This window comes from Girardinichthys multiradiatus, chromosome 11 (genome assembly GCF_021462225.1).
Source record: "Girardinichthys multiradiatus isolate DD_20200921_A chromosome 11, DD_fGirMul_XY1, whole genome shotgun sequence".
In the NCBI taxonomy this organism is placed as follows: domain Eukaryota; kingdom Metazoa; phylum Chordata; class Actinopteri; order Cyprinodontiformes; family Goodeidae; genus Girardinichthys; species Girardinichthys multiradiatus.
The window spans coordinates 12,106,999-12,344,488 of record NC_061804.1 but is presented as its reverse complement, the minus strand read 5'-3'; the positions used below and the strand labels follow the sequence as shown (position 1 = coordinate 12,344,488).

The 237,490-nt window shown below is 40.8% G+C and overlaps 6 protein-coding genes and 5 long non-coding RNA genes across 24 annotated transcripts in view; 6 read left to right on the top strand and 5 right to left on the bottom strand.

The window, feature by feature from the left end:
* The window catches only part of LOC124875861, a 17,051-nt gene extending 3,022 nt beyond the window's left edge, over window positions 1-14,029 (bottom strand). Inside the window, exons 1-2 of the long non-coding RNA XR_007040155.1 lie at window positions 13,743-14,029; window positions 13,555-13,634 (exon numbers count right to left, since the gene is read on the bottom strand). This is a non-coding gene — a long non-coding RNA (uncharacterized LOC124875861). The remainder of the gene's footprint in view (window positions 1-13,554; window positions 13,635-13,742) is intronic.
* A 5,271-nt stretch (window positions 14,030-19,300) lies between these two features.
* On the bottom strand, window positions 19,301-31,186 carry sar1b (secretion associated, Ras related GTPase 1B). Its single transcript, XM_047379579.1, has 7 exons — window positions 31,004-31,186; window positions 28,222-28,297; window positions 26,502-26,621; window positions 26,286-26,351; window positions 26,047-26,150; window positions 23,991-24,122; window positions 19,301-21,902 (listed from the first exon to the last, which is right to left on the bottom strand). The coding sequence occupies exons 2-7, from the start codon at window positions 28,277-28,279 to the stop codon at window positions 21,786-21,788; spliced, it is 597 nt and encodes a 198-aa protein (XP_047235535.1). The 5' UTR covers window positions 28,280-28,297; window positions 31,004-31,186; the 3' UTR covers window positions 19,301-21,785.
* Window positions 31,187-34,233: 3,047 nt separating this feature from the next.
* Window positions 34,234-59,382, top strand: sec24a (SEC24 homolog A, COPII coat complex component). Of its 2 annotated transcripts, XM_047379708.1 has the most exons (24): window positions 34,234-34,594; window positions 38,590-39,159; window positions 41,949-42,113; window positions 43,964-44,041; window positions 45,698-45,760; window positions 47,433-47,596; window positions 47,779-47,966; window positions 48,170-48,272; window positions 50,128-50,254; window positions 50,628-50,737; window positions 51,766-51,878; window positions 52,105-52,223; window positions 52,321-52,376; window positions 52,556-52,762; window positions 53,608-53,731; window positions 54,045-54,203; window positions 54,314-54,487; window positions 54,582-54,692; window positions 55,705-55,880; window positions 56,048-56,185; window positions 56,270-56,374; window positions 56,517-56,609; window positions 57,371-57,474; window positions 58,173-59,382. In XM_047379708.1, the coding sequence occupies exons 1-24, from the start codon at window positions 34,534-34,536 to the stop codon at window positions 58,285-58,287; spliced, it is 3,423 nt and encodes a 1,140-aa protein (XP_047235664.1). In that variant the 5' UTR covers window positions 34,234-34,533; the 3' UTR covers window positions 58,288-59,382. The 2 variants fall into 2 exon arrangements, with proteins under 2 accessions (XP_047235664.1, XP_047235666.1); XM_047379710.1 differs by lacking the exon at window positions 43,964-44,041.
* An 8,490-nt stretch (window positions 59,383-67,872) lies between these two features.
* Window positions 67,873-77,984, top strand: LOC124876918 (THAP domain-containing protein 6-like). 3 transcript variants are annotated; one of them, XM_047379977.1, is made up of 9 exons: window positions 67,873-68,125; window positions 68,572-68,764; window positions 71,520-71,627; window positions 71,750-71,960; window positions 72,085-72,238; window positions 72,429-72,808; window positions 73,185-73,338; window positions 76,044-76,242; window positions 77,612-77,984. In XM_047379977.1, the coding sequence occupies exons 1-6, from the start codon at window positions 68,046-68,048 to the stop codon at window positions 72,511-72,513; spliced, it is 831 nt and encodes a 276-aa protein (XP_047235933.1). In that variant the 5' UTR covers window positions 67,873-68,045; the 3' UTR covers window positions 72,514-72,808; window positions 73,185-73,338; window positions 76,044-76,242; window positions 77,612-77,984. The 3 variants fall into 3 exon arrangements, with proteins under 3 accessions (XP_047235933.1, XP_047235932.1, XP_047235931.1); XM_047379976.1 differs by having other exon boundaries at window positions 73,449-76,242; XM_047379975.1 differs by having other exon boundaries at window positions 73,185-76,242.
* A 596-nt stretch (window positions 77,985-78,580) lies between these two features.
* LOC124876919 lies at window positions 78,581-79,649 on the top strand. The gene is made up of 2 exons (XR_007040406.1): window positions 78,581-79,068; window positions 79,208-79,649. It is a non-coding gene; the product is annotated as an uncharacterized LOC124876919 (long non-coding RNA).
* A 2,427-nt stretch (window positions 79,650-82,076) lies between these two features.
* LOC124876867 lies at window positions 82,077-85,410 on the bottom strand. The gene is made up of 3 exons (XR_007040390.1): window positions 82,923-85,410; window positions 82,571-82,795; window positions 82,077-82,367 (listed from the first exon to the last, which is right to left on the bottom strand). It is a non-coding gene; the product is annotated as an uncharacterized LOC124876867 (long non-coding RNA).
* Window positions 85,411-88,531: 3,121 nt separating this feature from the next.
* On the bottom strand, window positions 88,532-105,053 carry LOC124877009 (cullin-5-like). Of its 3 annotated transcripts, none has more exons than XM_047380105.1 (19): window positions 104,967-105,053; window positions 103,810-103,919; window positions 103,607-103,706; window positions 100,571-100,747; window positions 100,333-100,474; window positions 99,296-99,441; window positions 97,086-97,166; window positions 96,876-96,969; window positions 96,534-96,664; window positions 95,579-95,686; window positions 95,443-95,507; window positions 95,227-95,359; window positions 93,841-93,972; window positions 93,616-93,739; window positions 92,756-92,931; window positions 91,933-92,094; window positions 91,705-91,823; window positions 89,817-89,940; window positions 88,532-89,727 (listed from the first exon to the last, which is right to left on the bottom strand). In XM_047380105.1, exons 1-19 carry the CDS (start codon window positions 104,991-104,993, stop codon window positions 89,533-89,535), a joined length of 2,346 nt encoding a protein of 781 aa, XP_047236061.1. In that variant the 5' UTR covers window positions 104,994-105,053; the 3' UTR covers window positions 88,532-89,532. The 3 variants fall into 3 exon arrangements, with proteins under 3 accessions (XP_047236061.1, XP_047236063.1, XP_047236062.1); XM_047380107.1 differs by lacking the exon at window positions 104,967-105,053 and adding an exon at window positions 104,676-104,960; XM_047380106.1 differs by lacking the exon at window positions 104,967-105,053 and adding an exon at window positions 104,444-104,644.
* A 4,483-nt stretch (window positions 105,054-109,536) lies between these two features.
* slc35f2 (solute carrier family 35 member F2) lies at window positions 109,537-120,924 on the top strand. 5 transcript variants are annotated; one of them, XM_047378221.1, is made up of 10 exons: window positions 109,537-109,653; window positions 110,165-110,270; window positions 112,209-112,381; window positions 112,790-112,917; window positions 113,225-113,405; window positions 114,480-114,636; window positions 114,718-114,770; window positions 114,856-115,010; window positions 118,400-118,625; window positions 120,057-120,924. In XM_047378221.1, the coding sequence occupies exons 2-9, from the start codon at window positions 110,182-110,184 to the stop codon at window positions 118,598-118,600; spliced, it is 1,137 nt and encodes a 378-aa protein (XP_047234177.1). In that variant the 5' UTR covers window positions 109,537-109,653; window positions 110,165-110,181; the 3' UTR covers window positions 118,601-118,625; window positions 120,057-120,924. The 5 variants fall into 5 exon arrangements, with proteins under 5 accessions (XP_047234177.1, XP_047234180.1, XP_047234179.1 ...); XM_047378224.1 differs by lacking the exon at window positions 120,057-120,924 and having other exon boundaries at window positions 112,213-112,381; window positions 118,400-120,016; XM_047378223.1 differs by lacking the exon at window positions 120,057-120,924 and having other exon boundaries at window positions 113,225-113,384; window positions 118,400-120,016.
* A 1,884-nt stretch (window positions 120,925-122,808) lies between these two features.
* On the top strand, window positions 122,809-180,549 carry elmod1 (ELMO/CED-12 domain containing 1). 4 transcript variants are annotated; one of them, XM_047379245.1, is made up of 13 exons: window positions 122,883-122,962; window positions 123,183-123,249; window positions 123,353-123,424; window positions 127,168-127,313; window positions 128,710-128,738; window positions 128,845-128,942; window positions 129,087-129,216; window positions 130,367-130,500; window positions 130,624-130,692; window positions 131,015-131,035; window positions 133,565-133,615; window positions 134,943-135,076; window positions 136,137-141,766. In XM_047379245.1, exons 3-13 carry the CDS (start codon window positions 123,408-123,410, stop codon window positions 136,310-136,312), a joined length of 1,005 nt encoding a protein of 334 aa, XP_047235201.1. In that variant the 5' UTR covers window positions 122,883-122,962; window positions 123,183-123,249; window positions 123,353-123,407; the 3' UTR covers window positions 136,313-141,766. The 4 variants fall into 4 exon arrangements, with proteins under 4 accessions (XP_047235204.1, XP_047235200.1, XP_047235202.1 ...); XM_047379248.1 differs by lacking the exons at window positions 123,183-123,249; window positions 136,137-141,766 and adding an exon at window positions 180,364-180,549 and having other exon boundaries at window positions 122,809-122,962; XM_047379244.1 differs by lacking the exon at window positions 123,183-123,249 and having other exon boundaries at window positions 122,810-122,962.
* A 2,249-nt stretch (window positions 180,550-182,798) lies between these two features.
* On the bottom strand, window positions 182,799-219,622 carry LOC124876105. 2 transcript variants are annotated; one of them, XR_007040212.1, is made up of 6 exons: window positions 219,245-219,622; window positions 219,064-219,159; window positions 189,117-189,197; window positions 186,533-187,213; window positions 183,583-183,688; window positions 182,799-183,493 (listed from the first exon to the last, which is right to left on the bottom strand). It is a non-coding gene; the product is annotated as an uncharacterized LOC124876105 (long non-coding RNA). The 2 variants fall into 2 exon arrangements; XR_007040213.1 differs by lacking the exon at window positions 189,117-189,197.
* On the top strand, window positions 205,815-210,780 carry LOC124876106. The gene is made up of 3 exons (XR_007040215.1): window positions 205,815-206,562; window positions 210,461-210,621; window positions 210,725-210,780. It is a non-coding gene; the product is annotated as an uncharacterized LOC124876106 (long non-coding RNA).
* Window positions 219,623-237,490: the final 17,868 nt, after the last annotated feature.

Below are 237,490 nucleotides of genomic sequence, written 5' to 3'. Positions count from 1 at the left end.
TCCATTCTACTTCCATTTAGCATTTTTGGCCAAGCAGCAACCACCAGCAAGATTTCATTACCAAACAAGTAGATTTTCAAAGATAAAACTTCAATAATGTTGGGATTTGACTGGCCTAAAGCAGAGAAGATATGCCATAAAAAATACATTTATATTCAACTCCAATGAATAAAACTGAGGCTCTCAATGGTGACTAGGAGCAAAGGGGTGAGAAGTTAAGAACTGAAAAGCATAAAACAGAACATTATTAGAACATTATACATACACACTTTTTCCCCTAAAGGTATTCACTTAAGCTACATTCCAAAAGATTTTCACACTGCAGGCAGGATATTTAGGTTAAGTAAATATTAAATGACTACTGAAGTCAATCTGCAGCACTATGAAATCCAGCTGCCAACACATTATGCAAACAGCTTACTGCTCTCCATTGATTCTTCAACAAATTGTCAGATTAATTAGCTTCGAGAATGCAAAGCTGTTAAATCGTTGCCTTTTTCTTCTGTCATTTCTTTGCCAGAAATTTGTCACATCAGGGAGAAAACCATTTACTAACTTGTGTTTTCTGACATAGAACAACACCAAAGCAAAACTACCAAGCTAAGCAACGGCCTGAAATAACTTGCATTCCCCACTGACATGAGTGGAAAGCTGGAGAAGCTCCACTTAGGAATAACTGAAGCTCCCTTTTTGGCTTTTTAAAGACAGATTACTGACATAACAATTAAGTAAACAACGTTACACAAACGACAATCTATGCATAGTGAGGACAACAAAATGTATGTCAATTAAAAAGAAAATAAACAGAAATGATCTTTCCCACGATCAAAGTAAAGTTTTAGCATAAAGTTCCAACTCTTGAAATGTAGGAATTTAAATGTAGAGCAGCCATAACCCTAATCAGTTTTTTTTACATAGTGATGTGTGTATCTGACATTGTCAGTTTACTCAGTACAAAAAAATATTGAAAGGAGTGCATCACAATAAAATGGTAGTTTTCCAAATGTTGTGTGTCAGTGCCAACAGTCTACAGCCAAAATGGCTGTAATTGTTGCTGCCTGCATGTCAATAATGGCACTTTTGCACTAGAAAAACTAAGTGTAGTCCTGGTTTCATGCATGATGCAAACAACAACAGACAATATTAAACTTGTGTGAAAACAACAGTCTGGTCCAGCTGCACATACTGTATGTAAAGCAGATGGTAAGATCTTCTCTGCAGGTAAAGAACTGAGTTACAGCATTTTAAAAGCTGATATTCTGAGGTATTTTTTGACCCTCCATTTATGTTAAAGCCAAATCACTTAAAATGGCTTAGTGTCAAAAATGTCAGAAAATATTAACCTGAAACAAAAAATCAAAGATTCAGCTTACATTCTTATTTTTTAAGTAAAATTAAAGCAAAATTCTGAAATTAACATAACATTATTTCCATTTTTAAGGAAAATGAGCTTATAGTATTATCGTTGATTTAAAGACATTTTTACTCATCTATAGATAACTAAAACAGTTTTGCCAGACTAAAACTTCAACAATAAAGCTCTCATTATGGAGTTCACAGGAACTGAAGAAAAAAACAAAACAAACGAAAGCTATTCTGAGTAGATTTACTGTGCTGCTTTTCCCAATGATAGGCAGACTAAACTGGTTTGTTTAACATCTTCCATCTCTGCATACTATACAAAAAATCCAATGAGTTATTAAAAGCTCTAAACAAAAATATGGTATCAAATGTTAGCTTGTGCATTGGCCTAGCTCACTTTCTTTACAGTGCGTCAGCAATAACTTACTCATCAACATGTAATAAACTTGCTTCTTGTTATTTTTTTCTACTATTTGTGTTTAGTGATAGAAAATGACAATGGCAGATGCATTGTTGTTCAAAGAACTATAATATTACAGAAAACGGTACAAATGTTGCAAATCCTCACGGATTAAACTTTTTTCATTTCAACCAGACATAAAGCTGCGTCTTTAAATCTAACCAGACGTTCTACGAGGCTGCCAGCTAATATCCTTTAAAAGAGGTGTCTCTGCTGCAAAATATTTTTCATGATTCTGTGGCACATTTCTGAGTGACAGCAGAAGCGATAATAGAAATACTGGAGACCTTTCAGACAACACAGCAGCCAATACGGCAGTGGGTTACTATGGAGACCGAACCCATGCTGGTGGAGAGACATTGCAGAGTAACACTAATGTCTAAGGCAAGTCTTTGTTTTGTGAAATCAGGGTTGCTCAGAAATCACCATCAATTGTGGCACTTGTGATTTGGCCAAAAACAAAAATTATTTGTAGTGTGTGAAGTATGGATTTTGCAACATTTCTGTGTTTACATTATGCTACTAGAAGAATATATTTACTTATTTTAAGGATTTTCACAAGGGTGCCACTAACTATGAAGGGCAGTTGGGGTTTGTGATTATTACCAGGTCATTGACAGAGTTTCTTTTGCGGTTTTTGGTTTTTGGAGAGCTCTAGTTCAACAGATTTGATCCTTCCTGAAAACATGTTGCGATGCCTGTATCTGCAGATCAGCACGCCTTTGAGGTCTCAGATGAAGAATTGAAATAACAGACAATCTTACTTTCAAATCCAGGCTTAGTAATATGGCAAAAATATGTCAATCTTATAAAAAATGTTATCTCAGTTTTCCTAAAAAAAAAACATAGTTTGATACAGAACAAAAATGGCAGAGCATTCAGGCCAATAAATACAATTTTTGTAGATTCGACCAATTGTGTCAACTTGTGTCAACTTTAACTGACATTAAATATTTTGACACATTTAACGACACAAATACACACGTAACGTAGATAACGTATTTTAAATTTAAAGGTAGACAACAACACTGCTACCAAGGTAAGGTGAACTCTCTTGCTACATAAAACCTGGATTATAAAATTAAGTGAAAAGGAGGAAAATTAACTCATAGCACAGAATGTGACATGCAGACAATTTCACAATCTAAGTCTTTTGGCAGAGTCAACATGAACTAATCCTCTACAAGCTAACGTCATTTCATCTACCAAAATACTTTGCATCAAGTACAAGATATTCCCTCAAAGATGCTCTGTAGCCTTTTAATAGCAAAGAAGAAATGTGGTTTCTGTGGAGAGTTTTCATGAAATTCAGAGTTGATAAAAAAGACAAAATGAATGTCTTCTTTTTCTTTACAGTTATTCTAGAGTTCCTGTTTTTCCAATCTTGTTTTAAGTTGTTTACTCCTGTCTTGTTTCTTCGACTAGATATCATCTTGGGCTCTGAGAAACGGAGACAAACACGTTTCTAAAACTAGACTCATTAATTTATAAATAAACTCACTGGGAATATAAATGTCAGATTAACTGATAGAATAAAAACATTTAGTTGAATCTAAGCGTCTTTATCCACCTCATACAGTTTTCAGTTATCAGACAGTGATCCCAGTGGATTTCTCCACTGTTCTGCCACTTTCAGTCAATCAGGCTTAGATTTTAACACCACAGGGAGACGGATTCAGTCAAAAGACGAGCAAGGACTGCCTTTGAGTTAATGAATAATTATTTAAAAAATGACTCGCAACTGCAGCTTCTACACTTCAAATTTGAGATGAGAAGATTCTAAAAACTTGGTACATAAAGATGACCAACATATTCAACAATTCGGGGTGGAAAACACAATCTAAAGAGGTTTAGTGAGAGCATAAACAGGGACTAAAACCTGAATTCATGCACCAAACAAGTTATCTAAAGCTCCCTTTAAAGATCTCAGACACGTTGCTGTGTGATAGAGGTTTAGTCACAGCACACTGAGCAAGTAAAGCCTTTGTAACAGCCTTGAATAACATTCAGCTAGCAAGACAAAACGATCTAAATGATTTTTAAAAAGGTTGCCAAAGGGGAACAAAAATGAAAATGAAAGCTTTGTGAGGGATGCCAAGTGCATGAAATCTCTCCAGGTGTCTTTGCTTTTTGGTTGATAAATTGATCTCGATTATAATAAATCTGCCTCTCTCTCTCTGGTTTAAACCCAAGTTGTGTTTTCGTATGAATGAGACAGATTCACACGTTGAATCCGTTTGAACCCTAAGGATGAGCTTAGACTGCAAGGTGAGTTGCAAAACAGCCAAAGGAGTTGGTTGGATTATAATTGTGGAAAAACAGACCAGAGGAAAAACTATGTAGCACCCCTAAAATAGAAAATAATGAGTAGTGGATCAATTAATCATTGTTTTTGTGCTTAAATAAATCTTAATGTTTTATTATGCGTTTTATTATGTTCTTCCTAATCTTGTGAAACTGAAATCATCATCATTTTTAGGACATAAAGCTAACCATGTAGAGAAAGAACATGCTCCTCTCTACTAAATTAGATTCAAACCAGTATCAACTTATGTTTGTGCTGCAATCATCCCAGCAGGGATGTTTGAGTTTATTGTGCCCCGCCCCTAAAAATTCAAAGAACTTAAATCAGTAAATATCGTGGTTAACAAAGAAAAAATGTAGCAACCACCAGACATGAAAGTTTTCTTCCTGCTCTTAGTTTACATAACTTACAGCAGAGTAGCTTATTGCCAGAGAGTCCCTTAAATAAAAGTCCTAACAGAGAGTCAGAAAAAAATTCAACAGGTAACAGAAAGAAGATGATAATGTATCCAGCTTTCAGTCCCAGGACATTACCCAGGCAGCAGTGCTTCTTGAAAGGATTTACTTGTTCACCCTTTGTACAGTTCACCCTTAAACAGTTGCTTTAAACTGCAGTACAGAAATAAACTTTGACTTGACCCAAAAAAGACTAAGAATCAGACGACTCATTTTTAAGCAACAAAATAGAACAGGTTATCTTGCTCTGATTTTATCAGATGTGTTTGCGTAATGTTCTCTTTTACATAAAACTCTGCATTTGTGACTCTTATTCAAGACTCAAGTCGCACTTTGGTTTGTTTAACATATACAGTTAAAACCAGACGTTTGCATACTGGAAAACAAATAATCTCTTCTTTCTCACTGACATTAGAGACTTTGTCAGTTATGGGTTAGTTAAAGCTGCAGTTTGTAACGTTTCTTAAACAAGGAGAGAGGAGATTTTGAAATCTAACCACTTTAGCACTTAGCCTGCATTACATACCATTGAAGATGAACCCCCTTTCGTTCCCCTGCCCTCTTCCACAGTTAGCTTGATATTCAGACTGACATTACATGTAATGTAGATCTGGTGAGCATTCTATCTAGTGCCATACTGGCCTATGTTCTATCCATCCCTTTTCTTTACCCGCTTCTTCCGTACTGGGTTGCGGGGAAGCTGGTGCCTATCTCCAGCAGTCTATGGGTGAGAGGCGGGGCACACCTTGGATAGGTCACCAGTCCATCGCATGGCAACACACAAACAACCATGCACACACTCATTCACACACCTAAGAGCAATTTAGAAAGACCAATTAACCTAACAAGCATGTCTTTGGACTGTGGGAGGAAGCCGGAGTAACCGGTGAGAACCCACTAATGCACGGGGAGAACATGCAAACTCAATGCAGAAAGACCCCCGCCCAGGAGTCGAACCCAGGACCTTCTTGCTGCAAGGCAACAGTGCTACCAACTGCACCACCGTGCAGCCCTGGCCTACTGTCTATTCTTTCGGCTTTTTCCTTTTAAGGGTCGCCACAGCAAGTCATCTGTCTCCATCAAACCCTATCTGTTGTAACATCTTCTCTGTCTTTCACTCCATCCATAAATCTCCTCTTCGGTCTTCCTCTAGGCCTCCTGCATGGCAGTTCCAGCCTCAGCATCCTTCTACAGATATACTCACTGTCCCTCCTCTCCATCTCCAAACCATCTTAATTTGGCCTCTCTGACTTTATCTCAAACACATCTAACAAAAGCTGTCCCTCTGATGTACTCACTCCTGATCCTCCCCTCACTCCCAAAGAGAATCTGAACATCATCTCTGCTACCTCCAGCTCTGCCTCTTGTCTCTTCTTTAGTGCCACTGTCTCTAAACCATACAACATTGGGGGTCTCACCACCATCTTGTACACCTTTCCTTTCATTCTTGCTGACACTCTTCTTCACTCGTTCCAACCTGCTTGGGCACGTTTTTTCACCTCTTATCCACGCCCACCATTACTCTGGATTGTTGACCCTAAGTACTTCAAATCCTACACCTTCTTTATCTCTGTTCCCTGTAACCTCATGACTCCCAATGGGTCCATCTCATTCAAACACATGTATTTTGTCTTGCTCCAGCTAACCTTCATTCCTGTCCCTTCCAGGGCAAACCTCTACCTCTCTAAATTTTCCTCCGCCTGTTCCCGGGCCTCACCACAGATCGAAATGCCATCTGCAAACAACATAGTCCATAAGCTTATTGTAAACGCAGCATATTACAATTATATACAGCATTATTTGTGTTATTTACAAAAATATTCATTATAGCTCGCTAAAATAGAATAAATTATTTTGTTATTCCTGTTTAAAATTTGCCAACTCTTCATCAGTTTTGAGCCATTGAGCGAAGCTTCATCTATCTTTTAAATGCATTTCCAAATCTTTTTTTTTTTGCAATATTCTTTTTATTTTAATTTTTAAACAAACAACAAAAACAAGGCAAAACAAAAAGGAATGCAGTTCAGCAACAATGTAAAAAACACAAGCCAGATCTACAACACAAAACATAGACCACAAAAAAAAAAAAAAACACCCCAGAAAGTCTACATACTATATCAATCCTGTACTTGTATCTAATAAAATATAGGTAGAAGGTGCCATCCTCACATGTCCTGCAATTGAGCTAGAAATGGGCCCCACACCTCATTGAATAAGTCTTCCCTCCCAGCCACTCTGTAGGTAACCCGCTCGTAGCTGGCCATTGAACTTAAGGGTGAATTCACACCAGGAAAGTCCTTTGGTCCGCTTGTTTGGTCTGAACCAAAAGCGAACTTTATTTTTTTCATTTGGTGCGGTTTGTTTTCACATTGTACTTTTTGCAAGTGAACTATTACTTATAAACAAAGCCACGATCATTGCTCCCATTGGACAGAAATGACGGGGGCGGGACAGAACACAGACCCGGACATTTAGGAAAACAGCTGTAGACGTGCTGCGTGCAGCACCTCTGTTCTGTATATTTATGCCGTTATTAGAGCTGCAATATTATTGTGAGAATGAAGAGCAGCTCATTCAACACAGACTTTGAGACGCTCCATTTATAATTTTGAAACCCCGTCGGAGAATGCGTGCTGAACGCCGACGTTCTCTACGTGACCTACAACAAGCCAGTAGCATTGCTAAGCTACACACACTTTATCAGGTATGATTACCTTACAACACACACCTTTGCTACCGGCTACGGTGGCTTTTTATCTCCAAAGAGACGTACGCTTTTTGTAGTTGGTTCGGATCGAGGCCGGTTTGTATTCAGACCATAAGTGAACCGCACCAGAGTTCGTTTGGAAGCAGACCAAGACCCCCTCAAAAAGTGGGTCTTGGTCCGGTTGTTTGGTCCGGACCAGGGTTCACTTGAGGGTATTCACACCTGCACAGAAGGTCTGGACCAAGGGGGGAAACAAACTCTGGTCCGTTTAAAGCGGACCAAAAGTGGCAAGTGTGAATGTTTAGAAACCCATCAGGGATAAAACCTGAAATTATTTTGTAGCGTTGTTATTGCATCCATATTTGTTATCTATATTTTCAGAGTACTAATGTATAAGAAATATCCAAGAATTTTACTACAGACCTATGGTTAAAACTGTAAAGTGCTTATACTGTATAAAAAGAAGCATAACTTTTTTATTCTCACTGTCTGACATTAAGTCACATTAAACGTTTCCTGTTCTGTCACCAAAATTGCTTCTATTTTCTAAATGCCAGAATAACAAGAAAAATTAGCATTTCTTGCTGTAAGCTAAATTTTTTAGCTGAAAGCTGGCAGAAACAAGCTGAAATTGACTGCAGAAAATCTGCTGAAATCTGATAAATTAGTAGAAATAGCAGAAACAGCAAAGAAAAACTGTCATCTGATCTGTTTGAGCAGGAAGACTATTAGCTATAAAACAGCATAACAACGTAAAGTTACCTCAAAACTATTTGTTGAAAGAGTTGTTGAAATGCAAGAACTGACAAAAACTTAAAAAAAGCAGGAAAGAGCTGCCATAGATGAGCTGAAAAAGCATAGACTGAAGCAAAAATATAGCCTAAGAAGTTGAAGTCAGTGCTAAAATACATAATAACAACAAATACCTGAAGAAACACAAAAACAAACAGGTAATGTCCTTAAAAAGGCAATGTGTTCATCAGCTAAGAGAGAAGAGAAGAGAAAGAGAAGCTAAAATGCTAACATTAGCATATTGGCTATCACTAGCATGAAGGCTGATATTAATTTAACCCATCTACCATGCAAAAAGCAATGTATAAGCTAAAATTAGCTAAAATGCTAATGCTTACTACAGCATATATTCAAAAGTCTTTGAAATTGCCCTTTAAAATTATTCACTCTTCAGCATTCACACAGTAATAATAATAATAAACTAGAAAATTTCTGAAGAAATTTAGACGGGGCCTGCCTCTCAGTGCGTGCTTCTTGGACCAGAGCCAAAGGTTGTGGGGCTGAGGTACAGAACCAAAGCAACAGAACGGTCTGCATCATGACTGAGGGTAGAAGGTTAAGATGTCTATCTAGAGCTGTTCTTGTTTCACCAGTAATCATGCATCCTTGCATTGCTTTGGCAGTCGCCAATAAATAAAGAGTCCAGTTTAGAGGTGTGTAGTAATAGGTGCCACCAGGCAATTGCATGGGAGTCAAGCCACTCACTGTTCTCCCTTCATTGCTATGGCAGGCCCCAACTAAGTAATGTTAAGACTTTTATTTTGTAAATATCAGTGAGTTTATTTTGAAAGGATAAAGTAGATCCATTTCCATCACAGAGTCCCAGCAATAGTGTTAAGACCAATGCTGCAATTATCACTGTGTGAAATATAAAGACGTTTATTTTGTAGGGTATGTCTAGGTGTTGTTTTGAAAGTCCAGTATAGTTGTCGTTTTTGAGGTGGTCTTGATCCGGTTGTTTGGTCCGGACCAGGGTTCGCTTGAGTGTTATCACACCTGCGCAAAAGGTCCGGACCAAGGGGGGAAACGAACTCTGGTCTGTTTAAAGCGGACCAAAAGTGGCAAGTGTGAATACACCCTAAAACCTGTATCCACTCCTTAAAAGTGGACTGAGTGGGAGATTTCTAGTGGCGTAAAAAGTTATCCTGCACCCTGTTGTCATGGCTAATCGACACCAAGATTTAGGGTGTCTTGACAATTGCACACCATCTAGAAGTTATCCCAACAGACATAATGCAGGGTTTTTGACCAAATGTGTGAATAAACAAATTCTACTGAAAAGTTTTACACCGTCTAAACTTTCCTTAAGAAGTAGAAAAGAGTATAGGAATTGGTAACTGCAGCCCTTGTTTTGGTTTCTCCATTGTGCACCTTCCAGCTGACTGAGGAGCATCACCCCTTTCGCACACAATGGCACGCATACTCACTGATTGACACCTCCCTCCAAACGAAAACGCAAGTGTATTGGTCAAAGTTGTAGCCGCAAGTCTCTGATTTGTTTAGCTGTAGAGGCCAGGGAAGGGACTACAGTAAAATAATAATAATCACAGATTTTCTACATCATAGAACACTGTCAGATTTAAGCATTTATTTAAATATTTTAACAGTTAAGTCTCATTCCCCAATTAACCATATTTCCTGACAGCCAGCAGCACTCGTGCAGCCCCAAACCATGACACAACCACCACCATGCTTGACTGTAGTCAAGACACACTTGTCTTTGTACTTCTCCGCTGGTTACAGTCACACACCATCTGAACCAAATAATTTTATCTTGGTCTCATCAGACCACACGACATACAGGGGTTGGACAATGAAACTGAAACACCTGTCATTTTAGTGTGGGAGGTTTCATGACTAAATTGGACCAGCCTGGTAGCCAGTCTTCATTGATTGCACATTGCACCAGTAAGAGCAGAGTGTGAAGGTTCAATTAGCAGGGTAAGAGCACAGTTTTGCTCAAAATATTGAAATGCACACAACATTATGGGTGACATACCAGAGTTCAAAAGAGGACAAATTGTTGGTGCACGTCTTGCTGGTGCATCTGTGACCAAGACAGCAAGTCTTTGTGATGTATCAAGAGCCACGGTATCCAGGGTAATGTCAGCATACCACCAAGAAGGACGAACCACATCCAACAGGATTAACTGTGGACGCAAGAGGAAGCTGTCTGAAAGGGATGTTCGGGTGCTAACCCGGATTGTATCCAAAAAACATAAAACCACGGCTGCCCAAATCATGGCAGAATTAAATGTGCACCTCAACTCTCCTGTTTCCACCAGAACTGTCCGTTGGGAGCTCCACAGGGTCAATACACACGGCCGGGCTGCTATAGCCAAACCTTTGGTCACTCATGCCAATGCCAAACGTCGGTTTCAATGGTGCAAGGAACGCAAATCTTGGGCTGTGGACAATGTGAAACATGTATTGTTCTCTGATGAGTCCACCTTTACTGTTTTCCCCACATCCGGGAGAGTTACGGTGTGGAGAAGCCCCAAAGAAGCGTACCACCCAGACTGTTGCATGCCCAGAGTGAAGCATGGGGGTGGATCAGTGATGGTTTGGGCTGCCATATCATGGCATTCCCTTGGCCCAATACTTGTGCTAGATGTGCGCGTCACTGCCAAGGACTACCGAACCATTCTTGAGGACCATGTGCATCCAATGGTTCAAACATTGTATCCTGAAGGCGGTGTTGTGTATCAGGATGACAATGCACCAATACACACAGCAAGACTGGTGAAAGATTGGTTTGATGAACATGAAAGTGAAGTTGAACATCTTCCATGGCCTGCACAGTCACCAGATCTAAATATTATTGAGCCACTTTGGGGTGTTTTGGAGGAGCGAGTCAGGAAACGTTTTCCTCCACCAGTATCACGTAGTGACCTGACCACTATCCTGCAAGAAGAATGGCTTAAAATCCCTAAGACCACTGTGCAGGACTTGTATATGTCATTCCCAAGACGAATTGACGCTGTATTGGCCGCAAAAGGAGGCCCTACACCATACTAATAAATTATTGTGGTCCAAAACCAGGTGTTTCAGTTTCAATGTCCAACCCCTGTAGTTCCATGTCTTACTCTGCTGGTTTTCAGCAAACTGTTTGTGGTCTTTCTTGTCCATCACCTGTAGAAGAGGCTTCCTTCTGGGACCACCTTCATGCAGACTAATTTGATGCGTAAGCACTGACACCTATTCTCAATGAAATTGTCACCAAAACAATTTGATTTCTAACTGTAGAAAACTGTTAAACAGTTCTTATTAAAGTGAAATCAAAGGATCATTATATCCAGTAATCGTTAGTAACAGTACTACAAAATAGTATTAAATATAGTGGAGAGGAATAAGCATGTTCCTCCTTTCACTTCGATTAAACCAGTCTACATGAAAAGTTAATATACAGGGTGTTGATGTTTACATGGTTGAAGAGCTGCTAAACAAACAAAAAAAATATTTCTTGATTTTTGTTTTTAATCTTTGTTAATGTGAGCACCATACAAAATCTTAAATGCTCTATCATTATGTTTGAACATGTGTTCCTCACAGGAAAACTGGAGGTTAGCAACACAACAATGAGTAATTTTTATTAAGTTACCATACTGTCAAAAAAATAGTTATAAACTAGAAAAAAAAGCCAAATAATAACTAAGTCAAAAGGTTGGCGATATAGATGGCGGTACAGAGTGCAGGCACGAGTCAAAGTCATGTATAAGGTGGTGTGGATCCACTGGATTCATATTTATATATACCTGATTTAGATTATTACCAATATTTCTCCTCCAGCGTAGTTCAACTTAAATTAGCACAATCTTCGGATAAGGAATATGTATAAAATAATTTTCTACCCCAGAAACATGATGGCAGCAAACATCAGCTGCCTTCCTGTGCTGCCCTCTGGTGGTAAGAGATGCTTCTACCTGATCTGATCGTTTACCTTCACTCCCTTCAGCTGCATTTGGAAATACTTGTTCAGACTGCAATATCAGCACATTTAATACAATTTTGATTTTTTTGTAGTTATAAGGTATACAACTAACAACACAGGATAAACGATATAAGGTATTCAAATAAGCACTTTATCAACATACAACCCCTTTTAATTTCCTACTCAAAGTACTGTCAAATCGAAAGTGAATTAAAGTAGTGATGCTGCTACACAAGTTGATTAATATATACAGAGTAAAACAAAGGGAAACTAATTTGCTACGCTAAACGTTTTCTATCTAAAGTAGCCAAATTTGCAGTTTTATTACTTTATGGTCTCTAAAATGCTTGGGGCATGTCTGTAGTAGGTGCTTCAACCAACGATTACTTTGCTTGTCGATTCATCGGTCAACAATTTTTTTTTTATCCATCGATTAATAATCGGATAGTAGACGGTGCCTTATGGGAGATTTTTTACAGAATTTGAACCAGGTGATGCTAAAGCTATGCCAGATGAGGAGTTCTGGATAGAGCATATTTACAGACCAGGTTTTTCATCTTAAATGCAAAGTGTAAATATTTTTGTGCAATTGTGGTCTAATTACTGCATTGAATGGGTTTTTCTTTGAGCAAATGGCATATTTTAGAGTCTGTATACTCCAGTTAACGAATATTCGATTACTAAATTAGTTGAAAATTATTTCAATAATCGATTAATCATGATTAATTGTTTCAGCCCTAGTCTGTAGTATTGATATCATGAGGCCAAGAAAAACAGCTTAATTCCTACTTTCAGATTCTCAGGATCTGTTAAACAATAACTGATCACAATGAAATACTTTGCACTACTTTAAGTCAATCATCCTTACTTGCATAACGTGAAGGCAAAAAATGTCCAGACTTATTAATTTCCCTGGTACAAATTCAGCCTGTTAAAAAATAAAATTAAAACACAAGAGAAACATGTTTTTGGCCCAGTTACAGGCTTTCCACCATTTCCACCACAATTACCTCAGGGTCTTTTATTAATTATCCTATAAACAGATGAGCAAGGAAACTATAAGTGCAAAAAATGTACACTATGCAATTACATTTAAATATGAGCTCAAACTCTTATTTAAAAACGATCCCTTCTAAATGAATACGAGCGTATAAACGATGTTAAACCAACCTTGTGTCCTTTTGCACATTTGAAAACGTTAGCTTTAACAATAAGTTAATAAAACAAAATCAATTACGTGTTGCTTTCAGGGAACGTTTATTTATCAAGCCTGGCAAACCATTTAATGTGCTATATTCAATTATGATATTTTTGTTTGTTTTATGTTGTACAAGCTACAGAAAAACATAGTAGGGGCCAGAATTACTGATAGCAACACGTTAGATACAAAACTGTGGTTTTAATAAAAACAAATAAATAAATAAACATCCAAATCTGGTAAATTGCAAGCATGCATCATCAGTACAGAACTTTCACAGCGGAAAACCGTTGTAGTGGTTTGACGACAAATATGTTGAGAAATGAAAAATACATTAAACTTACCCCAGTTTAATGAATCGACTCTTGTTGTGTACTTTGCGGTTGTATTGTTAGTAAAATCCACAAACGCAAGATAGGTTTACCTAAACACGAAAAATGTTTTAAAAAAGAACCACAAGCTAGCTAATGTAGCTAACAAGACCGTAACTCAACTGTTGAAAAGCAGAACCGTTTGTTCATTTAAACTGTACCTTAAATCGTCCTAAATGTATTCTTAATATAATTCTTAAGATTCTAGCTTATGCTTTTTTCTTATGGGTTCTCAAGAAAGGTTAAGCATAGCTGTGCAGCATCCTTTTGGTTTTAATTAAAAGTTGTTAACTTCACCTGGCGAATCTAGAGAAAAACTGCAATACCGCATCTGACCACTAGGCAGACTAGGTTGATTAAGCTGGTCAATTAAAGTGGCGCTGTGGCATTTTCAATAAAAAATGTTAACGTCATTTTACATTTCACAGGCATCAAAAGTTTGGACACACCTTCTGGTGATTTGAGGCGACTGTGGCTCAGTAGGAAGAGTAGTCGTCTTGCAATCAGAAAGTTGTGGGTTCAATTCCAGCTTCCTCCTGCCATAGGTTGATGGGCCCCTGGGCAAGGCAACCTACCGATCTGCATATCGGTGTATGAATGTGTGAGCGTTAGTGAGTACGATTGGGTGAATGTGGCGCTAGTGTAAAGCGCTTTGAGCAGTCTGTATGACTGGAAAAGTGCTATATAAGTTCAGTTCATTTACCTTCTCATTCAAAGAGTTTTTTTTATTTTCATGACTATGAATATTGTAGCTTCACACTGAAGGCATCAAAACTATGAATTAACACATTAACACATTTCAAGCCTCATAAATGTGGTTGGGACCATCAGTTGTGTTGTGCAGGAGGTGGATACAGTACACAGCTGATAGTCCTACTGAATAGACTGTTAGAATTTGTATTATGGCAAGAAAAAAGCAGCTAAGTAAAGAAAAAGGAGTGACCATCATTACTTTAAGAAATGAAGGTCAGTCAATCCGAACAATTGGGAAAACTTTGAATGTGTCCCCAAGTGCAGTCGCAAAAAACCATCAAGCGCTACAAAGAAACTGGCTCACATGAGGACCACCCCAGGAAAGGAAGACCAAGAATCACCTCTGCTGCAGACGATAAGTTCATCCGAGTCACCAGCCTCAGAAATCGCAGGTTAACAGCAGCTCAGATTAGAGAACAGGTCAATGCCAGACAGAGTTCTAGCAGCAGACACATCTCTAGAACAACTGTTGAGGAGACTGTGTGAATCAGGCCTTCATGGTAAAATAGCTGCTAGGAAACCACTGCTGAGGACAGGCAACAAGCAGAAGAGACTTGTTTGGGCTAAAGAACACAAGGAATGGACATTAGACCAGTGGAAATCTGTGCTTTGGTCTGATGAGTCCAAGTTTGAGATCTTTGGTTCCAACCACCGTGTCTTTGTGCGGCGCAGAAGAGGTAAAGGGATGGACTCTACATGTCTGATTCCCACCGTGAAGCATGGAGGAGGAGGTGTGATGGTGTGGGGGTGCTTTGCTGGTGACACTGTTGGGGATTTATTCAAAATTGAAGGCATACTGAACCAGCATATATATATATATACATATATATATATATATATATATATATATATATACATATATACATATATATATAGATAGATAGATAGATAGATAGATAGAAGATAGATAGATAGATAGATAGATAGATAGATAGATAGATAGATAGATAGATAGATAGATAGATAGATAGAGAGAGAGAGAGAGACTACAGATATCTATACTGTTGTGATCCTATGTGGTCTTATAATGGTCCTATAAATGTACTATAAACCCCGTCAGATTCCCCTTGTTTAATACAGGGGGAATCTGACGGGGTATATAGTACATTTATAGGACCATTATAGGACCATATAGGTCCTATAATGGTCCTATATTTCACTTGAGTGATCAAGTAAAATATTGATACGTTTTAATTAGTTTGAGTTTGGACTTTGCTGAGAGAGAGAGAGAGAGAGATCTCGAGGGGGCCACAGATGAGAGTAACACTGGGGGCACATATATATATATATATATATATATATGCCCCCAGTGCCTCCCCAGCACCCCCCTTTAGCTCCGCCCCTAAGTACTGGGTCATAATACTAAAACAGCAGGTTTGTGCAACATTGAACAGACAAAAAGGAAAACAATTTTTTTGCCTTTATTTAAAAACCAAACATTGTACAGCAAAGGTTGTCCCATGAGTTGTTATTTCTTGATTTCCTCTGTTAAGATTTTGCATCATCCTTGTACTATTTCTATCAACTGAGTTTAAAGGAGGTGTTTTATAAATTTACGCAACTGTTGTTATTGCTTTAAGTTTACTTTAAGTTCGATCATCTTTCAAATTACACTTGCAAAGTCAGGGGTTAAAGAACCAGGCATATAGAATGTTATTGATTTAGCCAAAACAAGCAACATATGAAGGCAAACTGAACATAATTATGAAACATAAAGGTTTTGTTCAAAACTATATCAACGTCCGATCATGAGAATTAAATCAAAGACAAAAAAAATTCTGTCCTCTTATCTGAAAGCTCATCTGGCTCATCTCAGCTAAGAAAGCAAGATGACAAACCAAGTATTTCCTGTTTATGTGGCTGCGCTGCCAGTGTGTTTTGTTCTTTGCTACATGTCCTTCATGCACTCAGAGAAGTATTTGTGATCTCAATTATTAAGCTTTGTTTTGTTGGTTTATTCCTTTGTTTGTCTTTCTGGAAATAGCAGGACTGAATATATCTGAACAATGAGGTATACAGAAACAATAAAATATAAAACCTTATACAGGTCCTTCTCAAAATATTAGCATATTGTGATAAAGTTCATTATTTTCCATAATGTCATGATGAAAATTTAACATTCATATATTTTAGATTTATTGCACACTAACTGAAATATTTCAGGTCTTTTATTGTCTTAATACGGATGATTTTGGCATACAGCTCATGAAAACCCAAAATTCCTATCTCACAAAATTAGCATATTTCATCCGACCAATAAAAGAAAAGTGTTTTTAATACAAAAAACGTCAACCTTCAAATAATCATGTACAGTTATGCACTCAATACTTGGTCGGGAATCCTTTGGCAGAAATGACTGCTTCAATGCGGCGTGGCATGGAGGCAATCAGCCTGTGGCACTGCTGAGGTCTTATGGAGGCCCAGGATGCTTCGATAGCGGCCTTTAGCTCATCCAGAGTGTTGGGTCTTGAGTCTCTCAACGTTCTCTTCACAATATCCCACAGATTCTCTATGGGGTTCAGGTCAGGAGAGTTGGCAGGCCAATTGAGCACAGTGATACCATGGTCAGTAAACCATTTACCAGTGGTTTTGGCACTGTGAGCAGGTGCCAGGTCGTGCTGAAAAATGAAATCTTCATCTCCATAAAGCTTTTCAGCAGATGGAAGCATGAAGTGCTCCAAAATCTCCTGGTAGCTAGCTGCATTGACCCTGCCCTTGATAAAACACAGTGGACCAACACCAGCAGCTGACACGGCACCCAGACCATCACTGACTGTGGGTACTTGACACTGGACTTCTGGCATTTTGGCATTTCCTTCTCCCCAGTCTTCCTCCAGACTCTGGCACCTTGATTTCCGAATGACATGCAGAATTTGCTTTCATCCGAAAAAAGTACTTTGGACCACTGAGCAACAGTCCAGTGCTGCTTCTCTGTAGCCCAGGTCAGGCGCTTCTGCCGCTGTTTCTGGTTCAAAAGTGGCTTGACCTGGGGAATGCAGCACCTGTAGCCAATTTCCTGCACACGCCTGTGCACGGTGGCTCTGGATGTTTCTACTCCAGACTCAGTCCACGGCTTCCGCAGGTCCCCCAAGGTCTGGAATCGGCCCTTCTCCACAATCTTCCTCAGGGTCCGGTCACCTCTTCTCGTTGTGCAGCGTTTTCTGCCACACTTTTTCCTTCCCACAGACTTCCCACTGAGGTGCCTTGATACAGCACTCTGGGAACAGCCTATTCGTTCAGAAATGTCTTTCTGTGTCTTACCCTCTTGCTTGAGGGTGTCAATAGTGGCCTTCTGGACAGCAGTCAGGTCGGCATTCTTACCCATGATTGGGGTTTTGAGTGATGAACCAGGCTGGGAGTTTTAAAGGCCTCAGGAATCTTTTGCAGGTGTTTAGAGTTAACTCGTTGATTCAGATGATTAGGTTCATAGCTCGTTTAGAGACCCTTTTAATGATATGCTAATTTTGTGAGATAAGAATTTTGGGTTTTCATGAGCTGTATGCCAAAATCATTCGTATTAAGACAATAAAAGACCTGAAATATTTCAGTTAGTGTGCAATGAATCTAAAATATATGAATGTTAAATTTTCATCATGACATTATGGAAAACAATGAACTTTATCACAATATGCTAATATTTTGAGAAGGACCTGTATATAATCCCTTTTGATGCCATGTTCAAGGATGGCAGGGCCTGTCAGCTCTGAGAGAAGTTAAGTGTTTCAGCTTTTACAGTAAAAATAAAATCCAACCTGCACTATTGTTGTATCAGCTTTAACATTTATGTACCTTAGAATAATAATTCATTATCATTGAAAACTGTTACAGGATTTGACAGGAAAGCCAGTATAACAACTGTTTGGATTTCCTGCCAGTTATGAAAACCACTAAGCTGCCTTGTCCAGTAGAGGGAGCCCCAGCTCAAGTATATGGGTAGTTAATTTAAAAAATAATGAGCATAATTCGAAAATTTATCAAAAGGAATCAGCATTTTGTTTTACTAAAACTGTCATTTAAACCATAGCTCTGAATGTTACATTTAACAGATTCTTTAAAACGTAGTTAATTAGGATCTAAATACCAGACAATTTGACTTTAATTGTACTATCGTATGGCATTTTAATGTATCTTAAACCTTTGTGCTACGTAAAATAATTCCTGGGGTTTATTTATTTATTTATTCTTTCAGTAAACCTAGAAACAAAACAATAAGGTGATAACTGTCCACTAAAAACTATTCATAAATTTAGTGTACCGTGTTAGTCTGGAAAAAAAAAAGCTATGATCAAACAAAACTTGAAAAATATACGATGTTGCATAACTCCTGTAGGAAGTTTAGCGCTTCTTGCTTAAGAGAGCATAACCTGAGGTTATCAGAAAGGATTTTACCCAGTCTGAGTCGCCATGTTTTTATTAAAGTGAGAGAAGAAAATAAAACATGACATCATTTCCAGCTGAAATTAACATAATCCATTCAGACAGCGGTACACCTTTGATTGTATGGACATTTTTAGGGATATTTAACCCTCTGAGCTGCCCAGGTCTTCTTATGTAAAAGTAATCTGCTGTTATTTGTACTAAAGATGATTTACGTCACCTATAATGACAATGCTCAATGTCTTTTCTCTGTTTTTGTGCACCACCTAGTGGCAGTATTGCGCACTGCTTCAGCCAAGTAGCATTACATAACTCCACACCTCAACGTACACGCAGTTATGTAATCTCACACATATGGATTAAAATAAGTCTTTCAGCTCTCAGATTAGAAAACAAGCGCACATATGTATCATTAAAACGCAGAAATTAACTACAATAAGTTACAGGAAAAGAATATATTTTATTTCTTCTTCATGTGATTATAAATGTAGCACTATTTTTACAGATGCTTTGGATTAAGAATAAATGTTTTCTAATAGTACAACAGGACATGAAATGCACTATTAACGAAATGGCACAACAGTCCAACCAGATAACCACTATCTTTTATTTGAGTGTCATTTTACATTTAGAGAATTCAAATCACACAAGCTTTCTGTTCAGATAGTTAAAGTTTTTTGTTCTGATACAAGATTAGTAAATTTTAAAAGCTGTTACACTACAGTACAGAAATTTATATACTGTTATCTTGGGCAGGAATGTTAAATTGGGGCTTTTAATTATATATTTGAAGCATTGTTTTTTTTTTCCATTGAAATTCAAACTCTGTTTTTTCAGTCAACTTTTTGATTTTGAGTTTAAGAAAAATCAAACATTTTTTATCCCAATAACAAATTTCTTCTGTTGTTGCTATTTTGTCACACGTCACCGTTTAAGATCACAAAACAAACTTGAATATCAAAGAAAACCAGAAAGTATTTTAAAAATGCAAATTTCAAGTCATTTTTTTTATTGAGGGAAAAACGCTGAAAGTTACTGAGACACAAAAAAGCATCAGGTTTCTCCAGTGCACCTACTTTTTCCAATCTTTTCTGTCCCTCAAGTGTTTGGAGTATTTAAACCTACTTCCTGTTGTCAGACAGGTTCTTTCATTTAGAATTTGCCAGTAATCAGGGCTGGGTACAAGTTGTCAAACTGAACTCAGCTTTGCATGTGTGGTTAGTCATTTAATTGATGAAGGGGAGGGAAGGTGAATACTTTTCCACATAGGGCCTAGTTAGTTTGGACGTTTTCTCCCTAATAAATTATATACTTTGAAAGCTGCATTTTGTATGTACTCCGGTTCTGTGTTGAATATTAAAATTGGTGACAAAGATCTGAAACAGATAAAATCAAAAACCTTTCCACAACAGTGTATTTTATCACTTTTTGATTTACTAAATAATCCTTTATTCTAAAAGTTTGCCATAGATGCTTTAATTTTAGAAATTGTGCTCATAGCAATACCACAATGATAGATTCAATGTAAATATACATCTTGGTACTGTAAAACATTTTCTGTTGCTCAGGATTGGACAAATATTAGATTAATTCGGCCAATTATTCATTGCAAACATTTATTACATTTTTTAATGATGCAAACAACAGCAAGTCCCATCCATGTTGAAACAGCTCATTACTTAGTCATGAGGGAATGAAAGAGACACAAAGGGACAGATTTTCCATTGTTTCCTTAAAAAAACAAAACATGACAATCATCTCTAGTTGATAATTTTGGCATCGTCTTCCCTCTTATCGAGTTAATGGTTTTTAAAAATAATCAAAAAGAACAAGGCATGCATAATAGTTCCTGTTAATGCACATATTTCAAAGGATACCCCTCAAATAGAAAATCCATGTACGATGTTCGTGTACATTTAATATACATCTGGTCCCTTTGTTGGTGTCCAAAGCCAGTCAACTTGTCTCTGCTGTGTTCACTAAATTCAGCCTATAAAATGGTTTCACTTGTTGCATGACTTCTAATATAGCCTAATAATTCCTCCCCTCATCTCTTATGGCATGTTCTGATCAGCTGATTTATTACAAAGTTTTAATTTTAAATATCTGTCTTTGCATCAGCTGACCATTGGGATATCTACATAATTTGTTTTCAGATGTTGCCATAGTTATAGCCAGTATCATTTCCTATTTAATGCATTAAATAGGATTTTAAAAAATCGTTCCCCCTCTTTAGCAGATTTACCACCCACTGGTTGTTTTTTTTAAAAAGGGAGCCCACTGACTATTTGGATCCATTCAGATCTGTCCTGCATAGAAAACAGAAGCCTGAAACAAAGCTGTCAACTTCCACAAAAAGATATGGATCTAATTTATGATACACTAAGATAAATGCACAGCTCCATTCATATACACTGGTGAAACAGCCAAATGTGTGACGGTGAGGGCTGTTTACGTGGCTGCATCTTGTGTTTACTCAAACCATGTCAAAGAGAGGGAAAAGAAAGGAAGAAAAAAAAAACAGGACAAAGCAAAAACACTGCGATTAAATACAATGTGGAATGAACTTCTTTATCTGTAAAAAAAAAAGTGTACTGCTATGTATACAACTCTATAGCCGTCTCTCACTTGCTCCAGAGAAGTTGAACAAGGGGGGAGGAAGTTGGTTTACCAATAGAATCATACAGAGATTTAAATTTCTTGCACTCAACAGATGGCGGTGAGGAGGGACAGAAGACAGCAAATGACAGACACATTATAGAAAAGATTCAATCATTTGAACGTAAACCACGTTGCCGTGGAGCACTCTCTTGAAAAAAAGAAAAAGAGACGATGATGAATGTGCGCAAACATGTATGGACGCAGTAAGTGCGGAACCAAATGTTCGACCAATAAAAGTCTATTGGGATCGAGTCGTACTGGTTTCTCTGGAGGCGGAGGCAGACTTGATTAACCGAACATGGGGCTGAGTATGATGGTACTGGTGGTAATGATGGGCATCTCGAGTGGCTGGTTTTGGCGCCCCCTAGGCGGTAGTGTTGATGATGGCGGGTGGGTTACGGGGCTGGGCCGCTCTAGTCAATGTACTGGGACAGCCAGCGAAAGCCCTCTCCGTAGCCCTGCCTCTTCAACACGCTGCACATGAACACCTCCAGTGGTCTTGTGTTCAGCTCCTTCATTGGAACGTTGCCCTGGGAGAAAAGGAGGAAAAAAAGTCCTATTTAAATAGATTGTGTGATAAGGTTTTAATGTGACCCTTTTCTTACAAAACAAACAGAAAATGATGACTTGTTCCTGATCATTTAAATTAAACTAAAAAGAAAACAATTCAAAAGTTGGGCGCACCTAGATCCAGCTATGGAAGGAAACAATAACCAGAGACTGGTAAAGAACTCTGAATCCCATAATGCACAGCAATAACCCATTCTCATGACGGCTTCCAGGAAGGAGTTCCACAGCTCAATGCCCATCAGTCATAGAGCTACAAAACTCTGCAGCAGCATTTCACTCTTTTCCGGTATCAACCGCTGCATCAGGGAGCACAGGCACGCGAACATCTGGATCTCACTGGCTGGGTAACAGACCTCATCTTTGAAGAAAACCTTTGATTCAAAGTAAAGTCTGCGCTGTCTGTGTATCTGGTGACCAGACCCTGCCTGAAAATAAGACTAGCCGCCTGACACTGGCTGGCTGAGATCCTGCAGAAAGAATCTGAGAAGAGGTCATAGCTAACCACAGTTCCGCATGTTGGGATAACAGCCTGCTGTTTGAAAACGTCAGAGCGCCAATTCCCTCCATCTATTGTTCTATAATACCACACCTCCCCAGGCAGGTATTCATAAAACAATACCCGACAGAGACGAGAGCTGGTTGGCTATTAATTCCTGATAATCCGGTGGAGCTCCGACTCAGTAATTATGATTAGAATTACTAGCCTTGTTAATAACTGCACTTATCACCTATTAATAGTCATTCATAGCCAGACCAACCTATTGTTGCGTAACGTGTAAAGTAGTCTAATGGAAGAGAAATTGTAATTTAATGTCAGATTTGATGCAGGATTTCCACAAAATTCACATTTTCTCTAACTTAAATTTCCAAAATGTTTACTTTTTTTGGCTGAATTTAACTATAAATATAACTTTCACATATACCGTATTTTCCGCACTATAAGGCGCACCGGATTATAAGGCGCACCTTCAATGAACGGCCTATTTTAGAACTGTTTTCATATATAGGGCGCACCGGATTATAAGGCGCATAGAATAGAAGCTACTGCAGTCAAACGTTTGACTGGGGTTGCGTTATGCATCCACTAGATGGAGCTGTGCTAAAGAGAATGTCAACAAAACAATCAGATAAGTCAGTCAGTCAAACTTTATTAATACACTACAAACCAGCGTTCTGATAACTCCATTCACTCTCATGGTAAGGTCTCCTCTACATAGAAATCTATTGAATAGAGCCAACCGCACGTTAGGAATGCATTGGAGTCTATGAAGTTGAAGTTGAAATCAAACGTTAATTAAAACGTGAAAGGGAACTTTTCCCTGATTCAGTAAACACGTAAAAGAAACAGTTTGATGCACTAAATCAAACGTTAGTACATTCACAATATAGTAGCGTTAACTGTTGAATTCTCTCGCTGCTGCTCTATTCCCATGTTCGACTGACAGCCCTGAGTTTGAACTCAGCATCGTAAGCGTGTCTCTTGAAAGGTGCAATTTTGGGGTCGTTATACACACACAAGTGGTGTTGGACTAGGAGTAAGCACAGTACAGGTGTTTACCGCTATTACTTCGGCGACACCCCTGCCTGACTACGGTAGCTGTAATGCTGCAAGCGGTGCGGCTTTGTAGTTTCCCAGTCGTACTGAAACATTTTGACAGAGCGCCGTTTACAACCAGTATGGATCAACCAATTAACCAATTGATCCATATATAAGGCGCTCCGGATTACAAGGCGCACTGTCATTTTTTGAGACAATTAATGGTTTTTAAGTGCGCCTTATAGTGCGGAAAATACGGTACTTTACAGAAGTCTCTAAATATAAACAAACTGAATTGAACCAAATGATTGGATGTAGGATTTTTCCACCCTGAATTTTGTCACTTGTAACTAAAGGCAGCTAACAGAAGGAAGTCCAATCCAGTCCTTTATTTCACCCTTTAACCTTTTATACAGCTCAGTGTTTGAGAGTCATTTTACATTTTCGTTTGTTTCTTTAAACCTAAAAAAGACAGAAGCTCTTTCCCAACAGATGAGCTCAGTTCACTTACCTTGCCTGTCGTCTGTCCGTACAATCCAAAATATTCCCTCAGTTTCTCCTCGCTCACAGCTTCAGGCCTGTCAATTTTGTTGCCAAGGATTAAGATAGGCACATTTCCGATGGTCTCGTCTGTCATCAATGCCTAGGGAAGTTGATGAAGTGTTGAGTGAGTTAAGACTTTTGGATCCTAACAGATTTCAAAAGCAGACTGATAAAACAATCTGATTAAACTCTCTCTGGGTTTTATTTCAAATCACAAAAAACTGCCCTGTTTTCATACTGAAGACAATATATCTAATGTGTGAAGTCAGACAGAGGTCCAACAAATAAGTTTTTACAAACTTTCCAATAGAAATCTAGATCTGATGTTTTCCAGAAGTTGCTGCTTATTCACAATGAACTCACGAGTGGCATTTTGTTTCATCAAACGGGTGGAAAGTTGGATCTGACATCAAATAATGTAGGCAATTAGCGAGATGGGAAATAAGCTTGAATATTGTAATTAAAAATTTGATGGAGGTGAGTGGTTTCACAAAATCCCCAGTATTCTTCACGGTTCTGGGTTCACGGTTTCCTGCCCAGCTCATCTTTTTCCAGCACTCCAGAAATGACATTTCTCACTTTTTATGACCCCCTCAAGGACATATAATGTAATGTGTTTATCCTGAATACAAGCGGCCGAAATGAGCTGGACTCAGCTTTAAAGATAGGATGAGGAGCTCATCATCAGTCATCTGCGGAGCGCTGTAGGTAGAGTCCCTGCTTCTCAGCATCCAAAGGAGTCCACTGAGCGGGATGCCTCCTGGACGCCTCCCAATACGAGGAGTCCCTGGGAAACACCCAAAACTCTCCAAAGGGACTTATAGATCCTGTCTGGCCTGGAAATGTTTTGGAATCCCCTAGAACGATCATGAGGGTGTCTGGGAGAGGGATGTCTGGGTTTCCATCCTGTACCAATTATCCCTGTGACTCGATCTCAAATAAGCTGAAGACAATGGATGGACAGTCATGTAAAAACTGATATATGAGACGTTTCGAGATGTCAATGTCAAAGCCTGACGTAAAAGTTTGGTTTCATCGTTGGACGGTAAATCAGGAAGCAAAGTTTTGTAGCAGTTTGACTTCAATCGGTGTTTCACCCTGAAATTTTACCTAAAATATGTTTTCTTGAAGGTCAAATACAATGATGCAGTCAACAGAAAGGATTTTTGTATGTGGATGACAAACATGTATGGGTTATTCTGATAGGAATTCAAGACAATAAAAAAGGTTTAGGACTCCAACTTGTCTGTTTTGACCAATCAGAAGGAGTTATCCACACAAGATACAAAATGTCTGTGAGCTGATCACAAAGTGATTCTGAATCCTACAGCTTTTTTTGCTTTTAGGATTTAACCTGAAGTAACCACTTTAACTGCCTCTCATGTTCAATACTGAAATGGGAATTAAGCAAAGTGGTTACTGTTCAGCCAAAATATGAACCCATATGACCTGCTCCTTGCGAATCCTCCACCTCTTCTCTCTTTATCATCAACTTATGGCTACATGCTGCAGTTAAACTGTGGCTTGAAAAACACCTGGTACAAAAAAACAGCATAGTCAGGTCTGGGCACAATTTGGAGTTGGGTAAGCCTCTCCCCAGTTTGGTGAAAGAAATACAATGGGGAGCAGAGTGCTTGCCGCTTCCTATATGCAAAGAGCTCAGAAATGACTAAAAGTATGTGTTTTTCCCAACAGAACCTTTCCATCCAGCGCCACGTTCCTACACATGCTGCTTAGTGCCTGCCGACGGAAGCATTTTATGTAACACATTCCTACGGCCTTCATCACAGGTAACAAAAAATCCCAAATGATCTGAAACAATGCTAGCGGTAGCCTCCTTTGTCTTGACCTCTTCACTTTGCCCGTTCAGCAGGTTACTGAAGAGAGGATTCGTGGTTTGGGAGGTGCAAAAACCCCCAAACTGAGACAGAAAAACCAAACTATTTCGCTTTTATTCGTAAAGGATTCCATCGCTAATAATAATGCAAGGAATTCTTTAAATGTTCAGAGTAGTAGACACTTACATCAAGTTCTGTTTTTGATTCAGCCAATCTCGGATGGTCTGCACAATCCACGAGGAACACGATACCATTAATGGCAGGGAGGTAGTTTTTCCACACTCTCCGGGCTGTATAAACAATAAAAAAAACCACACGTTTTAACTGATCAACTTATCTTGTGTTATCAAGTAACTCAAAGAACAGAGTTTCTTTGGCTACCATACAAATTAAGAAAACCTCAATCATATGAGACATTTACACACCTTGTGCATGTCCTCCAAGGTCAAAGGTGGTGAACGTCATGCCAGCAATCGTCAGCTCCTCTGATGCTGGAGGAGGAAAATAAACATTTACAACTGAGGCTGCAACCCAGAGTCACACCGCTGCTTATAGTTTATTATATGCATGGATAGTCTTTCCTCACATAGCCAAGTGTGCACGTGTGGACATGCATGTGTGACAGGGTGGCAACAACTCACTTGGGTGTAAAGTTGGCACATGCTGTCCCAATCTGTCATCTTTGAGCATGTGCAGTAGCGTCGTTTTGCCAGCATTGTCCAGGCCAAGAAAAACTAACTTGCCGGATTTCTTGTACAGTCCTAAAATTAGAACCATAGACGTCTCAGATTTTCAAGTTAACACTTTTATAAAATTAGAAACTAAAGCAAAAAAGAAGCAAAAGCACATTCAATATTAGGATATTGTCTGTTTTGTAAAGAGGGGAACAGATATGTGATGCTACAACTTAAATTGAAGTTGTATAAAACCTGTTTTCTAACAAAAACTGAAAATGTCCGACCAAGTTTTATTGAGACTCATTTCTGCCAGTTCTTTGTACTAGTCAGAGCTGATTTCTAATTGAGCAGATATTTTTGGAGACAACAGAGTTGGCAAAGAGTATGTCTGCGTGCTAATGAGTTTGCTGCTTCACACCTTCCTCCACTGGGATGAGTAAAGTTTTTAAAACGTTGAGACTTCTGTGTTTCTGGAGTTTACGTGAGAAAAGACTTTTGACACTTTCCTAAGATGGGCACAATGATTGAAGAAACCGGATGAGAGGTACACACTGAGGCCACTCCTCACTCAACTTTCATGTTGAGTTCTATGAATAAAAAGTCTGAATCAGCAGTGAAACACAGCGGATCTATAAGATTTCTAACTGAGTCAGCTCTGCTGAACGTCATCATTACTCACAGTTGCTATGTGAAGCCGGTCAAACTGGGAGAACAGGAACAATCGCTACATGTAGCTTTGACACTGAAACTAGAACAGTGCACTCTGGGGAGACGACCGACTGGTACACTTTAAGAGACATCCTGCTAGCTCTCAATCTAGAATCTATTACCATTTTAAAAGGAGATAGAGGGGAAAGAAAACTCTCATTGCATTTCTAAAGAATATTTCCTCTGCGTGACTTAAGTGTTTAAACTTCATAGAGACAGGCTGTTCTTAGATGAACAAACCTCAGCCAAATGTTGGGCAAAACCTATAAACAAACAACTCAGCATAAATGGATTTCCAGGAACCAGACAACTTGTGAATATTTAAAACCCTGAACTGTAAAGCTAATCTGTTATAAGTAGGGCTGCACAATGTTAACATTTTTTTTATAAACGTTGGTAAGTGTTACATTGACATTATCAATTGTGATTCATATATTTAACCAAACAGTGCAGTTGTTTTTCTGTCTGCTGTAATATCCAGATACTGGATATACTGGAAAAATAAAAAACATTATTTTAATCCCAACATTTGTTGAAAAAGTTGAATCTCGACACATCCGCAGTTTTGGCAAAGAAAGAATAAAACTTGTAATTTCCTATGACTTTACCAAAACATCTTGGCATTATGAAACATTTTTGCTACATTGAACAACAAACACCAAGTTAATTACTGGCATAACAAGCCTGAGTACAGAGCACTTATATAGTCAGAAAATATTTTATTGCAGTCCAAGCAGTTCCTTGCTAGATTGATACAGAGTACAGGGATACTAAAAGAACAACACATTTGCAATATACTGAGCAGCCTCACCAAAACTAGAACTCAAATTTTCAACTCTCTTCAATGTCAGAGGTAACTATTTTCCAAACATTTGCTTCCCTGAAAGAAAACGCCACTTTTTAAACTTTGTCTTCTTGTTGGTATACAAAGCTGTAAAGATATTTCAAGAATCTTAGCTTTATAATCAGCACTTACCTAAAAACTGTAGTACGCTATTGAAACCGTTATAAATCCAATCAAATAGGAATGACATATCCGGAGCTGTTCAATTCTGAAAGACAAAACAAGACAAAACAAGAGTAAAAAGTCATTAATTCAAAGAAAAATCAGGAAAAATCCTTGATTTGTTATTTGTGGGACACATAATGCTTTTGTTTGTGGCAATCTAGTTCCTTTTCACCAATTAACGAGTTTTGTTCTTGTACACCAATTACTGTATTACAATTCCTCCACACAAAATAAATAGAGAAACATTTCAGCACTTAAAACGTGTTGTGGAAAGAATCTGGTGAAAATGCACAGAATAAGAAAAATTACTTCAAAATAACAGCTGCTAATATGCATTGCTCATCTGTATATTTCATCTTAATATTAATTAGCTATTTGTGAGATTACAATTTAAGTATAACCTGACGGAAACACAAAAATAAGAATATGTGTACCTTTGATTTTATGATAATTAGACAATTTTGTTCAGACTAACGGAATAACAAGCTTGACATTCTGATTTATTACAGAAGAAAAAACTGAGCTGCTATGTCAGATAACAGGAGACCAGTTGTCACACACCTCAAGATAAGTGATGAAACTCTTCTTGATAATATACAGTTCACCTCAAGCTGTCAGACTGATTGCAGCAACATCACTAAGAACAGAGGGGGTTTCTTCACCTAATGATTAGGTTATTTAGAGCAGTTTTTTGACTCTAAGGATTACAAACAGCCTGCTCAATACAATCAGTAGAAACCTCCTAAATTAAACAAAGATGTAGTGTTCCAAATTTGAAAAAATGCATTAAGAGACTTGCTATAACTGTAAAATTAAGAGCTTGAAACATATGATCAATATGTGGTTTATGCTTCCTTATGAAATCACAAAAATCCCTTTATCCTGCTTTTACAAGCATGTAAATTATTATGTCGGTGTTGCAGTGATTAAACCTCATACGGCCGAGGGAGGACACAAAAAACCGTATTGCACTGTAAGCCAAAGAAACAATTGCCCCGTTATGGCACGCTCACTACTGAGTTCTAACACCATCATCAGTGATTGATACCGAAGCATACAGCAAGGTAAGCCGGAGTTGACCTCTAGTCCTAATTACGTAACGTGCAAACAACTCTAGGGCCAAAGTATAAGGTAGACAAAGGTCAAGATCAGGCAAATATGAAGAAAAAAACAAAAAAACAACAGTTAAACAACGCACCAGCTGATGTCAGACAACCATGCAAGTGGCGTGATGCATCAGTGAGTGGGAAACAAAAAAGATGTGGCCAAAGGCAGAGATTTCTTAAAAATACACAACAGGGGTCTGCCTGAAAGTTGTCTCTGAGATTAGAGCATCTTACCGAGGCTTTACATATGTATCAAATCTGTCATATTGCTTAGTGGAAGTTTTATCCGTAAGTTGAGTTAAACTTTGTCATTGGCTTGATGTTCTCAAGTAATTGTTCTGTACAAAAAGGAGCTGTTACAATTTTCTATGAACTCTGATAATGACTAACTGTTAACTAGTATAAGCAATATAACCGGGATGTGATAAATTTGTTCATATCCACTCACTACGCTTGTTACTGTATATTATATATACTGTATATATATTAGCTTTCTTTTTTAATTTCCAATTTCAGACAGGCATTGTAAATTAAAGTAGATACCAAGGGAAATCTATACAACTTTAAAGACAGTGGATTCAACTTATCTGAACTCTTGAGCCTAGGTAGTTTCACCTGATAACATTAGAAATAATGTTTCTTTATTAAAAAGGTTAGATGAATAAATTAAACTTCGCACAGTTTGGCCTAAATGTTAAAGTAACAAATCAAACAAACACTAAAAATCTTAAGTTAAGAAAAAAACACTAGAGTGGCTTTGCGCATTATAATTTCTAATGATCACATCAATACTGTCAAGGACTACAAATCTTGTTTATGATTTTACAATTTAAGAGATTAAGAACATGACACCTTTAAAATAGACAAATCCTAGTCAGTGTTTGTAAACACATAAAAAACCAATCACGAATTACTATTATTACAAACTATGAGGGCCAGTGTAATGTCACATTCTGTCACATTAGTATTGTCAAAAACTGAGTAATTAACTATGACCCCCAGCTTAACGTAAAGAAATGGTAAAATGTTACCCAAACGTTAAAACGTACTGTCAGCTGAGTCTTTAAACATAAACACACGCAATAATATCTGCTTGACAAAATGAAAAACAAGAGCTAACCTGGGATATTAATATAAATATATTTTTGGCTGTCATATTTAAAATAAAAATGCCATAACATTAAATTGAGATGGACCAACATTGTATGTTACATAAGGCAGTATCATAGGAGGTATGTTTTATGAACAAACTTTAAGATTTTACGGCTCTTGGTTATTATAAAGTGATGGGTAACATTTTAGATTTACGTTGGATAACGACCTAGGAACAAGCTACGTGTCATATTCTGTAGGCGACGTCGCATCGAGCGGCTACTAACTGCGTTAGCTAATTAGCAGTTAGCTAGGCAAATAGTTCCCTTTTGCCCTGAAATTTTGTCCTTTTTAAGGTTTTTTCCGATTAAATAATAATAAGACTGTTAATGAGCACAAAACAGTACAGGCGTAGGTTATATCAAGTTTAAAGAAGTTCAAACGAAGCAAGAAAGCAATGCTAATGTAGCATTATTAGCTGCCGGGGTAACCAGCTAAAACGCAGAGCGTTCACCACCATCTTTGTGGTGAAATATACGGAAAAAACTTACCGGTTGTTTAGATGTAGATTTATTTACCGAGTGTCTTCGCTCTAACAGTCATGTAAATGAATCTGTCGGTCAAAGAGAACAGGGAGAGCGGCTGCCAGGTCTTCCTCAGCCCGTTCGTATTTTGTTACTGAGCCACGACACTGCAATGGCTGCCCTGCTACTCCCCAAAACTACTCTGCCCATCCGCTTCCTGCTGATGTCTCACCGTCAGCGGTCCGACAGGAGAACTGAAACAACCCAACGCCTCGGTGTTATCTTACTCTAAATTCTACAACCAAACTGCTCAGGCAAAACTTCACTGAAGTTTACTGATGCCAGATGATCATTTTTAGTTGTTTTTCTTCCCCGAAGTTTTTCTTTAATTTTTTTTAAAGGTTTAAAGTTAAAGATATACATAATTAACACTAAACATACAGTTATTATTAGTATTATACTGTTGGTTTTATTTTGCTGCATCACTTCACTGCTATATATATATATATATATATATATATATATATATATTATACATATATGTTTATATATACACAGGTGTCATAAAACCATGATTCTTGGAATAAAACAACCACCCACTGTTGCTTTTCTGTCAGTTATTTGTGATTTTAATATTGCACACACTGTTATCAGTGACAATATTTTTCAGAATCAGCTTAATTACCAAGTTTGTGTACACAAACAAAGAATTTGATTCTGGTACACTTTGTTTTCTGTGTTTTCTGTGTACATATATACACAAGTGACTTTACAGAGAAGATAATGTGGGATCAGTCCATGTGTGCATAGTGTTGTTCTGGAACTCTGACTGTCAATTGTTCATCAGAGAAACAGCCTGGGGGAAGAAACTGTCTTTGTGGCAGGTAAAACAGTGCTCTGAAGGTACCTAAAGGTAAAAGTTTATGTGCGGGGTGTGTGGGGTCTGCAGAGATTTTAGCTGCCCTTTTCCTGACCCTAGACCTGTACATGTCTTGTATTTGCTTTATTGCGGAGAAGACAAGTGACAAATAATAATGTTTACATTTCTATATTTTAAAAAAAAAATTTATATTCTATCCTTAAAAATGTGCTTGCTTATACACAGTCCTATGGATCACAGCTTTCGAGATCCAGCAAAGACCTTTTTCCTATTCCTGTCTTTGTATAATTCAAGGTTTTACCTTTGTTAAAGTTAAGGAAAAGGAAGACCCTTTTTTGAATGGCTTAGCCCATTATTCATAGAAAGACTACATCAAATTTTTGGTGAAAAACAATAAGTGTGCAGAGACATAAACACTTTTGAGAATGGTGCAGACATAAAAATGAGAACTTGTTAATAATAGAGGGCAATATCTCTGTTTTAACAATTAACCTTGTCAGACTTTAGAAATTAATCTCATCCAGAATTTTTGAAGCCACTAAAGATAACAGTATCAGTTCTGGAGATCATCACAAAAGAAGAATAGTCTGACATCACAGGTGTAAAAAGCTTATTAGAAATGGGCGTTAATGTTTGGCATTACTATTAAAAATAACAACATGGATAATCTACAGTTTCTTACTCTGATTATTTTGTCTCTTATTTGTCATGGGTAGTCTGAAGGGGATACACAAAGGACTGGTATTTTCATAAAATAATATATAATATAAGTCATACAATAATATGTGTTACTGAACAAAACCACAAAAAAAGAAAAGACGTTTGAGGTTGCTTTCTGAAATGTGGTGTTCTGAATTAGTTTTATCAACACTTGTTTTAATTCAAATTTTTTTTTAAACTTGAGCAAAATTATTTTATATTGTTGTAATGCAATTTTTTCAGTCAGTCATTTTCTACCGCTTATTCCATAGTGGGTCGCGGGGGAGCTGGTGCCTATCTCCAGCAGTCTATGGGTGAAAGGCGGGGTACCCCCTGGACAGGTCGCCAGTCCATCGCAGGGCAACACACAAACAACCAAGCACACACTCATTCATACACCTAACGGCAATTTAGAGTGACCAATTAACCTAACAGGCATGTGTTTGGACTGTGGGAGGAAGCCGGAGTACCCGATGAGAACCCACGCATGCACGGGGAGAACATGCAAACTCCATGCAAAAAGATCCTCAGCCGGGAATCGTACCCAGGACCTTCTTGCTGCAGGGCAAGCCCCATCGTGCAGCCCTCTTTTCAAATCCAAAAATAGATAATATTATTCTGATGTTGATTTTCTGTGCTGACTCCCTGTTAAATCTAGGATTGGATTTAATTTTCTTTTCATTTTGTTCAAAGTCAATAAAAGCCCTACTCAATCCTATTTATATATAAAGATTGTATTGGTCCTTACAACCCCACATGAAATCTTTGCTTTGAGAGGACCGGTTCACCGATGCTGCAAGAATATTCAGGTTCAGGAACCGGACTCTTTAGTTTTCCAGCTCCTATCTTCTGAAACTAACTACCAGCATTTAAAATGCTAACTCTATTTGAGTTTTATAAAATTATCCGGCACTAATAGACTTCTTCTTCCTCTTATTATTATCATTGTTTTATTTCTTCATTGTTACCCTGGTGCTCCTCATCCCCTATTTCTGATCTGTTGTTTGTATTCTTTGCCTCTTTAAGAATCAGTTATGCAGCTTACAGAGTTTTTCATTTTACTACTATTTGCAGATGTACAGCAAGTCTGCCACTGACACTCCAAGGCAACAATATCCAATGTTGTTATTTTTTACTTGTTTGACCTGTTTTTGTTTTTATTCAAAATAAATTTTAAATAAAATGTATATCTAGTGAATGCAACTTTTAGTACCTTGAGCTATATGTCTTTGGAAAGGGGCTACATACTTTTGTATTTACTTAAATTATAAAAATTTCATAATTAATAGAAAAATAATTTATTATGTAGGGATATTATTTTTAGTTATCTGATTTATTGGATTAATTGCTGGTGCGTTTTTTAGATTGTTGTAGCATTTAAACCTCTATAAAATGCATCACAGCTTAAAAAAGTTATTAAAATGAAAGTTTAATAAGTGTTGTCGTACATTCAAGAGGTAAACTGTCTTAGGTACCTACATGTTAGATCTTCTGCAAGTTGGCATTACTATAGGATGCCTTTGAGTCTATGAATGGGGAAAATGTAGATATTATGAAATCCCAGTTTGTGCGTCCCGCCTTGTTTCTGGTACTCTGAAGAAATCCTGTGCACCGGAGGAAATGCCACGTGTACATACTGCGCATGCCCGACCATTTTTTACGTTGATCCTGCTGGGTGATCCCAACTTCCGGTGAAAGGGGAGAAGATTTACTCTAAGCAGGCCCGTCGTTCACTAACCTGTGGGTTGTCGAACCGGGTCTTGGAGTAATAATCATGGCTTTGTGATAGCAAAAAATCGCCCAATCAACACCTTTAAAGTAAACAGAAGCTTTTCGCATCGGACTTTGTTCTTTGCTGTGAGCTACACCGCCAGAGCCACAGGTTTGAGTGTTACTCCGCGACGGTAAGAGCTAGCCAGCTAGCTTCCAGAGCAGCCAACCGAGAACTTCTATATTAGATTCTGGTGTCTGTTTCAACATGTCAACTGCCGGGTTCAACTCTCAGAATGGGACCGGGACGGGACAGACCTACGCGAACGGTGAGTACCTTCTTAAACTTGTGTGAAGACAGTTGGTTTCGATGTAGCATATGAGCTAACGCCGATTAGCTGAAGTCGGGAGACATTTAGGTGCGAGGTTACCCGTTAGCTGCCTTTACTTAGTTAGGTTGTAGCGTAAAGATGAGCTGTCAGGTTAACCTATGGTTAATCCCGACCAGTGTTACCTAATTTTAAGATGATCAGAATAGTAGCTTCGGTTGTTGTACACAAACCAAAGTCTACATGATTAGGTAAACGTTTGTAGAGGCAGCTATTTTACGTTTTATTATTGAAATCACAAACATTATGAAGGCACAGGATGGTCTTTAGATTCAACACAGTCTCCCTGTCAAATCAGCAGTTTAATTAAAACGTTGTGATAGTTACTTGACAATGAATCCTCATTAGATTTTAATGTGTTGAGAAAAGAAAGTTGTGATTCACTAAAATTTTATGTGTGAAAAACCTTAAAGATTCACCCTGAAGAAGCTTGAAGAGCAGAGGTGGGTAATCCAGCTACAGAAAGTAAAAGGCTTGTTCAGAGATTAGTTCTAACCATTTGCATTTCCAGCTCCACAACATCGACAGGGACTAATCACCTGGTTAATTGAACAGAATGAAGAAAAAAACTAGGCAGGGTTTTTACTTTCTGGACCTGGATTACCCACCTCTGCTGAAGAGTAATTTGATTTTACTGTTGAGTTAAGGACTCTGTTAGTTCACCAGACAAATTGAAACTGTTTGAAAACATCGACCAGACTTTAACTTATATTTTTCTCGTCTCTCCTGGACGTCTTTACCTGAATAATTTGTCAAACAGCCATCTATCCCCTCTGTATGTTTATTAGCTTGCTTGCTGTTGTGCAGTGACCTCAGGATTCTAGGGCTAAACTTGTGTGCGTTCTGCCTTTCACTGTACATGTGGCACTTACCACCAGATAAGTTAAAAGCAGTGATTTCTCCCAGCCCGAATAAGCTCTTGAGTTTTGTTTAAAGATTGTTTACGTACAAATTTTATTCACATTCCCTTGAGAAGCTTAGCAAAAAAACACTACAGACTCAATGACTGTTGACTTAGGCATTCCACAGCTTGCAATATTGATGCATGTAAATAATTGTTCCTGTACTTCTGACTTTATGAATCCCCAGTTTATAGTACTCCAGCTTAATTACACTCTCGCAACTATCTCTAAAGTTGTAAATAAACACAATTCTCTTGAAAAAACATTTATATTCTTTCATTTTCACACCAATTGTCTTAAACATCTTAAAGATGTCTGGTTAAAGGTTTGTTTATAAGCCTGCAAATCCTGTTGCATCGTGTTTGTGTACAGTATGTTCTTTAGGCATGGGCTCATATGATATTCTATTGGTATTATCAGCTATAGTAAAAAAAATGGTTTCACAGTATCAGTCTTCACTCAAAACATTTAAATCAAAATGATTACAAGATCTAATTAATGTTATTTCAAACAGATTGGCAGCAGTTATTTTCACAGCTGCTTTATATTGCTGAAATGTCACCACTAACACTTGCATATTATTTTGATGCACACAAACATACAGAACAAAATAAACTTGAGTCGTATTTTGAGTAATTAAGCAGAATGTTATACATGTTTACCCTTCTGTTCTTTATGGACTTACACAAGTACATGATAAGTACTGATATTGGCTTATGTAGCCTGCTGTCAGCTGCTTAACAGAAATGCTGCATGTAGCTTGCTGGGAGCACTGGTGTATTACTCTAAGCTCCATACAATCAGTGCTAAGTCTGTTCATGAACATTATTGCCTGTTAGAAATAAACAATCTGCAGATGTCATATTTGTTTCCTCTCCAGTCGGATTCAATGACCTCCTTTCGTATAATTTTATTACAGGACTTGATCTAACAGGATTAAAATGGATGTGTAAGACGGCTATAAAGAAAATGAAAGGTGTCTGTTGGGGAATCTGTCCAGGCTGTCTCCCTGTGACTGACATGTTTTCTCTTATAGCCAACACTTTCAAGTTTGACATATTTAAATTACTTGAACTGAACTGGAAGATTTATTTGTTGTTAGATGATGCAAGCTTTCTTGGATTAGCTGCACTGTGTAATTGGGTTGTTAATACTAAAAGTCCAAACTCTATACCAATACAAAAAATACTCAATCCCATTTTCGATACTGTAGCAATATCGTTTTGAAGGCATGGGGTTTTTTCTAGTTATGTGCAAAGTAATTGGGCTGTGAAGCTAATATTTAAACAGATGGTGCTAGCTTATGTTGTCTGGAAGGTTTACTACTTCACTGTTGCAGATAGAGGATCCTTACTGACTTTTTTAAATTGCTCTGAAACATCAGTCATGTGCCGCTAACTTGTAGCTTTAGTGCAGCTAGCACGTGGCATCGTTCGGCATTTAATTTTTTCCTCTCTGTCTGCCTCGTATGGAAAGGTCCTCCGAACAACGCAGGCCAGCATGTTTATTCTCTGGATGTTCTCGCTATTAGGGTTGGGTTTAACTTGAGCTGGGCTACGAATTTCTCTATTTTCAACCAGTCTATAAATAAGAAATTTATTAACTTGAATATAAGTGTTGTGAATTTTCTTTACACAGGGGAACACTTTTACAAGAGAGCTTTATTTTGAAAAACTCATTAAACACATAGACACATCAAGTGTCTGATGCAGCAGGTACTTACACTGGTCATTCCTTTTATTAATGTTAAGCTACACTTTTGATTGTCTCCATATGCTGTCCATGATTGCGCACTCACTTCCAGCGAATTCTTCATCATTAGCGTTTGGCAGCTTCTTCTTCCAGTCGGTGGACTAGGTATCAAAACTAGGAATCGAAATTAAAAAATTTGAACGATTCCGGGAGAATTTGAATGTTATTCGCGGTTCCAATCGATTCTCGAGAGTCAGTGCCCAACCCTACCTTGCCACATTAGCAGAGTTTAATAGTTTCAACAGCTCATTGTTTTGGACATGTGAGCGGCTCAGTGTCTGCTATTGCAGCGCTGCTGCCAGAAAACATGGTACAACTTGGGCAAATTTTAATGGATCAGTTTGGATCAGTTTTGACGTAAATGGCTGTTTTTAATTCATTCATTTTTAAAATATTGATTCTTTTGATAACCCTACTTTGTGCCAGTGTTGCTTGTCTTGCAGTCAAACTTTTCATTTGAAATCTTGTATTTGCAACATTTTTAAGGCTAGTTTATCTTTGTAAATTCTTACTTCCATATATTTTGTTGACATTTTTTGATATTGCTGGCAGCATTGTTTTGATCATCTCATCTGATTCTTAACATACGATATGTCCAACTTGAAGATTTTGTTTCTAAAATGTCCTACAAAGATAAGAAATTGATTATATTCCTGTATTTGTTTATTTTCTCTTCACTTCACTGATTTAATTTTACTCTTGGTTGTTTTGTGAGACACTTAGAGAATGGTAGCAAGACTTTTCAAGTATGTTAGAATTTAGTTTCTAAGCAGCCACACAGTTGGGCTGTAATATAAGCAACTTTCTGGGACTTACATGATTTTGATGGGTGTGTGGGTTTTTTGTGGTGGTTTCGTTGCTAGTTTAGGTCCTATGTATAGGTTGCACTTGTGCCCCTGTCATTCATCTAATACTAAATGAGTGACTTTCTATAAGACATGCTTAAAAATCATTGAATGCATTTTATGAGTGATCCTAGGATGGAATTTGTTTAACCCATTTTTTTTTTATTCCACAAGGTGCATAGAAGTGTTGGGGGTTAAATCCCGACAATACAGCATCCAAAATTGCTGTAGTTTTTAGCATCTAATGCAGAAGACCAATGGCTTTATTTTTAAGACAGAGATGTGTTAAACTTGAAGCTGACAAAGCAAAGTACCTAATCAAATATAGGCCAGATAGGACTTTTTGAGTTGCTGCATTTCTTGTTTTGATTAAGAGAAATATGCAACATTTTGAGTCTTTTCTAACATGTCTTTATTTTCTTCCTCTCGTCTTCAGGTCCATCACAGAATCCAGTCACTCTGCAGCAGCCGCCAGGGGTCGGCTATGGCATGAACCACCAACCAGCCTACAATCCAATGCAGGCCAAAGCTCCGGCACCCCCTGGCCCCGGTCTTTACCCCTCTGGGCCGTTTCAGCCCGTTCCCCCTGTTGGCTCCTATCAGCCAAGCCCAGAACTTAGTTCCTACCCTTCTGCCCTAGGCCAGCCTCTGTTGTCCAGGCCTTTAGTAGGAGGTCATCCATCCTACACCCCACCTCTGTCTGCCAGCCCTGGCCCTAGGCTGCCCCCAGCACAGGCCACACCGCCTCCTCCTGCTGTGACTTCTGCTAGCTACTACCCAAACCCTCCACAGCTCATGGCTCCAGCATGGCATTATAATGCAGCCGCTACATCCATGGGGCCAGCCTCTTCTATGAGCACGCCTCCCAGGGGCCCTGTGGCAAATCATGTGAATCCAACTGTAAGCTTGGCTGCACCGTCACCACCACCTCACATGTCTTACAGCACTGCCCAGCCCTCAGGTCCAGGAGTCCCCCCCACTTCTATACATGGATACACTCAACCAGGTAGGAGCAAAAAGACTCCACTGATAGCTTTGCTCCAGCTAGTCTCCTTTGTTCTGTCCAAGCACACGCCTAGTTACATTTCAAACTCGAAGAATATTTGCTCAGTTATTGCAACAAATTTCAACTCACAGATAAGCATGAAGTGATGCAGGAAGTCTGACTTATATCACCTAAAAGATTAATTATCTGCCCCAGTTTCTATATATTCAAACCAGTGAACTTTAAATTGCCAATTGTGGCTTCATTATTGCACAATTACTGTGAATTTCTCCAAATAGACAACTTTTCTATAAAATCTTCACCACTAACGTACATTTCCACACGTCCACTTCCTTCACAGCATGAATACAATGACTCCTCAGCCCTGTAATTACTTCCATTCACTGACATGTGCTGAAGATATGCATATCTGCAGTCCTGATACGTTGGAGCTGGACGTTGACCTCTGCTCCAACGCTGAACATGTTGGCTGGCTGGCTGGCTGATGCCGCCTCCTCTGGCTCCCTCCCCGCTACACATACTCTTTATTCTATCCTCGTACAAAGTTAAGATTAGACTCTGTTTCTTCCCAATCTGATCTTCAAGATCGGAATCAGAGAAAAGCAATAGTATTTAGTGCAATAAGCAACGTTTTATTTTCAGTTTCTGCTGGACGTAGTCATGATAAATGTTCTGGAGTGCTGACGAGATTTACAGGAGTGAAAAAAAGAAGATCCAAAACCACAAACTGAAATAAGGAACTTTTTGTTCCAACAGGAAGTGAGTTATAATATGATTTACATCAGATGTAAGTTAATTGTGTAATGTCTGCCCACATTACATAAGATTTGCCAAGAATCTAGTGATTTCACCATTTAGTGCATTATTTGCAAGGGACACCTGAATATATCTAGATCAGCAGAATCTCTGTGAGGAAAGTTGTGCATAATCTATAATATACATTTATAATGTTTAGTATAGATATTAACACAATTTAATTTATTGAAAATGGCTGCTCCATCTCTGTGGTTTTTACTGCTGCTTTTAAGTTATAACTTATTAATCACAGTTATGATAATTGTAGGGCTGCACAGTGGTGCAGTTGGTAGCACTGTTGCCATGTAGCAAGAAGGTCCTGGGTTCGAAACCCAGCGAGGGTCTTTCTGCATGGAGTTTGCATGTTCTCCCTATGCATGCATGGGTTCTCTCCAGGTACTTCGACTTCCTCCCATAGTCCAAAAACATGACTGTTAGGTTAATTGTTCTCTCTAAATTGCCCTGAGGTGTGAATGAGTGTGTGCATGGTTCTTTATCCTGTGTGTTTCTGTGTTGCCCTGCGATGGATTGGTGACCTGTCTGCAAACTTCTTTATAGTCATACAAGCCTAACAAGCTGATATCGCAAGTTTAGTCGGACTAACTGCTCCTGTAGGGCCAATTATTATAGAAGCGATTCAACCTCAAATATTTCCAAACATGATGTTTTTCTTTCTAGTAAGCCGGCCAATAATAAAGTTGCTGTTTTTCAGTCAGCTGACCGGCAGGATGCAGGAGAGGGGCAGCACTTTATTGCTCTATTCATAAAGCCAGAGAAAACTCCAGTACTTTCTCTGGCACCAACTGGGTGAAAGTTCAACCACAAGTCGGCTTCATTCCAGTTTTTTTGTCTTAAAAGTTCTTTAGTCAGTCAGTCATTTTCTACCGCTTATTCCATAGTGGGTTGCGGGGAAGCTGGTGCCACTATCCAGCAGTCTATGGGCGAGAGGTGGGGTACACTCTGGACAGGTCACCAGTCCATCACAGGGCAACACACAAACAACCATGCACACACTCATTCATACACTTAAGGGCAATTTAGAGTGACCAATTAATCTAACAGGCATGTCTTTGGACTGTGGGAGGAAGCCGGAGTACTTGGTGAGAACCCACGCATGCACGGGGAGAACATGCGAACTCCATGCAGAAAGACCCTTTGACGGGAATCGAACCAAGGACCTTCTTGCTGCAAGGCAACAATGCTACTAACTGCGCCACCGTGCAGCCCTTAAAAAAAGTTCTTCTCGTACTCGTCGTCTTCCGCTTATCCGGGACCGGGTCGCGGGGGCAGCAGATTCAGCAGAGACGCCCAGACGTCCCTCTCCCCAGACACCTCCTCCGGGTGGAGCCCAAGGCGTTCCCAGGCCAGCCGAGAGACATAGTCCCTCCAGCGTGTCCTGGGCCTCCTCCCGGTGGGACGTGCCTGGAACACCTCCCGAGGAAGGCGTCCAGGAGGCAGTTCTTCATCCTTTTAATTTTTATTTTTGGTTGCCATCACAGAAATAACCCTGGCATGTAGTTTTTATTTTGCAGAGAAGTGAATACATTATTTCACCTGTAGTCTGCAAGTTGGATCAGTTTCTCTGGCGACTTCTACTGCTGAAGATGATCTGGAGTTCTTGTTGCTTAAACGTTGGCTCATTGTGGATTATTTATGCCACCAGCTGCTGTCACATCCTCTCACAGTTCATATAGTTGCCTCACCTCTAAAGTCTCATATTTCTTGTACAAAATACCTTCCAACAGAGCTGTTTTACATACCGCAGAGACGCAACACTCATCTAATATTGACGTCTTATCTCCATCTCTGAAATATAGTATTTTTGAACTGGTTTAACAAGGCAATGGGTAATAATGGCATGTTTTTCTCTAAATAAACAAGATATATTTATGAAAAATCTGCATTTTAAAATGTATTAATTTATCTTACGTGTGGGGAAAATGTCACAAACATCCATTATTAACATCTCATAATAAATGCATTTTTTCCATCAGACACTGGCCCTCCACCAATGAATCCCCTGGCTTCCAACACATACCAGCCTAACAGACCTCCCTATGGTGCTCCACCTACAGGACCACCCCCAACCATGAAATCCACGCCACCGCCCACTGGTCCCCCAGTGACCAGTGGTACACCTCCACCCCCCAAAGCAGATGGTAAGTGTTTTTTTGTTTTATTATTATTTTATTGGGTTGTTTTTAATCTGACTGGTTGCGTTTCAAGTCCTTGAAAATATATTCCTATACAAGATTTAACCTTTTATCATTTTGTCACATTGCACTTGCAAATTCAATGTATTTTATCAGGATTTTATGAAATAGGCAAGAAATGAGTACTGCATAACTGTAAAGCGGAAGGGAAATGATACTTGGTTGTTTGAAACGTCTTTCAAAGTAATGATCTGAAAAGTGTGGGGTGGATTTGTACTCGGCCCCCTTTCTCTGACATGCCTAAAAGCAAAAAAAGAAAAACTGATTGCCTTCAGAAGGTTTCTAATTAATAGAGTGTACATATAAGTAATTTAATCTCAGAATAAGTACAGCGGTTCCTTGAAGGCCTGAGAGGATGGAGAACCACATTAGAGGAATCAATGAACTCAGCAGACGGTTCAGGGATAAAGTTGTGGAGAGGTTTAAGGCAGGATGAGGTTATACAACAACATGCTCATTTTAGACCTCTTAAATGTCCACTGTTTAGACTAAAACATTTGATTGATATAGCAACTTTTAAGACAGAGCTCACAATAGAGATGGGCATTTATCTTATCATTATCGTGAAAAATGTTTCATAATGATAAGAATTTGGATTTATTGTGACAACAATAAGTTCCAGTTGACATTTAATAACCTGTTTTGTCTGACTTATTTTTGCTAATTTCTCCGCTGCCTCATTAGAACAGCAATATATGTCAGAAAATTTGGAAATGCGATTAAATGCCGTTACTGTGTGCCGTTTAGTGATGAAATCATCCATCTTTATGTAACTGGTGTCCTGAAGAAAAAATGGCATCAGGACACTTAGACAGGTAAGCAAAAGCAATTTTAGGAAGTCTAGTTTTTAGTTGCTTAAAAAAAACCCAATCTTCGAACTCGACGTGAGAGCCTTCAGAGTACTGGTGCCGAAGGAGCCCTGCCACCTTTAGCCTTCAGCCTCATGTATGGCACGACCAGCACGTCCTAGTCACAAGATCTCAGGGATCATCTGGATTACAAAGTTCTAGGTGCTTCCGAAGGATCAAAGATGGATCTCCTAGAACAGATTATCGTTTTGGCTGCTGGTGCGATTTCATTCCGATTTATCTTGCAGATAATGAATAAAAAAATTTCTTAGTAGTTAAGGCAGCCCAGGTAACACCAGTTGTACATTTGCCACAGTTTGAAAACTGTTTAAGCATTAATTTAAGCATATGTGTTAGAATGGCCTACTTAAAGTACAGAGATAAATTTAATTATGAATCTGCAGCAACACTTGATTGAAACTGATTTTTACAGATGCTGTCCCTCCAGTTTGATGGGGCTTAAGGTTCATAGTTGGTACAGGCATGACCCAAAAGGCCCAAAAAATGTTGTCCTAGAAAGTATTGATTCAATTGGGCCGAATACAAATGCATGGCGAACATTTCTTGGTTTTATTTTGCTAAAATATCATTTTCCTTTCACGTCACAAATATGTTCGGGTTTGTGTCTGTCTGTCACATCAAACCGCCTGGGGGTTTGTGACAAAATTGTGCAAAGCTGAAGTAGTGTGAATACCTCTGCAACATACTGGATACCAGCAGTTGGATTCATAGGTCAGCAAAAGAGATCAAACTTTAAACGAGACAAGAAAGTACAACTGATTGTTCATCAGAACAGGTTTGCTTTCTGTTTTTGTAAATCTTGACCCATTTGTCTTTGATGATAAAGTGACAGCTCCTTCTGACCTGAAGTCCTTCTCTAAGAAATCATCTCTGTTCTGATGTCCCCCTTTTGTTTTCCTCCCTCCCCATCATTCGCACCAATGCCAGCTCAGTGCTGGGGGGTTGTCAACAGTGCTGCTTCCCCCACTGAGCCCGACTTCCAGGAAGGAGATATTGAATGTCCAGGTGTGCCCAATTCATTAGCAGTCTGGTATCATCTGTTTGATGTTCTGTCAGTGCTGTGGTAAAGATCCTGTCCTTTCTGCGGTGTTTCTTACACTATGTGTGGATGCACCGATCATCCTCTTCCATCCCTTATTCTGTTGGTAAACCTTGTAGCAGAACATGGATTAACACATTTTGTCATTTTTTTTTTGGCTCTTCTAATGTGTTTTTTTGAATAAACATCTACAGGGGTTGGACAATGAAACTGAAACACCTGTCATTTTAGTGTGGGAGGTTTCAAGGCTAAATTGGACCAGCCTGGTAGCCAGTCTTCATTGATTGCACATTGCACCAGTAAGAGCAGAGTGTGAAGGTTCAATTAGCAGGGTAAGAGCACAGTTTTGCTCAAAATATTGAAATGCACACAACATTATGGGTGACATACCAGAGTTCAAAAGAGGACAAATTGTTGGTGCACGTCTTGCTGGTGCATCTGTGACCAAGACAGCAAGTCTTTGTGATGTATCAAGAGCCACGGTATCCAGGGTAATGTCAGCATACCACCAAGAAGGACGAACCACATCCAACAGGATTAACTGTGGACGCAAGAGGAAGCTGTCTGAAAGGGATGTTCGGGTGCTAACCCGGATTGTATCCAAAAAACATAAAACCACGGCTGCCCAAATCACGGCAGAATTAAATGTGCACCTCAACTCTCCTGTTTCCACCAGAACTGTCCGTCAGGAGCTCCACAGGGTCAATATACACGGCCGGGCTGCTATAGCCAAACCTTTGGTCACTCATGCCAATGCCAAACGTCGGTTTCAATGGTGCAAGGAGCGCAAATCTTGGGCTGTGGACAATGTGAAACGTATTGTTCTCTGATGAGTCCACCTTTACTGTTTTCCCCACATCCAGGAGAGTTACGGTGTGGAGAAGCCCCAAAGAAGCGTACCACCCAGACTGTTGCATGCCCAGAGTGAAGCATGGGGGTGGATCAGTGATGGTTTGGGCTGCCATATCATGGCATTCCCTTGGCCCAATACTTGTGCTAGATGGGCAAGGACTACCGAACCATTCTTGAGGACCATGTGCATCCAATGGTTCAAACATTGTATCCTGAAGGTGGTGCCGTGTATCAGGATGACAATGCACCAATACACACAGCAAGACTGGTGAAAGATTGGTTTGATGAACATGAAAGTGAAGTTGAACATCTCCCATGGCCTGCACAGTCACCAGATCTAAATATTATTGAGCCACTTTGGGGTGTTTTGGAGGAGCGAGTCAGAAAACGTTTTCCTCCACCAGTATCACGTAGTGACCTGGCCACTATCCTGCAAGAACAATGGCTTAAAATCCCTCTGACCACTGTGCAGGACTTGTATATGTCATTCCCAAGACGAATTGACGCTGTATTGGCCGCAAAAGGAGGCCCTACATCATCCTAATAAATTATTGTGGTCTAAAACCAGGTGTTTCAGTTTCATTGTCCAACCCCTGTATATAAAATGGTTAAAAACACCACTGGTTTCCATAGTTACAGTTGTCATTATCAGTACCAGATTTGAGTAGCCCGTTTGTGTCCATCTGCAGCTTTCGTTACCTCTTGTTAACAGACCGGGTTACAAATCTTCCAAGTGTCTAACAGATTGCATTTGCTTGGTGGTGTTGCAGGAGATGTGGCGGGAAATGGCCCACAAGCACCAAACAGCTATAATCACGTTGACAACAGAATGGGTAAGGCCTTTTTCTGCCTCGTGTATTCCTCATGCACAAATAACACAATGTTTAAGTGTATTGATATACTAGATACAGCAGGAAAAAGTTGACTGTTTTCGGACCTGTGTTTAAATCTGATCTCATCTTCATCATTGTTGATAAGAAAAGCTTCTAGTAAAGGATAGTTATGATTACATGTTTGTACAGTTCCCACTAAGCCATGCAGACAATCATTTCTACATACCTTCAACCAGTGACAAGCTTTTCTTTCAAAAACGTTTTATACAATGATAAAAAACTATTTAAAATAAACAATTCATAATATACTTTCTCATTACAAATGGGCCAGTATGAATTTCTTACAATACAACAACTCTAAGTGCTGTAAATACTTTGATTTTACTGTTTTTACATACAATTAAACATCATGTACAACATGAATATACTTCATTTTAAGTCAAATCAGCTATTAATGCAATTGCTACTAAAATATTTATTATTACAGTTATAATATCAGTAACATTTATTATTTTATGCTGTAAAAACAGCCACTGAGTTTAGTTATAGTTAAAGTCCCTATTTGGCCGTTTGTCCTTTTGTAACACAAGTATTAGAAAGCTAATGTTCACTGGGTAGTTGGTCAGGCTGCCTGAGTTGTAATCCTCAAGTCAGTTTTATTTATAGAGCACGTTTCATACAACAGTCATAAACTAAATGTTTGTGAAAAGGAAATGTAAATATTTAAACTACCAATAAAAATATATCAAAACATGAATCAAATGTAAAACACAGAGACCACACACAGGCTTTAGTTCACATAAAGTCAAGAAAAATGAAGAAAAAAAATCAACTTCTAAACAGAATTTTGTATTTATTGTTTTAACACAACAGGGGTGATGGGTGGCGGTTCTTTACTTTCCAAACAATAACTTAATGTGTTGTTTTTTTTGTAACTTGAAATATTTTCAGAATAATATTTGTCTCTCATGTAACACGGCCAATAGGGTAGTAGTCTGCCCTAAGCCAGCTGACCAGCAGTGCACAGCAACAGATGGGAGACGGGCAAGACTTATTTTACCAACTGTTTTCTAATAAAACCCAGCTGATTGCTTCAAGTTGAGAACTCTGCAGCGATCCCTCATACTCCTCAGCTCCCATTTAACAGAACCCGGGTCATTCTGAGTCTAAATAGTGTTAGTAAAAAGATCGATGTTGTCTTTTCAGTGACCTTAGTGTTTTCCTCCACCACACTACTACTTAGGATGATTGTAGCGCTGCAACTAATGATTATTTTGCTAATCGATTCTGTTGACAATTTTTTTCAATTAATAATTAGATAGCAAAAGGGGCTTAAGAGGAGATTTTCTGCAGAATTTAAACCAGGTGAAGCTAAAGCTACGCCACTTGATGAGAAGTTCTGGACAGAGCATGTTTACAGACAAAGATGGGTTTTCACCTTTTTAAATGAAAAATATATACATTTATTTTACAATTTTGCTGTAATTAATGCTCTCAGTGGGTTGTTCTTTCAGTAAATGGCATGTTTTAGAGTCTGTATACTCCGCTTAACGATTATTCGATTACTAAATTAGTTCAATGATCCATTAATGCGATTGTTTTAGCCCTGGATGATTGATTTTCTGATATGAATCTTTTTGTTTTGTTTCTGTCTTTTTCTTTTTTACCACAGCTGGTCCGACTCAGCCTGGCCCACCTGGGCGGCACTTGGGCCACTACCCCTCCCTCCCCCCTGGGTACCAGAACACCCCAACCCCTCCTGCACCCTCCTCCTTTCACCCAGCAATTCAAGCTGCCACCCAGCCTTTCATTCAAGGAGCTCAGCCATACCAACAGGTGAGAGAAACTTACTAGAACATCACTTCTCATTCACATCTTCACACACAGTTTGATTATTTCTAATGCATATTGGCTGATTTATTTAGCCTTACACCAGATTCTTTCAACTGATTATACAAATTGCATATAAATGACGTTGTACGTTTTCAGTTTTAGTTTATTGCTTTACCTTCTTTCAGCCACCTGGTGGTCCTGGTCCAGCTCAGCTGAGCCCGTCGCTGGCAGCCATGAGCCTCCAGTCCAACACGCCCGAGGCTCTAAGAGTCGTCAACCTGTTGCAGGAGAGAAACCTGCTGCCACCAAACCCAGTTCCTGCCCCAACACCCTGCCTGACCCAGGACCTGCAGAAACTCAACTGCAGCCCAGAGTAGGTCCTGGTGGACTTGTACAACAAATGTCTTTTTTTTTTTTTTTCTCAGAAAATTTTAACTACATTTGAACAAAATGTGTTGTAAATTGGTAATAAAAGTCAGGGACTTTTTTTTGTATTGAAACAAGTTATTAAAAGTAAACCGTTTTCCCTGTTTTTATACATTCAACTCTGATCATTGATGTTTTTTGTCCCTCCAGGGTTTTCCGTTGTACATTGACCAGCATCCCTCAGACCCAGTCTTTGCTCAATAAAGCCAAGTTGCCACTGGGCCTGCTGCTCCACCCCTTTAAAGACCTCTCGGTAACTTCCACAATTTACATTTTTTGCTCATATCCAATCCATTAATGGTCTGTTTTCACATATTTATTATTTTTGTGTTAGGATGAAACTGGTTTTACCAAGTTATGTAAAAGAAACTTTGTAAACACAGCCGGGTTTCTGCTTGTGGGGATTTGTTTTCTGGCAATGTTTGTATAGGAAGAATCTCTGCAGCAGCAGGGGGTGTTTGAACAAATGTGGTTACAACGGCAGCATCAGGCTGTCTGCAAACTTCAACTTGTGGGGAAAGATGTTTTGACTGCCAAAACGTTTTCCTTTTACCTAACCTTCACTGGGTCAGTGGTTGCTGTAGTAAATGACTCTGTGAACCAAACCACATGAATCCTCACTGACTGACTGAGTCCTTGTTTCCTTTCCCACAGAAACTGTTCTTAGGTTCTTACTGGAGGTATTTTAGATTTTTTTAAGTACTGCACATGATGCAACGTGTTTCAAGATGTCCTGATGTAACAATACTAGTTCAGTGAACTCATATCAAAGAGTGTGAATATTTTAGAGTGTGGAGGATTGTTCTGGAGCTGGGGGAAAAACGCACCACCAAAGCCTATGTCTTGTTTTAGCAGCTATAACCACCTTAAATTGATTAAACAGGGCTTAACACACTATTTCATTCTTTAATAAGTGTGATCACATATTCTCAGCTACCCCCAGCATGTTTGCATAGTAGATACGTTTTGGCGTAATTTGATCCAGCAGTAAAAGTGGAGGCTAGGCCTCAAACACCTACGATGATTTCATTTGTTTTCATCTTTGAGAGAGATTACTTTCCCTTTTTCTTTCAACCTTACCTGTACCCGTCGTTCCAACGCTGCGCTCTGAAGCTACGTTGACATGAACTCTGTCAAAGCTACACAGAATGAGTAAAAAACAGCTGATAGACCTCCAGGCTCTGGCAGTTATCTTTGGTCATGCCCGTTAAATGGAAGAGGATGTATCTGAAGATATACGGTCCCTTTTGAGGTCAATTGTGGCTGCATCTGAGCTTGATGATTCTGTACCCATTTAAACAAAATCCCTGTTATTTCTGTTCCTTCAAGTTAAACATTCACATCATTAAATTGTGGGATATAGTGATCTTTATCCCCTGATACACATCAGGTAAAACCGTCTGTAGAATCATAATAAAGGCAGTGCCAGGGCCGTCTAGGATGACCCCGACCGACATCACAACAGCTTTTGAGCAAGTCATGTCCAGCTCGATACAGAAGATCGGTTTCTAAATGACTAAGTTAGGAGAAGATGTGGCTTTTTTTTTTTATTTGTTCAAGAGGAAGAAGCTGGATAAAATGCCTTAATAACTTCCATATTTGGGGTCACTCCTCTTGTCTGGGGTCTATATATCAAAGGGTGAAATAGTATGTAGGATGCAGAGAAATGTAGGGCTGTTTTTTGTCACAGTCTCTGTAGAGTATAATCCATAACCTAATGTTTCAGAGTATAAAAAGCCATTGGCATTCAGAGGTTTCTACCCATTTAGAGCAAATATGCCTTCTGATCCAGTTAATTGTGGCATGAAATGTGGCAGCATGTGATGAAAACACCAGCTATGTACTGAATAGGTTTACTATGAGAAGCTAGTTGGAGAACCAGAGTGGTGTTTGGTATTCAATTTGATGCTGAAGAGTTCATTTATCAACAGCACTCTATTAAATAAAAACTGTAGGATTTTCTATGTAGATCTTTCCATTGTGCACAAGAAACATCTTTCTTTTAGTGATTGAATTTATCTTGAATGACCCACGATCTATGTAAGGTAAGGGAAGCTATTGCTTTAAATTTTAATTAAATTAGTTTTTCTATGTTGTTATTAATGCAGCAGCTTCCTGTGGTGACATCTAGCACGATAGTCAGGTGTCGGTCCTGCAGAACCTACATCAACCCGTTTGTCTCCTTTCTGGACCAGCGGAGATGGAAGTGCAACTTGTGTTATCGAGTAAATGATGGTAAGGTACTGGGAAGTCGTGAGTGAGAATAGATCTTCTGTATAAATGCCGGAGCCACTTTGAGTGTTACAGACACATTAAACCTTAGTAGCAATGATGTGCTTTCCAGCTTGGAAAGAATGAGTGCTTTACGGATACTTTTGTACTAGTTATTTAATACTGGATCACATTTATCTTTTATATTGTTTGAACGTTCTCTTAGCTTCATGTATTTAGTGCTTGTTTTTATGTTAAGTATGTTTTGGTAGAACCAGCATACTTTTACTTTCAGTAATTTAAATATCCTTCTTTGATTCTTCATTACCTTTTTTCCTCGGGTAGGAAAAATAATCTGACGCCTTTTATGGATGTTGTATTTGTGTCTTTTATTTAGTCCCAGAAGAGTTTATGTACAACCCAGTCAGCAGATCATACGGCGAACCACACAAAAGACCAGAAGTCCAGAACGCCACTATTGAGTTTATTGCTCCTTCAGAATATATGGTGAGTTCAGGTTTGCTTTTTTATTGCATTTAACATATGAGCAATAAACTGCATACTTTTAATAAGTCAGTCTGTATTTATAGAGCACTTTTCTAGCAAAACGAGGGCAACACAAAGTGCTCAACATGAGATGGAAATGGGAGTCGATGAAAAACGGACCAAACAAGACGGAATGACTTAAATGAGGCTGGAGCATGAAAAAGAAAAGTTCATAAATTCAGCTGATTTAAAAGACTTGAGGAAATTCTGTTCTGATACCTCAAATAAAAAATAAAATAAATACTAAGTAGAGATAAAAATTCCATCGATCAGATTCTAAAATCCTCAAGTCTTTAAAACTAATATCACAAATACAAGAAAAAAATAACCGATGCAGAAAACCGCTAACGAATACAATAAAATGCAACTAAATCCTGAAGCAAATATAAACATTCATGGATTCCACAATCTTAATAAGTGTTAAATTTAAGATCACAAATATTTAAAAAGACGAATAATAAATTATTAAGATACAAAAATAATGCTTTTTAATAAAACAATAAAAAAAGGGAAGTAAAATAATGAATTTAGGTCCTGATGGGTCAAGATTAAAAACTCCACAATTTGAAAGTCCTAAACTGTGTATCTTCTTTTTTTTTTTTTGTGAAAATCAATTCTATTGATGACCTTTCACTTGTCTTTGGTTTCATTAATAAACATCCATAAAAAATAACCAAACATGTGACTTTGACCAAACGTTTTGGTAGAAAAATGTTCCTTTTTTAAAATTTCCTAAAAGGTTCAGTTCATAAACATAAAAGGTTCTGTTTGACAGATGTTCCAAAAGAGGAATTAAAGAAAAATACTTGTAAATTATACTAGGATAAAAGGAGACTAAAATTTACATTTTATTGAAGCTGTTACGAAAGTTCATTAATCATGACAAAACCTTGGTTTAAATAATGTTTCTTTCTATAATGTTAAATGAAATTTGTTATATTTTATTATAAATTTCTTGCTTACTTTGAACTGACTCGTGTTTCTTACAGCTGAGACCGCCGCAGCCCGCGGTTTATCTGTTTGTCCTGGACGTGTCCCACAATGCAGTGGAGACGGGTTACCTGACTGTCTTCTGTCAGTTGCTGCTGGACAACATCAATGCGTATGTTCAGATCATAATGAGGAGTTACATTTCAGGTTTTAGGTTTAATTTGAATTTATTCATATGGCACCAGAAGTCTCATGTTTGTGTCACCTGTCTTGTTTACTAATGCTAAAAAGAAGCCTTAAAGTCTGAAACAGTCGTAAATCCCAAGATGAGGCAAATGTGGAATTAAACCCTTGTTTAAAAGAGCAAACACAACCATGGCTACGTTTGTGTGCCTCAGGCTTCCCGGAGACTCGCGGACAAAGGTCGGCTTCATCACCTTCGACAGCACCATCCACTTTTACAACCTCCAGGAGGGACTTTCGCAGCCACAGATGCTCATCGTTTCTGACATCGAAGGTGGGACAGAGCTGATGTCGAGCCTGAGCTGCATTTCTAAATGTTTTCTAAGTACACATTATGGCACCGATGTTTAAATGATAACATTGCTCCACAGATATCTTTCTACCAACACCAGACAGCCTTCTAGTAAACCTCAATGAATCCAAGGAGGTAAGCAATGTATTTAACATTCTTAGCTTATGTTTTAGATTGTCATATTTACTTAAAGTTTATCCAGTAACATTGATTAGTGCTACATACGTAAACTGTTCATCAGAGATCTGGATCTCTGACTGACCTGTATATTGAAGGAGGGCTTAACATCTTCGTGCTGGGTTATTGTTCTCCAGCTTGTGCAGGATCTGTTGAAGAGCCTGCCAAATTTATTCGAGAAGACGATGGAGACCCAGTCTGCTCTGGGTTCAGCTCTGCAAGCAGCCTTCAAGTTGTTGTCTCCCTCTGGAGGGCGGATGTCTGTCTTTCAGACCCAGCTGCCTAACCTGGGTGTGGGGGCGCTGCAGTCCAGAGAGGACCCCAACCAGCGAGCATCTGCCAAGGTAGAAACCCAAGTGATGGGCTTTTTCCCTGAGAGGTGTAGGACTGTAGATCCTAAAGCACCTTGACGACTGTTTTTAAGCTGGAGTTTTAACACAGGAGGGGTATTCCTGATCCTTATTCCACCTCAGCTGATGGTCATAATGCACCATAGTGTTAAGCTCTAAGGGTAGTAAATTTGCAGAGAGAAAAATGGCTCTTACTGAATTGCTTTAGGCCAACATTAATCTCATTTTTAGCATAAAACTCCCCAACTGCTGTAATGCTCAGCTGAATTCATTTAAGTTGGCTCTAAAATAATGTCTCACCCTACAGGAAACTCTTTAGGGAACTTTATTAAATACTGTCATTTTTTTTAGAAACTATGGGGTAGATTTTCTGACCCCTGACCCCTAGATAATAACTTTCCTTCCATCTAGACTGTCTGCAGAAAGGAAGAGGAACAAAGATACTTTTGATCATTACATTTCTTCTTATCTGCACAGAAAGCAGTACTTTGAAGTTATTGTCGACTTTTTGTTGTTAAACGATTTTATGGATAATTTAAATGAACTCTCAGACCTAATCAAACGTGCATTTCCCATTAACAGCTTCTACAATATCACTCCGTCCTTCCAGTTACTCTTAATATCTAAAATAGCTGCATCAACAACCACATTAGATGTCCATGGTTATGGCACATTTATTGAGAAAACATGTATGTAGTTCCTGCAAATTAAATTGATTGGTAAATTAATTTTATAAGAGTACAGCTTGGTAGCACTCGCTGATCTGTGATTCATTGCGTGTTTTTAAATGAACTGAGGTTTTCGTGCTCTTTGTGCTGCTGGTTGCATTCTCCTTCCAGGACGTCCAGCACTTATCTCCTGCAACAGATTTCTACAAGAAGCTGGCGCTGGACTGTTCCGGCCAGCAGGTGGCAGTCGATCTGTTTCTGCTCAGCGCTCAGTACTGTGACCTGGCGTCACTCGGTGAGTCCCAGTTAGAATGATTAGGTCGGGAAAAATGAAAAAAATCTGTCAGACTGACACATAATGGGTGAATTTTAAGATTGTTTACCCCAGAGGTCATGATGCTCTTTTCAGTAGCTTATTTTTTGCTGAGTTTCAGCCTAGACTTAGTTTGGCATGAAAACAAGTTTAATTCATTTTGATTTCACAGAATCTGGCACAACAGTTGTTTAAATCCATACGTTAGTGCGAAGATGACGTTTGCTGCTCTCACCTTGTTCATGAGTTTAGATTTTATTTTAAAACCTCCCCTCTTGTGCGTTGTCTTTCTCAGGCTGCATATCCAGGTACTCAGCAGGGAGCGTTTATTACTACCCCTCATATCACCATCAGCACAACCCAGCGCAGGTGGAGCACTTCCAGAAGGATCTGAAGAGATATTTAACTAGAAAAATTGGCTTTGAGGCCGTCATGAGAATACGTTGCACCAAAGGTAAGAAAATCACTCCGCATTTATGTCATAGGGCAAAACTAAATTGGTTTAAACAATCGTTTTGGGCAGTCTGTTTTAATAGAAATTTGCTGCTTTTTCTCTCACTGCAGGTCTGTCCATCCACACTTTCCACGGCAACTTCTTTGTGCGCTCCACGGATCTGTTGTCCCTCCCCAACGTCAACCCCGACGCTGGATTTGCGGTTCAGATGTCCATCGAGGAAAACCTGGACGATATGCAGATTGTTTCCTTCCAGGCTGCACTGCTTTACACCTCCAGCAAAGGTGCACAACCTGGCAGGACTTAGCTTATCTATTGAAAGTCAGAAGTTTTTTTTTTTCCGGACTGTATTTTTAAAATAAAATGTTCCCTTCACAGGAGAAAGGAGGATTCGGGTGCACACCATGTGCCTCCCTGTTGTTAACTCTCTGTCTGATGTCTTTGCTGGAGCTGATGTTCAGGCCATCACTGGGCTGCTGGCTTGTATGGGTACGTACTGCTCCAAGTTGCAGAGACACCGTAGATGGGCTGCATAACATTTAATGCTTATTCATCTTGTACTGTGATTTATTGTTGTATTTAATAGACATGCAATGCCTTACAAAGTATTCACACCCTGTGAACTTTATCACATTTCATCATGTTAATACAAGTAGCTTCTGTGTATTTTGTAGTGATTCTGTATGATAGATTAGCACAGTGGGAATGCTTCTGTTCAGGGATGGGGAAGCTAATGGTAGTTGATGGGAACATGGATGGAGATTAAATACAAGACAAATGTGGGGGAAAACCTGTTGGAGGCTGCAAAATACTGGGGTTGATTTTCAGGTTACAGCCGGACAACAACCAAAACATTCAGTCGAGCTTTAATGGAAGGGTCTACACCAAAGCATATTCATATGTTAGAATGGCCCAGTCAAAGTCCAGACCTAAATATAATTAAGAACTTGTTGCAGGACTTAAAATTGATAACCAGATGCTCCCCATCCAATCTGACAGAGTTTGAGCTATTTAGCAAAGGTTTCAGTCTTTGGATTTGAAAAAGCAGTTCTTTCTTGCCAAGAAACTTCATACATTTCCTGCGGTTACCTCATGGAGTCCCTCCTACTGCAGCATTGGACACAAAACAAGCAGGGAATGAAGTTCTGCTGATGATGTGTTAAAACCAAGCTGCTAGAACAGGATGGAGTCATTGTGATGTTACAACCCTGGGGGAGAGAGAGAACACATCTCTGTTGCTGCAGAGTCTGCGCACCCATTAATACATAAACAAAGCAGTTCACTGAGCTGCCAATAGATGGCAGCAATGCTCCCTGCAAAACAAACTTACAGTTCATCAAACTTATACCCAAAACTTGATGGACATTTTTCACCTTTCTTTAAAAAAGTCTTAATACTTTTTTAAAACAATTATGGTCTGAGTGTTTCAATGATTTGATGTTGCTAAGCGCCCCAGACAGAGGTCCTCACCTGACACCCGTATCTGTTTCACCATTTCTAGCTGTGGACCGTTCGGTGACGGCCAGTCTGAGTGATGCAAGAGATGCGATGACCAACGCTGCCATTGACTCGCTGTCTTCATACCGACAATCTGCGCTGACCATCCAGCAGCCTGGCTTGTTGGCTCCGGCCTGCCTCAGACTCTTCCCACTCTACGTCTTGGCTCTACTCAAACAGGTACAGTTTTAACCATTAAACAATCATTCTTTTCCTCTTATTGAAGCTCATCTTTATAGTTGCCTTCTTTCTTCAACCCCGTCCTGTAATGGAAAGTTTAATCTAATTCACACTTCTTAACCTGACCAGAGTAAAATACATTTGTACTTTGCGTGTTATCCCTGCAGAAAGCTTTCAGGACCGGAACCAGTACCAGGCTGGACGACCGAGTGTTTGCCATGTACCAGCTGAAGTACCAGCCTCTGACCTTTGCCTTGCTGATGATCCACCCTGCTCTGTATCGTGTAGACGACCTGAACGATGAGGTGAGAATGAGGGAAATCTCCGCGAGGAGAAAAGCTAATTTTGCTGCATTTCTTTGTTTTTATTTACTTTCCTAACATTCTCAGGGAGCTCTAAATATCAACGACCAGACCATCCCCCAGCCCAGAGTTCTACAGCTGTCTGTGGAGAAGCTTAGCAGGGAGGGAGCTTTCCTCATGGATGCTGGAATCGTACGTTTGGAAATTAGCATTTATTGAAGCTGTTGGTTACAGTGAGACTGATAATCAGGCATGAAAACCATATTTGCTGTAAAAGACGAGTCCATCTTTGGATCAAAACATTGACTGTTGTGTTTTATTCCATTCCAATAAGGTGATGTACCTTTGGATCGGACGCAACTGCCAACCCAGCTTCCTCTCACAAGTCCTGGGGGTTCCAAACTACGCTGCTGTGCCTGAGAAACTGGTAGAAAACATGTTGCAACGAAATGAAAAAAACTATTGTTTATGTACATTTATGAATTAAAGACAGGGTTCCTATACAATATGGAGAAGTCTGGCATCTGATTTCAGTATTTTCCAGGTCTTTTCAAGTATGGATAAAGAAAATAGCTGTATGGAGAAGTATTTGTATCTCTAGGCTTATTTCCCTTTCCCATTTTCTAAAACTTGTCCTTACTCCCACCCTTAATTTCTTTTTTTAGTCTCCTTTCTTCCTTGTTTCCTACTCTCTTTATTCCTTGTTTGCTCAATTTTTGTTTTTCCTTCCTTTTTCCATCCCCTCCTCGTGTCCTTCCCTGCTTATTTTCCTTCATTCCTTGATCCCTTGTATACTTCCCTTTCTTCAATTTTCCCTTGATCCTTTCCTTCCTTCCTTTCTATTTTGACTCACCTTTTCTTCTGTCCTTTGTCTTATTGTCTCATATTGTCCTTCCTTTATCGCTTTCCTTTCTTCATTACGTCTGTGTTCCTACCTAGTGTAGAAATTCTTTTATGTTTTAAAAGGGATAAAATAAATTGCAAAGTTTCGAAAGCTGAGGAAAGATGTGTTTTTACAAGGTAAATGTGTAGGAACCCTACAGCAGGTCCTTGTAGTGTCTGCCTCATAACGACGGGAACCCAGAACAGAGAAACTAAACTTCAAACTCACTAGACTGATAATAACTAATGCTGTAACTCAGTTTTGTTTCCTTTTTCCATCTTAAAACGTTGCTTCTCTCTTTACAGCATCTCCTCCCAGAGCTGGACACTGCAGAGTCACAGAGAACCAGAGCTTTCATTGGCTGGCTCAGGGATCAGAGGCCCTTCTTCCCTTCCCTCCACATCATCAGGTGGGAAAGAAAGTTTTTTGCTTTAAATTGCCTAAGACCCAAAGAAACCACGTGCCTTTAGCAGCCATTCGCCGCACAGTCGATATGTTCAAGTTCATTCCCTCATGGATGAGCCCAATGCCTTCTGGGGAAAAGATTTGTAGTCGGACAACAAAGACTGAGCTGTGTGGTGCCACAATGGCAAAAAAGTGCTAGTAATGAAGAAGTCTAAGGCCTTTAAACCTAAGGCTACTGTAGAAGCTGTCGGGTATGGTGGTGGTGGCATCATGCTAAGGGTCAGTTTCACTACCAGTGGTACTGCTGCATTCCACAAAGTGGGTGGAAAAAGGGAAGTGGGGCTAATGTTAAGCTTCTGGAGTTACTTTAACCTCAAGCCTGTTAGAAATTTCTGGATTATTCTTAAATGTTGGGTCAATGACAGACTTCCAACCAAATTTAAAGGAGCTCTACTGATTCTGCCTAGAAGAGAAATCTAAAATCAAGCCATATTTATCCCAGAAACCTTGATCTCTATAAGAACCTTTGTACCAAAATCTCCCTTTGAAAGATCAAGTTGCATGTTGCAGTATTTGTCCATCCTGTAAGGAGGAGCCCTTCAAAGAACAAAGAGGTTGCTTTGTTCCTAAAAATGAATGCTTAGTGATTGAGAGAAAATTAACAATAGATTTTCATCTATATGCTGTATTTATTTTTCTCAGGGACGAGAGCCAGCTGAAACCCCACTTTATGCAGAACATGATCGAAGACCGGACAGAGTCGGCCCTGTCGTACTACGAGTTCCTTCTCCACGTCCAGCAGCAAATCTCCAAATAATCAGCAGCCAGTGTGTTGGGACAGGGGACATCTCTGAAAAAGGACATGCACCGTGTGTATGAGTGTGTGTATATTTGTGTTAGGATGTATGTGTGTGTGTTAAAGCAGAAAGAGGCACGCTCTACAAACCCTCTTGCTTCAGCTGCGATCCACCATCATCTCTGAAAAGAACCTGAGCGGATGTGGGACATTGGCCGGATCAATTTTTGTGACGGACAGAGCGAAGGACGTCACTTGATTCTGACATGATCTGGCACTTTTCTGACCAGCTGAATCAGTATGTTGGAGGAGAGCAAAAGAAAGAAGTCGTTGAATGATCATAATGTTGTTTATTGAATGAATCAGTGTTTTTTTCTCTTAGAACAATGCTGTCAAACTGAGGTATCGCTGAGATACGGCGCAGGCAGACAGGCGTCTTTAGTGTTTTTGTTCAAAAAGCACATTTTTCTTTACCAACATGAATCAAACTCATGTATGTGAGAATATCTGCTTAAAATGGGTCTTTGAGGAAGGTCAGCGCTCCAAAACATCTGAGCTTTAACCGTCCTAATGTACCTAAAGGAGAGTGTGTTTATCTTTTTTTCTTTTAAGTCATTATAATTTTGTGTTGAACAAATGCATAGACTCTGATGCTAAAGGCAGATAGACCTGGCTGTCTCTGCTGCCTGGAATGTGTAGAATCGGCAGTGGAAAAGGTCTCGTTGGTCAGATCTGTCCTTCAGAAACTTGTCCGTCGTCTTTTCTTTCTGGACTTTCAGAACACCTCTAATGACTTTGCTGTTTCTTTTATTTCTTGACTGTATAATTTATGAGACTCCCAATCTGATTAAATTCTATAATTGCCTTGTATGGGAACTCACTTTTTATTATTAAACCTCTGTTTAAATACTGACTATATGAAATATTTTAATATAATAGGATATGGGAAATCTTTAACACAGGCGTAACGAAGCCATTCTGACCTTTTAATCCTGCTTATTGATACTTGTATATTGAACAGACTGCATTATGTAAAGGAGAAGAAATGCTGATGATTTTAGTATAAATAAGGAGTTGAAATGATTGCTAAGAAAATAAACAGTTTGGGAATTTTTACATGTAGTTTGTGTTTTAGTTGGTGAACTGTTTGTTTTGTTTTGGAGCGATGCTTTACCTGTGAGGCAGCCAGGGCTTCTGATTCGGGCTCAATGCATACAGTTTATAATCTCTTAGAGAAGCCAATTACAGGTCCTTCTCACAAAATTAGCATATTTCATCCGACCAATAAAAGAAAAGTGTTTTTAATACAAAAAACGTCAACCTTCAAATAATCATGTACAGTTATGCACTCAATACTTGGTCGGGAATCCTTTTGCAGAAATGACTGCTTCAATGCGGCGTGGCATGGAGGCAATCAGCCTGTGACACTGCTGAGGTCTTATGGAGGTCCAAGATGCTTCGATAGCGGCCTTTAGCTCATCCAGAGTGTTGGGTCTTGAGTCTCTCAACGGTTTCTTCACAATATCCCACAGATTCTCTATGGGGTTCAGTTCAGGAGAGTTGGCAGGCCAATTGAGCACAGTGATACCATGGTCAGTAAACCATTTACCAGTGGTTTTGGCACTGTGAGCAGGTGCCAGGTCGTGCTGCAAAATGAAATCTTCATCTCCATAAAGCTTTTCAGCAGATTGAAGCATGAAGTGCTCCAAAATCTCCTGATAGCTAGCTGCATTGACCCTGCCCTTGATAAAACACAGTGGACCAACACCAGCAGCTGACACGGCACCCCAGACCATCACTGACTGTGGGTACTTGACCCTGGACTTCTGGCATTTTGGCATTTCCTTCTCCCCAGTCTTCCTCCAGACTCTGGCACCTTGATTTCAGAATGACATGCAGAATTTGCTTTCATCCGAAAGAAGTACTTTGGACCACTGAGCAACAGTCCAGTGCTGCTTCTCTGTAGCCCAGGTCAGGCGCTTCTGCCGCTGTTTCTGGTTCAAAAGTGGCTTGACCTGGAGAATGCGGCACCTGTAGCCCATTTCCTGCACACGCCTGTGCACGGTGGCTCTGGATGTTTCTACTCCAGACTCAGTCCACTGCTTCCGCAGGTCCCCCAAGGTCTGGAATCGGCCCTTCTCCACAATTTTCCTCAGGTCACCTCTTCTCGTTGTGCAGCGTTTTCTGCTACACTTTTTCCTTCCCACTGACTTCCCACTGAGGTGCCTTGATACAGCACTCTGGGAACAGCCTATTCGTTCAGAAATTTCTTTCTGTGTCTTACCCTCTTGCTTGAGGGTGTCAATAGTGGCCTTCTGGACAGCAGTCAGGTCGGCAGTCTTACCCATGATTGGGGTTTTGAGTGATGAACCAGGCTGGGAGTTTTAAAGGCCTCAGGAATCTTTTGCAGGTGTTTAGAGTTAACTTGTTGATTCAGATGATTAGGTTCATAGCTCGTTTAGAGACCCTTTTAATGATATGCTAATTTTGTGAGATAGGAATTTTGGGTTTTCATGAGCTGTATGCCAAAATCATCCATATTAAGACAATAAAAGACCTGAAATATTTCAGTTAGTGTGCAATGAATCTAAAATATATGAATGTTAAATTTTCATCATGACATTATGGAAAATAATGAACTTTATCACAATATGCTAATATTTTGAGAAGGACCTGTACAAGATGCTACATATTTGGCGCTCAAGCAAACATGGCTGATGCAGATGCTGATTTTTCATTTAAAATTACAATACAATTACCACCAACAAAATCTTTAAATCTAAAACAATGGAAAATGTTGGGTGTGACACAAAGTCAGTCTATTAATAACCACACTTTTTGACCACTTTAATTACAAAGTACATAGGACAGAGACTGGATACCTCGATTCAACCAAGGGCTACTGACGGCATAGAAAAAAAAAAATCCTGTATCTGGATCGAGATGCTAAGAAGCCCAGCAAGTGTCAGTGGATAAAAAAAAAGCAAAACCAGTGGAAATCTGTGCTAATGCTTTACTAAACTGCGCTCAATTTTGCAATCTGTGCGCACAGATTACTGAACTGTGCTCCTGGTTTCTGCAATCTGTCTGTATGGTTTGATAAACTTTGCGTTATTTTGCAATTACTTTTGCAAAGCACGCAGATTACTCTGTGATATCTGTCGAGTGTAAGGACATCCAAACATGATGTCCTTACAGGAACCTTTCATTCATTGCTATTCCCTAACCCTAATCCTTACCAGTATATTCCTAAGCCTAACCTAAACTCAATGCATACCTTAGTCCTAAACCTAACCATTAACCCACGTAACCCACTTTTCCTTGTGTGGCCCAGGCAAATGTCCATACAGTGTTGGTGTTCTGTCAGCCACACAAAGTTCTAGAGACATACACAGACAGACAACCTTAACTGAAAACAACCTCCTGGGTGAAAATAAAATAAACATCCAGTGACTTTTAATCGAAAACATACATCTGATTTTAATTATTTACTAAACTTGGATAAATACAGAAGGCATTTTCAAAGAAAGAGTGACCCAGATCCTGATTTTTTTGCTAAGAATTGCCTAACTTCTTGTCCATTTTCTCCAATCAAGCCCAAAACAATTTGCAAACTGGATGTCTTTCTTTTAATAAGTCAGACGTGCAAAAACCCTTTTAAGGCTTGTGTCTACAATGATTTACATATCTCTTTCCTACAAGAAGGAAGGTAAATCCCCTTCATTCATCACCAGGACTCATCTACACCAGATCCCTCGGATGCTGCAGAACATTCACATCTATGGCGTTCATTTAGCACAAATGACTCATTGGTATGATGCCTTTTTTATTAAATGTGGACTGTTTTGTTGAAATACCTGTTCAGTTATCAGTAAAACTGGTGAATACAGATCTCTTTCTTAGAAGTGGTGCCTTTTTAGGAAGCTGCCTATCAAAGTTTAATTTTCAGGCTGTATAGGGCCTTCAGCAGCATTTGATTTTGGACCCCTCATAAGGAAGACTCCTTTGGACTCCTCACCAACAGCGTTTCAATACAGATTTGGTGGAATCACCTCTTTTGGGTCAGCTCCCAAAGAAGAACCAGCTCTTTCAACTCCGAACGACTCTTAATTTAGGATCTTTTGTAGCCCTATATTCTACCTTTACTTTGCAAAAATAGTTTGTCTGGTAAAAAAAACCTTTTGCCCTCAGTGTTTTTATGAGAAGCCTTATAATTGCCTAATGTTATTTATTTATTCTGTTACAAAACCATCCTTAGCTCTGTTTAATATTTTCATCAAACTTTTTTTTATTGCACAATTTACCAAAAAACTGCAAACAAATCCACAGATCAGAACCTGAACCAGGCTCAAGCAAACATGATTAATGTCCTCAGTGCAGGTTGGCCTTCAGAAAAATCAGATGGGCCGATCTGAAAGAGCTTATGGACATATGGAACGCCAAAGTGCTCAAAATTAAATAAATGAATAAAACATTATTAAATAAGTGTCTACATGAATAAATAATAAATATGACAATGATATTCCCAATGAAATTGTTAAATAACTGACACATATAAAATTCTCAGCTCATTATGAAATATATTTCTTTAAAAATGTGCTTATCATATACATTTTTTTCCCAATAATTTAAATTATTGATGAGGCATTTTTATGCAATTACAGCATATTTTAATCCAAAATGTTAGTTTCAAAAAGTCAGCTTTTATTTCATAATGGTGTTTTTATTTTATATTTTACACTCAGTGGGCTGGACCTGCAGGCCCATTGGACTGACTCACTGGACAGCTTGGTTACCTAGTTGTTAGAGAGCAGGGCATTTGTGTCCTGGAGAGGCCACAAATGCCCTGGTTCAAATCCCATAGCCTGCCTCTCAAACCCCGAGCAATACACACATACGAAACCATGATTTTCTATCTTAGTGAGGACTTTGCTTTGACTTCCATTCATTTTCATTAATTTCTATGGCCTAACCTTGACCCTACCATGACCCTTTGACCATCTTCATAAAGGGCAACTACATGGCAGCCATTTGGTGTTGGGTACTGTTGTAGAAATATTCGTATCCAGAGACTGATGATTGTCACTCAGAATCAGCTTTATTTTAATCTTACAAGAGAGAAGGATTTTACAGCATTGGAGATGTTCTCAGTAGTGCTGCCAAATCGTTCTACCTAGACAAAGCAAAGGTTCTCCTTATAAGCTACAACAGTTTTCAAGGTAACTCTCATGAGACCCAGAGAGACGAGGTGAAACCTGTTGTCCCAGACATAATCTTAACAGTGTGGCATACATATTATCTCACACAGGTGCAAGCAGAAGGCTAAGAAACCATTACTCTAAGACTAAGAGAAGAATGGAACAACACTGAGGGGTTCTAATACTTTTGTCAGAGTATCAAGGAGCAACTCAAGCAAGGCACTAAAATCTTCTATAACAATCCACCCTCTTCGATCATAATGAAACAAGTTTCGTATGTTATCAAACACCCAAGAAAACTTTTACTGAATGACAATGAATTTCAAAATGTGAATTGATCAGTATTAAACTCGTACTCGTACTCGTCGTCTTCCGCTTTATCCGCGACCGGGTCGTGGGGGCAGCAGACTCAGCAGAGACGCCCAGACGTCCCTCTCCCCAGACACCTCTTCCAGCTCCTCCGGGGGGGAGCCCAAGGCGTTCCCAGGCCAGCCGAGAGACATAGTCCCTCCAGCGTGTCCTGGGCCGTCCCCTGGGCCTCCTCCCGGTGGGACGTGCCTGGAACACCTCCCGAGGAAGGCGTCCAGGAGGCATCCGGTATAGATGCCCGAGCCACCTCAACTGGCTCCTCTCGATGTGGAGAAGCAGCGGCTCTACTCCGAGCCCCTCCCGGATGGCCGAGCTCCTCACCCTATCTCTAAGGGAGAGCCCGGCCACCCTATGGAGGAAGCTCATTTCAGCCGCTTGTATCCGGGATCTCGTTCTTTCGGTCATGACCCAAAGTTCATGGACATAGGTGAGGGTAGGAACGTAGACCGACCGGTAAATCGAGAGCTTCGCTTTTCGGCTCAGCTCTCTCTTCACCACAACGGACCGGCACAGCACCCCCATTACTGTGGCAGCCGCACCGATCCGTCTGTCGATCTCCCGCTCTATTCTTCCCTCACTCGTGAACAAGACCCCGAGATACTTAAACTCCTCCACTTGAGGCAGGAACTTCCCTCCAACCTGAAGAGGACAAGCCACCCTTATCCGGTCGAGACCCATGGCCTCGGACTTGGAGGAGCTGATCTTCATCCCAGCCGCTTCACACTCGGCTGCGAACTGCCCCAGTGCATGCTGTAGGTCTTGGCTAGATGGGGCCAGCAGGACCACGTCATCTGCAAAAAGAAGAGATGAAATCCTCTGGTCCCCAAACCAGACCCCCTCCGGCCCTTGGAGATTTTTAACCACCTTTGTGACTTCAGCCTGGGTGATGAAAGAGTCCAACCCCGAGTCCCCAACCTCTGTTTCCACCAGGGAATGCGTGATGGCAGGATTGAGGAGATCCTCGAAGTACTCCTTCCACCGGCCGATAATGTCCCCAGTCGAGGTCAGCAGCTGCCCACCCCCACTGTAAACAGTGTTGGCGAAGCACTGCTTCCCCTCCTGAGGCGCCGGACGGTTTGCCAGAATTGCTTCGGGGCCAACCGGTAGTCCTTATCCATGGCCTCACCGAACTCCTCCCAGGTCCGAGTTTTTGCCCCTGCCACCGCCCGGGCCGCGGCACGCTTGGCCCCACGGTACCCGTCAGCCGCCTCAGGAGTCCCACAAGCCAACCACAGCCGATAGGACTCCTTCTTCAGCTTGACAGCGTCCCTTACTGCCGGTGTCCACCACCGGGTTCGGGGATTGCCGCCACGACAGGCACCGCAGACCTTACGGCCGCAGCTACGGGCAGCAGCATCGACAATAGATGTGGAGAACATGGTCCATTCGGACTCTATGTCTCCAACATCCCTCGGAATCTGGTCAAAGCTCTCCCGGAGGTGAGAGTTGAATACATCCCTGGCCGAGGGCTCCTCCAGACATTCCCAGCAGACCCTCACTATGCGCTTGGGCCTGCCAAGTCTGTCCGGCTTTCTCCTCCTCCAGTGGATCCAACTCACCACCAGGTGGTGATCAGTGGATAGCTCAGCCCCTCTCTTCACCCGAGTGTCCAAAACATGCGGCCGAAGGTCTGATGATACGACAACAAAGTCGATCATTGACCTCCTGCCTAGGGTATCCTGGTGCCAAGTCCACTGATGGACACCCTTATGTTTGAACATGGTGTTCATTATGGACAATCCGTGACTAGCACAGAAGTCCAATAACAAAACACTGCTTGGATTCAGATCGGGGAGGCCATTCCTCCTAATCACGCCTCTCCAGGTGTCACTGTCGTTTCCCACGTGGGCGTTGAAGTCCCCCAGCAGAATAATGGAGTCCCCGGGAGAGGCACTATCCAGCACCCCCGACAGGGACGCCAAGAAGGCCGGGTACTCCGCACTACCACTCGGCCCGTAGGCCGAAATGATAGTCAGAGACCTCTCCCCAACCCGAAGGCGCAGAGATGCGACCCTCTCATCCACTGGGGTAAACCCCAACACGAGACGGCTGAGCTGGGGGGCAACAAGCCAACCCACACCAGCCCGCCGCCTCTCCCCGCGGGCCACTCCAGAGTAGAAGAGAGTCCAGCCCCTCTCAAGGAGATGGGTTCCAGAGCCCACGCATGACTATTTCTAGTCGATATCTCTCGACCTCCCGCACCAGCTCAGGCTCCCCCCCCCCCCCCCCCCCCCCCCCCCAGCGAGGTGACATTCCATGTCCTTAGAGCCAGCCTAAGCATCTGGGGATCGGGCTGCCGAGGTCTCCACCTTCGTCCGCCACCCAATCCTCTTTGCACCGGTCCCTCACGGTTCCCCTTGCAGGTGGTGGGCCCACTGGGGAATGGTCTCGCGTCTCTTGTTCGGGCTTGGCCCGGCAGGGTCCCACGAGGAGCAACCCGGCCACCAGGCGCTCTCCGACGAGTCCCGACCCCTGGCCTGGCTCCAGGGTGGGACCCCGGCTCCGCCGTACCGGGCATCGTCACGTGCCTCGATTCTGTAGTCATCATGAGGGATTCTCGTATTAAACTGAATAATAAAAATGAATTGAAAATTGATTATATGAATCAAGCAGTAATAAAAATTTACTAAATAATGTAAAATGAATAATGAAACATTATTGCAAAGCTAAACACTACAACAAATCTACTATAACTATCATCCTCTTTGTTGGAAACAATTTGTCATTCTGATGGAAACAAAACATCTCTCCAATCAACAACCTTTTAAGGAATGATCAGATAAAATAAATACACGAATAATATAAAGAATTCAAACATTCAAAAAATTAAATGAAGAAAATATAGTAGAATATATTAGTACACCAATATACTAGCGAAATGAAATCATGAGTTATCATCTACCCTGTGTGTGTTCGGTACACATCTACATCATTAGAATTAGGAGGATTATTTAAATAGATGTAAATTGAATATTGGTATATTTATTAAAAAGCATCATCATCACGAGAGTCGCTGTCAGACTCATTAGAGCAATCCATGGTTTCCTCTACACCTGTGAGTGGAGGCATCTGATATTTCTTGATGCCCACATATCTGCTGTGAGGCTCACTGCAGACACCTTCTGCATGTCATCTTTGGGCTTTTCTTTTGTTTTTTCATATTTTTCCTCCACCATCTTCTTAATGCCTTGAAGGAAAGGGAATTAATTGAAACGACTGCAATGATTTGTTATCACTACATTTGATCTTGTTGTGTACACATATAAACCTTCTAGTAAGGAGACCATAGGTGGGATCCAGCAAATGAATGAGTTCCCTGAACCCCTCGTCTTCCACAACAGTAAAGGGCTGTGAATCCTTTACAATTAGATTGATGAATGCAACCAGTATGATGCAAAAAAATGAAGCATAAACAATTTAAATGAACATACACACACACACACATATATATATATATATATATATATATATATATATATATATATATATATATATATATATATTATTGGTTAATTTAAAGATATCTATGTCAAATAATTTTGAACAGGAACAAATGTCATACTCAGGCTGGTGTCTGCGTTTGAAGTGTGTGCTTTTTCTTTTTCATCTATGGCTCTGAAATGCATAAGCATTGATGAGGTGTTATTATTGTATACCAGCTTCCTGACACACAACAAACACTTCACCAGAAGTAAAAAGATGAAAGTTAATTGATACAGAATTATTGGTAATAATGCAAATGCAATCAGGTAATGTGGTGCAAACACACTTTACACAAACCTTGTTTGTTCAAAGTAATCCCAGATGGGAGGGGTCTTGCTTTTATTTGTTGGCTCCATTCTTCTCAGACGCTCCTATCTCTGCTGACGCGCGACCAAACCACTACAACAACCCACGAAGCAACAAGTGTCATCGCGCTTTTATTTTGAAATCCGACACGCGAAAGGAAGCAGTGACGTGTCCACGGAAATGCGAGGCATCGTTTGTCATGGGTCACGTGGTTTTCCGGAACGACAACACAAGCATCGAAGCGGGGCTTCATCCTTGCTTGTTTACATGTTCTAAAACGGGTATGCAGCGAACATTTGGGCTCCAAAAGCCTGCTCTTTAAACCTAAGGAACGGAGCCGGTGTTAGCATAGACCGTATGACGTAGACGTCCTATCGAACGCTGGCCGCCGCCATCTTTGTGGAGTCAACTCGGAGAGCCGAAATGCCTCGTACGTGTGCAGCATGGAATTGTTCAAACCGTTTAGGTGTCCAAACCAAATCACTAGGGATAACCTTTCACAGGTAAGACTTAACAACTACTCTTGGTCATATCTGAGCCATGTAGTCTGCATGATGTTCACCAGTATAACATTCTTTTCAGAGGAAAAATATTATGGGTTTCCGCGCAGATCTCATCTCATTTATTTATTCGTTTAAAAGTATTTAGTTTGCGCATGGAGTTATAAATATTAATACAAGTATAATCAGTTAATAATATAACAACTCAGTTGATATATCCACAGTCGGAAAGGAACTGTTAAAATGAAGGTTGTAAGAACAATCTTATGATGTCGCTACCAACTTTATCCCTATTCAGAAGATAAATGAATGAATCCATGAATTATCTCGGTCAAAACCCGCCTTTAAACAATGACGTCATCATAATTTTAATTTTATTAAATTGCCTAAAACGTTTTAGTTAGATTGATATTGCTATGTGTTTGGCTAACTGTTGTTCTTCTGTATAGGTTTCCAAAAGATAGTGATAGGAGGAGACTCTGGGAAGTCGCTGTGAGGAGGGATGGGTTTTCTGCCAGTTCGTCTTCAGCGCTCTGCAGTGAGCATTTCAAGCCTGAGGACTTTGACAGAACAGGTCAGACAGTGAGGATCAGAGATGGAGCTATACCTTCATTCTTCAGTTTCCCAGCTCACCTCAAAAAGGTATGCATGTCACTATATAGGTTGACCTGGGCGAACCTCTTGATAAAAAGGAAAACGTTAGCAAATGCATTAAAAGGTCCTTCACATCAACACATTTGCATCTCATTGCTGCAGCCAGTCCAGTTCTACAAGTAGACAGAAAAAAAGTGTTGCTCAATAAACCCAGAAAATATCTCCTGGTGCCAGTAAGACACATTAGGAAGAGCAAAAGTAAGCCTCCCTCTTCTCTTTCATATCTTCTGTGCTGATTCTAAACATACAGCGCTGGGTTGTTTAAAGATGCAGTATAATTAAGAAATAAATCATAGCAATTAATCACAGGTGGACCATTAATTAGTTAATTATTTTATTTTTCTGAATTTCACATACATAAACTAAACAAATTAAACAAGGATACAGTTTTACCCAAGGCGAAACATACGTATACAGTTATTAATAACTGTAATATTAGTACTGATAAGAAAAATGGGGTTCTATGCAATATTTTAAACACCACAACTTGACACCCTTTCCTCTCAGAAACTGTTTAATAGCAAGAACTGCATTAATGTCTCACATGCTCAGTGCAGACCAACAAAAAATTACTTTATACCAGTTTCCTTTTTTGAAATGTAAGAAATTAGGACAATTGAGCCGTAGGAGGGCTACACTTTGATGAGTGTAACGTTTAAATAGGTAATATATGTATATGACAAAAGAAGCACATTTATCTGGCCCATAGTAAACATCTCTGAGTTTGAGAAAAACTCTTGTCGGAAAAAATTTAATTTAAACTGCAAAATATGTCATCTACTTCAGCAAAATGTTTTTTCATCAGTCCTAAACTATGTTTCTGCTTATCCTTTGTTCAGCTTCTAACAAAAATAAAAGCCAAGTAAAATGATTGTAAACCTTTTTTGTTTGATTCACAATAATTTACATTTAATCAAAACCCAGTCGAGACACAGAACTGGTACAATATGTCCTGTGTTGTTTTAACTTTAAATTACTTAGAAACTGTCTTATGAAAATTAAAATATTTTGGGTTTGTGCTTCAACGCCCACATGGGAAATGACAGTGACACCTGGAGAGGCGTGATTGGGAGGAATGGCCTCCCCGATCTGAATCCGAGCGGTGTTTTGTTATTGGACTTCTGCGCTAGTCACGGATTGTCCATAACGAACACCATGTTCAAACATAAGGGTGTCCATCAGTGCACTTGGCACCAGGACACCCTAGGCAGGAGGTCAATAATCGACTTTGTTGTCGTATCATCAGACCTTCGGCCGCATGTTTTGGACACTCGGGTGAAGAGAGGGGCTGAGCTGTCCACTGATCACCACCTGGTGGTGAGTTGGATCCGCTGGAGGAGGAGAAAGCCGGACAGACTTGGCAGGCCCAAGCACATAGTGAGGGTCTGCTGGGAACGTCTGGCAGAGCCCTCGGCCAGGAATGTATTCAACTCTCACCTCCGGGAGAGCTTCGACCAGATTCCGAGGGATGTTGGAGACATAGAGTCCGAATGGACCATGTTCTCCACATCTATTGTCGATGCTGCTGCTCGTAGCTGCGGCCGTAAGGTCTGCGGTGCCTGTCGCGGCGGCAATCCCCGAACCCGGTGGTGGACACCGGCAGTAAGGGACGCTGTCAAGCTGAAGAAGGAGTCCTATCGGCTGTAGTCGGCTTGTGGGACTCCTGAGGTGGCTGACGGGTACCGTGGGGCCAAGCGTGCCGCGGCCCGGGCGGTGGCAGAGACAAAAACTCGGACCTGGGAGGAGTTCGGTGAGGCCATGGATAAGGACTACCGGTTGGTCCCGAAGCGATTCTGGCAAACCGTCCGGCGCCTCAGGAGGGGAAGGCAGTGCTTCGCCAACACTGTTTACAGTGGGGGTGGGGAGCTGGTGATCTCGACTGGGGATATTATTGGCCGGTGGAAGGAGTACTTCGAGGACCTCCTCAATCCTGCCATCACGCATTCCCTGGTGGAAACAGAGGCTGAGGACTCGGGGTTGGACTCTTTCATCACCCAGGCTGAAGTCACCGAGGTTTTGCAGATAACGTGGTCCTGCTGGCCCCATCTAGCCAAGACCTACAGCATGCACTGGGGCGGTTCGCAGCCGAGTGTGAAGCGGCTGGGATGAAGACCAGCTCCTCCGAGTCCGAGGCCATGGTTCCCGACCGGAAAAGGGTGGCTTGTCCTCTTCAGGTTGGAGGGGAGTTCCTGCCTCAAGTGGAGGAGTTTAAGTAGGGTGGCCGGGCACTCCCTTAGAGATAGGGTGAGGAGCTCGGCCATCCGGGAGGGGCTCGGAGTAGAGCCGCTGCTCCTCCACATCGAGAGGAGCCAGTTGAGGTGGCTCGGGCATCTATACTGGATGCCTCCTGGACGCCTTCCTCGGGAGGTGTTCCAGGCACGTCCCACCGGGAGGAGGCCCAGGGGACAGCCCTGGACACGCTGGAGGGACTATGTCTCTCGGCTGGCCTGGGAACGCCTTGGGCTCCCCCCGGAGGAGCTGGAAGAGGTGTCTGGGGAGAGGGACGTCTGGGCGTCTCTTCTGAGTCTGCTGCCCCCGCGATCCGGTCCCGGATAAAGCGGAAGACGACGAGTACGAGTACGAGGGTTTGTGCTAAAGCCCCCAATGTTTCAAGACCCAAAAAATGCCCCTGGGTTATAAGATAATCATTTCCTTCACACTCAGAAAAGAAAAAGTGACATATTATGACATCCATTTATGTGTTTTGTAATGTGATCAAATAATTTTTTATCCTTAATTTTAGCCTGTTTCTACCAGAACAACTGAGACCTCAAAGAAGGCTCAAAAGGTTCTGTCAGTGGACTGCTCACAACTTGTCCAAGAAACTGATGAGCTCCTGCCTGTCAATGTTGTGAGTACCAACAATGGACATTTCTGAAACAGTTGTGCACATTCCCTGTTAGTTCAAATCTGTTGTCATCCCTGCCACCTCTCACTCTGTCACTTTTTCTGACTATCCTTCGTATCTACTAGGACCACTGCTATGCTCTACCTTTGTCATCTGATGATCTGAAGGCCAGACTCATGGATGCCTTGGATAGGGTGGAGAGTCTGGAGAGAGACAAAAGAAATGCAATGGCTAGAGAAAGGAGGGCAAAGAACAAAGTGTGCAATGTTCTAGAGGAACTTAGGAGGAAGTCACTCATAAACGATGACCTGAAAGACAAGCTTGACTCATACTCTGGTAAAATGAAAATACCAATTTTTAGAAAATCTAAACCTAGCGGAGTTATACTTTACTATCTTTGTTTAGACTTCCATGTTATTCCAAGTGTCCCTAAAATGACCTTATGCTAACTGAATTTCAGATCTTCCCATAGACCTCCTGTCAAAAAACAGCCACGAGTTCAGCAAAGACCAGAAGGAGTTTGCCATCACTCTCCACTTACACGGCCCAAAAGCTTACACCTATTTAAGAAAGTCTCTCAATATCAACCTCCCACATCCACATACATTACAAAGGTATTGTCCATGTTATTTGAAGTCATTTTTTTATACAAAATATGTGTTTTTTTTACTCCTTTATGACTGAACAAAGTGAACTGCAGTAACACAATACATTCATTGTTAACATTACCATGCATGGTAAAACAATAGAGGAAGTCCTGATCAGGGCATCGATATTAAATAACTGATTTTTCTTTTTGCCAAGGTGGATGGGTTCTGTGGATGCAAAGCCTGGCCTCAACATGAATCTTGTACGTGTCGAAAAGAAAAAAAGAGCAAGATCCAGCTAGATAATAATATATGTGCCTACTGTTGGATGCCATGGCAATTAAAAAACATATCCAATATAATCCTCAAACCCACAAAATGTCTAGATATGGGGGATGGTGTAAATGAGACTGAAATTGCCACTGAGGCTCTTGTCTTCATGGTGTTTGGCCTCCATTGGAAGGCTCCAATTGCGTACTTCCTGACCCAGTCCCTGCCCCAGAGACACAGGAGGTACTACTCAAGCTTGCATTGGAGGACGTGCATGGACGTGGCATAACAGTGGTCTGTGTCACTATGGATGGGCATGCCTCCAACGTAAGCATGTGCAACAGACTTGGATGCAAACTAAAGGGAAAGCCTGCTGAACTCCTAAAAATATTTTTTGAGAATCCAGTGACTAGTGAGAGAGTGTTTGTGTTAATGCATGCTTGTCACATGTTGAAGCTGGCACGAAATATGCTGCAAACATACAGTCCAATTACTAGCACAACTAGACAGATTTACTGGAAGTACATTCTTCATCTAAATGATATGCAGACAAAACATGGATTGTACCTGGCCAACAAAGTAACCATGGCTTTAAGTGTTCAGACACAATGCCTAATTTGGTGTATAGAGCTTTTTTAATTTCATGGAAAACTTATTTTAGTACATTCACAGGTTCCCAAATCTTCTCTTGTTTACCCCGAAGGTAACCGACAATCATGTGAATTTTGATTCACAGAAGATTAAAGTGTTGCTGGCTGCATAGACCCTAAGTCGCTCTGTAGCAGTAGCTCTACATACTCTGAGGGACCTTGGGTACTCACCGATTCAACACTGACGCAACTGCTGAAGTCATTGAGGTAATAGTAACACCAGCAATATAAACACAATACTAACCTATATAAAAACTACGGCAGTTTTTGATTATCATAACCACAGGCACTGAGTTTTTGTTAATACTTTCTTGTAGGTAATTGACAGACCCTTTAACATCTTGAACAGCCGCAACCGTCATGCCAAAGGGTTCAAAGCCCCCTTGGGTTTAATGAACTGAGCAGAAACGGTGCAATTCTTGGTGAAAGGCGGGGACTACCTGATGAGTCTGGTGATGGCAAAGCCCTTCATCAGTCAAAGAGGTTTTAGGAAAAGTTGGAGCTTGTTTCTGACATCACGTTCAAATGATGTCCTGTTCTAGGCTGGGCGATTTAAATGACATTAGTTACACACCATAAATTTGACTCATTTCACTGCACTTTCAAGTTTGAATTCTGACCAGATAACTTTAGTGATGTTGGGAGAAAATTGTAAAGATGACAATAAGTGCTTTCACACAATACTGCTCTTTGCTGAAGGGGAGAAAGCTACAGAAGATCTTTAAGCCACAACCAACAGACTTATAATCTCATTTTATCACCCAGACTTATTTTGTTCTATTGTTCTGTATCATAAGTTCAGGTGATGGTCTGTTCTCTGGTTCAGATTTTTTTTTTCAGTTTTCTATTTTTTTTTCTTAGACGTCTGTGCTTTCAGTTTTTGAAGCATCATAATGGTATGCATAACAATTTTGTTACGCTTTTGTTCCTTTTTGCTTTCACATTTATAAATTGGTATTGGTTTATTTGTCATGCAGGTTTACACACAGTCAACAATACAATGAAGTGCTTGGGATAAGAAGAACCGCTTAACTCACTATAAAAACAAAAGCACAAATGGTGTGCAATAAGAAAGAATAAATGTGAAATCCATTAAGTGCTGTCTTGAAGTAATTTGTCTGTCATGGTAACATTGAAAAAACAATTTCTTGTGAAGTTACCTCTCTGTCTTGGGATTTATCATCAACATTGACTCCCTGATTTTAATGATTCTTGAACAGCTTCAGAGACAGCGGTACATCTGCACCTATCGCTTTAGCTCAGATCGCTTGGAGCTGCTCTACAATTCAATCAGGGCATCTGATAGGGTTAGGGTTAACCCTAACCCTTTCAATTTCTGTTTTTTCACTTTTGGTTTGTTTGTAAGCATGTCACCCTGTTAACCTTGTTGCCATTACATCATCAGATAGACATTTATGTATTACTTTATTTATTTCATTGTTGTTTAAGTTAAGTCTAACTATGTGAAAGTGTTTTTTCTCAAGGGGCTGGAACAATAACCCTTCAGCAGACCAGTTCCAAGCCATACACGGTCACAATATATGGTAACAGCTGTATATTTCAATAATAATCAGGATGTTTGTGGTCAAATGTTACTTTTTATTAATTATAATAAGTAAAGAGCCAACAGAAACAGTTTGGTTCAATTATTTGGTCTTTTACTAGAAGTTACAGTAGCTACGGTTGCAAGTTGTGATATCAGCTTTCATATTATCTGACCGTCTGTATTTAATGTTACCTATTATGTCAGTGTAAACAAAAGCAAACAAACGTGTCAACACAAAACAACTACTCTAATACGTTTTTAATAATAACAATAATAATAATACTGATGTGCATGTGCGCTGGTCCTGTTGCTCTCTTATCATGTGAGAGTTGAGTTTAGAATTTTCTACGCAAGTCACCTTTTCAAAAATAACGACGGGGCTTGCTCTGATTTTTCTTTGCGTTTGTTTGCCCCACCCTCTTCGGCCTAGCTTATGCACTCTTCTTTGAGGCCAAGATACGGTGTAAGAATGCAACGGCGTCTCCTATGGTCACAACATACAATGATCACAGAATATGGTGTAACATCTGTTTGTATTCAGACCATAAGAGAACTGCACCAGAGTCCGTTTGGAAGCGGACCAAGACCACCTCAAAAAGTGGGTCTCAGTCCGGTCCGTCCGGACCAACGGGGGAAACGAACTCTAATCCATTTAAAGCGGACCAAAAGTGGCATGTGTGAATACACAAAATAATCAGCACTGCATTATAATTGTTGTGTTTAAAACACATTAACTCCAGGAACCTGAATGCAACTGTACATGAACCTCTCCTGTTTTTCAGTAATTTGTTTATTTTAAAGCCAAACGTTTTGGGACAGAAGACAGTGTTTTGCGTTTTTCAAAAACACTCCTTGTCTTCCGTCCCACCTGACCAGATGTTTACCGTGTCCCATTCGTGGCTGGTGGCTACCTGCAAACAGGAGTCCTTACGACTTTCTTTCAGCAATGGCTTTCTTCTTGTCGCTCTTCCAATATTCCAAGACTAGATCTGTGGAGCCCACAACCTATTGCCCTCCTGTTGACAGGTTGTCCCATGTGAGATGTGGATCTCTCCAGGTCCTCCAGAGTTACCATCCTCCTCTTGCTTGTTTTTGTGGTTAATGCTCTCCTTACTCGGCCTAGGTGGACGGATATGTAGGTTTTCAGTTGTCTTCCATTTTCAGATGATTGATTGAACAGAGTTCTGTGTGATGTTCAGAGCTTAGAATATGGTTTTATGACCTAGCTTTTCTTGAAGCTTGTCATTTGCTTTATCCCTGCTCTGTCTGCTTTTCCCTCATGATGCTGTTTGTTTATTAATGTTCTCTCAAAAAAACTTTGAGGCCTTCACAGAAAAGCTGGATCAGAATACGTTCTTCTGTACAGGGACAAGCAGATCGATTCAGAAAACCAGCAGCCATCTTTTAGGAACCGAGTAGATCTGTTGGACAAACCTATACAAGATGGAGACGTGTCTTTGATCCCGCAGAACGTGACAACTGATGATAGAGGAATGTATGAATGTCGAGAACGATTCTAAAAACTGAACCAATCAACATCATCAACCTGGATGTTGTTCTTCCTGGTGAGTTAGTGAGGTTGGTTTTTCTTCCTGTTTGTTGATGTGAGAATAAAGATCCTCAGATCGGTTGCTTGTATTTCCTGAAGATCCTCATGAGACTTTGTGGAAAGCAGCTGGTCTGAGCGACTCAGCTAATGTGTGGCTGCAGATTGAGGAGGAAATGTTTTTGTTGTTCTTAATTTGTTACTAGACTAACAGCTGATCCACATGTTTCTGCATCACAAAGATGACCAGAGAGAACATAACGGAAGCTATCGAGGACATTGGGGACTGATCGGCGCAGCTGTTTTTATTGCATTTGCTGTTGGTATTATCTGCAAGCAGAAGAAAAATTCAATCCCTCCTACAGAAGAGAATGAACCTACTGGCTGTTCCACAGACGTCTTGATGCTCAGAGTGTCATGATGATGTTGCAGGGGAACATCCCTGCAAAATCTAAGTGCCATCAGGGTCACTTAGATTTGATGTGTCTTCAGTCTTGGACAGGGGTAGGAAATATTAGTGCCTCAAAAATGAGGCACTATGGGGGCAACAGTGGCGCCAGAGTTAAGCATGCGACCCATGTGTGGAGGCCTTGGTCCTCGAAGCAGCTGTCACTAGTTCAAGTACTGGCCCGTTGACGTTTGTTGCATGTCTTCCCCTTTTCTCCACCCCATTTCCTTTCAGTTCCCTTTCAAAAAAACGAGGAAAATAAAAGACACTAATGCCTAAAACAATTTTTTTTTTTTAGATTAGGCATTATTGTTTTAAAGACGCTTTCATGTCATACTTGTCTTGGTCATTAAAACATAAAAAAAAAAATAATAATAAATAATACAATTAGGTAAATAAAATGTATTGCAAGACCGAAGAGGATTTCTTAGTTTCGTTGAACAAACTGTACGATAAAAGAAATAAAACAATATACCATGTATGTATACAGAGGTTTTTATTTTTCAAATTACATTTTTTTTATTTGTCTGAATTCCATTATTTACAAAGTAAACCAATTTCTTTTCACCTGAAATATATCCCTATCTGTGTGGGTAATGGATAAACAAATGAATTTGAAACTACACTTTAAATGAAAAAGTAACCTAAATTTAAATTGAATTAATGTGATTGTAATGAATAGCTTCATTACGTATGCTGGAACACTTAAAATGCTGTTTTGAATATTGTTGAAAGAACAAATTACACTGTGACAGAGATTGGAGTATTTTATTCTTAGTTTGTGGCTGTTTTAGGCAGCTTCTTCTCAGCTGGTACTGATGATGACCTGTCCTGGTAAACAAACATAAATGGATAAAATACCAGTATTGTGACCAGTCTTTGGAATTGTTTTCCAGTGTATTGTTAAACAAATGACTTACCTCTGTCTCTTCCTCTGTAGGGTATTCCCCGGGGGCCTGAGCACCTTTTAAAGGTTCTGGAAGAGACCATTATAAATTGAAGGGGAGGAGTAAACTGTGTGCATGTTAGTCTTTAGTGTTAATGACTTAAGCCTAGGTAGAGACTTGTTTTGGAGATGTTTAGTAATAATGTTTGTTAAATAAAGTGATGTTTTAGCTATGTTGTGTGTATGTTAGTGTATATGTTTGTTTCGCCTGTCATGGTAGGTCTGTTAATGGGAGGAGCTATAAAAGGCTGCCGGTTAACAAACTGACGGTGGCTGTAGCTGTGACCATGTGTGACTTGTGTAACAGGGTCTTGTACCTGTATGTCTTCAGTGTTGGTGAATAAACACCCACTGGGCCAGCACCTTTTCTCTGCCTCAAGCCTCCTGCCTTAATCAGCTGCCAAGGGCCATTCTAACAGTGATAGTTAACTCTTTTTTTTTTTTTTTTTGCTACACTCGTTAAATCTTCATGTAAATAGTTTTGCCATAAAAAAAATAAAACACGTCTTTATAATGAAAACAAGTTCAGTCTAGTGCAAGTATATTGACTTTAAATCGGCACATTTCTCAAAAATGCGTGATCTTCAATATTTCAATAGTTTTTGCATTGCTCTACTTACCTCACTAACTAATGATGCTGAGATACATACATACATGTATGTATGTATGTATGTACATATATGTATATATATATGTATGTATATATATACATACATACATACATGCATACATATACATACATATATATATACATACACATATACACATATATATACATATATATATATATATATGTATATATATATATATACATACATATATACATATATATATATATACACATATATATATATATATATATATGTATATGTATATATATATATATATGTATATACATATATATACTTACATACATACATACATATACATATATATACATATATACATACATATATATACATATATATACATATATATGCATGAGCACATAATGTCAGCTATATATTACAGTTTTCCATTAGGTGTTTTGTACTTTAAGGTTCACCTAACTTTGTCCAGCAGAAATAGATATCCTGACAATTGATTGTTTCTTGTGAAAGAGAAATAATATTTTAACACAAAAACTAAATATCCTGCGGTTCTAGGCGAGAGGTGGGGTACACTCCAGACAGATAGCCAGTCCATCCCAGGACATGCAAAAAGTTACACTTATATTGACTATTTATGTTTTTGCACATTTGGACACAAATGCAAACATCAGTACACATCAAAAGTTTTCCTGTTACACAGCACTATATGTTTTTCTTCAGTTCTTTAGATTCAAATTAATTTTCTATTTTACTTTTTTGGTAGATGGTACCAGGCAACATCAGCTGGCTAAAAGAAGTTGACTTTGATGAGGACATACTCTCTTTGGATACTGAGCTTCGTCCGCAGATTTAGAGAAACTGGTGAGCAAAGATTTATTTGAACTTTTTCAATACATTTTAGACATGCTTTTGGTAACTGAATTATGAATATAATATTTAAACTTGGTATTTTCTTCATCAGAGTCCCTGTTAACATTATACGTTTGCGTGTTTGTAAAAGGAAAATCCTGAAGAGTTTGCTCACATTCTGGACTGGCTGGGGTTTGGTTTCCTCCAGTCTAGAAGTGGAAGTTATTGACTCTGCTCTACCGCAGTCGTCCACTTGCTTCCTGACTCTGAAGCTATCGAAAAATCTAAAAAACTTTGAAGACTTCCAACGAGACCTAATGGCCAGCATGTCCTCTTTCCTACTCTGGTTTTGGTCAGATTTAAGTAAAGACATTTAAACAAATGTTAACACGGTACAACAAATCCCGTCTGTTAAAAAAATGTCAGTAATGAGAATTATGTATTTAAAGTGTTTTTATGGTTGTTGAATCTGTTGTTAGAAATTTATATTTTAGATTCATATACTTCCTAAAACCAAGACTATGGTCCACATGTTAAACATGTATAAGTCTGGCTTTTTTTGTTCGGATTAAACATAAAACAATGTTCCATTATATTGTAGGTTTTCTTTTTTACGTTTAAACTTTTTCATGTGTTAGGTGTTAAAATGTGGTGCTCCTTCTAACAAACTGCCTTCAGTTTGTTATGCAAGGCCCTTAACCAACCAAGCAAGCGTCTTCATGGACACGCCTAGCTTAGATTCAAACGATGTTAAATCTGACATTATGAGTGAATTCTTACTTAACATGATGAAAATTGGTATGATCACATCATTACACAGAGAGGATTTATTCCATAATATATACATATCTGCAAAACAGGGAAACATTTTGTCTACATGTTCAGAAAAGAAATGTAAAGGATCTATTTTATTATGTACTTGGCTAATATCAGAATAAAAACATGTCTGCTGCTGTTAAATAAGTCAAGTTAAACAGGTTAATTTAAGGTTGAAATATAACCTGTTGTACAATGTTGCAATTTGGATCAAAGTCATAGACATAAAAACCAATATGCTGTGTATAAGGCTTTGAAAAGAGCAAAAGTTGTTCAACTTATCGTTGCCCATATTCTCTGTAAAGCAAAATTGTTTGGTTGCTTTAACTTAAAATACTTCCAGATTTGCCTGTCAGTCTTTGTTGTCTCATGATAAACATTCATCACATTAGAAAACATGCTACGTGGATCTAGAGTAGAGTTTCATATTCAACCTGAGTCAATGGCCGTGGAAGATCAACCTCTGCCAGAGTCACTGCTTCATGATGGCGACCATATGGACCGTCGCAGTCAATGCCATATCCCATGTCAACCTAGACAAAGAATATGTTTAAAAGTATAATCTAATTCTAATCTAAATTCTACACATCATTTTGTCAGTTTTGACACCAAAAAATGTACCATACACTCACCGGCCACTTTATGAAGTACACCTTGCTAGTACCGGGTTGGACCTCCTTTTACCTTCAGAACTGCCTTAATCCTTGGTGGCATAGATTCAACAAGGTACTGGAATCATTCTTCAGAGAGTTTGGTCCATATTGACATGATAGCATCACACTGATGCTGCAGATTTGTCGGCTGCATCCATTATGCGAATCTCCCGTTCCACCACATCCCAAAGGTGCTCTACTGGTCTGAGATCTGGTGACTGTGGAGGCCATTTGAGTTCAGTGAACTCATTGTCATGTTCAAGAAACCAGTCTGAGATTCATGCTTTATGACATGGCGCGTTATCCTGCTGGAAGTAACCATCAGAAGATGGCTACACTGTGGTCATAAAGGGATGGACATGGTCAGTAACAATACTCAGGTAGGCTGTGGCGTTGACACGATGCTCAATTGGTACTAAGGGGCCCAAAGTGTGCCAAGAAAATATCCCCCACACCATTACACCACCACCACCAGCCTGAACCGCTGATACAAGGCAGGATGGATCCATACTTTCATGTTGTTGACGCCAAATTCTGACCCTACCATCTGAATGTTGCAGCAGAAATCGAGACTCATCAGACCAGGCAACGTTTTTCCAATCTTCTGTTGTTCAATTTTGGTGAGCCTGTGTGAATTGTATCCTCAGTTTTCTGTTCTTAGCTGACAAGAATGTCACCTGGTATGGTCTTCTGATGCTGTAGCCCATCCGCCTCAAGGTTTGACATGTTGTGCGTTCAGAGATGCTCTTCTGCATGCCTTGGTTGTAACCAGTGGTTATTTGAGTTACTGTTGCCTTTCTATCAGCTCGAACCAGTCTGGCCATTCTCCTCTGACCTCTGGCATCAACAAGGTATTTGCGCCCACAGAACTGCCGCTCACTGGATATTTTCTCTTTTTCGGATTGTTGTGGAATTTTCTTAACAAGTGGATAGAAGTTGACTCACAAGAAGAGAAAATCCGGACTTTGTCTTTATAAGTTTCATTCAAAGGCATTAAGCGTTTGAAGACCCTGTCACTGAGGTTAGTCAATGAAACAGAGCCCCGATCAACATTTACACACAGTATTTATACCAGAACATGACAAAGAGTCTGTGTTTTATGGCCCAGACCCTTCTTGGGTTCAGAGGTGACAAAGTTATCTAGGAACAGACCTAACTGCTCTTTCAAAGGCATCACCCTAAATGATGGGTCCTAACCACTAAACCTCTGATAATGGCTTTTATAGCTTCCTCCTCTAACACAGATGTTCTGAGGAGTGAGGTAACCTAAAGGTCATACACTTTGGAGCACTTAATAAAAGAATTTCCATTACAGGACCATTCTCTGTAAACCCTAGAGATGGTAGAGCGTGAAACTCCCAGTAGATCAGCAGTTTCTAAAATACTCAGACCAGCCCGTCTGGCACCAACAACCATGCCACTTTCAAAGTCACTTAAATCACCTTTCTTCCCCATTCTGATGCTCGGTTTGAACCGCAGCAGATTGTCTTGACTATGTCTACATGCCTAAATGCATCGAGTTGCTGCCATGTGATTGGTTGATTAGAAATTTGCATTGACAAGCAGTTGGACAGGTGTACCTAATAAAGTGGCCAGTGAGTGTATATACTCTGTATCATTGCATTTACAAAACCAACTTAGGCAGGGTTGTGACCTTCATGCTGATACTGAGACCATAAGAAGTGTGGTGATTGGTTCCCTTCTGTATGTAGTTTGTGGTTATTCCAGCCATCCGTGAATAACTGAAGATGTTTGTGGATTTGAGGACGAAAGGTCCAGTATAGTGCATACAGGTGAATCTGAGTCTTCAGGTAGCAGACATCTCTCCATAGTCTCTCAATCCTGGATAGAGAAAAAAAACATTATTTATTTTAAAATTATTTAGATTTTATAGAAAACAATCTTAGAAAAAAAGATTAAAGCAAATGTAAATGGATGTACAATTCAACTTCTCATTGGAGGACTCAATATGAATGTTGAGTTGAAAGAGCCTGAGAACATGCCAGGACCTTATGGTAAAAACCTCTGGTTTTGTGTGCTCCTACCAGTAAGGTGAGAATTTCTGCCTGGGCCTCAGGCTGAGACCATGTGTGCCACTTGAACATTCTCTCCTCCTTTGTCAGAGCGAACGCATGATGGCACTCCATATGTATTCACAGCTCCAAGAAAGCTGCTATGAACTGTTGTGGTGCGATTGTAGGTGGCAGCATTCAGGTAAACAATAAGGCGACTGAAGCCCCCCGTGAACGACAGTTCGCCATCAGTACAAACTAAAACAAAACATGTTGGATTAGCACTGGCAGTAGTAACCCAGTTTTTACAGTCTTATGCTTTAGGCCAGGCATACAAAGCAGCTGCAAATCATAACTGCAGCCTCCTTATCTGCAGGGTCCATACTTATTAACATCCATCTATGGGCTTCACACTGTTGGAACAGAATATCTTCTACGCTGAACCGTCTGTAGCTGGAAAGTGTGCATCAAAATTCCCTGCTGGTCCACACGGTGCATATCTTCTGGCACTTGTCACCTTAAAAAACGGAACGAGATCATAATTAAAACATGTTTGATTTTTTTTCTGATGAACACATTCAAAAAGGTACATTATTCAGAATTAGGATTTTACCTTGTGATTGTAATCAATTTAAAACACAAACTTTCCTTTTAAAAGTTGTGACCTGTGTGTGGAGTCTGAAGGGTCTATTTGGTCTCCTTTTCTACATTGTCTAGGAGGGATAAACAATCATCAATTTGTCATTACATTACATGATGCCTACACTGTGATTGTCACAAGCACATCTGTTAGTCTCACTTACTTTAAATCTGAATACCTCAAACATTCAAATAGCCCAACGTCATCTTGTATCCTGTATTGGGATGATAACTTAAAATTTCCCTCATAACTGCATCCAGCTCATGATCTCCCATATCGCTGAACAACTCGGATACTCTATAAAAAAAAAAAAAAAACACAAAAAACATAATGTCTGGTCAGTTTTGGACTATTTTTCTTGAGCAGACACATTAGCTTACCCTGCATTTAATCATTCAGCTTATGACACCAAATATACTAATTTACATGCAAAATACTCTGGCAGCACAAAAAAACTGGCCCCCTACTGGCCTAGAGTCTGGTTGACAACTGGTGGCATATTTTACACACTGGATTTCTGACGTATGTATTTCACATTTTAAGAAAAGCTGTACCGTAGGAGCAATCTGGAAAAGTGCTGTGTAACGGTGGATATTAACATTCATCATTACTCTGCTGACGTGGTCTGTGCGCTCACCAAATGAATATATTTTATTATGAAGCATGTTGCTCATAATTCAAAAGTTTGTGTTAAAGACTTAATATATGTTGTTCATTCATTATATTTACATTTGAACCCATAGAAGTATTTTGTATTTTTATAATTGTGACATAACATCTATCGTGTTCAGTTTATAACAGAAACGACACACATGCATCCCTTATTCTGCCATCCTGTTCATTCACTGACCCCAAAAAGTCCTGCAATATCTGTGAGCAAAAACGATTCCAAGGCTCGAGGAGGCAACTGTCATCTCTGCTGGGACTCCACTTCCTCTCAAACAAGGTCCGTTCTCCTGAAACGGCCACAAGCGCTTGCATGAAGCATCGATCTGCACATGGATCCTGCTCCTTTCTGCCTCTTGACCAACGGTAGAGGACCTGACCCAAGAAGGGCGGCCCAACTGGTTTGCATAATGAGGCAGAAATGCATAAAGTAAAGTAAAAAATAGGAGAAAGAAAAATGTAAAAAAGAAAACATGAAAATAAAAAGACTTGTTGGAAAAAAACAAGGTAAAAACTTTAAAGGGGAAAATTAAAGAGACATAAATGCAGTATGAGGAAAACCTAATATTAAAAACAGTAAAATTAATATTATGTGCTTGAATGACTAACCTGAAAAAAAATATGAATGTCAAATTATAAAACATGAGGTAAAGTTCACCTTTTTAAAATTAATTGGTGCATTTTAAATGTGTTGATTTATTTATTGGGCCATTTATATATTTCTGCTTTTATTTTTAACTGTCAGTTTTGGTCCATAGTCTTTGTCAACTAATTCAACTTAAATAAGTAAAATAAAAATAAGTAGCCATTATTAGGGGAAATGATAACTGGACCACTAGTGATTTAAGTAGGAATAATTTCTTGAAGTGAATAATAATAATCTGTGAACACCTCATCCATCCGTTTGGATCAGAACCACAGATGATCAAACCAGACTCAGTGAGATTTCTGTACAGCATGTCCGTTTATAATACCAAAGGTACATTAATGAACCGTAACGTTTAAAAAAAATCTAGTTTATGAGTCTGGAGAGAATGAAGGAACCAGAATTTTTGTTCGGCCCGGACTCAGACGACATCCAGAACCTTTCCTCTTGTGATCCCAGCTGTCACTCAGAGAGGAGAGGTCCAACACCGACACTCAGCCGGGGGCTTGTAAGCCACACCAGCCTGATGCTGTTCTTCCTGTGACGACTCCAGAATACATGAATAGCTTCTAGAACCCAAACTGAGTGTGAACGCGGGCCCAACTATATCCAGATGGTTTTGTTTAACCTCACAGGTCCACACTTGCCACCATCTCTCAGTGCAACCAACCTTGACTACCCCCCACCTCATGTGGTGAGCCCATGTTTTTTCAGGCTGAGCCCAACGGGCTAAAGCCCGACCACCAGGCACCACTAGTCCTGGGTCCAGGAAGGTGCCCTGGTTTCTCTAATTCAGGTGTGGTTTGCTGACGTAGTCGGACATCATCAAGATCTTTCAATTGGACTTTGTCTGACCCCGACCTTGGCACCAGATTGCCACGGGAGACCGTAACCGGCCCGGACGCCAAAGCCCCTAGGAACCCTGGGGTAATCAGACCTCCGTCCCCTTCCCTCTTAGAGATGCTCCTCAGCCTCCTCCAGAACACCTTTATGAGTTAACATGTAAGCCCCAGAGAGGACGGTTTCACCTCATCTCCTCCCCAGTGAATCCGGGCCCCATGAGAATCACCTTGAAAGCTGCTGAAGCTGCTATAAGGAGAACTTTAGCTTTAAAATCCTTCTCTCTAGCAAGATCTTAATAAAGCTGATTCTGGGCAACAATCATCGGTCTCAGTTTTCCACAATAATGTTACATATATTAGTTTCTGAATCAGTTCTTAAAAATAATAAAAAGGCTTTTTTTTTTTGTTGAAACATTGGACTCAAAATGTCATTTTTTTTAAAGCAAGACTTTAATTTGGTTGATATTATTAGTGGATCATTTTTAAAGGTGCAGATTTAGATGAACAGAACCTTAACGGAGAATCAATAAATAAATGAAAGATGAACAAACCCTGATGAAGGACACACCTGTAAAATACATTTCATAAGAAGGTGCCGTTTATTCTTTTATTCCAATATTCACATCTCACTTTAGACCCACCCTTCTCTGAACCCCTGGAAAACAGGGTTCTGTCCCAAACCCGGCCGGCCTCTCGGACTCCAACCCGTCCCTCTGACCCTGGGTACATTTTCAATGAGGGGCTCTGATTGCAGCGATCATATTAAACTTTCAAACCCAAAACTCAACATTCTGCACCAGTTTGACCCGATGTTTGGACACCATCGGGTCAAACTGGTGCCGACAACAAACAGCTCGGGTCCGACCTAAAATTCCCGCCAACGGTTCTGATTCTCCTATATGAAAAATGTAAAAACACAAAGAAAACTTTAGATTGATTTCATCTCAACTTGATTCCAAATGATCACAAGTTCATATTGTAAAAGAATTATTAATCATTGTAAATGATGTGTAATAAATAACGTTTAATTACAAACGGATTCGAAATAAAAGAGTCGAGACGAAATGAAAATGATTTTTAACCAACCCTGTGTTTGATTTGTACTGGAAAGTCCGGATTTTTCAGTTTCAATTTAGAAACTGAAATTCAATAGCAGAACTCCTCCTAGATTGGGAACTGGGTCTTGGAAAACCTGAGGTCCAAATTCAATATGGCTGCCGTGCACACAGAACAGAAACCCGCAGGAACAAACTGGTCATTTCATGGTTTGTATCACATGAAACCAGTGGACCAAACAGAACCGAATCCGCTCCTTTACTGTTTGACCAAACAAGATAATGAGAAACACATTTGACCGATCTCGTTCTGTTGACACCGGGCAGCCTGGTCCATAACCACAACCTTTAACAAACCCGTCTGGCTTCCTGACCTTCAACAAGCCCTGGGTTCTATTTCCTCAGAGTTCAGTTCTGGCAATGAACCCAAAACCAGCAGGATTTAGTGAGTGTTCTGAGAGAACTACCAACAGGAACACGAACGGTGCCGTCCAAATAAACAGCTTTGTTATTTAGGGCCAAGCCATCAAAAATAAAGTTTCTTTCAACGATTTCCCTGCATTTTATATCCCTGACGGCCACATTAGAACTGACTTCTGAGTGACACTTGAACGCACCATAAGACCCAGTTCACGGGTTGGACAATGAAACTGAAACACCTGGTTTTAGACCAGAATATTTTATTAGTATGGTGTAGGGCCTCCTTTTACGGCCAATACAGCATCAATTCATCTTGGGAATGACATATACAAGTCCTGCACAGTGGTCAGAGGGATTTTAAGCCATTCTTCTTGCAGGATAGTGGTCAGGTCACTACGTGATACTGGTGGAGGAAAACGTTTCCTGACTCGCTCCTCCAAAACACCCCAAAGTGGCTCAATAATATTTAGATCTGGTGACTGTGCAGGCCATGGGAGATGTTCAACTTCACTTTCATGTTCATCAAACCAATCTTTCACCAGTCTTGCTGTGTGTATTGGTGCATTGTCATCCTGATACAAGGCACCGCCTTCAGGATACAATGTTTGAACCATTGGATGCACATGGTCCTCAAGAATGGTTCGGTAGTCCTTGGCAGTGATGCGCCCATCTAGCACAAGTATTGGGCCAAGGGAATGCCATGATATGGCAGCCCAAACCATCACTGATCCACCCCCATGCTTCACTCTGGGCATGCAACAGTCTGGGTGGTACGCTTCTTTGGGGCTTCTCCACACCGTAACTCTTCCAGATGTGGGGAAAACAGTAAAGGTGGACTCATCAGAGAACAATACATGTTTCACATTGTCCACAGCCCAAGATTTGCGCTCCTTGCACCATTGAAACCAACGTTTGGCATTGGCATGAGTGACCAAAGGTTTGGCTATAGCAGCCCGGCCGTGTATATTGACCCTGTGGAGCTCCTGATGGACAGTTCTGGTGGAAACAGGAGACTTGAGATGCACATTTAATTCTGCCGTGATTTGTGCAGCCATGGTTTTATGTTTTTTGGATACAATCCGGGTTAGCACCCAAACATCCCTTTCAGACAGCTTCCTCTTGCGTCCACAGTTAATCCTGTTGGATGTGGTTCATCCTTCTTGGTGGTATGCTGACATTACCCTGGATACCGTGGCTCTTGATACATCACAAAGACTTGCTGTCTTGGTCACAGATGCACCAGCAAGACGTGCACCAACAATTTGTCCTCTTTTGAACTCTGGTATGTCACCCATAATGTTGTGTGCATTTCAATATTTTGAGCAAAACTGTGCTCTTACCCTGCTAATTGAACCTTCACACTCTGCTCTTACTGGTGCAATGTGCAATCAATGAAGACTGGCTACCAGGCTGGTCCAATTTAGCCATGAAACCTCCCACACTAAATGACAGGTGTTTCAGTTTCATTGTCCAACCCCTGTATTTCTGGACTAAAACCAGTCAATCTCCATGATTTGGAGATGAAACAGCATTCTTCCTCATTGTTGGTATAAAGGAAGAAACATCATGAAAATGTGTCTTATGTAACGAATAAAACTCTTTCATTTTACACAGTGACACGTTTCTAGCTTTTAGTTCTGTTCAAGTTGATGCAGAAAGTGATGCGAAAGGAGCCCCGACCAGGACCCGAGTGTCTTTACAGAACATAAACAAACTGCTCAGTGGGAACTTTTCTGCATTACATTTTTATTGTAATCTTCTGATAAATCATCAAAGCGAACAGAAATAAAAGCTTGAATCACATCACTGTGTCTGATGAGGCTGTAGAGCAGCTGAGCCTCATGGACAGTAAATGTTTCTGGTGATGTTCTGATGTCGTGAGATGCGGCTGTATAACAAGTGGTTGAAAAACAGGACAGGAAGATGAATAAATTCATTCAGTTTTCTGCTGGTAAACTAGTAGCTCAGTGTTTGGGTCGGTTGGAGTTCAGCTGGCAGCAGACGGTCCCAAGCTGTGGACAAACACAGAGCTTCTGAATCAGGGGCCTCAGACCTCAGTCTTTGAGGGCCCGGTGTCACAGCTGAGCCGGCTCCTCAGCCTGAGGGGCACCGGAGGTTGAGACTCCTGATCTGATGACGACCCACATCCTCACATGAACCGGGGCCAGAGGCTTGATGGGGGCCGAGTCAGCTTTTTGGTTCAGTCCAGCACTCTGACCTGTGAAGTGTTCATTAACCCAGTGGATGACCCAGATGAATGAGTCCGACCAGCTGTACTGAAACTGATGAGGCGGATCAGAGCCATGTCAGGGCCCACAGAGTAACGGGGTTACATAGCAGCATCACGTCTCAGGAAACATGGCAGCATTTTAGTTCTGGATTTGGGTTGGACTGCAGAGGTTCTGCAGCTTCATTGCCATCAGTCTTGTGCAAACCCTGACCAGGGTGTAGTAGTAGTACTGCAGAAGTTGTTCTGACCCAGAATCAGAAACTGATCATGGACATTAACCAACCTCAACTGGACAGCAGAGGCGCAGCTTCTTCTTCTTTCTTTGTACAAGTTTAAGGCAGGACGTTTGACTTGTTTTAAATAGTCTCAGTCTGAATTCAGCCTCCCTGCACAAAGTAGATATTTTTCTTCTCAACAGTTTAGGAGGCCTGCAAATGTTCTGGTGTCCATCAGACCCGATCCACTGAAAACAAAGAGAAGATCCGATTGTGGTGCGCTACGCCATGTAGATGAAGGTGTTTATGTCCGTCTCGTCCCGCTTTATGTACTTGTGATCTATCAGCCACTCGATCTGCTCCTTGATCATCTTCTTCTGTGGTAAAAACATGTTCTTTAGGATTTCTACCAGCTCTGTCTGCAGCTGGGCGTTGTTGATGCGTTTCCTCATCTTCATGATCTGGATGATGGCCTCCTGGACGTGGTAGAAGAGGAGAACACACAGAGAGGTTAAATCATCATGTTTTTAGTGCTGTGACCCAGCTGGAGGCTCATCCTTTATACCTGTGTTCTGAGTATCCTGAGCTGGACGATGCCTTCGTTCTCCTCCTCTCTCATTCGCTCGGTTGTGAGCTGCAGCCGACCAATCAGGTTAATCTTTCCTCTTTTCTGAACCTTTGAGTTTTTTCTGGAAACAATGAAGTAAAACCAATCAGTTTAAAAGTCTGAGCACAATATGCTGTTCTGTTCAGGTTCTTAGGGACCGGACTGAAACAGAGTGAAAAAGCAGCCAAAGACCTTCTGAAGCCTGAAGATCTGTGGATCAGAACCGCTTTAGAAGATTCAGAGTAGGTCTGAAACTCATAAAAATTTATTAAACACAGTTATACATTTCAAGTGTTTTTTTCTGTTCATGTTGATGATTCCGTCTTACAGCTAAAACAGCCCAATATTAAGTCTCTCAGAATATTACATTGGAATTATGAAAAATGATTTTTAGTACAGAAATGTTCTGCCATGATATGTGCTCTCTTTCAGACTCTAACCATGAAAACTGGCTCAGAGTTTATCTGTTCTTTCTTTCTAGATGAAACGACTAAAGGAGCTACATCCATCAACATTTACTTTTCCTTCCCATAGAAAGTACTCCTGGATCAGTGCTTCTTTGTTCTCTTTGTGTCTCTGCTCTGTTCTCTTAAACCCCCAGTCAGTCGTGGCAGATGGCCGCTCACACTGAGCCTGGTTCTGGTTCTGCTGGAGGTTTCTTCCTGTTAAAAGGGAGATTTTCCTCTCCACTGTTGCTACATGCATGCTCAGTATGAGGGATTGCTGCAAAGTCAACGCCAGTGACTGTCCACTGTCTCTACATGCTCATCCAGGAGGAGTGAATGCTGCAAGTCACTGACTGGATGTAATCTGCTGGGTTTCCTTAGACAGAAAAACGTTTTATCCAATTTGAATAAATAACTGAATCTGACTGCACTGTTCAATGGTTAGGATTAATTGGAATGTATGAACCTGTCTGTTGTGAAGTGCCTTGAGACAACATGTGTTGTGAATTGGCGCTATATAAACAAAACTGAATTGAATTGCTTCGGTCAGGTTCTGGTCGGCAACAATGCGGGAGACTGTTGACAGTCAGCAGACAGACATTGTGACCCTCCACAAGGAGAGTAGTCCACCCAAGGTGTTTGCTAAAGAGGCTGGCTGCATCCAAGCATATTAATGGAAAGTTAGGTGGAAGGAAAAACTGCGGTAAAAAAAGATCCACAAGCAACAAGGACAACTGCAGTCTTGAGAAGATTGTGAGCAACCACACAGATGTACCCCGAACCTGGGCCCAACCTGCCTATAAACCTCAGCAGAACCATAGGCTTAACGAATTGTTTTCTAGTTAAAGTTTTTTGATTAACTTGATGTTAGGTTTTTATCAGCTGCAAGCCAGAATCATCAGAACTGCAGAAATTAACCCTTGAAATACATATCAGTGTGTGTGGAAAGTATCCATATATTATAAGCTTCACCTTGAAATACTGAAAATAAATGAACTTTACAACGATACTGTAATTTACTGAATGCAGTTGTATGTAAAATAAAAATGTTTTAAGAAGCCAGTCGGATCCTGCAGCTCCTGTATCAGCGCTTCCCAGAATAACCCGGTATGACTTCAACATACACCGCCCTTTTATTTCATTACGTCTTACTCTTGTTTTTTTCCTTTATTTATTTTACCCAGTTTTATTATATGAATCCTTTTTTTACTTTAATGTAAATTTTCCTGCTACTTTATTAACAGCTTTAGTTTTCATTGTAGAACTTGGGTTTCATAAAGCATCTTGATCCACATGGCTGTTGCGCAACAAACTGATTGATTCATTGAAACTTGAGAAATAAAGTCAGGAACCTTCCAACCCTCCATCATTCGGCACACAGTGACCTCAAGGTTTCTTACATTAGAGAAAACTCCTGGTTGACATAGAACAATGTTCCTTCTGTGAAGTCTTTGGGTGAAGATACCACCGGGTCATACAACAGAACCTGACGTTTGAGCTTGGGGAACGCCACCAGAGACTGGAAGAACAGAAGACCAGACAAATCAAATCAGAACCAAGTTAGCAAACCCAAATCGAGCTGGATCTGGCCAGATCGGAGAAGCTCAGAGAACTTTTCGGCTCTTTACCCAGAGAGTTCGCCGTAGCTCAGCGTCGGGCAGCTCTGTGGCTAGCTTTAGGTTTTCGAAGCTGATCCGTTCTTTTGGCCGCTGGTTCCAGGCGAACAGAACGGCCAGCTGGAAAGTCGTCACCTCCAGGTCGTACTGGCCCACCTCGTTCTTAAAGGTTATCTGAGGAAGTGAGGCACAGTTTATCAGCTGTAGAACTACAGAAGCACTGCTAGATGGAAGGTGCTGAATGTTAAGATGTTGTTTAGACTTCCCAAAGAAAGTACACATGACCCAGTGCTTCTGTGTTTAGAGGTGTGTCTTTCTTGAACAGACAGATGGCGCTATGGGTCCCATTAACTGAATGAACTGTCTCATAGTTAGTACACCTGGTCCAGCGTTTTGGGGCGTGTCCCTTTCTTGGATGAACGCACCAATGGAGGCGGAGCGACTGCAGCCATTATCTAAATGAAGTCTGTTTTTCTTTTCAAGACAGAAACTCCTGACTCGCTGCTTCTGTAGGTTTTACATTTTAGCACTTTTCACATATAAAATCACAAAGAAAGAGACTAAAAACATGTCGGCTCTATCCTCTTAGCCCCCAGCGGGTCGAGACAGATGGCGGCTCAGACTGAACTGGGTTCTGAAGGAAGTTTCTTCCTGTTAAAAGGAAGTTGTTTCCCTCCACTGTCATCCCATACTTCTTCCAGAGGAAGAATTGCAGTTGCATTTGAGTTTGATCCTCAGCAATGAAAACAGAACTTCAGAACCAGGAGAACCAGCACAGTTTCTCAGCCCATAAGTTAAATGCAGAATGCTGGAGGTGCAGATTTGTTAGACTCACAATGCCGTTGGACATGAGGTGATGCCAGTGAAGCTTCCTGCCGCTGTGGTTCTTCTTGTAGAAGTCCTCCACCTCAGGTATCAAATCCTCCAGCTCTGTGGGCAGAGACACAAAAACCTTCTCGCTGCTCCTCGACCACGCTCCGGCGTTCAGGATCTTTATGTTGACCGAGTCGGCTTGCAGAGAAGAAAACACCCATGTTTCAGCTCAGGACCGACATGTTTTAGAAAAACTGAAGCCGTGGCCTCATTAAAACAGTGGGCAGAGTAGAAACCTACTAACTCATTCAAAAATACATAAAAACAACAAATATGGTTTTAATTCTCTTGGAAAATCTGAAATCAGCAAAGCTTAAAATGTTTTATGAAGTGGTTATCATAGTGCTGCACATTTGCTCATGGCTTGTTGAAGCTTTTCGAAGCTGCTGAGATATGATCGCATATTATTTCACATCTTAATTGTTGCATCTGGTCCTTTTCAGACTTATTTCTGTATCTCGTCTTCTCTGGCGACCTTGTGCTTTAAAAAGTCACAAAGAATACTATTTAGCAACTCAAAGTTTGAGCGCCCCCTTCAGGCTAGTTTACTTTAACAGCCTGCACGTATTGAACTCTGAGGAACTCGTTGAAGTTTAGAAACTTTGCGAATAAGCCGATTAAATAAAGACATAATGGAAACAATCAAACCCATATTTTATGCATTTTAGAATTAATTTGAGATTTATTTGAAAGACCCAAATTGAAAGAAGCCCTTACAAGCAGTGTGGGGTTCTGTCTCGGTCAGGTCACAATGATGCTGTAAGAACCTTCAACAGGAATGAAACCACGGATCTGGTTCTGGCACAGGGAAGTGGACCTTACCTGGCAAAGCGAGCTTGTTGTGTTTATGAGTTTCCTTAAAGGACTGGTTGAGATCCTCGGACACTTTGATGTCCTGGAACATCCGGGCCAGCTTGTTGACGTAGTCCGCTGGCATTCCCACTTCCTGTGAGGAGAGATGATATCACAGGTTTGGATCCTCAGTAACTGATGAACGGCAGGTTTTAGAACCTCGGAACCACATGGTGAGTATGAAGAGTTTGGTACCCTGAGCCACTCCACCATGTTCTCCTCGATCTCGCTGTCGGCTGAGATGTCCAGGATGAGGCGGCGGGTCAGGTGGGCTTTGTGGTAGCGCATGAACACGTCTTTGTTCTGGACGTACTTCAGCACTAAAAGCTACAAACATCAAACGGGTTTTTAATAACTGACAAAAACTGCTGCTTCACACGAAATTCTGCTGATATTTAAACGTCTAAAGTTATTCAATTCAGATGATTGAGTCGGATCAGCTGTACTGAAACCTGGCCCGATCAGGTTCTTTCAGAACTGGGCCAGGTTCATTTTATAGACAAAAATCTGGCGCACACTTGTATGCAGCCCCCCTGAGTCAGAACTCTGCAGAACCACCTATCTGCAGGTCTTCTAGGGTTCATCTCTACCAGACTGACACTGTTCATAATTCTTCTCTACAAATCAGCTCAAGCTCAGACAGAGAAAGTCTGTTTTCATCTCTCGTCACAGAACCTCAGTTGGATTTAGGTCTGGACTTTGACTAGGCCATTCCAACACATGAATCTGCTTTGATCTAAACCGCTCCATTGTATCTCAGGCTGGATGTTCAGGGTGGTTCTCCTGCTGGAAGGTGAACCTCCACCCCAGTCTCAGGTCTTCTGCGGCCTCCAACAGGTTTTCTTCCAGGATTGTCCTAGATTTAGCTCCATCCATCTACTCATCAACTCTGACCAGGTTAGCTGTCTCTGCTGAAGAAGAGAACCTCCACAGCATGACGCTGCCACCATGTTTTACCTTGGGGATGGTGTGCTGGTGGGTAATGTGAGGTGTTAGCTCATCTGATCGGAGAGCACCCCTTCCACATGTTAGTGGTGTCTCCCATGTGGCAAACTGCAATGCTCTCCTCTCAGCCTGTCAGCTGAGGCAGACCTCCATGTCTTGGTAGGTCTACAGTACCTCCATCTTCTCTCCATGTTCAGATAATGGATTGAGTTCTGTGAAATGTTCAAAGCTTGGGATGTTGTTGTAGAACCTAAACCTGCTTTAAGCTGAACCAGAACTCTGTCCCTGACTGCTGTTCCTTGGTCTCCATGATGCTGTTCGTTCTCTAAAGAAACTGAGACCAGAAACTGAACAGCTGGACTCTGTTTACTGATTAGGAGGCTTCTGATGGGAATTATTTACCGATGAATATACATTATATTTAGGGGTATCAGAGTAGAGGGGGATAATACATGCATGCCACAGTTTTCTGAACACCATGAATTATTTTCTTTTCACCAAACAGTGTTTCTGTACTTTGTGTTGATCTGTCTCATAAAATCCACAGAAGGGTTTGGTGGCACCAGGACAAAAGGTGGCAGACCTAAAGGGTGTGAATACTTTTGCGAGGTTCCATACAAACACATGAAGACCCACCACTTCCTTGAGCTTGGCCTCGATCTCCTCAGAGGTCAGCTTCTTGCTCAGCGGAGTCTTCCTCAGGAGCATGTCGCAGTAGTTGCCCAGCAGCTCTGGACACTTGGACTCCGGCTGAGTTTTCATCCCCACCCTGTAAGCATAAAGGCGTTCAGTCATCAACGCTACTCCGGATCAGAACCAACGCCGGGAATTACCCGTAGGAAGTTCCCTTACCCTTTCTGTTTCATGGGAAGCTCTAGTTTAAATATAGTGGCATCATTAACGACAGCTTTATACGCCTGGAAAAGAGAAACGGTTGAAGAAAAATTGTTCTTGGTCTCATTTTAATGTTTAGCTTGAAAAAACTCACTTTGTCTCTAGCAGTGAGGAAGCGAGGGTCGTCCTGAAAGGCTTCCTTCACCAGCCGACTGAAGCGGTTAAACAGAGTCAGCAGCTGCTCCACATATTTCTCTGAATCCTGCAGCAGACAACGTATTAAAGCAGGTTTTAGAACATTAACAACATTTATTCTGCAGTAAAGGAACCGGTCTTCAACCAACCAGAACGTGGGTATAACTTGGTCCAGCAGAAAGCTCAACTCCATCATTTTATGCCTTTCTAATAAAAGGCAGGTCTTTGACCTCAGTTTGCATTAGATAAACTAAGGACCAGGTCAAAACGCTGGGGTGATCGGGCTTTTTCAGTGGCAGAACCCAGACTCTGGAACTGGAGCTTTTCTGGTATTTTCACTGACCATCTCAAGACTGATAGGTCTTATGGGGAAACAAAGTTGGTTCCCAATTTTAGGTTGGGTGGTTTAGATTTAGAGGTCAGGGTTAGGAATATAGTGATAATGTTGTGGGCGTATGAGTAGAAATACAAACATGCGCATGTGTGTGTTTCTAGAAAGCTGAGGACGATTCATGAAGCTGATTTGTTTGGTTGGTTTGAGCCATAAAACCTTAATCAAATAAAACCGTTTAGTTTCGTCACTGATCATATAAATAGTTATTCTTTCCATTTTCCAGGATAAATAATACATTATTTTAATATTATTCTGGGAAGCTTCTTCTGGGTCTGTTGGTGTTCTGCTAAAAAAAAGCAAACCTGATTTAAAAGGCTCCCCTGAACCAGGAAGCATATAGAGAAGTTCACCACATGCATCAAGTCCCATGACACTGTACCTTTAAATCAGGTTGGTGTGTGGTGTGAAGATATTGGCCCGATTGTTGGACTGACCAATCAGTCCAACTTTAAAACACTGCATGGTCCAGACCAGGTCCCTCCATACTTTAAATGTTCATGTTTCTGAGTGAGATGCTCACAGAGGTGATGGTCTCTGCTGAAGCCACCATATCAGCCAGGCCAGCGCTCATGATGTGGTCCTCCAGGTCCTTCAGCATGGGATCGATCCCGCTGGGAACTTTGTCCATCAGGGAGAACATCAGCTGTAACTCTGCGGTTCAGAGAAAACGGACCAAGTCAGTTTAAAGACTGACGGCTGAATGATGTTGGTGTCCAGAGGTGTCAGAGGTAAGAATCTTGTTGTCCCAAATCTGCCTTTAAAGGTTTAACTCTGATCTACTTAGATGTTCTGCTTCTCAACAACTCCACAGCGTAGCTTTGCAAAATCTAAGCCCATGGGTAACTTTGGGTTCTGGACTCACTGTCTGTCTCGTTGCGTTTGATCATCCCTGGACACTCGGCTAAGATGGTCTCCTTGAAAGACGTCACCAGTGCATTGACGCAGCACTCCATTAACTGAGAACATGAACACACATCAGAAACATTTCAATTAAACTATATTATGTATGATATAACAACACAATAACACGTTAGACAAGTAAAATATATAGCAGACTGTCTGTTAAACTCACAGCTTGGACTGAGTTACAGTCGCGTCTCGTCTCCAGATACCTCAGAGCTCGTTTCTCCTCTTCTCTCAGCTTTGAATCCGCCTGTCAGAGTTTTAGACCCAGTTACAGAAACACAACCATGTTCTCTGAGCAGAAATGAAGACATCAAGAACAATCCTATCATCTAAATGAACCTAACGTCCTCACAGGATTCTCCCTGACCTGTCTGCTGGGATCCTAGGTCTCCATGATGAAGTTTGTTCTTTAATGTTCTCTAAAGAACCTCTGAGGCCAGAAACAGAACAGCTGCAGTTAGACTGAGACTGAATTATACAATTCAAAATTCAAAACTCAAAAATACTTTATTAATCCCAAAGGGAAATTAAATGTTGTTATAGCTCATATTATGAAGGTTTCCTCAAAGAGCCGTTGTAGATGCTGATGGCTGTGGGCAGGAAGGATCTCCTGTAGCGCTCCGTCTTACAGCAGATCTGAAGAAGCCTCTGACTGAAGACACTGTTGTTGTAGGACAGTCTGATGAAGAGGATGCTCAGGGATCTCCATAATGTTCTTCATTTTATGAAGAGTCCTTCTTTCCACAATGATCTCCAGAGGTTCCAGAGGAGTCCCGAGAACAGAACCAGCCTTCTTTATCAGCTTGTTGAACTTTTTCAAATCCCTAAGGACTTGAAGGACCTAAGCTTCCTCAAGAAGTACAGTCTGCTCTGTCCCTTCTTGTAGATGGCTTCACAGTTGCATCTTCATTCCAGTCTGTTGTCCAGGTGAACACCGAGGTATTTATACTCCTCCACCACCTCCACTTCTTCTCCCATGATAGAAATAGTTTTTGACTTATTCCTGTTTCTCTTAAAATCTACAATCATCTCCTTTGTTTTAGTCACGTTCAAAATGAGATGATTGTTTCCACACCATGCCACAAAGGCCGTCCACCACCTTCCTGTACTCCTCTTCTTGTCCATCTCTGATCCACCCAACAACTGCAGAATCATCCGAGTGTTTCTGCAGATGACAGGAGTCTGTCTTGTACTGGAAGTCTGAGGTGTACAGAGTGAAGCGGAATGGTGAGAGTACAGTCCCCTGTGGTGCTCCTGTGCTGCTGACTACCTGGTTAGACTCACAACCCTTCAGTCTCACAAACTGTGGTCTGTTTGTCAGGTAGTCTTTGATCCAGGAGATTGTTGAGGCCTCCACCTGAGTCTTTTGGCGTTTCTGACAAAGCAAATCAGGTTGGATTGTATTAAATGTTCTGGAGAAATCAATGAACATGATCCTCACAGGTGGCATCAAAGGTGGTGAAGGTGCTGATTAGTCAAAAATAACTAAAGTTTGTGGCTGTAATGCGACAAAATGTAGGAAATGTAAAGCAAATCAAATCACTCTGTAGCCACAAAGAGGTATTCTTCATCTTAGACCAGAGCTGAGGCACCTTACCATCTAAACATCCATATCTGCTCAGTCCAGCTAATTAAACTTATTTATCATTTAATACACAACCTTTGGAAAAAAGACATACAGACAGCAGGTGGATGGGTAGGTCCACAAGTGTGGTCAGAACCACCTGGAGCTTAACCCGCACAAGACTGTGGAGATGACAGTGGACTTGTGGAGAACACCCCACACTATCCTCAACAACACCGTGTCTACTGTGGATCACTTCTACACGGCCCTCATCCAGTCTGTCCTGTCTTCATCCATCTCAGTGTGGTTTGGATCATCCACCAAACAGGACCGGTCCAGACTGCAACGACCAATCAGGTCTGCAGAGAGAATCATCAGGGCTGACCTTCCATCCATCCAGGACTTATACAGGTCAAGGGTCAGGGGAAGGGCAGCTGACATCTCTGCAGACCCCACACACCCTGCACATAAACTGTTTAGACTTTTACCTTCAGGTGGCGCTACAGAGCACTAATGATGAAAACCCTGAACTGTTAATCAGTGTTTATTTATGGTTTTACAAAAGGGGCGATTACTTTTCCACATGGTACCAGTTTGGCTCGGATGGCTTTGTTCCCTAAGAAATTAAATCTTTACAAGAAAACTGCTTTTTGTATTCACTCGGTTTAACTTTATCTGAAGATTAAAATCTGTTTGATGATCCGAAACGTCTGAGTGAGACAAAAAAAAAAAGCAGAACCAGAAGTAATCTGTAAGGGGGTGAATACTTTATCACAGCTGCTGTGTATATCCTATTCCTGTCTTGTACTCACATATTTCATGTAGTTCTGGACCCCGTTCTGCTGGAGGTATGATGGCGCCTGTGTTCTGTAGAACCTCTCAGTGGAGTCCATGTAGGCTTTCTCGAAGTTATCCCTGTAGATCTGCAGCTTGTCTTCAGGGTTGGAGCACAAGTTCACTGCTCACAGAACAAAAAGACAGAATCAACCAAGAAAAAGACGAGAGAGAGAAAGAGAGACCGCTCTGAAACCCTGCAGACGAGCCGCGAAAGCAACACAACAACAGGAGCAACTGTCTGGAGACGGTCAAAGGAGGAGGAGATGTTGACAACATCTTGAGACTGTGCAGCCTCAGAAAAACACACATATTACATCAGCCCATTAACCAGGAGATGATGTCCTCCCCAATTAAATCATAGAAATACATTTAAATAAAACTGTCATTTTAGTTTAACAGTGAACAAGCAGGGGTGTAACATACATGTGAACATAAACAGTCACTGTACTGACATCAAATTCAGTCACACGAACACATCAGGAGCAGCTAACTGTGGCTGTCTGAAGCTCTCCACACCAAACCAATGCAACAATGACTTCATTTGTCATCAGCAGCACAAGTTGTTTTGATTATTCAGTCATGGACAGACAGAGTTGAGGAGTGCAGCAAGCCCCACGTTTACATAATATTCTATGGCAGGCCATAACTGTATTTATTCAGTATTGGCTTACAAGGGTATCTCAAATTAAAACTTAATCAAAAGGTTCATTATTTCAGTAATTTAGTTCAAAAATGAAACTTATTATATAGATGAATTTCATACAGGGATTTATTTTAAGTGTTTATTTCAGGTAATTGTACCAATTCTGTCTTACAGCTGCTGGAAACCCAAAGCTCAGTCTCTTAGGAAATTACTATATTAGATCTGATCAATAAGAATAGTTTAAATACAAAGATTGTACGGTACGTTCTGTTGTGTGCATGTCATGTGGCTAACACAATCATGAGGAAGACTGCTGCTCATGAGGAAGATGGAAAGTCAAGACGTGAAAATTGTCGGTTAGTTGCTCACCGTAAGACTCTCGCACTCCGATGACCAACTGGGAGTCAAAGGCCTCTCCCAGCCTCTCGGCATGGACGAGCTTCATCGCACTGTCCTGAAGCCTGTTTTTAATGTTGGAGAAGATGGACTCGTTCCACGTGTCCAGCATGAGCTGCAGTCACCAAAATGAGAATCAGATAAGCTACAGAATAATACACAGCTTGTAAATTAGGTCAGAACCAGACAGAAGCACTCAGCTTCTCCTCACCTTCCGGACTATGCTGTCCTCTACGCTGGACTTCTTGTTGCTTCCCTGCTTGCCCATCAGAGTGATCTCCAGCTGGCAGAAAGGTTTGGGCAGGATGTCACACTGAGTGAAGAACTTCCTCCACTCAACGATGTAGGCCTTCAGGAGCGCCGTGTCATCCTGGTGACTCAGCACCCGCTGGAAAAAGGTGAGAAACACAAGATAGGGTCCATCTGCAACAACCAACCGATGACAGAAACTAAAGGATGTGCATCAAACGGAAACAATTACAGATGTCAAAACGTTAGTGTTGATAATCACAGGAGCAAAACCTTTTTTAAAGTGCCCGTGACAACGACTTTTCATGATAAATTCAATTACATTTATGGAAACATTGATGAAATACTTTAACAAGTAAATTCATGCCACTGAAATGAACAGTTCTTAAGATATATGGTCATAAATTTCACTAAAAAAGGCATTTCCAGACCACTCCTTTGTGATTTTGTTGCACTCTTTTATGATGTAGAAGGGGAACCCCGGCATTTAAACTGACTGCTGCTACAAAGGCAGCAACACAGACAGCAGCAAAGAATCTAATATTTCTTTAGATATATTTCAGTCACTATCAGAGAGACGCAGCAGAGTCAAAGAACAGAGTCAGCTTTCATCAGATGGCAGAGCACCAGTGCTGCAACGTGCAGACGGCCATCTAATTCACCAGAGTCTACTGTTGCTGGATGCCGGAGCACAGCCAGAGTCAATCTGCATGAATCATACCGGACCACCAGGAAACAGAACCAGCACAACATCCGTATTTTCAAAATAATTCAATTCAAAAATACTTCATTGATCCCAAAGGGAAATTAAATGTTGTTAAAGCTCATATTATGAAGGTTTCCTCAAAGAGCCGTTGTAGATCCTGATGGCTGTGGGCAGGAAGGATCTCCTGTAGCGCTCCGTCTTACAGCAGATCTGAAGAAGCCTCTGACTGAAGACACTCTGTTGTTGTAGGACAGTCTCATGAAGAGGATGCTCAGGGTTCTCCATAATGTTCTTCATTTTATGAAGAATCCGTCTTTCCACAATGATCTCCAGAGGTTCCAGAGGAGTCCCTAAAACAGAACCAGCCTTCTTTATCATCTTGTTGAGCTTTTTTAAGTCCCTGGCTCTGATGCTGCTTCCCCAGCAAATGATGGTAGAAGAGATCACACTCTCCACATCAGACTTATAGAAGATATGCAGCATCTTGCTGCAAACACCAAAGGACCTAAGCTTCCTCAAGAAGTACAGTCTGCTCTGTCCCTTCTTGTAGATGGCTTCACAGTTGCATCTCCACTCTAGTCTGATGTCCAGGTGAACACCGAGGTATTTATACTCCTCCACCACCTCCACCTCTTCTCCCATGATAGAAATAGTGTTTGACTTATTCCTGTTTCTCTTAAAATCTACAATCATCTCCTTTGTTCAAATTCACATTGAAATTCACTAAAGACGGACTAGATCTCGTTATATTAATAAATACACACATATCTATCTACACACGTGTATATATTAGCAGCTGTTAACATTAGATCAGTTTCTGGGTTAACTAAGTTATTATAAACTGACCAATTAAACATTAAATGCACCAAATTAAGCAACAAATATAGCTTTGCTGCACTCAGAGGGTTAGGGTTAGGGTTAGTGAACTCACCCAATGAAGATCAAAACACATGAAAATATGTGACATCATTTCTCAGGTGAATTCAGAGGTTTCTTGTTTGAATCAGTTTACTGAGAAGTCCTCTGATCATACCTGGCTGTGCTTGGTGGGACCACCCCATCTGTTCCTCCTCAGTTTTCCAGCTCTGATCCAGGCACCTCTGATCCTCTTCCCTTCAGGAAAGTAGTGCAGACTACGGGTTGTTGTCGTAGTGTTGCTGCCACCAGCAGCAATGCACCGTTTCTCCATATTAACGCTGTTTTTAACGTAACTTGGCTTCTACCTGAACCGTTTATCATTGATGTTCACACAATGAATGATCGGAGACTTCCCCTTTGACCTCATTATGGGACGACTTTGGCCTTGCAAAATTTAACATCAAAATATGTTTATTTTGGGTCTTTTATCGCATCTTTAATCCTATAATTCCTTCAATATTAAGATTTTTTCTTTCAATTTCTGCATTGTGGGAAAAGTGTGTCAAAGGCACTAAGAATCTTTAAAATCTGGATTCATAGTTTGAGAAAATAAACATGTGAATCATTTTATTCCAGGTTTGCCATAACATGCATACTCAAAACAGCCAAGCTGGCCACTATACAAGACTAAAGGATATCTGAAAGTACGTCCTTTACCCTAACATTTATATAATTCATGCAAGAACATTTAAACAGTGACTAATCAAAACAACCTCTTGTACAATAAGCTGCATTTAGACCTCTGGAGCCTTTTCTACGAAGAAGGGTCATTTGTTCAAAGTTCAGGTTTGGTTTCATCTGATCAGAGAACCTTCTTCCACATATCTGCTGTGTCTCCTACATGGTTTCAGGGCATCTTCTGGCTTTCTTCCAACAATGGTTTCCTGCCACTCTTCAATAGAGGACAGATTTGTGGAGAGGACCACTAATACATAAAATAATAAATCCTGTAGGCAGATTTTTTCCACCTGAGCTCTGGATCTCTGCAGCTCCCCCAGAACTACAAAGGTCTTCTTGGTTGTTTCTCTGGTAAATGCTCTCCTGGCCCTGCTTGTCGGTTTAGGTGGACCTCCATGTCTTGGTGGGTCTGCAGTTGGTCCATCCTCTCTCCATGTTCAGATGATGGATTGAACAGAACTCTCAGGTGTTCAATCAGTGTGCTTGGGATGTTGTTGTAGAACCTAACCCTGCTTTAAAGGTCTCCATAATGTTCTCCCTGACCTGTCTAAATACATGTACACCACACATTTAAGATTTTTATTTGTTAAAAAAAAAAAGGAATTTAACTTTGGAGGAAGTAGAAGGAAAACCACATTGTTCTTCTACTTAGTCTGTGTTTGTGCGACCATAAAATAGACAAACGGGTTTCCTTACTGCTTGAGCCTGTTTGATGAAATCTAAGATGTCCTCTTTCAGAGCCTGGTGGATCTTAGCTGGACCTTTGTCATCCCACAGGCAGACAGCATGGACATCTCTGCAGAGACAAGGAGGAAGAGACACCAATATGGTGATCACCATCTGCCTTCCAGATGCTGAGATGCTGCGTATGAACGCAGGGAGAATGCAGAAAGACTTACGAGAACAGGTCAAACCACTGTTGTTTGGTGACGGACTCCTGCCGTAGCAGCTTCAGTACGATGGGGCGCATCAGGTCCCATTTATCCTCAAACTGTAGGGAACCTTTGTTCTGGAAATAGAAGAGGAGCGGACTACATGACGCACCAACTGGAAATTTGTTTTTTTTTTCCTTTTAAATCAGTTATATTCACAAACATTTAAATTCATGACCTTTCTTTGAACCAATGAATGCATACTTTAATTAATAATTGCAATTTTATTTGGTCCACATTAAAAAGCATCATGGAACCCAAAACACCCCCATCTGTTCACAGCAGAACAATTTCTACATTTGAAATGATGCGGCACAGCTGGCTAGCAATTTAGTTTTTGTTTCAAGGCAGAAATCTTTTGTTGGCTGTTTTTAGTAGTAATTATATCTTTATATACAATAATGAATGTGACTTTTGGCTGAATAAAGGACTGCTGCAGGTAAACTGAGGGGCATAAATTGACCCAGAAATTCCCCTCTCCTAATATTTAGTATAATGTATAAATTATAATATTTAGTATAATGATGCTGTTTTCCAGGTCCTTTACTCACTCAGAGTAAATGGTTTGTTCTAACAACTTCTGTGGAGATTTCACACATACCTAAAGGCTAAAGTCTGATTCCTGGGACAGAATCTCTACTGGCTGAGTTCCTGGAAGCAGTGCCATGAGGGCCTATCAGGAGGACAGCATGAGGAGCTGGACAACTGCTCCATGCAGCTCCTGTGGGGTCTGACAGAGGCTTCACAGCTCCTGGATGACAGCTGATGAGGTTTGGTACCAGCCCGTAAGAAGACTGCGGTCATATTATACAGAGGCAGAACTAACAGTCTACCTTTCATTCATGACCAGGTTCTGTGCCCCACCGGCTCCCGTTGTTTCTGCCTTTTTCCACGGAGTGAGCTCTGCTGTAGCCCCTGTGTTTAGCTTCTACATCACTGAGAAGCAGCTAATGTTAGCCAGATGAAATTAAACTCTAGACAGTTAAAGCTAACGCTGACAGCGCCGTCCTGCCCCGGTTCTGGGAGCGGTTCGGTAAACTCGGAGCGAAACACCTGCGTTACACCGCGAACATGGCAGGGCTGCAGTCAGCTGCGAAAACAGATAACTGAATTGAGGCTCCTACCTTCAGTAAATTAGACGGCGCCGCCATGTTCCCTCAACTTATCCTCCCGGAAAATCTCGCGTGAACATCAAACATGCTGCGTTCGATTCGCCTCGGACATATAAGTTCGCATCTGAGAATGGCGCCACCCTATGGGGAAGAAACTTCTTCCCATACCATCCCTGTAACCTGAAGGTGTTGTCCAAATACAAACAAAGAACAACACTTGAAACAAATAAACATTTAAAACGGTTTTACGTTTTGTTTCGACGATAATTTGAAAAACATTTTTCATGCCTAGAAGGCAGGAAAACAACCAGTCTTACCATATATGAGCAGTGACGTCACTGGGTGGACACATACTTTACTAGTGCAATAAATGATAATGTTGCTTCTTTCTGGCTCCACTTACAAAGATATATTTCCCAAAAGATAAAAGAAGATATCTCTCTAAGCAAATTTGAAATACTTCTTATAGTCACTAATCCAACTTTACAACCAAGGAAAAATATGTAATTAATTTAATCATCATTTTTAGCAAAATATAATCTATAAAAAATGATTGGGCAAAAAAACACCCTTCTTTTATAACAGCAAAATAACACATCTTAAAACATATTGGAACGCCATTGAAAAGCCTAAAAAAAAAAGAACAATAAATTAACCAAAATGATCAAATTATTTCATCATTTTAATCTAAATGTAGCAGACCTCTAGGTGAAGTATGTTTTTGTGTTTTATTTATTGTCTTGTATTTTCTTTCTACATGTGTTTTTCTTTAATTGTGTAATTGAGTTTCAGTTTGTTTTTCTATATTGCATGTATTTCCATAACTGTCAATAAAGATCTTTTATAGGTTAAAAGAATGTTCTGATGATGTGAATGCATTCAATTGCTTGAACCCAATTTTATTAAGAATGTAACTCACAAATCTTTTAATAGTGATGTAATGGAGCTTATATGAAAGGATAGAATGTTAATATACTAAACTTATATAGTGTTTTTCTTGTGTGTCTGACATAGTTGATCATGACATACACGACATACAGGTTGATAGGCTGGAAAACTGGGTGTGTCACATATCTTTAAATCTCTGTGTTACCGCATGATCACAGCCTCTTACAGTCACTGAGTCATTGCATGCATAATATCAGTCAGTCGATGGATCAGAACTTTCTTCCAGCTTAATGCAGAAAACGGAAAAATCATTGTATCCCAAAAAATGCAAGGATAGAGATCAATGACCAGCTAGAGTCAATATTGTTGAACAAAACAATCAGGCAGCTGCAGCTCATGTGATATGCTGCTGCCAGAGTCCTGGCCAACTCCAGGAAAATGGGTCATATCAGAACCAGTTCTTAAATCATTGCGCTGAGTCCCTGTTTTTCAAAGAAGGGGTTTTAAAATTCTGATTCCATAAAGCACTAAATATTCATGGACTGAAATAAATTCCTTGGTTGCTTGTCATGTATGAACCATGCAGATCCCTCATGTCTTCAGAGACCTGTTTGTTCCTTAACACCAGGAATAAAAACACTTGTGTTTACTGCAACATTTTGATCAAAGAATCTGACTAACGAACTGTTTGCATGATCACTGATGAGTGATTGAAGCAAGAGATTAAAGATTAGATTTGGATTTAAATCTGATCTAATTTAATTTTAAAATTAACTTCAATTTAAATTTGTATTAAAAATGTGCCTTTTATTCTGCATTGTACCATTGGTTTTGTTGTATGCAATCCTTGTTTAGGCTTTTTCCTTCAGGTCAGCGCTACTGGGCTGCAGAAACCAGAGACAGTTTCTTTCCCCCAGCTGTTTCTCTCATGGACACAATGAACACCTTTCACCGGCGCTCTGCTGGAAACAACATAAGCATATTGCATTACTACAGCCAGCATTTACATGCTGGTTTATGTACATATAATTTCTTTAGCTTTTATTATAATTCCACTAAAGTTATATATTTATGCCTACTGTCTGTACAATGTGAATGAAATCAAAGTCAAATTCTTTGTTTGTGCACATAAACTTGGCCAATAAATCTGATTCTGATTATTTTAAGTGTTTGACATATTAATCATCTTTTTTTTTTTTTTACTTTGAGGTTTCTGCAATTTTCTTTTTTAAATTTTCTACTTGAGCAATATTTTGTGAAATAATGCTACTCTTGCTTTGGCTACTCTACTCATCATTATAAATCTCATTCACCCAGACACACATTCACATTCCAAAATGCAGATTAGTACATAACATGGGATTAAATGCCTTGCCCAAGAGCACATTGTTATGTGGCGGAGCCAGAAACTGGAACTGAACCCCCCACCTTCCAGTTGCAGAACAATAATTCTTCCCTTTGAGGCAACAACTTCACAAAAGAGTAAAGGACAATAAATAAGGTGGGAATTTACGAAAACCAACGTCAGCACAAAGACTGCAGATTGTAGACGTTACGGTCACAATTCAGGAAAGTATTCTCAGGACTGAAGAGACCAAAGTGGAACTTTTCGGAAGGTGTGCAGCCTGTTACATCTGGTGTAAAACTGACATGCTGGTGGTAGTATGATGGTCCACGGCTCCTGTGCTGCTTCAGTACCTGGATGACTTTCTGACATTGATCAAAATAAATTTCTGCTCTTCCCCAGAAAATCCTGAAGGAGAATGTCTGGACATCAGTTCATGACTGACATAAAAGCTCAAGCGCATTTTGGTTATGCAACAGGAACCTGATCTGAAGTACATCAGCAAGTTTTAATGGTTTAGTGAATCCAAAATGAAGGTTTTAGAGTGGCCAAGTCAAAGTTTGGACTTAAATCAGAGAAATATACTGTGGCGTGACCTGTTCATGCTGGAAAACCCTCCACTGAATAACAACTATTCTGCAAGGTCTTTTGTTAGTGATGTTAAAGACTTATTACCAGTTATCACAAACACTTAATGGCAGCAGTTAATGCCAAGGTAGAACAACCAGTGATCAGGTTTAAGGTGTGATTACTTTTCCTGGTGGGTTTTGACAGATTCATTCTCTTGAATTCAATCATCAATTGTTTTTACCCAGGATGTCTTTGTCTTATATCAACATTTGTTTAATGACCTGAAACATTTAAGTTGGACAAAAAGACCAGCAGCAATGTGCAGAGAGTATAAGAACATTTCCACAGTGCTGTAAATAACTGGGGCATTTATTTAATAAATGGACAGAAACTGAACTTCTGTTCTCTGTGTCCGGCCTTGATTGACTGGGTGTTTATCCTCATCTCTGTCTGATAAGAGTTACAGCAACACGCAGACTCTCACACAGATCACACTGAGTCAGATAAGAAGCAAAAACATATTAGAACAGTCTCAGGGGCCATCTTCACCACAGTGTTTGTTATCAGTCCTTTTTCTGCCTGAAGACCTTGGTTAAAGGTTTCCCACGTAAGCAGGAGGGATTTCAACCCTCACACAAGAATAACAAGACAGATAATCAGTGCGGATATTAAAGCAAACTACACAGTCTTTGAGACAGAAATGTGGATTTTCAGAAAACCGGAGGAGTATTTAAAAATGGTTTCTCTTTATGATGATATGGAGAAAGGTTTTCTTATTCGATTTGATGTAGTAAGAGCATGGGAATTCTGCCATGCTAATAAACAAACATGTTAAGCCATCAGCAGACTGGTTGAGTGCCATGAACATAGTTTCATGAAAGAAATATGACCACAGCCTTCTGTTGTTTCAGCACCAGCACTGAAGAAAAATGATTCCCATGTTTGTGATTAAGCTTAAAAAGCTAGCCCGTAGGCAAAAGCATTTGGTAGGAATAACTTAAAACCTGGTACTACAGAAAAATATACACAGTCTTCCTGAAAGAAGCAGAGGCCTTATTTAAAAAAATTTTATGAGGTGCAGTTATCTCCTATTTTTTTCACTGGGATGGTTTTTTATTTCTGAATACATTTAGGAAGGACTGAAACAGGCCTGTACAGTTTTATGTTTTTCATAGAGTAGAATAGAATATTGTATGTATAATGTATGTATATTAGCAGCAAAGTAAAAGGCAAATGAAAGCAGGTCCAGACACATAGCATCGTGCCGCTGGGTACGTTCAAGTTTTCTACGGATGAATCAAAAGACTCAAATAACAAAAACAGTGTCTCATTCATAGATCCAGATTTTAATTTTAAGTCAAGAAAGTCTCAGTATACAGGGGAGATGTTGGGAGTCATTAGATTTGGGATGGATTGAGCAAGTCTGTCCGTAACGTTTAGATTGTTCTGATTCTAGTTATATTCATTGAAACACAATCATTCAGACAGCAGACCAAACCTTTTATTAGAAATTCAACAATAACTGCACAGAATTCAAGCCATAAGACTAACAGTTAGCTTCATATGTAGGGACAAAAGAAAATGAGCTGGCAGACAAATATGCAAAACAAGCTACAAAAAGAAACATGGTATCACAATTAAAGCAGAAATGAAATCAGTTAAACAAATTTATGTATATATTCATATATACTTCATTATTAGATTTTTTACATATAATATGTAGAAATGTAGCGATAGTATCCCGATCCACACTCCATTCGAGTTGGTGGCGACATTGTACCAAAACGTTGCTAGCCTCCCCAATTAAACAAGAAGAAGAAGAAGAGGATGAAAAGGAGGAATATTTTCATCTGGAATATACCCCGATGATGAAATGAGATGACAGAGGAGGAAAGGGTTTGTACACATTAGTGTTTTTAAAAGCGTTATCTTAGTTTTTTCCGTGAGTGGCTTAAAAGCACAGAGACGCCCTGATCCACGCCGCGTGTCTCTCGTGTGGAGCAGGTAGACCAAACCTCACAGAAAAAGCGACAGTTTTAAACTTCTGTGGTTATTGTCATTGGTTTAAAGCTGCGCTGATGCAATGAGACACACAGTAAGACTAATTAAGGGTTCCATTAACGATCGGCATGTTTCTTTTACAGGAAAGGTTTAAGGTTGCCATCAAAATAACGTGTTTGTCAGGTTTTCTTATTGAGCAGAGAGCTCCGATAGATGCTTTCCCGAGGAACACATTTACTGCAGAATTACCATATTTGTGCTTTGCCATTAAAGAAAAAATACTTTTCAATTTCTTTTTCATAGAGAGAATCTTTAGAAACCAGAGATTTGTCTCATGTTCTGTTCGGCTTGTCTGATGAAGATGACTTGAAATGACACTAATTCTGTTTAATCTCTGTGGGGCCAGGCTGGGCTCTCATAGAGATGGAGGGGCCCGCAGGGGACAGTCTGTGTGGGAAATGGAGGAATGGCTGTGGATTGTACAGAGACAAGCTGAAGGACATCTTCTCATGGTGAGCGTTGCTGCTTCTTATCTACAGCTTTTAGTTACTCTGTAAAACATTGGTTCAGACTGTTTTGTCAGATTCATTCACATTTTGAAGAATAATGTTTAAAAACCTGAGTTATCATGGTTTATACTAAACCTGGTTATTGTTGGTTAAAACGTGTTCCTGCTAGGGAGACACACCCCTAAACATACAGCCAGAGCTGCTGAAGATGAGAGCTGAACAACATGTCGAAGTGTTACAGTCGTCATAGTTTCAGGGGCAGTTTTGCATCGCAAAAGGACTGTTTGCAGATGTGGCTCAATTATCTGTATCCACATTACAATACTCAACAATAGTGTATAAATTATATGATTTGATCATATTGTGCAGCCTTAGTTTAGAATCAACTCATATTCATGTGATAGAATGGCCTAGACAAAGTTCAGATCTAAATCCAACCAAGAATCTATGTCTGTAATTATTTTGAAGCTGGTAGAGACAAACATCCAGAGACCTGCAGCCAAAGGAGGTTCTACAAAGTACTGACTCAGGGAGAAACATGCTTTCATTTTCTTCTACTTCACAATTACGCATCACTTTGTGTTGGTCTGTCACATAAGATCCTAATGAAATATGCTGACGTTTGGTTTTGTAATGCCACAATAAATGAAAGGTTCAAGGGTGTTAATAATAAACTGAACAACAGCAGACGTTTCCTGCAGCATATCAGAATAAAGATGATGAAGCGTTTGGTTCTGGAAGTTAAACAATTTGCCATTTTCTACCTTAGAGTGAACCTTAGAATGGATTGGTGTCAGAAAGGCTGGTTTGGACTGTCTGTAAATGGTTCGGACCTGCTCATGTGTTCTGTGCCATGTCCTCAGATTACTTCCTCTGTAATTTGGTGTTATTAGGATTAAATGAACTGGATTTTTTCCTTCAGCCTGTTTCTGATTCTTAACTTCGTTGCTCGAATAATTCCTATAATAATTTGGCAACTTTTCCAAAGAAATTTTTATGTTTATTTGAACTTTTAATAACCGGTGCATTTGTTGAGTTCTTCTAGGGGAGAATAATGCATGAAAAGCTTAAGATCAGTTTGTAAGATCAAGGGTTCTTCCTCAGTCTTGAAATTGGATTTAAACTCTTTCGTTTATTAAAAATATCCGTAAATCCAGACTTTCTTCCCCGTGTCATCGTCTACATGATAAATATCTGAAATGCTACCAGTGTTCTGGTTGGACCTCCCTACCTATATGTGGGATAGGAATCAAGACATTTAAAACTGTAACGTGCTGGAACCCTTTCCATGCGATATGTCGCGATATCAAAATGTGTTTTTCCAGAAAACAGGAATATAACAAAAGTCCGTTTTTACCTTTTAAGTGTCATGACACTGAAAACTTTCCTAATTTTTATTCATTTTTTAAAATTTTGTGCAACCAGAACCAATGTAATTGTCCAGTGTTGCAATCTGGACTTGTTTCCACCGTACACATAAAATAAACCTGCGTTTCCATGGTGATGCAGGACCTTCTTGCTGCAAGGCAACTAACCGCTCCACTGTGCAGCCCACATTTGCTTTCATGGAGCCAAATTAACTAAAATATTTTTCAATATGTTCGTTTTATTTTCTTAATTGTAAGGTTTGAACTCTAACGAGGTTCAGTCTGTTGCTAACAAAATAATAAAGCTGGAAAATCTGCACAATCTATGAAAATCTCTTCAGCCTGAATGCTCTGTTAAACATTTTAATGTAGCGATGTTTGATGAAATCATGATGTAAATAATAGTTGGTCAGAATTTAAACCATGAAGCCGTCTTGTAGACCATCTGGAAGCTCTTTCTCTACCCTATCAGTAGCAGTCACAGCTGAGTGGGACAGAAGAAGAAACCGTCTGTCTCCTCACTGCTCCTCGATGAACCATTGTTTGACCCACTCCGGTGTTCCCGCTTCTCCAGGCAGCTGCTGAAGACCATCGCCATGGGCCAGGTTCTGTCCCTGCTGATTTGTGGGACCGCGGGGAGCTGTCAGTACCTGGCTGATGCTGGGGTGGAGACGCCCATGCTGCAGAGCTTCCTCAACTATGCCCTGCTGCTGCTCACCTACACCCTGGCCCTCTGCACCCATAAAGGTCAGGCTGTACACCTGCTCAGGTGTATCCTGCATCCCTGTTGATCCCAGTAAATCTGGATTATTTACATGTTTTCATATCAGTTTTACATGACTATGAATTCATAGAAACTTTCTGCAATTCATTTTTCAAGTGGTAAATTGTAAGGATAATTTTCCGCTCCTAGTTTAGTGGAAGAAAACAGGGCTACCTTTATTTTCCTGACTAATTATCCAAACTGGTCAACACATGGCCCTGACCTGAACCACTGCTGTTGGAAGTCAGCCAATCAAAGCACAGAAACTACCTGGATAACCAGCAAAGCACCTGTAGTTTCTTTTTATAGAAGAAGTTCAAATAATGAAGCTTCTCCGGATGGAGAGACGATGCATTTTTCTTCAGCTGCTGCCTGCTAATGTGTTCCTCCAGGTGACGCCAGCTTCCTGAAGGTCTTAAGAACCAAGTGGTGGAAGTATTTGGTGATGGGTCTGGCGGACGTTGAGGCAAACTACACAGTTGTGAAGGCCTACCAGTTCACCACCCTGACCAGCATACAGGTACAGAGGAAAGCAAGGCTTTCGTCCTTTAGGAGTTAATCTTTTCTAAAAATATTCCACATTTTAATAATTCAAAACAAGAAACTTGTGTAAAATTACGTAATAAAAATATAATAATTATTAATAATAATAATTAATAATAAATGAACTGAAATAATTAGAATTAAAAATAAGCTACAAATGACTAATAAATCTCAGCTTTTTATATGTGAAAGCAACAGAAACTGAATTTATTTAATTTGAAATGAATTCAGATTTATGACAATATTAGGGAAAGATAATATCTTTTCGTTTGTTGCTGTTTCAGCTGCTGGACTGCTTTGTGATCCCAGTGCTGATGGTCCTTTCATGGATCTTCCTGAAGACGCGCTACAGGCCGGTGCACTTTGTCGCGGTGATGGTGTGTTTGGTGGGGGTTGGGGCCATGGTGGGAGCCGACATTATATCCGGGAGAGACCAGGGATCCAGTAAGGATGCTTCTCCTCAGGGTTCGCATCCAGATTTTTAAATGGCACCCTCTTTTTCATAAACCGCACATGCGGAGGTTTCACATAACTCCTCAAAGGGCAGAGATCATTATCTTTACTACTTGTCCTATTCAGGTCTTGTAGCTCATTATTGTTGTATTTATAGCAAACGGCGAGCGTAAGGCATCTGAAAGCTGCTGTGTTTGTTAACACAGTGTCCAGCTCATGAAGGCAATATGGTGAGGTGTTCATTCACCAAGAGTAAGTCAGGACAAATGTTGTCTGAAAGCAGTAATATGGAGACCTAGCTGACCGGCACCCTATCCAGGGATTTTAAAGCACTTTGATATGAGCCAAGTTGGCTGTAACTCAACACACAGGATTTAACACTTGCTTCAAAATCTGTGGCTCAAAAAACAAAGATTCTCTCAGCATTCAGAGACATGTAATTTCTGCTCCAGTTCTGACCTGCATCGTTTCTCTGATGCAAACAGGCGTCACCATCCGAATAGTTTGTATCGGAGACCCATGCATGTCTCACTTTTTTACACATGTTCTGTGTTTTACTGCCGAGAGTTTAACTGAACCTCAGTAACGTAGCTGTTAAAACGTTCCTCCGAGGACGCCGTCTGTCACAACGGTTCCTGTCTGTCCTCAGTTGGTTTTCCAACAACTTCAAGCTAATGCTAAGCATGTGGTGCATGAAAGGGAAGTTAAAATATTGTTACATGTTTAGACTGCAGCTGCAGTCAAACACGCTATACATCATGTGGCTCAGACACAGAGTAAAAACAAGTTATAGCTATAGATTAGAACTTTGGCTAAATATCCCAGAAAACACTTGGAAAGAGCAGATATTGATTTACTGCAATCGGTGGACAGCAACAGACATGTAAGCGGTAAAACCTGCTGCTGATTTTTGTTTATATTTCTGGCTTTTAAGTTCACTAAACTTAAACTAAACCCACTAAACTCCGGGAGTTTGGAGTTCTGGTTCTTTCATCTCTTTACGGTTTTCTGCTGATTTAAAGGTTACGTCCAGAATTATTTCTTGTTTAATTACATTTCTAACTGCCAGTTGTTCCCTCCGTGCAGCCAGTGATGTGGTGCTGGGTGACGGTTTGGTCCTGCTCAGCTCGGTTCTGTATGCTGTATCAAACCTGTGCCAGGAACACACGGTGAAGAACCTGAGCCGCGTTGAGTTCCTGGGAATGATGGGGCTTTTCGGGACTCTGATCAGCGGCGTCCAGCTGTAAGTTGCTCTTTAAGTGCTCTAGTTTTGAGGATCTGCTGCCTCCACGTCGCAGCTGAAATGTCTGCTGTGTGATTTCAGAGCTGCACTGGAAATCAATGCTGTTAAAGCAATAAAATGGGATCTTTACATCTGTAAGTCAGCAGCTACCTAGGCAACATCTAATGGTGCTTTGCCTCATTGGTTGCTAAGTAACGTCCATGCATTGTGCTCCTGCAGGTATGCTGTTTGCGGTCTACGCCCTGTGTATGTACGCGCTCTACAGCTTCATGCCTGTGGTGGTGAAGCTGACCAGCGCCACCACGGTCAACCTCTCTCTGCTTACCGCAGACCTCTTCAGCCTCTTCTGTGGCCTCCTCCTCTTCAACTACAAGGTGAGACAGACTCAAATGCAGATCTTAAACTCACGAGTGAACAAGCAGTCGGTACCCTGTCGAACATGTTCATAGCAACACAGCGGTGCAATAATGAGGGTCTTATGTTCAAACTGCCTTCAATTCAATTCAACTGAAAAATACTCTATTAGTGCCGAAAGGAAATCTAATGTTGTTGTTGTAGCTCATATTTAGTGAAAAGTAACAGTGCTCCTGAAGTCACCTTGAGCGCCGCAATTCTAGAAACGTTTATACAGCTGAAGTCTACTGGAGAGAGTTTAAAGCAGGACCCTACAGATACATGAAGAATTCAGAAGTTAATCCTCAGGTTTCCTCTAAACTCTTCATGTTGGATTTTAAACTGATTGGGACTTAAAGCTAACACCACCTAACATGTTGCCTTTCTCCTATTTTACAACCATTAACTTCAGGGTTAGTTTTACTGGGGATTTATGTGACAGACCAACACAAAGTGAAGCATAAATGCAGTGGAAAGGAAATGATTCACAGTTTCAACATTTACAGATAAACTGTGGCCTGCCTATTCTCTGCCCCTTGTAGTCAGTTACCCCCAAATAAAATCCAGGCCAATTAATATGCTTCAGACGTCTTCTAATCAGTTCAGCTGTAGGTGATTTAACTGCAGATTTTAAGATCTGTTTTGTTGTCTCTGGGCTCATTGGAAAGGCAGGAAAAACTCAGAAGCGCTGGTGAGTGTGTGTCTCTGACATAAACACCTGACGACATCTGCCATGCCGATCAAATGTATCCTTTAGCAACAACACGTAGGAAGCCATTTATGAAACGGCATAAAACCACCAAAATATTCTGCACACTTAATCAGGCTAAAGTAGTGCGGGACCCGCTTTCTAAACCGAGGGGAACATTTGGTGGTCACCTAAACATACGAATTCTGACTTCTAAACGTGAACAACTGGAACATCTGCTGTCTGATTCAAATATAGATTTTTTTTGGACGCTGACACGTTCCTCATCAGGGGCTGCTATCACTATGCCTGGGTGTAACGTATTCAGAAGAGACGGAGACGATGGGAGAGGTGGAGGAGTCTTATTGTTTGTGAAGGTCACCTTTAAATGTGCAATGTTTGAATTGACCAGTCAAAGTACTTTGGAGTATGTTGCTGTACACATATCACCCTCTAATACAATGTGTTTTAATATAGTGTGTATATGTTGAAAGCCAAGTGCAAAAGTTGATTTTTATGAACAGTTCAAACTTCTTAGTCACTGTGATACAACCAAAGAAATGATTTTAATAGGGGATTTTAATATTAATCAGAGTGACAAAAAAGAATGGAAAAATCCCAAATAAATTGGAAATTAAAATAATTTAACACAAATGATAAAGAATTCTACAAGAATAACGAATAATTCAGAAACTTTAATTGATCTGCTATTTACAAACTACCCCGAAAGAATCATTAAAAGTTTTATCACAGGACTTTCAGATCTTAATATAATACTTTTCTCCAGGAATCTGAACAAAAAACGATTTTAGGATTATGTTTAACTCAAAAACTCATTTTAGTTTTATTCCTAAATTTCAATATCAAAACGTGCAGCACTGAGTGAAATAAATTGCGATGAATCATTTGCAACAAATGATGTCGAAATTGGCTCTCAACTATATAGTTTTAAAATGACAAAAGAGATGGAGCCATTTCAAAAAAGTGAGAAAGATAAACTGAAACGTAAAAATCTGCCCTGGTTCAATAACGGATGTAAAGTGCTGATAAGAAAAATAAATGATTCACTCAAAATATTTCTAAAATCTGGCCATGCCACAAACACATTAAGGTTTACATCTCTGAGAAATAAAGCTGCTCATGCCTTACCAAAGGTAAAGGCAAACATTTTTATTAATATAATCCAAATGCCAATGGAGATGGCAAAATAATTTAGCAAAACATTAATAAACTAATTGGAACAAAAAAAATCAGATCATACTATATTAGAAACAAGTGTCGACAACGTTTTAATAAATGATCCGCATAAAGTGTTTACTGCATTTAATCATTTTTTTATTGACCGTCAATGAAATAAAAGAAACGTTCAGCCCATCACAAATTTCTCGCTGTCCGGTTGATCCTGAGATGCCATTGGTTAGAAAACCACAGATACAGACGGTGTTGTCAAGTCCATGAAATCTTCAAAAGCAAAAGATGTTTATGGATTTGATACATATTATGTAAAAACACACCTGGACACTCTGGTGCCTCCGCTCACTCACTTGATTCATTTATCAATCAGTCAGGCAGTGGTCCCATCAGGCTGGAAGGTGGCCACAGTCTCACCTACTTTTAAATCGGGAGACGAGTCTCTTTCATCAAATTATTACCAGTAGTGTCAAAAGTGGCTGAAAGGGTGGTGGCCAGGCTGCTCAACCAACACCTCAGCCTTGGCCACTCACCCTGCAGCCCATGCAATTTGGCTTTTGCCAGTACCACTCCACAGAAACAGCAAATTGTGTCTTTTATGGAAAACGTTAAATCCATGCTCGACAAAAACACCAATGTTGGTGCAGTCTTTCTGGATTTAAAGAAGGCATTTGACACCGTTGACCATCAAGTCCTTCTTTCCAAACTGACTCACGTTAACTTAGCCGGGGACACTCTTGCTGGGTTCACATCTTCTCTGTCTAGTCGACAGTGTGTGAGTGGGAGGCTCCATGTCAGCCTCCTGTTTGCAGTTTGCTACAAACCATGTAGGAGACACGGCAAACATGAGGAGGAAGGTTCTCTGGTCAGAGGAGACCACCGCTGAACCGTTTGGTCTTCATGAAAGACGCTATGGGTAGAATAAAACTAGAACTAGAGGAACATGGTGGTGGCAGCATCATGCTGTGGGAATATAAAGGCTCACCCCACCTTTCTGATTTTTATTGGAAAGAAAAAAGTTTGAAGAATGTGAGAAGGTGCTGCTTGGTGGCCCATGACATGGTTGACCCTTAGAGAGGCGCCACAGTGCCCTATCACCTTTTTAAAACGATCCAATCAGGATACAGCATTTTGATTTATCTCAAGTCGGCACTTTTATAGTCTGAATTATTTTCACCATCAAAGTGGGACCATGAGCATGTGCTCTGGTAAGCAAAACATCTGGATAAGGCGGCACCTAGGGGTCATCAGAGGTATTGCATGTTCTTTGCATTTCTGCTTTAGTTTTTCATTCCAGCCTGTGGCTGATTTAGCGTTATGCTGTGAATTAAGATTAGATTAAGGAATATGCTGGTAAGTGTTATGGTTAGGCATAATGCATTTTCTGAAATGAATAGTAGTCAAAGCAAAGTCCCAATATGCGTAGAAAATATCAAATTGTGTGTTTTTATCCTCCAAAGTGACACTTTAACTGCTCCTTGTTTTGTCCAGTTTTCTGTCCTGTACATCATCTCGTTTGTCGTCATCATGATGGGTTTTATCATGTTCAACGCCCTCCCGACCTACTCCGCTTTACACGGCGCTGCCGCCCAGGAGGCGGCCGACCCCAGGCCTGACCACGCCTCAGACTGCCTGCTGGCTGTAGACGGAGACGCTCGGAGAACTGAAACAGGTTCACCTTTCTGTGACTGAACAAAGACTCATGCTGTGATCCAAGGTCAGTTATCACGGTCTCATCGTTACAGTAAGAAAAGTGTTCTGGTTTCTGTTCCTGGTACTGGTACATAAGATATAAGCAGATATTTTCTGTTCATATTTTAATGCAACGACGGCAGCTGTTTATTTAGGCCCCCCCGCCACCAATCCTTTGTTTACCAAGTCAAGCCCTCATTATAGTCCAGTTTGTCTCTTCCTGCCTCCAGTTTGTAAACCAGCTGTTTCAGATCCAATGAACTGAAACTATTGCGGATCGTTTTTTGTTGTTTTTTTTGCTTTGTAGTTGAACAATGAATCGTGGAGATAAACTGTTATAAAATACTCAAATCTTGTGTGTTTATGTTGGTTCTAAGCTACATACAGACCAGTTAATTTGGATGGAAAACGACAGATTCTGAGCAATGACCAAAGCAAAATAATGGCACCTTCCTGCTGGTCGATTTTATTTATTGGAATCACTTTTATAATTTTTCTTCTTGTTTTTTTGTAGAGTGACCTGAACAGTGCTGTTAGGTAAAATATTATTTAGTTAGAATCATTGTTATTACATAACCACATTTCTGTGCAGTAGACTGTGTAGATAAAGGAAAGTCACTTTAAATCGTGTCTTCAGGTAAAAACAGATGCCTGGTCGGTGTGAAAAGTCCTGCGGCAGATGCTACTTTCCTCACCCAGGAATACATAAAGACCAAAACCACAAGGTGGTGAGGAGGGGAATGTGAGCCCTTCATGTGATAGGATCAGTTGCCAAATATTGACGCATTATTTTAGGGATGAACCAAAATGAACATTTGGACCTATATTGATATCCGCTATTAATATTTCTGTTATGGTAACCGATATTTATTTCCCTAACCTTTTAATACGTTGAAAAAGTGCTTCTCTGCTTTAGTTAAATGCCCACAATCCTGTCCATAGAGAAGAATCGTTACACTGAGCAACACTTTACATGATTAGAAACAGATTAATATGTTGCTTTTTACAGCTTTTTGTTTTACTCCAGAATGAAGTAACATTAAAACCTTGTGAATAAGAACTAAAATCAACGTTTTCTACGTAAGTGTCCTTTGGTTCCATCTTTGCATTCATTTGTTGCCTAGGTTGAAGCTTTACCACCTGTGGCGATTATTAAATAAAGTAAATATCTGGGACTGGATGTAAAAATGTCCATTGAAGATGATTTCTGGTGGCATGGAAAGTTCTGCAGCTATCATCTAAATACAAAGTTCAGTTTGAACACAAACTACTCTAAATGATTTGTCGTTTTTGTTCTATTGTCATGAGTTTTTTTAATGAACCAAAGATGCTGTAAATGACTTTGTACCGTCAGAGAATCATGTTACCATGCAGCCAGAGTTTACGATTTCTTTATTAATAAATTGTTTTTTATGATCTTTGTTGTCTGCTTCATTTCTTTCTACCTTTTAAACAGATATGCTTCTGGATGTAGTGACATCTAGTGGTGAAGATGGTCTTTTCTGCTGTCCTGATCAAACCTCTAAGCTCAGTAAAGCTTAGAAGAAAAAAACATCTGACTCCATGATGCAGAGCACTGTCATCCCTCAGGGTTGTGTGCTCGATTAACTGCTTTTCCTACTGTTGACACCCAAATGTGCATTTATTTAGAAAACCTGATCATTTAATTTGTGGATGGCACCACAGTAGAGGGTCTCCATCCATGGTCCTCTACATATCTCAAGGGATCTCAAGGTTTTCCCAGTCCACAAGGTAAATAAAGTACCTATGGCAGGTTCTTGGTGTGGCTGGGATCCCTTTCCATTGGGATGTGCCTGAAAAAACTCAACTATCTTTTTGATGTTGAAGATCAGCTGCTTTTCTTGGAGCTCCCCCCAGATGATGGAGCTACTCACCTTAAGCCAGAGGCCAGCCTCCCTATTGAGAAAGCTGCTTGGTTCCAGGACCTTTCCGTTATGATCCAAGTCTCAGGACCATAAGTGAGAGTTGGAATGTCGACAAACTGGAAAATTGAGAGGTTTGCATTCAGCTCCAGCTCTTTCTTCACCACACCGACCAGATCAATGCCTGTGTTACTGCAGACGAGGCCCAGTCCATCTATCCATCTCCTGCTCCCTTCCACCATCACTCATGAACAATACTTTAACAAGGGAGAATTTCAGGAATCCTTGGTTGATGCATAAAATGCCCAGAATTCCTTTCACCATCTTGTCTTTTCCACTTTGATGGGTGAGATAACTGCTAAAACCAATCACCTCTGTGTTGCCCTGTGATGGACTGATGACCAGTCCAGGATCTGCACAGTCTGGCCCATTAGCCAGAACAAGCACAGAATAAACGGGTAGAGATGTGGAAGGCTGGATGTTCTGTTTTTCTTGTTTTGTTGTAAAATGAGATGACTGATTTGATAAGATTAATGATGCGCTTTACACCTCAGCTGTTTCAGAGTGCAAGGTGCATCCTGAAGCACTCTAACCGTCCTGCATCGACACTTAACTGTCCTCACTCTGGGAAGTTGTTCGGGATAATTTGTGGTCTTTATTTTTCATATTATATGATTCCCTCTAACATTCACCTTTATTACTAAGGACAGTCCTGTGGGTCACCAGAGCTGCATGTGGACAACCACTGATTATTTCTTTGGAGATATCTGACTCATTTTATTCATCTTGTCTCCATGGGCAGTTTTCAGGTTGACTGTATTTTAGGTACTTGTGGCGGTAAAACCATAAATCCTAAATCAGCACAAATTTTGAGAATTTGATGTGATTTTCCATCAGTTGTTTTATAAAACACTTCTTGATTGTGAAGAGTCATCAGCAGCAACTCAGGAAAAGTTTACAGTCTGGTGAAAATGTTTAATACAGGTGTAACTGCAGAGAGGATGGTACAGTACCATTATTTTATTATTTTAAAGAGTTCTGTCCACAGGAAGTGTGTGGATTTGTTCTGATGACTGTGTTCATCACACACACAGCAGGTCCGACGAATACTGAACACAGCTCCAGAAATGGTCAAATAACCGAGTTTAAGAACATCCAGCGCTGGGCGGAGTGGTTTGCTCTGCAGTGTCTTGATTTGCTGCAGCTTTTAGGATTACGGCAAGTCCTTTTAGCATTTGTCTGAGATCATTTCCTCAGGACGAGAATGTCTGAAATCCTTAATATCAGTTAGATTCTGAAGGAATTTTTACATTAACCTTAATCTGGAATCTTGCAGCAGCCATTAGTTGGCATATCAAAAATGATTTACACCCATCTCAGTAATCAGTGAAAACATACGTCTACTCACCACTTACCTATCAAGACATGGACGTCCACCTAAACTGACAGGCTTCGGAAGGAGAGCTTTAATAGGAGAAGCATCCAAGAGGCGTAGGGTAACTTTGGAGGAGATGCAGAGATCCACAGCTCCGGTGGGGGAATCTGTCCACAGGAACTTCTTATGGCAAATGGAAGAATGCCATAAGATGTTCTGCTTGCAGATGCCACAAGCCATGTAGGAGACAGTAGACATGGAAGAAGGTGCTCTGATCAGGTCAAACCAAAACTGAACCTTTTTTTATCCTTCATGCCAGACGTCATGTGTTGGTCAGAGTTAATGAGAAGATGGATGGGGTTAATTGGTTAATTCCAGGACAATCCTGGAAGAAAACCAGTTTGAGGCTGCCGAAGACCTGAGACTGGGGTGGAGGTTCACCTTCCAGCAGGACAACCACCCTGAACATTCAGCCAGAGATACAATGGAAAGGTTTTAGATTCAGGTGTTAGAATGGCCTAGTTAAAGTCCAACTGTGTGAAGAACTGAAAACTGACGTTCCCAGATGTTCTCCATCCAGTCTGACTGAGCTGGAGCTGATTTGCAAAGAAGGGTAAAAATGTCTGTCTGTAGATGTTGAAAGCTTGTGGAGACAAATCCCTCAAGACTGGACCTGCAGCCAGAGGTGGTTCTACAGGGTTCTGATGCAGGGGGCTTGGTACAAATGAAAGCTACATCTTTCAGATTTGTATTGGTAAAATGTTGAAACCCACGAATGGTGTGTGGGTGGAACGGGGCAGAAGGTGAAGATGTTCAAGAGATGTGAATATTTCTGCAATGCTTGGTGACTAGTTGGACAAAAGCATGCACACGAAGTTGTTTCTCCAACCAATCCATCCATGTGTCCAACAAGTGCAGAGAAATTAGAACTTAGACTGAACAATGACGTCTGCGGTCAAAAATATTAGACAAAATGCTGCACGGGCTTGCCATACATGATTCGGTGGGCGTCATCATGGAGGACCAGCAGAGACTGTAGCTGGGAAACAAAAAGCTGCACCGCCGCAGAATCACTCAGCTGCACCGCCTCGTTTTATCTGAAAGGTAAGAAAGTGATCCGTCTTATTTCAACATGCGAAGCGTCTGCAGCCAATGTTGAATTATTGCGCCTGTTTGTTGCTGCTGCGGATTATTTAGCGTCTGCGCTTAGCTAATCAGACCCAAGTAGTAATAACCGCTCGGTTTTACGGGATTACTCCTGCATGAAGGAGGATGCAGACCATCTGAAAGGCTTGTTGAATGTGTTGGTTTCTGGTTTTTGGAGATGCTCTTCCAGATAGAGGCGGTGCACTCTGCAGGCATCCTGGGATCAGGCTCGGTGCAGCAGCGGGGTGAGCTGCGCGTCATCCCGTCAGCACCAAGGACAGCTCCGGCTATTCGGGCCTGAAACCACAGAACCTGAATAACCAACAGCAGAATCTGCTCTGTCTCCAGGTCATCACTGAACCGAACCAGCTCAGGAGACAACTGAGGGGCAACAGCGGCCAAGATGAAGCATTTCCTCAGGTAAGAATCAAGATGGAGTCAGAGCTTCAAAACATGACGGTATTTAAAGCTTCTCTGGGTTCAACCAAAGCTTTCCCACTTTTCCCATCAAAGCTGTTCCCAGTCGGTGCTTCTGTGTGTAACTGAGTGGCTGTGGTGAGCTGAAACTGGGAGGCTCTTTATAATGAAGTACATATAAGTGCTCTCCAGGGGTGTTTCTATTAAAAGCTCAGCATGTTCCTCATTTATCTGTAAAACACCGAGGTTTGTTGGTCAAACTGGTGGCAGCACACATCTCAGCTCATTCGACTGCACCAACCTTGGTGTGCAAATATTAATGTTACATTCAAACATTCACATCCATCTAAAAATATGAATAGAATTAAGTAAACACATTTATTTCATCACATTAATGTCGTCTAAAGTAGGATATCGGTCTGTTACGTCATCATACCAGTCATAGAGCTGTAGCAGGTTAAAGAAGCAAGTACTGAAATGCAGCTCACCTTTCACATTGTAATCATTTAGGTGTGTTTCTATGGCCGCCATCTTGGTTCCAACAGCTGGATTATTATTTTTTGCAGCCTGTTAGAGCCCTAACATCAAAGGTTGTTTTTATTTATTCTTTTATTTAAATTTTTGAGCAGCAGGTTGGAATGTCAAAAGTTTTCATTGATGTGGTATAAAAATACTCCAAATTCCTTCCATCCATCCGTCCGTCCGTCCGACCGTCCATCCATCCATCCATCTGCTCTAGGATGGAACAGCAACAGCGATAACTGCAGCTTTGAGTGAATAGTTAAGCAAAATCTATTCAAGAGTTTGGTGGAGCTTCATGAACAGTGAACTGAGGCTGGAGTCAGTGCATCAAGATCCACCACACACAGATGAATCCAACACATGGGCTACAAGCATCTTACCTGAGCTAAAGAGGAAGAGAACCAGGGTGTTGCTCAGTGCTCCAAAGACCTCTTTTCAGATAAAAGTAAAGTCTGCATTTCATTTCCAGATTTCCATTCTGGCTACATATTTGTTTAATAAAAATTGAGACTTTTTGAATATATAATGTGTGTTTTGTACAGCTGAAGTTAGATTTAAGAACCTGGTAAAGACCAGATCAGTTAACACCCTAAAATAGGGGTAACCTGAAAGGTATAAACTCCTCTTCTATCTTACTGTTGCAGCAGGCTGTGCTGCATTGCTAACGCTAACTTAAACTTAAACAGAAACGGTGAGAATTCAGATGTGTTTTCTTTTTTTTATTTCTATCCTTTTTTATTACAATTAAATAAATTATGAAACATCCCAGGACATTTAAAGCTGTGTCACCTGGACGTCTTTAAGTTGCTTCTTTTCTAACCTACTGTTGCAGCTAGCTCTGCTGCAGTGTTAATGCTAAATGTTCATAAATAGTAAATAGGAAAGAAGTCATTCTCAAATTTTTCTCCAATTACAATCCTAACACTTAACAACGTTTTATAATCTCTGCTTATTGTGTTACTGCTAAGTTTGTTGTTCTGTCTTTTAGCCACAATGGCTTGCACTAATGATCTCAACCGGTGCGTCATTACCTGGTTCTAACTGTAAAGAACCAGAACAACTAGGCTTTCTGCAGATAATGTTAGAGCAGAGGGTGTACTTTCTTTTTACCATGACTAAAGCTGGAATCTTGATTTTACAAAATTGGTAAAAAAAAAAACCAAAACATGAAAAAAATGGTAAAGACAACATTTCATCTCATCCTTCCTAAATTCATGACTGCAGGTTGACGTAATAATTTTGTGCGCTGCTGTAGAATCGTAAAGGTTAGAAACATCTTCGTTTCATCTTTGAATCGCTTGAACTGCTTGATGCTATAGGAACCAAATCTTTTCACTTCCCTTTTTTGCTCAGTGTTTCATTGCTTGAAGGTTAAGAAAATGACAAAGTGTCTGTTTGAGCTGTTTAACATGCAGGTCTCCTCCTCAGGCTCAGACACAGGATTAACCCTTCTGGACCGTATTTATGTTTTTATTGCTGACACAGACTGTGATCCTTCGGCATCGCAGAGATTTATTTCAGCAGGGATGTGTCAGCAGCTCACACTGCTTATGCAGAAGGAGGTTTTCTCTGTTATTTATAAATGCAGATGTGTGTTTTCTCAGCTTTGCTGCTGTATTAGGATGGGAGTAAAACTAGTAAAAAGCAAACGAAGGCCATATTCAGCACTCATTGCTGAGGGAAGTAAGTGAAGGCTGCAGATCATTTAGGCCCTGCAGGCTGGGTCACACTGCACCGTTTTCTCCCTTTTCATGCTGAGCATCTGTTTCAGAAATAACCCAGTGATCTGCTGCTGGATGAGAGCCGTGTCGTTTAGGGAAAGAAGCAGAATCCAGAGCTCCCACCTGCTGTTTTTTCACCCCTTGTTGTGTTTGCTAACATTGAGCTCTATGCCTGCTTACTTTCACTCTGCCGTAATTATTAACATTTGTTTAAATAAACTTCGGCGAAGAAGATAAAAAACATTTTCAAAAAAATCAAAAATGTAATTCAGTTCGACTTCTTTATTCAGTTACAAAGACTTTCAACAGATCCAGGTCACACTCAGTGATACTGAACCCAGTTCGGTCCAAATCTAGTTCAACTCAATCCAAACCAACTATAGTTAGAATCAGATCAGATTTGGTTCAGTCCAAACTAAAATATAACACAAAGTCATATAATGCCAGCTGGTAAAAAGTTACCTGCCAGCATCGAGCCGTTGACTCTGCTCTCATCAAGCATGTGGCGACAGTGGAAAGGAAGCACTTTGTTTTAACAGGAAGGAACCTCCAGAAGAACCAGGCTGAGTGTGACGGACCATCTGCTCTGACCAGCGGTAGGTTGAGAGGACAGGAAGGAGACACTCAAAAAAACACAGAAACTGGAGTCTTCTTATAGGAAGGAGAAACAAAGTTAATGTTGGCGACACCTTTATGATTGACTCCGTCAAGGAAGAGTCACGGCTGAACACAGAACTAATTAAGTGTCTTTTATATAAAGAGAACAAATACATGAAGAAATATTTAATAACTTATTCAGAACTGTGAGGAGATCCTTCCAAACATTTTACAGGAATTAACATCAAACTAGTTTTTCATTCTGAGGTTTTCACAAAAACTGAAGAGCAAGAAGTTTGTATTTTTACAGTTAAAGTCTTATAATGTAGAGGTAGAAGAAGAGCAGAAAGGGATCACCAAACACTAGTTTATTCTTCTCTACCAATGACAGGGTTCCTACAAATTCTTCATTTCAAAAGTTTAAACTTCAACTCATTTGAGTTCAAAACATTCACTGAGTTGAGTTTCATTATAATATTATTCATTAAATAACTCGGTGCTGAAGCTTTCCTTTGGTTCAGCAGTGAAGTAAACGTAGATCTGTTAATCTGGATTGGATCTAGAATGTGGACTGGATTATCCAGGATTAACCACAGAGTTTGAAACAAACTGAAGCCACTTCAGGAACCTTTGGTCCGGTTATGACCCAGAAGTAAAAAGATTTACAGGCTGAAACAAACTGAAATGTTTATCTGTTTGTGATTCAAAAAACAAAAAAAAAACAAAAAAAACAAATTACACCTCAGTCTGTTATGTGGCAAATGAAAAGATTATCATCTAAATATGGATTCATTTAGTTTCCACAAAATCCACAAATTACCTTTTAAACATTTTCCTCCCTGTTCAGACAGGAAGAAATCAAAAGAAATTCCAGATCTTTCTTTGTTCTTGTTTTCTCCTCTGCAGAGTGGTGACCCAGTTCTTTGTGTTCCTCTACTGTAAATGTCTGTGGCGGGGCCTGAAGTTTGTCGTCAGAAGGTTTACGGGCCGCTGCGAGCTGCAGCGAATCTGCTACAACAACAAGCCCGGAGCTCGCAGGACTCTGAAGATAGGTAGGCTGTTGGACCTTCGTGCTGCCTGACTCTTTAACTTTGGATAGTTTACATGAACACAACCACACCTGCAGTGAAAGGTCCCCCACATGTTCAGAACTGTTTCTAAGTCGTATTTAACTTGTTTTGACTGTTTTGCTGCAGATGCTTAACACAACAGCTGAAGAGGAAAGATTAGATGTTTGGGGACATTTTCCTGCTGCTGGATTTGTGGTTAAATGTTTTCAGTTCATCAAAAAAACTTTAAAATCAGACAAAGATGACCTGAGAAAATACAAAACAATATTTTTAAATAACGATTCAATTTATTAAAGGAAAAAAGCTCCAAAACAGCCTGTTCCTGTGTGTCAGAACGTAAACGTCCTTCTGGGTAAATCCCAAATTTACTTCACTTTTAAAAAGCTCAATTCAGTTTCTTAAGCCAAACACGGGCCTGCTCACTGCCGGACCTGTAGAATCACATAAATAGAACCTGTCTGGCAACATGAAGTAGGCTAATGGATCTCAAGAAGCAAAACATTATGACTTGATCTAAGGCAATTCTGGAACGGATGAGAAAGGTCAACAAACCCTGACTGACCTACCAAAATTAGTAAAGAGCCCATCCATGACCCTTCAGGAGGTCCCAGAAGAACCCAAAACATCTAAAGCTCTGCAGGCCTCACTGCCTCAGTTAAGGTCAGAGTTTATAATGCAACAATAAGAAAAAGAGACTGGGCAAAAATTGTTTCCATAGGAGAATTCCAAGACCAGAACCACTGCTGACCCAAAAGAACGCAAAGGCCCATCTTATATTTACGAAAAATATCTTGATGGAACCATGAATTCTGCTTTCCAGCAGAAAGTCCTCAAGGAGAAGATCTGACCTTCAGTTTGTGGCTTTAAGCTCAGACTTTCTTAGGCTATGAAGCAGGACAATGATGTTAAGGTCATTATTCAGTCATAAGAAAGAGACTGGTTCTAAAAAGAACCACTGCTGATCCAAAAGAACACAAAGGGCCCTCTCAAATTGACCAAAAATCATCTTGATTCTCCAGACTTTTGGGATAATATTTTTTGGACTAACAAGACAAAAGTGGACATTTTTGGAAGGTGCGCGTCCCGTTACATCCGGTGTAAACAGCATTTCACAAACAGAACATCATAACTACAGTCAGACACGGCGGTGGTGGTATGATGGTCTGGGCTGCTTTACCTTAAGCTCGAGCACAGTTGAGTGACTCAGGAAAACAATGATCTGAAACACAGCAGCAGGTTCACCTGTGAGTAGCTCAAAAACACAAACAGAAGTTTATTAGGTTTACACCATGCCAGCTGGGAAAAACAGCTAAATAATAATGCTAAATGTTTTTTGGCATTCCCATCATTCTAACACTCTGCAGCATTTTTCTTGCAGAGTCTTCCATGCGTTACTCCAAGTATGAGGTACGTGTCTTCAGTCCGGAAACATGTCGGATAAATAAATGCACCATCATTCAGTTTTACTGCTCTTGCCTTTCCTTCATGCCCGCTGTCTTGTTGTCCATCCCAGCTGCTGCAGTCGGCCCTCGGCGTCCATCCTGACAAAGTGGAGAAGACCATTGATGACATCATGGCCTTGAAGAAGATCAACCTGGACACCAACCCACAGTAGGACTCCTCGCTGCTGCACACGTCACCCTTTACTTTTGCATCCTTTTAGTTTGCATGTTGTAGTAAATCTGGGGTTAGTGGAGGATTGTCCCTGCAGTGGGGCCATAGACATTCTCACCAGCCGTCTCTATGTGTCTCCAGGCTGGGCATCTCTCTGCAGGCCAGCCTGCTGCAGATTGTGGGCTACAGGAGTTTGATGGCAGCGGTGGAGAAGCTTCGCCGGGAACCTTATGACTGTGAAAACGCTGAGCATGAGAACATGCTGATGAAGGTACGGGAACCTGTAAATTATTACCCAAATTATTTCTATTTGGTTAATGCCAGAATATTTAAGGTTACATAAACTAAGATTAGATGACTGTGCCTTGAAACTATTGGGGAAAGCCCAGATGGTAATGGTGATGTCATGACTTTATAAGCTTCTGATATAAGGTAAATGTCTGAACTGCTTCCTTGTGTGACATCATGGAAACATGAATAAATCAGTCAGGATAACAGGAAGAGAATCATAGACCTCCACCAGCCTGATTTGTTCTTCGGTCCAATTCCCACATACCTGAAGGTCAGGTCACGTTTGTCTGTTCAAACAATTTTATGCAAGAATAAATAGCATGGGAATGTCGATCCATTATACGGTTCAGGAAGGAGACAGGTTCTGTGTCCCAGAGATGGATGGGTTCTGGTTTGAAGTGTGTGGATTAACTCCAGAGCAAAATCCAAAGACCTCATGAAGATTCTGCTGAAGCTGGTAGGACACAGTCTTTATTCCCAGTGAAACGAGTCCACTCAAGGAGGAAGAAGCTAGATTATAGTTTGCAAATGAAATCATGGACAAAGAAGCTAATTTTTGGAAACATGTACTGTCGTCTAAAATTAGGGCAGAATTAGGTCTTCTAAAAGGACAATGTCCCTCAACCTGCCACCAAATTGGCTTCAAAGTGGCTTAAGGACAACAGAGTCAATATTTTGGAGCAGCCATCACAGAGTCCTGATCTCAATCACTGAGAAAATCTGTTGGCGGAGCTGAAAAGGTGTGTGTGAGCAAAGAGGCCTACAAACCTGGCCTACAAATCTCCAGCAAGCTATGGTGAGAACCCCAGAAACCCAGAACATTTGATTCAAGTCAGACAGTTTAAAGGTGATCAGACCGAATACTGCAGAGATGGATGGAAACATCTGAACTGGACGATAGAAACAAAGAGATCTCGCTAATTATTCTGGCATTTAGCAGAAACAATGTTGGTGATCCTGATGGACCTAAACCAGGACAAGTTTAGCTTGATTTAACATCAGAGGCGGGGCGTTTAGAGTGTTCGGTTGGCTGAGTTTATTATAAAGAAACTTTTGCACTTCATTATGATTTTACCATGATTTACCTGTTTTATGCTACAATACTGTGAGCTGTGCTATGTGTGTTGTAGCTGTGGAAGGAGCTGCGTCCTGACACCCCCCTGACCGGACGCATCTCCAAGCAGTGGTGTGAAATTGGTTTCCAAGGCAACGATCCCAAGACTGATTTCAGAGGGATGGGCCTGCTGGGCCTGCAGAACCTGCTGTAAGCTCAGAACCTGGAAAACTAACAAGACAAAACATGCAAACGTATGATTTCCTTGTTCAGTTTGCCAGTTGGAGAAGAAGCTCACCTTAATATTTGCTTTGCTAAATTATCTTTCTGCAGGTATTTTGCAGAACATGATAAGCCCACAGCTCTGCAGATGCTCCAGGATTCTCTGCAACCAAAGCACAAGTAAGTTGGCATGAAGTTTAACTGACCAAACTGAGGGGAATCTGCCTCGTGTTTCGGTGGAATGACTAGTTAAAGAGCAGCTTGTGTATCTCCTATGCTTCAAACACCACCGTCCCACATTTCTCCACCTGATTAGCTTCACTCCTACAGCTCCATGTCATCCACTGCCTCACTGCTTTCTGACTGCTTTTGCTTTTATTGTTTGGCTTCTGCGTATCAGTGAGCTGTCTCATTTGTTAAATGAAGATTCTTCTGTTTTGTTTGCTCTTCACCTTCATTTCTGCCCGCTCCCCTTCTTTCTGTCCATCCTGTGAAACTGTAGGAGCACTCACAGAAAACCCAGGTACTAACCTCCACTTTCATTCACTTGCTTTTCTATGCATTCATAAATGTTTAATTGATTAGTTCCTTTAGCCTCACGTTTCATGTGTTTAAAGCTAAACTGTACTTACTTAAAGACCTCAACTTTAGAAAAAGTAAGCTCAAAAAGTATTTACCCCCCAACAGGTTTCTTTTGTTTTTGCTTTCTGACACATTAAAATGATTCAGATCATCAAACAAATGTTAATATCAGATAAAGATAACCTTAGTAAACACAAATAGCAGTTTTCAAATAATTTCATTTATTAAAGGTACAAATCAATTCGAACCAAACTGGCCCTATAGCAAAAGGTAATTACACCCTTTGGTAACAACTGCCATCAAGTGTTTGTTATAACTGGTAATGAGTCTTTAACGCCACTGTGAAGAAATGTGGACCCACTCTGCTTTGCAGAATTGTTTTAATTCAGACACATTGGAGGGTTTTCTAGCATGAATGGCCTGTTTAAGGTCATGCCACAGCACCTTTATCAGATTTAAGTGTGGACTTTTACTAGGCCACCTTAAAACCTTCCTATGTCTTTTTTTACCCATTCAGTGGTGGACTTGCTGGTGATCATTGTCCTGCTTCATAGCGGTGAGTCTGAGCTTAAGGTCACAAACTGATGCTCAGACATTCTCCCTCAGGATTTCCTGCTAGAGAAATGTTTTTGGTAAATATCAGACGGCTCTTTGTGTTCTTTTGGGTCAGCAGTGGTTCTGGCCTTTGAACTCACCCATGGAGTCAATTTTTGCCCAGTCTCCCTTTCTTTTCGTTGAATCATAACCTCTGACCTTAGCTTTGGCAGTGAGGCCTGCGGAGCTTTATTATTTTTTTAACATGTCCTGTCGCAGTGTTTCAGGCATACCATATAGAGCAGATGGTTGCTGACATGTGCCAGGACAGTTTTGCTCTACAGAAAGGATATCTCAAGACCTTCAACCATTTTGATTAATCATGTTCTGTTGTGTGGGTATGTGTTCGTCTTGAGTGGGTGTGTGTGAGTTTGTCACCTGGAAGCATACAGTACGTAAGTGTGGCGGGAACGGTAGAAGGCCTGCAATCCACAGCACCTAAAAGCAGCAAAGGCATGTAGACCTGACTCTGGAAGGCAGCAGCAGTCCCAGGCAGCCAGACATAAAGCCTCACCCAGCCATAGACCCAGCACAGAAGTAGGTCCCTAGCAATACACAGGAGCAGCAGTAGCTTCCAGGCCAAAGACTCACAGAGTTGAAGCAGGGAACAGAACCCTTCCAAGCCAGCCAGACCCGCCCGCTGTGCAGGCCGGGCCCCGGAACCTGTCCCTCCGGCTGCACAGGGCTTGTACCAACCCATGGCAGCAAGACCGCCTGGCACCAAGCAGGGGAGACCCCCAGAACCCCTCACAGGTCAGGCAGGCACCAGCTCTGCAGCAGCCCATGGTGCCGTCAGAGACCCCCGTGTCATTCCCACATCCTAGTCCCTGCTGAACCAGCACAGTCTCTATGGTCTGAGCCCCCCCCCCACTCCGTAGAGTTTGTATGTGTGTCTATGGTAATGTGAAGCATTGTGAATGCAGATGTGCATGTCTGAAGTGCATTAAAATTGGGGTTGTGGCTGGGGTGCACAGGACCCCAATTCTTGGTGATAGCGGAGTTTCCTCCACAGCAAGCCTAAATCCCTGAGTGTCTCTAGCGTGTTAAAATTGAGGTGCAGGACAGGGCCCAAGGCACAAGGACTACTGCTGTGTGATGTTGTATATGTGAGAGAAAGGGGTAGGCACCGAGGCACCAGAATGAGCCAGCTCCCCAATTGGTCCTCTTCTTGTCACAAAACAGTCCACACTAGCCCAGCACTGACAGAGGCCAGGGACCCCTCAGAGATCCCCACTGAACCTATGAGGTTCTCTGGCGTCCTAAAGCCTTGGAAATGGCTTTGTTAGCCCTTCCAGACTCATAGATTTCAGTGACTTTGTTTCTCATCTGTTGTTCTATGAATTCCTTCAGATTGTGGCTTTTTGGGATATTTTAGTCTTCTTCATGTTGTCAGAGAGGTTCTGTTTAAGTAAGTGCTTGATTGTACAGATCTGGCAGTAGTCAGGAAGGGTGGGACTGAACTTATCTTTTTAAAACCCGCGGTTATTCACGCTTTATTTAATAAGGGGGGTAATTACTTTTCCACATAGGGCCAGATTGGTTTGAAAGTTTTTTTTTCACCAATAAATAAAATCATCATTTGAAAGCTGTTTTATATTTACTGAGGTTTATATTTGTTTGACTTTTATGATGAAAACACAGAAACCAGCAACTGCTCCAAATGGGACCTTCATGTGATGTAGCTCAGTTAATCTGATTAGTTACAGCATTCAGAGAAAAACTGATAAAAAAGCTGCGCTGCCAGGTTAAGGTTTCAGCTAGAAATTCAGTTTTACATCATTTGAAATATTTAATGAAGCTGCTGATAGGATCTGTATCTGTGTGATGCTCTGAGTGTTGCTTCCTGGTCCGTGACTCATGCCTGTGTTCTTCACAGTGAGCTAAACAAACCTGACTGGGAGCAGAAGAACCCTGACAAAGCTATCGGGTAAGTGTCCTGTGTTGGCTCTGTGCTGCTGTCCAGGTGAACGTGAGGCCAATAAAAACATGCCGGTAGTGGTAATCAGTTAGTATATATTATATTTATATAAAATATAAAATCCTTTCCGATTTAAGGTAACAATTCTTTGTGTTGGCATGCATTTTTCCATCTGTTTAAAGGGATAGTTCAGGTTTTTGTCGTGGTGTTCTGTGGAGAGGTTACGAGCCGTTAGTATCTTACCTACAGCAGACCTGTAGGTTTTTCACCATAATTTTCCAACTCAACAGGTTCAAGCTAGCTGAGTTTTTTTTTTTACTGCTTAAAAATATTTTAACTGTTTAGGAAGATTTAAAATGTCAATGACAATAAGAACTGATACAGCCTGGACCTTCGACGATCGTACAGGTTAGTTTCTGACACTTACAGGAACGTAACCTGGAAGTTCTGGAAAGTCGACTTTAAGGTCAGGGAAAATAGCCTGAAGATTTCACTGATCTTCTGAACATAACCCATGTTCTTTAAGAATAAGAAGTGTGCTCCAGGTCAGTAATCTATAAACCCAGAAGGGATATAGACCAACACAACGTATTGCATTACTGTGAAGACAACAAAATATGAAACATGGTTTTCAAATGTTCTCACTGGGAAATATGCTCCAAGGCAGTGAAAAGGTCCACAGTCTCTCTGGAAGAGCTGCAGAAATCAACAGCTGAGGAGTAAGAATAGTGCAACTGTAGACAGATTCCTTTGGGAAAGAGTGGGAAGAAGAAACTCATTGTTGAAAGGAAGCCAGGTACAGTTTTCTACAAGCCATGTAGAAAGACCCAGTAAACATGAAGAGGAAGGTGGTCGGATCACAGGAGACCAGAACTGAACCTTTTGGCCAACAAAGAAAACATTATGTGTGGAGAAACGCTAACACTGTACATCACCCTGGACTCACCATCCCCAGCATGGTGAAGCATGGTGGTGGCAGCATCATGTACAGACTGCACTGTGCACAGCGGACTAGAACATTAGTATTTATCTCATTATTAAACGGAGTCATTTAGTGACAGTGGAGGAGCCCTGCTCTGTTCATACAGAAGCCTTCTGGTTTCTCCTCAGTCTAGTTTCATTGTCATAAAAATCTGAAACATTTATTTTTTATTTCACCAGGTAAAAAAACCTCATTAAAAATACAATCCTTTCTCCAAGAGGGACCTTCAATCTGCTCCTAAATAATGATTCATACTAAATAATGGTCAATGAGAAACCAAAATGTTTCGTTTGGTGAAACAAAGCAAACGAATCCTCCACCCTGACTCTCCTGTGTCTCTGCGCCTCCCTGCAGATATTCTTTTGCCATCGTGGGCATCAACATCACAGACCTGGCGTACTCTCTGCTGGTGAGCGGCGCTCTGAAGACCCACCTGTACAACGTGGCCCCAGAGATGCCCAGCCTGCAGCACTTCCAGCAGACCTTCTGTGAGTAGTTAGTCGGCATATTCAGCACACGGTTCCTGCAGTCAGATGTGTCTTTGTTCTGTTTTCTGTCCAGAGTTTTTATTTTAACAATTAAAGTTTGGAAAGTTTTTGCTACAAAAACACAATAAAAAAATTAAATTTTAACAGATGAGGGCAGAAAATTAAAAGAATAAAACTTTTTTGCTGAGTAAGAAGTCCTCCTTTCTGCTCATAATTGCAATAATTAAGTTGGTAATCTATTAGCAAATAATTAAGGACCTGCTTTTAGCGAAAGGAATTAAGAAATTAGCAGAGTTTGTTAAAACTATAGGTTGTTTGAAAACCACCAGCAGTATTTTAATTTGATGGATCTTTTCTTCATTGAATAATCTCCAATTAGGAGGAAAAAAATGACAAAATCAAATCTTTTCAAATTTACTGGGACTGAATATGATCTGAAAAAAGAGTGGAGAAGCAGCCAAAATCCAAAGGTACAACCTTCAGGGATGCAGCAACATGGGACCGTCAGAATCATCTGTCCATCTATCATGTATACCGCTTATCCATGCAGGGTCACGGGGGCGCTGGTACCTATCTCCAGTCATTGAGCGAGAGGCGGGGTACACCTGGACAGGTCTGCAGCCCGTCGCAAGGCAATGCAGAGACACACAAGACAGACAACCAGGCACGCCTAAAGGCAGCTTAGAGAGACCATTTAACCTAACAGTCATGTTTCTAGACTGTGGGAGGAAGCCAGAGTACCCGGAGAGAACCCACGCATGGACATGGAGAACACGTCCATGCGTGGCAGAAAGACCCCAGGTTGGGATTTGAATCCAGGACCTTTTGTTGCAAGGCAACAATGCTTCTAACTTCACCACAATGCAGCCAGAAATCTGATTTTCTTTTTAAAAATTGGCACACATTTCACACTCAGGATGACCAGGAAAATAGATTGAGCTGAAATAAACTTTTATTCCACAGAAAATGTGAATGGATTAATTCATGTTATCTATCCATCCTTCCATCCTTCCAGTCATACCATTCCAGGTCACCATATATACAATCCTTTCTGTGGTAGGTTACCTGATGCAGGAATTCCACCGCTTCTGGATCGAGGAGGACCCCAGTGACATCATGGAGTTCAACCGGGTGCGCTCCAAGTTCCACCGGAGGATCCTGCGGCAGCTGAAGAACCCCGACATGGCTTTGTGTCCCCACTTCGCCGCCTCTGACCTCCACCTGGTCAACATGTAATCTCCTACAGCCCCCGCCCCTAGGAGATCTTCAGTAGGTGTTTGGTAGGCAGGTGAAAGGTCACACTCATGTAGATGGTTCTCTGAACTGCTGGACATACCTGAGGAGAAGCTTTTCCTCCTCTCCTCAGCACAACTCTTTCCAGCTAACATCATGTTGCACCACTGCCAACAGCTCACTATACGCTCAGTATTCAACCTGCTTCTGATCTTCCCTCAAGGCCTTCACCACACTAATCTGGATATTTTCTCAACCTGATATTTCCATCCACATGAAAACAAATACTAACAAAAACACTAAAATAATCTTTCTGGACCAGTAGGTGGCGATAATACTGACATCAAGAACAATTAAAAATATTACAAAGGAAATTGATTCTGAGAGTAACTCGTTATTCTGTTATTTGACTTCTATCTATCTAGAGAGTTTGGACTCTATATAGAGTCCAAACCCTTCCACATTCAGACAAAACAATAAATAAATGTACACATTTTCTCTAAATAATAAACTTTTTCATCCTGTGGCTGAAATTTAAAGGTAATGTGTCAGAAAACATAAATTGATACGTAAAACATGAATTTATTTCTTCCTTTTTTAAATAAAATTGCTGAAATAATATTAAGATGCTGAAAAAAAACTATTATTTATGTTTTAAGAGCCAAAACTGTCAGATTCCTGCTAAATATGATGTCATTTTCATGTATTTGTGCCAAACTGATTGAAGCAAACATTTTAATCTAAAGTGTCATTAAACGTTGGAGCCGCTGTTCAGGCTGCGTGCCGACAATAAGACCCCTTCAGAGGCCAAGTTCAGTTTGTTTTTTTAAAAGTACAGGAAAAAGTTCCCACCAGAACCGCAATCATACCGCCGCAGCTCCTCTGTGACCCAGTTCTTCTAACCGCCGACACGACATCTCTGAGGCAGACGAGGGATGGAGTTTAATTTAGAATGGTAAAAAAGTCACTAAGGCTGTGGTATTAACAATAAAACCATGAGTAACACACATCAGGTATGATATCTGTACATTAAGCAGTGTGTGATTATGCAGCACACCTGGTGAGGTCTCCAGGTGTTCATCAGATCTAAGAAAGGCTGAAAAACCTTCAGTTTTTGACCAAACGTTTTGCAACTTCTGCCAAATGTCTGTGGATAATTTTCTAGATGTATTTTCAGCAGAAATGCTCACAGGAGGTTCATACGTGTCATGATTGTATCGTAGCTGCTGGTTACCTTTTGTTTTCATTTATAAATTAAACACTGACAGTAAATTAAACAGAAATATAGAATCTTTATCTGCATGTTGATGTTATTACAGCAATACCAGAACTTAAATGATTAAATTAATTCATACGGAAACTAGTGAAGCTGTCTTTGAGATTTCGCTTTATGCTCTCTGACATTTTTACATCATCCTAAAAATGTTTGCTCTAATTTTAAGCTCACTCCACTTTTCAAGCAGGCTGTTTTACTCGGTCTAGGCCTAGATGGAAAATATGGGTCTAAATTAAGACTGTGTATTCACATTAAACAGGGTCTACATTTGGCCTCCACGTTAAAATCAGATCTATTGTTTAGTGGGTCATTAGTCCTGGACTCTAACTGTGTGGCTCATCTAGAAAAGGTCAATCTCAGCTAAAACATTTCAACTTCTAATAAATGTTTAAAACACACTAAAGAACCTTTAGACCACAGAAATACAGATTTTAGCCCAGAATGTATCTGGTCCATCTCAACATGTTTTTGGAAGTGAAAAACGCCCACTGGGGAAGTTGTAGCAATGTCATTTTTTCCAGAGCTTGGAGAACATGGAGCTTTTATCCTTCACAGGTATCTTTGAAAACCTTTCTAAAGTCTTAATTCTTCTCACCTAAACCCAGTTTGCATGTGGTGGAGAAGTGCAAACCGCAGAAAGTACCTGTTAGTGTGGACATGGCCTTACGTCGATCCTAGAAACCAATTATTTCCATAAAGCAGTGGGGCATTTACACAGCCAAGGGTCAAAGGTCAAACAGGCTCAATGAGAGCCAGATTTGGACTTCCTCCACAGTCATATACACTGCCTCCTACCTGCAGCTTCAGACCACCAGCATTGAAGACGACCATAGCGATTGTAGCTGTGCTTCACGAGGCTGCATCACACCATCACTTTTCCTTGTCGCTTTAAAACATCATGACGATTGTTTTACCGCCGTTTCACCTCATTTTCTGATTTTATTAACAAACCAAATTTAGTTTCTTGACCAAAACTGTCTTTAAGATGACAACATACTGATCACCTGGCAGGAATAGAATTTAGTATTTAGACAGTTTCAGAATTTAGGACGTATTTAGCTGTAAGGGAGAAGTTACTTGTGGTTAAACCAACTTAATGAGCTGCTTCACCTTTTATCTTTGTCTGTATTATTAAAACTGCCATAGATTGTAATTTACATCTTCTGTACACTTGAACACTGGAGTCTTCTTACCAAAAACACTCAGCAGCAGTTAGTTTGTAGCTCAATATCAAGTAAAAAAAAACGCTAAGTGGTGTTAAAATATTTCAGTATGAAAGCCTGAAAATCTTTCTCTTGAACTAAATATCTCGAGTGCTTTATTTTCACATTTCAACTAAACTGTACACTAAATATTGTGTTTGCACATTTTTTCTTGACAGGCTTGCAGGACTTTTAAGGTTCTGTTAGGAATGTTGTTCACCTGCTTTCATTCATGATTGTTTGACTGAATGTGACTCTGTGTCTATTGCTGTATCAGCCAAAGCAATAATTCACATTCATTTCTCTGCACATTTCTTTAATGCACCATGCGTGCCTGACTGTTTTTTGTTTTCTGTGTTGGAGCTGGCGTCCAGATCAAGCTGCCAGATGGGACAAATATCGCTGTGCAGCTCACAAAAAGCTCAAAGCTTAATCGGCAAACTTTTTCTACTTGTTCTCACTAGTCTTTAGCTTCCTGAGATATTTTATGAAGGGTAAAAATGTTAAAGTTATTAAAGATTTCTCAAATTCCTGGAAAACCAGTTTTCATTGGAGAGTCGGAAAATCTGTCCAGGCTGTAATATTTTCTAATTGTTTAAGCAAATACGACTTTATAAACTTTTAATCAGGCAGTTATTAAGATACTAAAAGTTAATTATTTATTGCAGTGGTCCATGGCCCATTGCTTGAATGTTCTGTATGAAAGAAATGTTGGAAACTGAAGGCATTAGAAGAAACCAGGAAAATATAAAACTAGTGAAGAAAAATCTCAAAATAAATAATCGGTTGAAGTTATTTTCTACATTTTTTCTTTCTCTTCATTTTCCTTCAGTTAGTGACTCTGGATGAACCAGAAACTTCCATATAAACGTTGAGTGCTGAACGACTGGGTCTGACTGGACCTGAATGGTCCAGAATGGTCCTGATTGGTCTTGATTGGTTTGGACTGGTTCTAAATGGACCTAACTGGTCCTAAAGGGACCAGTTCAGAGGCAGATTTTTGCCTTCTAAAACAGAAAACTCCAATCTTCTAGAATTAGTTGTTCTTCGCCCAAATATTTTCAATTTAAACCTTTTAAAACGCTCTGTTTCATTCTCCTGGTTATTTACATGAAGGTCTGTAGTTCAACACGGACAGTAATGTTAGGCATGTTGTAAATATCAGGTGTAATCTGGTAAGGAAACTTTCAGGTACAGAAAGTAATGTTGTGTAAAAAAACACAAAACAATATATTAAACAGTTAAATTGGTACAATATAATTTATTTTGACACATTTTATGTTTTCTTCCTTTTGATTGGTTCTCTGGACCAACTTGGTCCTTAATCTAAGTAAAGATAAACTGATGGATGAATTTAATGGCAGTCTGTAGGTTTCGAAACGTTCAAAAAATGTTTTAAAATAAACGTTCAGAATTATAAAAATGACTTTTCTCAGATGTTTTATTTGGTTTTATGCAAGTCTTTTTGTATAAACTGTTATACTGCTGTCACTTTATAATAAGATCCATATTTACACAAAAGTTATTTACAAGACTGTTGTTCAGTATTTCTTACAAGTAATGCTGCTGCAAATTTCACCTTATAAAACATTTTAATCTGCTCCCATTGGTTATTAAATACCGACAGACCTCCATGTAAATCTCATTTCATGGTCCGACTTGAGTAAAAGAGTTTTAAATGTGCATAAACCGATTTTAAAGGCATGGGTTTCATTCACTGGTGTTTTGTGGAGTTGTGAGCAGTCACTATATTACTTGCAGTAGAAACCAGCAGTTTTCACAGGAGAGTCGAGCAAACAGTTAGTCAGGTCAGATGGAGGTCCAAAGCAGATCTCTCAAAAGAATGAACATTGTGGTCTATGTTCTGGTAAAAGAAAGAGATGTGATGGAAAATATAACATGTTAGGTGTAACCATCAGATATCAAAGTAAAATTCACCAACAACTTCTAGCTTTGAGTTTTTCATTAAAGGATAACTTGGGATTTACTGACAGGAGTATCTGGAGTTGTTAGCTGTCAGTATGTTACCTGCAGTAGATGATGTTTAACTTGACTCTCCTGTGAAAAACTAATATGTTTCTCCAAACTGAGGCTCTTTAGTTGTTGACATCTCCAGAAAACCTTAAGAAAATCTAAATTCAATCCTTAAATTCTCTTATTACCGGGTGTCCCCTTAATTAGTTTAATTAGCTGTGCTTAGTGAAAACTTGAGGTCCCATCTTGATTGTTTTTACAGATTTGTAAATTGTAGTTGAGTTTCTCCTTCACAATAAGAAAGGCATTTTACTCAGAATAAAGAGCTTGGAAAGAGTCCGACTTAGAAAACATCATTTAATGTATGAAAAGGAGCAGTTTGATTCTTATCTCAGCTCTAAGTTGCACATTTAGTTGTCACTGAGTGATTAAAGCCCACAGGTGATGCACCTTTTTTCACATATGTGTTTTTGCTTTGCTTTGACATCCATCAACATGGTGCGAAAAGCTCAGACAAATGTTCTTATCATTAAACTAAAATGTACAGTATCAAGATTTCCTGCCATGCTTGCACTGTTGATTGTGTTTAATAGAGTTGAGACTTTAGTTGCTTTTAAGTGAACTTTGGAGCTTCTAGTCAGTATTAAACAGCCGCTTAATTCACTGAATGCTAGCACTGGTTTGATCTCATTCTTGCTGTTATCTTTGCTTTTCAACGTTTAGCTTTGCACTTCTCTAAAATAAAACTGCTGTTTTGTTGGGTATTAATCTAGTAATCTGTGGTGTTAGAGCCATTGAGTTTCACAATAATCTAGATGAGTTTAGGCTACAGCTACTGTGTGTTCTGCTTTAAACCTGCCTGCAGGGATTCAATCTGCATGGATATGTTCATTCTCACTGCTCTGTATGCTTCAGTAAAGTGCTGTAAAAATATTGTAACTGTAGGTTTAATTTGTCTGTGCTGTACTTTTAGAAACCTTAATAAAAAGTAAATGTTAGGTAAAATAGGCTCTGTTTTTATTCTCATCGCCTTTCTGCATTGGTTGGAAGTTCTTTGGTTCCAGTTGCTGTCATACATCCCATAATATTGTTAGTTGATGTAGGATCAGATCAGCTATACTTTAAAGTGCCTCTCAGCTATTGTTTTAAACAATTATGAACATACAATAATGTATGAATTTAATGCATATCTAGAATTTTGATGGTGTTGGAAACGTTTATGTTAAAAATAATTTTCCCCTCGTTGAGAGCTGGATGTCAGTCACTGTCAGATAAGTCACGGGCGCAGCTGTTAGTACTATTGCCTTGCAGCAAGAAGGTCCTGGGTTTGAATCCCAGCCAATGGTTTTTCTGCATGTTCTTTCCGTGCATGCGCGGGTCCTCTCTGGGTACACCTGCTTCCTCCCACAATCCGACAACATGACTGCTAGGTTAATTAATCTCTCTAAATTGCAATTTAGGTATGAGTGTGTGTGTGTGCATGCTCCTCTGTCTCTGGTTCGCCCGGGTGGGGCTGGCCTCTTCCACAAAGGTCATGTTCAATTCAGTTTATTTATATAGCGCCAATTCACAACACATGTCGTCTCAAGGCTCTTCACAACAGTCAGGTTCATACATTCCAATTAATCCTAACCATTGAACAGTGCAGTCGGATTCAGATTTTTATTCAAATTGTATAAAAAGATTTTCTATTTAAGGAAACCCAGCAGATTGCATCCAGTCAGTGACTTGCAGCATTCACTCCTCCTGGATGAGCATGTAGAGACAGTGGAGAGTCACTGGTGTTGACTTTGCAGCAATCCCTCATACTGAGCATGCATGTAGCGACAGTGGAGAGGAAAAACTCCCTTTTAACAGGAAGAAACCAGAACCAGAACCAGGCTCAGTGTGAGCGGCCATCTGCCACGACCGACTGGAGGTTTGAGACAGAGCAGACACACAAAGAGAACAAAGAAGCACTGATCCAGGAGTCCTTTCTATGGGAAAGAAAAGTAAATGTTAATGGATGTAGCTCCTTTAGTCGTTTCATCTAGAAAGAAAGAACAGATAAACTCTGAGCCAGTTTTCAAGGTTAGAGTCTGAAAGAGATCACATAGAGTTAGTTACAGTAAAAGCTCAGTTAATCACCATGTCTAGGAGAGAGAAAGGGTTAAACACTAAAAGACAGGGCTGTGTGGATCATCTGTAGAAGGTGAGCATTAAGTTGTTGCCACTGAAAGCTTGGACTTTGCCCCTCTCCAGATAGGTGTCACAGGTAGACACAGAGTCAGGCCAGGTGTAGTTTCTAGGATGAGAAAACAGAGAGAACAAAGTTAAAAGCTGAAATAACAGCAAATAATGCAAAATTGGAGAGTAGTGTGAGAATGTAGCGAAGAGGGTGAAAGTAGTCATTATGTCCTCCAGCAGCCTAAACCTATAGCAGCATAACTACAGAGATAGCTCAGGATAAACTAAGCCACTCTAACTATAAGCTTTATCAAATAGGAAAGTTTTAAGCCTAACCTTAAAAGTAGACAGGGTGTCTGCCTCACGGACTAAAACTGGGAGCTGGTTCCACAGGAGAGGAGCCTGATAACTAAAGGATCTGCCTCCCATTCTACTTCTAAAGACTCTAGGAACCACCAGTAAACCTGCAGTCTGAGAACGAAGTGCTCTGTTAGGAACATATGGAACAATCAGATCTCTGATGTATGATGGAGCTAGATCATTAAGAGCTTTATATGTGAGGAGGAGGATTTTAAATTCTAGTCGGGATTTAACAGGGAGCCAATGAAGGGAAGCTAAAATAGGAGAAATATGATCTCTCTTTTTAATTTTCATCAGAACTCTTGCTGCAGCATTCTGAATCAGCTGAAGGTTTTTAACTGCATTTTGTGGACATCCTAATAGTAACGAATTACAACAGTTCAGCCTTGAAGTAACAAATGCATGGACTAGTTTTTCAGCGTCACTCCTAGATAGGATATTTCTAATTTTGGCAATGTTCCGGAGGTGAAAGAAGGAAATCCTAGAAACCTGTTTAATATGGGATTTAAATGACATATCCTGGTCAAAAATAACACCAAGGTTTTTTACTTTATTACCGGAGGTCAATTTAATGCCATCCAGGTTAAGTGATTGACTAAGCAGTTTCTTTTTTAAAGACTCCGGTCCAAAGACGACAACTTCTGTCTTGTGTGAATTTAGAAGCAGAAAATTTAAAGTCATCCAAGTTTTTATATCTTCAAGACATGCTTGTAGTCTATCTAACTGGTTGGGCTCATCAGGATTTATGGATAAGTAAAGCTGAGTATCATCAGCGTAACAGTGAAAGTTTAATCTATGCTGCCTGATAATTTGACCTATTGGAAGCATATATATAGTAAAGAGAATTGGCCCAAGTACTGAGCCCTGTGGTACTCCACAATTAACCCTGGAGTTTAAAGATGATTTATCATTTACATGAACAAACTGGAATCTGTCAGACAAATAAGATTTAAACCAGCCTAGTGCTGTTCCCCTGATCCCTACAGGATATTCCAGCCTTTTTAAGAGAATATTGTGATCGACTGTATCAAATGCAGCGCTGAGATCTAACAGAACCAGAACAGACACAAGTCCATTATATGAGACCATAAGAATATCATTAGGGACTTTCAGCAGAGCTGTTTCAGTGCTATGATGAGCTCTGAAGCCTGACTGAAACTCTTCAAACAGGTCATTGATGTGTAAATGCTCACATTTGATTAGCAACTATTTTCTCAAGAATTTTAGATAAGAATGGAATAGGTCTGTTTCTGTTTTACAGGCTGATACTGAGGTACTTGGTATATTTTCTTTTGTATTATTCTTAATGTTGAATAATTTTTTTGCTTGGTTTCACTGGACAATTTTTGCTCAAAGTAGTGTCAAGAATAATAACTTCCTTCTCATGAAATTGACATCATATGTTCTACCAGCAAAAAAACAACGCTGACTTTTTAGGTTAATTGTTGTGTTTAATGTGTTTTATCTGAATCTTTCTTTGTTTACCATGTTTGAATTTCTGTGACCAGCAGAGGGCAGTAAACTCCCATACAACTGAATATTGATATAGCTGTAAGTAAAATGATAGGAAACTGAGAGGAAGGAAAATGCATGGTGAAAAAAGGTTTAAACACTCAGAAGGTATAAGAATCGTGTTTTTAGGCAGAATCATCATCTAGTGTCTGATCATTTTATAATTTTCCAAAAGCTCATGGAAATGTTATTTTTATGTTAACACCAATATTTTAGCTTCATAAACTGTTTCCAATCACCTATCAATGTTGAAACCTACTTTTTAAAAATTAAAACTTTTCCTTTTTTTATTTTGCATGGGGGAATTTGGTTGCAGCAAGAAGGTCCTGGGTTTGAATCCAGGTCTGTGTTCTTTTCTGCATGAGGTTTACATGTTCTCGTTGTACATTAGGGCAACTGTGCCTCAGTGGGAAGAATAGTCATCCTGCAATCTGAAAGTTGTAGGTTCAATTCCAGCTTCCTCCTACCTCCTTTCAATGGGCAAGCAGCTGACTTCAAGCTGCCTACTGATCTGTGTATCAGTGTTTGAATGTGTGCATGTATATGAGTGCGATTGGGTCAATGTGTCTGTAGTGTAAAGCGCTATGAGTGGTCAGCATAACTAAAAAGTTCAGTCCAGTTACCATTTATGCATGTGTGGGTTCTCTAACTTTCTCCCACAAAATGTTACCTGGCCTCTAAATTGTCATTGTTTTAGTGTATGTCTCTGTGTTGCCCTGTGATTGACTGGAGACCTGTCCAAGCTGGACCCAATGAATGCTGGAGACAGGAACCCCACGCCAAGGCAAGGATTATCAGGTATAGGCAGATGGATGGATGATTACGTACCTGCAGCAGTACTTTTAAATAACAAAAATGAGGAACTTACAACGGCTCAAGGAATTAACGGAAGAAACCAGCTGAGAACGAAGGAAACCTGTTTAACCTGTTGCGCCGGGGCTGCTGCCGTATTCAGATCTACCAGAAGTAACAAAAATTATACTGTGAACGCGATGAATGATAAAACTGAAGTGGTAAAAATGGAGGCGCTAAAATCGAGGCAGTGAATGAAAACAGGCAACATTAAATTTGATAACCTTAATATTTATAACATTAATATTTACCATGTCAACATTTTAATGACCTCCAAATTCAGGGATTCTAATTTTCACAGAGGAGAAATTAATTACATGTTGGTTTTTACGGCACTGGATTTTATCATGTTCAGCATTTCACACCTTCAATTCATTTCAAGTTCATTTTTGTTACTTTGACCTCTCATAGAGCTGAACTAATTATAAAGGAAGGGAAAAAGTCAAACACAGAAGAACAGAAGACAAGAAATAAGTAATAAACTCAGCATAAATGAATGAACTGATATAGCAAGACTTTAACAACAATAATAAATGTTTTAGGAATAATCAGAAAGTAATTACAAATGACAACCAAAACACAAACACGTACAGCTCATGAAATGATGGTTAATATAAAGGCAGAGGTGTAAACTGGTGTTTCAACAAGGTCTTTTTAAGACTACAATCATACAGCTGGACTCTGGCTACTGATTAGGGGTGTTCTGCAGGGAATGAGCTGCAGTGGGTGTGTAAGGAATAAAGGGTAAAATGGGTTGATGCCAAATGCTTGAAAAAAAATAAAAACCATGAATCATTTTCCTTCCACTTTATAGATTGCATCGAAGGTTTTCATGGACTGCTTCTTAGAAAGTTTACAAGCCTGACTTTAAGTGTCTCAGCATGCTGAAACCAGACTATCACCAATCAGTTGCATGCTGTTTCATACTTGATGTTTTCAGTCCTGCCATTAGCTAAAAGACAGTTGTCACACAGCTAGTCAGGCAGAAGAGTTTCAGGAGCATGTTCAGTTTGTTTCCTAACATCAGAGAGCACGTTTGGGCTACAGAGTGTAATCACAAGGCAACAGCAGATACATGAACGTCACTTCAAAGCCGTGGATTAGTGCGGATCAGCTGCAGACAAACTCTGGTGTAACGAGAGCTCAGTGAAAACCGCAGGACAGAGCTTGACACGTCCATGTAAGAGTTGGCAATCCTCAGTTAAAGTCAGCGATTCTTCGGACGTTCAGCCTGGAGAACCACAATTTACTGATGCAAACAGTAAAATACATGTGTGAAGAGAACATTTCTGTGTATTTTAGTCGTTTTCATGCTGAGGGGAAGCAAAGAGGTGCTTGACTGGGAAACTGTTTGTCTGAGACGTCTTCGGCATTTCTTGTTGGCATGGCAGCCACTTTAAACTTAACCCGTGTGTATTTTTCTCTGATCATTAAATGTTTTAATTAAATGATCAGAGCAGCCCCACCAGAAAAGTCCCACATTTTTTACTGTGGCTCAAAGACGATGAAGTTATAAGTTGGAATTAACTTATTACAATAAAATCAGGGACCTAAAGGTTTCCGTAAAGCTTGTTTTTTTAAATGTATTTAAGCATTTTTTCACATCTTGTTTTAAATTTAGTGCTCACAGTTATCGTTACTAGCAGCTGCTTTCTGTTCCCTGGACAGCAGAAAGGGGTGAGAGGAATAATCGGTGGTTAAAGAAAGCTGTGGTCTATATCTTACCTGCAGAAGACAGCAGTCAAATTGATCTCAGTGGTCCATGGCTTCCGCCACCGCATTGACTCATTAATGACCATTAATTTTTTATTTTCCTGTCTGCTTTGCATTTTGAAATATGTTGTTTTAACACCTAGCAGCTGTTGTTGGTTAGTTTTAAGACTAATTTGGCCTCATTCCCAATTCTTTGGTTTTAAACAGACATTTCCACACTGGACTGATATCACTGCATCATTTATTGGTTCTTGGTGTTTCAGTTTAATAATTTTTTCCTTTTTACTATTTTTTTGCTATTCTTGTTTTCCTCATTCTTTTATATTTTATGTAGTTTAGTTGAATGTTACTAGTGTAGTTTAAGAGTTTGTTGAATGAAGTATTTTAACTCGGAGCTGAAGCATTTTAGTAACAAATTCTTGTATTTTGCAGAGACGTTATTTGTGTGTATTCTGTATATTTTTGCAGGGCTTGCTGTTTGAGAACATCAGTGTACAAATTCACTCCTTCATCTATTCTGTAATACCACACCTCACCAGGCAGGTAATCAGAAAACAATAACTGACAGAGACTGAGAGCTGTTTGGCTGTTAATTCCCGATAATCAGGTGTTGACCTGACCTGGTCATTTGAATAAAATTACAATCTTTGTTAATAATTACCTTGTTAATAGTTATTCATAGCCAAACCTATTGTTGCACAACTCTTGACTTTAAGTATCTGTTAGCTTGAATCTAAGTAGTTGTTAGCCTGATTTTGAAGACCTGTGCACCAGAATCCATTGAGAAGAGGATTGTTTTTTCATTTCTGCCAACACATCTGCATGACAACGTTTTAATTGCGATGTCTGTGCACAACACACTAGTAGAAACATTAAAAACAGTGTAATTTCCCTGCCATGCCACCAGTAGGTGGTAGGCTATGTTCTTTGAAATTCAACAACATACACATGCATATAAATACTCCCTGCAACACCACTGAACCAACTTTCAGAATGGCAGGAACTCAAACATTTGTATGGAGAGAGAATGAGGTTCAACTGTTCCCTGAGATGACTGAAACATAAAGCTGCCAAGTTTCATCACCCAGTGTCATCCATTATGCTGCTCGCCTGTGCATTAATTTCTACTGATTGCAGTTGTACTGCACATGTTCGAGGGCTTCCCCATTCGGACCGGGATGTTTTCAAGTCCTTCCACTCTGGAACTCGTTTTCAATTCGTTCCGTTGTCAGAGAAAATAATCGTTGTCGTGTACGAACAGTAGGAACGAAATAAAACCTTTATGTTTTCACCAAAGAACTGTCATGTGCACAGGGCCTTAGATATTATTAGCTTGAATCTGAGTAGTTGTTCGCTTGAAAATGAGAATTTTCCATGATTTTTTGTGTGATCACTTTGAATGTTGTATAGTTCAGTTTAAGATACTGAGTATTCATAATTATTCCAACAATCATCTCTAAAAGATAGCTAGGTGTAAGTTAAATGATTAGAGAATCCCAAAAATGCCACTGTTCTCCGTTCAGTCCCAGCTAGATCAGTGAGGAAGTCTAAATATGTCTCAGAGAGCTTCCTGACAATAAGACCTCTGGTGGAGCCGGCAGCTGACTCAACTTTACTGACAGACTGATAAATCAGAGGCAAACACAATTTCTTACTTTTGCACTCGCTGAAATGAGTCACTGCCTCCTTGAGCTTGGATATTTATTCATTGAGACAAGCAATTCACATGTCCACCCTCTGTATATTCAAGTGACTTTTGCAAGTTAGTATCCTCCATATGCATGATGGTGAGGAACATTCACAGTTCATCACCATGTATTTCAGAACATTCTGCTTTTTATGGTCTTTTTAATTTTGTAAAATAAAATGTTTTACCTTTTCCTCAAGCCAGAAGCAAACAGCTGGGATGTGTATGTATGTGTGTTTGTATCTTCATGGCATGTTTCCAACCTATATATGGGAGTGTTTGCGTACGTGTTTTTGTTTATATATATATCCATTGTTTTAATTAGGAGTTTTGTAAACTCATAAAAATGAACAGGAATCAAGAGTACTATTCTATTCTGTTACTTTCTGATATAAATATTTAACAGCGTAAATATTCACACTGAAAAATGTGTAGGTATGTGTTAATTTGGATTTTTTGGTACTTTTGATGGAATGAGGATCATTCATACATTGAATCCATTGAATTCATACATTCATACTACAGCAATGTGCTTAGAGTAGCTGTTTTCAGGGAGGAAACACATTAATAGTGTGGAGTTCAGCCAGCTGAAACACATCACAAGTCTGAGGTTGTCACAAACACTTTAAGAAGTTAGTGTTCAAATACCAAAGTAGTTCTGAATGTGATGGATTCCCCGTCTCTGGACTTCGAGGCTGACGAATAATGACTTGAACTCGAGATCAATCCGGATCCTTCACACCTTGAAGTTAACGAGCTAAAAACATGAAAAGCACAGGTAATGTGTGTGTGTGTGTGTGTGTGTGTGTCACTTGGGATGAAACCTGCTGTTTGGTTAAGACAGGAGCTTTAACAGACCTACAGATGGATACTGTCTCCCACACATGTGAGTTGACTGCAGCTTCTACAGGAACCTAAAATACTTCAGTTACCTTCATAGAAACAGGCATGGGCCAATATGATAGTGTCATGATATATTCATATGTATGATTTCACAGTGTTTACACAAATTAAACAGCTTTTAATTGATTTTATTAAGCAACAGAAAATCAACAGATTCTCCTACTGGTCATTAAATAATGCAACATTGGTTATTACTGTTATATTAATGTTATCATGTAAATGTAATCATTATTATTTGGATTTCAATGCTATGATACAAAATTCAGCAATACTTTTCGGGTTCTTATTCCACAGAACATTATCACTTTTTATCTTTTGGAGTAATTCTGGGAGTATAACAAGCTGACTGCTGGTTAATTGGTCAGTATGTTCGGCAGCTAGCCTGCAGTCAGCTGCTGAACAGTAATGCTGCTCCTGGCTTCCCAGCTGTAGTTTGAAAATAACCTTAATAAGAATGATGGGTGAGTTTCCAATATTGCTTAGAGCGGGGCTGAGTGTGGAGCTTGCGCTGTGTGGGTGTGGCTTCATCGGCCTCTCGGCTATGGAGTTCACCTGTGGGGGTGTTCCCCTGTGGGGGAGGGTATTCGTGGCGTTTGGGTTCGGGGGCATGTGTTTGATATCGGTGTCCTTGTTGGGGGTGGCCCTGTGGGGAAGTTCATGTTGAGGTTCGCTGGGGGTGGGAGGCTCATGGGGTTGGGATCGGAGCCCATTGGGGGGTCAGGATAGCTCCGTCCTGGGGCGGTTCTGGTTGGCGGGCTGGTTTGGGCCATGTGGATCCCTCTTTTGTACATAGCCCCCTCTCTGGAGGTGGATGGGGGTTGTTGGGGACTGGGTTTGGGGCGGGGGCCGGGCCGGGCCGGGCCGGGGCCGCCCGGGTCTGGGCGGTGCCAGCGCTGTCTGCCTGTCTCTGCCCCAGGAGGGAAGGGGACCACTTCCTGGGTCCGAGGGCTGGTTGCCCCCAGGGGGTACCGGCGCCTGGACCTTGGAGTATAGAGTATGCATGGGGAGTATGAGTGAGTGTATGACGTCCATTGTTGTTTGTCTTTATGTTCGGTGCGAGTGATTTTATGTGTATGCATGAGGGTGGGAGTGGGTGATTGTGACTGTGCTTGCTTTTTTTTTGTTTTTTTGTGACAGCTTGGGTCTTGGACTGCTCCCCCCCCTTCCCCCTATTTCCTCCCCGCCACACTACCTGCCGGCAGTTGGAGTCTCTGCCCGCTGTGTACTTGTGGTTCTCGGTGTCCGGGGCTGGGTGCTTTGGTGTGTGCTGGCTCACTTCCGGTGGCTGCTTGCCGGGGCATGGTCCCCTGGGCTCTGTCGGGCCTCTGCTTGGGGGGTGGTGTGTCCCGGGGTCTTGGGCCTCTGGGTCCGGCTGGATCTGCTCGGGCGTGGACGGCTGCCGGCGGGGCCTGTGGGCTTGTTGCTGCGGCTCCCTGGGGCTTCTGCACTGTCGCTTCTGGGTGGTTCCCCTGGGACTCTCCAATGCTCTTCTCTGGGGGGGTTGCGGTAGTCCCGGCGGTGGTTCTCCTGGGGTTCCTGTGCTTCGGGGGGTAAATCTGTTGGGCAATTTCTTGGCACTCAGACAACAGTTCTGAGCGATATTCTGCCGGACAGGACACGGTAAAAAATAAATAAATAAATAAATAAAAGGATATGTCATATTTTTAAATCTTTTCACAGTGGACAAATTAGTGCAATGGCTGAAGATGGGTAGAAGAGGTAAACATTGTGTTTCTTTTCTATGTTTATTTTACACAGACGTTAGAAATGAGAGCGGTTAGAAATCTGCAGAGGATTTCAGCTGAGAAACACAGAAAGCAGTCAGCCAGGTCAATGAGGGTTATGTTATAAGAGGATTTTGCACTCAGTCATCACCATTTAAGTTGACGTTGCAAAGCTTTTGAAGAACAGTTATCTCAGCACATACAGAGCATCATCATTAATATAAAATCATGTATTCAGCCATTTTTCAGGTGTGCAGCTTTTTTGCCTCCTGCAGCTCTTTGTTCTCTGTTTCTATCTGCTGGCTAAGAGATCCATGGTTGGACCAGAGTTAAACAGGAGGGAAGTCTTTACTCAATTTTTCTGCACCTTTCTACAGTAAATACTCAATACTGCAGTATATAGTGCTGGTAAAGGACTCATAAGGCATTAATTAAAGATGATGCATTAGTTGCAGGGTTATCTTTAGTGATTATACCTATTGGTATTATTTCAAACTGGTTAAAGCTACCAATCATATCTGCTGACACATTAAGGACTTTATCCTGTAAACTAGTTTCTTAATAAAGATAAAAATGTTGCCTTTTTACATCATCATTCTTCACACAGATGCTTAAAAGAACCATTAAATATTGTTAAAGGAACTGCAGCTGTGGTGTGTGTCCACAGTAGCTTCAAATGTCCATGTGAAGGTGCTGATGGGCAACATAAATCCTTTCCTTCACCCTCAGCTGACTGCAGCAGTCTGCTCTACCTGCAGCACAGTGAAATACTGCAGATTTCCAAGTCAGAACTTTGTCTTGTTTTCCATTGATTTAATCTCACACAAACACACATTGTCCAAACAGTAATCTTGCTTTTCATGGGTCTCAACATGATTCAATGAAGGGTTTTCCAAGAAAAACACAATTCAATTCCTTTAGAAAAAATCAATTTGTGTCAGGAAGAAGAGAGAAGCAGTTGCCAGTTTCATATCTGCAGCTCTAATTATGTGAAATACATCAGTGCTGGATTATTGATTAATCTGAGACAGCGGCACAACAACATCCTCATTCTGATGTAGGTCCAGCAGGAACCAAACAGTTTATGGATGGATCAAACTGATGTCCATCCGACATACAGACACCACACACACACACACACGCACGCACGCACGCACGCACGCACGCACGCACGCACGCACGCACGCACGCACGCACGCACGCAGGCACGCATATAGCAAATTGTTTTTTACATTACCTTTTACAGATTTACATAAAACATATTCAAAAATATGGCACGCGTCTGTATTCTGCCCTTTGAGTCAGTACTTTGTAGAACCACCTTTGGCTGCAGCTCCTTTGGGGTTGGTCTCTTCCAGCTTTGAACATCTACAGACCAAAGATCTTGCTCATTCTGCTTTATAAAACAGCTCAAGCTCAGTCAGTTTGGATGGAGAACATCTGAGAACTTCCGTTTTGTCACAGATTGTCACTTGGATTTAGGTCTTGACTTTGACTAGGCCATTCTAGCAAATAAATCTGCTTTGTTCCAGATTTAGCTCCATCCATCTTCTTATCAACTCTGACCAGCTTCCCTTCAGCAAATTACCTTTCAGATGAAGGTATCCAGGATCTTTTTCAGAGCTGCTGCAGGAATGGAGCTCAGAACATTGTCATCTCCTCACATCCTCTCCATGAACAGCTGCCATTATGCCGATGGAAATCAGAACCAACAGACAGCTGCACAGCGTTCGGCCTACAGCTGTTAACATGCTGAACTGCTGTTCAGAGATTTTATGCTTCATATTTCTGCACTCATTTTCATCTTTTACTATTATTTTGTGATTTAAAGATCTCAGAGAAACAATCTAGTTTGGTTATACAGCATTAGGTACACAAAACAAATGACAGTAAACTGTGTTTTGGTTTACCTCATGCTGCAAGTTCTGAAGACTCAACAAAAAAACATAATTAAACAAGTCTACAGGTTAAGGAACCCTCATCACAGCTTAACAACTGCAGTCAGTTCTTTCTTTGCAGTTAATTTGTCCTTTTCAAAATCTTTACAGAAATGTTCTCCCCACTGTTCTTTAAAATCATTAACTTACAACCCAGCAACCAAACAGGGAGCAGTTAACAGAACGATGAACCAAAGAACAGAATTCAAACCCATTGATGTGAATGTGAAACATCAGTGCAGATTTTCCATTTCCGATGCATTTCCATTTATATTATTCATCAAAAACGTTTATCCAAACTGACTAACAAATGAAGAACACTGTTTAAGCATCTGCACAGTAAGAAAGATGGTGCGAGCATTTAGTACTAAAAGTATTTAAAGGGGGGCACAAGAGGCAGGGGACTTCAGACATGTTCAGAGGAGGAGATGAGGGTGGAAGAGGCAAAGCTGCTCTGATATGAACTGGTAGCTCCTGTCACCATTCTGGTCTCTGCTTTGAACTGAGAACTTTTCTAAGAATAACCTGAAGGAACCAGGTGCTGCTAAATAAAGTACTGGATTAAATGATCATCTTCAAAATCTCAATAAAAGAGGTGTTTAGTCAGTTCCTGCTCTGGACCATACAGGTGTGTGTTAACACAGTGTCTGGAAGGAAAGACATCAGGAATGAACTCAGAGCAGCAACTGCTGCTGCCTTCAACCTGGGAAAGGTTCAAATGTCATCTCCAAATCATCTGAAGTCCATCATCCTACAGAGCGAAACATTATTCCCAAGAGGAAAACATCTCAGACAGCTCCCAGTCTTCCCAGGAGTGGACAACCCAGCCGATTCAGGCCAAGGTCAGAACGCGAAGCTCAAAGAAACGACCAAAAACCCAAGAGCTCCATCTTATACTCCACAGGCCTCAGTTAGCAGGTTAAAGTTCATGACCATAAACCAGCATACCTGTTTGGAAGGGTTGAAGGAGAAAGCCTCCTCTTTAAAAGCAAGATGGCAGCAGGACTTAGGTTAACAAAACTACGTCTGAATGAACATCTGAAGGATAAGACATCTGGAAAAATGTTCTTTGGTAAGATGAGACCAAAGTAGAGATCTTTGACCATGATGCACAGAACCATGTTTGGAGAATACCCAAACACAGCAGATCACCTCAAACACCTCATACCAACCAAGCACGGTGGTGGAGGGCTGATGGTTTGGGCTTGTTTTGCAAGCACAGGACCTGGACAACTTGTAGTAATTGAGTGGACCATGGACTACTCTGTATTTTAAAGCATCTGGAGTTCAATATGAATCCATATGTCCTGAAGTTGAAGCTTTGTTCACACTAAGTTATTAACAGAACAATGATCCCAAACCAGATCTGATAAACATGTGGGAAGAAGAAGAAGACCGTTCACAGATTCAAAGGTTCCCTTAGAGCAGCCACTGCAGGGACGACACTGGAACCACTTTGCTGGATGAACCTTTTCAGAAATCTTTTCTTGGTCCTGTTTTCAGGTTTCCATGTTGGCTCACATGGAGAACGTGTGAGCATCTGCAGACTTTCGATCTGCCCTGAGTATTCTACGTGCATCCAGCTGAGCTTGTGCTCTTTCTTTTAAAGTGAACATTAGGTGTGGTGGTTGGGCTGGAAGAAGGTTTCTGTTGCAAGGTTCTGTTCTGTTCTGTTCTGGAGCAACTACAGAAGATCCCACAGCTATAAGAATTCTCTCTGATCGTCTCCTTGTTGCATCCACCCTTCCCTCAGAAACATATCATCCTGCAGTCAGCGTGTGTTGTCCCCCACGCTGCATCTGTTGATCTCACTTCCTCTCACCTTTTTCACCTCTGCTCTCTTTTTATCCGCCACCCCAACACACACATACACTCCCTATCTCTCTGATTAACGTTGCTGGTGCATTAATAAAATGTGGCTCTCTTTTCTGCCCTCCTCCAGTGGGATTAGGCTGAGCACTAATTCCATCTCCAGTCCTTCCTGCTTTGAAGTCGATTGCCAGGGAAACCAGCAGCTTCTTCCTCCTCAATTTGCTATTTGCATAATCCCACCACTGCAGCCTTACACGCCAATCAGAGTGGAGGATGAGCTAATATGCTGGGTAGAGCTGCATATCAGCATTATAATAATCCAGTCTCTTCCACTATTGGTAGCCCTTCTTTCTTCATCATTGCTACAACCAGGGATCGCTGACATTATCGCCATTATTATGTCACAGTGAGTGCAGCCCATTTCCTTATCCTTCCTGGTTCATTTTGATGTTTCTATTGTTTGTAATTAGCATGTGCAAATTAACTTTTTTTTTGCTCATTGTGTGTCTCTGATTGTATTTGTGTTGTATTATCTGCTTGAATAATGCTGTGTGGGTTTTTGTCAGTGTCTGTGATGAGGTGTTCTTTCAGTTAACACAGCATAACTAATGTGAAAGCAGAGCTGCTGTAAACACTTGAGTAATCATCCTCCATGTGAGAAGTAAGATGAGATATAAGTTAATTAGAACCACGAGAACTCCTTCAAAATCACTGCTTCACTATTAATCCTTGAGTCAGCAATCTGTGGTTACAAGCAGGAATTTAGAGACAGACATAACTGTTTAAACAGCATAATCTGCTAGACTTGCTGGTGTGCTTCAAATCATCATCCTGCTGCAAAAACGAAGTTTCTCTAAACATCCTGTTCTTGACAAACAGTATGGTGGGTCTGGTTCCCTTCTAGTGTCAGAGACAGATCTGCTCTACAACAAATGGGAAATAAGACATTATCCCTGTTGCACAGTTGACTCTTTAAACTAATGGCAGAGGGGAGTGGTGGCCTAGTGGTCAGAGCAGGGTGTTTGCGTCCAGGACAGGCCACAAGTACCCTGGTTTGAATACGACAGAATGCCACTCTGGGTCCCTGAGCAAGACCCTTGGCCCCTGAATGCTCTCCCAAGTACCCCCTGGCGCTGTACAGCCTTGAAAACAACAACCGTGAAAAGAAAAGCCAAACCTAAGTGGTCATGATAATAATATTACTAAAATCTTGCAATTTTGATGAGGTTGCAAGTCAGAAAATAATAACGACCTACAACGAGTCAGGCAGGTCCTGAAAAGCCAGGCGAATGTTGGACTGAAATCGTGACAAGGAAGATCCACACAATGAGGGGACGATTACACCCAAAGTCCAGCACCATGACACTGTTTTCTAAGTGACAGTCAAAGCTACCATCCAGGATGAAACAGCAAAGATCCTGGAGGACATCAGGAAGATGGCCTCCAATGACAAAGTGCTAAATGAATGTCTCAGAGAGCAAAACCCCAAAGGGCAAGAAGATGACCAAGAAGAATAAACACTTAGAGACAAAACTACAGGGGGTGTACCACCTATAGACTAAGGATGTGGCTGGTATGTAAAGTCCTGCCAACAGAAGGACAACACAGAGATGCTGACCATGGTAGCACAGATACAGGTTCTCAGTACAAGAGCAATAGAGGCCAGGGTGTACCTCACTGGACAGAAAACAAGATTGAGGCTGTGCTAAGATGCACCTAAAAGAGTCCAACCAGAAGAGCTGGGTGCCAAATGTTGGCAGGTAAGGCATACATGGATCACCATAACCACGTGTTGGGAATAGGTTTTAGGAACATCTGTGCAGAGTACAGGCTGGAGGCCTCCAGATCCAAGCCAGAGAAACCACTGAGAGTGATGGAGAACACTATAACTAAATGTCCTGTGGGACTTCCAAATCCAGACTGATAAACAGCGGTGGGTAAACCAAATAGATGCTGTGGTGGTGGACAAAGAGTGCACTAGTGACAGATTTAGCAGTCACAGGCAACAGAACATTAAGCATGAGGGGGAACAAAGCATGAGGACGTCTGACTTCACTGGTACACTACTACTTCTAAGAACCTTGGATCCCAAAAGGTTAAGTAGGGCCTGTTGTATTATGAGCTTCTGCAAAAAAAGAATCTGACCCAGACATTCCCCCAAAAGAGACGGTATCTCGACGAAGTGGTTTTTCAACACTGGCAGAAGAAGATGGCAACAAAACCACAGCTCTGCATGCCTGACGCATACAGTCCAAGCAGATGCTTATCCCAACACCACACTCTGCCCTATGTGGGAATTTGAGCAGATGCTTGCCCTAGGCAGCTAGACTGAGGACAACCGCCAGGTTCCTCTGATCATTGGCTGCCTTACAGCTCATCACCCCATAGGATGTCTTCCTGTTCACCAGAACAGTTAATGTAAGAGGTTGTGTCTGGGCAAAGAAAATTAATTTAGGGTAAAACAATTTAACAGCTGCAATGGACTGGCGACCTGTCCAGTGTGTACCCGCCTTTCGCCCATAGACTGCTGGAGATAGTCACCAGCTTCCCCAGGACCCACTATGGAAGAAGCGGTATAGAAAATGATTGACTGACTGACAATTTAACAGTTGTTTATTGTCAATGTGTTTTATTTTCTTCATGGTGCTAAACGGCTTCAGGGCCAACAAGCCTTGATGCTAGTTACTTGTTTTGGGTTGCGTTTTAAAGTTACGACAAGGTTCATTTCAAAGAGTGGTATAAACACAGATCAGCCGTACGACACCCCCAGTGCTCATACATACATTAATATTTGCATTAATGACAATCAAAGGTATGGTTTATTCCTTTGTTCCTTTTTTTGTAGTTTACCAGTTCTCCTTTTCATTCTTTATTTTTTAACTTAGTCTAGTTAAAGGGTTTATTAATTGAAGTTAAATAGTTTTGTTAATCAATTCTTTTATTTTGGAAAGACGTTTTGTGTTTATTCTATATATATGTGTGTGCTGGGTTTGATGTTATGGAAGGCCAATACTCAAATTCACTCCTATTGTTCTATAATACCTATAATACTGCCACATGGGGCTGGCATTCACAGGACAATATATGTCAGACTGAAAGTTGTTTGGCTAAACTTACATATTTGACTTTGTTAACAATTATTAATCAGAATTATTAATAGTTGCTAATAACCAAACAATCCTTATTTCACAACAGGAGGTTGCCTTTTTTGAACCTCGGACATTCAGTTCGTTGTTCCTGACTGACATCTATCTGGAAAGGGATTTGAAGAGGTCTCAGAAGAATATGAAATCAGCAGTTCCACTCTAAGGAATATAACGTACAAGTGAAGAACTTTCACACTGACTGCTAACATGCCCTGGTCTGGTTGTAGCAAGTTCCCCCTAAAAGCAGAACGCAAGATGCTGAAAGAAGTTACTAAAAACCCAAAGTTGCCATCACAGGACCTACAGCAGGCTCTTGCTATTTTTGATATGAAAGTTCATGTCTGTTCAACCAGAAAGAGGCTGAACAAGTTAACTTTCATGGGATCTGTGCAAAGAGGAAACCTTTGCTCTCCAATAAGAACATGAATGCAAGAAAGGAGTTTGCTAGAGAGAACATAGACAAAGACCAGGACTTCTGAAATAATGTCTTTATTACAGATCATTTCAAAATGGACTTATTTGGACACCAGAACAGGGGACATGTTAACATAAACCAAATACAGCATTCCAGGAAAATAATCTCATGCCAACTGTGAAGCATGGAGGTGGAAGTGTCATGGGTTGGGAATGGTTTGCTGCTGCAGGACCAGTCCAGGTCTCCATCATAGAACCCAAAAGGATTTCTAGCAAGGGTCTGATGGTGGTGGATGAAAATGTGAGACCATCCATAACAACATCAAACCAGAAGCAGAACTGGATCCTGCAACATGACAAGGGTGGAACAGACTGAACATTCAGGAAACCCCTGAAATTCCTCACAGCCTAAAGTGAAATGTTCCTCAGACCAATGTCAGAGATGGTAGACGGATACAAGAAACATCTCACTGAAGGTATTTTAGCCAAAAACAATAAGTAAGACTATATTAGGGGTAGGTTGTTCTCACTTTTTCCTCAGCTAGAAATACATTTTTGTTGACTAGTACTCATTAAACTTTTGTTTAATGAGTAGAACAAGGTTCATTTCTGTTTTTGAACTTCAACAAAATATGTGATATGTTAATATTTCTTAATAAATATCTGAATGATCTTCCCACTGCAGTACTGAAAGGCGTTTGTCAGGGTGTGCTTTAATGGGTTACCCCTCTAATCAAATGCTGATGGTGAACAGAGGTAGTATCTTTAACAACTGAAGATCTTCCCCCCAGAGGTCCTCTATGTTGAAGACTCTGGTGGCATCCTTGATGAGGAGCTCACCATAATCTCAGTCAACATCAGCATGTATTTATTATCTCATTATTCTACACATAATTAAACCTTTTAAAACAACTTTTCATTTTGAGATGTATTCAGATGCAGCAGGACATTTGTTAAAACCCTAAGAAAGGTCTTAGGTCTGAAGGTCCCTCACCTTCAGGAGCCCTGAAGGTGAGGGACATTTCTATAATGAGATGAGGGACTGAGGGACAATGAGGTCTGAAGCTAACTATAAAAAATTCAAAATCCAAACCCTTTCAGACACTCCGGAGACAAACTCAGCAGGCTCTTTCCCACAGGGGACAATGTAATGGATGCACTGTATTTTAATTTGGACTTTGACTAAAGGTCTTTAAATAAAACAGAGAGTAGCTGGCTGAGGTCACATTTACATTCAGGAGACAGAGGAACCGAACCAGGACAGACGGTTAAATGGGACAAATGACTCCAATGAAAGCAGCCAATGGAAGATGAGACTGAAAGGCAAATTAGCATATCAGTGTTTGCACAAGGATGTGGGCTACAAGAAGCTGAATAAGGGTAATTATTTAAGTAAGAACAGTAGGGCTGCAGCATTTTTACTGCCAATTTGTCAAACAAACAATTATCATCAAGGAAGGAAAGAGCTAAAGCAGAAACAGGAGATTGTCGTTTGGCCTTGCTTATAATAATGGGGAATATTGCAGGAGAGACTGGATTTGCACAAAGGATATTTGTTACTAATATTATTGGGTAACTACAGATGTTTCAGATGTTAAATTAAGGCTTTGTATTGAAAGTAAGTCTAATTTATGTCTCTTATTTCTCAGTTTTATATAAGAGAAGAATTCTTGTTTTGATGCAGTGTTGTGAAAAAGTATTACAGATGTCTTCTTTTTTTGCTACACTTTAATATTTTAGATGATCAAAGTTTGACATTAGGCAAAGTTAACCTGAGTAAATACAAAACACGTTTTTTTAAAAAGGAAAAAAGTTACCCGGACCAACCTGGCTGTATGTGGACATCTAATTACCTCCTCATTATCATCAATCAATCATGAACTGTGAACTTTTTTAGTTTAGTTTCCTTAGCTACATAAGAAATCACTTAAATAGAACCTGTTTGACAACATAAAGCAGGCTAAAAAAAAAAAAATCACAAAAAGCAACACTTCAGCCCAAATCTGAGGAAATTAAGCAATTGGTCTCTCAAGCATGACTGCTAGGCTGGCTCAATAATCCAAGGACAGAAACAGGGTCAACGATCGGAACAAGAGGCGTCAGGCAAGGGGCAGGCAGAGGCATAAACCAGATGCACGAAACAGGGTCAAAACCAAAATCCAAATAGTCCGACATGGAGCAGGCAGAGGCATAAATCCAAAAGGCAAGGCAAGGCAAGGTCAAGAACTATGATCAGACAGGAAGGAACGCTGGATATCTACTCACACGAATGGCTTTCAAAAATCTGGCACCGTCTGCTTGTCAGAGTCAGTATATATCAGGGAAGACAGGTGCTTGGCATTCCACAGATTGCACTACACTGCAGCAGCCACCAGGTGCATCTAATCTGCTGATTGCAGCCAGGGAGACAGGGTAGAGCAGACGTGCCAGAATCATAACAGATGCTACCTTGTCAACATGGATGAATCTCCCTAAGGAATGTTCCTGACACCTTGTTGGGTCCCAGGCATCTATGGAGGCCTTCTGTATGCCTCCTCTTCCTGGGAGGAAGCCTTTGGAAATATTTAGGACTCGATAATGAGATTATGTCTCCTGAATACCTTAGCACCTCCCTGGAGTTTCCCTACTTGGACGCAGTTTGAGGACCTAGGTGGGAGGTGGATTGTCTGGATGGATGGATGGATGGATATTATAGAGCTATCTCAAAAAGTATAAGGGAAATGTAATGATTACAGACTGATTAGTAATATGTTAATGTTGATTCAGTAGGCTGTTAAGTACCATTCTACCATCAATAGTCGATGCAAAGCACCTCATGAATGTCAATGTGTATTTAAATGAGCCAGCTGATCGATGTTATTTCATGGTTACCAATGGCAACCATGAAGAAAAGAGGCTGAAATGGAGATGTTGGTGATTAACCCTTGCTCTCGGTGGAAGACACTCCCTCCCTCCCTGCTGATCCCTGCTTCTGCGTTTTGTCTTTGTTTTTCTCAGAGCCTCGCTTTGCATAATCCTCCAAAGTTGAAAATTATGGATTTGGTCAGCTGGTCTCTCAACGTAATTGATCAAATTTTTTCGACTGGAAGACAGGGTTAAGGAGAACCTCTTGTCCAGATGGGACGTTCTTCTCTGGAAACACAATGGATTCTTGGCAGCAGTTGAAGATTGTGTTCCTGACTATGAAGTCGTTCGCGGATGTGGAAAATGCGTACATATTTGGACTTTTGATAACAATATTTCTGCCTTTCGGAGTTGGTGGTTACCTGGCAAAACGTGGGCAGCTGTTCAAAGCGTTCCAAAGCTTCCTGCGATGTTAGATGGAGTCTGTAGAGCGATCAACACTCAAACTGAAATGTTAAGAGAGCAGAATCACAAGCTGGACGCGATTCTAGAACAGAATCGCAGCCTCTTGGACTCAGAGGCTGAAGGATATAATCTTGGAGAAGTTGTGCGCTCCAGATCTGCGGAAAGTACCAGAAATTTGGCTATTTGGATTCACAATTGAGACGTACCAGTAAAACTCTTAAGGTAGTTGGAAATTCACAACTGCCTGAACCACAACATTTAAATCTAAATTCTAAACACAAACATTCTAAATCTGGCTCCCCAATGTGGCCTTGGCAACTTCTGCTAACTGGCTATCGACAAACTATCTCCTGGATGTTATATAAACACGACGCTCTTCCCCAGCACTCCCCTACCAGCTGTGTGCTGATAGGACTATGCAGCCGATTGATAAAACTTCCACCTCTCTTCTCAAGGACAATGGCGCTTCTATCAGTGTTGACAGTATAATTCTTGCAAACACACTCAGACTTATATACATTCGCACCCTCAAGATTCCACCGTACCCTTGTTAAAACTTTACTTATGTGTGTGTTGCTTACCCCTGCTGAGGTTTTTTGTACTATTTCAGACTCTATTGTGCTAAGAATAGAGTCTGAAATATGATTTTTTTTCTTCCTATCTTACTTTACCTAAATGTGTGATTTCATTACTTTTTATAGATTTTCAGATTTCTCAGAAGGATTACCAGAGAAAACCAAATATTATTAGTATTTGAAAATTTGGACAAAAGCTGTTTTTACACCAATGACCATAGATTTTTAGATTTCTCAGAAGGATTGTATTACAACCATCTCATAGTATCATGAATTGCTTAGATAGTCGAATTAGAACAAAACCAGAGGATTAAACAGACTCAGCACACAGGATAAGACGGTAAATGAGGTTTATTTCTACTGTAGACTTTGTTTAAGGAATCTTGAGTTGGAGGTGTCCAGAAGCCAGAGGAGGAGGAGGTAAACCCAGGAATCCAAGGAGAGAGAGAGAGAGTACTGGTGATGAGAATATTTACAGTGCAGTCCTTAAGAAGGAGCATTACCAGATGTTGGCAGGCAGGTAGGCAGATAGGCAGGTCGACAGGCAGACAGGCAGGCAGACAGATAGGCAGACAGACAGGAGTCCACATAGCTGAGGTTATGTTTCAGCAAAGGTCTGTATCAGCAGCTACCTTAAGAAGCCCATGAGCTCATTAGGAGAATGCATTGCAGCTGCAGACAATGAGCTGCCAGAACCAACCAGAAGGGGAGGAGCAGAGATCCTACAGTACCCTCCCCTCAACGATTGCCTCCAGGCAATCCAGAACGCTTTTCAGGATGGCGTTTGTAAAAGGACGTGATGAGAGCAGGGTCCCGGATGTGAGAACGGGGAACCCAGGTTCTCTCTTCAGGTCCATATCCTGCCCAATCCACAAGATATTGAAAACCACGCCCCAGACCAGCAGAGGGTTGATTAGTGTTCTTGTTTCGAGCACATGTGGGACAAGCTGCAACAAAATCCTTAATGTTGAGGTTCATAGTCGGCCACCAGAAAAACCTTTTGGTAAATGTGATCATACGAGTCACCCCAGGATGACAAGTCAGTTTATTGTTGTGCACCCAATCCAGAACTTTATCGACGACAGAGTTGGGAACGAACAGCTTGCCCACTGGGCCAGTTCCTGGGTCAGGTTCGGACCTCTGTGCCTCCCTGATGTCCTTTTCAATGGCCCAGGTGAGGGCGCCCACAATACAAGAATCCAGTAGGATGGAAGCTTCAGTCTTGAGTTGGTCAGAATGAGAGAACTGGCGAGAGAGAGCGTCAGGCTTAATGTTCTTGGAACCGGGTCTGTAGGAAATAGAAAAATGAAAACGAGCAAAAAACAGAGACCAACGGGCTTGTCTGGGGTTAAGTCTCTTGGCATTTTGAATGTAGGAGAGGTTCTTGTGATCAGTCCAAATAAGAAAAGGGACTTCAGTACCCTCTAACCAATGCCGCCATTCCTCAAGCGCCAACTTGATGGCTAAAAGTTCACGGTTGCCCACATCATAATTTTGCTCTGCTGGAGACAAGCAACGAGAAACATAGGCACATGGATGTACCTTATCATCCACAGGAGACCGTTGAGATAGAATAGCCCCTACTCCAATGTCAGAAGCATCAACCTCTACAATAAATTGTGCTCATGGATCAGGATGGGTCAATATGGGTGCTGAAGAAAATAGAGTCTTTAACTCACCAAATGCCCTTTCGGCCTCAGGAGTCCAATGGAACGTTTTCAGAGAGGAGGTGAGTTGTGTGAGAGGTGCAGTGACCTGACTGTAGTTCCTTATAAATCTCCTATAAAAATTTGCAAATCCTAAGAACCTTTGAAGTTGCCTGCGATCAGTTGGAGTAGGCCACTCTGCCACTGCCTTGGTTTTCTCGGGATCAGTTCTGTACCTGCCTGCCTCAAAAATAAAACCCAAAAAAGACACAGATGTGACACTGAATTTGCACTTTTCGGCTTTAACAAAGAGTTGATTCTGAAAAAGCCTCTGGAGAACTGTTCTGACATGCTGGCGATGTTGTTCTATGTCCTGGGAAAAAATCAAAATGTCATCCAGATAAACGAAAACAAAGAGGTTGAGAAAGTCACGAAGAACATCATTAATAAGAGCCTGGAAAACAGCGGGTGCATTAGTCAACCCGAAAGGCATAACCAAATACTCAAAATGTCCCAGGGGGGTTTTGAAAGCTGTTTTCCACTCATCACCCTCTCGGATCCGGACCAAATGGTAAGCATTGCGCAGGTCGAGTTTAGTGAAGATCTTGGCAGAATGTAATTGTTCATGTATGGAATCAATAAGTGGTAGTGGGCATTTATTTTTAATAGTTATTTGATTCAATACCCTATAATCAATACAAGGTCTTAATGTGCCGTCCTTCTTACCCACGAAGAAGAATCCGGCGCCAACAGGGGAGGTAGACGGACGAATGATCCCAGATGCTAAAGAATCCTCAATGTACTCTTTCATGACCTTTCTCTCGGGTCCGGAGAGATTAAAGAGTCTGCTGGATGGTAGCGGAGCGCCTGGGATGAGATCAATAGAGCAGTCATAGGGGCGATGCAGAGGTAAAGAAAGAGCCCCTTGTTTGCTAAACACAGGTGCGAGATTGTGGTATTCAGGTGGAACTTTGGACAGATCAACAGGCTCAGAAGGTTTGAGTTGTTTGATAGAGTGAGAGACAGCAGACTTTAAGCAGTTCTGGAGACAGAAATTACTCCATCTCTCTACTCTGCCCTCCACCCAATTAATAACGGGATTATGTTTCTGCAACCAGGGAAACCCCAAAACTAATTGTGGAGAGATGGAAGAGACAACAAAGAACTCACCCCATTCATGATGGTTACCAGAGGTGATGATGTGAAGCTGAGGCACTTTAAATCTCACTTGAGACATGGTTTGACCAGTGATGCCAGTGACAGAAAGGGAATTGTTGAGAGGCTGAGAGGGTATTTGAAGTTTATCAACCAGATCCGAGGAAATAAGATTCTGTTCAGCACCAGAATCAATAAAAGCGTCAACAGGAAACTTCTCTTGGCCAACAATAATAGTGACCGGAAAACACAGACGAGAGACAGGGGAAGAATGGGATATGCTCATCAAAGTCCCCTGACCTATTGACGAGCCCTGTCTTTTCCCTTCTTGGGGCATCTTGTGATAAAATGTCCTCCTTGTCCACAATATAGGCAAAGACCACCCTCAAAGCGGCGTTGTCGTTCCTCTGGGGAGAGTCGAGTGTGACCAATCTGCATTGGCTCCGGTTCCGCAGATCCCTCTGAAGAGGAAGTGGGTGCGTCGAGGAAAGTGGTTCGAGGCGCCAGAGAGTGCTGCCACTGTGAATTGTAGTTCCTTTCTGTTTGTCTCTCTCTTAGACGGTTGTCAATGCGAATCGATAGGTTGATTAATTCATCCAGTCTTTCGGGTTCATCTCTCAAAACCAACTGGTCTTTTACTTGATCTGCAAGGGAATTAACAAAAATACCCTTGAGTGCCGCTTCATCCCAACCCACCTCCTGCGCTGCCACCCGGAAGTCGATGGCGAACTCAGCCAACGCTCTCCTTCCCTGTTTGAGGGTGAGTATCTTCTTAGCCTCCTGCTGGAGTGGTTGATCGAAGACTCTCTTGAAGTGACTGAAAAAAATGGCATAACTAAGAGACTCAACAGGGTTAGATGCCAAATAGGCGTGCGCCCAGCACAGAGCAGATCCCTTTAGAGAGGTAACAATATAAGTAATCTTGGAGGCAGCAGTAGGGAAAAGGGAGGGGGAACGACTAAATGCTAATTCACACTGGAGAGAAAAACCACCAAAGTTATTAGGATTACCATCAAACAGTTCAGACGGACGGAAGTCAGGCTCTCGGATCCCAGAAGATAGAATTGTGGGTGGCTGAGGATTCTCTAAACGAGCTGGAGGATTGGAAGAGGCAGGTGAGAGTTTGGTTATGATTTCGCTCAAAGCATGAACCATACCACCAAGTTCCGTGAGATGAGAATCCTTAGTCCTTTGTTGTTGCAGTAGCTGTTGAAGCATGGTTTCAGTAGATTGTAGGCGTTCCTTTAATAAAGTCTGTTCATCATCTGAATTGTTCTTCGACATGTTAGATGGCTGGAACATACTATCATGAATTGCTTAGATAGTCGAATTAGAACAAAACCAGAGGATGAAACAGACTCAGCACACAGGATAAGACGGTAAATGAGGTTTATTTCTACTGTAGACTTTGTTTAAGGAATCTTGAGTTGGAGTTGTCCAGAAGCCAGAGGAGGAGGAGGTAAACCCAGGAATCCAAGGAAAGAGAGAGAGAGAGTACTGGTGATGAGAATATTTACAGTGCAGTCCTTAAGAAGAAGTATTACCAGATGTTGGCAGGCAGGTAGGCAGGTCGACAGGCAGACAGACGGATAGGCAGACAGATAGGAGTCCACATAACTGAGGTTATGTTCCAGCAAAGGTCTGTATCAGCAGCTACCTTAAGAAGCCCATGAGCTCATTAGGAGAATGCGTTGCAGCTGCAGACAATGAGCTGCCAGAACCAACCAGAAGGGGAGGAGCAGAGATCCTACACATAGCAGTGAAAGCCAAACATTATTAGTATTTAAAAAGTTTGGACCTACCAGTGACCCAGCTTCTCCACTTAGACTTCAGTGAGCGCCCATGACTGTTACTATTTGAATGACGGGACCACAACTGCCTCAAACCAGCGACCTCAAGGATTAATATGATAATTTTTCTTCTAGCACAAGATGAATTCCTTACCACAGAGGACTTAATGAGCTAATTACCTCTATTAGAAAGATTGGATTAGAACCAGTAAACTCTCAAGGATTATTGATGTCATTTGATTTGTTTTTCTGTATCATTGTTTCTGTATCATTGTAATGTTTTTCCTCATGTACAGCGCTTTGAGTGCCTTGTTGCTGAAAAGCGCTATATAAATAAACTTTACTTGACTTGAGTGAGGTGGAGAGTGGAGAACATGTCAGGAATGGTGGCCACAGTGTAGGAAAATCTGATGGTCGTATTAACAATGCCATCCAGGGCGGCAGGCATTACTGCACTCAGCGCTGGCTGTAATATCCCAGATCTCAGCATCATTTCACAGAATAATGTTTTTCCTAAAAGTTGCTTCAGGCAGAGAGTTCATTAATTGTTGATTATGTTAAACAGAAACCTGTCGGTTAATCTGCGCTGGTAAGAGCTGGTTGCCAGGAACCTCAGAGTGGTTAGCACCTGTAATTGAACAGGGATGGCATGGTTCTGGCAGGTCGGTCTCCCCAATACTGGACCCAGCTCACCCCATAGATCCAAGAACAATGCTCTAAGGAGTCATCTAGCCAGTCATCATTGTGGCCCAGGAAACCTTGGTGATCCCTCCTAATTCTCCCATTTGCAAGATCTTCCAGCAGCGCCAATGCATCCATCTCACAGCATTAAGCATGAGTGTCTCCACAGTATTTAAATGTTTCAGCTGTCCAGTGTTATAAGCTCACATTTTGTCACAGTTTTTCCATTGATCTGTGGTCCACATCATCCTGGTGAGCATCGGGGGAGATGATCAACGTACAATATTTCTGTTCCTATCAGGCTTTAATTTACCTCTCACAGAGGGAACATAAGCATTGATCATAGAAATTAAAGTCATCTTATAAATAAATTATCTTTTGAGTATCTCCTTAGCATTCAGATAGTCCTGCATGAGTTGAAAACATGTTAATGACAGCATAAGCAATATGAACAGACTGGACTCTAAACCTTCAAGTGAGAGATTTTTAAATTCGAATTCCAGAATATTTCTGCTGTAGATTTATGTCCATGTGATATCTGAGAATTCAATAACTTTCACTTGTTTTGGCTGATTGGTTTAGATTGTAAATTTATGTGTAAATCACCATACATGAATAAATGTGGGAATTTTTTTGACGTAGTACAATTAAAACGTATGAAAACTTGAAATTGCTTTCGGTATTTTAAAATTTTTAACAAGCATTGAAAAAGTTAAAAATTATGAACATTTTGTGTTTACAGACTCCTCTCTCTCTTTCCGGTTCAACTTAGCCACACTCAGACATTATTACTACCAAACCTGCAGAATCAGTGAATCACCCATATAGAACCTGTCTGACAACATGAAGCAGGCACAATTTTCTCAAACAGCAACACATCATGCTGTGATCTGAAGACCAGGTGAGAAACCACATCTCCCACATCTATTTGTACAGAAAATGTTACAAAGCCTTATGTTTATCACGCCACCACGGCATTTAAAGCCTACCCCAGTTTCACCAGCAAACCAACTTTACAGAGAGTTAAATTAAGAGCAGTGGCAGATACGCGTGTCTGCTCAGCTTATTGAAGCTAATTGTGTTAGGTTTAGGCAAATTTTATAAACTACACATTAGCTTGGAAGTCTATTGTTTTAATTCTAATAGCAGAAGAACACTAACTGTTTTCAAATTAGTTGCAATGCTCTACAATTCATTAGTCATTACAATGTTTTGCTATTGGGCTACATCTAGCAGCTGCTAGCAGTGCTACCTGCTAACAGTTGAGCTCTGAGCTGACGATAAAATGAAAAGAGAACAAAGTAAACAAAGACAGCAGTAAAATGCCTTGAAGGAAAAATGTGTAAATGTGTGATGAGTGTGTGCATGTTTGTTTGTGTGTTGCCCTGTGATGGACTGGCGACCTGCCCAGGTTGTACCCCGCCTTCCGCCCATAGACTGCTGGAGATAGGCACCAGCTCCCCCGCAACCCACTATGGAAGAAGAAATTGATTGACTGACATTATCAGTTATTTTGCAGGAATGCGATACACTAAGCCAATGTTTCTTCTAATCACTTTTTTAGGAAATTGTGAAAAGCTAAATTTAGATAACAGGCTTAAGACCTGTTTAGCAGATGTTGTAAAGCTGTTATAACAGGTTATTGTTTTGAAAATCCTGCTAGGTTTTAGTAAGCTAACACCTATTGAGTTAAACTAAATTAACATGACAATTTAATTACTTTTTTATTGTATTTGTGTCAGGCTAATGTCAGCTAACACTTACTGCCCTATTTAGTAAATTGTGCTAAAGTAAATTAAGCTTACTGTTAGGTTCTGTGCAACAGAGGAACCCAGAATGCAGACTAGCAGGCAGCATGAGGGTAAGTGAAAAATGATTTAATTAACAAAAAACTCACAGAAGAGGCAAGAACAAAACTACAAACGTGCAGGCAAGACAGGCATGGCATGATCCAAAAAACCAGACATGAGCATGATCCAGAAAATGTTTCCGCAAGGAATAAACAGATTGGAGGTGTATATATATGGAGCGTGAACCAGGTGAAGAAAGGAGCCAGATTAGCTTGGAGCAGGTGAACCAAATAAAGTTAATTAACAGACAGGAGAGAACAAAATGTGACTGGAACAAAACAAAGACTCTTGAATACAAACTAATAGAAACCAGAAAATCCTGAAACTAAAGCATAACCAGATCCAAAAACCAAACTTGACAAAACATGATTCAAAACTTCAAATGTGAAATAAGCACAACAAAAACCCCAAAGCACCCACAAATCATAACATTTACAGGTCAATGACCTTTTTAGCAAATGTGTCTGAGCTAATTTAAGCTAATGGGCAACTAAATGTTATAGAATAATTAAAACATTGACAATCTTCTCGATGTTCTGACCAAATCTCCTCTTCAAACTCTCCTCTGCAGCGTCTTATAGCATTGAAAAAGGTAATAATATGAGAACAGAAAACAAATGTCTGGTCTTCTACTCTGAATTCATTTTGGTTTCTTTTATCTTTTTCTCCTAACCTTTAGACTCTGCGGCCTTGAGGAAAATCTTTCCGATTAGTCCAACACTTACATCTTCATCCTTATTTCATTGGTGCTTTTCCTTGGCAGAGGAAATAAATAGACATTTTCACATCTCTACATGAACAAAACAGCTGTTTGTCTTTATTTGTACAAATACACCATGGTGCATAACTTCGTTAGCCCCAAGCATAAAAATGTGTTGACGTGCTTGACGTGAGATTTATTTGAAAGAAAACGCTGACAGGGATTAAAATGTTTGGGATCGGTCCTCCAGCTCTGAATGTGCATCACACCTTTTATCTGGATAACTGCTTGGTTTAGGCCCAGGGTGTCATCAGTCATGTTGATAGGCTCAGTATCCTTTAACTTGTATGTGTGCAGGAAATCCTCGCTTTAAATTAGATTCAAACAAAATCTAAAGATTACACAACATTGCATCATTTACTCAGTGTCAGTTAATTTTTATTATTTTAGGCATTTCTATTGTCAGTCTGAGATAATCCCATGGAAATCTCTGTCCTCTGGGTGTCAGGGATCTGGGTGTGTTGTACCTGTGAGGTGTTTCTCTCTGTCCTGGAGCAGTAGGTTCACATGGTGGGTGGAGCTGTGCTCCAGCTTCTAATCAGGCTTGTCAGGGGGGGCATAAAAGGAGCTGACTGCTTGTCATTCAACGCTGAGTGTCAACCTTAGTGGTACCTTTAGCTTTTGTGCCCAACACTAAGCTTTTTCCTCATTGCTTTGCATCAGCTAACCCTGCCCTGTGTTTCTTGTTTAATGTTACCTCCTGGATTGCTTCCTGGATCTTCTGATCAGAGCTGGATCACCCTTTCACCTGGCTCAGACCAAATGCACAATAACTAACGGTTCTCAGCTCCCACGACCGGCAACTCCAGGGGTTCTCTTCAGCTCAGCTACAGCAAACCTGTCCACCCTCCTACAAACATCTAACTACCTGCACCCCCAGAGGCCAACAACCTTGACTTGGTTGTTTCCCTCCTGATCTGGATTACATCTTGGCACACATGTTATTTATTATGTAATTTATTCTGTATATATGTTTAATTTGGTTGTAATTAGGCTAATACTAGTGTTTGTATTAGGCATAATTTTTCACTGTGTTTGCTGGAAATAGAAGATAAATTTGGAGCATGGCTTTTTTCTGCACCAGAAGAAAAACCTGCAGGAGCAGTTAGAAATGGTCCCATGAGGCAGAGGACTTTCAGTTCCAAGTCATAGTATGTAAGACTTGCTTTAGGGTTTGAGTACGCACAAAGCCTCCATAGAAAGGTTGTGTCTGGTATATTTTTGTGGTGGCAGTGTAATTGAGTCCTGGTTGAAGCATGGTAGCCGCATCAGCAGGTTATCCATGTTGTGAGGCCTTCACACAACATGGATCTTCAAGAATTTAAAACCGGACAAGTTCTGTTGGCCTCATGCTTTGTTGATGACCTTATCATGCTGGCAGAGTTGTTCTGTCGTGGCCAGATCTGCTAGCTTGCATCCTGATGCAGTCCCAAAGAGCTGTTCAGCATTGAGGACCAGAACATGTAAACAAGAGCATATGGTTAGATCTTCATAGGAAAGTGATGTTGACAGATAGAGGATGCAGAAGAGCATTTCTGGGTTGTAGGATGAAACGATTTACAATAAAAGGACCAAAATCAGCAGCAGCATGAGATAAAAGCAGTTCCATTTGGAGAACTTTGACATGAGAAATCTTCAGTATCTTCTAGGAAAGTTATGCATATAGAAATATTTAATTTGTCTAAATAATAAATATGACCTGGTCAGATAAATGAGAAAAGGAGTAGAGAGACAAAGTTTAAAGGGTGACTCTCATGGCTGCAATAAGTTTATTATATAAATATATTTTGAATAATGAATTTCTGCTATTCATTTCTAGATATGTCAGTTTTCTTGTTATCGATGTTGTTTAATCTGAACACCACACATCTACTTTCAGTTGTGATGTTTTCTTCTTCTCGTCTCTGTTCTCATGTCAACATGAAGCTCCTGCAGTGGCCTTGAAGCTACGGGTTCCTTCTGTAGCGAACACTATCACTGTCAGAATAACAACAGGTCTGTTTAACTCACCGGCACTCAGTCTGCTTCTGGGAATAACACGCTCTGTGCAACGCTGCACCAAATACGTCATCTTCCATCACAGCCTTGATGGCTAGTTACCCCACCCCACACACACACACACACACACACACACCGTCACATATACACTGAACTCTGTCTGCATATGTGTCACAAAATGTCACTGAGGTTGCCTTTGTAAATCAGAGGCTTTTCAAAGGACTTCTGAAGAGATAAGCATACCCTGCCAACCCTGCTGTGGAATACAAATGGCCTTTTTAACATAGGGGAGGTAAAAAGAGAAGAAAAGAGATAACACAGAGGAGATGTGTCACAAATGGGAGTACGGAGGAATCTGGGTCTTATGGCAGCGGCTGCTGTGATAAATGTGCATTCTGTTAAAGTGTGAAGGGGCTTCTTTCATGATACCGGTTCACAAAAGATATGAATGAAGTTCTCTGGACTTAATTGTTCTGGTGCCCTTTTTACAAAAGATAACCCAAACCTTAACTTCTTTCCTCAGCAGATCTTTGGTGCATTTTCCATCCTGAGGTCAGGTTTTTCTGTAATATTGGTCTGTTTGCATCAGCTGCAGCATGATTTTCACCAACCGCTTCATTGAATACACCTGCCCAACCTGCTACTTTACACAGTTACTCAATCAGCCAATTAAATCTCAGCAGTTCAAAGTATTTATTCATCTAGACATGGTGCAGATGACATGCTGATCTTCAAAACTGAGCATCAGAAGAGAATAGATGGGATTTAAGTGACTTTGTATATAGCATAGTTGTTAATGGTAGTTGGTGCCAGATTTCACAAAGTGCCGACCTGCTGGGATTTTCACCGACAATTCAGAGAGCAGCAGCTGGGTAGAGGGAATGATGGAAAGACAACAGCAGCCCAAATCAAAACTCTTCACAGCGCATGCCCTGAAGTAGATGGGCTACAGCAGCAGAAGACCACACCAGGTGCCACTCCTGTCAGCTAAGAACAGGAAACTGAGGCTACAATTCACACAGACCCACCAGAACTGGACCAGAACAGACTGAAAAAACCTTGCCTGGTCCAATGAGTCTGGATTTGAGTTGGTGGTCAGGTCAGGATTTGGACCAAACATATTGCCTTGTATCAACGGCTCAGGCTGGCGCTGTGTATCGTGGTGTGGGACATAATTTCATGGCTCATTTTGGGCCCCTCACGACCAGCTGAGCATCATCTAAACTCTACGGTATTGTTGCTGATCATGTCCATCCTTTTATGACCAGTGTGCCCAGTAGCTCCATCCATCAACTCTGACCAGCTTTTCTGCCCCCATAGCAACATGCTGCCACCACCATGTATTCAGGGTGATGTCCAAGTGTTTTCCTCCACATGGAGTGTTTTGGATGTAGGTGAATAACTTTCATGTTGGTCTCTTTTGAACAGATCACCATCTTCCACGTGTTTGGTGGGTCCCCTTAAAGGGTTTCTTTCCTTGTGGCTTTCTTTCAACAATGAGGTTCTCCCTGACCTTCCTGCTGTGTTCCTTGGTCTTCGTGATGCTGTTTGTTCGATAATGTTCTCTAAAGAACCTCTAAGGCCAGAAACAGAGCAGCTACAGTTAGACTCATATTAAATTACTCACAGCTGGACTCTATTTACAGACTGGGTGATTTCTGAAGGCTACACTGGAATATATTCAGAGATGTCAAAGTAAAGGTGGCTGTTTTCAAATGCATGCCACACTTTTCAGATTTTCTTTGTCAGTATTGGTCCATCACAATAAAATCCTCAAAAAATTCATTGAAGCTTGTGGTTCTTATGTGGTAAAGTATAAAAAAGTTAAGGAATCTGTGCACTTGGTAACAACCAGGTGTTGAATGTTTGCTGAAGGTGAAAGATGTGATTCACCAGGCAGCCCTTATTTACTCTGTTCTCAGCTGTAGGCTAAACAAACATGGTGACATGTCTCCTCTCTGTTGAAGAACATTGTTTGTCCTTCTTCACCTCTCCTCTTGTTCTGCATCTCTCTCTATATAACCTTGTGAATTTGTTTTAATATTCAGTGTGATCAACCCTGTGGGGATTTCAGCACGTCTCACTAATTTATGTGAGATAGGCCTTATTATTCCACCGACTGATTCAATATGCAGGATCGCTAAGTGATCACATGAGAGAGGCAATCTGAGGAACCTGCTTTCACTATCTATGTGCTGGATGAAGTTCAGGTTTTCAGCAGATGACTGATGTTCTCGCCCTGCGGCAAACCCCTCTGTACTCCTCTCTTATCATTTTTACCCTTCATTCTCTCTTTCCTTCTCTTTATTTTAGCCATATAGACATAATAAGCTATGAATGTTGGTAGATCACTGAAAAATTAAACATGTGGGTCACTGCTTTGAATTTAATTCATATAAAGACTAAATTAAAATTTAATCTATATTTAATTCACACAGAAAGTTCTAATCTGACTATTTCTTCGCTGTGAAATGATGCAAAGAAATTCATATTTTACGATAGAACTATAAATTTTTTTTATTCCAGTTTCCTTAGACAGAGCGTTGCAAAACGCCTTGAACTTAGTATTTTATGTAATTTATTAATGTATTTTATAGACATTTTATGTGACCGACCAATACAACATGGTACTTTTGATCTATTTTACAAGTAACAATCTGAAAAGTGTGGCATGCATTTGTCCCCAGCCCGTTTTACCCATATGCCCTTGTCTTTGAGACAGTGCCGTTACAGATGCCTTATCATATATATGGTGTCATATTAACACCATAACGGGTTTAAGGGAATGACTCAAATATCTCATTTATGTCAGAAAATGATTCAAAATTACTTTGAGGTGTAAAACCTAACTTCAAGGTCGAATATTATTTTTTCTGCTTCACATTTCCAAGATTTCAAGGTTTTCTGGCTCTGGCAAGAATTGGCCTTTAATACCACAATAATGAAGAACTGCTGTATTATTCACTCACTCCTGGAAGAAGCCTTATTGTCACATTTTTCTTTTAGTGAAAAGTTACATTATTGCTCAGATTTTAAAGTCAGTCACTATTGACAGCTATAATCGTTGTTAATACTGGTTATTGCTGTAAATACTGTGGTCAGAATGAGGAAAAAATAAAGAAAACGTACAAATGAAAAATGTCAGACACCCAGAATGCCTGAAAAACTAGTTTTCAAAACTACATTAAAATTAGAAGGTCTAGGTCAGAGAAAAACTCCCTTTTTGAGATCTTCTGATTTTTATAACCAGAATAATTAAAAGCATATTGAAAGAAACACCTTTGTCTGCTTTAAATCTGGAAAACAAGCTTGAATATGTTATATCAAACATTTACAATCCGATTTGTTGTTGCAGCAGTTTGAAGTAGCGTGAATATAATGAACTTCTGAAGAAAAACTAAATAGATTTAAATGTTTAACCCCCTGAATGGACTCTAAATCTTCCTTTACGTCTGAACAGAAGGTTTCACATGCAGCTCTTTTTTCATGAGGCCCAGAGGGAGAAATGGAACGGCACTAAATTACTGAGAGATCAGGAGGGATGCATGCAGAAGATCCCTTATCAGAATAAGACCTTCATGTTTTCAAATAGGTATTTCTCTATGCTTCAGTGATGTTTCCAATTTTGGCTGTAGATTCAGTTCAGAGGATGTTATCTGAGGTGTGTGAATGAGACTGGAAGGGATGGGCTCTGCTGGTGTGTGTGTTACTGTGTTGCAGGGTTTGACCCAAGCAGCAGGAATGAGTTTTACTGGGATTTTCACATGGCAGCCATTATTCACAGGGTGTTTCATTATTTCTGGGCTGTCTTATTTGTATCTGTTGCTGCTGTTGCTTGTTCTACATTGTTTTGCTTTCAACAGAAAGTACACCTGACCGAGTGCATTTAAGTTTTTCCTCCACCCTGTTATCTCAACACCCATCTGGTTGCTACAGATGGCCCCTCGTACAGAGTCTGGTTCTGGTTCTGCTGGAAGTTTCTTCTTGTTAAAAAGGAGTTTTAACTGCACTGTCACCATATGCTTGCTCGGGAGGGAAACAGCTGACTGGTTGATCACCTTTTACCAACAAGCACCGTGTGACAAAGTGAATTTCACTGTAATGGATAATAATTTGGGTCGAACTGGACTGTATGGACATCCTGCATGTCGACATGTTTTAAAAAAGAATTTAATTCTGCAAACCGATGAATGCTGATGTTTCTGATCACACCAAGCAAAAACACGTCTGGACTATGGATGGATGAACTCTCTGTCATGATCCTGTGGTGTTTGAGTTTAATTTTATTTATCTCTGATTTTTCGTTGTCTATAATATACTTATTTCTTAGTTTATTCTTGTGTTTATATTTAGATATTTCTGATATAAATATCATTTACCTCTCTCCCTCAGTCCACTCAGCCCTCATTGGTCTCGGCTTACCTGCTCCTTGTCTGTTGCTCCTTCTCATGTGCCTGTTGTTTCCCATTGTGAGTCCTGTTTCCAGTGTTAAGTTGTAAGTCTGCAAGTGATTTATTAAACATTCTTCTAAACTTCTAAACTTCACCTCTGGTTCCATCTACTCTTGGGTCCTATTGCAATCACGTTATGATACTCTCTTTCAGTTCTCGGCATCTCTTCTTTTCAGTTTCAAGTAAATGATGAGTAGACAAGAGCTGCCCAAAGACAAGACCCAACAGCAAGCCTCAGTCTGTTTTTCTTAGTCTGCGTTTCCTGTTTTTTGTGTGAAAGTCAAACTTCCTTCACAGCCTTCTTATTTTAAGTGTTTTTCACAGATTTTTCTCTGAGGACACGATGGACCAGCCTCTCGTAATAAACTTTTTCCAATAAGTCCAACATGATGACAATAACGCTGTGCAGCATATGTCTCTCTTATTTAACCAGGGTCTGAATCCCATTTTCCTTTTAGTTTGCTGCTTTGAGCACCGGATGCTTTTAATTTCCATAATTAAACTACAACATTACTCTAGATGCTTCTTCTGAGGGTCTTCAGCAGGGTCCTGGAGGGTGCATGGGAGTTCGCCCAACCAGTCTACATTTGCTTTGTGGACTTGGAGAAGGCGTTCGACCGTGTCCCTCGGGGAATCCTGTGGGGGGTACTCCGGGAGTATGGGGTACCTGGGCCCTTGATATGGGCTGTTAGGTCCCTGTACGACTGGTGTCAGAGCTTGGTCCGCATTGCCAGCAGTAAGTCGGACACGCTTCCGGTGAGGTTTGGACTCCGCCAAGGTTGCCCTTTGTCACCGATTCTGTTCATAACTTTTATGGACAGAATTTCTAGATGCAGCCAAGGTGTTGAGGGAATCCGTTTTGGTGGCTGTAGGATTGCGTCTCTGCTTTTTGCGGATGATGTGGTCCTATTGGCTTCATCAGCTCGTGATCTACAGCTCTCACTGGAGCAGCTCGCAGCAGAGTGTGAAGTGGCCGGGATGAGAATCAGTGCCGCCAAGTCCAAGGCCTTTGTCGAGCTAGAAAAGGGTAGAGTGCCTTCTCCGGGTCAGGGGGAGTTCCTGCCTCAAGTGGAGGAGTTCAAGTATCTTGGGGTCTTGTTCATGAAAGAGAAGAAAAATGGAGCAGGAGATCAATGGACGGATCAGTTTTGCATCAGCAGTGATGCGGGCGCTGTACCAGTCTGTTGTGGAGAAGAGAGAGCTGAGTCAAAAAGCAAAGCTTTCGATTTACTGGTTGATCTACATTCCTACCACTTATTGTCATGAGCTTTGGGTCATGACTGAAAGAACGAGATCACCGATACAAGCGGATATGAGCCTCCGCAGGGTGTCCAGGCTCTCCCTTAGAGATAGGGTGAGAAGCTTGGTCATCCGGGAGGGTCTCAGAGTAGAGCCACTGCTTCTCCCCGTCGAGAGGAGCCAGTTGAGGTGGCCCGGACATCTGGTTAGGATGCCTCCTGGACGCCTCCCTGGTGAGGTGTTCTGGGTACGTCCCATCGGGTGAGGCCCAGAGGAAGACCCAGGTCATGCTGGAGGGACTATGTTTCTCGGCTGGCCTGGGAACGCCTTGGGATTTCCCCGAAGAAGCTGGCCCAAGTGGCTGGTGAGAAGTCTGGTTCTCTTTGCTTAGGCTGCTGCCCCTTGGCAGGGGAATTTACAATGCAATGCTCTCCTTCATGTTTTGCTGCTATTTTGTTCCCACTATTTGCTTTTTTTCTGCACTGTATTCACAAAGCAGTTTGCACTAAATACAAACAGGAACAATCCTGCAAAAACAGTCCAGGAGATGGAAACTATTTGCACCTGTTTTTGTATTTTGACAGTAGTTTTTTCTTCAACACAAACCAGGAAATACAGAGTCCCATTCAAAATGCATTTTTTTGAAAACACTACTTTTGCTGTTTAAAATATTTTTAAAATTTTGTTTTTTTTGCTTGGTGTTGAAACGCCCCTTAAATGTCATATGTTGAGGTTTTTGTTGCAGACCAAGGTACAGATGCAGGCGAGGAGACGGCATGCTGAGCAAAAACGATGATTTATTTAAGTCCAAACTCTGGCAAAACAGAAGGCAGGCAGGCAGGGTGTATCAGAGAGTTAACAGAAGTCCAGGACTAACAGAGCACGAGAAACGAAGGGAACTTGGTGCAGGGAAAGTGACGCAACAAAACCAGCACTGAACAAAGGAACTAGACCAACTAATATACCGAGGGATAACAAAGGGTAAGTAATCAAAGAAACAGGGAACAGGTGTGACAAGGACGCAGGGAGGTCGAAGGGACAGGTGGAACTAATATACAATAAAGAGAAACATAGACCTAAGCAAAACTATAGATAAAATAACCAAAAGCATAAGAAATCCAGAATAACCAAGAACTAAAGGAAACAGAGAAACTGGAGGGAACAGAAGAAGAAGAAGAACAGCAACCTAAGGCCTAAACAAAATAGAAACCATAAGGGAACCCAGACTACAAAAGTAAACAAACCTAAATAAATGCTAAGGGAACAAACTGAGAATGGAAAGGAGGAAACGAGGACTGGAATAAACGTAAACAATAACTAGAGCTTACCTAAAAAGGAAGGCTGAAATTATAGAAACAAAGCTGAGGACTAAACCGAGAGAGAGAGGGAGAGAGAACAAATACCTAACAGAAATACTAAATGAGAAACTAAACTAAAAGAATCCAGGGAGAACAAAGAACCATAATAATAATGATAATAATAGAACCATACAAAGTAAAAAGGAGACAAGCATAAAGAAACTTAAGGGAGGAAAACAATAAAACACCAGGAGGCAGTAAAGGGAGCAAAACAAACTAATAAACCTGATACAAAAACCAAAATAGAAACATCTAGACAAAAATAAACCATCACAAGAGACTATAAAACGAAGTCCAAAAATGTCACACTCTGACATTAAATGTTCATGTTTTATTGTTTCCCGATAGGTGAAGATTTTTTCTTGTCTTGTCAACCTACTGTTTTGCATGAATTGGACATAAAACAACTTTTTATAGTATTTCTTCTATAGAAGATGGAGAGACTTTAAATGATAAAACTGACATTTAAAAGTTTAGGCTTTCAGAGAATTCACGAATAGTTGTTTCTGAAGCACTGAAGTTAATCATGGATTTAATAGGAAAAATATCTTTTTTGTGTCAAAGGGATCCAAGTGGACCACAATATAAAGGGACCCTGGAGAGTTTGCGAAGAAGTCCAGGTCCAGACCTGACGAGGAGTTTCTCAGAACTTTACGAACAACATCTGACTGGAGGAGTAAAGCAGTGTTTCCAAATCAACAGGTGATGCAGCAGATTGTAGCACAGAGGAACGATGCATCAGCAACTGATTTGTTCAAATAATAAAGCTTCAATTGATGTTTTCAATGTACAAGACTATAAAATTATGTTAGAATAAAAAAAGAAACTTGTGTGAGATCATATCCTGGTAATTTTCTGTTTGATCAATAAAAAAAGTTGTTTGGTACCCATCTGTGCCCTTGTCAACCTGCGTCCAACCCAAACCGCCCCCTGTGCCCGACCCGACCCCTCCTCCAGCTCTCTATTGTCTGCTCCCCACCTTCTCACCTACAGCTTAACAGCTGGGTGGAAACCTTGTTTCTCATCTGTTCTGGTATTTCTATAGATTGGGGCATCAAGTGTTGCTTTGTGAGTTCCTTTAGCCTACTTCATGTTGTCTGTCAGGTTCTGTTGAAGTGATTTCTGGGTTTTAGGCTTGGGTATGGTTATTAAAAGTGAACCAAACAAAATGTGGTTGATCACAGATGATTTTTGTTAAACATGGGGAAGGTTTATCTTCTCTCATGGATGTTTTTACCTGAATAAATGAAATCATCATATGAGAAACCACTTTTTATATTCACTCTGGTTATCTTTGTCTGGTATTATTATTTATTCAATGATCTGAAACATTTAAGTGGGACAAAAAAACAGAAGACATCTGCAAAGGGTAAATATCACATGGACAAAAAGTGATTTTGACCACTGAATGTGGGCAAAGCGTGAGTTCAACATCTCATAAAGAGGAGATCAAAAAGTCTCCAAACCAATCTTAAACAACAACCTAACAGGAATATTTGTATTTGAGCTGATGGACACCAACAGGACGCAGTTCAGTGGTGCTGTTACTTCATTTAGAATGAGAAGAAATACATTTCAAATTTTCTCCACAAGACAAGGGTCACACTGTACAAGGATAGTTAATAATTTCCCATGGTCCCTTTCACTGCTGCTCCATTGTCTGATTTCAGTGAAAATCAAATCAATCATTAAAATGAAATAGGGTTGCACAATTTCCAGGCCATTGTTTCTGTAATTACAGGTTTTAATTTAATATAACGTGAAATCTCTAGCTGCGTGCCCCTTTGCTACAATGGAGTAATCCATCCACCCACCGGCTCATTCACGGCTCTGACAGAAAGCGCTGGTTCCCGGCCCACCAGCCTGAGGAGAATCGATTGGTTCTGGCTGGGAAGAAGAAGGAAGATCACACTGAAGGATTTGCAAAAAGGCAGCTCACCACACACACACACACACACACACGCGCGCACACACACGCGCACACACGCACACACACACACACACACACACACACACACACACACACACACACACACACACACACACACACGCACACACACACACACACACGCACACACACACACACACACACGCACACACACACACACACACAAACACACACACACACACACACACGCGCGCACACGCACACACACACACACGCACACACACACACACACACACACACACACACACACACACACACACACCTTTGTATTTTCCACTCTTATAAGGACTTTGGATTGACTTCCATTCATTTCAGTAACTACATTTTTACCTAAGCCAACACTTCCCCTAGACACCAGTATATTCCTACTCCTATCCTTAACTAAAACTAAATCCACACCATAACCCTAACTTCCAACCCTAAATGTGGGAGTCTGCTGCATTGGGCCCAAGCTTTGGTTCCTTTAAGGCCCTTCGGTTTTCAGAAGGTTGATGAATATACCTGACAAGGTCCTGAATAAGCAATATAAACGAGGCAACACACGCAAACACACACACACTTGTGTGTGTGTGTTTGCGTGTGGGGCTGTAGCATGGAGTCAGAACCAGAAACATGCTCACAGGAATGCAAATCAGATCCATCCTTCCAGACTCCAAGAAACCTAAAGTATCATTTAATCTCTGCAGCTTGAAGCAAATTAAATGATCTGGAATATCTTGCTACACTGAATTTACACTTCTGAAAGTCATCTTCCCAAATCCTCTTTTATTCAAACAAATTTTTTATAACCACAAAATGATTTTATTTTTTGGTTCATTCTTGTGGGCATCTTGCAGCATAATCCCTCTGAACAGAAAAGCTTTCAGTTGATTTTTAAACTTGGTGTGAGCGCAGGAGGAACACAATTGGAGAAACTGCAAAACTAAAACCCGAAGGTGCATCTCGGTTACTTAAAATTTAATCAAAAATATAAATTAATTCAGAAAATCAAACTCTAATTTACATTATGGAGATTATATCAATTTATTTCACACACAGAAACCATTTGAATATTAAAACAGAACAATAAAGAAATACGTTTTAATACAAAAAGTTTTGATGACATGGCTGACACAATCATGGGAAAGACTGCTGACTTGACGGTTGTCCAGCAGACACCGAGGGTCTGCTGTTGTTCACAGAGTGCGGTATTCATTTGTACCTTTAATGGAGTGCTGAGTGGAAGTTTGAACATCCTTCCTCCTGCAGATGTTTCCAACTCAAGTCCAATTTATGTCATAATGGGGTTTTCTTAGACTCTGAGGTACACAACCACGAGGACAAAGACAACGTTTTACAGTTAATTTAGAAACACAGATAAAGGTTGGACTGGAACCAGGACTGGATCTGGCGGACAAACGCGGGGTCTCTAGGGGTTGAGTTCTTGGAAAGACCGGGGGAGAAATAAGTCCTTCTCCATGGTGGCTTGAGGCTGACAGGCTGTGAACAGTTTTCGGAAGATTAAGTGCTTTGTTTCTTCTCTTCCAGGAAACTCCACTATGGTTGGAGAGTTAAACATTGGAGGGTGGACTTGCAGGTTGATGGGTGGTTCTCAGATGGCTCCTGAGAAGTTGGGCTTGGAGTTGGAAGCAAAGAGGAGGCTCAGGGCTGAGGTGTCGAGGCTGGAGTTCCCAAACTCCTCCGAACATGATACGAGTGAAAACGGAGACCAGAAAGTTTCCACGACTTCCTTTAGCGAAGGGTGATCTGCAAGGCAGGGGGAGAAAAACAAGGAGATCAGAGTAACTGCTTAGAAGCAGCACTGCAGAGAAGCAGAGGTCTTGCTGTTACCACACCAAGTGAGAAAACGAGCTGATGCCTCCCTCTGGGTTTCCATTCCATAAGAAGCACAGCTGATTGCTCTCGAGCAACACCTGTGCAGCAGCACCTGCCAGTCACACCCTGCACAGAGAGAACACAACACACAAACATGCAGCCTGCACACAAACCACCGTGGATATGACAATTTATTTATAAAGCACATTTAAAAAACAGCAAGTTTTCCCAAAGAGAAATAAAGAAATAAAACCAAGATGTTGTTGTGATTATGAATATGAATATATCATGTAATATTAATACTTTAATATTTTATCAAATAATATTTGGGTCTGTTAAGGGTTGTCCTGTGAATACCAGCCCAGTAAGGCGATGGTATTAGGACAAAATAGAAAGGTGTGAGACGAGCTCTGACATTATTGAACAGCATAAACTCTGCACATATATGGAATAAATTCACACAATTTCTTAAAATACAAGAATTTATTAACAAAAATAAGTCAACTCAAAGTCAAACATATTTCAATCAACAAACTCTTTACTATGCTAAAACAATCCAACTAAACTACCAAGCAGAATTAAAGAATACGGAAGATTAATGGGCTACGTACAATATAAACAAGTTGATTAAAGATGATTAAAATCATGACCAAAAAGAGTGATGCAACATTACCATGCAATGTTTATGTGTGAGTTAGGTTGAATGTATATATATATATATATATATATATTATCACTCACATGCAGATGTGACTCAGTGTTCTGGAACAGTCTGTACTGAAATTGTTACTTTGGTCTATATGCAACTGCTTCTGTATCTACTCCCTTGCTGAGAGTCTCTAAATGTCATACACACTCCCTTTTTGTAACCTAAAATGTTTGTTCACTCTTCTGTATAATAAACCCTGACAAGAATCTGCACCTTTGTAGCTTCACACTGCAGCTGGTGTCAGTTATCCTCTCGCAGCAAGTAGAAAGAGTCTCTGTCTCATTTCTGTTTGATTGACTGTGGTTTGACTTGATCACTCATTCCATCCTAACAGTTCGAGAACCAAGGATTATTTTGAAGAATCTGGAAATGGAGTTAAGTTAGTCTTGGAACTAACTTAGGCAATAATTGGTATACCTTCAAACAACCATTCAATTCAATTCAATTCAATTCAATTCAATTCAATTCAAATTTACTTTAATAATCCCAAAGGGAAATTAAATGTTAATGAAATGTAAATGTTCACAATGCAAGATCAGATAAAACATTATTTTAATAAAATAATATTTGAAAGAATGATCTGCTGAATAAAACCAACCTTCTGGATGACTAATTCTCAACGGTGTTTAATTAGCTGCCTTTATTTATTAAAATAATATTTAAAGAAATATTATTAAGGAAATATTAAAATATTTAAGAAAATATTTTGAATAAGAACCAAATCTTTCTGGATAAATAGGTCTTAATGGTGTTTAATTAGTCATCATCTTTAGTAAAATTATATTTAAGGAAATATTATTTCCTAGATTGGAAACTAACAACCTTTCTGGGTAAATGATCTTCAGCTGACTCATAAAGTGGGAGAGAACGTGTTCTTAGCCATCAGCTTATAGCTGTTAGGATCTGCCATTTTGGACTTTGTTGTGGTTTTGTATTTGTTTACTTTTCAGCTAGATGTTTCTATTTCTTTCAGGTTTGTGGTCATGTTTGTTTATTTCCTTCTGTTTCCTGGTGTTAGTTTTGTTCTCTCTCCTGCCTCCTAGTTTTAGTAGTTCTTTGTCCCCTCGCCCATAGTTCCCTTGGTAGTTGCTTCCTCATTTATTTATTACTAAGAATGGTTATCTCCCCTTATTATTATTATTATTATTAGAACAATTCTCTTTGCTTCTTTGGGTTTTCTAGTTTAGTTCCCGTTTAGTGTCTCTGTGTTTGTTAATGGTTAGGTTATTTGTTATTGCTGCACTCTTTTAGTTTATTACTTTCTTTTCCCTGTTACTCCTCTTGTCATTAGTTTCCCCTTCAGTTTTTTACTCAGTGTTCGTCTCCCTTTATGTTTGTAGTTCTTCCCAACCTTATCCCTAGATTAGTCCCCCCTGTTTTTATTGTTTCAGTTTCTTCCATAGGTTAGCTTGTAGTTATTGTTTGCCACTATACTTTGTTCCACTTATTGTTTGCATTTATTCTAGTCTTCGCTTTCTCTGCTCCCTTCCCAGTTAGTTTCTGTCAGTGTTTGTTTGGGTTTGTTTACTTTTGCAGTTAGGGTTTCCTTTATGGTTTCTTTTGTTAATTTTTATTCGCCAGGTTCTTATATCTGAGGTTGTTATAGTTTGCTTAGGTCTGTTTCTCTGAGTTTGTTAATTAGTCCCTTCTCCCATGGTTTAGTCTTTGTATTAGTTTCACCTGTCCTTCAGCCTCCCTGCTTCCCATGTCACACCTGTCCCTAGTTCTATTGATTACCTGTCTTTTGTTCCACATTGATTACCCTCTGTATATTAGCTGGTCTGTTTTCCTTGTTCCTCGCTGGTTTGTTTGCGCCTACTTCCCGTTATTGTTTCTTGTACTCCGTTTGACCTGGATTCCTGTAAATCCTTCTGTTATACCCTGCCTGCCTGTCTCCTGCTTTGCCAGATATTGGATCTTAAATTAATCATCGTTCTGCTCGCCATGTCGTCTCCTCACCTGTCTCTGCACTATGACAATACCTTTTCATCAGAATCAAACACATACCTTTAAAATACCACTAATAAAAGGGTTGAAATGCATAAGCGTTGATGGCGTGTTATGGCCAATCTGTGTTTAAAAACCGCCCTTTAAATAAGGTTTGTCTTAACTTTGAAATCACAACACAGAACACATCCTTAGCTGAGTGCTAGTCTGCTAGCATTTACTGAGTTTCTCAACACAAACAAAAACAAACGTCATTAAATGAACATTATTGAGATTATTTATCTCTAAACTAGTCTTCTCTGCCCAAACACTACCTCTTACGTGAACCGTGCTGAGGAGAAGTTGTCCTGAGTGTTGAGGAAAACATCCACATGTGGCTAAACAAAGGGTTACTTGCAGCTGTGGGGTGGGGCGGCTCGTTCTACTGGCCCGGCAGAACCGTATGACAAAGGCACATTTGACTCCTTGAGTGGCCGAAATGCGGCCGGGTAACTCTCGCTATGATGCGGTCCCGGCCTTCTTTTCCAGGCCGTGGGGGAAATCTGCTTTGATTAGGGCTGCTTCTGGAGGCCTCAGAAGAAAAGCCGAGTCAAGTTTGTCTCATTACACCCTTTACATGAATGAATGCCAGATACTCGAACAGCAAATCATTACTTAACTTTGTTGCATGTGATCGTAGTCACTCTGGATCCAGTTTTAAGAGTTATGTCTGCTTGCCAGCAACAGACATTAGAAGAGATCTGTTTGTTGGAACGTGGGTTTTTATTCAAACAGTGACGTTCCGGAAAGTCCGCTCTTACTCTCTTCTTTCTTCTGTTCCTGGCTGCGCTGGAAGTAGGTTCCTGTGTTTAATTTTGAAAGTAAACTTCCAGAAAAGTTCTTACTGGCCTTTAATGTTGTAATCCATGGCTGGACCCAACAACATAAAACAGATCCGCTCGAACCCCTCGAGTTTCTGTCTTGTTTTTAGGAGAACCACAAGCAGCTGGTTGGTCCTAAGGAAGGAAGATCAGGCTGGAGTAAACCAGAGGTTTGGAGGAGCAGGAACATTAAGGCAGTCTTATGCCAACATTAGGGCTATATAATGAATTTCCAACCAGATCAACAATCCTGCCATTTACAGGATGTATAGGGAGTCCCTTTTGAAAGAAAGGTTTGTCTAAAAATTCACTGACTTCACATCTAATTGATTCTAAAACACACAGAAATCACAGAAAAGTCTTATTGTTTATTATATTTTCTATAATAAATGAGAATTTTAGTCCAAATCAGCTGTTATCCTTTTCAACCCTAAGCCTATTTTAGTTATCTGCTTAAAAATAAAAATGTGTATATTTCTGCAACCACAAGGTCTATTTGAATACTTTTGGTATCTTAGTAGAGGGAACTCTTTTGTTAGGATGGGTTAATATCACTTTACTATATTTGTTACTGGAAAAAAGGTTTGTTCCCCTGAAAACACTTCATTAGGATGAATATTCCTTTGAGAATGATTCTAATGAATCTCTAAACCTTGATCAAATCATAGTATAATATGTTAACATTATCTCTGCCAAAAGGTATCTTCAAAAAGTAAAGCAGAAGTAAAATACAGAGATTTTAATTTAAAAACAGTTCCGGCGAGGTTTCAAAACAGTGCTTTTTGAACTTTTACAAGAGCACATATTTCAGTTGTACATCACTACTGATGTTCAGTACACCCACACACAATATTTTTAGCATTTTTGACAGTCCAGCGAAAACCAAACAATTTGCGTCATGTGTCATCTCCACAACCGATTGGTCGATTTGAGTGAATGACCGTTTATTGGAACAGTTAGAGCCAATACTTAGCTGCACTTCTCTAATGCCTGTTGGTGAATTATTTGAGTCCAACACAAAGACATAAGACTAACAGCAAATACTGTTGTTTACCAACAAACATTTATTTTCATGTTTAAAACAGCAACTGTTGGACAAATTTCTCAGGTGTTGTTTGTCGAAGCATTTTCTGTTTTTGTTCTCTGGCTCCTGTTTGTCTGATGCTTTGGTGCAGAGCGTTTTGACACATATTGTTAGAATCTGGGGAGTCTCAGCATTTGTTTCATTGGTATTTAGTTCATTCAGCATAAAGTTTTAGAGCAGCAGAGCCAGAAATGTGACCGGGTGGGGGTGACATGGAGGCGATTTCTGCCATTTATTTTTTTTGTTATGCGAGTTGTAAAAATGGATTAGATGGTCCTGTAGCCCAGGGGGTCTGGTCAATCACGCATTGTTTCACACTATGTTTGCTATATGTTCCTAAAATTGGGGAACCCCAGGGTTTCAGTACAATTTCTTTGCAGGTTGGCAACAACATTTATGTTGAAAAAGTTCAAACTTAAAATGAGTTTTTCCTGCCACCACCCACATCCATCAGCCAAAAACCAGCTCACTGCTTGTTCTACACATTAACGTGTTTCTGAACCTGAATGTCATGACAGCATAGTGACGGTGAAGTTCAGTCGCTCTGGGAAACTGGGATAGCTGGAGGAATTATATTGTGTTTAATTTATTGATCACAGTCAGCTTGATGTGTGTGATTTTGCATTGACGGTGCAACTCTCAGATGGCGCTTAATGTGGTGTTTTCAGTCAGTAACAAGAACACAGCTGTGCTGCTTCATCAGCTATGCTGAGGGAGGGAGAGCGAGCTAGGACCCTGACAAATCAGCTCCAAATAACAAGACTAATTTGATTTTTCATTTCTGGCAGGGAAAGAGACACATTTTCCAGCCAAAAATGTGAAATAGGAACATTCATTCGTTAGCATGAAATTTAACTTTTGGAGGAATCTGGAGTTGTTATCAGTGCTCTGGTGGGAGGAGGCTGCTTTGATGAAAACAGCTGCCCAGGTTGTGCAAAATGAGTAAAAGCTCACCCTGACTGACACCCAGGATAGATGGTTTCCAGAGCAGGTGGATCTCCAACGCATCCATGCTTACAGTTCTCCAACCCTCTGCTAATGAACACAGAGGAGCACAGAGAACATCAGGAGCAAATGGAAAGGGAACCAAGCAGAGCCAGAATGAGGAACGAGACAGAGAGGAAACCGGTTTAGGATTTAGACAGTTTGCTTCTTAATAATAACATTTACAGTTGGGGTTTAAAGAAATGTACACCAGGATGATGTTTCCAGTGTCCTCCTAGATCCAGTCCCTCAGAAGTGTCCCCTCATTCATAGACATCTACTCTCTGGTGATGTTGTAACTTCTATCCACTATGTAATGCAGCCCCACCCAACAAACTCCATTAAATATAGTCTATTTTTATAGCATCAATTCATATCACATGTCATCTCAAGGTACTTTTCAGAAAAGTCAATCTAATCATTCAGACAGATTCCAAATCAAGTAGATCCATTCCAGATTCAGTTTATTATTTAAACTGGTTAAAGAGTTTCTCTCTAAGGAAACCCAGCAGATTGCATCAAGTCAGTGACTTGTAGCATTCACTCCTCCTGGATGAGCATGTAGAGACAGTGGAGAGGAAAATTCCCCTTTAACAGGAAGAAACTAAATTATTAATTAAATTATTCCGACACCTTGAGACTGCCTCTTTCTTGCTTAAAGTTGGCTCTTCTAACACCAAACACAACCAAAACCCTGACACTGACCGTGTCAGTACCGAGTGCATTTATTATACAGCGTGTGGACATGCTTGTCATTGGGCCCACACATCTGTATCAAAAATCCTAAACTTAATCAAATTATGAGTTTCACTTCTTGAATTGAATTAATGAAGTTAATTTAACTCTGATAATATTCTAATTTATTGAGGTACATCTATAGAACATAAATAACAAACTGTCCTTAAGGGTGCAGTTATTTTTATTCGAGAGCCTTTTTCCTTCCACCTAACTTTTTTATTATGCTTACATACAGCATTCTGTGGCAGTTACCTCTTTTGGCTCACCCTAGTTGTGGAGGGTGTCAGTGACTCGCTGATGGACAACTGTTCAATCAGCAGCCCCCTATGTGAGTGTGTGGACCATACCATAACATTGCTGTGTGAAAATCCTTTTTTATTTGTCTGCAGGCAGTTTAAAATGGTCAAGAGGCACCAGCAAGACTTCCAACAACTGTGAGACTCCACAGATTGGACAAACAGGTGATGAATATAAACCTGGTTCTTAAACACACCTTGAACAAGATCTGTTAATTTTATTTCTGTTAAATGCAAATAAAAAAAATTACTTTTGCTCAGTGAGTTAGACTTTAAAGACCATAATTTCCCAAAGAATGTTGTCTTCTTTGCAGAAAGGAGATAAGCTTGCTACATATTCACCCTCTGTAGATGTGAATGTTAAATCGTAGCAGATGGCTATCTTAGCCTTTTAGCTGGATGAGTCAGCAAGGAGCAGTGAATCCTGTGGAAGTCACAGACTCACAGATAATAAAACGATGAGTCATGGAGTCTTCTTGGCTTCATGTGTAAGTAGGTGGAGAAATATGATTGCTGTATTCAGTCTGCTTACAGTTGTGATTAGTGACTAAATCTAACATGACACATCATGAGAGCTTTAGGTATTTTTGTTCTTTAACGAGCCGGCCTTCTGAATAAATACTTACTGACAGTTTAATGGGAATATTTTGATTGTTGTTTCATTTGGTTTTTTGTGTATTTTGTTCTGTTTCCTCGACTTATCTCTCTAAGTTTTAAATTGATCTCCAACTTTGTTTTAAACCGTTTAAGATCCTTTTTTCTTGCTCTGTGTGTTTTATTTTAATACTTTCATTAATTAGATTAAATGATCTTGAGCTTGTTCTGGGACTTAATGATTATTTTTAAAATATAACTTGTAGGTTCATGCTAAAATGTTTTTAAACAACCTAAATATGACTTTCTCAACCTAATAAAATATTTATACTTAATAAAACACTTAACACAGTAAAATATTTTTTAGTACTATGAAGTTATTCTCAAGCCAAGAAAACTTATTAAGCTCAGCTGTTGCTCCTTCCAACTTTATGATATTGTGATTCTGTTGATTCTTGAAGAAGCTGAGGATTCATTTCTTTAGGAATTTATAACTACATTCGTGCTGTTTGATTGAATGTTTTTGTGTTATGATGTTTTATCTTTACTTTTATGTCCTTCTGTTTCTTCTTTTGTCTTTCTGTCTTTGTCACATGTGTATTTTATATATTTCTGAGTACTTAATGGTTCTTGACCTAAGAATGCGTCTGTCTGTTATTTAATTCTTTCCACTCTTCCATGAAGGACAGATTTGTAAGGAAAACCACTTATAACTGTCCTGTGGACAAATTGTCCCACTTGAAAGGAGAATCTCTGCAGCTCCTCCAGAGTTTCCATGGGCCTATTAGCTGCTTCTCTGATTGATGCTCTTGCCCGTTCTGTCTGTTTAGGTGGACTTCCATGTCCTGGTCGGTCTGCAGTTGGTCCATCCTCTCTCCATGTTCATATGATGGATTAAATGGGTGGAATCTGTTTATAAGTAGGTCACTTCTGAAGGCATTTGGTTGCACTAGATTTTATGGGGAGGCATCGGTGGAAAGGGGCTGAACACAGATACACGGCACATTTTTAAAGTTTTTATTTGAACAAATGTTGAAATATTTTCTCTCCATCTCACAGTTCCGCTGTCTCATAAAATCCCACTAAAACACACTGAAGTTTGCGGTTGTAATGGGATGAACCGTGGATATTTATTTATATCATATTTCATGTAGGTGATATGTGTTGTTTTTTTTTATCTTTGTGTGGATTCTGTAGAACCGTTGATGATTTAAAATGTAATATTTTTCATATTTTTAATCATTTTCATATCTAAATACCTGTGTTTTTTCATCAATAGAAAATGCTTCAGTTTCCTGAATTCTTCTGTTTCTTTCAGGGATATTCGTCACATTTTAGAAACTATTTTTATGTATTTTGTTCCTAGCAGAACTCTTCTAGTCCTGGTTCTGTTCTGTTCCTGTCCTCTGTTTGCTCACTAGTTTGGTCCTCTGCAAAGCACATTATGTTGCTGAATATTGGTATATACATTTTTAAAAAGCAGCATTTTATTATTTTATTACATAAAAAAGAGAAAAATGTCAGCTAATTAAACAAATCCTTCTATTTTAACAGACACTGGATAATATTTTATGGAAGTGATAAAAAAAACTATATATATATATAAAAAAAAAATTTTTGTTATATTAATTTTATTCTTTTTTTCTTTTTTAACTTAAACATTTTTTGTTTGCTTGAATTTTTTATGTAAAAACATGAAACGTTTCTACAGAAACCTTTTTCTTCGTATCTCAGAAGCAAATGTCTGAGGTGGTGGAATTTGCCTGTAGAGGTTGTATTGATCTTTTGGTTCATTCCTGCTGAATCAGGAGTCTTCTCACACACCAAGAAGTGTTTCGCTCATTCTTAGACTGCAATCAGCCTAAAGGTCACCAAGTCTGCAGGACCAACAGCAGCCTTGGGAACAAATACTTCCGAGCTGTGCGGGTCGATAGGATCTCCGTCGGTCTCAACTGTCTCAGCTCATTTTTTCTTCAACCTGAAAGCAGGAAGTTTTTACAGGTATTTTTTAATATTTTATGACTTTGCTGTTGCAATTTTATTTCGGTTTATTTAATAGCTTTCGTATCTCAATCAAATGGAGACTTGAGCTCCCTAAAAAACAAGTAACATAATCTTATTTCATACATTCACACATTCAAGATGGCGCCGACAATGGCCGCCTCGGAGCTTCGCTCTCTCTTTGTTTTTGTATTTTGTGTGTTTTTATGTTTTTCGAGCCACAATCCTGTGGTCTCATTCAGTAGAGAGGAACTTCTCAACATCAGAGAGTCCTCTCTTGGGTTTTTTTCACCATCTTTCATTGATCCGAGGTTCACTGAGCTTCTGACGAGTGGAGCAGCGGCTCTAAATGGGATTCTGCGCCGAAAACGGCGGAGGGGAAAACGTGCTGGCACGCTGGTAAAGCTCCGCCAAAGAGGACTTCGCACACCGCTGCCTTCAATCCACCTGGCAAATGTCCGCTCTCTCAACAACAAGATGGACGAGCTGCTTCTCCTCACCGGTAAAAACACGGACCTCCGCGGATCAGCGGTTCTCTGCTTCACCGAGACATGACTGAGTGAAAACATCCCGGACCGCGCACTGCTGATGCCGGACTTCCAGCTGTTCAGAGCGGATGGCAGCGCGGAGCTATCGGGGAAGAAGCGAGGAGGCAGAATCTGCTTTTATATAAATGTAGGTTGGTGCAGAGACGTAAAAGTGCTGGAAAAACATGTAGTCCGGATCTGGAGTCATTTCCCATAAACTGTAAACCGTTTTATTCACTGAGAGAGTTTTCCTCGTTTATAATAATTGGCTCATATTTTCCACCTCATGGCTGCACTTCTGCCGCAGAAAAACATCTTGCTGAGCTGATTACAGACCTGAAGAAAAAATACACGGACTCTTTCATCATAATACTGGGAGATTTTAACAGAGCAAACCTCTCAAATGAACTCCCCAATTACAGACAACATATTAAGTGTCCCACCAGAGACAAAAACACACTGGACCATTGCTACACAGCTTTAAAGGACTCATATCATGCTGTTACCAGGGCTGCTCTGGGTTTTTCGGATCATTATCTAATCCACCTCATCCCAACCTACAGACAGAGACTAAGAGCTTCCAAACCCAAGGTTCACACTGTTAAGAAGTGGACTGAGGAATCAAAGCAGATGCTACAGGGCTGCTTTGAATGCACAGACTGGACTGTTTTTGAAACTTCAGCCACTGACCTAAACCAACTAACTGACGTGGTGACATCATACATCAGTTTCTGTGAGGACATGTGTGTGCAGACCAAGACCTTCTGCACCTTTGGGAACAACAAGCCATGGTTTACTCCACACCTCAGGAATCTGCGCAGGGAAAAGGAAGAAGCTCACAGCAGTGGAGATTGGGCGCAGTACAGGCAGGCCAGGAACAAACTAACAAAAAGATATCATGCAAAGATTTCAGAGCTGGCCAGAAATTACCACGGAGGCAAAAACACTCAGGCGCCAAGGTGTTGGCAACCTTCCTTTATATGCTTCCCAGCTGATAAGTAGATGCACAACACCTGTCGCCTCAGGTACACTCCTACTGGCGGCACCTAGTGTCGAAAAGGTGTAAGCAGCAGGCAGCAGAACTCCAAATCCTGACAATCTGCTTGTTGTTTTGTATCATCCACTGGGCCCTTACTTTCAATTTTTAGATCAGTTCTCAGACTTCTTATCTGATTTGGTTTTAAATACAGATAGGGTCATTATAGTGCGGGATTTTAACATTCATGTTGACACTGAAAGTAATAGCCTAAATATAGCCTTTAATGCTATCCTAGACTCAATTGGCTTTGCTCAAAATATCTGCAGACCCGCCCACTCCTGTATTCATGCTTTGGACCTTGTCCGACCATTTTTAATGACTTCTGCATTTGATCTAACCAGGTACTCTAGTGGATCTTTAGCCACTATTTCTTGTTTCACAGAACATCACTTCAGAGGACAGCAGCCGGATTTCTACCCCTTTACAAACTACTGCTCTTGTTCATAGTGTTACTTCCTCATTGTGTGTTGCATTAGACAATCTAGCCCCTTAAAGAAAAAAACTGGCATTCTGGTTTATTTAGGGCTGCATATTTTAAAACAGACCTCTAGGAAACTGGAGCTCTGCACAGCTATAGTAGCTTGAACAGTATTTTATCATTAATAAATGAGAACAAGAATAATGCAGGGTTTCTATTAAGTACAGTCAGCCTATTTACACAGAGTCACAGTCCTGTATTTTCCCTCAGCTCTCAGCAGTGATGACATCATGCAATTCTTTATATATGAAATTGATTTTATTGCAAATAAAATTATTGGCATCCTCCCAACATGGTAACTAGGTCTTCATTTCATGAGGCAGCATTAGAAATAACAGTAGAATGTGATATGTGGTTGGACTAAGAATGACATATCACATTTGTAAATAAAAAAGCAGTGTTTAAAATTTACCTGACGTGGCTTTGAAGGCATGAGGTAAGTTCAGAGTGCCTGATGGATGACAGAGAAGATGACATCGGCTGCCACTCTGGTGTCTGGTGATGGCAGGCAGCAATAACATGTACATGAATGAGAGCTCTGTCCTAGCAGCAGCCTTTCCCACTGCGTCATGTCCTAAAGCAACTTAAATCATGCTGTAACTTACAGAAAAGGACAGCATGGAGTGCATGTGCTGCTTAGAAATCATAAAGCACACCCATGCTGTGTTCTGCATTATGCATGCATGCCACATGTGTATGCATGCATACAAAGTACCTGTGTGGATGCGTTCAGCGTTTTTAAAAGTGTTCTTTTACCTGAACATTTTCCGTAATGAAACATAACATCTTTGCAGGTTTTACAGTTGAAAAATATTACCTATTAAAGGTCATAAGAACTGCAGATTTACAACATACAACAATTTTTGTTTGGTCAAAGCAAGGACATTTGTCAATCTGCCAACCTGCATTAGATGTCAACGCGGACTCAGTGCCTCTGAGAGCAACTGCCCTTTAAGTTCACTCAAAAGTAACTGCGGAATCTTACAATATTTGAGAAAACAGTTTGTTGTGCAGACACACAATAATTTGTTTGCATTGGAATTTATCAAGCTGTAAATGGCACTCATTATTTGGCAAATTTATCTTTAACATGTGACCCCTTACAGGGGCCTTTCAGCCAAAAAAGCTTTCTCACTGAGGTGATGTATCTCGGCATGCCGAATCAATGTCCTACGCTGCTGCTAACTACGATAAATAGAGATACACAAACATATATAAATAAATATATATATATATATATATATATATATATTTATATTTGTATATGTCTGTGTGTATGTACTGATATTTGTGTGTGAACATTCTCAGTATGGAGTCAGGAGGGTGACTTTGTCCAGATTTGTGTTTATGTAGTTCACACTCATACATATGTGTTTTTGTATGGAGGAGAAGCATGACGAAACAAATGTGAATGCCTCTAATCCAGTTTTCCACTTAGGCTGTTATCATCCTTCACCTTGAAATGAGACGGGACATATTCTGACCACCTAAATAAGCTTGAAGAGGAAATCACTGTGACTGTGGAAGCTAATAACTCAGTCAGCTTGAGTTTTAATCGAGACAATAGCGGCATTTCCGATGGGAATAACCACGTTTTATGAGAATTAAATTTAGACGATTACATTAAACCACAACCCTGCTTCCTGGTCTGAACCCTGGGTTGTCAGCATTTTGGAGAACCAATAAATTCATCCAGATTTCTTGAAAGAAGAACTGCTCCATCCAAAGTGGGATGGATGCCGTCTCTCCGGATCAGACCAGGTTTTCCCCAAAACGTTCACTAATTATCAATGTAGCCCACATTGTTTTCTGGACACCACCTAGACAGCCAGTGGTTGAATGACAGCATGCAACTACACATGTCGTTACTGGTCAGATCGGGGAGGGGACCATATATAAATCTTAGCCAAAATAAAAATTATAAATGAGCAGTATATATATATATATATGTATGAACTTCTTTCCCTTAATAAAAGAAACCATTTGAAAACTGCTTTTTATATTTGTTCAGCTTATCTTTGTTTGATGCTAAATTTAGTCTGATGAGCTGAAACATTTAGGTGGGACAAAAATGCAAAAACAGAAGCACAATATAAGGAGGGAGATGCTTTTGCAGGGCACTGTTTGGCATTATAATGGTCAAGAAAAGGAAAATATCCTTTCATAAGAACGTTGCTGGAAAAGAAAAGGTAGGTCATGATTGCCAAACGGTTCACATTTACATGTTTGACTCCAAATCAATTCAGCTCCCAGGCTCTCCGGTTCAATCTTAATTAACAGCAGAGAGATAACATGGAGTGAGTTGCAAATGTGGCCTCCGGGGGCTGATTCATCCATAATGTGCATTAGAATAATTCTCTTTCATAAAAACACAGAATTTCAGCTGATTGGCTTTTGCACTGTCAACCCTTTCATTAGCCCTGCCATACAAATTAAAATGCAGCTTCACAGTGTAAAGGCTCAGGCTGACACAAGTGTATCAGATGAATAAAAGGCGCAGATTTATTCACTTCAATTTCCTTTTTCCATCTAAAAATGGACCAAGTCCATTCTGTCCTCCACTTGAGATATAACCTATTTTAGACCAGTTGTTAAATTTAATCTGATGGAAAACACAGCTGAAGCTCCAAGTACAGTTCCTACAGCTTAGTGAAAATGTACTGAAGTGAGTAAGAAGGAAAAGGCTTTTCTGCTTTATTAAAAACCCGATCACTATAACACAGAAATACATCTAGAGCAGAAATTTACATTTGAAGCTAAATGATCCTAAAGTTATGGTTTTATACATTTAGTAGGGGATCTGTTAAGCACATTTTTATTAGGTTAGATAAATTAAGTTTAATTTTCTTATTGGTTTGTGTGTTTTGGCTGAAAATGAAGATATTGGACCCTGAGTGCAAATGCGAATTATCTGACATTTTATGCTGTTTTTGGAATAATGGCTTCTTCCTCTCTGAGTGTCCTTTCAACCCATGTTGCTACGGGACTCATTTCACTTCGGATAATGACTCTGACCACATTCAGCAGCATCTTCACAAGGTATTTTCACTTTCATCTGAGGATGAGTCCTATATTTCTCACCAGAACCCGTTCATCTCTGGGACACAGAACCCGTGTCCTCCCTGAACAGTTGATGGCTGGACATTCCCATACCGTTTATAACCGATAAACGTGGAACCTTCAGGCATCTGGAAATAGGATGAATAAAACTTGTGGAAGTCTATCAATCTATTCCTGATATCTTGGCTGATTTCTGTTGACCTTTCTAACAAAGCACTAAAACCATCATTCTGAGCAATCTCAGGTGTCATTTTACTTGTTTTAGATGAAAGACGGAGCAAGAGCAATTAAGATCACAGTTACCAGGGTGAAAATAAGCAATTGTCCATGCTCAGATTATCCTCTGAAAGAGCATTTATGTTGCACAAGTAACCAAAGTCAGTTATCTATGCATTAATCTTAATGAAGCATACACCACATGTCTTTATGAGTGGTGTTAACAAATGACTTGTTCTGTAGGAACTGACACAGGTAACGGCTGGGAGCTCATAAATAATGCCTCAGTGATAATTACACAGAGTAATGCAGTTGAACAGTAGCACCAAGGTGATTGTGTCCACATGTTAATGAGTCATAGCCTCCTGGCACCCAATAGTTTGTTTTTACAGCCCAACAAGGAAAAGACTTCACTGTAAGATCCATAACATTACCACACAGGTAGAAATGAGACTGAGACGTTCATGTTGACTGTTATGAAACTGTTGTTTAAGCAGAGTGACAACAACCCCCCACAGGCTAGAGTTTGGTGTCATTCTGGGTATCATCCAGTTCAAACACTCGAGTGTGCAGAAAGCTTCCCTCACTGAGATAGATCCAGGTCCTAAAGTTTATTAAGCCCTTTTCTTATGTGCAACATAGCATGACGACACACAGACACACAAACTGGCTTATTGCTAGTGAAGGGACCCCTCTGGCTGCAGCCAATGATCCAGAAAGGTTATGGATGACAACTAAAAACAGGTTTTGGTTTCAACAAAAACATGTATAGTGATGGAAGTCGTCAAGCTCAGAAGTACCTGGAACATTGATATTGTTTAAACAACATGTCTTGTGCAAATTTAGCCTGAGCACAGAATTTAAAAGTCAGTGTTGGTTAACTAATATAATTCTAAAAAAGATATTTAACCACAATTAGATGCCAATGACCCCACCCTTTAACTTCTAGACCACATTGACACACTGTGTAGATGGAGGACCAAAGATCACCATTTCACTCCTCTAAAGTAAACTTTGTTGAGGGTTATAATTGAAACTGTGGTCATTTTTCATAGCTTAAATGGGACATGTAAACTACATTTTAAGAGTTAATCTGATTGGATTAAATGCAAATACTAAAGTCTAAATTAATTGATGTCTATAGAGAGCCTCATCATATACACTGAATCTGTTTGCATAACAAGTATTCTACACTGGATGTTGGGGTTAGATCTGAATTTAAAAAAGGGGGTCAGTGGTGCAGCCCAGCCACTAATGAGGAGCATCCATTTATCTATGGTCTCTCAAACTAAGGAGAACCACATGACTCAGAAATAAACCTAGAGGAGAACATCATAGTGAAGCTTTCAGGGCAGCTAAGTAGAACTGAGTAAAACTTACTTAAATTAAGCGTAGAAACGTTTCCCAGAAAGAAAGATACCACAGAAGCTTGTGATAGATGAACACAATAAGGAGAGGATGTTGGATTGACTGCACATTGTGTCCGCATCCGTGATGAGTCATTTGCAGGAGCCATAGTTAAATTACTTCAGGTTCACTGCCACCCACCTGCTCCAGGATTAGCAGGTTTTTACTAACCCCTGCTGCACTACATGAACGTTTGGCTTGTATCAATAAATTGGTGTTGTTTCAATAAATTTAGCTGACGCCACGTTCCTCCGCCCCTTGAACCACCTCCTCTTCTCTGCAAGTCCCTGACTGGATAAAGAGTGGCTGCTTGTAAAATCCTGAACTAATTACACACACATCTAAATTCAATAAAACAGCAGAGAAAATCCAGAGCACATAAATCTGCTCCTTAGAGCACTTACAGAAACGTTGTAAATGTTGTAATGCAGTTAATGCAATATTTCAACATAATTAACATCAGCAAAAGCTGCATTGTTTGCTTACAGGAAATCAGCATGAAGAACAATGAGTAGCTTAAATCTGCTTTTATTGGTAGTTTGGTGAATAAAAACATGCTTTATAGGTCCAATATATATTTTAGAGCCCAAAAACCAAAAATGCTTTCAGTATGGAACATAAATCAATTTATTTTTTCATTTTTAGTTAATTTTAAAACATGCTTTTCTTACACAGAAAAAATCTTTTGATTCAGGCCTTCAGAACTGGACTTGCACTTCCATATAAAGGTGTCATAATGTGGTTTGCGGGCGGACCAAAGTGCAGACAAGAGCTGGGCAGCAACATGTTGTAAAAGGTTTTCAGCTTTATTTCCAGAGGTTTTCAAAGAAACCAAACAAGGCACTGCGGATACAAACAAAGTCCTGATCCAAAAACTTACAAGAGGTTCTGGAGGAACATGGAAAAACTCAGCACAAATACGTGGGTTGAGAACGGGGTATGACGAACACAAGGAACCAGCCACGAACAAAGACACAAAACCAACTAATATACTGAGGGATAACAAAGGGCAGGTAATCAGAGAACACAGGGAACAGGTGAAACAAATACAAAGGCTGAGGATGGGCAAAGTAACTAATAAACAATAAACAGAAACACAGACCAAGCAAACCTATAAACAAAGATAAATAATCAAATGGGGAATAAGAAAACTAGAATAATCATGACTAAAGTAAACAGAGAAACTAGAGGGAACATAGGAACAACAATAACAACCTGAGAACAAACAAAGAACCCATAAAGAAAACCTGAATACAAAAGTAAACAAACCTAACCACACTGACTGAATTAACTGGAAAGGAAACAGAAAATAAACTAGTAAACAAGAAGAGTGCAAAGCAACAAATAATAAAACACAATTAAACACAAAGATACTAAAGAGAAATCAAACTAGAGAATCCAGGGAAGATCAAGAACTATAATAATTACAATAATAATAATAATAATAAACCATACAAAGTAATAAGAAAACAACCATAAAATAACTTAAGAAGTAAACACTGGGAGGCAGAAGAGGGAGAAAAGAAAACATGATACAAAAACCAAAATAGAAACATCTAAGCAAAAGGTAAACAAACACAAAGCCACAGAGTCCAAAAATGTCACTCCGTGACAAAAGGTGGTGACGGTGGGTCTGCAAGCCTCTGATGGTAATCACAGAACACATTTAATTCATTTCAAAAATACTTCACTAATCCCGAAGGGAAATTAAATATTGTTGTAGCTTCTATCATCCAGGTTTCTTCAAAGAGCCGTTGTAGATGCTGATGGCTGTGGGCAGGAAGGATCTCCTGTAGGTTTGTCTTACAGCAGATCTGAAGAAGCCTCTGACTGAAGACACTCTGTCGTTGTACAACAGTCTGATGAAGAGGATGCTCAGGGTCTCCATAATGTTTTTCATTTTATGAAGAATACTTTGTACAATGATCTCCAGAGGTTCTACAGGAGTCCCCAGAACAGAGCCAGCTTTCTTTATCAGCTTGTTGAGCTTTTTTAAGTCCCTAGTTTTGATGCTGCTTCCCCAGACCAGAATCAGAATCAACTTTATTGCCAAATTTGCTGTTGTTGGGACCCCAGTCATGGGTTACAACATTAAAGGCCAGTGAGAACTTTTCTGGAACTTTCAAAATAAATTGCATTAACCTACTTCCAGCTCAGCCAGGAACAGGAACAGGAGTAACAGCGGACTTCCCGTGACAACACTGTTTGAATAAAAACCCAGCTTTCCAACAAACAGATCTCTTTCTATGCGGATCCCCATGGGAGCCGAACAGGAGAGGCAATCGCGCGTATGCCTCCTTGCAGGCAAACAGACATAACTCTTCAAACTGGTTCCAAGAGTGTCATACGATCACGCGATCATATGCACTAAGTTAAGTGGGAATGAACTGCTGTTTGTGTATCCGGTATTCATTCATGAACGGGTAATTAAGGTACAAGCATGGCTTGACTTTTCTCTCTGAGGTCTACAGAAGCAAACTGTGGTCCAGAGAGTTCCCAGCAGAGACCCTGTCTCTACGACGCCGAGTGGAGCAGTTTTTCCCGGTCTGAAGGAAGGACAACGGGACCGCATAACCGTGGTTACAGCTGTAACGTGCAGTTTGGCCAGGCGACAGAGCGAGCCGCCCCCACAGTTAGGAGGTTAGCTGCAAGCTAACCCTTTGTTTAGCCACATGTGGATGTTTCCTCAGCACGGTTCACGTAAGAGGTAGTGTTTGGGCAGAGAAAATTAGTTTAGAGTTAAATAATCTCAATAATGTTTATTTAATGACTTTTGTTTTTGTTTGTGTTGAGAAACTCAGCTACAGTAAATGCTAGCAGACTAGCACTCAGCTAAGGATGTGTTCTGTGTTGTGATTTTAAAGTAAAGACTAAATTTAAAAGATCGGCCATAACGCGCCGTCCACTCTAATGCATTTCAACCCTTTTATTAGTGGTATTTTAAAGGTATGTGTTTGATTCAGCTATAAGTATCTTTTGTTATCTCCAATGAAATGGTGAGAGGACAGTCCCCTGTGGTGCTTCTGTGCTGCTGACTACCTGGTTAGACTCATAACCCTTCAGTCTCACAAACTGTGGTCTGTTTATCAGATAGTCTTTGATCCAGGAGATTGGTTGGATTGAATCAGGTTGGATTGTGTTAAATGTTCTGGAGAAATCAAAGAAGCAGAATCAGCTTTATTGCCAAGTTCGTACATACAAACAAGGAATTTGACTCCGGTACACTTTGCTCTTTGGTTTTGTTTTTGTATTACAGAATATACATATTTACAATGTACAATGTACAAACTAACAGGCGACTGTGGCTCAGTAGGAAGAGTAGTTGTCTTGCAATCGGAAGGTTGTGGGTTTGATTCCATCTTCCTCCTGCTGTATGTTGATGTGCCCCTGGGCAAGGCACTTAACCTCAAGTTGCCTACCGATCTGTGTATTGGTGTATGAATGTGTGAATGTGGCTCTAGTGTAAAGCGCTTTGAGCAGTCTGTATGACTGGAAAGGTGCTATATAAGTTCAGTCCATTTACCATTTACAATATACACATATATAATAAAAAGGTGTATTTGCAACATCTGTATGCTGTTGTTTTGTACTCTATTAAATGTTCAACAGAGAAACAGCCTGGGGGAAGAAACTGTCTCTGTGGCGGCTGGTTTTACCAGTGTACCAGTGTACAAGAACATGATCCTCACAGTGCTGCTGGCTTTGTCCAGATGACAGTGGGTTTGTTGAAGCAGGTGTTGGATGGCATCTTCAACTCCAACTCCACAGCGATAAGCAAACTGAAGGGGGTCCTGATAGTTTATTGTTTGCTTACTCAGGTGGGCCAACAGGAGTCTCTCTAGGACCTTCATGATGTGGGATGTCAGGGCAACAGGTCTATAGTCATTGAGGACTGATGGGTGAGTTTTCTTTGGTACCAGAACAAGACAGGAGGTCTTCCACAACACTGGAACCTTCTTCTGGGCCAGGCTAAGGTTGAAGAGGTGCTGGAGAATCCCACAGAGCTGCTCTGCACCACCCTTCAGGACTCTAGGGCTGACATGATCTGGACCTGCAGCCTTTTTCCGGTTCAATCTTTCCAGTTCCAAACTGTTGAAACGTTGGAAGTGTTGAAGAGAGGGAAGCATGGTTTAAATCACCAGATATTGCCACAAATGCATTGAGATATGTCTGTAGCTTAGCAACAACCGAGCTGATGGCATCACATGCAGCGTCGGCAACAGCTAAGGATGGAACGTAACCTGTTGCCAAAATAACACCGGTGAACTCTCTGGGTAAATAATATGGACGGAAACTTACTGCTAACAGTTCAATATCTGGGCTGCAGAGACAACACTTCACAGTAACATGTCCTGGATGACAGCATCTGTTGTACTGCTAGATCACCTTCTTTGCGTTTGCCGTTCCTCTTTAAATCTCTGTCTGCTCATATGGTCAGAAAAGCCTTGCAGAGAGATGCTGGAGTCAGGGAAATGATCCTGCAGCCATGTCTCAGTGAAACACGTGATACTGTATTCCCAATACTCTCGCTGGGTCCTTTGCAGGGGTTGGAGTTCATCCAACGTGTTTCCCAACGATTTCACATATTCCATCATAATCGATGGAAGAGATGGTTTGAACTACCTCCTTCTCTCTCTTCTCTTTGCTTATGCTCTGCATCCACAGCGCCTACTTTTCAAACAATCAGGGATTTGGGGTTCTAGTTGAAGTATTATTTGAACTTTAAGATCTTATTCAGCTACTCTGGGCTGTAAAAAAAAACATATTGTTGCCATGGTGACGCATCATTTCAACCTGGAAAGACTCACATAACGGAGAAACAACAAGAAGACGGTTAAAGAATTTATTAATGAAAGATTATTTCTTTGGCACTTGGACCCCTGAGGGAGACGTAAACGCTGAGGATGAAGTAGGTTTGAATAAACATCTTAGGATTATGATTAGATACGTCTTCCCCCTGGGATCCGATCCTGGTGCTGGTGTAAGCCTTGGTATGGAAGGAGTTGGGAGCCCATGGTGGAGAAGGGGTGGAGGAGGGTCGAAGCACAGCAGAAGAGCGGTGTTTTCCATGCAGAGGGTCTTTAAAAGTGAGGCTCTGGGAGATGATTGGCTAAGGAGGAGTGTGGACCTGCCGTTGATTGGAGCAGCCAGTGAGGAGTGATTGGACGTGGCGGGGGTGGTGAGTCTTCCATGTTGAATTTTTGTTTAAACTCCATTTCAACCTGGAAAGACTCACATAAAGATTATTTATTTGGCGCTCGGACCCCTGAGGGAGACGTAAACGCTGATGATGAAGTAGGTTTGAATAAACATCTTAGGATTATGATTAGGTACGTCTTTCCCCAAAAGGGGCCAGGCTGAGGCTAAACTGAAGGAGATTAGTTATTGATTATCTGAGATGAGCACAGACCATAATTTATAATGATTAGTCTCGAATGGGCTTACCCTGAGTTAAGACTGATGATGCGTGGATGGCCGATGCCAGGTCGGGTGAAGATGTGCTGCACCTGGCAGTGTCAAGGTGGTTAAATGAATACCTGACAAGGCTTAGGATTGAGATGCTTGCCAAGGCATGTTTGTAAACGCCTGCCAATGGCGTAGATAGTGATGAGCCTGAAGAGGCTGAATGAGGAGCATTACGAGGCTGGTTGGAATTGCCTGCCAGTGGCAGAGATCCAGGTGCATATGAAAGAGAGAAAACTAGAATAAAACTATCTAAAAACATGGTACATGAATAAATAGGAGAATAAAATATGCAAATTTAAAGTGGTTAAATAAGAGAACCAGGAATAGAGGAGGAAGATTAATAATTGATCTAGCTAGCTAGAGGAAAGGATTGGATAAGGCCGACCACCACCAGTAATTGCGAGATTTCTTACCTAAGAACTGATAAATTATTGAGTGGATTAGACAGATTGGAGGTCAGGACAGAAACACGAAGAGAATGCTGAGAAGACCAGCGGCCGAGTTGTTGGAGTGAAGAAATCGAAACTCCTGGTGAGGCAGCTGAAGTGACCGCCCCGATTCGAAATGAGTTTGTGCTGTTTGATGGCGAATTTAGCATGACATGAAAAGGGCAGGATGGACCGTTAAAACGAGCAATGAATCTAAAAGCAAGGACCTTTCTTTTAGAATGTTTAAGATAAATTTAAAATAATCGGGATACAACTTTGGATGAGGAGTAGTTAGGACTCTAGCAGAATCGGATGAGCTTGATGGGGTAGTAAATCCCCCTACTCTAAGGAAGCTATAAAAGCTAAAAGCCAGGCGATGGAAAGAAGAAATTTTAAGTGAGATGAAGAAGGGCCTGAACGGAGCACTAGGAGAACTTTTAAGATGGGAGGAATGATAAGTCTCCTGGGATCTGGCTCAGGAATGCTATGATTTTATAGACCTTAGAGTAAAAGTTTGATGGAATGATTTGAGAAAAGGCTTAGAATGGGTTCAAAAAGTGGCCCTTAGAAGAGAAGTTAATGCCGGCTAATGAACTCTTAAAGTAAGGGAGTTTGAGATGCCGGACATCGAAGCAATAAGTAATAAAAGCAAAGAAGGTAGGAATGCAAACGGGATAAAGAGGAGTATTACGAGCGATGCAAAAGTTTGAAAAAGTTTGCTAAGTGAAGGAATCAGACTTGAGCAGAGGGAGCCAAGCCTGAATTACAATAATAATTAGCTGACTAGAATAGAGGAATGAGGGATGAATTAGTCGAGTATCAGGTCTTCAAGGTGGTATCTGGCATGATTGACTTAGAAGAGGAGCGGCCTTTATTACTTCGACTACGGCTGCATTGTCGCATAAAGCGGCCATGTGTTCCTTCCATTAGTTGCCCCAGGCACAGCATGCAATAGAGATGGAGATTATCTCATAAAGGCTGACGGTTCGGATTGGGGAAAGAAAGTGGGCAGATGGCAGCGAACCATGGACCCTGAAGAAATCCCCAAAACCCACAGACGAAGCTACGTCCGTGCAAAACCGAATGGAGTCTGCTGACGTGACGACATGATCATAAAGGAAAGATATACCATTCCGGTTCTGCAGAACAGTGGACCAGAAAAACAGGTCAGAGCAACAAACTCGTCTAAAGAAACCAAATCTAGCAGAAAGGGGACATAATTAACCAGATTCAGAAGGCAAGAAATAACCTGGTGAATTATGCGCATTGCGGTATACAATGTTTTGAGATGTATTTGAGGAGAAGTTAATGCGTAATGAGAGAAAAGGCTCGGAGTGGCTCAGAAAGATGATCTTTCAATGAAAATTGATGCCTGCTAAAAGAGCTGCAGATGTAGGGGGGCTTAAAACAATGAAGTTCAAGCAATGAATGATGAAGCTAGGACTGAATGTAAACCAATGCTCAAAATTTCTCAAAGTTTGCCAGGCGAAGAAATAAGGTTTGAAAGTAGAAAGAGCTAGATCTGAGAAACAGCAGTGTTTGGCAAATTGCGAAAGAGGAAGGAGAGAGGAATAATCAGAGTAGGGTAAAAGTAGGCTGATGGACAGAGACGGCAGAAGACCTGAAAAGTTAAAATGAGACAAGGTATGAGGAATGGATTAGAAACTTGGAACATGCCTGGCAGAAATGATGGAGTTATGAGTTACGGCCAGCCAGGATTCGCTGGAGGTAAGAACTACGTCCATTAAATGAACTTACTAATATTGACAGTACATGGATTGTTTAGTAAGAGTTTGTTATTTTGCTGCGGCAGTAATGCAGTTAATGCTCAAATTTGAAAACACTTAAACCAGGAAGGTGCTGTAAATCAGTTGACTCAAACTGAACAACGCAGCGCCGACCCGATATGCAAAAAGAAAGTGTGCACCACGATTAGATTTGATAAAATATACATAAGATGTATATTAAAAAGTAAATGGTTCCTTAGCGCCTGATTAATAAAGAAAGAAAGTTGGTATAAATGTTCAAATGCGTAAATGAATATTTAGATGTTCTATGGAGCAAACAGGTTGCTTTTAAAAGTACATCCCCCCGGTAGAGAGAGCTAATACGAAGGTTTACTAGTTTTAATATAATAAGCCAAGTAAGGTCGCAGACGGTTAAAATAATTTGCATTGCATTTAATTTATTGTATGGAAAAAATATAGAAGGCGATTGTTACAAATTAATAAATATATGTGGTAAAAGCACTCAAGGGAAAGACTGTCAAGGATAAACGGGGGTTGTGAATATTTAAGGTAAAATTCATGGTAAATAATAAAGCAAAAGATTTAAAGCAGCATATTGATAGAGTTACTGAAGGTATTCACGTTCTGTATATTTTTTAGCTACAATGATGTGTTCACATGCAAGGCTCTGACAACGAGGGGATTGAGAACCATCCGATTGAGAGACCATCATTTTTAACTGAATTGGTATGGACCGTAAAGAACTGAAACGAGGCAAACGACCGCAGGAATCAGAGGTAGCTTACGTCATGACAAAATTCAGTGGCGAGAATAAACCAGTCTAGGCAGTTCCTGATTGAGCGAGTTTAGACGCAGCTTTAGCAGAGAAGGATTTGTGATATGAAAACAAAAATCTGGAAGCCATGTTTGAAAAGAAGGTCGACAATGAGAGATGAATAAGTTTCACACTTATTCTACACTCAGATTACAGAGCAGAAGACGTCTCTGAAATGCTTAAAGGTGGCCGAAAGCTCGCCAAAAGGGATTCTTAGAAAGGTGGGGAGTAGATAATTTAAACACAGCGTTAAAGCCGTCAGGTAAAGTGAAACAGTGATCAACCTCCGTAGATAGTAAATAAGAGAAACCAGATGAATGAGCTGCCCTGCAGGATTTGGAGCGGCGCCTGAGTGAGATGTTAGAATGTATGGAAGTACATGATCTACCTTAATGTAAAAGAGGAGTGGAAACACAGCGCGCTTAAACGGCAAATGAATGAGGAAACAGTTCAGAAAGAGAAAGGAGTGATACATCTCACCCTTAGAGACGAGCCAGGACGAATGTTGCCATGGTGAATGTCAGTGGGAGGAGCCAGGAGCGAGTTGAACGTTGTCGATGCGGAGGAAATGCTGACGTGGCAGAATTGGAGGTGAACTCCCGGAGGAGCTGAGTAAAGAAGATATGAAACTCTGGAGAGAATCCATGGACGAGATGAATGAAGCAGGGAAGATGGTGGGATGACCAGAGTAGAAGAAGACGTCGGAGCCTGAGGAGCGGGAAGATCGGATTAGACAAGATCGGAGGAGAACCACTGGAGAAGCCAGGCCGGGTGACGCAGCGGCGGGAGCCGCGGTGAAGGCAGGGCGACTTCAGCAACACTTAGTAGATGGATTGGAAGAGTTCCAATCCATCTACTTTCCACATGCCTTAGCTGAGACGAGGGGAAAAGGGGCCATTAGGCAGGAGGCCAGTCAGACAAGCGGAGGAGGAGGAAGGAGGTCGGGATTCGTCACAAACAGTACGAGGAACTGCCAAGTCGCCAGAAACTAGTCGGACATTTCGCAGCTGATCGTCGAAGCTCAGCAGAAGAGCAGTGTCTTCCATGCTGAAGGTCTTTAAAAGTGATGCCCTGGGAGATGATTGGCTGAGGAGGAGTGCGGACCTGCCGTTGATTGGAGCAGCCAGTGAGGAGTGATTGGACGTGGCAGGGGTGGTGAATCTTCCATGTTGAATTTTCGTTTAAATTCCATAACAAATGTCCAAAAGTAAAAAAAGTATTGGCAAAAATCCTTCCAGCTGCAGAGCATCCGATACTGGAGAGGATAATCCAAAACAAATTTATTTTTATCCACCACAGGGGGAGTTCTTAAAAAGTATTAATCAGAATGAAAAGTAAAAGAGCCACTCCAGCCTGCTACCACTTTAAGGGATGCAATTCTAAAATTGATTACCTTTTTTTTAAATTTATTTTTGATTAAAAGATTTTCATGACAAAAAAAGGAATATGTTTACTGTGCACTGTTGCCTTGAAGCACACCCTGGTCTGTGGTCTTTCTGCGTGGTATTACCATGTTCTCCCCATGCACCTCCAGGTACTCTGCCTTCCTCCCACAGCCTAAACACATGACTGAGGCTAACTGGTCTCTCTAAATTGCCCTTAGGTCTGAGTCTGTGTGTCTCTGTGATGAACTGGAAATCTCTCCAGGGTGTACCCAGTCTTTTGCCCAATGACCGCTTGTGATAGGCACCAGCAGCCCCCATGACCCTGCATGAAAAAGCGGATATAGCAGGGAATGGATGAACAGTTTGGTGACACAGTGTTTAGTAGAAATGGGAGTGCGGATGCCAATGTATCAGAGTAACAATACTGGTCAGAACTGGAGCAGAAATGAAAACATCTGCATACATGCTGCCAGAATTGTGGTTTTCCACTTAAAAATTAAGTCACAAATAGTTGAACTGCATGCATACCGAGCTCACCACAAAGATAATTTTAAACCATTGGTAGGTGCCAGTTTGTTAGCTTTAAGACAGCATTTTCTTCACCTCTTTCTTCTCACTGGATTAATCTCTATGTAAATCTTCACTTTTTGAACTCAAATGAAGACCTGCGGGCTTTGCTATCAACACTTTAGTCTTGGGTTGACATTATGTCCCACAATGAGCCTGGGTTTGTTGTTGCAAATGTAGCATCATCATTCTTTGACATCTTTTAGCTAGATTACCGGCCGGCAAGAGGGTTTGGTTTTTCATTTTTGTTTTTACATATTTCTTGATTTTGATCATGGAAATTAATATAAACATAATGAACAGAACTGAGTAGTTGTAAAAATGTTCTTGGTACAATATTTTGGCTGCAGTTTAAGGTGAAAAAAAGTAAAATTTTTTTGCAGCAAAAAGCAAATGAATAAGAAAATACACGCATAAAGAAAATCTGATTCATAACACACAATGAATATGTAAACAGTATACAATTCAAATTACTACTTCAGAATTTTAAGACAGACATTGGAAGGATGAAGAATGAGGTTTATATAACACAGATCTATCTATCTGTCAGGATTTGGAGTTCTGCTGCCTGCAACTTACACCTTTTCGACACTAGGTGCCACCAGTAGGAGTGTACCTGAGGCGACAGGTGTTGTGCATCTACTCATCAGCTCGGACGCATATAGAGGAAGGTTGCCAACACCTTGGCGCCTGAGTGTTTTTGCCTCCGTGGTAATTTCTGGCCAGCTCTGAAATCATTGCATGATTTTTACCATGGATATCTTTTGAAGGATCTGTTGTTGCGAACTCTAACTTGCTTTGTTACCTGTTCCAGGTGTGAATCCTACCTGATCTGTTCCAGTCCTCCGTAGTGGCTAAGGCTACTTCCTGATCTAGTCTGTGCATGGCAAGCCGAACTCCTTTCCTGACATTTATTCTCTCCCTGGCGGGTTATTCCGGAATGTCCAGTAAGATACGTTTATGTTGGTTCATGTTTCGGAGGTTCAGCTATTTATCTTTTCTCTTTGTGTTTTCACAGTAAGGAAGATTAGACTCGTCGCTCCTGTTGTTCCTGATCATCTTTCAATAAAAACTTATTCCTTTTACAAAGTTCTCTGAGAGTCTCTGCATGTGGGTTAAGTCGGCTGTAAAAATCATGACAGAACACTCAGGCCAGCCTAACCCAGCGGAGAACCTTCAGAGAACTTTAGCTGAACATAGTCAGCAAATTCATACGCACAGTTCTACTCTCCAAACCCTCCTAGATAGACAGCTGCAAACAAACCAGCAGCTGGAGCATTTGGCATCACTGTTTCAAGGTGCTTGTAGTTCTGAGTCTGCCGCACCCATTGGGGGTGCTGCTGAGCCACTGGAGGCCCAACATCGACCACCTTTTCGAGATGTTTCTTCTCCTCATCCTGAGAGGTTTTCCGGAGAGATGGGTGGATGTCGTGGTTTTTTACTTCAGTGTAGGTTGGTGTTTAACCGGTCACCTCGAACTTTTTCGCATGATGAGGGTAAGATTTCTTATGTTTTGAGTTTGTTAACTGGAAGGGCGCTCCGATGGGCGGAGGCAAGGTTTTCCAACTGCACTGGTTTCGGGTTGTCATATGAGGATTTCATTAAGGAGTTTAAACAGACGTTTGATATAGCTTTAGATCAGTCCTGTATTGCCCGCAAATTGTGGGCGTTGAAACAGCAGAATCGTCCTTTAGCTGACTTTTCTATCGATTTTCATACATTAGCTGTATCCTCAGGCTGGAACGCAAGCGCTTTAAACGCGGCGTTTTTCCAGTCTTTGAATGAGCCCATAAAGGACAAACTAGTCCTTGTAGATGAACCAGAAGAATTAGATAAGTACATTGATTTAGCTATCCGCATTGATTCTCGCCTACGGGAAAGGAGGAGGAATCGCTCCGAGAGAGCGTTGGAGCGAACCTCTCCGTTTCCTCCGTCCCCGTTACCAGTGTCATTAGGGCCTCAAATCAGCAAACCAGTGCTTCTATTGTGGTGCTTCCGATCATTGAATTTCCGGTTGTCCGGTTCGGCCAAAAGGGCGGGTCCGTCGGCTGTGATGGGGCAACCGACGGACCGATCCTCCAGTAGTAAGACCCCACGCTTCACGTTACCGGCTACTTTGTTTGTTAACCATCACTCTGAGGTTTTATCTGCCCTAGTTGACTCAGGTTGTGATCTGAACTTAATTGATTTTGTTTCAAAGAAAGGGATTTCCACAGAAAGATTGACCCAGCCACGTCAGGCTTTGGCCTTGGATGGTTTATCTCTTCATGAGATCACCCATCAAACACTGTTTTGTCCGGTAATCACCAAGAAGTGGTATCATTTTTTGTTTTTCCCATAGCTCAGAGTACGTCAGTACTTGGTTTTCCCTGGCTCCAGCGCCATAATCCCCACATAAATTGGGCAGAATTACGGGTAGAAGCGTGGTCTGAGGGATGTCTCAATTCATGTTTACAGTCAGCCATCTGTCCTACAACCCCTGGTGAGGAAGGTATGGAGGAGGAACTCTCAGAGTTAACCAGAGTTCCCCCCGAGTATCATGATCTTAAGATGGTCTTTAGCAAGTCTCGGGCCCTGTCTCTACCGCCTCATTGACCATACGACAGTGCCATTAATCTTCTTCCTGGTGCCCCTTTACCCTCCAGCCGACTCTACAGCATCTCCGGGCCGGAAAGAAAAGTAATGGAAAAATATATTGCTGAGTCTTTAGCTGCTGGGGTTATTTGTCCCTCTTCGTCTCCTTTAGGGGCAGGTTTCCTCTTTGTGGGGAAAAAAGATGGAGGTTTACGCCCTTGTATAGATTACAGGGGTTTGAACGCAATTACTATTAAAAACAAATATCCTCTTCCTCTTCTAGCTCCTGCGTTTGAGCCTGTACATGGCACTGTTTTCTCTAAGCTGGACCTCAGACATGCCTACCACTTAGTCAGAATCCGCCAGGGAGACAAGTGGAAGACAGCATTTAAGACTCCTCAGGGGCATTTCGAGTACTTGGTGATGCCTTTTGGCCTAAGTAATGCCCCAGCAGTTTTTCAAGCTCTCGTCAACGACGTGTTGAGAGATTTTTTGAATATTTTTGTATTTGTGTACCTGGACGATATTTACATTTTTTCCAGGAGTCTAGAGGAACACCGCCACCATGTGAGACAGGTTCTACAGCGTCTCCTTGAAAACAGACTGTTTGTTAAGATGGAAAAGTGCGACTTCCATCAGTCAACCATCAGTTTCCTGGGTTTTGTTCTGGAGGAGGGACAGGTTCGTGCTGACCCAGGAAAGGTCCGAGCAGTAATGGACTGGCCAGTACCTGATTCGAGGAAGAAGTTGCAGCAGTTCTTGGGGTTCGCCAACTTCTACCGAAGATTTATTAGGAATTACAGCCAGGTGGCGGCCCCATTGAATGCGCTAACTTCCACAAAGACGACCTTCAGCTGGGGTTCGGAGGCTGAGAGCGCCTTCACCCGGCTGAAAAGACTGTTCTCCCAAGCTCCTGTTCTGATCCATCCAGATTCTACGAAACAGTTTACCCTGGAAGTAGATGCCTCGGATATTGGGTGGGAGCGGTGCTCTCCCAGATTTCTGATCAGGATGGAAGGCTTCATCCATGCGCCTTTTTCTCCTGTCGATTGACCCCTGCTGAACGAAACTACCAGGTTGGAGACAGAGAGTTGCTGGCCATTAAGTTGGCCCTAGAGGAGTGGAGGCATTGGCTGGAGGGCGCTGAACATCCTGTGTTGGTCTGGACAGACCATAAAAATCTGTCATACTACATCAGTCAGCTAAGCGTCTCAATGCACGTCAATCACGTTGGTCTCTTTTCTTTTCTCGATTTAATCTGTCTATTTCTTTTAGACCAGGTTCCAAGAACATCAAACCAGATGCTCTATCCCGCCAATTTGAACCTGAAGACACAGAGAAACATACCGAGTCTATCCTGCCGCCTAGCTGTACCATGGGCTCTTTAACCTGGGAGATAGAGGACTTGGTGCGGCGAGCTCTCCCTGATGATCCTGGGCCAGGAACTGGACCTCCTGGAAGGACCTATGTTCCAGCATCAGTGCGATCCAGAGTGATTGGCTGGTTTCATTCGTCCAAGTTCTTCGCTCACCCTGGTGTCAGTAGGACTATTGCCGCAATCACCAGACGCTATTGGTGGCCGTCCCTTCACAAAGACGTCAAGGAGTACGTGACGGCCTGCACCACATGCACTAGAAGTAAGTCTTCTAATCGACCCTCTGCAGGCTTACTTCAACCTCTCTGCATCCCTGGTCAACCCTGGTCCCATGTGGCCTTGGACTTCGTCATGGGTCTACCATGTTTTCACGGAATGACTGTCATTAAGACCATTATTGACCGATTCTCCAAGGCCTGCCACCTGGTTCCTCTCAGAAAGCTGCCATCGGCCCTCCAAACTGTTAAATTGATGGTCAAACATGTTTTTCGCCTGCATGGCATCCCCTGTTGCCTGTTGTCCGACAGGCGCCCTCAGTTTACTTCCCGTGTCTGGAGACATTTCTGTGAAGCCCTAGGGGCGAAGGTGGCGCTAACGTCCGGTCATCATCCCCAAACTAACGGCCAGGTGGAGCGCCTTAACCAGAAGTTGGAGGTGGCCCTGTGGTGCGTGACGTCCACCTGCTCCGCTGAATGGAGTGACCACTTGGGGTGGATCGAATACGCCCACAACTCTCATGTCTCCTCAGCCACCGGTTATTCACCTTTTGAGGTTTTGTTGGGATACCAACCTCCGTTGTTCCCGTCGGAGGAGAAGGACATCACGGTTCCTATTGTACAACACCACATAAGGAGATGTAAACGGGTTTGAAATGCCGCCAGCCGGGCGCTTCACCAGACAGCTGCCCGAAACAAGCACTATGCAGACCGTCGAAGACTGCCTGCTCCTAGTTACCTCCCTGGTCAGAAGGTTTGGCTCGCCGCACGGGACATTCCAATCAAGTCCCTGTCCAGAAAGCTCTCTCCCAGGTTCATCGGACCCTATGTAATTGATTTTCTCATGGGTCCTGCATCTGTTCGCCTTCGTCTGCCTCCTAGTCTCCGTGTTCACCCTGTTTTTCACGTTTCTCAGTTGAAACCTGTTCAGACCAGCACGCTCTGCCCTCCGCCCGCCCGGTACTTTCAGGGCCACCCTGTCTACTCTGTTCGCCGCATTGTGGCCTCTCGACGACGGGGACGTGGACATCAGTATCTCGTTGACTAGGAGGGGTATGGTCCGGAGGATCGCTCCTGGGTTCCGGGTTCCTTCCGTCTTTGATCTGGGATTTCCGGGCCGACCAAGCAGCGTCTTCTGGGAGTCAAGAGGCGGCCGTTGAGGGGGAGGTGGTGTCAGGATTTGGAGTTCTGCTGCCTGTAGCTTACACCTTTTCGACACTAGGTGCCGCCAGTAGGAGTGTACCTGAGGCAACAGGTGTTGTGCATCTACTCATCAGCTGGGAAGCATATAGAGGAAGGTTGCCAACACCTCGGTGCCTGAGTGTTTTTGCCTCCGTGGTAATTTCTGGCCAGCTCTGAAATCTTTGCATGATTTGTACCATGGATATATTTTGAAGGATCTGTTGTTGTGAACTCTAACTTGCTTTGTTACCTGTTCCAGGTGTGAATCCTACCTGATCTGTTCCAGTCCTCCGTAGTGGCTAAGGCTACTTCCTGATCTAGTCTGTGCATGGCAAGCTGAACTCCTTTCCTGACATTTATTCTCTCCCTGGCGGGTTAATCCGGAATGTCCAGTAAGATACGTTTATGTTGGTTCATGTTTCTGAGGTTCAGCTATTTATCTTTTCTCTTTGTGTTTTCACAGTAAGGAAGATTAGACTCGTCGCTCCTGATCATCTTTTAATAAAAACTCATTCCTTTTACAAAGTTCTCTGAGAGTCTCTGCATGTGGGTTAAGTTGGCTGTAAAAATCATGACTCTATCTATCTATCTATCTATCTATCTATCTATCTATCTATCTATCTATCTATCTATCTATCTATCTATCTATCTATCTATCTATCTATCTATCTATCTATCTATCTATCTATCTATCTATCTATCTATCTATCTATCTATCTATCTATCTATCTATCTATCTATCTATCTATCTATCTATCTATCTATCTATCTATCTATCTATCTATCTATCTATCTATCTATCTATCTATCTATCTATCTATCTATCTATCTATCTATCTATCTATCTATCTATCTATCTATCTATCTATCTATCTATCTATCTATCTATCTATCTATCTATCTATCTATCTATCTATCTATCTATCTATCTATCTATCTATCTATCTATCTATCTATCTATCTATCTATCTATCTATCTATCTATCTATCTATCTATCTATCTATCTATCTATCTATCTATCTATCTATCTATCTATCTATCTATCTATCTATCTATCTATCTATCTATCTATCTATCTATCTATCTATCTATCTATCTATCTATCTATCTATCTATCTATCTATCTATCTATCTATCTATCTATCTATCTATCTATCTATCTATCTATCTATCTATCTATCTATCTATCTATCTATCTATCTATCTATCTATCTATCTATCTATCTATCTATCTATCTATCTATCTATCTATCTATCTATCTATCTATCTCAACAAATACACTATTTAAATAAATTCTACTTGTCTGTTGTGTCATTATTTAAAAAAATATAAATGTTTTTAAATTGATTGAAGTTTAGTTCAAAGGCTCCTAGTTCTTCCTGTGGGGACACGCTTTTATGTTTTACCGAGTTACTGTATGCTACACAAGCCGAACCTGAGAAAAGGCTTGTCAAGCAGTGCTTCTGAGTGTTTGTAAAAGGAGCTCTTCTTGATAATAATTTAGATTTTATTGAGAAATTATCCTCTACATTTAACCCATCCCTTAGGGAGCAGTCGGCTGCCATTGTGCGGTGCCCGGGGAGCATTTGGGGGCTAAGGGTTTTGCTCCAGGAGCCAAAGCAGCAGGCTGTGGGATTCGAACCAGGGTACTTGTGGCCTCTACAGGATGCAAATGCCCTGCTCTCTAACCACAAGGCCACTACTCTCCCATCATTTTGTATTGGTAATGAAATCAGAATCTGTGTTTCTTGGCCTGTTTCTGAAACCACTATCAGAACAAATGGTCTGATTGAAGCCATCCTCCAGTTTTTTTGCTCTTTGTGTCCGTGGTGAACGTGCAGGAGTGAAGTGCAGCCCAATGAGCGCTCCTTTGCCTTCTGCCAGTGAGCAGTGGATCTCCGACCAGGTGACTGACTGCACATAAAAGCATTTCAATCAGCCCTCAGGAGCTTTGCTCCAAGTACTTGTCTAGATGATGAAGGACCAAATAGCAGGCTCTACATGAAGGGGTTGCACACTGTCGGACTCGGTAACCTCACCGTTTCTGTTTCATTTGTGCTATTTTTAAAAATTAGCTTTTTTTAAACAGCTGAAGAAACTGGTGCAGGCTATGGACGAAATGAGGTGGTGCAGGATCTACATAATTACATGGTGGCTGTGGCTGAATGGCTGATGAACATTAATGGAGCTAAATGGAAATACGAGAAGGCCTAAGGAAAAAATCTAACAGAGATCTAAAAATAATCTAAAAGTACAAAAACCAGAAGAATAAACTGAGAACTTATACAACAACAAGCACTAACTAATAATGAGCCCGGAGAAATGGACTGAATGACACGAGAAAAGATCAATGCATGAGGACAAGGACCTGAAGAAACCAAGAACTTAATGAACAGCATAGAAATGGTCAGAATACAGCAGAGAATCAAAACCTAAACACCTCTAGATCATGACGCTCTTGTTTTACTGCAGCTTTAGATTTCAACCTAATGGTTTTAATTTTAGATGGTGGATGTTTTCCATTGATTGACTCCGAAGGGGATCAATAAAGTATCTTTGAATTGAATTGCATTGAATTGAATTTAACCCTTTAGCCATAATTAGCAAATGAGCAACAGGAAAGGAGCACAGATGAACCACAGACAGGAAACAAGAAGAGAAAAACAAATCAAAAGGACGTCTTGGAAGTTGCTGAAAGGCATTAAACAATTATCATGATTTATTTTATATTTTTATGTAATCTCTACTTACCCAAGTAACTTATGACAAACAGATTCTTGTATAAAACTTAAAATGATTAGAAGACTGCACCTTCACAACCCTTTCAACCTTTGCCATTTGGTCATGTTCCAAACTTTCAGTGTTTCAGTGGGATTTTATCTGACACACCAACAGGAAGTACAGCATAAATATGAATGAAGTGGAATATAGATGAGTAATTGTTTTAAAAAATTTGAAAATAAATCTGAAATGTTTGGCATTTGGCAACCCCCTTTACTCTGACACCCCGTTATAAAATTCAGCACAACCAAACATCTTCAGGCATCATTTAATGAGTAAAGAGATTCCAGCTGAGTGCAACTGAATGTGGAGCTGTTCTGTTTCCAGCCTCAGAGGTTTGTTAGAGAACATTAGAGAACAACCAGCGTCATGAAGACCAAGGAACACAGCAGACAGGTTAGGGAGAAAGGTCTGGTTCAGTTTAAAGCAGGGTTAGGTTCTACAACAATATTCCAAACTCTGAACATCTCACAGAACTCTGTTCAATCCATCATCTGAACATGGAGAGGGGATGGACCAACTGCAGACCTACCAAGGCATGGATGTCCACCTGAAGGGACAGGCTGGACAAGGAGAGCATTAATCAGAGAAACAGCCAATAGAACCATGGTGGCTCTGGAGGAGCTGCAAAGATCCACAGCTCAGGTGGGAAAATCTGTCTACGTATTAGTTGTGCTTTGCACAAATCTGGCCTTTATGGAAGAGTCCCCAGAAGAAAGACACAATAGGTCCTGCAGTTTTCCACAAGCCATTTAGGAGACATGGCAAATATGTGGAGGATGCTGTTCTGATCAGAGGGGACAAAAACTGAAGTTTCTGGCCTGTAGGCGACATGTTATGTGTTGGCTAACACCACACATCACCCTGAACGCACCATTCCCACAGTGAAACATGGTGGTGGCAGCATCATGGAGCTACATCCAGGACAATCCACGAAGAAGAACGGTTATCGGCTGCAGAACACTTGAGACATGAAGATTTATTGAAACAATAAATAATATTTATTGTTTCATCATTTACTCACAGAGTTTTCCAAACTGAGATGGAATAATGGGTGGATCTAAATCAGGCGAGGAGAAAGAAAGCATAGCAAGTACTTCCAACTTAAAACCTCCATCACCTGCAGAAGAAAATGAATAAAGATTCATGGGATTTTTCTGTTTTGCAGAAAACAAAGCACGTTTTTACAAGCAGGAGATGCAAACCTGCGTGTCGCCGAATAATCAGGAGGGTTTCTTCTTCACTAATGCAGCTCACAGTAATCAGGTCCTACTGAGTGAAACTTGTGAGGAAACAACCTAAAGAAGCTGGAGAGCAGTTTGGAGTCTATAGTGAGCCTAAATAATTTGTCGAGCCGGTTCTCCGCTGCTCTCGGAACCAGAACCTAACGAGGATGGGTTGTCTGTACAGCCAGCTGCATCAGCTCGGCTTTGTTCGTGAATGACTCGTCTGAAAACCATCCCAGCACGGACCTCAGATCGATTTCCCAACAGACTCTTCAACTTTCCCCCTCTTCCTCCTCTTCCCTCACACGCCACGGCGGTCAGGCTTACTTGACAAGCGCATCCTGACAAGCCCTTCGTCATGAGCAGCTCCGCAGCCGCGACACACCATGAATAATGATTGTGGCGTGAACCGATGATGCTAACCCATGTGAGCACCAGAACAGCCGACGGTTGTCTGCTCTGGTTCTTTCTGCGGTTCCGGCTCTTCAGTGGGTTCTGGTGGGTATGCAGCAGGCAGTGGAAGCTGCAGGCTGCAGCAGCATGAGGACCTTTCTAAAGCCTCTACAGTCACTGGCATTAAGAGTCCTCAGACTGAATCTAAATGTGCAGATGAGTCCTGAAATATTAGCAGAAATCTTTGCAGCAGATAGTAATCTTTCCCCCCCACCCCCACCTCTCACCTCTGTCTGTCAAAGTTCTAGCAGCAGCAGCTCCCTTCCCTCTGCTCTGCACAGATAACAAGCAGCTCCACTCCTACTCCGACTCTTCTTCAACCAAAGCCATGCTTATCGTTCTTAAACACGCTGCCCCTGGGAAACTAATTATTGTGCTGGGTTTCTGCTGCTCAACTAATAACATAGAGGAGGCTTAAGCTTAACTTCTCTCTTGTATTTCCACTTGTTAGTGTAAGCCCCAAACAAGAAGCAAATAACTCGCTTTCATGTTAAAGTCATATTCAGATATTCACATTCAGTCTTTGTTCAACATTTTATTTTGCTTCAACATGTTACACTGCAAAAACTCTTAAACCAGCCCTGGCTTCCGAATATGTTTCATCCAGTGACTCAGACCTTCTGGAAATCTGAAAGTGATCAGAAGTTCTCCAGGCTTTCTGAGGACTTTGAAATATTGGACTTTTGCTGCTTCTTGGTCAGTTCTTTCTTCCAGTGTGTGCTCAAGCTGGACAAGTTGAGGACAAACAATGGAAGCGTCAGATGTTTCAAAACTCTCCTCAGCTGATGAACAGTATTTTAAAGCCATGTCATGAAATTGGAGAGAATTCAGCTGAGACATGCCAAAGGACACCAGAGATGCATCATCCTTAGTCTGACCATCTACTGTATGCAAGTTCACAGCTAACAGATCTTTGGGAATCACTTTGTTGGAAAATGAAGGAGGTAGGGATGAGGAATGAGACGGGTGAACGAGATAAGGATGAGGAAAACCAAAGATGGTGGGGATAAAAGGGAGGAAGAAGAAGCAGGGATGAATGGTTGTAGGTGAAGCATGTTGGTGTTGAAGCAGTGTGAGAACAAGGGCTGAACAGGTGACCCAGTAAAGACTCCTTGGTGATTAGATGAATAGTTGAACCAGAGTAAAGAGTTTCATTGGAGAAATGGGAGTGAAATGAGTCTAAACTTGATTCTGGGTTATGTGTTAACATCACACTGGTTCAGCAGCTGATTTCAGGCCCTGAGAAAAAACTTGGGCAGGAAGCAGCCTGAAAAACCATTGTTTAAATCGCTAAAGACCATTTTAATAGATCATTAAAAAAACTGGAGAAATAAGGGACAAAGGGAAGGAGGGGAAACAGAGAACAAAAACTCTTCCTAACATTTTTCAAGAAATTTTTCAAGTAATTAGTAATAAATAGTTCATAATTAGTAGGAAAAGCATGCAGGTGGTTTATCTTTGTACAAACCTGCAGAAAACGGTTCTCCTGAGGGAAGATCTCTGCTCTTCATGCACTGATGTGGTCCTCTGAGCACCAGGCTTTTATGAGCTTGTGGTCAGTTCTCTGCTTGCTCCACTCTTTATGACTTGTTTTTTTGGGTAATCTTTGAGACTTTGAAGATGGGGATGTGGGTTTAATTTTCAACTGGATTGTAAAAGTTACATTTTTAGATGAAGCTGTGAAAGGAAACTAGTGGAACTAGTGATCCATTAATTTAAATGATCAGAAGAATTGGCCTGAATGTGCACATTTATTTGTCCAATTAATACGTTTTTTTGGTGGAAACACTGACAACAGACACGGCCCTCCATCACAGTTCACTGATCAGTGTTCCATAGATGCTTGTGTGTATGAAACATGTCAACCAGGTCAATAAAACGTTGTGTAAGAAGTGTAAGTGTGTTACTGTCCACTATCCAAGCTCAAAATTCTCTTAACTTGTAGATATGGAAGATGAAACATAACCCTTTAGGGAATTAATAAATGGTACAGGCTTATTTTATGTTTGCAATGCACAGCTCGTACTCGTACGTGTCGTCTTCCGCTTATTCGGGACTGGGTCACGGGTGCAGCAGACTCAGCAGAGACGCCCAGACGTCCCTCTCCCCAGACACCTCTTCCAGCTCCTCTGGGTGGAGCCCAAGGCGTTCCCAGGCCAGCCGAGAGACATAGTCCCTCCAGCGTGACCTGGGCCGTCCCCTGGGCCTCCTCCCGGTGGGACGTGCCTGGAACACCTTCCGAGGAAGGCGTCCAGGAGGCATCCGGTATAGATGCCCGAGCCACCTCAACTGGCTCCTCTCAATGTGGAGGAGCAGTGGCTCTACTCTGAGGCCCTCCCGGATTGCCGAGCTCCTCACCCTATCTCTAAGGGAGAGCCCGGCCACCCTTCGGAGGAAGCTCATTTCAGCCGCTTGTATCTAGGATCTCGTTCTTTGGGTCATGACCCAAAGTTCATGGCCATAGGTGAGGGTAGGAACGTAGACCGACCGGTAAATTGAGAGCTTCGCTTTTCGGCTCAGCTCTCTCTTCACCACAACGGACCGGCACAGCGCCCCCATTACTGCGGCAGCCGCACCGATCCGTCTGTCGATCTCTCGCTCCACTCGTGAACAAGACCCCGAGATACTTGAACTCCTCCATTTGAGGCAGGAACTCCCCTCCAACCTGAAGAGGACAAGCCACCCTTTTCCAGTCGAGAACCATGGCCTCGGACTTGGAGGAGCTGATCTTCATCCCAGCCGCTTCACACTCGGCTGGGGCAGCTCGCAATGCACAGCAACATCTCAAATTTGACTTTTCATATACTTTACCTGCTATCATCCAGGTTACCTGAAAATGTTTTTACCAGACCCTTTACATTTTCCAAAACAACTCTTCATACAGGTGACATTCTGGAATCCTGGAATTCTGGAATCATCCATTTTCTGTAGCCGCTTAACCATGCTGGGCTGCAGGGGTGCTGGTCACTATCTCCAGTGGTCACTGGGTCCTAGACAGGTCCATCACTGGGTAACACTAAAGACACACAGGACTAACTCCCAGGCACACATGTTCATTCCTCAGGGCAATGTTGAGATCAGTAACCCTAACCCTGTTTTCAGACTACAGGAGGAAGCTAGAGGACCTGGAAAAACCCTTTAAACCTCCTGCAGAAATGCCTGAATTCAAACCCAGGGGCTTCTTGCGGCAGTGCAACAGTGCTAAGAACTGCACCGCTGTGCACCCTGTCCTGGAACCAACGTTTTAGAGTTTATTTTCTCGTTTTTACATCTCAAAAGTTCAAATCTATGATGAATCTGTGTTTAAACAATAAGCTGTGCTGAGTGCTGTTTGGCATGACAGGGAACATGTGAACCAACCCAACCTGTCAGCGACAAGAAACTCATCCACAACCTGTTCTGCATGGGTGTGTTTTGTATTTACTGACATTAAATTGTCTACAGGTTCTCCACCCTGTGACATCATCTGTAAATATAGGTCCTAACTGCTGCAACTTCACCAAGTATGAGCAGTGGCACGCAAACGTTACCTGCTGGCCAGACAGGATGGGTTCTGAATGGATGGGTTCCAATATGTCGCCTTGCTTCCAGTTTGCTGTGTTGAGGAGTTTTATTGGAATCTGATAGATAATTTATGTTCCTGAGGTGAAGCGGTAATTTCCAGGGGTGCTGTGGTCTCTGTGCTTGGCAGCCCATCATGAATGATTAATATGTAAACAATATTCATATCTTTCACTCATAAATTCAGCTGCACCTTAATTCTGTCAATCCCACACAGGCTTGTAGAGGAGGGAGTGAAGAAGAGTTTCACACTGAAGGAAATGCATCCCTGATGTGATTTCCAGAACTGCCACATAAAGGCCGGCTTGGGTTTGATAATATTCTAAGGAGAGATGCAAACAGAGGGGGAAATTCACAAAGCAGTGCAATCTCCTCCATATTTTGCACTTGTTTTGCTCCCACTGTTTTCTTTATTTCTGCACTGGATTCACTATTGGACTAAATACATGCAGGAGCAAGTCAGATCGCAGCTGTCCTCAGCTAAGCTACAAACATGGCAGGTGCAAAAATGATCAAAGACAGAGAAGTTTTTTATAATATTATTAATTAATATATATATATATTATTATAATTAATATTATGTCAGGTATTCCTCAAATCTGTATCAGATTATAAAATATGTACATGTGGTTTTTACGAATATATAGCATAAAACAGAAGGAGTGAGGTGTTATTACGTTGTGTTTATTTCACTTCATCAATGAAAAAAAGGTCTTTGGTTTCTATTGCTGGGTGGTATAGAGGTTTGCCATCTTCTGCACCCAGACCCCACACCCCACTATGATTCCTCAACTCATCCTCACTGCGTACACAGGGATCTTCTAAATATAAGTCACATACGTCCAAACAATTATCTGCAAGATTGTCAGAAAGACCTCACTGAAAGATGACTTATTTGACATCCCTGCGCCACTGTTTGTAAACACAGCAGCACAGCATGTCACCTCCTTCCCTGCTTTCCCTCCCTGCAGCAAGAAAACCTTCAGCTTTTAGCAGATGGTATTTTTCTGTGCCATCTCCCTAATGCAAAGTGCTTTGGTCTTTGTGAACTCCAGGCCATTAGCTCTGCTAATAATTTCCAAAGTATGGGTACACTTTCAGCTAAAATCATGCGTAATGCCTTATTTATATGTGGACAGACGATGTCAGTGCAGAGAGTTTACTCAGTAGAGCTATTTTAAAGGCAGTTTTGTCTTTGCATCTAGCTTCAGAATAGGAAGCACACAAAGCAGAGATTTCTCAGTGCACCTCACCTTAGTTGTCCAATATAGATGGATCTCTTCATCTTTTTAGTTGTGTTTATTAGCATCTGTTATAATGTTCTATTATCATAAAATCTATATTAAGCATTTCAAATGAACTTCAGTGGAAGAGAGGATTAATTCTATCCTTTGTGACCCATTTACTGACCCATTTTTGTAAATTGCTTATTTCTTCCCCTTCAAATGAATTCCCAAATTAACTGCTTATTTCAGCAGATATGTAGTTGTCCTCATTTCAAAGTTTGAGACCTTACATTTTTTTAACCTAGATGTCCACCAGTTTTAATACACAATTAGATTATAGCGGTTTTAGAATAGTCTATAATCATTTTGAAGTTTAATTATGCATCACTTCCCTGAAATTATTTTAACATTATTTTCTCCATACTTTATCAACTTTCTCCGATTCATGACCTTCCTGCCATAATGGTGAACCAGTTGACTGTCGTGCAGGCAACAATTACGGAGGCAGAGTTCAAGTTTAGCTGATTTATTGAGAAACAGGAAGATGTAAGGCGGTCGTCTGGGAATCCAGGTTCTGCTGGTCAAGGCACTGAGGAAGAGTGGTGGGTGAATACTGGTTGCTGGAGATAATGTTTAACTGGAAGTGTTTGTAGAGTCACACTGTTATGAAGAAGTGAAGATTCCTGGGGGAGTGAGTGATGCCACTGAGGCCAAGTTTGGCAGGTGAGGCTGTGGTGAAGTGCTTATTGTTTCTTCGTGTTTCTTTCCAGGAGGTGGAGGTGAGGTTGGATAGGCAGGGTTCTTGCGGGCAGGTGATCCAGAGAAGAGGTTATACCTTCTTGGGGCTGGCAGGTTCCAGTAAACTGAAGGAGACTCTTGGTTGGCGGAGCACAGTGAGGTGGCTTCAGCTAATTGTGAATTTGGGTTCAGAACATAGGATGGGAAGAGTCCTGGTCTTCGGAGTCCTTTCCTCTCTAAGGAAAAAAGACAGCAAAGCAAGTGTAAGAAACAAGGTCAGGAAACACAAAAGACAGAGCTAAATTTGCTGGTCTGATTACCACTCAGGTGAGTTAACAATCTGACTCCTTCAGGGTTCCTGTTGCTTAAGAGGCTCCTCTTGATTAACCCAGATGATCTTCAGCTGTGTGGCTGCACCTGCCTGTCGCACCCTGCAGCAGGAGGTGAGAGAGAGAGACCACACACATGCCCAATACAAACCTGCGCTCAGCTCCGTGGCATGACACTCCGTACCATTTTCATTCTCATGATTTCAACATAAATGCATGGAAATGATTTGAGTAACACATTCAATCACATTTATATTTGTAAATTAACCTTCATACGTATTTACAAGTTGTATGTCTTGGTATTTCTTCTGTAAGTGAAATTAGATTTTAAGGAGGTAATTTTGAATTCTTCCATATTAATTATTCTAATAATAATTCCCCAAATATATTCTTATATGCCATGCCATACCATACCATGCTTAATGTCCCTTAAAAACCATTTCTTCCACATTCCGATGCTCAGTCTGAACTTCTGCAGGTTGTCTTCATAACATCTAGATGCATCTGTTGAGTTGCTGTCATGTGATTGGCTGTTTCACTAACAAGCTGCTGTACCTAATATAGTGGCCAGTGACTGTGAGTGGCTTTGTTTGTGTTTCAGCTTCAGAGAACAGTTTATTCTTCTCTGCCCACCTACATCTTTCAGCTACTTGGTGCTCCCTTGGTACCGGTCCTAATTAACCACAATGCAACACTCCTGCCATGGGAAGGAGGACTTGCTTAAAGATGGTTCATCATGGAGAAGTAGTTGCATTTGTGGTTGGAGAAAAGGCAGATTGTTTTCACTGTTGGAAACTCCCTTAACACTCATGGAGATGCACCACACACCATTAGGCCACTTTTTATTGGGTGATGATTACTGCAGGAGCTTGTATCTCTTGGCTGTGAAGCAGTGCAGCTTCACATGAAGCACTTCACTCCATACAGCTATCTGATCGGATGTTAAGGTCATTATTGGAGGGGGTGATGGATGGTGGAGGGAGCTGCTTTTTAATAAAGGAAATCCACAACAATTCCTCTCTTAGGAAGATTTTTAAGAGGATGCCATGTTTAACCAGAAGGTTAACTCTTTCATATGCCTTCAGTAACTTTCAGCCTGTATCCAGTCCCTCCAGTTTCCTCTTGTTTTGATTTGATCTGTTTAGAAATTGCCTGACATCATTTGAGGAGCACAACCAACACATGATTACCTCGAGATGCTTCTCCTAGCGCTGCCTCTCCCGCCACTGATTTGGAGTTGTGGAAGTTTCCCAACAAACAACGCTGATTGACTTTTAAGTGACTTTGCGCCGGGCTTGTTATCAGCCTGGATGTGCTGACTTCAGCTCACATCCCTGGTGTAACGGCTCAGCCCTCCTCGCCCGTGCATTAGCACTTAAAAGCACATCTGTTGGCTTCTGGAGCAATTACTGCCAAAGATATGAAGATTTTACATTTTTCCCAAACACAGATGGAGGAATGAGCCTGAAATGTTAAAAACTGAGGATTTAATGATATGGCTGTGTAGAGATTACAAAAAGAGGAAATATATTTGCATGGATGAATCTTTTCTGTTATACCTTGTACTTTATTTGTTCTGACCCACATTTTATGGTGGTTTGCCTCAAAGGACTTGGCTTTGTTTTCTGTGCTGCTTCGCTCCGTCTGGTCTTCTCAAACAAAAAAGGCCTTTAATGTAAACAAAGCCATATGCTGAAGTGAGGCTTCTTTTTCTTCAAGCGTTCGTTTTCCATTCACTGGTCACAGAAAACAGACATTTTAGCATGTTTTAGGATGTCACTCCATGACATGAATCTACGACTATCAGTGATGCAGCACTGACAGCCTGTCCTTAATAATAACCTGATATAACAGATAAAATAAATATTAGGGATGTAGTTTATGAAAAGGCACTGGGACCATTTATCATCTGACTTAATCATATCCCCAATATGAACCTGTATGTACTGCATCAGATTATTTTGATTTGTAATTAAGTATTTTAATTAAATATGGTTACAAATAGCAATAAAATAGTTTAAATTAATCATTTGTAAAATATTTTCCTTATATAACACTCCGTGACATTCCCTTATTGCGATCCCTGTTTGAATGAATTGACATTTTTCCATTTTGACAGATTATGACCCTGGATTAAACCAAAGAACTGTAACATCTACCAGCAGCAGTGTTTTTAAAAAGTTTTTACCACTTATAGATTTACAATTTAAACCTAATAACAGCTTGTTCCCCACTCTGCTTTGCAGAATGGTTTTAATTCAGACACATTAAAGGTCATTAAGGTCATGCCACAGCATTTCAATCAGGTCTAGACTTTAACTAGACCACTTAGAGAAACATTTGCTGGTGAGTTTGGGATTATTGTCCTGCTGCAGAAACCAAGTGAGCTTAAGCTTAAGGTTAGAAACAGATAGTCCGACATTCTTCTTCAGGATTTTCTGCTGGAGAGGAGAATTCATGGTTCCAAATCAAAGTAGCCCAGACCACCACACTACCACCACCATGTTTCACAGTAGTTATGATGTTTTTTATTTGAAATGCTGTGTTAGTTTTACACCAGATGTAACTGGTGTTAGTTTTACACCAGATCTTCCAAAAAGATGTATTTTTGCCCCCTCAGTCCACAGAATATTTTCTGGGAGGTCATTAAGATGTTTTTGTTAAATGTGAGACAGGCCTTTGTGTTCTTTTGAGTCAGCAGTTGTTACAAATAACATACAAGTGTATGTTAAGTGTAAGTGAGTCATTGTTATTGTTGTAGTGGTTGTTTATTGCCCAGTGAATTACACGGACAAGCCGGTTAAACTGTAAACGAATAAGAAATTACATAAGAAATTAGCCTTTAATATTCTAAGACCTTCAAATAAACACAAATTCAAACCACACATTAGACCTTTACAGAAAATGTCATATGAACATATTAAACTCAAGATCTATGCAGGATTTAAATCACAGACCTTATACCCAGATATGATTAATCCCTGAACACATTTGAGCATTTAACCTATCAGCATTAAACCATACTGTTTAATAAACATTACTAGCATTAGAAGTAATCTGATGGCTTTAGCTCGATTTCTTACTTGTTTTTTTTTTTAAACAAGGAATCCTAAACTTTATTTATTTTAGACAAACAATTTTGCACATGTCACTATATGGTGAGAAGAAACATTTATTATGTAAAGAATTCAAAATGCAGGCTTTTATAGGTGGTCTGGTACCTTCTGGCATCCTCGCGGCATCCCTTGGCACCCTCTGGCATGCTGTGGCACTGGCGGCGGCCACCAGAACTGCCAATACTATCTTTTTTTTTTTCAAACTTTATTTGATTTATTTATTTATTTAAACACCATACTGAAAGAATAAAAGTTAACAAAAAGACATTAAATTAACTAAATTATAAACAACAATTAAATAAAAAGAGCAAAAATGTATAATTAGAAGGGGGAGTACATGTCCAGGTTATTGCATATTTGTATTAATTCCATTAACATTTCAAACAGGTCTTCATATTTTTCTATACATTTCAGAGATTTTGAATATAAGTGAAATTCAAATAGAAAGATGTTGAAAACGGGGGGGATTTTTAGGACTCTTTGTTTATGAATAAATGATTTTGCCAAACAGAATATAAGATTAAAACAGTGTTCAATTTTTTTTGTTCTTTAATAATATTCCAAATGTTATCATATGTCTAGAAATAGATTCTGGAAGTATAATTGTTGGTTTGATCCAACTTTCTTAGCTATTCCAAATGTTTTGGTTTTGTTGCAATAGTAAAAAATATGGTCTATTGTTTCTATATCATTTTCACAAAATGAGCATTTATTATCCTCAGTATTAAATCTATTTCTTAGTAAGGCTTTAGAGATCCCGGATACAAGCGGCTGAAATGAGCTTCCTCCGTAGGGTGGCCGGGCACTCCCTTAGAGATAGTGTGAGGAGCTCGGCCATCCAGGAGGAGCTCGGAGTAGAGCCGCTGCTCCTCCACATCGAGAGGAGCCAGTTGAGGTGGCTCGGGCATCTATACCGGATGCCTCCTGGACGTCTTCCTCGGGAGGTGTTCCAGGCACGTCCCACTGGAAGGAGGCCCAGGGGACGGCCCAGGACACGCATTTGAAAATAATTGGATTTTGTCAATTACTGTTGGAATTTGTTTGTCATTTTTCAAGAAAAAGGTAGTGTCATCTGCTAATTGGCTAATGATTAATTCAGTTACAAAAATATTCAGTTTCTCAAGGTCATTACAATTGTTTTAATAAACTGCTAGCATTTCTGTAACTAAAATAAACAGATATGGTAAAATTGGACAACCTTGTGGAATTCCAACATTAATGTTAAATATAGTTGTGATACCTTTGGTAGCATTACACAACTGCTGATGTTCTGATACAGCCCTCTAATTAAATTAATAAATTTGTCTCCAAACCCAAATTTTCCAAGAAACGAAAATAAAAACTGGTGTTCAAAAGAGTCGAAGGCTTTATAAAAGTCCATAAAAAGAATAATGATCACTGATCATTTCCCTATATTCAATTATATCCATTACTAATGTAATATTGTTGAATGTAGACTGCAGGTTTACTGGTGGTTCCTAGAGTCTCTAGAAGTAGAATGGGAGGCAGATCCTTTAGTTATCAGGCTCCTCTCCTGTGGAACCAGCTCCCAGTTTTAGTCCGTGAGGCAGACACCCTGTCTACTTTTAAGGCTAGGCTTAAAACTTTCCTTTTTGATAAAGCTTATAGTTAGAGTGGCTTAGTTTATCAGGGAAGGAGCCTTCCTCCTTCCCTGTTGGTTGGAGTAAGGGGGAGTCAGGTTTAGCCTAAACCGGCTCAGTTATAGTTGAGGTGCAAACACACCCTCCATTTCTGCTACCTGTATGACCCCTTCTCTTTTCCAATGATTATAATCAGTCTGACAGAGAGAGGTATCCCAATCCTTCTGGTTTTTAGTATAACAATGACCATCAATGGGCTCTAGATGGACAAACTTTATCAGTTTATTATATTACTTAGTGACCCTACACGTGGCCCGTTCTGAGGTGACCGGGCTCTGGGACTCGGTGGTTTGGTCTAGCCTCCCCGGCGGCCCCGCGCCGTTCCAGATCGCACCGTGCCTTGAGATGGCATTGTTGTAAATAAGCGCTATATAAATAAATATACTGAAACTGAAACTATTTGTGTAGTTATGCTGCTATAGGCTTAGGCTGCTGAAGGACATAATGACCACTTTCACCCTCTTCGCTACATTCTCACACTACTCTCCAATTTTGCATTATTTGCTGTTATTTCAGCTTTTAACTTTGTTCTCTCTATTCTCTTCCTAGAAGCTACACCTGGCCTGGTTCTGTGTCTACCTGTGACACCTTTCTGGAGAGGGGCATCGTCCGAGCTTCTGCTGGCAACAACTTAATGCTCACCCTCTACAGATGATCCACATAGCCCTGTCTTTTAGTGTTTAACCCTTTCTCTCTCCTAGACATGGCTACTGGCTGAGCTTCTACTGTGACTAACTCTATGTGCTCTCTTTCAGACTCTAACCTTGAAAACTGGCTCAGAGTTTATCTGTTCTTTCTTTCTAGAGGAAACGACTAAAGGAGCTACATCCATTAACATTTACTTTTCCTTCCCATAGAAAGTACTCCTGGATCAGTGCTTCTTTGTTCTTTTTGTGTCTCTGCTCTGTTCTCTCAAACCCCCAGTCAGTCGTGGCAGATGGCTGCTCAGACTGAGCCTGGTTCTGGTTCTGCTGGAGGTTTCTTCCTGTTAAAAGGGAGTTTTTCCTCTCCACTGTCGCTACATGCATGCTCAGTATGAGGGATTGCTGCAAAGTCAACACCAGTGACTGTCCACTGTCTCTACATGCTCATCCAGGAGGAGTGAATGCTGCAAGTCACTGACTGGATGCAATCTGCTGGGTTTCCTTAGACCGAAAAACTTTTTATCCAATTTGAATAAATAACTGAATCTGACTGCACTGTTCAATGGTTGGGATTAATTGGAATGTATGAACCTGACTGTTGTGAAGTGCCTTGAGACGACGTGTTGTGAATTGGCGCTATATAAATAAACTGAATTGAACTGAATTGATCTCCCGTTTAAAAAGCCAGATTGAGAATCTGCAATAATATTTGAAATTCCTGTTTGGAGGCGCATGGTAAATATGGAGTTTTGACAAAAATTCAAACTGGAAGACTCACCTCCTCCCCCGGATCGTCCTTTGACTCCACCGTGCGTCTCTCCTCCATCCAATCAGCGTCAGATCCGCATGTGTCGTCAATCAATCATCCTCCGAGGCTTCGCTTTTGAGGACCTCCAGTCATGGATTCTCCCGCTCTTCGACCCTCCTCCACCATCTCCCTTCCATACTTCTCTCGGCTCCCTTACCTTCTTAGGCGTTCACTCCACCACCAGTATCGGATCCCAAGGGGGGGAAGACTCATCTATTTCTAAGCCTAAAACGTTCATTCAAGCTCATGTCATTCTCAGCATTCATGTCTTCCTCCGGGGTCCAAGTGCCAAAGATATAAACTTTTATCAATAAACTTCTCTAATCGCCATCTACGTGTTTCTGATTGTGAGTCTTTTCAGGTTGAAATATAAGATAGCAATTTATAATCCAAATTCCTAAGTGTAATGGGTCGTCTATTCTCAATAATTCTTGGGTCTTTGTCTGGTTTGGAGATGGTAATAATAATTCCTTGTCTCATTGTAAGAGGTAGTGTAGGATCTCTGCTCCTCCCCTTCTGGTTGGTTCTGGCAGCTCATTGTCTGCAGCTGCAACGCATTCTCATAATGAGCTCATGGGTTTCTTAAGGTAGCTGCTGATACAGACCTTTGCTGGAACAGAACCTCAGTTATGTGTACTCCTGTCTGTCTGCCTATCCGTCTGTCTGCCTGTCTGCCTGTTGACCTGCCTATCTGCCTACCTGCCTGCCAACATCTGGTAATACTCTCTCCTAAGGACTGCACTGTAAATATTCTCATCACCAGTACTCTCTCTCTCTCTCCTTGGATTCCTGGGTTTACCTCCTCCTCCTCTGGCTTCTGGACAACTCCAACTCAAGATTCCTTAAACAAAGTAGAAATAAACCTCATTTACCGTCTTATCCTGTGTGCTGAGTCTGTTTCATCCTCTGGTTTTGTTCTAATTCGACTATCTAAGCAATTCATGATAGTATGTTCCAGCCATCTAACATGTCGAAGAATAATTCAGATGATGAACAGACTTCCTTAAAGGAACGCCTACAATCTACTGAAACCATGCTTCAACAGCTACTGCAACAACAAAGGACTACGGATTCTCATCTCACAAAACTTGGTGGTATGGTTCATGCTTTAAGCGAAATCATAACCAAACTCTCACCTGCCTCTTCCAATCCTCCAGCTCGTTTAGAGAATCCTCAGCCACCTACAATTCTATCTTCTGGGATCCGAGAGCCTGACTTCCGTCCGTCTGAACTGTTTGATGGTAATCCTAATAACTTTGGTGGTTTTTCTCTCCAGTGTGAATTAGCATTTAGTCGTTCCCCCTCCCTTTTCCCTACTGCTGCCTCCAAGATTACTTATATTGTTACCTCTCTAAAGGGATCTGCTCTGTGCTGGGCGCACGCCTATTTGGCATCTAACCCTGTTGAGTCTCTTAGTCATGCCATTTTTTTCAGTCACTTCAAGAGAGTCTTCGATCAACCACTCCAGCAGGAGGCTAAGAAGATACTCACCCTCAAACAGGGAAGGAGAGCGTTGGCTGAGTTCGCCATCGACTTCCGGGTGGCAGCGCAGGAGGTGGGTTGGGATGAAGCGGCACTCAAGGGTATTTTTGTTAATTCCCTTGCAGATCAAGTAAAGGACCAGTTGGTTTTGAGAGATGAACCCGAAAGACTGGATGAATTAATCAACCTATCGATCCGCATTGACAACCGTCTAAGAGAGAGACAAACAGAAAGGAACTACAATTCACAGTGGCAGCACTCTCTGGCGCCTCGAACCACTTTCCTCGATGCACCCACTTCCTCTTCAGAGGGATCTGCGGAACCGGAGCCGATGCAGATTGGTCACACTCGACTCTCCCCAGAGGAACGACAACGCCGCTTTGAGGGTGGTCTTTGCCTATATTGTGGACAAGGAGGACATTTTATCACAAGATGCCCCAAGAAGGGAAAAGAGAGGGCTCGTCAATAGGTCAGGGGACTTTGATGAGCATATCCCATTCTTCCCCTGTCTCTCGTCTGTGTTTTCCGGTCACTAATATTGTTGGCCAAGAGAGGTTTCCTGTTGACGCTTTTATTGATTCTGGTGCTGAACAGAATCTTATTTCCTCGGATCTGGTTGATAAACTTCAAATACCCTCTCAGCCTCTCAACAATTCCCTTTCTGTCACTGGCATCACTGGTCAAACCATGTCTCAAGTGAGATTTAAAGTGCCTCAGCTTCACATCATCACCTCTGGTAACCATCATGAATGGGGTGAGTTCTTTGTTGTCTCTTCCATCTCTCCACAATTAGTTTTTGGTGTTTCCCTGGTTGCAGAAACATAAACCCGTTATTAATTGGGTGGAGGGCAGAGTAGAGAGATGGAGTAATTTCCGTCTCCAGAACTGCTTAAAGACTGCTGTCTCTCACTCTATCAAACAACTCAAACCTTCTGAGCCTGTTGATCTGTCCAAAGTTCCACCTGAATACCACAATCTCGCACCTGTGTTTAGCAAACAAGGGGCTCTTTCTTTACCTCTGCATCGCCCCTATGACTGCCCTATTGATCTCCTCCCAGGCGCTCCGCTACCATCCAGCAGACTCTTTAAACTCTCCGGACCTGAGAGAAGGGCCATGAAAGAGTACATTGAGGATTCTTTAGCATCTGGGATCATTCGTCCATCTACCTCCCCTGTTGGCACCGGATTCTTCTTCGTGGGTAAGAAGGACAGCACATTAAGACCATGTATTGATTATAGAGGATTGAATCAAATCACTATTAAAAATAAATACCCACTACCACTTATTGATTCCATACATGAACAATTACATTCTGCCAAGATCTTCACTAAACTCGACCTGCGCAATGCTTACCATTTGGTCCGGATCCGAGAGGGTGATGAGTGGAAAACAGCTTTCAAAACCCCCCGGGACATTTTGAGTATTTGGTTATGCCTTTCGGGTTGACTAATGCACCCGCTGTTTTCCAGGCTCTTATTAATGATGTTCTACGTGACTTTCTCAACCTCTTTGTTTTCGTTTATCTGGATGACATTTTTTGATTTTTTTCCAATGACATAGAACAACATAGCCAGCATGTCACAACAGTTCTCCAGAGGCTTTTTGAGAATCAACTCTTTGTTAAAGCCGAAAAGTGCGAATTCAGTGTCACATCTGTGTCTTTTTTGGGTTTTATTTTTGAGGCAGGCAGGTACAGAACTGATCCCGAGAAAACCAAGGCAGTGGCAGAGTGGCCTAGTCTTCTCTGGATGATAAGGTACATCCATGTGCCTATTTTTCTCGTCGCTTGTCTCCAGCAGAGCAAAATTATGATGTGGGCAACCGTGAACTTTTAGCCATCAAGTTGGCGCTTGAGGAATGGCGGCATTGGTTAGAGGGTACTGAAGTCCCTTTTCTCATTTGGACTGATCATAAGAACCTCTCCTACATTCAAAATGCCAAGAGACTTAAAAACAAGCCCGTTGGTCTCTGTTTTTTGCTCGTTTTCATTTTTCTATCTCCTACAGACCCGGTTCCAAGAACATTAAGCCTGACGCTCTCTCTCGCCAATTCTCTCATTCTGACCAACTCAAGACTGAAGCTTCCATCCTGCCGGATTCTTGTATTGTGGGCGCCCTCACCTGGGCCATTGAAAAGGACATCAGGGAGGCACAGAGGTCTGAACCTGACCCAGGTACTGGCCCAGTGGGCAAGCTGTTTGTTCCCAACTCTGTCGTCAATAAAGTTCTGGATTGGGTGCACAACAATAAATTGACTTGTCATCCTGGGGTGACTCGTATGATCACATTTACCAAAAGGTTTTCCTGGTGGCTGACTATGAACCTCAACATTAAAGATTTTGTTGCAGCTTGTCCCACATGTGCTCGAAACAAGAACACTAATCAACCCCCTGCTGGTCTTCTTCAACCTCTGCCCACCCCTAGCCGCCCCTGGTCCCACATTTCCGTTGATTTCATCACTGGTCTCCCGCCATCTGACGGTAACACAGTCATCCTTACTGTTGTTGACAGATTCTCTAAAACAGCCCATTTTGTTCCTTTACCCAAGCTTCCGTCTGCATTGGAGACTGCCCAACTCCTGGTTCTCCACGTTTTCCGCATCCATGGCATACCTTTGGACATTGTTTCTGACCGAGGCCCGCAGTTCATCTCGCAAGTTTGGAAGGAGTTTTGCAAAGCTCTTGGTGCCTCCGTAAGTCTTTCGTCTGGTTACCACCCCCAAGATTCCTTAAACAAAGTCTACAGTAGAAATAAACCTCATTTACCATCTTATCCTGTGTGCTGAGTCTGTTTCATCCTCTGGTTTTGTTCTAATTCGACTATCTAAGCAATTCATGATAGGTAGATTATAATTTCTAAAGATTTCTGTAAAAACCCGATATATCAATATTTTATGTCTTCCCAAAATGTTTCCTGTAAGACCATCTGGGACAGGAGCTTTAGTTACTGGTAAGCCTTTTCAAGTTCTTGTATTAAGATATTACTATCACAGGTTTGTTTGAAGTTATCTTCTATTTTTGGGATAAATGTTTCAATGTGTTTCAGGAAGGTGTGACAGTTTTGTTCAGAGAAGTTGGAAGTGTATAAATTGCTATATAATTTAAAAATTTCAGCTGCTATTAGTGTTTTATCAGTGGTTTCTACATTATTTCTTACTTGTTTTAATAGCGGAAATACCACTTCCGGTTTCCACCCGGAACGTCTAAACTAAACATCAATGCAACAAACTATGGAGCCTCCCAGTGGAATGGAAGGAGAGAATCCAACAGCAGTGGTTCCGGCCTTGGAACTCGCCCATGATGGACATGTTTTGGCCAGTTTCTCTTTCTTCCAATCAGGACAGATGGGCACTAAAGAACCAAAAACCTCAAAAAGATGAGCTCTTTGTTTACCTGCTGGCCGTGGGGTAAAATCAGGCCTTTGAATAACAGCCGTAACAAACCAAAGTGTCATTGAAACTTGGCAGTGGGGCCAACTTGGCTTTATGATCTCACTGAGCCTCGTAAGCCTTCAGTCCACAGAGAAAACAGCTGCCAATTTAGGCTGCCTCGCCTCTCCCAGGTGATGGATGAGCCTCCCTCATTCACTCGCCTTGTTCACATAAATGATGACTCTGTTACATCATGCCACATGAAAAGACACTGCCTTTACCATACAGATTCTAAAAGGTTGAATAATGACTTTATATGCAAATCCTGTCACTCATTTTATTGACGAACTAAAAACCTCAACCAAACCAGAAACTGATTAGAAAAGATCTTTGAATAAAATCAAACAGTTTTTTTCTTACAGAAGTTTGATGAGTCATATTTACTTCTGATCATGGTTCTGATTATGGTTGTTGGGTTTTAGGCTTATAAATTGTTGTTAGCACTATGGTGCTAACAAGGTCACTGATTGACCTGTCAATGTGGTGGTGACTTATTTCTCTTATTTATTTAGCTTTTTCAACTACTGAGATTACTTTGAAAATATGGAACTGACCAAGAAAACAGCAGCTCAGTTAGAGCCTAAAACAGAAATATAATCCCTCAAGGAAGAAGATTGCAGGAAAGCCTGGAATCCATGGTTTCCACCAGCGCTTTAAATTCATTAATGGGTCTAACGTTTTGCAAATAAAGATCCAATGAAAAATAATTTTAGACGTTGGGGACATTGGCGGCTGGTGAAAAATATTCTTGGTGAGGCTGATATAACAGTACATTTC

Excerpts from the sequence above, each read along its gene's own strand:
- sec24a (XM_047379708.1), top strand. The coding sequence starts at position 34,534 with ATGTCAACTGCCGGGTTCAACTCTCAGAATGGGACCGGGACGGGACAG. Across the intron at positions 34,595-38,589 it reads GGGACAGACCTACGCGAACG|GTCCATCACAGAATCCAGTC; the intron begins GTGAGTACCTTC and ends TCTCGTCTTCAG. Across the intron at positions 39,160-41,948 it reads ACATGGATACACTCAACCAG|ACACTGGCCCTCCACCAATG; the intron begins GTAGGAGCAAAA and ends TTTTTCCATCAG.
- elmod1 (XM_047379244.1), top strand. Across the intron at positions 128,943-129,086 it reads AACCTGGACACCAACCCACA|GCTGGGCATCTCTCTGCAGG; the intron begins GTAGGACTCCTC and ends ATGTGTCTCCAG. Across the intron at positions 130,693-131,014 it reads TCTCTGCAACCAAAGCACAA|GAGCACTCACAGAAAACCCA; the intron begins GTAAGTTGGCAT and ends GTGAAACTGTAG.
- sar1b (XM_047379579.1), bottom strand. The coding sequence starts at position 28,279 with ATGTCATTCCTATTTGATTGGATTTATAACGGTTTCAATAGCGTACTA. Across the intron at positions 26,151-26,285 it reads CCTTGGAGGACATGCACAAG|CCCGGAGAGTGTGGAAAAAC; the intron begins GTGTGTAAATGT and ends TTGTTTATACAG. Across the intron at positions 21,903-23,990 it reads ACGGACAGACGACAGGCAAG|GGCAACGTTCCAATGAAGGA; the intron begins GTAAGTGAACTG and ends CTTTTCTCCCAG.
- LOC124877009 (XM_047380105.1), bottom strand. The coding sequence starts at position 104,993 with ATGGCGGCGCCGTCTAATTTACTGAAG. Across the intron at positions 95,508-95,578 it reads TCCTCACTGCTAGAGACAAA|GCGTATAAAGCTGTCGTTAA; the intron begins GTGAGTTTTTTC and ends TCTCTTTTCCAG. Across the intron at positions 91,824-91,932 it reads AGCTACGGCGAACTCTCTGG|TCTCTGGTGGCGTTCCCCAA; the intron begins GTAAAGAGCCGA and ends CTGTTCTTCCAG.
- slc35f2 (XM_047378221.1), top strand. The coding sequence starts at position 110,182 with ATGGAGGGGCCCGCAGGGGACAGTCTGTGTGGGAAATGGAGGAATGGC. Across the intron at positions 114,771-114,855 it reads AAAATGGGATCTTTACATCT|GTATGCTGTTTGCGGTCTAC; the intron begins GTAAGTCAGCAG and ends GTGCTCCTGCAG. Across the intron at positions 115,011-118,399 it reads TCCTCCTCTTCAACTACAAG|TTTTCTGTCCTGTACATCAT; the intron begins GTGAGACAGACT and ends TGTTTTGTCCAG.
- LOC124876918 (XM_047379977.1), top strand. The coding sequence starts at position 68,046 with ATGCCTCGTACGTGTGCAGCATGGAATTGTTCAAACCGTTTAGGTGTC. Across the intron at positions 68,126-68,571 it reads CTAGGGATAACCTTTCACAG|GTTTCCAAAAGATAGTGATA; the intron begins GTAAGACTTAAC and ends TCTTCTGTATAG. Across the intron at positions 71,628-71,749 it reads AGCTCCTGCCTGTCAATGTT|GACCACTGCTATGCTCTACC; the intron begins GTGAGTACCAAC and ends CGTATCTACTAG.